Raw genomic sequence first — 288,358 nt, 5'->3', positions numbered from 1 at the left:
GAACCCTTTCGCTCAATTATAGCTACGCCCCTGCCTCTAACCAAGATTCCCAGATGTTGTTGACTACAGCTCCCAGAATCCCCGAGCAAAAGCTATTGCAGATGAGGATTCTGGGAGCTGTAGTCAACAACATCTGGGATTCCCTGTTAGAGGGAACACTGGTGGTTAGTTATTTCCCCACTAAAAATCCCCCAAGTGGTTATTTGCTGCAGATAGCCATGGGGGGAGGGGCAAGAAAATGGCACAAAAGGAAAGAGTTCACCACATCCTCTCCATGTGCTGCAGTCCCAGTCAAAATTAGTGCCCCCAGCCATGGCTGATTTTTGCTTAATAAGAGGTACTTCCAGTTTTAAGCACCCCTCTTAACAACGTGTGACAAACTGCCCTCAGTTTGTTAAGACACAGCAGCGGCTCGTCTCATAGCACATAATTTGGGCATTTCCGAAGGGGATAAATCCGATTCCTCAGGTAGTGTTCAATCTGGGCCCTAGGTGGTGCTCTTAACCAACTTCTGCTTTTTATTAGACTGTGGTTGAAGGATTCCCTCAGGCAGGTTTGACTGATCTCTCACTAGGTAGTTGAGTCTCGTCCATACAACAGCTTTGCAGAGGCTAATTCCTGTGCTATCTCGACTGTGATGAATGGAAGAGGGGAATCGGATCTCCGTCAAATTTACACTAAGCACCATATTCTCTAAAGCCAGCCTGCTTTGACACCATTGTAAGTTTAGTTCCACGGGTTGCAGCCACTGTTACACTCACCAGGAGGAGCAAGTCACAATAGCAGGCCTTTTCTTTCTATAAGCAACATAAAGTTGTTCCATGTTTTATTTCAACCTTCCACATTCCATGATGAGAGATAAAGAGGTTTCCAAAGCTGTAACTGAGGTATTCCAAAACTGTAAACAGGGTTGCGGTGAGAAGATAAGTGTCTTCTGACAATGAAATACGATTAAATTAAACCCTGCCCACAACAGGCAATTGTTTCCCCAGTTTGGACTGCTTCACACATTACAGGAATTGTGGGGAGATCATTCAGCTGAGCATACTAGGCTCCACAGAAAAATTAAAAAAAAAAATCAACCTTAAAAAAAAAAAATCTCCACTATTCTTTTCACCATGACCTTTTGGACTTCAGAGTCATTCACAGATGCAAAACATGAAATCTCTAGTATAACCGCACACAGGTGAAGTAGGAAAACTCTGAATACATCACTAGAAATCATGGAGAGTGACCTCTAAAAAATGTTGCCCCTTTTTTTCAGACACAAGTGAATGGAGTGTGAACCAGACAACCACCACAAAAACAAAGATTTCCAGAGTACAAGGAAAGATTCACCTCTATTTAGAAGCTATTCTGTAACAAAATGTCCCATATGCAAATATTTTAAGCAGTCTTCTTTTGCAGGACAACTATGGGGGCGGAAACCAATTTTAAGACAAAACAAAACTGTAAATACCCTAAATTGAATGAACTGTAATAAAAACTGGTTAAGAACACAGAAAGCTGCTTTATACCAAGTTAGACCACTGGTCCATCTTCTAGCTCAGGTTACACTTACTGTCAGTGGCTCTCCAAGATTTCAGGCAGGAGTCCTTCCCAGCCCCACCTGGAGATGCCAAGGACTGAATCTGGGAACATCTGCATGCAGTTTTAAGTTGGCAAATGTGAGCATAGAACCCCTGACCCTGCTGGGACCACCGTGATCTTAGAGACAAGATGAAGAAGAGGAAAGAATAGAGTATATGAGAAACTTCAGTGTTTGGGAAGGGGGCACAGGAATCAACAAGAATCCTATGTCTCACATCCAAGTGTACACCATTGCATTAATTCAGAAAACTACCATCTCCTGTGCTCATAAACGTTTGCGGCTGTTAACAGGATCTGGATCCCAGTTCTGACAGTACAGTACACACACACACCTCACTTTAATTTGCTCTACACCCCTATTGGAGTTTTTGATATGACATGTGTCTATGAGGATATGTGTTTGGTTGACATGTGTCTATGAGGAATAGTCCAGGAATAAGCAGGGTTTTAACACTGGGATTTGGAGTAACCTAGGGAGCCCTAAAGAGGGAGAAGCATGACAGATGCAGTTTACTCCCATGAGAGTCCAGTACAGACTCACCGAACCATTAAAATCAGGTGAGTGCACAGTTCATTCCTAATAGCCTGAGATTTCCCTCAGATGCAGTCTCCATTGCTCAGACCCCTCCAGAGCAAGTTTGTAACATTCCTGACATTCTTGCATTCAAATATCTAAATGGTCCAGCTTCCTCTTGGATCCATTCTATTGCCTCAGGCAAACCAGGCTCTTTTGTCAATCTCCACCTCTTGTATGGGTTTTCTGGCACCTTCTGGAAGCTCCTTTTGCCCATACCGAGACCTCATTGTTTTCCTTCTGGATTGCTCATTAACCATGATGGCTAAGCTATTTACCCATGCTTAAGAGATAATTAGCCAACACCAGTATTTTGTAATTTGGGTAAGCTTGTTTTCTGTTTGGCAGCTTGTAATTCCATTCTTCCTATTCCCTGTCACAAGAAGCATATTGAGGTGTGCCGTGACTCACATGGGCACTGAGCACATGACTTGGACCCCATAAAAACAAGATTTCAAAGACTCTCTCTCTCTCTCTCTCTCTCTCTCTCTCTCTCTCTCTCTCTGATCCTGGCAGCAACCCCATTTTTGCTCTACTGAACACCTGGTTTCAGTACATCTCACCAGGATAGATAATTATTACTTTTCTTAATTTCCCGCCCCCGCCCTCAAGCATGCTTGAAGATGTATGGATGCAGGTATGTGTGAGAGTGTGCGAGTTTAAGGACCAGCCAGCCTCACAGTTTTTAGACTAGAATAATGGGGAAAGCCCTTGTCCCTTGGGGAAGACAGCCAACTCTTCCCCAGGACAAGAGTCGAGTCTGCCTGGGAACTCTTAATCCAAAGGGCTGCCCCAGGAGGCAGTTTAGAGCATTTTGGGCTTTCACTGTCCAGCCATAGGTAGATTCCAGATAGATCTCCTGGGAAGGTTTCCAGTCCTGTGTCTTTCTTAGTTTTAAGCAACTCCAGTCACCAGAATCCCTCTAAAATGGATCTGTTAAATGAACTGTTCTGGAATGCTGGAGGAACGTCCCAAGACTACTGTTGGGCTTGTGTGGGGAATTAGCGGAACTACAGTGAAGAGTCCATTACAGTGTCAATTGTGCAAAGCTTTGATCTGGAAATAAAGACTTGAGAGAAGAATATGGTACGATCAGATTTATTTAAGGCTTATTGGGGTACAGGAAATGAAAAATAGGTGATAAAAGGCAATAAACCTTGACTAGCAATTAGGGTTGCCAATGTTCTATTGCCTGAATAAGAGACACATGTCGGGGGCAGGGCCATTCATACAAACCAAGTGTCAATTCTGCTATTATATATATAGCAGTTCTAGCATATATGAGAGTATATGCTCCAAAATAATCTTATTTTCCTAAATTTTAATGTCTTTTTCCTGTATTTAGTTCACTACTTCATCCCTTATACCTTCTATACCTCATCTGACTTATCAGGCTTTTGATCTGATAAAATGGCAAACATTATTTTGCCCCTGCTAACGGCAAAGAGGCACCTTTTTAACATGATGATTCTCTTTATTTAGCAGGGGGAAAGTAACTGACCCTATCCACTCCCGGCACAGTATCTCCAGTTACTGTTGATGTTGTCTATCCTTTCTTCTTCTTTTTTAAGATTGTGAGCCCTTAGGGAACAGGGATCCATCTTATCTATATAATTAATTCTCTAAGGCATACCCGTGGCTAATCCTGTGCATAGCAGCTCTCACGTTCATAAGCAAAAGCACCTGATTGGGCAGTGAGGATTCCACATGCAGATAGGGGGAAGGAGGAGCCTGTGATGTTTAAGGACAGTTGGAATGCAACTCATCGGAAGATATTCTTAATTGTAGAGGAGAGGAATCTATATATACTTGCTGAACCAGGCGCAGACCATCTGCTCCTCTAGTCCCCCCCCCACTTTCTCTCCCCCAAGCCTATCCGCTGCCACTTTCTCCCACCCCCACTCCCCACCGCTGTTTTTTTCTTTTCTTTCCACGCCCACCCGCCGCCATTTTCTCCTCCTCACTCGGCTGGGCCGGGGGCAGCTTCCATGATTAATGCCAGAACTCTAGCAGCATGTCGCGAGAGTTCCGCCGCCAAATCCTGGGCAAGCATGCCGGCTAAGAGAATTAAATATATAGATAAAAGGATAGTGGGCAGGGGTCAGTGAAGAAAGGGGTCATGAGGGAGGAAAGAGCCCCTTCAGGAGAAGGAGGCTGCCATTGTGTGAATTAGATGAGGAAACAAGATGAACAAAATCTGTTAGCTCAGGAAGGGACAGAGAGAGAGAAAGAAAGAAGGGGGGAAAGAAGGGGGAATACAGACAGAGGGGGAAAGTGAGTGGAGGAGAGAGAAAGGGAGGGGAATAGAGAAAGAAGGAAGGGCGAGGGATGAGCCCGAGCCTGTCAGCAGCCTGAGGGGAACAAGCGGCCATGGCAGCAGCAAAAAGGACGGGCCCAGTCAACTACTGCTGCTGTTTGGGGCTACCGAGTCAACCGCTGCTGCTGTTTGGACCATTGGCAGAGGGAGGCAGGCAGGCAGGCAAGGGACAGGCCCGGGCCTGTCAGCGGCCTGAGAGGAACGAGCAGCCATGGCTGTGGCAGCAGCGAGGAAGGGCCAGGTCAAACGCTATTGCTGCTGCTCCTGGGGGTGGGGAGCAGGAGTGGGGCTTGGGTGAGGGTGGGGAGGTCTCTGTAGATAGGAGGCTGCAGCTTGGCCAATAGGTGTCAGCAACGCTGCAGCTGCGACCAAGAGGGGTGAGGGGGATGGAAGCAACCAGATGGAGGAGGAGGAGCAGAAGTGTGGCTCAGGTGCGGGTGGTGGAGACATCTCTGAAGTGAGCGGGGCTGGGGCAGGGGTGAGGGGAGCAATCAAGTACTAGAGCGCAGATGCTCTGCGTGGGTTAAGCTAGTTTATTCATTATTTCTCTATGTAAACTGCTTTGGAAACTTTGTTGAAAAGCAGTATATAAATATGTTTATTATTATTACTATTACTATTATTACTATTACTATTATTACTATTACTATTATTACTATTATTATTATTATTATTATTATTATTATTATTATTATTATTATTATTTTCTTTCCCTTCCATTTCTTGGACTCAGACTCAATATCCTCATCACACAATATCCTTAATTTCCCATGCTAGCAAAATAATGCTCAGGATCATCCAACACAGATTAGTGCCCAACATGGAAAGGAAAATGCCGGATGTTCAAGCTGGTTTCAAAGAAGGCCGAGGAACAAGAGACATCATTGCTGATCATTGCACGCTGGATAATTGAGAAAGCCAAAGAATACCAAAAAGAAGTCAATATATGCTTTATTGACTACAGAAAAGCCTTTGATTGCGTCAACCATCTCAAGTTATGGAATGTCCTTAGGAAAAATGGGTGTCCTAGAACATCTCATTGTTCTCATGAGAAACCTCCAGATCAGCAAAGGAGTAAGACAAGGCTGCATACTTCCTCCTTTATTCAATTTATATGCTGAACATATACTTGAGAGAAGCTCGACTAGAAGAAGATGAGTGTGATTTTAAAGTTGGAGGAAGAAACATCAATAACATGCGCTACACTGATGACACAACTTTGATAGCTTATTACTAGAGCTTGCAGAGCATCCGCATTGGGCTCTAGTAATAAGCTCTAGTAAAAAGTCAAGGAGCACAGTGAAAAAAATGGGACTCTGACTAAATGTAAAGAAGACTAAACTAATGACAATGGGTACAGCAACCAGCCTCAGAACTGATGATGAAGACTTTGAAGAGGTGGATAGTTTCTACCTTTTAGGATCGACCTTCAACAGTAAAAGATCCAGCAGTCAAGAAATACACCACCGACTAGCACTTGGTTGGGGTGCAATGAAGGCCTTGGAAAGGATATTTAGATGCTGTGACATGTCTATATCTTCAAAGATTAGAATCGTTCGGACAATGGTTTTTCCTGTGACGCTCTATAGATGTGAAAGCTGGACTTTGAAGCAGCAAAATTGAAAAAGTTTTGACACTTTTGAATTTTGGTGCTGGAGAAGACTTTTGAGGATACCATGGACAGCCAGAAAAACAAACAAATGGATCATAGAACAAATCAATCCAGAGTTTTCACTCGAGGCACAAATGACTAGTGAGGTACAAACAGGTTCGATATCAAATGTGTTCAACATCGAACCAATTCTGTTTGACTGTTCGGGGTCAAACCAAGCCACCCCGTTTGGTCCAACCCCAGACCAGACTAGACCCACCCCCCGGCCATTCAGGGTGTTCGCTATTTGTTTTTCTAAAAAATATTATTATTTCAACTTGCCCCCTCCGGTGGAATTGCTTGAGGCAGCGGCGTGGATCCGCTGAGGTTCCCCCTCCCTGCACTAGCCTCCCTTACTGCCCAAATGGCCTGTTTAGCCAGCTCTTCGGCCTGTTGGGGCCTTTCCCCTCCTGCACACCTGCACAATAGGCCTTTGTGTGGCCTGGGAATGGCCAGGAATGACGAGCTGAAGAGCTGGCTGGTTGGGCTGGTTTGGGCAGTAAGGGAGGCTGGCGGGGGAGGGGGAATGTCTGCCCCCACCGCCACCTAGAGCAACTCCCCTGGATGGGGTAAGTTAACAAAATTAAATTTTAAAATATCGTGAAACACCCCCCCAAAAAACTGAACCAGACTAGGGGGGTTCGAGGGGGTGAACTCAAACGGTACCGGACCAGACAGTTCTATGGCTACAAATGACCAGGCTCAAACTATCATACTTCGGACACATTATGCAAAGACCCAGCTCCCTTGAGAAGTCCATAATGCTGGGGAAAATTGAAGGAAATTGAAGAAGAGGACGACCAGCAGCAAGGTGGATGGACTTGATTATGACAGCAAACAATGCACCACTGAGAGACCTTAAAGGCCAAGTTAAAGACAGATCATCCTGGAGAGAATCTATCTATGTGGTCGCTAAGAGTCAACACCGACTTGACCGCACTTAATCAATCAATATGTTGATAAATAAGGTAGTTGGGTAGTTATGCATTACACATAACGTATCTGTTTTCTTCCTTTAAAAAAAAGAAGGTTTGGGATTTTATAGACTGTAGAATATGGATATTCCTCTATTTATCTTACTCCAGCTTTGTGGAAAGTTGACGACGAGGAATGGAAAGCTGTGGTTTACACTGAAAGATATGAATTAGGTTTGCTTCCCCCTCCCTCCTCCCCTGGTAAAAGTTACTAATTCCAGAAAAAATCTACTTATACAGGGCCAGAGCAGTTACAGATGATATGATATGAAATATCTAAGTTCAGAAGCATGTGGATATTTTATGTGTCCTTTTTGTATTAATAACACAGAATTTTATTTGTATATTTTTAAATGTGATACATTGTTTATATTACTGTTTGTTTTAAATTTTAAATTAACACATGAAAAATAGTGTTTTTAAAAATCCCACCATGCTACAGCCCTGCCAGAAATGGTTAAGCTTGGAACAGAAGCTTCCTTTGGATTGGAACCCACAGAAGGAGAGTAGAGCTGGTATTGTGGTAGTAATCCCTTTGCTAAGCAGGGTCCTCCCTGGTTTGCTTATGGATGGGAGACTACATGTGGGTGCCGGGCACAAGTGTGGCAGGCAGCGCCCTACCAGCCCACAGTGAGGGCCCCATTTTTAAATCTCATCCTCAGGCCCACTCCAACCTTGCTACACCCCTGATCTTAGGCCTTATACCCTGCAGTTGCAGATTTTATACAGTTTTATAATTCTACAGTTTAATAGCTTTATAGTTGTATAGTTTGCTGTTTGCTTTTATGCGATTATGACATATAGCTTCTTGTCTTGTTCTTGTGTCTGTATAAGACCGTAATAAAAATGATTTGATTTAATTTGATTTGATTTGATTTGGGAAAGCTGGGAAAGCTTTGTGCTTAGCCACAATTGCAGAATAGGCTGACAGGTAGTGGGGAGAGACCATAGGAACATAGGAAGCTGCCATATACCGAGTCAGACCATTAGTCTATCAAGCTCAGTATTGTCTTCACAGACTGGCAGCGGCTTCTCCAAGGTTCCAAGTTCCCTCCCTGACATCTCAAAGATACAGCTGAGAGAGATTCCTGCCTGCAACCTTGGAGAAGCCGTTGCCAGTCTGTGAAGACAATACTGAGCTAGATACACCAATGGTCTGACTCAGAATATGGCAGCTTCCTATGTTCTTATAGGAGACCATAGACCTGTGGTTTGACTCGTGATATTGCAAGTTCATCTGTTTCTTTATAAAACTTTTGTATCCATTCAGACACAGCCAAACTACACATCACATTAGTGGTGTGCACCAAACCGGCTGGCCCAGTTCAGTTTGAGGCTGAACTGGCCTTGAATTGGACTGGGCCAGTTTGGTTTTGCCCCCCTCAAACCTTGCCCCCATTTGATTTGGTTCGGGGGGGGGGCGGTTCACATATATATATATAAAAATTTTGCGGAGATTACTCCCTCCTACTCACTTCCTCTAGGGGCGCTTCTCCGAGGTCACGGGGGAGGTGTCCATGGATGTTTCCTCTCCCCCCCACTGGCCTCCATTTTGTTAGAAAGCTTTTGGTTTGGGTGATCTTCGGGCCTTTCCCCCATCCATTGTGCATGAGCAATAGGCCCTGTGTGGCCTGGTCATGACCAAGGCCATGCAGGGGCCCATTGCACATGTGTGGCAGCCTCCAAAATAGCCACCACGATGGGGGAAAGGCCTGGAAAGGGCCAAAGATCACCTGAACTGGGCGCTTTTTAGCAAAATTGAGGCCATTGCGAGGAGGGAGAACATATGCAGACACACACACACCCGGCCTCGGAGAAGCCCCTACCCCAGAGGGAGTAAGTACATTTTAATTATCCATCCATCCATCCATCCCAACCCCAAATGGCTGGGGGGGGGGTGTTCAGTTCAATTTTGAGCCAAACCAGGGGGGCGGGGGGGAGGTTGGCTCAACATCAAACTGAACCAGTTTGCCTTTGAACAAGTTCTGATTCAAACCTGTTTGCACATCCCTACATCACATTATGCATAGGCTTGGCCCAGTATTTGTGTTTTTCCCTTCTAAACAGTGGCTCCCCCTCTTTTTAATGCTGACATTTCCTCACTGTCCATTAGGCTGGATAATCCGGATTTTCATGGTCCAACACTGGCAGGTATTCAGGTTCCCCTTTTGCTTTATGTGGATGCTGCTGCAGTAATTTAACACACATCAATTGGCCTGAAAATAGCTCTCAAAAGTTTCTCTCAGTATTGTTCAAGAAACTGGCTGGAGATCAATTATCAGAAAACAAAAATTTTGATTCTCATTAAAGGATGTCAGACAATAGTCAGTCGGGCATAATAGAATTGAACAAGTGAACACCTTTAGGTATCTGGGGTGGTTTTTAGTGCTATGGGCTCTTAGAAGGCCTATACTAGCAGGGCCATGCAGGCAGCTCAGAGGAGCTCTGCAGCTATTTTAAGATTCTATTATGGTAAAGGTGGCAAATTGGTGCCAGCCGCTCTGAAGCTGTTGGAGGCCCAATTTTATATGGTGCACAACTGGGAATTTACATCAAGCATAAGGAGATTGAGATCGTGCAAACTAAATTTTTGAGGGTAATCCTTGGCATGCCTAGATGCGTGTCCAACACGAGATTTAGGATGGAGACAGGGACTCTAAGAGTTGAAGCAAGAGCATGAAAGCTGATGGGTAACTATTGGCTGAAGCATAATCTGTGTCCTGTGGGGAAAGGAGAGCTGGTCTTGTGGTAGCAAGCATGACTTGTCCCCATAGCTAAGCAGGGCCTGCCCTGGTTGCATATGAATGGGAGACTTGATGTGTGAGCACTGCAAGATATTCCCCTCAGGGGATGGAGCTGCTCTGGGAAGAGCAGGAGGTTTCAAGTTCCCTCCCTGGCTTCTCCAAGATAGGGCTGAAAGAGATTCCTGCCTGCAACCTTGGAGAAGCCGCTGCCAGTCTGTGAAGACAATACTGAGCTAGATAGACCAATGGTCTGACTCAGAATATGGCAGCTTCCTATGTGGGTTTAGCCCCTCTGGTCTTGGCTGATTACAGATCAGGATGGGAGACCACACTCAGAGAGAAACCTTTGTCCTATGGATGGTCCACAGAGTACCTGTTGTCCTTCGGCCTAGCCCAAGCTAAGAGGGTACTTGAGCAGAGAATAGAGGATATGGAATGCCAAAATTATCTCAGTAGGAGCTCTGATTTCATCCAAGAGTATTATGTAAGTATCAGCCATTCCCCAGTGAAATATCTATCCATACTTACTTTTTCTATGTTACGCAAAGCATTCTTCAGAGCCAGACATGATGTGCTCCCCTCAGCAGCACTTTTTGGCAGGTATAATAAAACACGTCAAGCAAATAGGACCTGTCCGTGTGGTGAAGGAATACCTGAGGCAATACAGTATGTTCTTGGATACTGCTCTTTTTATAAAGTCCTATGTGATCACACCATTGTTGTTGAACAGGCCAGGTAGGAATGAATCTTACTATACTTGGTTTCTCCTCCCTGATAATTGTGCTCCTGAAACCTAGCTAATTTTTGCTTGGCAGCCATTAAAGTGAGGCAACAAAGGACCTCTGATGAAATCTGATTCTATCCTGTATGCACGAGGTATCATTTTTTAACTTGACTTATGATATATTCATTGTATTGTACAATGTTACTAGGGGGTGTTCTGGGTTTTTTGTGTATATGATCATTGATTGTAAATAAAGTTTCTTCCTCTTTTCCCCCTTCTAAACAGCAGCCATGGTTGGGGGGCAATGGCTGAGGAGGAGGGGGTTTTGAATCTTTTGCACTCTCCCACATCCTACAGTCCTGATCCAGATCAGGCCCACCCCACCCCCAGCTATTGAGATCACAAAACTGAAGCCCACCCAGCCAGGCATGTGCTTAATGCAATGTGAAGTCTGGCTCTTAAAACATATTTTAGAAAAAACTATGGCAGTAATGTTAGATGAAAACAAGGGAGATTTACTATCATAGTTCCTTTAACATTTCAGAATAAAACAGAAACCAGTATTTCACCAATACTGTAGCCAGCATCCTGGATAGATAATGCTGATTCATCTGAAGGCAGAGGTTCACAGGACCAGGGCCAAGTCATGTTCATAAATAACAAATGCAGACAAAGTATCAAGTTATATTTTTGAACACAACGTTTATTAAAGTTGCTTGGTCATCCCAAAGGAACAGGAATTACATCAAGGTTAATCATGAACATGGTGCTTCTCAGGAATCTAGTGTTCACATTCATAGCTAAAACCCTGAGAACAAGACTACACTGTTGTCCTAAGCAACATTTTAAAAATGCAGCTATAGTAGTGGTATATATTCTAGTGTGTTACATTTCTAATCGGCTTGATTTTATTACTGGATAATAACAATATTAATACATTTTATTCATTCAATTGCTTTGCATTTTACTCTATTCCAAAGGCTGAGGGATAAGACTATTTTAAAACGTTTATTAACTAAAATATAGAATATGTAAATGAATAATAGACAGAAACAGAGAGAACGTTTAAATAACACTCTAATTTGTGGTTACCAGCCCAAACATTGGTTTTGCAATGTATATGGAAAATGTTTAGACTTGGGTTGTCATATATTTGCTGAATGGAATTCCAGAAGTAAAGGCATCCTCAGTGGCTGCCTCTTGGGTACAAAACATGGCACAGTGTATATTATTTGGGGGTGCTCAGTTGCTCTTCACAGTGAAAAGGGTCACAAAGAAGGTGATAGGACACCAGGACAGGACACCAGGACACCGTATCAAAAGGTGATAGGATGCCAGGAAGCTTATGTGTTTTGTATCAGATGCAGTCTCCAGTCTTTACGGGCAACTGAAGGTAGTCAAGCTTTACAATTATGGAGTAAGATAGTTGCTGGGTCTCAAGAAGAGATATTTCAGCCATCTCAGCAGATGGAGGCAATGAGAAGTACTCCCAGCTATCAGGGCAAACCGACTTCCAAAGCAACAGATCCACATCTCACAGGCAGTCCATCCAAGGACAAATTGCCTTTGAGAGTGGTCCCACACAATCACACAGATTGGGTTTTGAGGTCATATGGCACACCACTAGGTACAATCCTCTACAAAGTTATGATAGGTTCATGGAGGAGAGCCTCCGCCCATCTCCGATATTAAACGAGGAATTTTGCACAAGTGATAGTCAACATTCAATATATGCACCATGAAGAGTTAAGAGTATGATGCAATGGAATCCACAGAAAGAGGAAGAAAAAATGGCTGTTCTCCCACAATTAAGCTGGTGTAGCATTGGAGCCAAGACTGAGCTGTAGGATGCCTCCAGTTTAAATCTTACCTCTACCATGAACTCAACAGAAAGCCTTAGCCAAGCAATTCTCGCATCCTCATCGCCCCTCCCTACCCATTCTGCAATACAGAGATAATAATGATTACAAAATAATTCTGGGAAGCACTGCTTTGAACACTGGCAAGTGCCATACAAATGCTAAATGTCATAATTATAGCCCAGGGCCACAACTCATATAAGGTTTTGCCTTCTCCACATCAAAAGGAACAGGTAGAAGGAAAAGCTGATGTGTATCTGTATCACAGCTCAGGATTCATTTAGTACTTGTTGCAGCCCACTTGTCTGAAAACCAGGATTGTTGTCTTCAAGCTATGTAGAAATCATTATCAGTAACATGCCTTACTTTTTAAATTATCAAGATTCAAACTATTCCATTTATGCTTTAAAAGAGGATTAGAACTGTACTGCTCTCATACAATCAGCTAGCTAAAACTCAGAAGAAAACAACATGTATTATTCTAGAACACAAATGAAATAATTTAAGTAGGCAAAGCCCAATTTTCAATAACGCTATCTATGGTTAGCTCCAATCAGTTTTAATGGGCACTCAGTAGAGATAGCGCTGCTACCTCAGCACTGCTGCTACTCCCTGGAGTGCCAATGCAAGGTGAGAAGTCACAGGAAGAAGCCTACACTACAGCTCCTCCCTATGCCAGCATCAACCCTTTGAAATTTGGGTTAATGCTGGTGCAGTGCGGAGCCACATCATAGGCTCCTCTCATGGTGGACACATGGGAAGAAGCGTCATTGCTGTGGGTTCCATGCTGCTGAGATAATGAAGAAACCCAATCTTCTTCATAATATCGTGGTATTATTGATAATGAAGAAACTCAATTGTATTGTGGTATCGTATCAATACGTGGTATCGTATCATGGTATTATTGATAATGAAGAAACCCAATCTTCTTCATAAACTTCTAACATTAGTATTCCATTTTGTAATATCCAGTAATGTTTGATTGATTTTCCCCTCTAACAATAATTACCAGTCAGTCTGCAATTTCTACATCCATGGCCAACCTTGGTCAAGGGCTGTACAACTTAAGCCCTCCAGTTGTTTTTGGACTACAACTCCCATCATCCTCAGCCACAGTTAGATATGAAGGGAGTTGTAGTCCAACATCTGTAGGAGGGACAAAGCTGTGCAGCCATGCTTTAGACAAATATAAACACTGGGCATTTAATGTGGCCATCTACATGTAACATGTGTTATACAATTCAACTTTATATATTGCCTTTGCTAAATTTCATCTAGAAGTTAAAGGATCAAATAGAAATGCTTTGTACCTGGCAAGTCAAAGTGATTTCTCAGAAATCATGCAATTAAATTTTAATTGCTCTTTTTATCAGCTTTCTGACAAACATTTGCAGTAACCCTTGTAACCTTAACATTTAGTATTAAAAAAATATTCAAACAGCAACAATTGAGAAGCCAAAGAACAAATGAAATCTGACATTTCAGATTTCATCACTAATGTGCAGAGAATGCAGTGACCACAAGGAATTTGTGGGAAAGTATGCAGATTGTTTGTACTTGGTCACCATTTTATATTTCAACATGTTATCCTGACTTGGAGAATTTAGGAATCATGTAAAATTAAAAATACACACTTGTTAAATATACACTTTCATCACGTCAAACTATGAGGATATGATAAAAGCATGTATTTTTCTACACACGTACATTTTCACATATATTATGTGAAGAAAGCTTAAAGGCTGATTAATATATTTCATCTGAAACACATGATTCAACAGCTGCTAAATTAAAAGCAGCATTTAATTTACCTGGGTGGGATCCAAAGAGCCACTTAGGCTCACACAAGGGGCCTGTGTTAGCCCTCTGAAATTTCTGACTTTTCTCTCAGAACAGTAGATCCTCATGTCACATTATAAACTGCTTTTGGAACTTCCCTCAGATATAAAAAGAGCTTACTGTGCGGCAGCGTGGGTCATGGGGGGTGAAAGACTCCTAAGCACATCTAAAACTCCTAAAGTTCTGAGAACTACTTTCAGGATTCTTTCAGTCCTGGCACTGATTGAAGCCGAGTAAGATTAATCTGTCCGCGGCTGTTAAGTCGAGTTTCCATTGTCAAGAATGCAGGACTAGGGAACATAAGTGACTTGTGCTTCTTTGCACCATTCAAAGTGGAACGTTTGCATCTCCCCTCGCAATCAGATGCACAAGGTGTTCCCACATTGGAAGTGTATGGATCTCACTGTGTGGAAGCAGTGATGAAGGGGAACTCTGATTCAGATGTTACAAAATGTTCAAAGAAAAAGCATGAGTTAGTTGCACTGCTTTGCCTCCTGAATTATGTTTCTCCCAAAACCACTCTCGGAGCAACCACGCAACAATTTAGGAGATATATATTAAAGTATATCAAAACAATGTAAAAACTGATCAGATGCAAGGAATAGCCACCAATTTATTTTTTTAAGGGGCGGGGGAGGGGGGAAAAACATTTTACTTCCATGTTCATTCTCACCACCAGGATTAAGCACTGCTGAGTTCTCCAATGGAGAGGAGGGAAGATGATGTCTGATACATACTTTACAGAGGCAGTGTGTTTGCCACTTCCCCGAGGCTGGGTCACATGCTGCACTGATGATGTTTAAAAGATGAAATCACATCATACGGGGAAATCATATGAGGAAGTGTCATTATCAGCTGAAGGACAGCAGAAACCCAATGTTGTCAACAGCCAGTTGCAACATTGTTTTTGTTCACTTGTTTCATTGGAGTCAGCAGCCTCATAGTGAAGAAGATCTCAGGCTTAAAACAGCACCTGGTCATGCCTGGCATTATCAAAGGCTTTGGGCTCAAAATGGGGACAGCAGAAGTTGCCCATTCCGTTTATGCCAATGGAAAACAGAGTGCTCCCAGTGTCCTATGACTGCTTGGCCCTGCTGCTGAACGATTATCACACACAACGGAAATAAAACAAGTGGGAAACAACATCCGCAGGAAGGCTTACCATACCCACAAATGAGAACCAGTTAAATAACCCTCCAGGACCTCAAACCAAAAAACAAGATGTGTAAGTGCTGTGTGCCATTAGAATAAAACACCACTTTGAATTTTTTCTTCCATTCAATTAGGAAATACGTACCTAAGTATAAGGTTGACCTGTAAAGTCAAAACCATTCTTGAGACCTTTTCCAAGCATTAAAATATTAAATACATATAAAGGAAATTTCAATTACCTACAACATTCTAATGGAAAGCAACATGTTATTTTCAAATACATAAAGAATCATCAACTGCCTGCAAAATTAAAAATCAAAGCAGTTAAACACAGGAGGTCAAAAGTGGGCCTGAGGGCTGGAAAACACCGAGAAGTTCTTATTCAGAGAGGAGGAGCCTGCAGGACCATACAGAATTCAGTCTTTGGGCTCAGTTTCAGTCATTAGCTTGTTTTTCTGCAGAAGCTGCAATATATTCCTCCACTGAGGTCTTTCACCACTCCCTCTTTTATCAACTTTTCAAGAAATTTTGTTTCTGTAGTCACATTGTGCATCTTTTGTCCATTCATTGCAGCCATGCAAAGGTTATCATAATAATGCAATGGTGTATTGGGTTGACTAAGATCATATCCAAACCCAGCTAAACTCACTTCGTCACATAAATGTGTAGCCAGGACAACTGCAGTGACTCCAATTGTAGGTACATTCTGAAGGAGAGGGAAACATGGCATTCATATATTAGATCATGCTATTTATGAGGTTATGGTGATGACACCACAAGCTTGGCCACACACTGTGCAATGCTGAGACTCAATGGATTGCTAACAAATATACTCTATGGAGAGTTGGGAAGGAATTAATGGATCATCACCTTATCCAGAAAATTACAACTGTAACTCCCTAAACTCACTGTACCTGACATTCCTTGCCTGGGTTGTTGTTGTTTTAAGAAGAGAGATAAACTGAGTAATTATCAAGCTATATTTCCTTGATAGGAGGAGAACAGAAATGCTGAGGTGAGCATTACAAAATGGCAGAGAAAACCAGATGGACTGCTGGGCATAAGATGTGAAAGAACAAGGACTGAATAGGAGATCTCTAGGACTGAAGTCGTGTCACAGAGGCTCGAACAACAAGGCATGAGCATCCTGGGAATTTTCACAGCATCTAATGGTGTGTGCGGATTACTAACTGCACATGCATGGTCTTTAAATGGGTTAGGAAATGTTTTAGAAGTAATCTAGAGGAGACTGATATATATTCCATTCAATTCTCAATGAATCAAGGAGGTCATTCACACAATCAAACAAGTTGTTCTAGTAAGAACTAATCAGCCTCCTTTCACTCTCTCTACAACTGGACTAAATTTGGTTAAAATCGAGGTCCACAAGTTAGATCTTTTGCACCTCAAATGTTCATGTGTCTGCCATCTTGTATCAGGGTGGATGACATCATTACAAACTACACCACCAAAGTGTCCCTGTGTCACTCACTACAACTGTACCAAATTTGGTTCAAATCAGTCCTTAAGTTAGTGCACTTGTGCCTCAAAAGTTCACACATCCACCATCTTGGATCAGGGTGGATGACATCACAAACTATACCATTGGGGCATCCCTATGTGTCCCTACAGCTGTAGCAAATTTGGTTCAAATCACTGAATTTCGTTCATATAGGCATTGTGAAGCTGATGGCGGAGAATGGGGGGGGACATACACACACACGGACGGACACACAGAATGCTGGGTGATCTCATAAGCCTACTGGAGAGTAGGCTAAAAACTGTGTTCTACCCGGGTTTGGAAGCTGTGTATGCTCCCAACCTTTGGTTGTGTGGAAGCAAGGTAAGAGGAAAACCTGAGTAGAAGTGATTGTGTGGAAGCAAAGCTACCCAAGTTTTCCTCTGACACCTTGTTTCCACACAACTGAAAGCTGGGAGCACACACAGCTCCCAAACCTGGGTAGAACACAGTTTTTGATTGTGTGAATGACCTCACTGAAACATTTGCTTTCTTTCTGTCATTATGATCTGACACACTGAATACTGCATCAGAGCATAAACACAGGAGACACACAACTTCCAACATAAAAAGTCCCTAGATTACCAGGAGCATGCCTTTTTCTTTTTTCAAAAATAAAATGAAAATCAGTATCAATTAATACACACACATGTCATTTTATGTTTGCCTTTGCTAAGCAGGGCCTGCCCTGGTTGCATATGAATGGGAGACTGCATGTGTGAGCACCATAAAATATTCCTCTTAAGGGATGGAGCCGCACTGAGAAGAGAAGGTTTCAAGCTCCCTCCCTGGAATCTCCAAAATAGAGCTGAGAGATTTCTCTCTGCAACCTTGGAGAAGCTGCCAGTCCATGTAGATAAAACTGAGCTAGATGGACCAATGGTCTGACTCAGTATATAGCAGCTTCCTAGGTCAGCCCTGCCTGGGAGAACCACCGGGAACATGATAACCTCCGGGATCAGGCCTGATCCTGGCAGGGCAGCACCACCTAGCCCCTGCTTTGTAGCCTGGCTCTTAGCCAGGGTTAAGCCCAGGGTTAAGCTCAAACTGTTGTGTGTGGGATTGTGTGTTCACTAGGGCTATATTTAGTCCCAGCAGACACAGAGACAGGCATCTAGAACCTCCATCTCCTGGAGGAATCCACCAATGCATTTTGCATGGTGCATTGTGAGATCTCCGGAGTTCTGCGCTGCAGGCATGCAGAGCGTCTGGGAGCACAGTCCGCTCCATCATTTAGGGGGAAGATTAGTTTGACCAGCCTTTCCCCCTCCCTCTCCCGCAGCCCCACGCAGTCATGTGAATGACCTCAAAAGGTGACATCATCTTCTTTTGTCCCCGAAAGAGACAGACACACACACATACCTTATCCCATCCCCAGAACTTTGGCTTAGGCTTGGGGTACTCCAGAATATCCAAAGCAGTCTCTTTAATTATTAGTGGGTTCAAGATACGAAATTGTTTAGGTGTCACAGGTATTTTCTCAGCCACCTGCTTCCAAAAAAACAGTCGCATCCAAAGTGGCTAAAAAGAAAAACATCCTAATAACTAATCCATCCATAAATATCTATATCTATAGTAGAATCACTTTTTAAATTGATCCTCAATACAGTTCAATCTCTTGAGCTAGATTTAAGAAGTAATCAGTAAGATTTAAAATGAGAGAAAAAGAGATTTTTTGTTGTACTGCATGGATATCTGGTTCTAACCTGTTTCTGTTCTGGATTAATCAAAGTGCTTTTAATAAAATAGAAAAAATCATATCACAATAACTACCAATCATACTAATATGGCTTACTATATTAGAAATGTATATTAGTAAACAGAACAGTTAATGTTTAAGAAAAGGGTATGTAAAGTTGCTATATTTTGTCCAACATAATTTGAAAGAAACCGAAAAACTTGAAGCTACTCCCTTTTTCTTTTATCACAAAATTGCAATACCAGCTTGCAAGTACTTGCAAATAAAAAAATTAAAAAAATTGATGAGACTGCCCCTCGTGCAGTCCACATGTAAGTTATACTTGCAAATTAGTCAGTTTAGTTTTTTAAAAACACACACAAGGGGATTGAACCAGTTCAACTGGCTTGCAATTCATAGCTCTAGTTTGTAAATAGAGTGCCATCAAGGTGAACTTGAATCCTTAGAAAAAGGCTTCTTGAGATTCCACAGAAACAGATAGTGGAACAGAGAAAAATCACTTCTTCCTATACTAGTTCCTGATAGTGGAACAGAGAAAACAGATAGTGGAACAGATAGTGGAACAGAGAAAAATCACTTCTTCCTATACAGAGTTCCTGCTCTGTACTTTGAAAGGCACTCAAACACATCATTAAATGCCAATACGACATTTTGTCTCTGCAGCAACTGCACAAAATCCCCCTACTCAAGCACTACACCCATTTAGTAACCAAATCTGGTTATTGCTCATCCGCTCACTGTCTATCATCCTCTTATAAATGAACATGGCTCCTTTTCCAGATTTTCCAGCACTAACTTTGAACGTGTCTCTTAACCAAACTGCAAAACGCTAACTGTGAAATTGCAACAAAATTCTAAGATTTAGTATTCAGAGTTCCAAGACTTTTGAACAAGCATGAGGACTATATTGATTTTGACAACCTTGATAGTGAAATGCCTTTTTTAAAGGGCTAGATAGATTCTAAACAGAAAGTGCCAGTATGAAACACACACAAACACAATAACATAATTTTGACTCTAAGCATTGTTTACTTAGGAAATACAAAATCAAGATTTTGATGACGTGTTTACTATCATTACTTACTAGGCTTTCGTTTTTCACCATTGCTTTAATCCAACTAAAATCAACACTTTTAAATAAAACTGCAACAAACAAGCCATCTGGATTATATTCGTGTTCAGATAAGGGAGCGCCTTCTGGGTAAGTCATCCTTATGGTAGTTTTATTACCAACATCATCTGTATACTCCTGAACTGGTGCATCATTTAATCTACAAAGAAAACAAAACATCTGTAAACAAAATCTGAAATACCTCACTGGTTTCCACAATCTTACATCTATGTCGAAACAGAAAATTCTAATCACAAGCAATAGAACGCACTATAAGCAATGATCCTAATTGGAAAACTATCACCACACACTGAACATAGCACGGAAGCTTCTGATTTAATCTAGTCACAAGCAACAGAACAGCGGGTCATAAATTTAACAACAGAGACTGAGACTTTTTAGCAAAGGCCCTGGTTTGCTTTCAAGCGTGATGATTATGGTTATAGTGCCATCAGTGGACATGGCACGTGTACACCAAGTAAGGAGACACAGTCTCACATGTTGCACAGCATGGCTCAGGCAGTGCCAATCTACTCATGCTGCTGTGGACTACTAACAAAGCACTGGAGGTCTTGCACTTTTGCACAAGAGCACAAATGGCAAAGCAGTGCACCCACTCTCAGAAGCGCCACTTAGATGGGAAACACATCACTTGGCCATCAGCAACATGTTCCCGATCTACATAGCATTTCCAGAGCGTGGGAGCACTACTCTAAGCATCTGCACGCTTGTTCAAAAGCACAGCAGCACTTTGTCAGGAGCCCGCAGCAGCATGGGCACATCAGAACTACCTGTGTTTGTTGTGCAACATGTAGGCAACACGTGGGCCAGTAGCAGCCAATGCAGGAGTCACCAAGGGGGTGGCGAGAGGCACCTTTAAGCGTAAATTAGTAGGTGCTTACTTCTGCTCCGGACGCACTTGAAAGCTTCTCCGAGCAGCAGCACACCACCTACCATTCCCTGCAGCGGCAAGTCAACTCCGCCACTCACGGATCAGCTCTGCAGAAGCAGATAGGATCAGCGGAGCCAATCCCCTGCCACAGGGAGTGCTGGGCGGTGCACTGCTGCTCTGAACCGCTTGCAGGTGCGTCTGGAGCGGAGGTCAGTACCGACTAATTTATGCTTAAAGGTGCCTCTTGCCCGCACCGGTCGCTACTGACATGGGCCACTATGCTTAGTTAATAATCTTAGATAGAAAAGCAATACATACCTTATAATAGTATCAAACTGATTTAGGGCATAGCCCAACTCCAGTCCACGGAGGACCCCACCACTCCCAACAACAACACAGTGCTTACAGTGCTTTGACTGCAAGCTTTCTGGTAAATCGTGCTCAGGTAAGAGTTCCAGTAAATCCTGAAGTTTTTCAGAAAAACTGTGAAATCCAAAAGGTGGATCATATTTGAAGACTGCTTTATGTGCATTTACATCCTCTCTTACAAAAGGAGATGTGTTCATATTGTACTTCTGCGCAAATAACCTGCTCATCTCCTTCTTCGCAAAAGATGGACGACAGTCGGCTTGCAGAACTTGCTCCGCGTACTTTTGGGCTCTCTAGAACATGAAGGCACAGTAGTTAACCTATGTACACAAGCTAGTTCTAGTAGGAAAAGTGCATATGCATTTTAAGTTTTCACCATGTATATATGTGCCTATCTGCCTCCTCTGTCTTTTTGTCATTCTCTCTGCTAAAAAGAGAAAAAGGCTCAATAAATAAAAGGTGGTAGCATCAATGATGTGATCTACCTTAGATTAGTGTGCAACCCATTTGTGGATCCTAATTCCGCAGTTCGTGACCAATGTTTTAAGAGACCAACCAGTTAGAATAGTCCACAGCAGCCCAAAGAGAAAAACAATTCCTCCAGTTTGCCAGAAGCATCACTCAAGTCACCTTGTGCCACATCCATATGGGGGGCCAGCAAGGCTGGGACATGTTTTGTGCAGGCCTGCAAAGCTGCTCTAGAGGCGGAAATGTAGCCTTTAGCACAAGCTTCATTGTACTTCACACTAACTTTGAGTTGGTTCATTTTACACATGTGACCCTGCACACAAGATCTCAATGCAGTGAGGTGTAGGTGCCAGCCCAAGCCAATCTGCTTTCACAATCTGTCCACCTTGTTTTGAGAGGGGATGGATGGCATAGGAAGGGCTTGTGTGGGCTCTGTATCATATATCAGGCACTATTAGGCTTCACTGGCATAGGGCTTTGACGTGGGGCCATATGTGAACTACTCAATTGTAATTATAGGAATAGAAAAATGCTGTATTTATGTGAATCCAATACTAGGTTTTTTTCCAAGTTCTTTGATGTTAGAAATCAGATGGTCATCTGAAATCAGTGTCCTCTTTCTTTCTAGTAAATACAGGTATAATCTGTATAACCTCTATTTTTAAGCAGGTAGTCTTAAATTCAGAGTCATCTCCTATTCAGGTAAATATAGTAAGTTTAATTCTATTCCAGTTCAAAATTCTACTTAATTTGCCAAGGAACCACCAGGCAGAAAGCAGCTAGAGGCCACTAACATTAGGAAACCCGTCCCCTTCTCCCCCCGCCCCACCCCACCAAAAAACCAACCTCTACAAAGTCCATTTTTTCATCTCAACCGCATATTGCACAAACTACTAATAGCAAGAGATACATTTCAGTAGTATTTTCCAAGGTTTCTGTAAATATATTGTTTTCTCCAGTAACATTATTTGACCTCAACCTAACCAGAGTAGGTTACACTGAAACTGAAATAAATGGCTGGCATTCAGAGTACCAACCTGGCACAAAGAGGCTGTGCTTAACTGAACCAGAGTCTTCCTGAACAGCAGAGCATGCATAGTGGGAGAAGGGGGAGCGATTTTCACTGCTCTCTGCTGGCTCCATAAGCACTCTTTGCCTTCCAGAACTATGTCCCTGAGGGCTGTACGACCCTTACATTGCTTGCAGTAGAATGTAAGCACAACTACCTTCAGTTGGATTGGACCTTACAGTAAGAGAACTATTTTCAGCAATGAATAGCTTCAGATTTTTTTTTTTAATGATCACATGAAGGAACTGCAACAGTAATTCTACATAACATTTCTGACTAATCGCTCAGAGACGAAAGTTTGGGGCGCTGTACAAATTTGATAAATAAATGAATGAATACTCTATTTTTACTTTAATCACTGTCCACTGTTGGCATTTAATTTTCAATTTTTTTTTTGTTTTTAGAGAAATTAACTTTCAATGTGCCCCAAGAAGAAACAAGAAAAGATAACAGTCAATTTCCATTTCTAACCATATAGATGGGTCTAACTGTTTTAGGGCCCTTGCTTAGTTACAATATATTGACAGAAGCCCACCAGGACATGTCTGAGAATACAACTGCTCCAGAGTCAGGAAAGTAGCTTCCCTAGCAATCAGGAAGAACATCTCTTGCTTCCCAGAGGCATCTGGTTGACCACCATAGGAAACAGAATATTAGACTAGATGGACTTTTTGGTCTGATCTAACAGAGCCCTTTCTTCTGTTGAGAACAAATATAATTACATTTTTCAGGTCACAGTATGCAAGTCTTTGTAAAATCAATCTTCCTTTCATAAGTTCATCAAATGCCTGCTTTCATTTTGCTCACAATATTGCCTTAGAATTCTCTGTGCCAGTATGCCCATTCACACTTGCACAAGAATTGAGAACTATTGGGAATGTATTAAAGTGATGTTGAAGGAGATCAATGTTCAATTCTTACTTCCTAAACACTTCTCAGGATATTTCCATTATGCAATAACATTTGTTAAAATAATGTACATAACCAACCTTTGCATGCTCGGAGCTCACGTAATGAATTTTCATCATGTCACATTCTTCAGAATCAAAGGCTAATTTGATTGTGTAAAGAAGGGAGAGGCCAAACACAACTAGTAGAACATGTCTAAAAAGAAAAAGGAGCCATTTGTTATCTCTCTAGAAATAAATGTCCATTATGACAAATATTTATATCCTGCTTTTCAATAGAAGTCCCCAAAGTGGTTTACATAAAGTGGCTCCCTGTCCCCAAAGGGCTCACAATCTAAAAAAGAAACACAAAACAGACACCAGCAACAGCCACTGGAGGAATGCTGTGCTAGGATTGGATAGGGCCAGTTGCTCTTCCCCTGCTGAAGAAAGAAAGTCACCACTTTTAAAAGGTGCAATTTTTCCTCAGCTAGCAGGGGACTTAATTACACAAGTTTTTGCTCAAAGTAAGAATGTTTTATTAATGTTTTACACAGGTTTTATTAATATTCACAGTTCAATAAAGAAAATGTTTCTTGGTTTTACCAGTGTGTGTAGTTTTAGTTCACTGTATATTTTCATGTAATTTCCCGAGGACTCTTATCATGCTAACTAGTCTTATCATCTTATTATGCTAACTAGTCTGGTTCATTTTGACACACTGAAAAAAAACAAGAACATTTAGTTGCTTCTCTGCCAGGTTTCTCGGCTGCTTCTCCATCTGTAATTCCTCCTAAACTTTCAAATATTTTCCCCATGATGTAGTATGACAGGACTTTTACATGTTGCGCACTTTAGGAAGGAGATTGGACAGGGAAAGATATCAGGGAGTCAGACAGGGTACATAATAAATGCCTAAGGTAAAGAGAGAGAGAGAGAAATTCCATATGGCAAGAATAATTTGAATTTATTTATCAGTTTGGGGAACACAGATGGGACTCTTGCATATCAATCTTAAATAAGACTTGGAAGCAAATCACATAAATTCCAGCAGAATTTGCTTCCTAAAAAATGTGCTAAGTATCCTAGTCTTAACTTATTTCAGTAACTTGAAGGAAATTTCTCTTCCCTCCCCCGCATGTTCTCCATCAAGTTTCCCTCCACCATGATCCGGGCTACTGTTAATGACAAGTTAAAGCCCACCACTGCCTGAAGCACTTTAAAATACAAAAGTAGCTGAGCCAAATCCCCACTACAGGGTATGAACATCCATACCTGTCTGCAGATTCTTGTATGAAGAAAAACAGTTTCCAGTATTGTGTTTCCAACAGCTAATATACTCTTTTAACTTTTAAAATAAATGTGACAGAGATTAGATCAACTGGTTCAATGGAAATGTGCCAAGTTCATTCATTATATCTGCAATTTGTACTTAGCAATTTTACTTTTACAAATAGCTTTTACAAAGAAGCTCACATGTGAGATTGAACAACTCTTATAAATGCCTTCCAGCACTTAAAGCCATATCTAATGGATCTCCATGCATAACAGCACAAGCACTTCTAATGTGGTATTGTTGGATCTCAGAACCATAACATGGCATTTCTGGACCCAGTGCAGTGTTCAAAAGAAATCTGTCTCCTTGCCCACTTTCAAAAAGGTACCTGCAATAATTATTTAATTAGGGCTGGGAACTCATTCATGTGGCAGCCCTGAGATACAAAATAAATACAGGAAACTGAGTCTTGGTGAATATCTGTAAATTAAAGATGAGATCCAAAAAGGACATTTGGAGATAGATGCGACGTATAAATGTTGGCATGCTGATTCTAGAAGCCTCCATCTGGAGTGCTTGGCTCTAACTGCAAACATAAATATTGTGAGTGTAGTAGCAGCCTTGCAGAACAGAGAAAGTGAGTGGTATATGCTTATCCCTGGATATACAGGAGAACCTTGATATTCGCGAGGATTCCGATCCAGGCTGCAGATATGGAAACAGCAAGTATCAAGTCATTGGGGCTATGGGATCACAGGGGTTAGGTTCCTGGTCAGCCGAAAAAGCTGACCTCTGTTTACTGGTAGACAGAGAATGTATTCAGGGTGTGTGCTGAGTCCCCTGACATTTGATGCTACAGAGCCCTCACCATTCGGGTGAACCAAGCTCCTACAAATCTGGCAGCTGGTTCACACAAGCAACAAACTATGATTAGTTTAGATTCAGTTCAGTTCATTTGTGGTCACTGACCAGAGAAATATATACATACAGCTGAAACAGTAACAATAGCTAATCTAGCTATTTGTAGACCTTATGGAGTCCAGCTATACAGATACACCCTTACTTCGAATTCTAATGGCAATGAGAAAGAACTTAGCACCTACATAAGTAATTTTGTCGTCACTATCAGATAAAAGATAGCTAACATACCATTCATCCAGCCAGGGTAATTTGCTAAGAGGGGCACTATTAGTTCATAGCTAGTGTCCCTGCAGAAACTACAGTACAGCAGTACATGTGGTAGTGTCTCAATAGTACCTGACTTGTAAGGACAAAACTGTCCTGTGTAAGGGACTTTTTTGATCCTGCCTTCAAACACAGCATAAGGTAAAACATCAAAGCATTCTAGAGTGAAGGCTCTATGGTATTTTGCTACTGTAAGCTTATCTAAGTAATTATCAGGTTTCATATTCAATAATTGGTTACCCACCATTAATCTCCTTGATATAAAACTTCTATTGGATTGTCACACTACGTCACAAATTATTTGGGAGAGTGCCAGGCTAGCTTGATCAAAATTCATAGCCAACAGTAACTGTGGGGCAAACCCATAGGAAAACTATTTCCTTTTAAGTTCCGTTTCCAAATTGGAAGTGAATTTATCTGCTAACATGAGCGGTAACAATCCAGTGGGATTAAGATTTATTTTGAGCCAAAATTTTAAATATTAAAAGCCAGATTGTAGACTCAACATTTATCAGACCTGCTTCCACTCTTAAAGCTGCATTGGAAACACCTCGTGGTACTTGAAATAGCTTTCTAAGAAATTTAGATTGGACAACTTCTACAGTTTGGATGTTAGGATAAAGGATGAGCTGTGCTCCATAGAGCAAATGAGCTAACACCTTGGACTCGAAAAGTCTCATGGCTGTATGAATAAAAAGTCCACCCCCAGAGCAGAAAAATGCCAATATTGCTGATGATGACCTTTGAGCATTCTGAATGACATACTCTTGATGGATTCAACAACTAACAGTAGAATGAAATACAGTACCTACAGTAAGTACTTATTATAACAACTGAGCTTATGCCCATCAATAGACTAACGTAAGAGTTTGGAGCACTTAGAAAACCTCATGATCTGCATTTTAGAGTAATTAATCTGCAGAGCATGATCTTTACAGTAGGAGCTAAGAATGCTAGACAACAGATGGTAAACCAGATTACGTAAACTGGAAACTGCTGATCAGGATGAGATAATACTGGATCTTTGAATATATTGTTATTATATTATATGTGTATTATTATGTATGCCTTAAATTTTGGTCTATGACCACAAATAAACATGATTGATTGATTGATTGACAGTAGGAAGTGAGGGAATTAAGCACTCTTCTCAGGCCAATAGGAGTCTGTGACAGTATTACAGCATCATCTGCGTACAAAAGCACTGCTACAGGTTCAGATCAGAGAATGGAAGTCAAACTAACTGGTAGATCACACAGTCAAATAGAGCTTGTATTAGCCAATGACAGGGATGGTTAGGGATAGGGATAGGATCTCTAGCAAAGGTCTCTAGGGTAGTGGGTTGGATATTGGGAGGTGGGTAGTAAGTTGTACACACCACTGAACACCTCCATTTAGCGTGACTCTTATGTATGAATGCTGGATGTGTATAGTATATACACGGATCTTCAACCAGGGTGGTTGTCTCCAGTAAAAGGGCTAGGAGTCAGAGAACACTTCTTGTATCCAACACAGGCACCTCAATAACTTATGAATCTAGCCTCTGTTGAAGAACTAAGTTTGAAACATCTATCTATATATTTAATTCTCTTAGCCGGCATGCGTGTCCTCCAGAAAAAGCCTGGCCTGTCTGCAGGTGGCGGGGGGCGGTGGCAGGACGGCCGTCCCGGGTAAGTGGGAGGTGGCAGAGGCAGCGGAAAAGTCTGGCCTGTCCGCCGGGGGCAGGAGGCGGCAGCGGGATGGCAGGTCTGGCTGTCCCGGGTAAGGGGGAGGCGGCGGCAAAGCCTGGCCTGGCCGGCAGGGGCAGAAGGCAGCAGCGGGACAGCATGGCCAGGCCGTCCTGGGTACGGGAGAGGTGGCAGCGGCAGCAAAGCCCAGGAAGCAGCGGAGAGACTGGAAAGGGGGTGAGTGAGTGGGAAAGAGAGAGTGGGGCAGGAGGGAGGGGAGAAGAGCCAGCCCCAAATAGCACACAAATGCTCTGTGCGGGTCGGCTAGTTGTTACAGAAACCATTACGCTTGTAAAGCCCTGCTTTGGCAGAGAGAAACCTTTAAGCTACTTGTACATCAATAAACCTGATTTTATTTTATTTTAAAGTTCACTCAGTGGCATGTGAGTTATACATGCCACCCTCAGCTATACTACTATGGGGTTGTCAGGACACAAACCTAAACATGAAGAGCTTGGTGGTGGCAGCGGAAGCTTAATAAAGGAGAAAGAGATAAGAATATCATTCTCTGTAAAATTGGTCCACAAAATTATTAACCTCTCTAGTTTTGGGAACAGACTAGCAGTGTCTCAAAGAGATGAGCAGGTACAACTCAGCAACAACAAATATTTATTTGCCACTTTTCAACAAAAGTTTCCAAAGCAGTTTACACAGAGAAATAATAAATAAATAAGATGGAGCCCTCACAGTCTAAAAAGAAACATAAGATAGACACCAGCAACAGTCACTGGAGGTACTATGATGGAGGTGGATAGGGCCAGTTACTCTCCCCCTGATAAATAAAGAGAATCACCATGGTAAAAGGTGCCTCTTTGCCAAGTTAGCTGGCTCCCCACAAACACACAATGATAAAACATGGTTATTCTTTAAAAACAAGGTTTTACAAGTGAAATGCAATTTTCAAAACAACTGAGTTTGCAAAAATCCCCCAACAAGGTATAAACCATATTTACACTTTAAAGTTACTGTCAACATTTTCACTAAACCGTTTAAGGCAAACTTCAGAATGACCTTTTTAATGCGTAAAATATATTAAAACTCCTCACAGATTTTTATACAAAACACATGATGAGGGAGGAGAGAGCAGACCTTTTGCCAAGAAGATATGAACTCTTTCAGTGACTGATATATCTCATGGCTTCTTTCATCTCATCCTTAACATGAATATTAGGTTTCAATTCTTCTATGAACATTGCTTCCTTGATCTTTCATCTTATTAAATTCCCTTCAACAGCCAATATTGACACTTTTGCATTGGTCACTTGTGTTCTTCTTTCATATGTATGGCCCACAGTTTTGTTCAACTTTCATTAGGTTGCATATCAGCCCAATGTTCTTTATATCTTTTCATTAATGGTCTTCCTGTTTCTCCAATACAGAACACTGCACATTCCACACATTCAAATCTTTACGCTACACCCTTCCCCTTACACCAACCCTCATCTTCCTCATTGATAGAACAATGCCTCCCTTATCTATTATCATACAACCAGGAGTTAACTAAATGTTGTTTTGAAGTTTAACTTTTTAACACCCACACTTTGCTTTACAACTACTAGGCTACTATTATTGTGACATCTCAGAATTTGGTGGCAAACGTCACTTTAAATACAGTGATTAGGCTTTTACTTCCTATACAGCACATGCAAGACTACATTAGCATTTTAACAAGAATTTCTGTCCCTGAAATCATTGACAAAAGACACTTACTTGAAAGTACCTTTTACAAACCAACTTGGCCTTTTCATCTTCATGGACAGAAGACAAGCATTCCTTCTTCCAGTAAATACAACTATCTTCTCTCAGCATTGCTGTAAAGGAAAACAATTTCTTCATCCTTTTCTTTTATAAATATTTTGCACTTAAATAAGAAAACACCTATCTTTGGGAATCCACTGTTTCCTCCCCTCAAAGGCAGCTCTCACATTTTCAGAAAACGACATCAAATACACAACCCATTCACCACCATGGGCGGGGGGGGGGGGCAGGCGGGAGATGATCAACCCATTCACCACCATGGGGTGGGGGAAGGCAAGAGATGATCTCCCTCCCCCAAGTGGCGCTGCAGTGAGCATCAGAGCTGGGAGCCGGAGGAAGTCCTCCCCCATCCCTCAATGCACCACACCAGGAACATGGTATAACTGAGGGATCCTCCCTCAGCCAGGCACTATGGCTGCCTGGCTGTGTATGTGCATGGGCTGCCTGCGATCGAGCCCTTAAACTCAGATTGAAGACAACGTAAATTCCCGGGCTTGGAGCAGAAGCACCTCAGGATCAACCCGGGCATTTGCTCATGTGAACAGCCTCAACACTGTGAAGGCTGAATTACCATTTTAATTTAGGAGACTTTGCTAGAATAGCCGTCTGATGACAGCCATCCACACTTGGTTGTACTGAGTATTGTGACTGGTCGTACAGTCACCTGAGTACAGGTGATTGTAGGTACTGAGGTTTTTCTGATTGTTCTTATCCCTTCTTAGTTCTTTAAGATTATGCAGTGTTTGGACAGGTGAACACCAAAAACAACTCCCAGAGAGCTTTTTTACCAGCCTTGACCTGACTATCATTGATCCCCTGAATGATACTTGTTACTTAGATTGGGTATTTCCAAGAAAGGTTTCAAGGAGAGGACTGACAGACAGCCACACAATCCTAAACCATTGCTAGTCAGGCTACAGAACTAAGTTATAGAACTTCATGTTGTGCTTAGAGAAGCTGTCTCATGTAATGAGACAGGACATAAAAAACATGCTTTGGTTGTCTGGTACACAAAGGTTTGGTTCAGATGACATTTTGACTGGCTCTTTTAAACATGTGGCGGACAAGTGTGGGCACACACGTCTCCCCCACACCTGGAGCACCAGCTCGCTGCTGTCTAATCACATATTCATCCGAACTGCTCCTCGATGCTGTAGTGATTTTTTCATGTGATGGAGAAGAGGTAGCAAACTCTGGGAAGACGGCAGCAACTTCAGTTCCTAAAATGATTAGTATTCAATTGCCACTAAACCCTTAAACATTTCTGCTTAATTACGTCAAAAGGTCCATTTGGTAAAATCTGTCCAATGAGTGTTATACCTATAATAGTGGCCTATTATACTTGTAATAGGTATAACCACACAAAAAGGAGTAACTGGAATAATCTTCCCAAGTGCAATGCATTCATTTCCTTGTAAGAAGAGTGGCAACTAGTTATCCAGAGGACACTGTTTGACTGGCCTGCCCCTTGCCCTCAGAAACAGACCCGGCTACTGAGAATTAAGCCTGCCCCTATCTACATGGCTCTCTCCTAGGTTACGTTTCTTGGCGTTGTCCCCAAAAAGCAGCTGAGTGGTCAACTGCACATATGACTACCACATACTACTACATTTATAAACTACTTTTCAACAAAAGTTACCAAAGCAGTTTACAGAGAGAAATAAATAAATAAAAAGAAAGAAAGATGTCTCCCTGTCCCCAAAGGGCTCACAATCTAAAAAGAAATACAAGACAGACACCAGCAACAGCCGCTGGAAGGATGCAATGCTGGGGTTCTTGCTCCCCCCCCCCCGCGTCTCCCTGCCACTGTTTGTTCCCACCAGGTTTCCCCAGGCACACAACTCCCTCCTCCATTACTGCCCTTGTCATGCTGTTCCAGAAGTAAGAACGGCCATTTCCAGCAAACGAGGCTCAGTGCAGCCCCACAGCTCACATGGTGGCAAGGGGTCAGAAGAAACAATGCCCCTTATGGCCAAGAGCGATGGCACTCAGACACCAACAAATGCTACACTTCTGTATCACTCCAAGGTAGCAACAGAATACCTGCCAAGTTCTCAAGTGTCATCTTCACTCAAGTATTTCTTAAATACGTATCAGGCACATGGGCTGTTCATATTATTTACAGAGTACTTCTAACTGCTGTTATTTGAACCTGAATCAGTGATTGCAAAGTGATACTGCTGTGCCTCTACCTAGGAGACTTCAACCTTTTGCAAAGTATCTATTGTAATGCACTTATGATGTGTGTCTATCTGTTTAACTTTTCCAAAGTTTGAAAACAAATGCTAAGGGCCAAGAAGATAATGCTCTTATTAAAGATGGAGAGCAAGGAGTGGGTGCTTCCTAGTTAGGTATCTAGCGCTGAAGTGACCATTCTTCTTGTTAGCCCATTCTATGTGTGCAAATATTTCACACTATCACTGTACAAAAGAGTATACAAATAAGTATTTCAACATCAGGATGCCTGGCTTTCAAGAAGTAGGAAAAAAAATTCTAGACTTTAACATTGTGCATACAGCAAAAAGAAAGAAAAAAAAAGTAAAGGTACTAATGAAGGAGAAAGCAAAGTGTTGCTCGATATCCAAGTGCGCTCTTTGTCACACAGTGGCTTCTTGTCACTGTGATCAAGGGGTGTATGTGCAGACTGCAATAATAATTAATAATAATAATAATATGATTATGATTATGATGATTTTAAGCAGAGGCATATCTAGGGAAAATAGAGCCTAGGGCAAGCATTGAAATTGCACCCCCTGTCCAAACATCTGACACCCATCTTTCAGATAACTACCATAATATCAGCTGAAAAATACAAGTCTGAAGGTCACATACAAGTCACATATCTGAATATGTGTACAGTGACATTTTTTAAAAAAAAAAATTACCTGTAGCCCCTTCGGGGGGCTTCCTAAAGACTGTGGCTGGGGGTCTGAAAAGGTCCCCCCTTCTGGCCTCAAGGGCCTCACAGGGACCATTTGCTCATGTGCAGTGGTCATTTTTTAAATTTTTTTTTTAAAAAAATGGCAGCTGAAAACAAAATGGCCGCCATGCATGCTCAAGTGGCCTCTGTGAGGCCTGGTATGGCCTAGGGCCTCACAGAGGCCATTTGAGCATGCGTGGTGGCCATTTTGTTTTTGGCAGGCTTTTTTTTAAAAAAAAAATTTAATTTTAAGAAATGGCGCCCCCTCCAAGTGGCACCCGGGGCACGTGCCATCCCTGCTCCACCCTAGATACGCCCCTGATTTCAAGCTACCCATGTGCTTGCTATTTTTCTAGGTCCCACTTCTAAATCAGTGACAAGACAGCATTTACACCTATTGAATGTGATCTAACAAGAAAACCCTACATGTGAAAGCAAAGCTTCACCACGCTGACTATGCCACATCCTCAGGCACCTCCACAGCTAACAACAGGAGACCCACACATGCATTGGCTATGAGTCATGGCCATATATGGGGGTGGGCATTAGAGCTCCTGGGCTTGTCTGAAGTAGCTCTAGTCTATGGGCTTCCCTTCTTCCCTTCCCTTCTAGCTAAGACTGCATATCTAATTGATCAGCTGAGTGGGGGCAGTGGCCACGCTATTGTTTTAACTCTCTTCAGCTGCTCAGGATTTATCTTATTTATAGCTAGATTTCTACACCACCTTTCATAAATTTATCTCATGGCGAATTACAAGTTTAAATACAACAATACAATCACATTCAAATATCCAACAATACAGATCATAAAATACAGAAAGAGGAGCAAGAGATTTTGATTCACAAAATAAGTAGGAGTTGCTTTTACTTCCTCTTTCATTCACTTCAGTTTTCCTCCCTCACCAAAGCAGCCACTTTCTCACCTTCTGCAGCAAAATCCTCCTCCAGGAATTCAGCAGTCTCCCCTCCAATCCATTGTCTATCCAAACATGCATTTTCCCATACCAGTCATTCCCAAACTACTAGTTCCTGCTCAACGTTCATGCTAAATTCACTGGTTAGAAGGTTAGGCAGAAATGAAGAAGGGTTGCACAGAAAGCCAGGAGTGGGTTTTTCTGTGTAGGGGAAGAACTGGGCACTAGGAGCCTCCGTTTCCCCGGCTGGCATCCCTTCCTCACGCAAAAGCTATGGGGCCATCATTTCATGTGGCACAGAGGGCTTCCAGAGGTAAGGGGAGGCCGTCAAAATGCCCTGTGGAAGTGCCAGTGCTGAGAACTCAGCGGCAATGCTACCACTTGTCACATAGCATTGGTGCTTCCTTAGTCTGGCTGTCAGGAAATATCTCTAAAATGGGGCTACGATTAAAAATGCTGATACAACTTGTTATCTCCTTAAAAACTGCAAATTAAAAAAAGGATTCTCTGCATTGGATTCAATGGCCGGCCTTAGGCTTCTCTCTCAACCTCCATGTTAACTGGCTGCCTTTGATCTTGTCTTTGTCCAGCTGTGCTGGCCACTTGAGGGGGGTTGATATTAAAATCCCTAACCAGCTGTTGAACTACAGCTCCCATCATCCCCAGCCACAATAAATTGTGACTGAGAATGATGGGAGTTGAAGTTCAACAACAGCTGGAGACCCAAGGTTTCCTATCTCTGCTCTAGATAAACATTCCCCCCCGCCACCATTTTATTTTATGTATTTATATTTACTGTTAGATTTATAAACCACCTTTCATTAAAATAATCTCAAGGTAATTTACAATAAGGTTTTTTTAAATACAAAACTATGAATGGTTTCTTTTGGCTTATAACAGTACTCAGCATACACTACAGTACTTACACACTACATAAAATACAGTACAATGCAAACACAATACGAGAAGAGAAAATGTTATATAATTACATTCATTGATCAACCTGACCTAATCTAAACTATTCTCACCTTAAGGATCCTTCCTTTTATAACTCATGATTTAATAAAAACCATCTGATAGAACAAGGTGCCGCACAGAATTTAGCTGCCTTAAAAGTTCTCTCTGGATCTTGTCCCACCAATCAAAAACTGTAAAATGACTCTGATCACCCTGGGTAGAATGAAGTATAAGGGGTAATACAAAACTATTAACCAGATAAAACAGTTATTATGCATATGTTTTTTAACTTTTTAAATAGATTTGGTGTTGGGTGTTTTTTTTCATATTCCGATTTAATATTTATATTGTTTTGTTTAATACAAAACTATTGAACAGTTAAGACAATGCAAATATTAAATTGGAATACAAATCAATTAAAAAGGTTTAAAAAACATATACACAACAAAACCATGAAACACAGCACAGAAGCAGCAGCAACAAGAAAACACTCATTTAAAAACCTGGGTTAAAAAGCCATGATTTTACTTGCTTTCTAAAAGCTGTAACAGAGACTGAGGAGCAGTTGCCAACCAGAAGAGCATTCCAAAGCCTGGGGGCAATAACCGATAAGGCCCTGTCCCACATGCAGACAAGCCTCCCTCATCATCGGTATGCGTTTTATTACTGGTTACAATTTACACTGCTTTGCATTTTGTGTTGATAGCTTCCAGAGCTCTGGACCAAAAAAAGAAGCAGCAGCTTTCAGAAGCACACCAAAAAGAAAAAAGAAACCTCTCAGAAGCCCATCCTCAGAGGCCTATATGGTTAGCCACATTCAGATATCCCTATAACTGCTTAAAAGTGTAAACTTTGACACAGTGTGGTTCCACTGCCCACCATGTAAGTCATGTATTTCCATAAAATGTTTTTCAGCACTATGTTACATGTATAATTGACAGTAAAACCTTTGCACATGCAGTGGTATGCATAATGGAACTGGGGATATGAAAATATTGGAAATTTTGAATCTGGGGGGGAGAAAAAGTTAGGACAAATTGAAATATTTGCATCTATTTATTTTTATATCAGATCAAATCCTAATGAACTACTTCAAGAATATAAAATGCTATAACTTGCTGTACAAACATGGTACTGTTTGGTGTCTGTATGAAAATTAAAAGTAAAACCATCTTAGTTTATTCAAATAATAATTACAAATATAGCCAATACTGGAGATGGAGCAGCAAGTTGCTACACCCAGAATTACCTAAGCATATCTTAATTTTTGCTAGTTGGAAAGGGGAGGGGGGTAAATAAAGGTTGAAAATAGAAACCATCAACATTACAGTAAACAAAAGAAAGGTGAAATGGCCTCTACTCTTGACTGTTACATTATCCAGAAACAGAGAGAATATGACAAAAACCTGCAACACAAGATGATGCGATTATGGAAAGGGATCTTCATGGAAAGGGATTCCAAAGGAAAAGCTGGATAAATCTACCTGCAAGGGCACACACTATTACTGAAAGAGTTTAATTTAGGCTGGTATACACTGGCAGATGTATGACACAGAAAGGACCCAGGCAGTTAGGAATTTTTTTTTAATTTTTTTTTTTTTTTTTTTTTAAGGTTGCCATACAAGTTTTCCAAAACAGACTATTTCTTTGTCTCCACCAACGTGCCGGCTGGAAGATACACAATGTAGAATGGCACTTAATTATATATCCAGTAAAGCTGTCATGGAAAACAAAAGTCAAAAGGGTAGATGAATGCAAATTGGAAAACTAGTAACTCCTTGACTGAACATGAAGAAAACACAAGAAAATTAAAAGGAGATGGATAGTTGCCTGACATGGAAATGACATGGTCAAATTGAACAAATCCTGATTAAGGATCTCAGCTTCATGTCAATTCCATATTGCATTGGCACAGAACAACTGTGTGGTCGTGCACTGAGCCTGTGGCATCCCCCTCTCTCTCACCCCACACCTGGTGGGGCCCACCACTCAGTCGCTCGCTCTCCCCACCACCACTGCTCTTTCACTTGCTCTCTCCCTCCATAAGAACAGCCCTGCTGGATCAGGCCCAAGGCCCATCTAGTCCAGCATCCTGTTTCGCACAGTGGCCCACCAGATGCTGCTGGAAGCCACAAGCAGGAGTTGAGGGCATGCCCTCTCTTCTGCCATTACTCCCCTGCAACTGGTACTCAGAGGCACCCTGCCCTTGATGCTGGAGGTGGCCCACAGCCCTCTGACTAGTAGCCATTGATAGACCTCTCCTCCATGAAGTCATCCAAACCCCTCTTAAAGCCATCCGGGTTGTTGGCTGTCACCACATCTCGTGGCAGAGAATTCCACAAGTGGATTATGTGTTGTGTGACAAAGTACTTCCGTTTGCTGGTCCTAGATTTCCCAGCAATCAATTTCATGGGATGACCCCTGGTTCTAGTGTTATGTGAGAGGAAGAATAATTTCTCTCTATCCACTTTCTCCACACCATGCATGATTTTATAGACCTCTATCATGTTTCCCCACAGTCATTTTTCTAAACTAAAAAGCCCCAGGTGTTGTAGCCTTGCCTCATAAGCCCCTGATCATCTTGGCTGCCCTCTTCTGCACCTTTTCCAGTTCTTCAATGTCCTTTTTTAGGACAACCACCAGCTGCCCCCAACCCCTTGCTGCTTTGTGAGGTGGCCCATCACCAACCGCCCCCAGCCGCCAAACTCCCTGGTGTATAGCATCTGTGCTGCTAGGTTGTCACCACGCTTTCCTTCCCCAGCCGGGTTCTTCTTAGCGGCGCAGCTCTGCCAACTCTCACTTTTCCCTCCCCACCCGCTCGCAGAAGTCTCCTTCCCTGCCAGGTGTGGCGTGGCTGTACCACCTACCCAGCCAGGCTGCTCTCAGCGGCGTGGCTCAGCTGCCTCCTCGCCACTGCCTCTTGACCGGCTCATTCCTCAAGTCCCTGGTCTCACTTCCCTATTTGTCTGGCTGCCCTCGTGTGGCTAGCCACCCCCCAGCTGCCAGAGCGGCTCCCCCTCCTCGGCCTCCTCCACCGCCGGAGCGGCGCCCGGCCTCGGCCTCCTCCTCCTCCCAGCTGGCCAACCAATTGGGCCCCAAGCTTTCCGCAGCGTTCAATCCTCTCCCTCAATCCCAGCAGTCTGCCGTTACTGTTCCCCACTGCTGCTGGACTGCTGGAGCTCTCCCGCCCAATGGCTATGCGTTCCACCACGCATAGCCTTGCTACACATCCCCACGCATGCCTAGCTAAGAGAATTAATTATATAGAAGATAGATAGATAGATAGATAGATAGATAGATAGATAGATAGATAGATAGATAGATAGATAGATGTTTTCTAGGTTCATTTCATTATTTTTATGGATTTTTTCTAAGGTTTCAATTTCTAATTTTTTAAATTATTATTTTCTTAAAATATGACTTGATATTTATAAGAGGTCCCTCACAATGTAGCTTTATACAGTTTATAGGCAGAGGCAATATTTGCTCATATTAAAAAATGCATTTGGCTCAGCAAATATTGTCTCTTCTTAGGAAGTATTTAGATGTCAGCCCCTATTCTGATATTCCTATTGTGCAAGTGCAACTAGAGTACGAGAGATTACGCAGCTATGCATCTTCCTTGCATATGCTCACATTGTTCATTGCACTAGTCTGGATTTCAGTTGGTGTGTGGCGTTTTAAGAAAAACTTTACCTGTAGTTGTCTATATTGATTTGAAGCTTGCAGTACCCAACATGAAATCTGCCGTTGGAGTATGACAACAGCAGCATTGCTTGGCTGTGTTGGGATCACCAGTGGCTGGTGTGGGCGCTGCCGGGGGCCGGGTCACTGGGAGGCACCTTTAACTGTAAACTAGTAGTTGCTTATCTCTCCTCCTGCTGCACCAGAAAGCTGTTCGGAGCAGCAATGTGTCACCCAGCACCCGCTGCACCAGAGGATCGCCTCCACCACTCAGCTGGCCTCTGCACTTCCATGGAGGCCATTTGCTGGCCATGCAAATGGCCTCCACCAGCTGAGTGACAGAGCCAATCTGCCACCGCAGCGGGTAAATGGGTGACACACCGCTGCTCTGAATAGCTTTCAGGTGTGGCAGGAAGAGAGGAAAGCACCTACTAGTTTATAGTTAAAAGGTGCCTCCTGGTGGCTGCCACACCAGCCCCTGCTGGTTTGGATTCTTTCTCCTATTGGACTTGGTGCATTATACCATTGGTGGGAGACCCTGTGAAACCTTTCTTTTATTGCTGTGTGCAGTAAAAGAAATATTATCCTTGCAAACTGTTTTCCATTGAGAATCTGAGATATAAATCTTTAACTCTTTTCTGCACAGCTATTTATTACCCACTAGTAGCACTTTCATCAAATATTTATATATTTTTGCCAGTAATTGTTTGCATAATTTATTTCTTATTAATATAGACTCAAAACAGGCCAATGGGCAAGTAATCACAAACTGCCTCTGAACTTGAGAGATCAAGTTCCAAATCTCAACCTACTAAAATGGAGATAGAGAGAAATCTTGCACTTTGTTTTGAATTTCTATATATGTCATAAGCCTGTCTTCACTGAACAAATTACAATATTTAGTCATAATAGTCATTCTTTCACTGGTGTAGTCCCAATTGCTTGATATTACAGCATAAATCTCAGTCTCCCACCAATGACAAAGAGCCATTAATACAGCTTGGTGACATTATGTGGTGCCAGTCCCCACACTTTCTAATGTTTTACTGTCAATTCTTGGAGTCTCATAATTCTACTTAAACTTATTTATTACAGTTTGAATTGTACTCAGTTTCTTCTGTGGTATAAATGGTTTTTATTTTTAAAAAGAAATAAAGAAGAAGCAGCACTTTAAAAAAAAAAAAAAAACCAGATGCAATTCTTCCAAAACAGGAGATTTTAAATGTCACCCATCCCTTGGTAGCTTATTGGGTCAGTATTATTTTTAACAAGATATTTAAGGCCACCCCACCCAAGGCATCTCTAAAACTTTAATATTTTCCATCTGGCTTTAAAAAAATAAGTAATTGCTTTTTGTGTTCTTGGCTCTATATGCAATCCCAAGATTTCAGATACCGTGTTTCCCCGAAAATAAGACAGTGTCTTATATTAATTTTGGCCCCAAAAATGCACTAGGGCAATTAGGGGTACATCAGAAATTACTGCTAGGTCTTACTTTCAGGGACTTGTCTGACTTTGTAACCTGCCACCTCACTGCAACATTGTAATGTTTCATCTAATCTCTTTAGAAGGTTTTGGAGTTTTCTTAAGAAAAAGACAGTGACCAACATCCAGACTAACCCTACATCAACAAATCAGGGTTTTCTGTTGCATGGGAAGGCACAATTTATGGCGATTTCTCCCCTTCCTTCTGAAGCCCCTTATGCCAGTCAAAAATATGTTCGTGAGAGTTGGAGGACCCTCAGGGACATAGGTTTGGGATGCACAGCTGACTGCAGAGGGAAGGTAGAATCACTAAAAACTGTGCAACAGAAAAAACTGGTGCATCAGCGCAGGGTCAGCACAGATGTCATCAACTATCATTGGCATATAGTACCATTTAATATAACTACTTTTCCACTATTCCTCCTTGAGTACCTTGATCTGACCTTACTAAACTGCCTAAGACTTCAATATGCATATTCAACATTATAGGTGATAGCAATCCCCCGATGCACCCTTCTTCTAATATACAGCTTTTCCGATTGCTATCCATTCACTAATGTTTTACTTGTAGAAGCTTTATACATTATAGTTATCCAAGCATTCAAAATAAGGCCTATTCCAAAACTCTCCAGAACTTCCATTCATAAAGCCCTCCACCATATCGAATGCGCACACACACACACACACACACGGCCTATACTGATGTTCTGAAAAATACTAATAGTGTGCATGTTCTGTACACTATTAGTGTTGAACCTACCTCACTTTTCATGGTTATGGCGGCATTTGTCTGAAGAGAGTATGATGGCAGACGCAGAGGCGTAGCAAGGTTGGAGTGGGCCCAGAGACAAGATTTTAAAATGCCCCCTCCCCTCACTGAAGCTCAGCTCATGAAGTAAAGAAATCTTAAATGACGCTGAATAGTGGTAACAAAAAGCATAGTAAAATTATATATATACACCCACACCCACACACACCCCCTATGTGCCCAATAGAACATCATCCTAAATTATTTTTTTTAAGGTTTTGTAAATTGTGGATGATGCAAGTCATTTAATGATACTAGAGAAAGACATGCTGTTCTGGTAGCTCCAGGTCTTAACACCCACATCAATTTTGGAGGATGAATACAACTGAAGGAAGCCTGGGCGGGTGCGCAGCTGGGGGGGGAGTCAGTCATGTGACTTGTCTCGGGGGGGGGCCAAGGCAGTGGGCCTCCAGTCTCCCCTTGCCCTATTATAGTTACACCCCTGGGCAGGCTTTTCCGTGATTGGCAGGCTTGGGTGCCAAAGCTTGCTGATCACAGAAATGACCAAAAACAGTTATGGTGTTTGCCTCTTCAGATAAGCATTGCTGTGAATGTGAAGAGCAAAGTGAGTGGGGTGGGTGATGTGCCAGGGCGGAACTTCTAGTACTTCCATGTACAGCATCTTTTTCCAGAATGTCTGTATAGGGCTAATCTCTGACTGACATTCAGACTAAGGAAGTGATAGTGCACATGTGCTTTGGGGAGCAGTAATTTTCATCAGTCTCTCCTTCGCTCTGAAGCGGACTGTGACTCTTGGAAAATATGTCCCTGAGGATTGTGCAGTCTTCAGGGGCATATTTTCAGGGCTCACAGTCAGCTTCAGACAGAGCAAAGGGGAGACTGGTGGAAAATGCTCCTCCCCCAAAGCGCATACTGTGTGTCTGTTGCACCAGTGCTGTTAACCTGGATTCCAGCCACGGCTTTTCTTTTTCCTTTTTCCTGTTTGAACTAGAGTAATTATACTTATTGCTATCCTTTTATTGTCTTTTAGCTGGTGACCCTTCAAAAATCCAATCTGATTATTTTGAATATAGGCACCCATAATCAAACCAAATCAAACCAAAATTTTATAATTTAGATTTAACCAAGCTATCCAGACTGTACTTCTGATGGATCTTTTACCTGGTTTCAAAGTTATTGTTGCATTAGCTTCCATCTAGGTCTGAGGAATTTAATTTGTTTCTGTAAAGTAAGTAAATAAATACAACAGCCTGTGGATTAACCCCCGCTAACTTGGCAAAGAGGCACCTTTTAACATGGTGATTCTCTTTATTTAGCAGGGGGAGAGTAACTGGCCCTACCCACCACCAGCACAGTACCTCCAGTGACTGTTGCTGGTGTCTATCTTGTGTTTCTTTTTAGATTGTGAGCCCTTTGGGGACAGGGATCCATCCTATTTATTTAGTATTTCTGTGTGTAAACTGCCCTGAGCCATTTTTGGAAGGGCAGTATAGAAATCGAATGAATGAATGATTAACTAGTTTTAGATTTATGAAATCCCATGGTGTAGTCATCCAGGTCTAGGGATTTATTCGACTTTGCTCAATTTCTGTCTGGATATAGATGCCTCTTATGAATCTCTGAGAATTTAGGGCAATTCAATTAGCAATATTTATCAGTTGGATAATATTATGAATAGAAGGATTTGTGGACTCATATAGCTTCCTATAATATTGTAAAAATGTTTGTGCCTTGTCCTTAGTAGAGGAAACAAACTTACTCCTTGTTTTATTGCAAGTATGGACTCTGAATCAGTAGTGAGCAATCTAACCAGAAGTTGATTGGGCAGGTCTCCCTGCTCAAAGATGTTGTTTGGAATAAAATAGGAGTTGTTTCACACATTTAACTAAATGTAAGGTTGATAGAGATCTCTGCCATGTCCATGCCCCTATGGAGTGTACCAGGTGAACTCAGGATTTCCATTTGGCAACACACCAACCTGACAAAGAATCAACATGTTGTGCTGGCACAATGAGAGAAGTTGTGCACACTTAAGAGGTTTCTGGAGCTAAATAATCTTATGGTGCTCCACAATGCTGTGCAACTGCTAGTGAAAGACTTTCTCCAGCGCAAAGTTGCACGATAAGGTTGTCAACATCTTCCGCTAGGGAAAGTACTAGCTTGGAAGAGACATCCCTTGCTTTGTGCAAAGTCCTTGCACTACATCTCTGCACTAATACAACACTAGTCTGGAGCACGATCTCCCATTTAACAAAACCAGCTAGTGCAACATGATTATGCTAGTGCAGCATTGGTCTGGACATCCGCCACTGTATTGTTGAATGTGGCAGGGGAGATAATAATTTCTTCATGTATAAATCTCTGAGCCAGTGCTCAGGTACTGATTGCCAAACACTGGGAAGTTTAAACTTTCTTTTTTTTCTTTTCCAAATTCAATTTTTATTAATTTTAACAACTGTAATATTATCATTCATTACAAATACACACAAAAAAGTTTAAACTTTCCATCTACTGAGAAGTGGTATCAAAAGGCTTGATGTATTATAATTTGACCCCTGCTAACTTGGTAAAGAGGCACCTTTTAATGTGTTTTATTTAGCAGGGGGAAAGTAACTGGCCCTATCCACCCCCAGCACAGTACCTCCAGTGACTGTTGCTGGTATCTATCTTGTGTTTCTTTTTAGATTGTGAGCCCTTTGGGGAACGGGTTCCATCTTATTTGTTTATTTCTCTGTGTAAACCACCCCGAGCCATTTTTGGAAGGGCGGTATAGAAATCAAATAAATAAATAAATAAACAACAGTTAAGTTGAAATAGCTCTGTATATCCAGTTCAGTTATTCCCAGATAACTGCATAGGACAGAAATTTATGTCAATTGCTGGTGGGGCACAGGGGGAGTTGAACATTGTGGGAGTTGAACATACAGAAACAGTAGAAAATTTTTAGAAAGAATGGCTGGGAAATAACATCCCGATAATTAAATGTAATTAAAGAGTTACAGTACATATGGATAATCAGTTCATCACATACTGTACGGTTAAAATCCTGCATACCAATTACTGGGTGGAGGGAGGCACACAAAATTAGCTATTTACGGAGTACATAGTGTTTTCGGCTGCCCTGTCTTATGTTAGAAAATAAGACGGGGCAGCCGATGGATGTTCCAATAGTGCTCCATCCCAGGAAATATATCCTTGAACGTGCAAGCATAATTCAAGTTTATTCCTCAAATCAGTACCAGAAGATCCATACCTTCTGATTTTGAACTGTCACTTGGAGCTTCATGGACTTGAGAAAAATGGAAGGTTTACACAAATTGAGGGGGGAAAGCTTCAAATCTTTATACATATTAGTTTGTCCTCTATGTTTCTAAGCATATTTTCAAATATTCATCAGTTTCCTTCACTAGATGCAGTAATTTAGAAAAGTGGAAAGCAGATGTCAGAGCAGCAATATGCTTTACAGACTCCCAGATTACACTCCTGCACCAAATAGCTGAAGATGCTTTATATTCAACAACATTTGAAAACACCTTTCTAACATATTCAGTCAAATATAGTAGCAATAGTAAAGAGATACTACCTTTGAACTTTGATCCAAGAGAGCAGCAGTGTAAACTGGATGTGTAACAGTATTATTTCGAAAAACAGTATTATTTTAAACTACTACTTTAGAAAGCATTTCACTCCTCACATGAAAAAGGGAGTATTTCAGAAGGATTTCCCCCTCAACTTCCCCACATTTTCAATTTCTCTATTTCAGTTCTAAAGAGGGGGGAGGTTCCCCCATTTTTTCCATGTCTTCATCTCTTGTAGGTCCAAACCCATTGATTTCAAAGAAACATAGGGAGCTGCCATATATATTGTATTGTCTACATAGACTGGCAGTGGCTCAGTCTCTCTGGAGCTGCCAGGGAGGGAACCTGGAACCTTGCATGCAAACATGCAGGTGCTCTTCCCAGAGCAGCCCCATATCTTACAGTACTCACATGTAGTTGCATTCAAATACAAACCAGGGCAGCCCCTGCTTAGCAAATGGAACAATTCCTGCTTGCTACCAAAGACCAGCTTTCCTCCACTAGATACACCCAATGCTACATAATAAGACTGGAATGTGGATGTCATTAATACAGTACAGAAAATGGAAATCAGCTCTCTTTAAAACAAAGTGTAAATTCTCCATTTGAATTGCCAGTGAAGCAATCTTAGCATTATTTTATTTAGTTAGTTTATATCCCGCTTTTCTTCAGACATCTGTTTGTAAACCTCTGCAAGCTGTTTGTAAACCTCTGCAAGCTGCAATTGGTCAGAAAAGAAATACAGTATTTATTTATTTATTTATTTAAAACCCCTGACTATTCACAACCCCTTTTACACATCAATGGATCTTTTTTTCCCCAAGTTCAGAGGATCTGCTTTACAGGGATCTGTAATCAGAACGAACAGAGACTCAAATCACTCCTTCTTACCCACCCAACCCCCCAGAACAGCTATTTGAATCCTCTTACCTAGTTTCTTTTTCTTCTTTCTAGCCTTCTTTAACCTAGTTTCCTTCTTACACACATGGCTGCCTTCGCAAAGCTGCACTCACTGGTTCTGGGCTTTTGTTTTAAGAAATCGCCATAGCTATTAACGCGAATAGAACCCACCGCTTCATGCATGAACAAAACAGCCTGAACATGGACACTGCTTTGCCAATGCAGTGACTTTAATGAGTAATATGAAAGGAACCGATTATGCGTATTAATAAACCAGTTATTTACCGTAAAGGACCTAAAAACAAGCCATTCTTGCACCATCCCAAAAAAGATGGCAAATGCACGTAAAAGGAGGGGGAAATGGTTTGTACCTAAGATACCGTGACCATGTGCCAGTCAAAGTCCTCTTGCCTCCAGGGATGACTCTATCACCGGACAAGGAGATCACCATTAAGACCAGCAGAATAAGAAACAGACTGATCTGACCGACACCATAGGGTACGACGATCCATCGCTGAAGTTACCCCGTGTAAGCCGCAATGAAACGAACGGGAGTTTGCGCAAGGAAGTATTCGAGGTCTGCGCAGAAGAGCTTCGCGCTGGATCGCGGCGCCCCCACACCAAGGAAGCGGGCGGGGGCCGGGGGCTGGCTTTGGATGTTCTGCCTCCAGGAGGAGGAGAGCAAGAACGCCCCGGCGGCTGCAGCATTTGCCATGCCCGTCCCCTTCAAGCACCCCCGCCCATTGCTTAGAGACCTCACGACCTCCCACCCCCCAGCCTCCCACCAATCACTCTCGTCTGCGCTGGTCCCCACCCACCCCCGCCGCTTCCTATCTGCAAGGGGCTCCGCACCAGCCCCGCCCCGCCACATTCGTTTTCGCATGGAGCCTCGGTAGGATGATTGAGGGAGACCGGGCAGGCGAGCCGGTGAGCAGCAAGCTCCGGCTGCGCTAGAGAAGCGTGAGAGGAGCCGCTGCTAAGCACGTGAGGCAGGCCTAGCCAATCGCAGCGAGCGAAAGACGGAGCGAGCGCCTTGTCCCTTTGCCCATGATGGAGATAGGAAAAGACTAGAGTCGCGCACGGCCTGCGCTGCCTTTCCGACAGAAACCGAACGCCGCCGTTCTCGCGGGGGCGGGGCGGGGCGGGGCGGTCAGAAGCGAAAGCCAATTCAGTCTTAGACCGTACATGCCAATGGGGCTGCGGTGGCATCTCCGATGTAAACGCTGCCTGGCGGTCTCTCTGGCAAGCAGTGATGTAGTCGTTGCAACTTCAGAAGTGCAGGCGCTCTTCCTGGCAGTCCCCCTGGCCATGCCTACCCCAACAGCCGGAGAAGTACCGGCCCGTCCCTGCCTGCGCGCCCGCCCCACTCCACTTAGATTGTGAGCCCTTTGGGGAGAGGAATCCATCTTATTTATTTATTATATCTCTGTGTAAACCGCCCTGAGCCATTTTTGGAAGGGCGGTATAGAAATCGAATAATAATGATACACCCCTCCTGCTGGCGCGAGATGACTCCACATGAGGAAGGGGCTCATCTGCGGCCAGAGGCGTAACTAGGGAAAACGGCGCCTGGGGCAAGCACTGAAATTGCGCCCCGCCCCCCCCCAGGCATATCCAGGGAAAATAGCGCCAGAAAATCTGACACCCATATTTCAGATAACTTTGCTATAATATCAGCTCAAAAATACAAGTCAAGCAACATTTCTGGGGGTGAATTCTTACAAGTGGTTTTTGTTTTTTTTAAGCACCACACAAGTTAAAGGCAGGCACTTTCAAAGTCTGAAATCCCAGCTATTTTAGTACAATTAGATCCCACCTTCCCCACCAACAAATACAAAATTAATGTAGCAATACAAGATTCATTGTTCTGCCATCTACTAATGAGCCCCATTTAAAAATAAATAAATCTGAATTTAAACATACATGGGGTGGGGATGGGGAAGTCACACAGAGGTTGTTGGTGTTTTTTAAATAACCTTTAAATAAACCTTTAACCTTTAAATAATCTGGGCAGCCTTTCCCCCACTATATTGTGTTCATGTGTGTGCGCGTGCATGTGAATAGATAGATAGATATCACATACACATCATATAAAGTGCACCTGTTCAGAGCAGGCTGACAACCCTAAACCAAGCGTGAACTAAGCTCTGGAAAAGTTTCAGCCTGATTCGATGTCTGTTTGTTAATGCAAAAGGAATGGAAATGAATAAATAAACCTCAAACCGGCTAGTTTGGGTTTAGTAGTTTAGCAAGACTAATTGCAGACAATGGAGCTGGAATGACTTTTCCAATTAGCTGCTGGTGGTTTTGTACGAAATCCCCTGCTTTCTCCAAACTTGTAAACTCGAAAAGCAAGGTAGGAAGCGAGGGGATCCAAGAAGGTTACCAATTGCTCGCTGCCTGGACACAAAGCCCTTCACCCCTTCCACTTGCACACGGACAGGCACTTCAGAGAAAAAAGGGCGCGATGCAACAAGCTTGCATGCTTTCCCCTCAGCCTGCCCCAGTGCTCCCAAAGAAGGCACGCTCCCAAATGGGCTGGAAATGCGCGGAGAGGACAAAGAAAGACAGCAGCAGCCCAGCTCCAAGAGGCATGCATAGGCACCACACTACACATTTCCCCCTTCACCACCAACCCTCACTTAAATCAGACTGGTTCCCCAACTAACAGCACCTAGATTGCAGATAAACATGGGAGTAGCCCCGTCTGCTTTCAGTTTCCTCCTGAGAAGGAAACATAGGGGATCAGGGCTGCAAACTGGAAAGCGGTTCTTTCCTCACATGGAAAAAAATGGCTTCCAGAAAATTATATATACAGAGGTTTCAATTATAAGGGCGTGGAGGAGACAAGGTATATTTAAAAAATCAAGGCTGTTTGATATTGCCAGAATGCTGTGTGCTTTAAAAATATAAATAAATAAATGGGGTTTGTTTTTTTCCTTACTTCGATGTAGTCTGAGTCTGATACCGGTTCTTAACCCCCATGCCCCCCCGCCCCATTTTTTATTTAATAGACAATACTGCATGCAGTTCTTGCTCCTTTGGCAAAGGCAGAGAAGCACGAAGAGTGAAACCAACTGGCAGCCGCTTCTTAAACACTGCTCCTGCAGGGCCCAGTTTCCTTGCAATGGGGTGCGGGGCTTGACTTCTTGGGCGATAACTCTGCCTTAACAACAACAATGGACATTTCATTTTCAGAGCAGTTTACTTACTCAGACTGAGTCAGCACACGAGCTAACCCCCAGCTCTCTCTCCAACATCCACATGGTCACTGGTTGTGCCATGACTGGCTGCATACTAAGGAGGGTGGAGCAGGAGGCAGAGCTCAGGAGAACCAGCAGCTGCTGGGAGTGGGCGGGGCTGCCAACAGGGAGGGAGGAAAGCTCCGTAGTTTTAACCCTTCCACCGCTGCAATGGACTCTGCTTCCGCTCTCCAGGAGCCCCGCCCGGACAGATCTTGCAACTGGCAAGTCACGCCGCACGTCGGAGGGGGAGGGGAGGGGTCCCCCCCCCAAAAAAAATTAAAAAAATTTTTTTCGGGAAAGGGCCAAGGCAGGGGATAGGCGGGGGCACTTTGTGGCGCCCCCCACCAAGTGGCGCCTGGGGCACGTGCCCCCCCTGCCCCCCTATCGTTACGCCCCTGTCTGCGGCGACCTGAAAATAGCGTCCTCGTCCCTCCTGTCTGTATCGTTTACATGATGCCCAATACGCGTACTTAAGACAGCCTTGAGAAGGCATTTTTTTCATCTGCCCCTTAGTTTCTCCCCCCGCCCCCGGGCTTCCCACTGTTTGTGCAGTGTCCCACCACATTGCCAGGTTACTTCTGCTAGAGTTGGGAACATAGTGATGTTGTTCTTGCCAGGAATCTTGAAATGGGTGTTCCGTTTTTCCTAGCGGCGTCTTGTATGCTTCTGGCGATTGCAGAGTTAGCTGAAATCCTATCCCATATCCTCTAATTTCACCGATCAAAAATAGGGACAAGCTTGTTTCTATTGTAGCCTATGTAGGGGGCGTGGCCAAGCAATCTGGAACTTGGCGTAGTGTACAAATCTGACTACAAGCATGCCACAAATGGAACGCAGGCCACAGGCGGCAAACCAAGCCCCCACATCCCGCGGGGAAACAGCTCGCCCTCCTAAAAACCCAGAGGAGGGGAGCCACCTATGGCTTGCCCTGCTACGCCCACGGGTGGGCAAGCCACCACACACTCCACCCTACCTTGGTAGATAGGAGCTCCACCAGAACTGCGAACAAGCCCAGTGAGGTTTCTTTTTTCCCCTGCAGAAGGATGCCAGACCACCTGGAAGCCCCCAGAGGACACCCCGGACGATGTGCCACCTCCCACCCACAAGTTGAGACCGGGTTCCCCCGCTCTCCTGGCTTGGACTCTATCCTGGACTCTGTCCAGATTCACATACGCGTGGAACTGAAGGAGGACTTGCATACATTGGCGATGCCTTGCAGCTCGTGACTAACTCAGATGGACACTTATTTTCTTATGTCTGTCTTGACTTGCATGTATGTATGTACGTATGTATGTAACCTCCCACCTCGGGAACGTGATCTATAACATATCTGCATGCTAAATGAACCATGCCAGTACAGTGGCTGACCACGCCAGGAACTCCTGCTGACAACACCCCTGGAGGACCCCCTGGACCTGGAGAAGACCCTCCACCATCAAGGACCCACACCTAGAGGCTGCAATTGGCAGAAGAAGACTGGCACGGCCCTGCCAGCCACACGCAAGGTGAGGCTGGGATCTGTCCCTCCCTTGGACCTTTTGGACATTCCTCTCACTGAACTCTTTTAACTGGACTCTACCCAAACCCGTAGGAACAAGCGTACAGTGCTATATTCTCTCTACCTTTGCAACCACACATTCGTTAGTACGCGGCCTTGTTTTATTGGGAAATTCTATTCACTATTGCTCTTGTAAACCATATGTTAAACATTCTCTAATAAAAGTGCATGCAGAGCACGTTATTATTCCAGATTACCAAAGCTGATGAGTCTGTCTCTGTTGTGGTTATGGAGCTGGAGAGGGGGAGTCATCTGTGGTTTCTGACTCCAGTGGGAGTATATCACCTCAGAGATTTTGCAGGTGTAGCGTTATGCCATGGGAGAAAGCAGAATCAATCCCTCAGCTATCATCAGGGGTGTTGCAAGGTTAGAGTGGGCCCAGAGACAAGATTTAAAATCCCCCCCCAGTAAACAAATGGTGAAGTAAAGAAATCTTAAATGAGGCTGAATAGTGGTAACAAAAAGTGTGTGTGTGTGTGTATCCTATGTGCCACAATAGAACATCATCCTAAATTATTTTTTAAAAGGTTTTGTAAATTGTGGACGATGCAATTCATTTAATGATGCTAGAGAAAGACATGCTGTTCTGGTAGCTCCAGGTCTTAACACTCATATCAGTTTTGGAGGATGAATTCAACTGAAGGAAGCCTGGGTGGATGCGCAGCTGGGGGAGTCAGTCATGTGACTTGCCTCTGGGGGGCACCCAAGGCAGTGGACCCCCAAACAATTGTCTCCCCTTGCCCTGTTATAGTTACGCCCCTGGCTAGCATGAAATTCCACACTCCTTCTCCACCACACCACAAATTCCACCTCCTTCCACTTCAGGGCAGGGACAATTTTCAAGGTGAAAATGGTGTAGGGGGAAAGGGTAAACTCCTCTCCTTACCATGCACTGCATTCACAGGCCAGATCAAATTCCTCTCCAGTTAATTTTTAAAGAGAAAAGGACCACTTAAACTCATCTTGTAATTATATATTTAATGTCACATGTATTGGCAAAAGGATTATGTTCCTCCTGCTAGTGCAAGGGTATTACAGCACCAAGATAGAGAGAAACTCCACCAGTGCAGAGGAGCCATATCTCAGCTAGCTAGCATAACATGAAGTAGACTCCGTCAGCCATCTATTCTATATTTAGTAACACCAGTTTGCAAGATACTGTTATAACTGGTTTGTTCCAAAAGACGTGCACAATTAGAATCATGCACAGTCATAATTGTGTGAGGCAGGCAGGGCACGTGCCCTGGGTGCCACCTCAGGGGGGTGAAAAAGTGCCACTGACCCCCCACCACCACCCACCCCATCCCCCACAAAATCCAACCGTTTGGGAATCGGGGGAGGGTGCCCCACTGGTGAGGGCTCAGCTCCAGGCGCCATGCCTGCTACCATTGGATGGAGCTCCTGGCTGGCACTCCCCCCCCACACACACACAAGATCTCTGCTGCGGGAACGATGTCACGTGACACACATGATCAAACTGCTATTGTGTCACCTGTCGCGCACTCCATGCTCTCGAGAGGCGTGCTGGGCCGAGAGCATCTGTTGGCTGGCTGGCTTTGCTCCTCTTCAACTCGAGGAAGGGAAGGCTGCTCAGGCTGCTGCACTGTGGGGAGGAGAGGATCGAGGGAGGCGACGACAAGCCTGCTGCTTTTTGCCTATTTTATTTTATTTTATTTTATTTTTTAAAAATGTCTTTATTTTACCTGGGGACGGGGAGAGGGGTTGAGGAAAAACGGGGCGTGGGCACATGCTTGCTTTTGCTGGCTTCGTTCTTGGGGCTCAGGGGGGTGTCTGGGGGGAGCAGGGACAGAGGCGGAGGCTGCCAGAGGTTGACCTGACCTCCCCACCAGCCCGCAGTTGGAAGAGGTGGTGGCAGCACTGCAGAGAGCCTGCCTTTCCCCCCTAGCCTGAGCCGGGTCACGGGTGTGTCGTGTGTGTTATTTTAAATGTTCTACTTTTTAAAAAAATTACCATGGGGAGGGTTGTTGAGGAAAACAAGGGGGAGCTGCTTGAGCTGGCTCAGGGCCAAGGGGGTGTCTCTCGGCCGTGGGGTGGCGTGGCGGGGGCGGCCATGGCCAGGCAGGGTTGCTGTCCTCTGCCTCCCCACACCGCTGCAACCACAACTGTTGGAAGAAGCGGCAGGTCCGGAGGCAGCCCCGCGGCAGAGCCTGCCTGCCCTTTTAGCCTGATCGGCCGTGTCTCAGTGTTGTCGCACGTGACAAGAGACTCCTATCTCCTGTCTCTCTCTCTCAAGCGAGGTTCTCTCCTTCTTCTCAGCACAAGCCGAGTGCTAGGCTGGGGCACACTGCCGCATGTGGCGCTCCACTCCTCCCCCAATGAAAATGGCAGCCCGGCCCCTTAAGCCAGCCCCCCCCGCCCCTCTCCTGCTCAGAGAAGCTGCTCGGTGACCTCCCCCCCACATGCCCCACACACCACGCACGCCTCTAGGGAAAGCAGCCTCTGTTGACTGTTTCGCCTCTCCAGCTGTTTATTTGTCGGGGGCTCCTAGAGGGGTGTGAGAGGAGGAAGCTCCCTTCATGCCCAAGACTGGAGGGAGCCCACGCCACCCCCACTCCATGTTGCTCTTGCGCAAATGGAGCTTTCGTTTCATTGGCAGCAGGGATAGACTTTCATGCTGACTTCACTGTGCGTGTTAGCAGGGTTGTTTGTGGGGTATTTGTAGGAGGAGATCTCAGGTATTGATATGACAAGGCTTATTTTCCCTTCTGTGGACTGTATATCATGTTTCATCATCTTAAGTAATGCAGCACCAGTGATGATTTTTTTTTTTTTTTTAAAAAGCATGTTCCTCACATTCTGTATCAGGCATAATTTAAATCTGTTTCTTTTGGAAAATATAGGCTGCCTGTTGGGTTCTGTGAAAGCTTGATATGAAGTGTATTAGAATCAATTATGTACATAAACTAAATATCATTGATTTGCATGTATGGTTACAAGCAATGTGCTATGGAAAATATGTGAGAAATACTACTTGAAAGTACATATTAATATCAGCTAATGTTCCATATTTTTTATTCTATCTTATTTTTTTGACATTTATATCCTGCTCTTCCAAGAAGCCCATCATGATTGACTCTTCATGTGTGATCCCCCCTTATTTTCGTTTTTATGCTGTTTGCTTTTTAGCTTAACTTAAATAAAGAAACAAAAAGGAATGCCTTGAGTAATCTTTGAAATTAGTATAATTTATATTAAACATGTCTAATTCTGTTTAAGTAGGGGCTTTGTTGTTTTTGTTAGAATTTTGAAAAAAATGATCTTCTCCATTGCAAGCTGGAGAATGGATTGATTTGCGTAACTTAAACATCAGAATGTAAATGTAGACCGCGGAAAGGGCTTCTCTCACTCTTATAAATAATATATACCAGTCTAGTGTTAGTGCCCTGTGCCTATGCTGATCAAATAATAATAATATATAGGGCAGTGGTACTAAGCATCAACAATACAAAATCAATACCACTAAATGAACAAGATGTGCACTTGCAAAAAATACTCAGAGTGCTATTCTGAAGTCCATTTCTATCTCATGGCTTAAAGACAGTCACCTGTCTCTAAGCCGTGACAGTCCATGAACATGTATAGGTGCATATTAAGGATTCTAATCCCATTGTCTTGAATAGCTCTATTTTGGCACACTGGTTGGAATAATCACAAATGCTGTATCTTTCTTAGGGAGACAGTCCAGTGTACTGTAAAGCATTATTGTGCAACTGGGGGGGGGGAGAATTTCCTAGCTTTCTATGCATGCGTGCAGATAATGATTGAGAAGGCCTGAAAAGGGAGGGAGCTTGCAAAATCTGCTCCCATGTGGACAGAAAAACGCAGGTGTGGTGATGCTCTGGCTCCTTGGAGGAAGAGCAGGATGTTGACATAACAATGAACAAATTCCCTTACAGATTAGAAGATCATGATGCCATGGAAGAAGGAGGAGAGTGGAGCTGAAGGACGGAAGAGGCGGAAGTTGGAGGCGGAGGAAGCCAAGAAGTCGGGTAAGTACTTCATGCCATTCTTTACAAAGCCTGGAACAAGTAGTCTGACACCACCTTCCATGGAGTTGCTTGCACCTGCTCCAATGTTGTTGGAATCCGAAGGTGGATCAATTGCACATCCGCCACAAGCAGAGGAGGAGGCAGTCAAGTCAGATGAATTCCAGTATGAAGAGGCTTCCACAGAGAGTGTGGACATGACAGGAGGGGAAGCTGGTGATGATGCTGAGTCTACTGATGAGATTGAACCTGACAACACTACACCCAGTGAGCTGGATGCTGCCAAAGAGCCTCCAACTGTTAGGCCGGAAGTGATTGAACAGCGTGACATTGGACTTCTGAAGTTCGACAAGGATACTGGAAGACCAATTCTGCCTGACACATTGAGAACAGAAATAATAAAACTGGGTTCAAAGTATTTCCAGAATACTGAGGGGCCTTTCCTACCAACAAATAACCGTGAAATGAACAAGACTTGGTTCAGGAGGAGATTGGGAAGTGGTCGTGGTGAGGAGGTGGCTCGCACATGGCTGATCTATTCCCCTTCTAAGAAGTCTGCATTTTGCTTCTACTGTCTTCTCTATTCCCAGTCAGACTATCAATCCTCATTGGAGCAGGAAAGTGGATGCAACCACTGGAGAGCACCTGAAAAGATTTGTGTTCATGAAAATGCCAAGAATCATTGGGAGTGCTTCACACAGTGGAAAGATGTAGCTGGAAACAGAGGACTCATTGATGCGGAACTTTGGTCACAGATTGAGAAGGAGAAGCAGAGGAGGCAGGATATCTTGACGAGAATCCTTCACTGCATCAAATACCTTGTGACTCAGAACCTGGCTTTGCGAGGACACAGGGAATCAATTCAGCTAGACAAGAATGACTCCAATGTAGGAAATTTCATTGGCTTAGTGAAATTACTGGCTACCTTTGATCCAGTCATGAAAGAACACCTGACTCATGTTGAAAGTCATCCTGGATCCACCTCTTATCTTTCACCAGCAGTCCAGAATGAATTCATCTAGATGATGGCATCCACTGTTCGCCAGAGTCTACTGAGAAGCATTCGTAAAGCCAAATACTATGCTCTCATATTTGACTCGACTTCTGACCTGGCACACCGTGAGCAGATGTCAGAAGTAGTTAGGTACGTGGAATTTGATTTTGAGAGGAAAACAGTCCGTGTTAGAGAATCCTTCCTTGGTTTTATCCAGTTAAGCCAGAAGGATGCTGAGAGCTTGACTGAAGACATCTTGAAACAGTTAGAGAAGGACAGAATGGAGCTACAAGATTGTCACTCACAGTGCTATGACAACGCTGCTGTGATGGCTGGACACAGAAGTAGTGTTTCTCAAAGAATAAGTGTGAAAAACAACCTGGCAGTGTTTGTGAATTGCAACAATCACTCACGCAACTTGGTGTGTGTACATGCAGCCAAACAGGATGTAATGATGGTGACATTTTTTGGAACCATTGAAACTATCTACGTGTTTTTCTCTCGCTCAACACAGTGCTGGGGAAAAATCGGAAACGCCGTGTCTGTGTCTGTTAAGTCAGAGTCTGAAACCAGGTGGAGTTCAAGGACAGAAGCAGTGAAGCCTGTCAACAATCACCTTGAGGAGATACTTCAAGTTCTTCAGGACATGATAGACGATGAAGACAAGACCCTTGAAACAAGAAATGATGCAAGGCAGCTCTGCAACCACTTGTTGACTTACGATTTTCTTACTTTACTAGGATTTTGGAACAAAATACTCATTTGAATTGACTGTGTTCAAAAGAGGCTGCAGGATCCTAGAATGAACTTCCATGATGCTGCCCTGGATTTGAAAGCCCTCTGAGATCATTTTGCTGATGAGAGAGAAGTGTTGGTCAGTGAGGCATTCGACATAGGGCTTGGTTTCAGGAATGGGATGTCAAATTTGAAAGATGTCAGAGACGGAAGAAATGAATGGCTGGTGAGAAATCAAGAGACACTGGGTTAACAGCTAGGGAGGGAAACAGCTAGGGAAAGAGTCATGAAGGGAATACTCGACCGTCTCCACAGAGAAATGGACAAAAGGTTCACTCATCTGCATGACACTGATGCCAAGTTTGGGTTCCTTCTCGATATTGAGGGACTGTGTTAATGGTGCCGACAGAGAGAACCTAAAGAAGAGCTGCGAAAATTTTTGCAAATTGTACAGCTCTGATGTTGATGTGGAGCTATATGAAGAAATTTCGGACTGCAGGATGTGGCTATCAATGCGGGCCAACATGAGAATATCAAGACCTGAAGAGCTTCTCGAATGTATACAGTGTGGAGATGAGAGCAGTTTCCCCAACCTCTGCATTGCTATTCAGATCATACAGACCATTGCAGTTTCCATTGCCAGCTGTGAGAGATCATTCAGCAAGTTAAAACTGATACTTTCGTATCTGAGAGCCTCCACGGGTCAAGGCAGACTCTGTGATCTTGCTCTGCTGAGTGTAGAGAGAGAGGAAACTGACAAAACTGACTTTGATAACATCACCAATCTGTGTCAGTGAAAGCAAGGAAGGTCCAATTATAATTTGGACACTCGTGATGTGCGTGCTTGCACATATATCGGGCACATGCACGCCAGCTGCTTCCAGCCACTTCTGGCCAAAGAGCAGACAGGGTGGCATGGAAGTATGCTGCCACCCCGTAGGACATGTAAAATACCGGCTGCCGGTGGGGGGAAGCGGAGGAAGGGGTAAGCGTACCCTCCCCCATCCTTAGAGTGAGACACACCCCGCCATCGAGCCACCCGTGCCTGGTTCCGTGCGTATCCTTAGTGCTGATAGGCTGATCCTTGGAATTTATTTATTATTATTTATTTGCTACATTTTTATATGCCTTTCTGCCTTGATGAAGGCACCCAAAGCAGTATGCAATATTAAAAGAAGCAAATTATAGAAGATTTAAAAAACATCTCAGGCTGTTGGTCTTTTCAGGAGCTGAGGGCAAGAGCTCCCTGGCCTGGGCGCCTCCTTTCATGCCTTCCTCTCAGGGCACACTGGTCTTTCTGTACTCCTGGGAAGGGGGCAGCCTGTCAGTCAGGACCAGGTTCACTTCTGGTTTACTCTTTAGTGGGAGAGCTGGCTGGTCACTACAGTTCCCCATGGGTAGCTCCTAGAGGCTAAGGATGTGCATGAACCATGGTTCAAGCTCAATTGGGAAGCAGGGACTGGGAGCTTTAAGGAAGAGGAGAGCAGGTCCTTTACCTACTCTCCACTGCCCCATGCAGCTTCTTGCTGGGGCAGCACATGGCATCTGTACATGCAGAGTGGCAGAGAGCAGGTAAGGAATCAGCTCTCTTCTTTCATAAAGCTCCCACTACCTGCTTACGAACTGTGCTTGAACTAGGGTTCAACCCATGGTTCGTGCACATCCCTACTAGAGACACCAAAGTGGGTTGGAAGGTTTCATATCGGAAGAAATGGCAAGGAAACTTGTGGTGTGCACCTTTCCCCCCATGAACATACATTTTTGGTTTTGTAATTTTGTAATTTTCCTTTTCCATTTCTATGTTTTGGGATAGCCTGGCTAAAGGAATGTTGCTTATCTTTAAGAGAAGTTCCTTGGCTGCTTTCCAGGCTGACCACCTGTGGAAGGGAATGTAGGGATGTTATCTTAATGTCCTTGGCAATTTGCTAACTAACCAATCAGAAAGTACCCATAATGAATATGATTAAGTATATAAATCAATGAATCGTTCCTAAAGATTGAACCTTGGCATCAGGGGCGTAGCTAGCCCACCTGTGGCCGCAGCGGGTGCCCCGATAGCCCTGCCCCCTGTGTCTGACATCAGACGTGGGGGGGGCGTGGTCTGGCTCCCGAATGGAGCCTTGAGGCTCCGTTCGGGAGAAGCAGCTTAACTGCTGAAGGGGCTGCGCGGCCCCTTCGGCAGTTAGACAAAGGCTGGTGCTGCATTCGCAGCGCGAGCCAGGAGCAACTCTTCCCTGTCTTTGCAGGGAAGAGCCACTCCTGGCTGGCGCTGCGAGCACAGCGCCAGCCTTTGTTTAGCTCCCGAAGGGGCCGCTCGGCCCCCTCTCAGGAGTTAAACTACCGCCCCTGCGTCTGACGTCAGACGTGGGGGGCATGTCAGGGCCGCAAATGGCGGCTCCTGATTGGGCACGGCTCGGGTTCTTTGAACGTGTTTGCCCAATTATAGCTACGCCCCTGCTTGATCAAGATTCCTGGGAAGGTGCTTTGTGTCTGCTGGCTTGAGGTTTGTCCATCATAATCTGGGGTTCCTAATGAGCAGAAGGGATACAAGACATTATTTTCTTTTTCTTTCTGTATTACAACCTTCCCAAATTGTTGCTTAATAAAACTGTTTTTGGCACTTATCCTAGTTGTAGTTCATTGCTTCTGAATCCTGGAACTTGTTTATTTGTCCTTTGTGTGGTAGGTAGTCTAGTGGATAGCATCAGGTTAAAAATTAATGGAGAAGGAACTAAATCCAGCATTGTAGATTGTCTACCACAAGCCACCATGGTAAGAAAAGGATGTGAATCATGCTTCCTGAAACAAGTTTCTGGTGTTTCAAGGAAGGAAGTATTAATAGTAATTTCAACTACTCTGATATCTGTTAGGAGACAAACTCTGCTAATTATTGACTTCAGTTCAGAACATGTTAATGGCTGAGCAGGAGCTCTGAAAATTGAGATTGTGGATGCCAGGAGTCTGTGTTTAATTTCAAATAAATCAGTCCATTCATTGATCTTTAAAAAAAAATCAGTTATTCTCAGATGATTTTCTCAGAAGTTATTTTTTGCCATCATTCTTGGATCTTAGTGCAATTTCAGCATAATTTGTTTTTTAATCACTGAAAATCAACAGATTCCCTGATCTGCTTGAAATTCAGAACTCTTTACTCTGAGTTTTTCTCCCTCTTTCCCCTGTGGTTTTTGGTTTGAGAAGGTGCTCTTGCAGAACTGTACTACTTCAAAAGGCCTTCTGACTTGTGTTCTTCCTTTTGCAATAGTGGAGGAGTACAAGACCACCCTGCCAAACCAGAAAAGGAAAGGGAAAAAACTCAGATAACACTTATCAAGGCTACCATCAAGGGGAAAATGGCTAGAATTGCAGAAAGCAGCTGCGGATGCCATATTATTAATTATTATTATTATTATTATATTTATATCCCGCTCTTCCTCCAAGGAGCCCAGAGCAGTGTACTACATACTTGAGTTTCTCTTTCACAACAACCCTGAGAAGTAGGTTAGGCTGAGAGAGAAGTGACTGGCCCAGAGTCACCCAGCTAATATCATGGCTGAATGGGGATTTGAACTCGGGTCTCCCCAGTTCTAGTCCACCACTATGTTATCTTCTGATTTTCCAATAATCTTGACAATATTTCCAGATTATATCCAATTATATCCCTTGGTTTTCTTCGGAGCTTAGGGAGATGAAGCAAACCAAAAGACGCTTGGAACATCGGAAGAAAACTGGTGCCAAAGTTGACCGAATGCGATTACTTGCTTATATTTGAGTGTATTCTAGGACGATAAAAGCGGCGAAATCTCACTATTTCTCCCCTCTTATCGCATCAGCTGACTCTTTTCCAGCTGCCTTATTCTGAATTACCCGGTCCCTTCTTAGGAAAGTGGATCCAGTAGATGTTCAATCTGGCCGCTGTGATCAATTTGCTTGATTCTTTGCTGATAAAGTCACCCGCCTTCGACTAGAGTTGGACTCTACTTCTATAGGATCAGATCAGATAGATGATATTCCACCTTGTGACGTTACATGGGACACCTTTGAGTTGGTCAAAGACATGGACACAATTCTTTTGGGCATGGGTGCAGCAACATGTTGCTTGGACCCTTGCCCCTCCTGGCTGGTTAGAACAGCTGGTGGCAACGTTAATTCTTGGCTACGGGATTTGGTTAACTCCATGTTATGTGAGGGTTTCATGCCAGCAGCCCTTAAAGAGGTGATAGTTCGCCCTCACTTGAAGAAACCCTCCCTGGACCCTGAGGTCCTTGACAACTATAGGCCGATCTCCAACCTCCCTTTTTTAGCAAAGGTGTTAGAGAGGGTTGTATGTGCCCAGCTCGAGAGGGTCTTAGAAGAAACTAGTTATCTTAATTCTTATCAGTCAGGCTTCAGACCTTGGCATAGCACAGAGACAGCACTGGTTGCTCTGGTAGAGGACCTTCTTCGGGACCTTGATAAGGGTAGTGTCCCTCTCTTGGTCCTTTTAGATCTCTCAGCGGCTTTTGACACTATCAATCATGCTATCCTTCTCGGCTACCTGCATGGGTTGTTGGGCATCGGGGGCACTGTCCTACAGTGGTTCCATTCTTACCTTAGTGGGTGTGTCCAGTCGGTATGCATTGAGGACAGGTGCTCTGACCCATGGCCACTCCTTTATGGAGTTCCCCAGGGTTCAGTTCTTGCCCCTGTCCTTTTAAACATCTAAATGAAGCCGCTGGGTCAGGTCATTTTCCAGTTTGGGGTTAGATTTCATCAATACGCTGATGATACTCAGCTATATATTGCCATCCCAGACCATTTTGGGGATGCTGTTTCTGTGCTTACTCACTGCCTGGAAGCTATGAAGGTCTGGATGAATCAAAACAAGCTCAGACTGAATCCCACTAAGACTGAATTAATGTTATTCAGCCCTCGTAATGGCCAACAGCTGGATGTGAACCTTGTTTTAGATGGGGTGGCTCTGCCCTCAAAAGAGCTTGTTCGTGATTTGGGGGTCCTTTTGGACTCACGCCTCCTGCTTGAGCAGCAGGTGGAAGCTGCGTCCAGAAGTGCTTTTGCCCAGCTTCATCTGGTTCGCCAATTACACCCTTACCTTGATCAGCAGGCATTAATGACAGTGACCCATGCCCTTGTTATCTCCCGTTTGGACTACTGTAACGCTCTCTATCTAGGGTTATCTTTGAGGACGATCAGGAAGCTGCAGTGGGTCCAGAATGCAGCAGCTCGTCTGCTCATGGGTGCCAGAAAATATGACAGGGTAACACCTCTCCTACAGTCATTGCACTGGCTGCCCATTCACTTCCAAGCTCAATTTAAGGTCCTGGTTCTGACCTTCAAAGCCTTGCGGGGCCTGGCTCCTGTCTACCTACAGACCCGCCTCTCCTATCCAGTTACATCCCATCTGATTAGATCGGCTCAGACGGCCCTTCTGTCGGTCCCTGATTTCTGAGATGTTTGGTGCTCTAGGACCCATGAAAGGGCCTTTTCGGTTGCTGCCCCGCTCCTTTGGAACTCTCTCCCCCTACAGATCCAGCTAGCCCCTTCCTGACCGATCTTCAAATCGCTATTGAAGACTTTTCTTTTTCGCCAGGCCTTTGCCCTATAGTTCATTTTTGGGTTTTGGTAGTTACTTTAGTTCTTTAATAATTTTTAATTATTAATGTAATGTAATTTTTAATGTTCCCTGTTTGCCTGTTGTTGTACACCGCCCAGAGTCTTCAGAGTGGGCGGTATATTAAATGTCTCTAATAAAATAAATAATAAATAAATAAATTTGATATAGGCTTCTGGGTACAGTACAGAGCATGAAAGCTGAGATGGATTTTGGATCTGCTTGTGCAGTGTGCCTGTACATTGTTCTAGTGCACTGCTGTCAGTGTGCAAGGGAACCAAAAGGATTTAAAAATACATATTGAGCGGAAGTTGACTGCAGGGTGCAGGAAACACATTTGCTCAATTAGGAACTGAGAGGGGTGGCAGACAGTGTTCCCTCTAGATGTCTTTTGCTTGGGGATTCTGGGAATTGTAGTCAACAACATCTGGGAATCACTCTTAGAGGGAACACTGGTGGCAGGCAGAGCTGACACTCCCCAAAGTTACTCTCAGGCAGGTAGCCACACCTCTACCTCTTGCTTTACCCACTTCATCAGCAAGGTTTCTCCATGCAGTGCAGCAAAAATGCTAGCATATCCTGTGCTCCTGTTTTCAACACTCTCCCAAAGTGCAACTTTTAAAACACGCTTATATAATGTATTAAGGATCATTAATCTCCATTGGAGGAGGGAGGATGTTGGCTCTATGAACATCTTGCTCTTACCATATTGAAGTTGCTGTAAATTCCTCCCTTGTATGAACTCCTCCCCCCTGCCCTAAGCATAGTGAGGCAGGAGTAAATCGCCATATGGAAAACCTCCAGCTCCTAAATTCCGAGAAGAACCTGAGAGGTTTTGCAGGACCACCTGCTGCCTGGCAGGTGGTTCTGCAAAAATTAAGTTAGTTTCCTGATCAGCATATGTAAAGAGAGGGCAAGGTCATGCTAGGAAGTGGTACAGAAGCCTGCAGCAGCATCGGTATAGGGAATACGTTTGAGTTTGGAACTTGCTTTGAATATCCCACACTTTATTGCCATATGTGGAAAGACCCAGGGAAAAGTTCAGTAAGGCTGAGTTCATAATAATAACTTTGGGAGAAAAGGATGATGTCATGCTGGAATTTTTGATCTTATCGAAAGCTAAAGGTGAGTGTAAACTTCTAATTTCAAGGAGGCTAATTTTAATAAGCTCAGAGATGTGCTATGTAAATTGATGGGGAAAGGAGCCCAACATGGACAGAAGTTCCTGAAGAAAGGGTTACTAAAAGTGCAGTCACAAGGAATTCCAATTAGAAAGAAAAATGAGAGAAAGCTCAAACGGCTGATGTGGCTGCAGAAAATCCTTCTTTATAAAATCTAAGTGGGCATTTTGTATGGCATAGAATGGTTGAATGATGTTGTAATTCTGAATTCCTGTTTCTTGAAGGATGACTTCTGTGTTAGTTTAGTTTTCAGCTTCGTTGAGCTCTTGCCTGAGCCCACCTGCATGTGCCTCTCTGTGGCCTAGCAGGGCAGAGATTGCACCCAGGCACACAGCTAGCTTTTAACTTCTAAAGATGTATTTTTTGTAACCAAGACTTAGCCTCCTGGCTTAACAAGATCACGTCAGGAAGAAAGTATATGTTTCTACTTTTATGAACATCTGTTCTTATACAGTACTTAATTTACTTAAATTAGATTTTGAATTTTACTTTCATCATAAGGCTGACTGTGCTGACTTTTAAATACTATGTTTTGCCTCTCCACACTGCAAAATCTGCAGAAGAGATTTTGAGACTTTTCTGATGTAATTTTGAGATCAACCCTATTCTGGGCGAAACAGGGAAAATTTCACCCCGGTGGCAGTGTTACCAATAAGGTTAAAAAGGACCCTGGGGTAGAGTTGCCATGCCCCCCAGAATTTTGGGTTTCACCTGGATTTTAAGCATCTCACCCAGATTGCTTAGCCCACTCAGATTTGCCCAGATTTCAGCTTTCTTTTTTCTTTTTTAAAGAAGCTAAGCTCTAGCCAGAGGCGTGTCTAGGGAAAATAGCGCCTAGGGCAAGCACTAAAATTGTGCCCCCTGCCTAAACTTCTAACACCCATCTTTCAGATAACTTTACCATAATATCAGCTGAAAAATACAAGTTTGAAGGTCACATACAAGTCACATATCTGAATATGTTACAGTGACATATTATATTAATTTAATTTTTTTTTAACCTGTAGCCCCTTCGGGGATGCTTCCTAAAAGCCGTGGGGAGGGGTGTCTGAAAAGGTTCCCTCTCCCTCCCTCTGGCCTCTAGGGCCTCACAGGGACCATTTAAGCATGTGCAGTGGCCATTAAAAAAAAAAAAAGGCTGCTGAAAACAAAATGGCTACTGTGCATGCTCAAATGGCCTCTGTGAGGCCTAGCATGGCCTAGGGCCTCACAGAGGCCATTTGAGCATGCACGGTGACCATTTTGGTTTTGGCAGCCATTTTTTAAAAAAATTAATTTTGAAAAATGGCGCCCCCCCCCCTTTCAGGTGCCCTGCCTGTCCTACGCTAGATACGCCCCTGGCTCTAGCCCTTGTAGAAATGGAGTTATGGAGCAAAATGTACAGTCACTATTCTGCTCAAAAATTATTTTCAAGCCAATTTACATAATATGCAAATTAGGCACCCAGATTTGGAAAGCAACCCTACCCTGGAGGCTCCGTGAAGTCAGTTGGATCCCAGGTTGTCTGTGACATGGTGCTCAACTCCTATTTTGCCTGAGTCTTCTATCTTCCATAAATGAGCTCTTTAGGGCAAGATGAACTGCATCCTAGGGTACTAAAATAACTTGCTGATGTATTTTCAGAACCTCTGTCTCATCTTCAAACAGTTCTGGAGAATGGGTGGGGAGACATAAGACTGCAAGAAAGTTAATGTCCCAATCTTCAAAATGAGGAAAGAAGATCTAGGAAACGACAAACTGAGTTTGATACTATGGAAGACACTAGAACAGACTATCAAATAATCAATTTGTAAAGCTCCTTTTTAAAATACTGTTTTTATATTTTCAGAATAATATGGAGAACTTTGGATAGGTGTTCCAAGAAGGATGATGATGGAGTCCATTTGCAGCTGGAACTTTGTTACACTTGTCCAGAACATGCATCTTTTTGGACATCCCCACCAGATATGAAAACATTAGCCCATGGCCTTCTGGCCTTGGCATAGCAAGCTGAATGGAGCAGCTGACCTACCACCGCAGCGGGGGCTGGGTGGCACACCCCTGCTTGGAGCAGCTTTCAGGTATAGCGGTACCGGAGGTAAGCACCTACTAATTTATGTTTGAAGGTGCCTCTCGCTGCCCGACCCCCAGCGGTGCCCTCACCAGCTGCTACTGTTTGTAGGTATTCAAACCAGGAGACACAATATGTTTGATCTAACAGTCAGATCAGCCGTGGAGATAAGTTTCTTTTCCAAAATCATATAGAATCTATGAATAGTTCCATTGCTGATAATCTTGCCATATTATTTCTTCTAGTAAGGGACCTTCTGCACTGTTGTCCAGTGTTACCTCAGACATTAGGACAACTGTCATGCATCAACTTGAGTATCTGTTGAATTTGATAGGTCTCAAAATATACTTGCAGATCCAGTACATTTAGGCCACCTTGTCAGGTAGACCAGCTCATTTCTCCTGCTAGAAGTCCTGCTTTTTTGCTTCCCTATATACATTTAACAAACATCACTTGCCATTGTTTAATAGAGTCCAAGGGAATAGTAAAGCAGAGAGTCTGAAAAAGAAATCATGTTTGCAACCTCTGATGCCATGATGGGTGCTAGGAGTCTCAGGTGGCTTGCCTCTCCAGTTTAAGCCCACTTGAAGCCCACCTTGCCACTTGGGTGGATGCCAGGGCCAGATGGCATCCACCCAAGAGTTCTGAAGGAACACCAGCCTGTCAGTCAGGACAGGGTTCACTTCTGGGTAATTCTATAGGGGAGAGATGGCTGATCACTACATTTCCCCTCTGTCAAACAAAAGCATCAGCATACTGTCTGAAATTTACCTTTTGAGAGCTTTGTGTTCAGATTGCTGGAGGGCATGCATAGTGTTTATCTAGCTTTCCAGGTTACCTGGCTGTGGTAGGAGAGGGATACACTGAGGCAATTCTCACAATTGCAGAGAGCAGGTGGGGAGGGTGTGGTGGGAGAGGCTGCTTTTAACTTGCCTTCTCCTCCCCAGTACGCCTTCCACATGCCCAGACAAGCAGCACTCCAGGCCCTCTTCTGCGCCTTTTCTAGTTCTACAATGTCCTTTTTTTAGATGTGGTAACCAGAATTGTATGCAGTACTCCAAATGTGGCCGCACCATAGTTTTGTATAAGGGCATTATAATATTAGCTGTTTTATTTTTAATCCCCTTCCTAATGATCCCTAGCATGGAATTGGCCTTTTTCACAGCTGCCGCACATTGAGTCGACATTTTCAACTATCTGTCCACCATGACCACAAGATCCCTCTCCTGGTCAGTCACCGACAGCTCAGATCCCATCAACATATACTTGAAGTTGGGGTTTTTCGTCTCAATGTGCATCACCTTACACTTGCCAACATTGAACCACATTTGCCATTTTGTCACCCACTCATCCAGTTTGGAGAGATCCTTTTGGAGCTCTTCACAATCTGTTTTTGGATTTCAGTACCCGAAAGAGTTTGGTATCATCTGCAAATTTGGCCACCTCACTGCTTACCCCAAATTCCAGATCATTTATGAATAAATTAAAAAGCACCGGTCCCAGTACAGATCCCTGGGGGACCCTACTTCTGACTTCCCTCCATTGTGAAAACCCTCTGTTTATACCTACCCTCTGTTTCCTGTCCTTCAACCCATTAGCAATCTACACATGTACTTGTCCCATTATCCCATGACTGCTAAGTTTCCTCAAGAATCTTTGATGAGGAACTTTGTCAAAATCTTTTTGGAAGTCCAGGTATACTATGCCAACTGGATCACCTTAATCCACACACTTGTTGACACTCTCAAAGAACTCCAAAAGGTCTGTGAGGCAAGATTTACCTTTGCAGAAGCCATGCTGATTCTCTCCAGCCTGGAACAGACATTAAGCTAACTGGCCTGTAATTTCCTACATCGCCCCGGATCCCTTTTTGAAAATTGGTGTTACATTGGCTACTTTCCAGTCCTTCTGTACAGAGCCTGATTGCAGGGATAAGCTATATATATTTGCAAGGAGGTCGGCAATTTCACATTTGAGTTCTTTGAGGACTCTTGGATGGATGCCATCTGGCAACTTGCTAGTCTTCAGTTTTTCCAGACAATTTAAAACATCAACTCTTGTAACTTCTATCCGACTCCATTCTTTAGCCTCTGTCCCCAAAAAGCCTGGTTCAAGAACAAGTATATGCTCAGTATCTTCTGCCGTGAAGACAGATACTAAGAACACATTTAGCTTCTCTGCAACCTCCATATCCTCCTTAATAATCCCTTTCACTCCCCCATTGTCTAACTGTCCAAACACCTCCCTGGCAGGTTTCCTGAATCCAGAGGCGTAACTAGGGAAAACGGCGCCCAGGGCAAGCACTGAAACTGCGCCCCCCCCCCCGCCGCTGCCCCCCCGCCGCCGCCCCCCAACATACATCTGACTGACACACGTTTCAGAAAACTTTTATTTTAAAAAAATTTTAAATTACAAAAATTACCAAAAATTTCAAAATGCACTACATACTTAGGTTTTTCCTCACAACAACCCTGTGAAGTTGGCTTGTATCTCAAACATCAGAATTATGAGGCAATGATGATTATTATGATTATGATGCCCCTCCCTCATGCCCTGGTTCTGTTCCTGACTTTCCCTTGTGAGTGACTGTATTTTAACAAAACGAAAACCAAGGACTCCAAAGTAATTCGAGGGACGAGGGTGATAGTGCTAAAGACTCCTTATTCTCCTGCTGCTAAAGAAAGACTCCCCTTTTCCAAAACCACGCGCTATTTACACCAGAAAAGGTTTCAAATGGAGGGGGAAGCATTTATGCTTTGTTTTATGTTACGATTTCAAAGTTAGAAAAACTATAAAAGGGCCATTTTAGAGAAGATATGCACTGCCTTAGTTGCAAATCCTGCTTTTTTGAGATTCCCTGCAATTGAATAAAGCGATAATATACACCTTTGCTATTTAAATTGGTTGGAGAGTATTTATGACAATAAAAAATGAAATGGCATTTCAGATGCAACATTGGTTGCCTAAGACCACTCAGATTTAACTAATCTTCATCACATTGACAAAAAGAGCAATTAAAATTAAAATCCATGACTAAAACCAAACCACTTTGGGGTTGTTTTTAATGAAAGGTGGTATATAAATTTAACAATAAATGTTTAGAAGTATATACTTTCACCCCCTGCCCAACCTACAATTAATTCCAGCTTATTTTCAAAGGGCTTCAAGTTTTATTACAAATTGCTTGGCAGCACCAATGTTTAAGTAATCGCTAATTGCTCCTAATGATAGTTTTACTTATTGTTAAATTTATATACCACCTTTCATTAAAACATTCTCTGTTCATCTGATTTTCAGTCTGGTTAATTAAATCGGTGGAGGTTTAGACTTTCCTGATGGGCTGAAACAGCTAATCCATTTTGATGATGACATATAATTAAATTAGCTTGCATTACATAGTGAAAAAGTCCAGGAAGGGAGAGATGGGGGGATGTGGAACCCAAGGTTCCACATCCCCCCATCTCCCCCTCTCTGAACCTTTTCAGTTAAAACGTGGTTAGATTATAGGGGAGGAAGGACTTGAATGAGCAAAAAGGGGAACTGGTTCGGGCGTTCAGGAAGTTGTTCAGAAGAGGGAGTTGTTCAGGAAGTTTGCTCTGGTGCGTGTCCTCCTCTCGATGCATGCGCGACTGGTGGCGGGGCGCGCCGGGGAGTGAGAGTCAGAGACTTGGACTACGAAGACACCGCGGCGCCCAGTGCTGGATGAGCAATGCCAATGGGGGGGGGGGGCGGCACCGGGACCGGGGGAGGGGGACTGCTCTGCAAAAAACCATTAAAAAAAAAAAAAAAAATTAAAAATTTTTTTCCTGCAAATCGGCGGGGGCACTTTTTGGCGCCCCCTGCCAAGTGGCGCCTGGGGCACATGCCCCCATGCCCCCCCTATAGTTATGCCTATGCCTGCATCTGATGTATTTAAAGAAGTTTTTGTTATTTTCCTTGATGCTTAGCTAAATGTTCCTCAAACTCTCTTTTCTCCTCCCTTATTGTCACCTTGCATATCTTTTGCCAGAGTTTGTGTTCCTTTCTGTTTTCTTCATTTGGGCAGGCCTTCCAATTTCAGTAGGAAGTCTTCTTCTCTTTAATGACTTCCTTGACTTTACGTGTTAGCCATGCTGGCGTCCTCCTGGACTTAGTGATACCTTTCCTCCTTTTTGGTATACATTCTAACTGGGCTTCTAGTATTGTGGTTTTGAGTAAACTCCATGCATTCTGGAGTGAAGTGACTCTCCTGATTTTTCCCTTTCAGTTTTCTTTTCACCATACTCCTTGGTGATTCTCTCTGTGCACATATGCTGAATTTGATCGCACTATGGACACTGTTCCCTAAAGGGCCGATTACACTGACATCCCACACTGTGCCACTCAGGATTAAGTCCAAGGTCGCCTTCTCTCTGGTTGGTTCCAAGACTAGCTGTTCTAGGGCACAGTCATTCAGCGTATATACAAATTTGACCTCTTTGTCATTACGTGACTGTGAATTTACCCAGTCTATGTGTGGGTAATTGAAACCAGCCATTATTACTGCCCTGCCTCTCCTTGAAGCCTCCCTGATTTCCTGCTGCAACTCCCAGTCATTGTCAGTATTTTGATCCGGAGGACGATACCACGTCTCCAGCAGCATATTTCCTTTCAGGCCTTCAACCCACAGGGTTTCTGTGGAGGACTTTGGTCCTCCTAGGTTTTCTAGCTTGTTAGATTTTATCCCTTCCTTAACATACAGTGCTACTCCACCTCCAAGGTGCCCCTCCCTGTCCTTTCTATAGAGTTTATATCCAGAGATAACAGTGTCCCACTGGTTCTCACTGTTCCACCATGTTTCTGTTGTTCCTACTATATCTATTTCTGTGTTAGCAACCAAGCACTCCAGCTCGCCCATCTTGACTTGGAGGCTTCTGACACTGGCATATAAGTACCTATATCCTGAACCTCTTACTCGGTGTATGCTATCTTTCTTTTGGCTCTTTGATCTATTTGACCAGCTAGCATAGCCTCCTGTCTGCTCTTTATGTGGTTCTGCTCTGTCCCCTTCTGTTTTATCTGAATCTTTTACACTCTCACACCTTACAGGATGGCATTTGCCGAACCGGATACTGCCCAGCTTCTTTAGTCTATTCCCCAGTGGTAATTTTAAAAGCTGTTCTGCAACCTTTTTTATTTTAAGTGCCAGCAGTCTGGTTCTATCTTGGTTCAAGTGCAGCCTGTCCCTTTTGTACAGACTTTGCTTGCCCCAAAATGTATCCCAGTGCCTAACAAATCTAAACTCCTCCTCCTGGCACCAACGTCTCATCCACGCATTGAGATCCCTCAGCTCTGCCTGTCTCACTGAACCTGCTCATGGAACAGGTAGCATTTCTGAGAATGATACCTTGGGGGTCCTGGACTTCAATACGCTACCTATCAGCCTAAATTTGGCTTCCAGGACCTCCCGACTACATTTCCCCACATCATTGGTGCTGGCGTGCACCACAACAGCTGTCTCCTCCCCAGAGCTGCCTAACAGCCTATCTAGATGCTGGGTGATGTCCGCAACCTTCGCACCAGGCAGGCAAGTCACCATGTGGTCAATGCACGAGTCACAAACCCATCTCTCTATACCTCTAATGATTGAATCTCCCACTACAAGGAGGGCCCCATCCCCCAGAGGAGTATCCCCGGTGCGAGAGGATATGGGCTCATCATCCATGGAAGGGGTCCCTTCTAAGGGAACATTTCCCTCTTCCTCAGACCGATGTCCTCCTTGCCCGAGACCTTCATTCTCCCTGACAGCAGAGGAGCTATCAGCTTTGGAGTGGGATGCCTCTACCACATCCCTGAAGGTCTCATCCAGATGCCTCTCTGAGCTTTTCCAGATCCACCACCTTGGAGTCGAGGGAACGAACTTGTTCCCTGAGAACCAGAAGTTCCTTGCACCGAGCACACACCCATTATTTCTGCCCATGGAGCAAACAGTCATACATGCGACACTCTGTGCAATACACTGGGAAGTGCCCCCTCTCCTGCTGGCTTTCTATCTTCATAACTGGTTTTGTTGGCTGTTCGCAGTTTCTGGAGATAGTTTATTAGCAAGTTAGGTCTTAGCTGTATTGGTGCTATTTAAATGTTCAAACTTCCTTTATCAAGAATATGAAGGAGGGAGTAGTACTTACCTTCTCTTCCCACTGGGTTCCTTGTGATCAAGTGGACTTGTTTCAGGCTCCCCCACACACTTACTGCTAGACTCCTGCAAAACTCCAATGCCCTGTTCGCTATGCTCTTGGGCCTTCACTCTTGTATTCAAGATCAGCAGACAAACTGACTGTGCTCAGGAATGCGACCCCTCCCACAAGCTTCAATGTGACCCCTCCCAAGCTTCAACCTGGGCCGCCTAGTCCTCATCCAACAACCTAATCACTACACCACATTGGTTTATGGGGCAGTTAGAATCTTCTTTATTTTCTTATTTGTAGGAGCTTATACAATGAAATCCTTAGATGTGTATATAAACTAGAAGCTTTCTTTAGCTTTCTTATTGAGTAACAGCTTGGATTTAGGGGAATCCTTCTGAGGCACTCCTGTAAAACACCCCCACCCTTGCCCTCAGTGCTTCAAGCATAGCATAGAGAGAGGGGAAAGGGGGAAATTGATTAATTGGGGTAAAATGAATTATTCTCCTCCCCATATGATTTGACCATATGATTGCTTCACCATAAATACAGCTTGCTGCTCATTTGACTATGCCACAGCCTTTGTCACGATGAACTTTCATTTATTTCAATGGGTCTACTCTAAGCAGGATTAAAATTGGATACATCCTGTTGTGTTTTGATTTCTATTGACATAGTATGTGTATATTCCCCCCCCCAAAAAAAAACCTGCAGTCGCACATTGAGGGTAGTGAGAATGGAAAAACATCGTAAACATAGCAAAAAGAAACAGAGTATTATGTTATTTTTGAACTATTGATCTGACAGAGTGTTAAGCTATAAATACTCCAGTTTATATAGGACAAATCCAAGTACATTAGTATGTTAGATGGGTATCCCATTCTCTCATGGCTATTTCTTTTAGATATAATACAAGTCTAAAATTAAGTGATCCCATAGAACAGTTATTTTCCTTTGCTAGGATGATTCACAGCCCCAGAAAGCACAACTTGAGTGATTTAATCTTTGAAAAACTTGTATTGTTTAAAGGAAATGGAAATATGTTGGGATAAGTAACAAACATCTCAAAATTGTTTCTTTATTTCAAGCATTGTATTTTGTATTTTAAATTTACATTAAAATACTATTTTGTATTTTTATTGGTTGTTTATCAAGTATTTTGTATCCAAAATACTTTTTAGAAGTATTTTGCCCATTGCTGAAGAAGCATGGGCACTTTAGAAAGAGAGGGCAGTGCTATTTCCTACACTGACACTTATAGTTAACCAGACTAAGGCCATGATTACTTTATTTGCATCCAACCAAGGAGCAAATCTAGCACTAAATTGCCAAGTGCTGGTATGGATGACGGAGAATTTAGCTGAGATAAGTAAACAACTTTACAGGCTGGAGAAAGCTATGGACTGGTGATTGTCCTTCCATTTCTTTTTAACTTGTCTCAGGGTTGGACCTGCCTACTCTTAGCCCAACCTATGGTTACCTCTCCCCCGCAGCCCCAACAGGCAGCAGCTGCCACTGCTCTCTGGGTAGAGAACATAACTGTAACAGAAAAGCAGAGCAAAGGAAAGTCCAAGGAGTGGAGTCGAACCTATCCCATAACAGAAAGTTCTAATATTTAATTCTTCAAGAGTCATGTTACTATACAGGGTGCGTGTGGTTTTCCCCAGGATCAATGAAGTCAGTAGCCTCTTCAGACATTATGTTGAACAAGTGTATAGATGTCTGTACATCTGTCTACAAGTGTATAGATGTCTGTACATGTTTTTGTATGAATTACTGTACTTGAATTCATTTAAAAGTGAACCTTGGTACAGATCTCTCAAATGCAAAGTGTGCCGTCAAGTCAGTGTTGACTCCTGGCGACCACAGAGCCCTGTGGTTGTCTTTGGTAGAATACAGGAGGGGTTTACCATTGCCTCCTCCCATGCAGTATGTGATGATGCCTTTCAGCATCTTCCTATATCACTGCTGCCCAATATAGGTGTTTCCCATGGTCTGGGAAACATACTAGCGAGGATTTGAACCAGCAACCTCTGGCTTGGTAGTCAATCCATTTCCCTGCTGCACCAAGTAGAAAATGTACTGCTATACCAGTGTTCAACATAACATGTGAATAAGTGTACCTGTGTACAAATCTGTATCTGTGTAAACTATGCACTCATTGTACAATTGCTGAACATAATGTGAATAGGGCTAGTGTTTCCCAATCTTTTTCATCCCAAGGCATTTATTTCTGTATTTATTTTTGCTTCTTTGAAGCTCATAGCCATTCCCTACATCTCTCCTGGTGCACTATGTGGTGAGTCAGTTCCACAAGTGAGGAGTTTAAACTCCTTGCTTTCAGAGCTGACTCAGAGCAAATCAGAACAGCACACTGATTGGGAAACGCTGACCTAAGATGATGGTGAAAATGAAAAATCCACCCTGAGTCAAGGAAATCTTGAATGAGCAGACTTTTGGAGTCCTCCTACTGCATTTTTAGAGGAAGCATCAGCACTATGTGGCATATTTATTTTTAACCACAGTTGTTCCTGTTCTTTCTTTGTTTTTCCTTCCTTCTTGTGTCATGTGCTATGAGACTCATAGCTATTCCATATAGCCATAAATCATTAAAAATCAAGAAATGGACCGATTTACTTAAACTTCAATACACAGAGTCCTATCATCCTGAACTACATGTGTGCCAAATTTCAGAGCTCTGCGCTCAACCTTTCCCAATTTCAGGTTTTTCTCTTTCCCCATAGATGTCAATGAGGATTTTTCCCGATTTTTAATTATAATGGTTTGGCAAGGTGTTCTTGCACAAGAGCACCATTTTGTCAAACCAAAAAGGTGTTCTTACACAAGAACCTTATCAAACCTAAACACACACACAGGGGCATATCTAGGGAAAATAGCGCCTAGGGCAAGCACTGAAATTGCGCCCCTGTCCAAACATCTGACACCCATCTTTCAGATAACCTTACCATAATATCAGCTAAAAAATACAAGTTCAGACACTTTCAGGAGAAACAGGTTGTAAGCAACACACACATGCATAGACACATACAACCACACATGTATATAGAGCCCCTGGTGGCGCAATAGAGCCCCTGGTGGCGCAGTGGTAAAACTGCTGCCTTGTAACCAGAAGGTTACAAGTTTGTAGGGGTGTGTCCGAACTGGTCTGGAGGCCATTCTAAAGTCCTCCGAACTTCCAGACCGGTTCGGACTTGGCCGGTCCGGGTCCGGGTGGGGGGGTCTTCCTTCAAAGGGTGGGAGGGCTTGCTTACCCCTCCCGCCTCTTTGCCCCCTCCAGCGCCCGTATTCTATAGTATAATTGGGGCGCTGGAAACCAGCGGCCCCAGCCGCCTCCGCCGCCCCCCCACCCCCGCGTGCGGATTAGGGGCAAAGAAAAGCTAATGCCGCCCCCCCGCCCTCCCTCCCACCCCCCCGCCCCCCACCCCCCGAGTGCTCACCACGTTTGCGGAAAAATAGAGAGGAGCTCACGCAGAGCTCCTCTCTTGCCAAAGTCTCCGGCCCAACTGGGGCCTTGGGCGGGCGCGCACGCGCGATAGAACTTCTTAACTAATAGAACTTTCGCCGGAGGCCCGGTCTACCCGGCCTCCTCCCGGCGGGTAGACCAGGCCTTTGATCGCTGGAGGCCCGGTCTACCCGGCTTCCTCCCGGCGGGTAGACCAGGCCTCTGGCAAAAGTTCTATTAGTTAAGAAGTTCTATCGCGCGTGCGCACGCACCCAAGGCCCCAGTTGGGCCGGAGACTTTGGCAAGAAAGGAGCTCTGCGTGAGCTCCTCTCTATTTTTCCGCAAACGTGGTGAGCACTCGGGGGGGCGGTGGGTGGGTGGGTGGGAGGGAGGGAGGGAGGGAGGGCGGGGGGGCGGCATTAGCTTTTCTTTGCCCCTAATCCACACGCGGGGGTGGGGGGGCGGCGGAGGTGGCTGGGGCGGCTGGTTTCCAGCGCCCCAATTATACTATAGAATACGGGCACTGGAGGGGGCAAAGAGGCAGGAGAGGTAAGCAAGCCCTCCCCGCCCTAAAAGGAAGGCCCCCCTTCGGTGCTGGTCCGGACTGCTCCGGACCATGCACATCCCTACAAGTTTGATCCTGACCAGGGGCTCAAGGTTGACTCAGCCTTCCATCCTTCCGAGGTCGGTAAAATGAGTACCCAGAATGTTGGGGGCAATATGCTAAAATCATTGTAAACCGCTTAGAGAGCTCCAGCTATAGAGCGGTATATAAATGTAAGTGCTATTGCTATTGCTATGTGGCACATATGTGCCATTCACCTTCCAAAGGAAACGCAGCACATCCATGTGCTCGGCATGCCTCCATAGAGCTAAGCAGTGAAAGCTCTCTTTAGCTAATTTTTATTTATTTATTTATTTAACATATTTTTATACCGCCCAAAACTCACGTCTCTGGGTGGTTTACAACAAAATAAAAACAAAAGTAAGACATTAGTTAAAAACAAAAACAAGAAATTTAAAAAAAAAACAATTTAAAATGTTTAAAACAATATTCACCACACAAGTTAAAGGCAGGCACTTTCCAAGTTTGAAATCCCACAAACCTTATAATCAGATTGCTTGACAAATATGCAGATAAAGATAGAGCTCTGTATAGAGAATTAAACAGCATGCAAGTGAATATTCCAATTTTATTCCTTGCCTCTCCCCCTCCCCCTTCAGTTTTGCCAGCTTACAAGGTATTAAACCAACATTGTCTTTTTAAGGGATGTTTTGTCCGCTTACTTTTGTGCCATTTATATCTGTTTTTTAAATGCTTGGGTTCCTTGCCAACAACTTTGCATTCTTCTGACTCCCTAAATCAGGGAAAAATCTAGACTTGGGTTTCACAGAGGCCATTTGAGCATGTGCAGTGGCCATTTTTGTTTTCAGCAACCTTTTTTAATTTTAAAAAATGGCCACCGCACATGCTCAGATGGTCCCTGCGAGATCCTATGCCTTGCCAGGCCTCGCAGAGGCCTTTTGAGCATGTGCGGCAACCTCCAAAATGGCCACCGTACTGATCTTTGTAGGCCCAAACAGGCCTGAAAATCAGCTCCGGATGGGCTGCGGCGGTGATCTAAGAGGCAGGCGGGGGGAGGGGGAACCCTTGCAGACACCCCCTCCCACAGCCTTTAGGAAGCCCCCCGAAGGGGCTACAGGTTAAAAATATTTTTTTTAAAAAAAAAATCAGTAAATTAGGGAGGGGGTGGGGGCAGCATGGCACTGGCGCCCCCCCCCCAGTGGCACCCAGGGCACGTGACCTGGCTGCCCCACTCTAGTTTTGCCTATGCACACACACGTGCACACACACAACCACCAGGGTTAGGGTTAGGGATAATCCCAGATGCTGCTATTTGAGAGGAAAAGCACTTTATAGGAACATAGGAAGCTGCCATATACTGAGTCAGACCATTGGTTGATCAAGCTCAGTATTGTCTACACAGACTGGTGGCGGCTTCTCCAAGGTTGCAGGCAGGAATCTCTCACAGCCCTATCTTGGAGAAGTCAAGGAGGGAACTTGGAACTTAGGGATGGAACAGCTCCATCCCTTAAGGGGGATCTTACAGTGCTCACACATCAAGTCCAGGAGTGGCTCCATCCCCTGAGGGGTATATCTTCCAGTGCTCACACATCAAGTCTCCCATTCATATGCAACCAGGGCAGACCCTGCTTAGCTAAGGGGACAAGTCATGCTTGCTCCCACAAGACCAGCTCTCCTCTCTCCTTCCATGCTTTGGAACACGGGTAAATGCACAGGCAGGCAGATGGCAGAAGACTGCAGCCATTTCCCCAACAGTCATTAAAAAAAAAATTGCTCTAACTACTAAAAGATGCTGACACCAGCCATTTTGTCTTTCAGTATTCTGATATTGTTCCTGATTTTCTCCCACCCCCACCAATTGTAAGATAGCAAATCCAATAATTCCAATCCGAGATAGGCTTCTAAATATCAGATTGGAATTATTTGCGATATATCCAATATATCCCTGATCTTGTTCTGATATCCATATTGGATATATCCAACTACACAGGCCTACTAAACAGACATTGCCTCCAGGCATAGTGCCAGATTCATTCACAACATCAGACTCTAAGCCTTGTAGTTTAGGAATTAATACTTACACTTGCATAGTATTAGCAAGATCTCCTTTGGCTCCATAATATCTTGGGCTCTATGAGTGGTTTGATATTGAAACAAGGGAAAAAAAAGTCATTTAAGCCATGGCAACTGGCCTGGAGAACAGAGAACAATAAGAACCAAGATTCTCAAACTATGCTTTATTAAGAACATAAGGACAGCCCTGCTGGATCAGGCCCAAGGCCCATCTAGTCCAGCAACCTGTTTCACACAGTGGCCCACCAGATGCCACTGGAAGCCACAGGCAACAGTTGAGGGCATGCCCTCTCTCCTGCTGTTACTCCCCTGCAACAGGTACTCAGAGGCATCCTGCCTTTGAGGCTGGAGGTGGCCTATAGCCCTCTGACTAGTAGCCATTGATAGACCTCTCCTCCATGAAGTTATCCAAACCCTTCTTAAAGCCATCCAGGTTGTTGGCTGTCACTACATCCTGTGGCAGAGAGTTCCACAAGTGGATTGACACTGCCGTTTCTTTAGTTGAAAGTGAACAGGAGGTTCTGTGACAAAAGCCAATACAGTGTCCTGGATGGAGGCCTCAAATAGGACAAGGAAGACTAGTGCTCAAATTCCACTTATCTATGAAGCCCACAAGTGATACTTGGACCGTCATCATCGCTCAGCTTAACAGACTTCACAGGGTAGTTGTGATGATGGTGATATGGGATCGTGTTTTGTGTATTCCTCTCAGCTTATTGAAGGAAGGTTGGGATACAATTGTTAATAAATAAATGCCTCTGAGAAATGACTGCTAAGTATTGTTAATAATAAATTATATTAGTCACAACAGCATAACTCATATTAAAATTAGCATACAGCAAAATGAATATATAACATATTAAAATTAGCATGATGTTTTAAAGTGTTATAGTAATTTTAATCCAATTTATATTATTTTAAACAGTTTTATTTGCTGTTTATTTAAATTGTAAACCGCCTTGAGATTTTATATAGGATGGTATAGAAATGTGTTAAATAAATAATAAAATAAATAAATAAATCTTTTTAAATGGAAACTTGTTAATCTCTTTGCTGAAATGGTTTAACTTCCTCTTTAAATTGCAGAGCCACCATATTAAAGTCTCTCTGGTCTTTAAGGCCTGTTCTCTAGTGGGCATCCTGCCATTTCACAATAAGGTTTTTGGCAAGTTAAATACAGCTATAACAGCCCAAGAAGAAGTGGTTATTTTGGGGTGCCAATGCAAATATAACAATACAGACTTCTTAAAGAAGCAAGAAAATATTCACTCCTCTCCAAAAGTATATGCTCCTTTTTCTAACACAACAAGCATATATGTTAATGATCTTGTACCTTGGATGGTTTGACCTCAACTAAAAGAAAATGATCAGCTTCTTCCATTTAAAGCTCAGGTCCTTTTGCCAGCTCCCGTGTTTGCAGATTGCTTGCTGCAAAGGTTTCTGTCCTTTAAATGTGCTGTGGATTTCCCTATTATTAAAATTAACATTACTTATATGCTATGTAAATGATTACGGGTTTTCTTCTTTTTTTTGTATTTTCTTTTTCTTCTTTATTCAACTATGTGACTCTCTCTCTCTCTCTCTCTCTCTCTCTCTCTCTCTCTCAGACATACCTGTCGCTAATCCCATGCATGGCAGCTCTCTGGAGAGTTCGCGAGCAAGGGGAGGGGGAGAGGAAAGCAGCAGCAGCAGCAGGGAACATAAGCAGTGGGCAGCCAGAAAAAGCAGCAGGCCAGGCAGCCAGCCAGAGAGAAAAAACATTGGAGTGGGGAGAGAGGGAAGAAGAGGGGAAGGGCTGAGAACGAGGGGCCAAGAACGAGGGAGGGGGGCTGAGAAGAAGGGAGACCTAGAGGTGCAAATGCTCTGTGCCCGGGCCAGCTAGTTCATATTATTTTGTTGTCCATTTTAATTGAAACAGGAAAAAGTGTACTTTGGCTTGAACACACCATCTCATCTTCTCCAGTCACATCCCCCCACCCGCAACCAACCAACGTGAAGAAATACCATAGAGATATTAAGATGGAGCAGCTTCCTGCTTTTTACGTTTTTAAAGCTTTTCTCCCCATATGGTGGTTTTCAGTTGGGAACCAGAAGTGAGTGCTATGTGTCTTGTCCTTTCCTATCCTTATGCCTGGTTCGGTCAGTTTTAAGTTGCCCACAGGGTCATGGGATAGTGGATTTTAAAAGGGAGGTGGCCCAGGCAGACACTAATCTATGCCATAACCCATTAAAAGAGGCAGCAGCAGAAGCAGACATTAATGAGGATAAAGAAATGGGATATGGGGTAAGCAAAGGTGCTGAGTCCTGACTGATTGCCTTTGCCCTGGAAGAATGTTTGTGGGTCTTCCTGAGAGACCTTTTAGAGCTTCTCAAGGTGTTCATTGTTCCTCACCTCACCTTCCTCCCTCTTAGCACCCCCAGGCCAAGGAAGTGGAGGAGAGGATGCATATGCCACTCTGAGGCAGTCAGCAGCAGCAATGGCAACAATCTCAGCACCATTGCTGCAGTCTTCCAAAAGACTATAATTCCCCAGAGACCCTGGGTATCTTTCCCGGGACTCCAAGAAAAGGGAGCGGGGGAAACCTCCTATAGGAATCCTTTTTAAAATTATTTTTTAAGGAGGCTGTGGAAGATGCTGCTCTCTTACCACTGGGAGCAACAGAAAGTTAAGGAAGACAGTCTCCACTGTCTTCTCCATCTCTTGGTACATACAATGGAGAGGAATTAAACAGAAACTGGGTGGCAACTAGATTTTGATTTGATTTATATACCACCCTTTCAAAAAGGTGGAATTCCTGGTTTCACCCGGATTTTAAGCATCTCACCTGGATTGCTCCTTCCCCCACCAGATTTCAGCTTTCATTCAATTTTTTTTTAAAGCTAAGCTCTAGCCCTTGTAGAAGCAGAGTTATGGAGCAAAACGTGCTGTCACTATTCTGCTCAACTGCTACACTTGGATTAAGAGAGGAAGAGCACAGGAGACTAGCTGGGAGGGTTTCACTTTCACAAGTACAGGTATCCCCTGAGGAATGCTGCCTTTGTTTTTTAATCAGCAGGGGATCTCTATCGGGCTAGTTTGCTTTTGATTGAAATCACTGCCTACCTACCAGGCTGTGTATTGTAATGTTTGAGGACTTTCTTGGCTTTACTTTCAATGCATGCCTACTTAGAAGTAAGCACCCTTGGTTTCAATCAGATCTTCTCTCAAATAAATGTGTCCAGAATTGCAGCCTTAATTAAAAAGCTGTGCTGCTTGTTGTTGTTGTTCTATTGCTGCTGTTAATATGTCAAGGAAAATGGCCAGGCAAAGATATCTTCTCCAACTATTGTTGGTAGATTTCCAGCACAAATACAAGTCAAATAGAAAGTGCAGCTGCTAATTTGCATATGGGAAATTATTTTCAAGCCAATTTATATGCTATGCAAATTCGGCACCTGGATTTGGAAAGCCAGAATATGGCAAAACTAGTGGCAGCTGAATTAGGATGAAACAGGCGGAATCAATCTACTTCAATTTGGGCGCTCTTCCCAGTTTCTGCTCTCTGCTGCCATCTGGTCAGCAAATTATGCAATTGCAGCCTGTGCCTTTTGTTGGGAGAACCAAGCACACAATTGCAGCCTTTATGCAGTTGAATCTCATGGTGCCTATAAACTGAAGATGAGTCATCAAATCACCAGATTGGATTAAACTGCAGACTGGAAGCTTTTTTACGTTGCCCTGCAATTTGTCTCCTATCCATTTTGCTTCACCTCCTTTCCATGATAAGTTATGGAAAGCTATAAAGCTTTCTCAAGACTTGGTGACTTTTAACTTGCTCCTCATAATTGTATTGCCATACTATGGCTTTCAGATAGCTGCAGAGAACAAAGTGCTGCTTTTTGCCCAACAGATGGCAATACATATACTGTGTGAAAGGAGTCCCTAATCACCATAGATTTATAATACATAGACTCACACACAATTAGGGCTTCTGAGGTCCTTTTATTTTAGCACAACTGTGATTGGGCAGCAGTGTGTGTGTGTGTGTGCATCCATCCAAGAAAAGGTAGCAGTAAAGCCAGGAGTTCATGCTTTTCTTAACTCAGGGCTTTTTTGTGTGTGAAACATGTTGCTCATTTAATTTTAAAATATTAAAAAATGCAATCCATCCATCTGCACACAGCAAGTTAAAGGAGAACAAGGCTTCTGCATGCAATTTAGTGCAGAGTTTAGGCTGGGAACACATTTGTGGGAATAATGTTACTAGAATGACTAGTGTATATGGTTATGTTTATCCTCACAACAACCCTGTGAAGTGGGTTAAGCTGAGAGAGAAGTAACTGGCTCAGAGTCACCCAGTGAGTTTTATGGCTGAGTGGGGATTTGAATTTGGGACTCCCTGATCCTAGTCCAACACTTCAACCACTACCACTGCCTCTGCTTACATGATTTACATGTAATCTCATTTTTAGATCTTTTTAGTCAAGCAAATATTGGAAGACAAATATATAGTCAGGCAAATATTGAAATATATAGTAAACAACTGAATTATTTCACAATTGTAAGAGTGGCTGGATTAGGACTAAGGGAGGTTTTTGCTCAAAGGCCCTTGGAAATTCATATGCAGATAGTCAGCAGTGCACCTAAGGCTTATGATAGCCTTTAGATTGTGAGCCTTTTGGAGACAGGGATCCATCTTATTTATGTATTATTTCTCTATGTAAACTGCCCTGAGCCATTTTTGGAAGGGCAGTATAGAAATCGAATGAATAATAATAATAGCATTTAAATTACTTCGTAGAGAAGTTACCTGCCGATGTAAGGAAAAGTAATCTTATTCCTTTAGATGTTAACACATATTAGGTGGAAAGAGCATAATAACAAAAGAAAGGATGTTTAGGGGCACAAAGTGGATGTGATCCTTATCCTGCAGATGCATAATTGCATCTCCATCTCTTGATATTTTTGGTAAATAGAAGCTTTGGATTAACCTTCCTTATCAGCATCTAATGAAAATCCCCCCTACCCCCAAAGCTATTTGTCACACTTAAGATAAGAAGTAACCCACCCCCCACCCCGGCTCCCTGCATCATCAGAATGGGTTTTATGCTTTCCTTATACATTTGCTATTAGTGCTTATCTTGGCTAAATTTAAACGTTTCTGGAAGAGAGACTAAAAACATTAACTGACATTTTAGTCTCTGGGCTGACAAAAAGGAACTTTTACATAGTACCAAGACTCACTGATCCAAAAAGGCATTTCTGTAGCTTTAGGACTGCAGCCTAGTCCTGCGTAATGTAAGGGAACTCAGAAGTACTCACTCTTAAGTAAAAATGTGGACAAATGTGTTGGTACCCCTCCACGAAAAAAGAACCCACAATTGTCTCTGAAATAACTTGAAACTGATGAACGTAATTGGCACCCATCATTGCTTATTCTGCATTTAACAAAAATCAGACTTTGTTTTAGAGTTTTGATGCAACAGAATATTTCAAATAATAACACAAATGAAAATGGCATGGACAAAAATGATGGGACCCTTCACCTAATATTTTGTTGCACAACCTTTAGAGGCAATCACTGCAAACAAGCAATTCCTGTAGCTCTCAATGAGACTTCTGCACCTGTCAACAGGTAGTTCGGCCCACTCTTCCTGAGCAAGCTGCTCCAGTTGTGTCAGGTTTGAAGGGTGCCTTCTCCAGACTGCATGTTTCAGTTCTTTCCATAGATGTCCGATAGGATTCAAATCAGGGCTCACAGAAGGCCACTTCAGAATAGTCCAACGTTTTGTTCTTAGCCATTCTTGGGTGCTTTTAGCTGTGTGTTTTGGGTCATTATCCTGTTGGAGATCCATGACCTGCGACTGAGACAGAGCTTTCTGACACTGGACAGTACGTTTCGCTCCAGAATGTCTTGATAGTAATGAGATTTCATTGTTCACTGCACAGACTCAAAACACCCCGTGCCAGATGCAGCAAGCCAGTCCCAAAACATAACCAAGCCTCCTCCATGTTTCACAGCAGGTATTGTGTTCTTTTCTTTAAAAGCTTCATTTTTTCATGTGTGGAAATAGAGCTGATGTGACTGGCCAAAAAGCTACAGTTTTGTCATAAAAAAGACAGACTGGAATATGGTAAAATGCATATTGACAAGCGACAATGCTTCTGGGACAATGTCATTTGGACAGATGAGATAAAACTGAGGCCCTCCCCCACCTCCTGCCCCAAGCTCTCTTCCTGCCCTCCCACCACCTGGCCTCCGGCCCCCCTTCTCCTCCTTCCCCAGTCTCTCTTCCTGCCCTCCCCCCACCTCCTGCCACAGTCTCAATCTTTCTGCTCTCCCTCCCCCACCTCTTTCCACAGTCTCTCTTCCTGTCCTCCCTCCCCTGCCTCCTTCCACAGTATCTCTTCCTGTCCTCCCTCCCCCGCCTCCATCCCCAGTCTCTCCTCCTGTCCTCCCTCTCCCGCCTCCATCCCATCTCTCCTCCTGCTCTCCCTCCCCCAAACTCCTTCCCCAGTCTCTCTTCCTGATCTCCCTACCCATCCTCCTTCCTCAGTCTCTCTTCCTGCCTTCTGCCACCTACTGCCTCAGTCTCTCTCTTTCTGCTCTCCTTCACCCAACTCCTTCCCGTCTATCTTCCTGCCTTCACCCCCCTCCTTCCCCAGTGTCTCTTCCTGCCCTCCCTCACCTCCTGCCCCAGTCTCTCTCTTTCTGCTCTCTCTCCCCCAACCCCTTCCCTACTCGCTCTTCCTGCCCGACCTCCCCTGCCTACTTCCCCAGTCTCTCTTCCTGCCCTCCCTCCCCACTCCTTCATCGACAGTCTCTTTTCCTGCCCTCCCCCACATGCTGCCCCAGTCTCTCTCTTTCTGCTCTCCCTCACCCAACACCTTCCCCAGTCTCTCTTCCTGCCCACCTTCCCTCGCCTCCTTCCCAACCTCCTTACCTAGTCTCTCTTCCAGTCCTCCCACCCCCGCCTACTTCCCCAGTCTATCTTCCTGTCTTCCCACCCCGGGTCCTTCCCTAGTCTCTCTTTCTGCCCTCCCCAACCTCGAGTCTCACTCTTCCTGCTCTCCCTCCCCCAACTCCTTCCCCAGTCTCTCTTCCTGATCTCCCTACCCATCCTCCTTCCTCAGTCTCTCTTCCTGGCCTCCCTCTCCTCCTGCCCCAATCGCTCTTCCTGCCCTCCCTCCCCATTCCTTCCCCAGTCTCTCTTCCTGTTCTCTCTACCTTGCCTCCGTCCCCAGTCTCGCTCTTTTTGCTCTCCCTCCCCTTCCTGTCCTCCCACCCCTTTCCTTCCCCAGTCTCTCTTCCTGTTCTCCCTACCTCGCCTCCTTCCCCAGTCTCGCTCTTTCTGCTCTCCCTCACCCACTCTCTCTTTCTGCTCTCCCTCCTCCACCTCCTACCCCAGTATCTCTTCCTGCCCTTCCACCCCGCCTCCTTTGACAATCTCTCTTCCTGCCATCCCACCCCCTTCTCCTTCCCCAGTCCCTTTTACTGCCCTCCGTCCCCCTCCTCCTTTCCTAGTCTCTCGTCCTGCCCTCCCTTCTCCCTCCTCCTTCACCAGCCTCTCTTCCTGCCCTCCTCCACCTCCTGGCTCATTCTCTCTCGTTCTGCTCTCCCTCCCCAACTTCTGCCCCAGTCGCTCTCTGTTGCCTCTTTCCCATGTCTCTCTTCCTGTCCTCCCTCCGCCAACTCCTTTCCCAGTCTCACTTCCTGTCCTCCCTTCCCCGCCTCCTTCCCCAGTCTCTCTTCCTGCCCTCTCGCACCTGCTGCCCTAGTCTCTCCTTCCCAGTCTCCTGTACCTGTCTCTCTCTTCCTGCTTTCCCTCCCACAACTCCTGCCCCAGTCTCTCACTTTCTGCTCTCCCTCCCCAAACTCTTCCTGCCATGCCCCGCTTCCTTCCATAGTCTCTCTTCCTGCCCACCCTCCCCCGCCTCCTTCCCCTGTCTCTCTTCCTGGCCTCCCCACCTGCTGCCCCAGTCTCTCTTTCTGCTATCCCTCCCCCAAAGGCTTTACCAGTCTATCTTCCTGCCCTCCCTCCCCTGCCTCCTTCCACAGTCTCTCTTCCTGTCCTCCCATCTACTGCCCCAGTCTCTCTTCCTGTCCTCCCTTCCAGTCCTCCTTCCCCAATCTCTCTCGTTCTGCTGTCCCATCCACCTCCTCCTTCCCCAGTTTTCTCTTCCTGCCCTAAATCCCCCGCCTCCTTCCCCAATCTCACTTCCTGTCCTCCCTCCCCCTCCTCCTTCCCCAGGCTTTCTGCCTGACCTCCCCAACCAGCAGTCCCAGTCTCTCTATTTCTGCTCTCCTTCTCCAAACTCCTTTCCCAGTCTCTCTTCCTGCCCTCCCTCCCCAGCCTCCTTCCCCAGTCTCTCTTCCTGCCCTCCACACCTGCTGCCCAGTCTCTCTCTTCCTGCCCTCCCTCTCCCGCCTCCTTCCCCAGTCTCTCTTCCCGCCCTACCTCAGCGGCCTCCTTCCCCAGTCTCTCTTCCCGCCCTACCTCCACTGCCTACTTCCCCAGTCTCTCTTCCTGCCCTTCCTCCCACCCTGCCTCCTTCCCCAGAATCTCTCTACCTCACCTCCATCCCCAGTCTCTGTTCCTGCCCTCCCCACCTCCTGCCCCAGTCTCTCTCTTTCTGCTCTCACTCCCCCAACTCCTGCCACAGTCTCTCTTCGTTCCCTCCCTATGCAGCATCCTTCCTGTCTCTACTTCTCCCCTGCCTCTCCCCTCCTCCTTCCCCAGTCTCTTCCCTTCCGTCTTCCACCTCCTGCCCCGTTCTCTCTCTTTATACTCTCCCTCCCCCAACTCCTTCTCCAGTCTCTCTTCCTGTTCTCCCTCCCCGACTTCCTTCCCCAGTTTCTCATTCATACCTCCTCCACCTGCTGCCCAGTTCTCTCTTCATGCCTTCCCTTCCCCATCTCCTTCCCCAGTCTCTCTTCCTGCCATCGCTCACCCACCCCGTCTCTATTCTTGCCCTCCCTCCCCCGCCTCCTTCCCCAGACACTCTTCCTGCCTTCCCTCCTCCAACTCCTTCCCCAGTCACTCTTCCTGCCCTCCCTCCCCTTCCTCTTTCCCCAGTCTCTCTCCCTTCCCTCTTACATCTCCTGCCCCGCTCTCTCTCTTTGTACTCTCCCTCCCCAACTCCTTATCCAGTCTCTCACCTGTTCTCCCTCCCCAGTCTCCTTCCCCAGTCTCTCATTCATACCTCCTCCACCTGCTGCCCAATTCTCTCTTCATGTCCTCCCTTCCCCACCTCCTCCCCCAGTCTCTCTTCCTGCCCTCGCTCACCCACCTCCTTCCCGTCTCTATTCTTGCCCTCCCTCACACTCCTCCTTCTCCACTCTCTCTACCTGTCCTCCATCCCCCTCCTACTTCACCAGTCTCTCTTCCTGTCCTCCTTCCCCCACCTCCTACCTTAGTCTCTGTCTTTCTGCTCTTCCTCCCAAACTCCTTTCCTAGTCTTTCCTCCTGTCCTCAATCCCCTACCTCCTTCCCCAGTCTCTCATCCAGAAACTCCCTCCCCGCAACTCTTTCCACAATCTCTCTTACTACCCTCCCTCCCCCATCTCCTGCCCCAGTCTCTCTTCCTGTCCTCCCTCACTGCCTCAATCCCCAGGCTCTCTTCATGTTCTCTTTCCCCATCTCCTTCCCCAGTCTTTCTTCCTGTCCTCCCTCACTGCCTCCATCCCCAGGCTCTCTTCATGTTCTCTTTCCCCATCTCCTTCCCCAGTCTCTCTTCCTGTCCTCCCTCACTGCCTCCATCCCCAGGCTCTCTTCATGTTCTCTTTCCCCATCTCCTTCCCCAGTCTCTCTTCCTGTCCTCCCTCCCCCACCCCCTACCTTAGTCTCTGTCTTTCTGCTCTTCTTCCCAAACTCCTTTCCTAGTCTTTCCTCCTGTCCTCAATCCCCTACCTCCTTCCCCAGTCTCTCATCCAGAAACTCCCTCCCCGCAACTCTTTCCACAATCTCTCTTACTACCCTCCCTCCCCCATCTCCTGCCCCAGTCTCTCTTCCTTTCCTCCTTCACCGCCTCCATCCCCTATATCTCTTCCTGTCCTCCCTCACTGCCTCCATCCCCAGGCTCTCTTTCTGATCTCCCTCTCCCATCTCCTGCCCCAGTCTCTCTTCCTGCCCACCCGCCCTCCCCCCTGCTCCCCCAGTCTCTCTTCCTGCTCTGCCTCTCCCCTCCTCCTTCCTCAATCTCTCATCCTGCCCTCCCCCACCTGCTACCTGTGTCTCTCTTCCATTTCTCCCTCTCCCGCCTCCTTCCCCAGTCTCTCTTCGTGTCTTTCCTCCTCCGCCTCCTGCCCCAGTCTCTCTTTTCCTACTCTCCCTCCCCCAACTCCTTCCCCAGTCTCTCTCCCTTCCGTCTTCCACCTCCTGCCCCGTTCTCTCTCTTTATACTCTCCCTCCCCCAACTCCTTCTCCAGTCTCTCTTCCTGTTCTCCCTCCCCGACTTCCTTCCCCAGTTTCTCATTCATACCTCCTCCACCTGCTGCCCAGTTCTCTCTTCATGCCTTCCCTTCCCCATCTCCTTCCCCAGTCTCTCTTCCTGCCATTGCTCACCCACCCCGTCTCTATTCTTGCCCTCCCTCCCCCGCCTCCTTCCCCAGACACTCTTCCTGCCTTCCCTCCTCCAACTCCTTCCCCAGTCACTCTTCCTGCCCTCCCTCCCCTTCCTCTTTCCCCAGTCTCTCTCCCTTCCCTCTTACATCTCCTGCCCCGCTCTCTCTCTTTGTACTCTCCCTCCCCAACTCCTTATCCAGTCTCTCACCTGTTCTCCCTCCCCAGTCTCCTTCCCCAGTCTCTCATTCATACCTCCTCCACCTGCTGCCCAATTCTCTCTTCATGTCCTCCCTTCCCCACCTCCTCCCCCAGTCTCTCTTCCTGCCCTCGCTCACCCGCCTCCTTCCCCAGTCTCTCTTCCTGCCTTCCCACACCTCCTTCCCCAGTCTCTCTCTTTCTGCTTTCCCTCCCAAAACTTCTTCCACAGTTTTCATGCCTTCCCTCCCCACCTGCTGCCCAAGTCTTTCTTCCTGCCCTCCCCTCCCCACCTGCTGCCTTAGTTTTTCTCGTCCTACTCTCCCTCCCCAACTCCTTCCCCAATCTCTCTTCCTGCTCTCCCTCCCCCTTCTCCTCCCCCAGTCTCTCTTCCTGATCTCCTCCCTCCTCCCCCAGTCTCTCTCTTTCTGCTATCTCTCCCAGAAATCCTTCCCATCTCTGTTGCTGTCCTCCCTACCCCACCTCCTCCACCAGTCTATCTTCCTGCTCTTCCTCCCCCATCTCCTTCCCCAGTCTCTCTTCCGGTCTTCCCTCCACCACCTCCTACCCCAGTCTCTCCTTCAGTCCTCCCTCCCCTGCTTCCTTTCCGAGTCTCTCTTCCTGTCCTCTCTCCGCCGCCTCCTTCTCCTGTCTCTCTTCCTGAACTCCCTCCCCCGATTCCCTCCGCAGTCTCTCTCTTCCTGTCTTCTTTCCCCCACCTCCTTCCCCAGTCTCTCTTCCTGCCCTCCCTCCCCCGATTCCCTCCGCAGTCTCTCTTCCTGTCTTCTTTCCCCCACCTCCTTCCCCAGTCTCTCTTCCTGTTTTCTTTCCCCGCCTCCTTCCCCAGTCTCTCTTCCTGCCCTACCTCCTACTTCTCTCCCAATCTCTCTTCCTGCCCTCACGCACCTGCTCCAGTCTCTCTCTTTCTGCTCTTGATCCCCCAACTCCTTCCCCAGTTGTTCTTCCTGTCCTCCCTCCCCCGCCTCCTTCCCAGTCACTCTTCCAGCCCTGCCTCCCCCAACTCCTTCCCCAGTCATTCTTCCTGTCCTCCTTCCCCTTCCTCCTTCCCCTTCCTCCTTCCCCAGTCTCTCTTCCTGCCCTCCCTCCCCCTTCTCCTTCCCCAGTCTCTCTTCCTGCCCTCCCCCACCTGCTGCCCAGTCTCTCTTCCTGCCCTCCCCCACCTCCTTTCCCAGTCATTCTTTCGGTCCTGACTCCCCCACTTCCTTCCCCAGTATCTCTTCCTGATCTTCCTCCCCCACCTCCTTCCGCTTTCTATCTTCCTCCCCTCTCACACCTAATGCCCCAGTCTCTTTCTTTCTAATGTCCCTCCCCCAACTCCTGTCCCAATTTCTCTCTTGCTACTCTCCCTCCCCCAACTCTTTCCCCAATCTCTCTTCCTACCTTCCTTTCCCCACCTCCTGCCCCAGTCTCTCTTTCTGTCCACCCTCCCCCGCCTCCTTTCCCAGTCTCTCTTCCTGTCCACCCTCCCCCGCCTCCTTCTCCAGTCTCTCTTCCTGTCCTCCCTCCCCCACCTCCTTCACCAGTCCCTCTTCCTGTCCTCTCTCCCCCATCTCCTGCCTTAGTCTCTGTTTTTCTGCTCTCCCTCTCCAACTCCTTCCCCAGTCTTTCCTCCTGCCCTCAATCCCCAGCCTCCTTCCCCAGCCTCTCTTCCTGCCTTCCTCCCCCCTCTTGCATCCCCAATCTCTCTTCCTGCCATCCTCCACCTGCTACCCCCGTCTCTCCCTTTTCCCCCTCCCCCAACTCATTCCTAGTTTCTCTTTCCCAACTTCTCTTTCTCTTTCCCAACTTTTTTCTTCCGCAGCCTCTCTTCCTGCTCTAACCCACCTTCTGCCCTAGTCACTCTCTTTCTGCTCTCCCTCTCCCAACTCTTTCCCTAATCTCTCTTCCTGCCTCCTCCCCACCTCCTTCCCTATTCCCTCTTCCTGCCCTCCCCCCCCAGCCTCCTTCCCCAGTCTCTCTTCCTTATCTCCCACCTGCTTTCCCAATCTCTCTTCCTCCCCTCCCTCCCCGCTTCCTTCCACAGTCTATATTCCTGCCCTCCTGCACCTCCTGCCCCAGTCTCTCTCTTTATGATCTCCCTCCCCAACACCTGTCCCAGTTTCTCTCTTGCTACTCTCTGTCTCCCAACTCTTTCGCCAATCTCTCTCCCTTTCCTCCCTCACCGCCTCCATCCCCAGGCTCTCTCCCTTTCCTCCCTCACCGCCTCCATCCCCAGTCTCTCTTCCTCTCCTCCCTCACCACCTCCACCCCCAGTCTCTCTTCCTGTTCTCCTTCCCCCACCTCCTTCGCCAGTCTCACTTCCTATCTTCCCTCCACTGCCTCCTTCCCCAGTCTCTCTTCCTGTCCTCCCTCCCCCTCCTACTTCCCCAATCTCTCTTCCAGCCCTCACCCACCTGCTGCACTAGTCTCTCTATTTCTGCTCTCCCTCCGCCAACTTCTTCCCCAGTCGCTCTTCCTGCCCTCCCTCCTCCATCTCCTTCACCAGTCTCTTTTACGGCGCTCCCTCCCCCGCCTCCTTCCCCAGTCTCTCTTCCTGACCTCCCTCCCCCCCTCCTTCACAGGCTCTCTTCCTGCCCTTTCTCCTCGCTTCCTTCCGCAGGCTCTCTTCCTGCCCTCTCGCACCTAATGCCCCAGTCTCTCTCTTTCTAATGTCCCTTCCCCAACTCGTGTCCCAATTTCTCTCTCGCTACTCTCCCTCCCCCAACCCTTTCCCCAGTCTCTCTTCCTATGCTCCCTCCCCCACCTCCTTCCCCGGTTTCTCTTCCTGTCCTCCCTCAGCACCTCCATCCCCAGTATTTCTTCCTGTCCTCCCTCAGCGCCTCCATCCCCAGTCTCTCTTCCTGTCCTCCCTCACCGCCTCCATCCCCAGTTTCTCTTCCTGTCCTCCCTCACCGCCTCCATCCCCAGTCTCTCTTCCTCTCTTCTTTCCCACGCCTCATTCACCAGTCTCTCTTCCTGTTCTCCCTCCCCTGCCTCCTTCCCCAATCTCTTCCTGCCCTCCACCTCCTCCTGCTCCACTCTCATCCTGTCCTCCCTCCCCCACCTCCTTCCCCAGTCTCTCTTCCTGTCTTCCCTCCGCTGCCTCCTTCCCCAGTCTCTCTTCCATTTCTCCCTCTCCCGCCTCCTTCCCCAGTCTCTCTTCGTGTCTTTCCTCCTCCGCCTCCTGCCCCAGTCTCTCTTTTCCTACTCTCCCTCCCCCAACTCCTGCCCCAGCCTCTCTTTTTCTGCTCTCCCTCCCCCAACTCTTTCCCTAATCTCTCTTCCTGCCTTACCCCCGCCTCCTTCCTTAGTCTCTTTTCCTGACTTATCCCGCTCCTCCTCCTTTCCCAGTCTCTCTGCCGGCCCTCCCACACCTGCTGCCCCAGTCTATATCTGACTGCCCTCACTCCCCCCCTCCTCCTTCCCCAGTCTTTCTTCCTTCCCTTCCTCCCCCGACTCATTCCCCAGTCTTTTTTCTTTATCTCCCTCCCCCCTTCTCCTTCCCGTCTCTCTTCCTGCCCTCCCCCACCTGCTTCCCCAGTCTCTTCCTTTTCCCTCCTCCAACTCCTGTCCCAGTTTCTCTCTTGCTACTCTCTGTCTCCCAACTCTTTCGCCAATCTCTCTTCCTACCCTCCCTCCCCCAGCTCCTGTCCGTTTCTCTTCCTGGCCTCCCTCACCATCTCCATCCCCAGTCTCTCTTCCTGTTCTCCCTCATCGCCTCCTTCCCCAGTCTCTTTTTCTGTTCTATTTCCCCCGTCTCCTTACCCAGTCTCTCTTCCTGTTCTCCCTCCCCGCCTCCTTCTCCAGTCTCTCTTCCTGTCCTCTCTCCCCCACCTCCTTTCCCAGTATTCCTCTTTCTGCTCGCCCTCCCTCCCTCCTGCTTTCCTTCACCAACTCCTTCCACAGTCTCCATGCCCTTCCTCCCCCACCTCCTTCCACTGTCTCTCTTCCTGCACTCCCTCCCCCGCCTCCTTTCCCAGTCTCTCTTCCTGATCGCCGGCCCTCTTTCCCAGTCTCTCTTCCCGCCCTCCCTTCCCCCGACTCCACCCCAGGGCTCTCTTCCCGCCCTCCCTTCCCCCGACTCCACCCCAGGGCTCTCTTCCCGTCCTCCCTTCCCCCACCTCCTTCCCCCGCCCCTCTTCCCGTCCTCCCTTCCCCTGTCTCTCTTCCCATCCTCCCTTCCCCCGGCCTCCTGCCCCAGGCTCGCTCCCTGCCCTCCTTCCCCATTCCCCTCCCAACCCAGCGTCCACCGCCAGCCGACCACCGACTTCCCCAAACGGCCCACCGCTCTCGAGTCCCGAGTGGTGCTGAGTTCCGTCTGGTGCCCAGCCAATCCGGCACTTCCGCGGCTCAGCCAATCAACTGAGTGCCGGGATGCACTCTCCACATCAGGACGGCCCCTTCTACGGGGATTGCATATATAGATAGCATATCACAATGATGACAGTAATACTGCTATAATCCAGAAATACTATAGTAGTTTAAGAAATATTTTTTTTAAAATGCAATTCACTTTCTCTTTAGAATCAGTACTAAATGTTACATTGAAGAGGGTATTGGATTGCCAACACTGTAATGATAAATTTTCATTTCACAAACCACAAAAATGCTATGGTTTAAAAAAAACAACCACTGCCAGTTTTAAGGCCAGAGTTAAGGCTATCTCTTTTTGGCTCAAGCTCCACAAAGCAAGGAAATTGAAACCTAAGGCTGATGCCTTAACAGATGTGCCACATGATCAGTAATGATGTTGTGCAACAGTGCAATCTCAGAAATTGTGCTTACTTACAACTTGCTTTCCATGTACCCACATGCACAATGTGGGACCTCCATTAGGTCGGGCCTCAAGGGCCAAGAAAAAGTGTGGGTGCAAGCTGTAAATGAATACAATTTGTGACATTGCCCAGCATCACTACTGGTCACATGACACATCTGTTATAGTTCCAATTTCTCAGCTTTATGGAACTGGAGACAAAATGAGTCCTTCAACTCTGATGTTAAACCAGTAGGGTTTTGTTTTGTTTAAACAAAATTAAAACAAAAAGTGTTTAGGACACAGTTCCTTTCAGCATATGCTGGGGGCTCATAAAAGCAAACCCTTTCTTCTGCACACAAGTGTTCAGAAGCAGTTTGCCCTGAGGTTTTATTTTGCTTTATAAAACTTTTCCGCCCGCCCCCGCTTCTGGAAAATACATCCGATATCCGCTCAGCAGTCTCTAATCTGAGGTGCCCAATTCTTTGAAGCTAAAAGATAACCGTGCATGTGAAGATGTGCAAGGCTTTTCTCCCCGTGCCTGCCTTGTGCGCTATACTTGTGGTTGGGTGGTGGAATTAAGGGCCTAACATGGCAGAGCAACCTGCCTTTCCCAGTATGGTAGTGTGCATATACTATGGCAATTGGGTAGGGCATGGGAAGTGTGGAATCAGGGAGGTGGCCGTGTGCATGGATGACAGCCGAAGTACCTTCCTGCAAGCCCCCTTCAAGATGGTGGAGAAGCCGAGAAGGAACAGCGGGAGTGGGAGATGTGGCCTTTGGGCAGAGGGGCAGCTTGCCCACCAGAGGCAATTAATGTCCCTTCCTTTCTTATCTCCACTGTGTGAAAGAGGCTGGGGATGTTACTCTGGTCTTTGTCTCGCCTTGTAGCTCTCTAGAAATGTGTTGGGGGTGAGATGCAAGGGCTCCTGTCCCTCTGCTACAGACAATGCCCCCCCCCACCCCTCTCTGTGGGTGGGGGATTGATTTAGCCACAGCTGAACGGAAGGCGTGGGTGGAGGCGTCCTGGGCTAGTCTGCCTGCTTTTCAAAATGGTGGCTGGCCTGGAGTAGAAAGGGCAGCTATTTATTGGAGCCGACTCAAGGGAAACACAGCTCATCAGTTCACTAGTCAGCCTGCTACCTTTTCTTAAAGGGTCTTTTGCTTCTCATCATTGCCGCTTCCTCCCTCTGGTGCTTCTGGGAAATGGGGCATGAGGGCTAAGGCTCATGACAGGTTAGGTGGGAGAAGAAAGATTAGGTGAGAAGCACTTGTGAGTGAGGTGCCCTAAGAAGCTTTCCTCATGTACCCTGGCTGCAGGCAGATGCCTGGTTTCAGCAGCCAGAGATGGAAATCACATGATGCAGGCACATGGTACCTGCATAATCCAGTTAACTAAATTCACAAATAGAAAAACTGGCAGAGGCAGTTATTCTCAGCGATCCTCAGTCCCAGATGTGTTCAAGGGGGTTCCACTGTAAACAAACACCCAGTAATGCTTCTGCATACCCTAAGCAAGTATCCTTAGTAACCAGGCAGAGGATACTTGTGGTTGGCATCACTAGTCTGGTGGGATTGTTGCTGAGAGCTGGCTGGAATTTTAGACAATTTTTTTCCTCCTAATTGCTTGCTATAGCGGAGAACAAAGCCAGACAGCATTACAGCAAAACCATTTTTGCTGTTAGTAGTGCACGCAGTTGGAGGAATAGTGCACACTCCTGTGCATTAAGGCAGGGGTGAGGCGAAGATATGGCTGCATTTGTAGTGTGGTACATATACACGTTAAGTGGCACAGCAGGGAAATACTTGACTAACAAGCAGAAGGTTGCCGGTTCGAATCCCTACTGGTATGTTTCCCAGACCTATATCGGGCAGCAGTGATATAGGAAGATGCTGAAAGGCAGCATCTCTCAGACTGAATGGGAGGAGGCAATGGTAACCCCCTCCTCTATTCTACCAAAAGAAAGCCACAGGGCTCTGTGGGCGCCAGGAGTCAAAATCGACTTGATGGCACACTTCACCTTTACATATACAGGTGAAACTCGGAAAATTAGAATATCGTGCAAAAGTCCATTAATTTCAGTAATGCAAATTAAAAGGTGAAACTGATATATGAGACAGACGCATTACATGCAAAGCGAGATAAGTCAAGCCTTAATTTGTTATAATTGTGATGATCATGGCGTACAGCTCATGAAAACCCCAAATCCACAATCTCAGAAAATTAGAATATTACATGGAACCAAGAAGACAAGGATTGAAGAATAGAACAATATCAGACCTCTGAAAAGTATACAGTGTACTGTGCTTGATTGGCCAGCAAACTTGCCTGACCTGACCCGATAGAGAATCTATGGGGCATTGCCAAGAGAAGGATGAGAGACATGAGACCAAACAATGCAGAATTGCTGAAGGCCGCTAATGAAGCATCCTGGTCTTCCATAACACCTCATCAGTGCCACAGGCTGATAGCATCCATGCCACGCCGCATTGAGGCAGTAATTGCTGCAAAAGGGGCCCAAACCAAGTACTGAATACATATGCATGCTTATACTTTTCAGAGGTCCGATATTGTTCTATTCTTCAATCCTTGTCTTCTTGGTTCCATGTAATATTCTAATTTTCTGAGATTGTGGATTTGGGGTTTTCATGAGCTGTACGCCATGATCATCACAATTATAACAAATTAAGGCTTGACTTATCTCGCTTTGCATGTTAATGCGTCTGTCTCATATATCAGTTTCACCTTTTAATTTGCATTACTGAAATTAATGGACTTTTGCACGATATTCTAATTTTCCGAGTTTCACCTGTACACCCTGAACCACCACAGAAAACCTATTTACTAGGAGAGGTGTAGGTAGCTGGCACCAGAGAGCTCATTTAGTGATTCTGCATGCACATATATTGGACTCTTACTTGCCGCCGCCACTCAGATTAGCAAGCCACTCCAGACCAGAACCTAGTGCTATCTTGTCCCGGGTCACCTTCCATCCAATGCAGTGTGGAATCATCACCATCCTAAGCATGCAGGGCATAGAATGCCCCCCCACACACACAGACACACACTTTTCCCTTCACAAGGGAAAAGCTTCATTCCAGGACAGCAAGCTTCATACAAGCTTGCTTCCCACTTGGTTCCTGAGCTGAAACAACTCAGAACCTATTTTCCCACAGGAAACAATATTATAGATGGGGTTTTTGTTCCTAACTCAAGAGCTTTTCCAGACCGCAAGACTTAATGCAGGAGAAAGCGTAACCAACACTAATGGGAGTCACCATGAATTATCCACACAGACTGCCCCTTTTTTGCTTTTCTCCCCTTGTTCTGTCCACACAAGAGGCTTTCATTTTTTTAAAGTTGCGGGTTCCATCACCCCACCTTTGTCCCCTGCTCATCATTATCCAGCCTCTCTCAAATCTCCCACTCACTTCTCCTCCCATCACCTATGTATCACTTCTTCATTTCCACCCCTCAGTAACACTGTGTGCACATATGTGGTGCCTATGGATTACCTGGGCATATGATTTTGATGCCATTTTTTTATTTGCAGGTTTTTAGAGCATTTGCACACTTGCAGTAGTATATCAAAGCACTACATATCTACTGTGTGGCTGCACCAGAAGCTAACAGCACACAAACACATTTTGAGTGGTATGGAGATTGTTTCTTAGGATGCTCCCGCTTTAGCCCTGGATTTTTCCACTAAGCAAATGTGCCTCATTTTCCCCTTTGTTTGTAAATATTTTAATGTAATATTTGCACTAATACACCTTTGCACAAGCCAGCAAACCCATTTCAGTTGCTCAACCTTCTATAGCCATAACATCTCTGGGTTGTTTTCTTGGGGTACCCCAGCTTTAGCCCTGGGTGTGTGTGTGTGCGCACGTGCATGCATGTGTATGCATATTACACAATATTCACACTAATGTATCTTTGCAAGTTAGGAAAAACAGTGAGTTGCAAGTGAACAAAAACTGAGTTGCTTCACTGGCTACAGCTGTAACATTTACACCTGGCATGTATCTTCACTTTCATACAGCTCCACAGTCTTCTTGCCTGTGATGCAGTCTGCTTATCATATAATTAGCTTGCTGATGGTTTCCCTCACATGTGCCTTATGTTTGCTCTCATTTTAAAAAAGGATTTTACACTGTATATGTGCTTAATATCACTCCTTTTTCTGTACACATCACTTGCCTGATAGGGTTCAGACTTGTTGCAATCTCTACAAAGGTGGGGGACTCATTAAGATCATCCACACACAGAGGCTTACAGATCCAGATAAATTCCCAGAGCCATTAGGAATCCGCCTGCCAAGAGGGTTGATGAACTCACATTGGACATCCTCTGCAAGATTGCTTTCAAAGTCTCTCCTCAACCACAGAACACAGGTGGCTCAGTGGTTTTCTCTGGGGCTGCTGACAATGAGGTGTCTGGGGAAACCCATTGATCAAAATAAATGTCTCTGGAGAATCCTATCTTCAGGAGAAGTATCATGAACCCTCCCACTTATTCAGCCTAGAGATCTAAGACTAGGGAAATCCTTATAAACAGATTTAGGGGAAGTTTGGGATCCACATTATTTTATAGGCTTGCAGAATATTCCCTTTTTCATTTCATTAGGAATATAGAATATTCCCTTTTTCATTTAGCAAGCAAATGGCTTTACCAAAAGCAAGATTAACAAAATGTCACACACAATTTGCAGCCATAAATGTATATAATGGAAATTTTCCTTGAGTAGGAAGAACACAGATATTTCTATTTTTACCTTTTATTCTTATTCCAGAAGAAATCTTGTTTTTCCATATCTGCCTTTTAAAAAACTAAGTAACATTCTACTTGCTTGAACAAAGCATAAACATAACAGTGAATGCACTTTGAATGGTACAGAACTTGCACAAATAAATAACATTGTTAAACAATTCAGTGGCCTGACAAACCAAACAATGTACATTCAAGAAATGCTGCATGGATATGACCCAGAATTTAATTGATTATATAAGCAAAATTTTGAAGAACCAAACTCCTCACTATAATTTAAAATTTTGTTGCATGAAAATTGATTTGAGCATTTTACAGCCATTAATAAAAATTCTGTAATTGTTAAATTAACAAAGAGTGAATTTCAGATCCATATAAGACAACAGTATGTACATTTGCTGCTCATAAGCTAATGCAGAATTTTTGAGCAGTTTGCTCATACGGCTTATCAAGCAGTCTAATACCTTTAGGAACTCTTACAAGTTCCTAAATCAATGGTCACTCATTGCTTTTAATTACAATTTAACCTTCCAAGGCTGATTTTTTTTAAAAAGGAAAATGTCTTTATATAGACTGAGTTCATAGGGCCATGTTTCCTAGACACTACTCAAAGCCAGTGACTAGAAGCAGACAGAGGAAGTTTTCTTAAACCCAGAAAGAAAACCCTTCCCCATTTAAAAGGCACATTATCTTCTTCTACTCCCAGCTAGTAAAGTTTCCCTTTGGGTTGGGTAGAAGTGGAGATGTAGGAAGTAATTACGCATTCCCATGCCAGGAAGAGGTTTAACTGTTGTGGAGAAAGAAGCACAGAGAACATAGCAAGTCCCTTTTCTATTCCATGATGTAACATGGTAAGACGCCCAACTGCCACCGATATACATTTATACCTTCTTTGTTAACAAAGAGAGATATTGGGTAAGCGTTTTATCACAGATATTGCTTATGCCTCTTGAAACCTGAAAATTGATTAAATGCAAGACAGAATTCCTTCTGTTATATTCAGTGCTGCTTATTTCGAAGCTAGCCCTTGTTACTTGTTTTTCTGAAACATCCAAATCATATTTGCATTAATAAACTTTTCCTTTAAAAGCTTTGCTCAAGTAACACCGCTGAACAATTCTGCAAAAAATGTAACTGATTTGAAGTTTAAAATTCTTCTTTGTTAGTGGGGATAAGCCAATTTACCAATTTCTAAGTTTTTAGTAGGTCTCAAGTGAAATTTCAGAACACAGGTACTTCTGTTATTTATACAAACATATTTCTCCAGACTTCATACATAATTGTAATAAAGTGTTCTATGACCACACCGTCACTTCTACCCTTAAAGCAGTTAAAAAAAACCCAAACCATACAAACATTTGTCAATATCAAAATTAAAAGTGGCTTGTGCGTTTAAAAAAAATGCTCTTCTGTGCATCATAAACACTGAACATAAAACAATTCCTAACAAATTGTTAGCTGTTTTAAGTGGAATGAATACTTAAACAATAAATCATTTTTACATAGATACACCAGCCTCCACATTCAATGCACAAGGGCTCTAGGGTAGGTGGCCACCAAAACAGGCATACTTGATATTTTTACATTCAGCCACTCCAAAATAACTCTCTGAAGACAAACAAAAAATAAGTGGCAGTGTAAGAAACAATACTTTTAACATTTGGTTTTGGCAGACCTGGCAGTCTGACAAGTTACTTTAGTGAAGTTACAATTCCAAAAAGGGCACAACTTTCAATATTTGTTTATAAAGATAACATATGAAATTAAGTTTAGAGCTGTGGTTCCTATGACCAAGGCAGAAAATTACAAGTTGACTTTCATCAACTTTGTTTAAACAGTTTCTAATCACGAACAGCATAAGAGGGCTCTTCTACTGCAGAGACCTAGAGGCTGTTCTTACGATCAGCCACAACCAGGCTAAGGAAGCCAAGCCTGGCCTTGGCTGCTCATAAGAACCACTGGTAGCTGTGTGGTTGCCAGCGGCATTTCAGCGGCAGAACGCCTTCACAGCTACCCTGTTAAATGAGGTTAAGGAAGTGCTCACTAACTTAACCCCATTTCCCTGCTCGTGTGTAGCGCTGGCTGCTTGGATGGGTGCCCGCCAGTCATTGCTGAGATACTCATAATGCATTGTGCATTCACGCAGTGCATTATGGGAGTTCTGAGGGCCGGGAAGACGCATCCTGACCCTCCATGCTGCCAGGGGCTGCTGGCAATCAGCTGGATGGGCGATCCACCTGCCCAGGGAACAACAAAGGATAGTCTGTGGGGAAGATAAGTTTGAGCAACCCTCCCTGCCTCCCTCCACCAAGCCGTTCTCACTGATCCTGAGAAAGGGCTCGTACTTTTATTATGCTGATGCGTTTTTAATCGGAAAGAATCCCAAACCTCAGATGTCTCAGGCATGATTATATTCCTACGTGGAAGGCACCTGTATGTAGGAATGAATGGGTAATAATCCTACTTACATTACAGGTAAAGATTGTGCGCACCTATGCAAAGAAGCCACAGTTAGCTGCAGCTTCCCCATGCCTGTGCATGAATGTTTACAGCCATGCAGGACTGTCACATTTCAAGATATATGTATGTGTAACCATGTCGATTTCTCCACCTACGTGCAGATAGTAATTTTCTCATGTGCAATGCAATCCTAATTATTTTAGAAGAGACAAAATTATACACCCCTTCTACTAACTGCTAAACAGTGTTTGCTTAACGGCATACATATCCAGAACACCCTGGATTCTGTGAGCACATTCGCGAGAAACATAAGCAAATTAAGGCATCAACACTTGAATGACTACAACCACCAGGGGATAATCTGCATACAAAAATGGGTTGTGAGCTTCCAACCCCACAGACAGAACTTTGTTATTGCTTAACATGCAATACCTTTTAGTATAGTCAATTCATACATTCCATTCAACAGCAGGGAAATCAGATTACGTAAGGCAGCCCAAAGGCTTCAATCCTATACAGACATATTTGGAAGCAAGTTCTACTTACTTCCAAATATTGATGAAAACAGACTATTGCAATAAGTAGGACTTCAGTGCTTAAGTCTGGATTGTGTCTTGTGCGTATGGATTTAGAGACTGTTGAAGTACTAGTCTCACAGAGCACTGAAATACTGAATGGAAGGTTAAGTCACACTCTGAATGTCAGATTTCAGGTGAAGGGGTGGGGGGTGGGGAGGAGAAAACAGGTTCCACAACCTCAAAATACATGCCTCCTCCCCCCACATTAGAAGATGCTACAAGCTGTGGGCATTACCTGTGTAATGCAATACTGATTTAAACAAACTTTTATGAAGTGCATTTTAGTACAGTTGATATTTGGTATGAAGCAACATTTCTTAGAACTTTGGATGCATCAGCTATTGACCTCCACACAGTTAGCATTTGCAGTCAGACATGATCCAAATTTACACCACCTACCAATAAATTGGGCTATTATCAGTGATGAAATTCAGGAGCATTCAAAAACTACTGTTCTGATGTGTGCTAAATTTTGTTCCAGTCTCAAGTAGTACACAGTTCTGCAGCACTTGAGACATTTAAGTTTTAACAACTGCACTGATACTTGCTTTTAGTCAGTACTGGAGTCTACAGTAGAAAAATATGCTGAAGGGCACTTGAGTGAATGAATCCATTGAAGAAAGAAATAATGTTTTCTAATATTCAGTATGTCAGAACTCCATGTTCTTCAGCTGTTCATATGTCACAAAGAACTAGTTTATTATTAAGGAAAAATGCAAAGCAGAGAACTCTGAAAAACACCACCCACCAATTGAAAAGGCAACATTCATTATAAAGTTTCTCTCTACCTGCCTTTTCTACAGACACACGTTAACTTCTCTCAGCGAGTCACTTGCCACTAAAACATTTAATTTATATCCTTTCTTCCTTTACTGAACTTAAGGAAGCATACATGATGCAACCAGGGAGTCACCCATCTAGACATGGACCAGACCTGACCCTGCTTACCTTCAGCAAAGTGACTGTATCTTGTGCCCTCAGATCAGATGTTCTGCTGAGCATACCAGTACACAAAAACATTTTCCCCCTTTACTGAAATAGTGACTCAAGTTTCTAGTACACTCCAACCCTCCTTTTCAGCTCCATCTGGGTGTTTACTGCTGAGAATCAGAGCAATATAGAATAAATTTAGTTTGCTCCCACAAAGTATGGGGCGGGAGGGGTGGGGGAGAGAAAGAGAATAACTAGTACCGAGTCTTGATCTTGGACCTCCAATCCATGTTTTATAAGCTATCCAGCCATAAAGAAAGGGAACACACTGGCATGTATAGGAAGATTGCAATATTATGAACTGTCATACTGTACTGTATATGTTCACTATGTTTTATTAGCTGCTAGTGATCTGTAATGTTTTACTTTTTTGCAAGAATTTTGTTGTTTTGTCTTTATTTTGTTTTTAAGTGTTGTTGCACACTTAAGCCCTTGGCAGTGGAATGGTTAAAAAATTAAGTAAAAATCTCATGGATTTAGATAAGGTCAAGAACTCCCAAGCAGAGACTGCCACACTTGCTTCCTGGTTGTTTTTGTTTGTTTTTACACACAACATTCTAACTCGTATGAAAGTTTCTCTAAAACACTCTGAAGAAAGAAACCAAACTAACACATCCACACCATGCTCCAGTGCTGCATATGGCACTAGAAATGCTTAAGTCAAATTGCAAGAACTTGAAATTGGATGTTTTAGCAGTACGTTGTACCCTCATGAGTACACTAAAAGTGAATATATTCTAACATCAAATGCAAATTATTAGGGATCTCTTTTGCTTTCATGTCCCTCCTTTGATATACTAGTTTCCCATCCTTCACTGGAATTGATAATACTATTAACCTTTAGAGCAAACAGCACAGAAGTAGTAAATTGGTTAGTGTTAAGCATAGGAAGACTAAATAAAAAATGAACATTACCTTATTAGTGAATGGAAGTCCTGATATGCAAAAATATTTGATAAAGGTTATTTCAACTTAAAAACACAATGAAGTAAGTTAACTGCTAAAAAAAAAGTGGCTTAGGATCAAGATGCCACAATCATGCTGTAGTGATCAGCCTCCCCTCCCCTCCCCTCTATAGAGTTAATCGGAAGTGGACCCTTGTCTTGATTGACAGGCTGGTGAACTCCAGGCTTAGCAAATCAGCACACCTGGTTGGTGGGACCTACAGAGCTATTGCCAGGAAGAAGAGAGTTCTTTGTTAGAGAGAAGCTAGGCTGGAGGTGCACAGGAGGATATGTAGCCATGGGGGTTGGCTGCAGGAGAATAACTGCAGATCCTTGAAAGACAGGAAGGCAGGAAGCTTGAATTATCAGGAGTTCAGTGAGTTCAAGGAAAAAGGAAGTTTAATCTAGGGGAAAGTCTGTTTAATCAGACTTTGCATTAGGGATGTTATATTTCTACTCTATACACATTTTAAGTGTGCCTAAGACAAACTATTTTTGTAACTTACTAAGTATTCTTAACTGCATCTAAAAGCTGAGAAAGCCTTAGACAGAAGCAGTCTGTAGTAATGGAATAAAACTGGATTTTTTTAGTTCTTTTGTAAAAACAAGCCTCTCTAAGTTGGCTTTTAACTCAGGAAAAGCAGGGGCTGAAGGGAGATTTCTCTGGTGCAAACACGTTCTCAAACATTCAGCAGCTATCAGTTTTCTCACCACATGTAGGCTTGCACATGGAAGATTTTATACTTATCCAATGGCAAAATAAAGAGAGTTTTCCCTGGGATTCCACCCCAAGCCCAGGGAGGTTCCAGCTCTGTCGGTAAGAGGGGTGGTGGCGGCAGCATTTTGAACCTATCGATAATACAGAATAGTTTTAGGAGAAGCCTAGCTAGGTAGCTCAGCAGGGATGATTCAGCATTTCTTTCCCTCATGTAAGCTTGCTCTGAGACAAAGGCTTCAGTCTGCTACAAATGCAATGTCATCTTAAAAATAATTTGGCATAAAATGGGTAGTGTTTCAACATGTAATCTTTTAAGTTAATATATTTCAATACATCTGGAAAAGGATACAATAATATTCCAAGGACCAAGCCTCAACCAGTTTGGCCAGAATCCTTTGTACAATGCAAAAAATCCTTCATTCTTCCATGTCTGTTAAAAAATATGAAAGAGAATATTTAGGGATACACAATAATTTACAGGGAAGGAAGGGAGAGATGTACCTGCAATCTCCCTCTCCATATGTGTACACACTCGACACAAAATGCTTACACACTGATGTTCACACAGAGGATTGATGGAGAAGACAGAGGTAGGGTTTTTGCTGCTGCTGCTACCGCCTGCCTGCCTGCCTGCCTCTCTCGCGCGTGCACACACACACACACAGGGTGAATCTCCATGCTCCACTCCCTCAATCTACCTGGTAGCTTCAGCTAATGCCATCATCAGGCACTGCTTCCAAGCCACCAATATGCCCAGGTGGTGCATGAGTTAATCAGAAAGATTAACATTAACATGCATCAATTTGAGAGAGTCTTCTTTCAAACAGAAAAAGTGTTTTCTAGCAGAGAATAAGTAGTTTATGTATCATATACAATGTATACTATTCTATCTATCTATCTCTATCTCAAATCCCTCTCACTCCAGACAAGTGGTCATGGTACTCTATTAAGGGACATCTATTTATTTATTTATTTATTTCTATACCGCTCCATCCAAAGGCTCTGGGCAGTGCGCAACAAGTAAAATACAAGAACAAACACCATTTAAAACAGGTTAAAACAATACAAAAACAAATTAAAAATAGTTCAGAGCGATTTAAAACCAATTAAAAATACTTGGAAAGCCAGGCCAAACAAGTAAGTCTTTAAGAGACATAAAACTCTGTTACCACTACAGAAGTTGTACTTACTTGAAGCAAGCAATCTAAAGTATTCTTGTAGCCAGAATGAGTTCCACTTTGTAAAACGCTCTGATTCATCATTCGTGTTCTCACAACATCAATAGGATTTGATGCAAGAGCTCCAGCTAAGCCACAGGTAAAACTTGCTCTAACAAAAATTCAGAATACAGTACCATTATCAAAATATCCCTTCCTCTGGAAAGTAAACTGGAAGATATAGTACAGTTTAGCTATCGATGGAAATGCTTTATTTTGTTTGTTTTGGATTTCCCATAACATGTTGTAGGACATGTTCTGGCATAAATGAAAGACAACAGCCAGGAGGAAAGGAGAAACAAAAAATCCAACCTAATTTGCAGTTTCCATTGTTTGTTTTTCCTGGCTATGAATACATAGATGTACAGTGAGGGAAATAAGTATTTGATCCCCTGCTGATTTTGTCCGTTTGCTCTCTGACACAGAAATGACCAGGCTATAATTGGAATGGTAGGTTTATTGTAGCTGTGAGAGAGAACAACAACAAACAAACCCTCAAAAGCCCAGTGCCCAAAAGTCAGCAATGGATTTGCATTGTAGTGAGGGAAATAAGTATTCGATCCCTTCACAAAAGATGTCTTAGTACTTGGTGGCAAAACCCTTGTTGGCAATCACAGAGGTCAGACGTTTCTTGTAGTTGGCCACCAGTTTGCACACAACCCAGGAGGGATGTTGTCCCACTCCTCTTTGCAGATCCTCTCCAAGTCAGAAAGGTTTCGAGGCTGATGTTTGGCAACCCGAACCTTCAGCTCCCTCCACAGATTTTCTATGGGATTAAGGTCTGGAGACTGGCTGGGCCACTCCAGGACCTTCATGTGCTTCTTCTTGAGCCACTCCTTTGTTGCCTTGGCTGTGTATTTTGGGTCATTGTCATGCTGGAATACCCATCCACGACCCATTCTCAATGCCCTGGCTGAGGGAAGGAGGTGCTCACCCAAGATCTGACGGTACATGGTCCCGTCCATCGTCCCTTCGATGTGGTGAAGGTGTCCTGTCCCCTTAGCAGAAAAACACCCCCAAAGCATAATGTGTCCACCTCCATGTTTGATGGTGGGGATGGTGTTCTTGGGCTCATAGGCAGCATTCCTCCTCCTCCACACACGGCGAGTTGAGTTGATGCCAGAGAGCTCGATTTTCTTTCGAAAGAACACTTTTGCCCAGTTCTCCTCTGGATCATTCCGATGTGCAATGGCAAACTGCAGACGGGCCTGTACATGTGCTGCCTTGAGCAGGGGGACCTTGCGGGCACTGCAAGATTTCAGTCCTTCACGGCGTAGTGTGTTACCAATTGTTTTCTTGGTGACTATGGTTCCAGCTGCCCTGAGATCATTGACAAGTTCCCCCCGTGTAGTTCTGGGCTGCTTTGTCACCATTCTCATGATCATTGCAACTCCACGAGGTGAGATCTTTCATGGAGCCCCAGACCGAGGGAGATTGACAGTTATTTTGTGTTTCTTCCATTTGCGAGTTATCGTGCCAACTGTAGTCACCTTCTCACCAAGCTGCTTGGCGATAGTCTTGTAGCCCAGTCCAGCCTTGTGCAGGTCTACAACCTTGTCCCTGACATCCTTCGACAGCTCTTTGGTCTTGGGCGTGGTGGTGAGTTTGGAAGCTGAGTGATTAGTTGCTTCTATGGACAGGTGTCTTTTATACAGGTACTGTAACAAGCTGGGATTAGGAGCACTCCCTTACAGAGGGTGTTCCTCATCTCAGCTCGTTACCTGCATATAGTGAAAAGACACCTGAGAGCCTGAAATCTTGCTGGTTGATAGGGGATCAAATACTTATTTCCCTCACTACAATGCAAATCCATTGCTGACTTTTGGGCACTGGGCTTTTGAGGGTTTGTTTGTTGTTATTCTGTTTCTCACAGCTACAATAAACCTACCATTCCAATTATAGCCTGGTCATTTCTGTGTCAGAGGGCAAACGGACAAAATCAGCAGGGGATCAAATACTTATTTCCCTCAGTGTAGCTTACGTTGAGTTCCTGAAGCACCATCAGAGAAAAATCTAGAAGCCTATACAGTACTATGAAAAAAAATTATAGTACTGTAAAGAAAAAAAGAAGAAGAAGAACTACTACTATAAATTAGGCAAATCTGAATTCTTGGCATGTTTTATTCATGTTAAACAGTACAGGTAACCCTTGTTATCTGTGGTCTCATGGATAGCAGTTTCACGTATCTGGGATTGGGTCTAGGAGACCCAATGCCCACCCATGGAACCAACAAGACTACTAGTCCTCCAGCTCTATTGCCCTCCGCTACCAGAAGGGCTCTCTGTCACTCCACCCACTCTCTCTATGCTTGGGACTCCTTCCCTGAGTATGTGATGTGGTGCCACACCCACCTCCTCTTTCTTCCTTCAGATCCCTCCTCAAAACCCCTGAACTCACAACTGTAACCCAAGTTCGCTGTTTCTTTATTAGTAGTTTTTTAAAATAGGCAAAATTAGCCTATCCACAGTTCCTAGGTGGCCGGAAATTACTTCCGAATAATGAGGGCCACCTGTACTATCCATTACTTATCAACAGGAAAAGAGAAATCCTGTGGTTAGGAGAACATTGAGGGACAACAAGTTTCAAAATAACTAGAAGAATTAGGAGATACAGAGAGTTGTGCATGTATTAAAAGTCTATATTCCACAATTTTATGGTGGGATTACAGCCACACATATTTGGTTTGAGACATCACAGAAGGTCATGCTACAGAGACTATAAACCCTTTTACTATAGCACCTGTGGTGACTTACACCTTAATGCAAAAAGGAATGGTGTTTAGAAATAAGCTCTTTTTGTGTTTAAGATTGCAACCTCGGCAACTCCTTTCAATCATCAAAGCTAAGTCTTCTCTATCCTCCATTCAAGAAAAAACCAGTCACCCACCACCCTTTAAAACTTACAGAAAGTGAGTGTACACAGTATCCCCCATGAATCCAGATAAAATTATGTGCTTCTTGGCAAGATCATAGACTGGCAGCTCCACTCCAACAACAATAGCAGCTCTCTGGGCAGTAAGAGACACCCCCTGCCAAAAGGATGAAGAAATTGTATTAAGCTCTGGACAAAGAGGATAGGATTCCTCAGTTCTAACCAGCAAAGCTCACAAAGGAGATGGAATCCAGGCCTAATAAACCTATTATAGGTCGGAAGTAGAAAAATCTCCAACTTTAGAATGTTTAGTAGGAACATCTTCCCCTATCCAAGGTTTCAGAAAAGATTGTGGGGAGATTTTGAATTTCCTTTTCCCCCTCAAATTCGAAGGAAAAAAGCACTCCACAAAACAAGAATCACATAAATATTCACATTCAACACATAATGGATGACATTTCATGCAGAACATTGGAGTTAGGGAATTGCTGGACGTGTTGCACAATGCAAAAGGCAGCCCCCATGTAGTGGAATAGTGCAGCTATGGAATGACTTAAAACAGCTTACAGACAGTTGCGTAGTACTACTTCCATCAGAAATAATAAAAGTAGCACTAGGTGGGCAGCTGCTGCAAGGCATTTTAAGTCCTTCCACAGCTGCTCCATTGTACTATATCAGGGCAGCTCAACTTAGGCCCTCCTGCAGATGCTAGCCTACAACTCCCATAATACAACAAATATTTATATACCACTTTTCAACAAAAGTTCCCAAAGTGGTTTAGATAGATAGATATAAACATAAACAGGTTGCTTACCTGTAACTTATGATCTGGATGTGATCCGTTGTATTCATAAGAACTGGGTTTCTGCGCCTGCGCAGGGACCTCCCGGGCTGACTAGCTAGCTCCTCTTCACGCCCCGCCCGTCTGCACGTGCCTTGCAGATTCCGTTGGAATCGACGGTTGGGGCGCCTCTCCTTCAGATTTCTCGCAGACCGCCATATAAGTGACGATCCGCACACCAGCATCCACTAGTCCATGCATTCTGCAGCGGGGCCAGCTGGGAGGGACTTATGAATATAACGGATCACATCCAGATCATAAGTTACAGGTAAGCAACCTGTTTATCTGGATTGTGATCCATTGTATCCATAAGAACTGGGTGTTTAGCAAGCTACCCCATAAGGAGGCGGGTGCAGATGACCCCCAGCTATGCCAACACACGTTTCAACACTGATCTTCCAAAATTCGCCTCCCTAGCCATCCGCAGATCCAGAGCATAATGCTTTGCGAATGGTAGATGTGATGACCATGTCGCCGCCAGGCAGACATCTGCCATTTTAATGCCTGACAGATGTGCCGCAGACGTTGCGTAGGCCCTAGTAGAGTGAGCCCGAACCGTCTTCGGCGGTGTTATCTTCTGGCTTTTATAGGCGAGGAAAATCAGCTCCACTAGCCAGTGAGCAAGTCTCTGGCGAGAGATTGGACGGCCCTTGCTACGCCCCCGGAAGGAGAGAAAAAGCTTTTTACTCTTCCTAAAGTCATGAGTTCTCTCCAAATAATATAGGAGTGATCTACGCACGTCCAACGTGTGGAGGGCCTTCTCTAAGTCCATCTCCGGACTACTGAAAAAAGTTGGCAGCACTATGTCTTGATTTAGGTGGAAATCTGTTACCACCTTCGGCAGGAATCTCGGATCGAGACGCATCACAACCTTGTGTGGATAGAATTGAGTGTAGGGTCTATCCATCCGCAGGGCCGTCATCTCGCTCACTCTCTTAGCCGATGTAATGGCTACCAAGAATGACACCTTTAAGGTCAGAAACTTTAGTGGAACAGTTGCCAGTGGCTCAAACGGTGCCTCCGTTAGGGCAGAGAGTACTAAAGACAGACTCCATTGCTCCATTGGGCTGCGCACAGGCGGGTAGAGGTTATTAACACCCTTCAGGAAACGTTTACATTCCGGGTGGGAGAAAACCGTGGACCCATCCCATCCCCTGTGCTTTGACGAGATTGCAGCCAAATGCAGCTTAATGGAGACATTCGCCAATCCACTCAGTTTGAGCGATGTCAGGTAATGTAGCACATCCCGAGGGGTCGCACGCAATGACGTGACACTCTTCCCCTTCATATAACTCTTGAAGCGGTTCCACTTGCAGGCATAACCGCGTCTTGTCGACGCACACCTACTATTCAGTAAGATGTTGTTTAATAGTTGATTCTCCAAGCGGTCAGCTTGAGAGAGTGCACATCGGGGTGTAACACCTTTCCATGTTCTCTTTGTAACAGGTTTGGAGCCTTGGGGAACTTGTGGAACACTGAATGAGACATTCCCAGAAGTGTGGCAAACCACGGCTGGCGCGGCCACCATGGAGCCAGAAGTATTTATTTCGTTTGGTCCCGCAAAATCTGCGCAACCACACGGCCCATTAACGGCAGCGGGGGGGAAAGATATAACAGTCCCGTCTTCCAGGCCCGTTGAAAAGCATCCCCCAGGGATCCTTGGCCTATGCCCGCACGCGAACAATAATTGACACACTTTTTGTTGGCAACTGTGGCAAATAAGTCTATCGATGGGACCCCCCAGATCTCGAACACCCTGTCGAGATACATCAGGTTGATTTCCCACTCGTGTCTTTGGTTGAAACTGATGTCCCTGCTGAGCCTGTCGGCCAAGCAGTTGTCTACACCCTTTATGTGTATTGCCACCGGGTGAATCGAATGTCGAATGCACCAGTCCCATATTTTTCTCGCAAGTAGGCAAAGTGACAGTGACACTGTTCCCCCTTGATGGTTGAGATAGGCAATCGCCGTCGTGTTGTCTAACTCTAGCTGTACTGCTTGTCCCCTTATCATAGGTTCGAATGCCCTTAGGCCCTGGAACACAGCCAATAGCTCCAAGTAATTTATATGCTGAAGTCTCTGCAACTGGGTCCATGTCCCCTGCACGCATACGCTGGCGCAATGCGCACCCCAGCCCGTCATCGAGGCATCTGTTGTTATCCGGGAGGCGGGCTCCTTGGACACAAACTCGACTCCTTTGCCCAAATTGCCCATGTCTAGCCACCACCCTAGGCTGGCGAGGACATGTTGTGGTAATGTCAAGTGCATGTTCTGGCCATCCACACTGGGTCGGAAGTTGTGGAGAAACCAATGCTGCAATGTGTGCATGCGGAGGCGCATGTGCGACACCGTTGCGGTGCATGATGCCATCAAACCCAACATCCGCTGGATTTGAACCGCTGGCTGCCATGGAGTCCTCTGAAAGTGATGTATGAGTTCGTGCATTTGGGTAATTCTTTCCGCAGGTAAGAAAGCCCTGGCCAATTCCAAGTCCAGCACTGCTCCGATGAAGTTCACTCGAGTCATGGGTTCGAGTCTCGACTTCTTCCAATTCACACTGATGCCGAGGCACTCCAATAAGGCTAGCAGCATCTGCACTTGGCGGGTAAGTAAACTCCTGTCGTGGCTCACCACGAGCCAATCGTCTAAATACGGATACAGCCTCAAGCCCTGAGTTCGTAGGTGGGCCGCAACCACCGCCATCACCTTTGTGAACACTCTGGGCGCAGTAGAAAGTCCAAATGGAAGCACCACATATTGATAAATCTGTGCCCCCACTGTAAACCGGAGGTACTTGCGGTGACTCTCCTGTATCCCGATATGAAAATAAGCGTCCTTGAGATCCAGAGTAACTGCCCACTGTTCGTTTACCAGCAGAGGCAGAATTCCCTGCAGCGTCACCATTCTGAATTTCTTGGTCCGAATGAAGAGGTTGAGCCCCCTCAGGTCCATTATGGCTCTTATTCCACCGTCTCTCTTTGGTATCTGAAAATACCGGGAATAGTAGCCGGTCAGTCTGTTCGCCCATTGCACCCGCGTGATCGCCTGTTTCTCCAGCAGCACCTTGACCTCCTCCTGCAACACCTCTGTGGCCGGCGTATAGACCAGTCCAGAGAAGGGAGGCCTTGTCTCGAACTCCAACGCATATCCAGTCTGCACTATTCTTAGTACCCACCGGTCGGATGTTATGTTGTGCCATGCTGGCGCACGGCTTGCCAGTTTGATGTCGATCCTGGCAACTACAGGGCCGATGTAGTGGGTCCTGGATTGTAGCGTTGGACGTAATTGGCTGCTGTAAAACTGATGCAGTGGACGAACAGTCCCGTCAAAAGCTCTTGCTGGAGGCGTCCTTGTCGCCTTGACGAGCTGTTTTTCCTTTTTGTTTTTGGTTAAAGCCCTTACCGCACTGGTAAGGTCTGAATTGCTTTCAGTATTCTTTGCGGTCCCGATATCGATCACTCTTTCTCTGATAATAAGTGAGGCTCCTTGCAGTTGAGCTGGAACCGCTCGAAGGCACCATAAAGGTGCGGGCAGTGAATTTAGATTTTTTCAACGTCTCCATTGACGTGTCCGTGTCCTCACGGAATAAGCCTTTGCCGTCAAATGGCAAGGACTCGACTTTCTCCTTCATGTCTGTCTGCAGGGTTGCTGAGCGAAGCCACGCATGCCTGCGCAAGCTCACTGCAGTCACCATTGCTCTCGATTCCGTCTCCGACAAGTGTTTGAATGCGCTCAGTTGTTGGCGCATTATTGCCATTGTTCTTTCGTACACATCATTAAATCTCCATTGGAAGTCCTCCGGAGACAAAGAGGATGAATCCTGTAAGAGCGCATCCCAAAGTAAATGGTTATAGCGTGCCATACACGCCGCATAATTAGCAATACGAATTGCTAAACTGGAGGTGCTATAGATCTTTCGACCCATAACGTAAATTTTCCTCCCCTCTTTGTCAGCAGGCGTGGAATGACGGTGTCCACTCTTGGTGGATGAAGCGCAACTGACAACCAAGGAGTTCGGTATAGGATGGCGTAACAGGTAAGAGTTCTCTCCTTCAGTCACACTATACAAATTCTCAATGCGCTTGGAAGTCGGAGCCCCGACCCCCACTGAGTCCCATGCCACCTTCGCAGCCTTGTCTATCCCAGGAATCATGGTGAGTGCAACAGGATGCGAAGTCTTAGACCGCTTCATCATATTATAGACCGGGTCAGCAATGTCCGCATCCGGAGAGCTTACGTCCATGCCCAGGGCTTCAGCGATGTCCCTTATGAGGATATGGTAAGCTTTCAATTCCTCAGTTGGCGAGGTGGATAGCTTTGGTGGCACATCCAAAGAGGGGTCCGACCTACGACTGATATCATCCCTGTCAGAGGCCGGTCCCGACTCATCGTCCTCACTGTCATCAGAGGGTGAAGATGATGGTTCAGAAGGAGGAGATGTTGCTTTCCTCTTTCTTTTCCCAGCAGGTGTTTCTGGCATTCTCGTCTGGACCACAGGTAACTGTGAATTCTCTGGAAGGTAAGTTTGAACTTGCGCCAACGGTGTTTGTATAGGTAAATTCACAGACGGCCCCTGATGCTCTGCATGCTCTGACTGCAGCAGCGGCTGAGCAAGATGTCCAGCCTGCACAAAATTCCGCAGCCCTTGCACTGGTTGCATTTCTACCTGTGCCGCCTTCCAACGCAAGAACTCTGCATAATCATCCGGCACACCATGGTGGAAACCGCAGGAATGAGTTGGCTGCAGCATCGTAGAGCACCCGACATCGGTTCGCGGATCCTGGATCACTGCTGGTGTCAGTGAGGCAATATGAGGCAGATCAGCCAGCTCTCCACCTCCAGGACCCTCGTCTAAGCCTGTCGACAGGAATCCGCGAAACATCGCACCCGAGGGGGTACTCGAACTCGACTCCAGCAGTTCTCTAAGTCCGTCCCCGTGTGTAGCCAGACTCGGAGTCCTCGGCGTCGAGGGGGACTGTGCCGGCGTCAATGCCGGCGACAAAAGATGAGGAATCCTCCTCAATGTCGAAGCTGTCAACACAGACGAAGGAGCAGTGCTCACATTCAATATCTGCTCTGGAACCGTGGACGCCGACGGAGGAATGGCATACACCGCCTGGGCAGTTATGGGAGGCTCCGATGCCGAGACTTGCAAATGCCTCGACGTCGATGTCGATGTGGATGTAGATGTAGATTCCAATGTCGATGCCTGTCCCAGACTGCCTTGGCCCAATCTCGATGTCGACGCTGGTGTCGATGTCGAGACTAAAGTCAATGTCGAAGCCGAAACCATCCTGACCGTCGATACCAAAGGTGTCGACGTCGAGGCTGTGGGGGACTCAGCCGAGTCCACGTCGTAAATCTGTGCTGCCGTCGGTGAGGGAGTTCAATGTCAAGACTCCTCACGATGGCGACCTTCCCTCTCAGAAGCATGACGATCTTTATCCTTATGCTTCCGTTTTTTTGAAACCTCCTTTGGTTTCTTAAACAGAGTGTCAACAGCGGTTTTAGACTGCGTATCAGCAGACCCACTGGAACCCAATCCCGGGGAGCTTGACGCACAGCACTCCTTCGACATCGAAGCTCCCGATGTCGATCCGGAACTCATCGACGCCGACGGACGAGGAGTTGGCGGTCGAAGTGCCTCCTCGTATAACGCAGCTCGAAGCCTGAGAGCTCTATTTTGTCTAGTCTGTTTTGAAAACGAGCAGAATATCTTACACGCCGCCGTGTTATGATTCTCTCCTAGGCACATCAAACAGGCGTCGTGATAATCAGTCGAAGGCAACTTTGCTCGACACTTTTCACACCGTTTGAAGGTCTTCTTAGCTTCCATTGTCCAAATGCCGTTCCGAGTCAAATTCAGTAAACAATCTTAGGAACAAACAAAGCAGAGTCCATAATCAAGTCCGTTCACCGTTCCGAATCAAAACCGTCCTGTACAAACTTCGTAGTTAGAATCAGAGTCCCAAAATCAAGTCCGAAGACAAATTTTAGATAACAATTGAGGAGCAACAGCCAAGAGGTGTAAGCACTTTGGCGGTCAAGAGAAAACTGAAGGAGAGGCGCTCCAACCGTTGATTCCAACGGAATCTGCAAGGCACGTGCAGACGGGCGGGGCGCGAAGAGGAGCTAGCTAGTCAGCCCGGGAGGTCCCTGCGCAGGCGCAGAAACCCAGTTCTTATGGATACAATGGATCACAATCCAGATAAAATGGTTCCTTGTCCCCAAAGGGCTCACAATTATTATTTCCCTGTGTAAACCACCCTGAGCCATTTTTGGAAGGGCGGTATAGAAATTGAATAACTAACTAACTAACTAACTAACTAACTAACTATCTATCTATCTATCTATCTAAAAAGGGAATTCCTGGCAACTGGCCACTGTGGCTGGGGATTATGGGAGTTATAGTCCAAAAACAGTTGAGGGGCAAAGTCAAGCAGGCCTGCACTACACCATCAAGGCTGCCTTTCACATTATGCAGCAGCCCCAGCAGTTCCCTAATGCCGATGTTCCACTGTGTCAGCCGCTATTCCGTATTCAGTACTGTTACTCAGTTACACAGCAATGTGCTTATGCTCAAGGAATTTAAACATCTCCTTAATTGCAACTGTACCAGGGGCGTAGCAAGATTGGAGTGGGCCCAGAGACAAGATTTTAAAATGGGCCCCTAACTGATATACACACAAAAACACACTTCACAATATATAGTGCACTTACACTCACACACACATCCCCATTATGAATACGGTGAATATCTAGTTCACATTGAATCTAGTTTTTTTACTCTCTGCTACTCTCCAATACTGCTGATCTCCAAAAGACTCAACATAACTCACAGGAGGTGCAACACGGGTGGGCGGGGAGTCATGTGATGTCCCTCTGGGGGGCCCCTCGAGGCAGTGGGGCCCCGAGACATCTGTCTCCCCTTGCCTAATGGTAGTTACGCCCCTGAACTGTACTATGAACAGGACATCCAAAGCAGAATCTGGTCGTTTCTGGGAACTAAGAACCTGAGATCCCCACCCCACTTTCTTTTGTACATTATATCTACTGAGACTGAGAAAAATCATTAATGTTTTCTTCAAAATCTTTAGATATTAGAAGGCTGGCTTCCAATCACCTTGGAGCACTGGGAAAGGAGGTGGTTGTTTCTGCATCCCAAAAAGGATCAGTCCAGCTTCCCACATTCAGACTGCTTTGAACAGATTCTAGAACATTAGCAATAGCACTAGCAATAGCAATAGCACTTACATTTATATACCGCTCTATAGCCGGAGCTCTCTAAGCGGTTTACAATGATTTAGCATATTGCCCCCAACATTCTGGGTACTCATTTTACCGACCTTGGAAGGATGGAAGGCTGAGTCAACCTTGAGCCCCTGGTCAGGATCGAACTTGTAACCTTCTGGTTACAGGGCGGCAGTTTTACCACTGCGCCACCAGGGGCTCCACCATTAGCATTTAACAAGGTAGATCATACTAATACAGTGCAGGGATATTAAATTTGTCAGGCTCAAAAATAGGTTAGCTTCAATTAAAAAGGCTCCAACTAACCCAAAGAGTGAGTGGATGTTAACTTGCATATTTTATTTTATTTATTCATTTATTCATTCATTCACATTTATATCCTGCTCTTCCTCCAAGGAGCCCAGAGCGGTATACTACATACTTGAGTTTCTCCTCACAACAACCCTGTGAAGTAGGTTAAGCTGAGAGAGAAGTGACTGGCCCAGAGTCACCCAGCTAGTTTCATGGCTGAATGGGGATTTGAACTCGGGTCTCCCCGGTCCTAGTCCAGGACTCTAACCACTACACCACGCTGGCTCTACAACCTCTATCTACAACCCAGGTATGCAACATTCATGTTCATTACACAACACTTAAGAAACCCAAATACATTCTGCTGAAAATAAATGTAAACCATGGTAAAAAGAGCATTTTGCTATTCTGGTCACCCTAACCCACGTGACTGGCAGCAGAATCACTGCCAATTTCTAAAATTTACTATTAACAACTTGCCTTCCACAGTCCTCTGGTGCCTTCATTTTGATAGATGTTTATGAAGTTGCCAATCATTCCCCCTCGTATCACACTGCCTTGAGCCTGCATTCTGATCTAGAGCACATTTTAAACCAAAACAAGATGTGTTACATGACAAAATTAATGCAATCAAATCAATGTGATGTTTTGTTTCCATGGAGTGCAACTTCTCAGATGCTGTCTCTTCACTGCGATTGGAAATATGCAGATCACTATAGATGCTCTAGACATCAGCACTCTGCATACTTTGTTCTGATGCAATGCTCCGATAAAACTGTAAGCAAGCTAGAAAGGGCAACCAGAGAGAAATTTTGGGAATGATTAGAAGTTAACAAGTTAATTGGAGCACCTATAGTTGAACTGAATTGAGAAATATGGCACAAAAAAGTAAGAGTGAAATATGGAGAGGCATCTATTACTATAACACAAGTTTAGGACAGGGAAAGTTTTTCCCACACAAGGCCTCATGTGTGGTGTCAGCCTACAAGGCAGGAAATAAAACCCAGTGAGAATTTTAAAAAAAGAAAAAAAAGATTAACAACGCTTTAATTACCATTGCTTAAAACAGGTACATGTGCATTTTCAAAATCTTTACTCTCCAAATCAGGATAGATTGCTCTTTTGGAATTTGTCAGTACGTTCCATCATAGCGAATATAGCGGCTATATTTGGCATATGGTGAAATAAGCACTTAGGACAGTTCTTAAATTAGATACTACAAACATAGTCAACTACTTTTTCCTCTTGGCGTGCTGCACCACTGATTAATTATATGGGAAGGTTCTGTGCAATACCACTTACAGAGTGCTCTCCCAGGAATTTACCAACAATGCTGAAGAAGAGAAGGTCAAGATTTAGAGCAATTCCAATGTGAAGAAAGTATCACTTCCATTTTGGTGGCATTAACAGGTTGTGCAACAGAGACAAACCTTGGAAGACATACACTGTCATTGCTCTAACAATTTTCATGGTAGGCACTATCTTGGTAAGCATGAACTACCCATCCTTCCAGCAGGTTTCTCTTTTGGCATTTCTATCTTTCATGTAAAAGAAATTAATGATCTGGCTTTGCTGTTTGTGTTAGTAAAACAACTCCGAAGAGCTAAAATACTTGTAATAAGCCGTTTTCATATTTTAGATAAGCAGAGGAAATTTCAGTTTAAACAGAAATAAAAAATATAAGTACTAAAGCAATAGCAGTGCTACTGAGGACCTCCTGAATACAATGTAACAAGTACATGTTACAGATCTATGTCATGTAACCATTTTAAGTATACACATTTTCAGTTGGTGGTTAATTATCTTTGCCCTCAAGCTCATGTGTTCTAACCCGAACTACAATACATGTCCTTGTACAAACAGCAGTCCCACATAAAGTGCATTCCAGTAGTCAGAGAAGTGTCCAGAACATGAATGAGTGTTCACGTTCTAGGACCAGGTTTCCCTCTAACAAGGATTCCCAGTTGTTGTTGACTACAATCCCCAGAATCCCCAGCTGCAATGGGTTTTGCTTGGGGATTCAGGAAGTTGTGGTTAACAACATCTGGGAATCCCTGTTAAAGGGAACACTGACTAGGACTCCACTTCACTGGCTGAAGTTCTATAACACAATGGTTAAAAATCCTAGGCTCTCCATGCCTTACAAGGAACTCAGGAGCCCCTCACCCTCAGTAGCTCCTCCCCATACAAGGTTGGAGAGGGGGTAAAAGTCTAACACGAGCACTGAGGCCTAGCAGTTCTGAGATAAAATGAAGCAAAATTATGGAGGCGGCCACTGTCAGATAAAAGCAGTCACCCCACCGCTGCTAAGCAGCTCAGCCCTGGGAGATATGGGAACAGGTCCAATCTACTTCAGAGACATGAGTTAAACCATTCAAGTGTAATGATTGCCCTTTATTTTCAAGACATTTCTCCTTCCCTGGGGGAGTGGAGGATGCCCTGACACAAGCCCTTCTCATTTGTTTCCAGGACTAAAGATAAAAGGGGACATTGACCAGGCAATGTTTGCTCCCACTTCATTCTCTGCAAAGTAGCTCCTTTTTAAAAAAGAAAAAAGCAGGGGAGAAAAATCAAATTGAAGCATTTTCCTCCTGTACTGGCATGCCATGTAAGAAGGGTTTTTTTTTTTTTAGTTAAAACCAGCTCTAATACCAATGTTGTGGTCTTCACTCCCCTCCTATGTAATCTTCATTGCCAGCAAAGAAACATGCTATTATGCAGGAATCTACAAGTAGCAGATTTCCTTAATTTCCTTTTATGGAATCAGTGCAAAACAAGTCAGACAGGATTGACACAGGCTTCTGGCCTGCACTGAGAAGGGAGGTTGAGTAGTGATGTCATAATCGCTTCAACCATGAATTGTCCCCTTTGCTAAGCAGGGTCCACCCCGGTTGCATCTGAATGGGAGACTACATGTGCAAGCACTGTAAAATATTTCCCTTAAGGGATGGGGCTGCTCTGGGAAGAAGGTTCCAGATACCCTCCCTAGCATCTCCAAGATAGGGCTGAGAGAGACTTCTGCCTGCAACCTTGGAGAAGCCGCTACCAGTCTGTGTGGACAATAATGAGCTAGATGGACCAATGGTCTGACTCAGTATATGGCAGTTTCCTACGTTCCATTCTTGCCCTGCCAGGGAAATGTGAGTCTTTAAACAGGTCTTTAAAACAAACTACTTCACACAGGACAAAATAAATAAATTGCAGTACTACCTAATGGTGAGCTGCTTAATGGAGCAATACTACTAAAAATACTATGTAAGATTTAGGAGACATCCCCTTTGCAACATTACTCTTATTGAGGCACAAGCTTCTGTACACAAGAGAGCCTCTTGGTTCACACCACAACAAACTAATTACAGCCTGCTTCATCCAAACCAATCATTAAGGTAACACAGCAATCTGATGCAAACTAACTGTTCTGGAATTCTTACCTTCAGGACATCTGTAGGATTTGCAATAGATGAGGAGATCACACCAGAGAGAACTCCACATAATACATTTACAGCCAGGGTTTCATCTGTTCCAGAAACAAAAACATTTTATGCACAGATCTTTAGAATTCAATAAACCGCCTGCTTTAAAGTGCCTGAAAAACTGGTGACACTAAGACAGTATATTCAAGAAAACCTCGGTATTCGTGGGGATTCCATTCTCTGCTAGTGCTGCAGATACTGGAACCGTGAATACCGAGGAATTGGGGCAATGGGAATCTGGAGGTTAGGTGCCCTACCATGCTCTGCGGGTCTCCCACGTTCCAGCAATGACCCCCAAGAGGAAAAAGTCAACCCAAAATTGTGTTTTCCCCCTGGGGAGGGTGGTGGTGGGTTAAATTGTTTTTAAAATGAGCCATAAAATGGCTCCTGATCTCTAGCAAACTCAAAATGGCAGTGGGAAATGACCTCCAAGGTCATTTCCAGTCACGCCCAACCCTTGGATATACAGGTTTAACCCCGCTCCCATTTTTTAATTGCGTATACCAAGGTCGGTGCCTGACTGTGGCTTTTACCTGACTGCGGATATGCAAAACCACTAGTGCTGGACCCACGATGAACTATGTCCTCCTGTATAACTATGTATTTTTAATTTGTTTCTCCTTTTGGGGTGCACAGGATGCACCAGTGTTGCAATACACCTACAACAAGGATCCAGGGCCCAGTCACACAGCCACAACTCTGACTGCAGCAGAAATCACTTCATCCTAGAGGAAGAAACTAATCTGCTGTGGGACCTCAGACACAAAAAGATACCACAAGAGGAATGCCCCATGAATAAGCTTTTTCTTCTACAGTTCCTGTACGTACATCTGGAAGATCTTGCCGTGCATGCACAACCCTAAACATTTATTATGAGCCATGTGGAGTCCACCAGAGACTGCACTGCACAGGTTTAGGTCAACAGAAGTCATGCCTCTTCCACAGACTCCTTTGTGAACTAAGCATGGCTTCCAGTCCATTGTCAGGTTCTGATACATTATCAGAAACATTTTAAATTTTAGCTTATTCAGTTTACATCTTGCCTTATCAACTGCTTGAGCTTGCAGTCTTAACAATCCTGTGAGATAGATTAGGATGCAATAGCGCAATTTGCCCAAGGCCATCCTAAGAGACTATCGAATTCATTGCCAAGTAGGAATCGGAACCCAAGTCTCCCAACACTGAAGTCTAGCACTCTAGATACTACCCTATACTGACCTAAACATTTAAAGCACATGTTTAGTTTGAAGATCTTGTAATAGGTCAATGACATACACCCCACATACTTTACTAACCAACTAAAAATCCATCAATACTATGAGCAAAGGACATTGCTAAACATCCCCTCCATCTCTGCTTCTGACCTCTCATTTATTTATTTTTGATTTGATTTATATACTGTCCCTCCAAAAATGGCTCAGGGCAGTTTACAACAAATAAAAATAATTAAAATCATTTAAACTTTTAAACAATTAACATTAAAATCATTTAAAACCAGCATTAAAATTGAAACCATGAATCTAATTAAAAGCCTGGGTGAATAAACGTGTCTTCAACACCTTTTTAAAAGTTGCCAGAGATGGGAAGGCTCTTATTTCAACAGGGAACATATTCCAAAGTCCAGGGGCAGCTCTTGACATTGGAGTCACTCTGATGTCATACTGGCCCTGCCTTCCCAATGGTCTTGAATAGCTTAGTGTTTAAATAGTCTTGAGACTTCAGAATCTGAGACTCTTACGCTCCACAAACAACCTACATGTCCCTCTATGAAGCAGCCTTTTTACCAAGTCAGACAGCAGCTTGGTATTGTCTACACTGACTGGCAGTGCCTCTCCAGGCTTTAGACAGGGGACCTTTCCCAGCTCTACCTGGAGATGCCACCAGGGATTGAACTTGGGGCCTTCTGTATGCAAAGCAGATGCTCTACCATAGTCACAACCAGTGTTCCCCCTAACAGGGATTCCCAGATGTTGCTGACTACAACTCCCAGAATCTCCAAGCAAAAGCCATTGCAGCTGGGGATTCTGTGAGTTGTAGTCAGCAACATGTGGGAATCCCTTTTAGAGGGAACACTGGTCACAACCCATCTTCAAGTCTGTGTTAGCATTCCCTTGTCATTTTGGCTGAAAACATATTGATACAGAGTAGTTCAGGAGTCTCAGATAATTTCAATGAGAAATGACAGACATTCCCACACTTAAGTGTGCAATACAAAAGAAGATAAACTGGAAACTGGAACTGGAAATATTGCCTTTTCCCCCCTTCGGGTAAGAAAAGGTATAAAAAATGCCTGAAAACCTGCTCACCTTCTGGCTGCTCAATAAATATTCTTTTTAGGCTTTGGTAAGTGCCTATTTTTATGGTTCCATATGAAGCCTGGCGTAGCATAGCAGGGGCAATTCTGCAAAGAAAAGAGTAGAACATGCTGCTTATTTTTCCATTTCCCCTCAAGTCTTCTACACAAAGATGCTTTAATCTTAGATAAAAAAATGATATTGAAATAGGCATTTGTGTATAAACCACAGTTTCCTGCATCTGGATGCAAAGGGATCACAGTTCATTCTAAACCAGCATCAGAAGCTTTTAATCCTCCGCCACTCACACACAGAAAAGAGGGGAGGGGAGAGTCTGCAAGCCTGGAAGCTCTGCTTTGTGCATGCAATAAAGGTAACGGTAAAGTGTGCCGTCGAGTCGATGTCAACTCCTGGCGACCACAGAGCTCTGTGGTTGTCTTTGGTAGAATACAGGAGGGGTTTACCATTGCCTCCTCCCACGTGTATGTGATGATGCCTTTCAGCATCTTCCTACATCACTGCTGTCCAATATAGGTGTTTCCTATAGTCTGGGAAACATACCAGCGGGGATTTAAACCAGCAACCTCTGGCTTGATAATCAAGTCAGTTCTCCGCTTCGCCATTAGGTGGCTTGTGCATGCAATAATAAATGTTTACTCTTTAATGTTAAATCTGCATGTGGTCATTCAGCATTATAATGCACACAAGGCAACAGATATGATGCTTCATGTAGTTTATGTCTCAAATAAAGGTACATTATATAGCACAGAAAAGTATGTTCTATAAAAACATATTATAGAACTAGCATGCAGATTAACACCACTAATATAGATTAGAAGTGCTATCAAAGCCCATACACACTTGCCTGTTTTAGGCTACTGTAATACAAAAGACTATCAAATTCACTTTATCCTTGAAGACATACTCTTTCTCCCAAAGGATTGTGAAACTTATGCCATACAGTTTAAGAGCCCATAAAGAAAAATGTTAAACCCAGGAGAACATTCTCTTCAAGTTTGTCAGCTAAGTAGTTAACAGCCATATTTGTTGAAATAGTTTCAACTATGAACAGAATACAGATGTGTCACAAATTACCCAGAATACAATGCTTTCAATCCTTCTTCTCTGCATATCTTCACTAATGCATGGAACATTCCACGATAACGAATATCTTTATGCTTTACATCATGTTTTTGACCTTGCACTTGGAGACGTGTTTTTGTCAGATCAATTGGGAACGTACCTTAAAGATAAAGGAAAATCTGATAATTTATAAAGGTACACAGAGGTTCTCAACAGATGTGTTTATATACTGGAAGAAGTCTTGGAAGTTAGCTGTAGGGTTTCATGGGAACAGAAATAAGTAATTTAAATCCACACATTTAACATTAATGATCATGCAAGGGACAGAGAGGTCTTACAAAACTGTTCAAGCAATGGAGATGTCTCCTAAAGAAGTTGTTTAATTCTTACCGGAAAATAATTACAAGTTGCCAGGTATTCTTATTTTGCTGAAATTTGCTCATATGCAACCAAAATCAAGGTCTGAAGTTCCTATTTGGCTATGCCCGCAAAAACAGGCAGCAGCCCTGTTGGCTGTGCTGTGACATCACAGGTGCATATTTTTTAAAGGCCTGTTTAGTGAGCATGGAGAGTGCTGTAAAGTACCATTTTGCAAGAGCACAACAAAAAATTTCACCATTAAGAAGTGTGTGTCCCCCCCCAAGGAAAAAAAGCATGGCAATAAATTTGTTTGTTTGTTATTTCAGAATCATTTCAAACTTATACAACATTGTCCTCCAATATTGTCATTTTATGCACATTCTGTTGGATTTAATTTGCTTCATCTTACTCCACAACTCCTGTGCCTCAGTGCTCCTGTTTGGCCACCTCTGCTTTGTACCTCATAAGGGGGAAGGGCTGCTGAGCCCTTGTAAGGGTCAGAGGACCCAGGACTTAAGAGTAGAATGACAGGCAGACATTCAACAAATGAAATCAGACACAGAGCTCAAGGCATGGTGGAAGCTTGGTAGTTTTGCTTCCAGCATGCCTGGAGCTCTGCATCTAACAGCTGAATGACAAGCAGAAACTTGGATGATGGAATTTTCCCCAGCATTTGGAGATGGGAACTGCACCTGTTGAAGTTCTAGCTGCCATGCAGTTGAAGTACATATTACAGGTAGAACACAACAGGTGCTGCTCCCACCCTCCTATGCTAGGCGAAACTGTACCTGTTGGATGTCTGCCTGCTACCTATTAGAAGTCCTGAGCCTCTGGCCCTTCAAAGGAACTCAACATCCCCTCCCCCTTACGAGGCACAAGGCTGGAGGATGCGAAAAGCTGAACAGGAGCACTGAGGTCTAGCAGTTCTGAGGTAAAATGAAGCAACATGAAGGCTGAGCCCACTGTCAGAGAGAAGCAGTCACAGTTAAGGAGCTGAAGCCTAAGTGATATTGGAGAGAAGGCCAGAAGTGTCTCAGAGATAAGAGTAAAACCATTCAAGTGTAATGGTTGCCCTTGATTTTATTTAACATATTTATACCCCACCCCTCCAGTGCAAATACTGCTTGGGGTAGCTCACAAAACTAAACAGGTAACAATATAAAAACAAAAACTACCTAAAAACAAGACCTAATTAAAACCAAATTTAAAAGTTGCAAGTTGGAAAGCTAAAGTGACAAAGTTAACACCCACCAGATATGAGCTGCAAATAAAATATTAAACAGCCTCTCTAAAAAGACTGTTCTTCCACTGTTAATTTGTGTTTGTTTTTTAAACATGGCGAAGCTCTTCTGAGAGGGGTCAAGAGCCAAAGAGGCCCTGTCTCAAGTCCCCACCAACAAGATCTCCTTTAATGGCAGGGTCATGAACAGAGTCCGATATGCTAAACAGAGGACCCTGGAAGGTTCATATGGGTGGATGCGGTCTGACAGATATCCCGTCCCAAGCCGTTTAGAGCTTTATATGTCATAACCAGCAAGTTGGATCTAGCCCAGAAGCCAACTAGTAACCAATGAAGCTGCTGCAGGGTAGGTGTAATACTCGTGAACCAACTAGTGCCCACAAGCATCCTTGCGGCAGCATTCTGGACCAGCTGAAGCTGCTGAACCATCTTCAAGGGCAGCCCCACATAGAGCATATTGTTGACATCCAGATTAGACTACTGAGAAGCATGAGTGACTGAGGTCCGGCCCGACTTTTCCAAAATTAAATACAAATATTCTCCCTTCCCGCATACTGGCATGCCATGTAAAAGAGATATTTCTCCTTCTCTGGGGTAGGGGCAGTGTGAACCCAGTTTCACTAACACTGACACAAACCCTTCTCAGCTGTTTCCAGGGTTAAAAACAAAATGAGCAAGAGACACTAACCAGTCCCTGTTTGCTCCCTCTCCCTTCTCTGCACAGTTGCTCCTTTAAAACAAACAAACTAGGGGGAGGAGGGGGAAAATTCCCCCTAAACTGACATGCCAGATAAGAGGGAAATTTTGGAGTGAAGGGAGGATGCTTTTGAGTTACAAAACCAACTCCCGTACTAATCCTGTGGCCTTCACTCCCCTCATCTCTACTCTTATGTAATCTTGATTGCCAGCAAAGAAACGTGCTGTAATGCATCTTTGCCAGCCTTCAAAAAAGCCCCTAACACACAAATTTTCAGCCAGGCTTTTAGTAATATCTGAATGTTTTAAAAAAATTAATTGCTGTTTTTAACAGCTTGTTTTGTTTTTCTTGTGAACCACCTAGAGCCTTTGTAGTCAGGCAGTATATTAATTAATTAATTAATTAATTAATTAATTAATATCTATGGCAGATTTCCTGAATTTCTTTTGACAAATCCTTTTTCAGTCATTAAGGAATCAACCCAAAACAAGTCACAAGCCAAAAATATTATCTACACACTGGGAGACTGTGTGCTACTGATGTCATAATCACTCCAACCAATGGCTGAGTGTTCTTGCTCTGCCAGAGAAATGTGGATCTTTAAACAGGTTTTTTACAAGAACGGGAGAAATTGCAACACAACCTAATAGTGAAATGCTTATTGGAATACTACTACTAAAAATCCTAAATTAGATTTAGGAGACATCTTCACTGATGACATCACTAGAGAATAACTCTTGAACATATTGGTCATTTCACTTTCTAGATCATAATTAGTTTCTACCATTTCATTACCATTTTCTATTACCTGTGCTATTAGAAGTCTCTAGCAGTAGAAATTTATCATTTGCTTGTTTTATGGGTATAAGTTTTTAATACTCAGACCCCTTTTTAAATGCTGTAAACAGTCATTTCCTTATTTGACAATAAATAATCAGAGGAAGTTATCCAGCTTACTCTAGATATTTTACTCTCTACACTTTAACTTTGTTCATTCTCAAGACATGCAAGTTTCTCCAGCATGAAAAATTAAACAGAAGCTTACACCCCCTTAATGCAAAGAGAGGCATATTTCAGAGGAGGCTTATGCAGTTCAGTTACTCAACCAGAAGTAGGACTGCTTTCCCTAGAATATCATATGGTAGGTTCACACACACAAGGAACCTACATACAAAGTTGGTAACCTACTTGTCTGTGATTCCAACTTGTGTGAACCCACATCAAGGTGTGAAACCCAGATTCATGTGAGGGCACAAACCAACAGCGGTAGCTTAGATTTGACTTTGGCTTGACAAACTAAGCATTTCACCCACTTGTGTGCATGTCATCCAAACTTGTGCACAGATTTCTACCATATCTACTCATCAAGAAAAAAAAAGGACCAGAGTAGTAAGTAGCATGCACATATGAAGCAACCAAGTTCAGTCCCTAGGAGAGAGAAGCGGGATTTCTTTTATGCACAGAGGTGCACCTTTTTATTTTCAGGGCAAAAAAATGTGAGCAGTCAGAAAACTTTGTATTAATTGTGATATTTTGAAACTGTTAAAATTATTTTAAAAGCTGCTAAGTGTTACATTTAAGGTTAGTTCAATCATTACCAAAAGGTACACTACTGCAGCATCCATAATAATCTATAGCTCAAGTGGAACAACATGCAAGGCTCTACATGTTGCAATGTAGCCACTACAATGGAAAAGCATCATAAAGTCTTGTAACATATTATGACTTCAGCTATTACAACAAAACGTTGCATTTGGGGCCCACCGGAATGCAGATAGATTGTACCGACTGAGTTTTGTTAACCAGAACTAATGCTGGAAGTTTGCTAAAGCTGGTGGAAGACTGACACACATCCTTGGCTTTGTCCAGCCCAATTTGGAGAGAAACGAAACACATTAATTTTGTTCTGAAGTAAGTCTTAGGGTTTTCCCAACTCCAACTTTATACTAGGGAACAAAAATGTGGCAAATTACTGCATATTCTGGTTAGGAGCAACTATAATTGCAAAGAAACTGATATAACAGTGGTGGAAAGCAGTGTATACATTCACTGAAAACTAGTAGAAAGTCTATTAGAGCTAGCAATGGAAGACTGAGTAGTGTTTAACAATTCAGAGATGCAAGTGGCAATTTCACAGCATATTTTCCACATTTGTTTAACTATTTAAGAAAGAAGTTACGATGACAGCATTATTTCACCTCCCATCCCATTTACAAGAATAATTCATGTTTAATTGTTTACAAGGGTTTGCATTTAGAATATGGTGGTGATCAGGACAGGAAAAGGGGTTTGGATTGCATAATGCAAGTCCAGCCAGCTTCCTATCTTGTTTATTACACAGCCACAAGAACATTTTAAATTAACAAGCGCAGGTTGATTTAGCATCATATTTTATGGATAAAACTACACTGATTGCCAGTAATTACTTGATTTTACCCTGACTGCTTACATTTCAGGGATTTCAATTACTTGTCATAATCGGGAGAGGTTCAGTTGCAGTTGCCACCAGATCGCTTAGTGGCGGCCCAAAACCGGGCCTTCTCTAGGGCTGCCCCAAGGCTCTGGAACACTCTCCCAAATGAAATCAGTATCTCCCCAACCCTGGTTGCTTTTAAATAACTATTTTTTGGGGGGAAACCTGTTTCATCAGGCTTTTAGTTTATGGCAATTTTAATCTGCTTTATATGATTCTTATGTTTTAGTTGCTGTTTGTTTAAGTTGTAAACCACCCTGATATTATATATAGGGTGGTATATAAAAGCATTATATAAATAAAATACATAATCAAGGTGCATACTTGCATTCAGGGCGGTATACAAATGTGTTAAATAAAAAATAAATAAATACTCTCTTAGGGCTTTGGACTCTGCTCTTCAACCCTTAAAAAAAAGATAGTTACACTACTTGTCAGGGGTGCAGGTAGAAGGAAAGCTTGAGGAGGAGGTCACCTAAATCTGAGGGGAGTGCAGAGAGGACAGACACTTTGTGGGGGATATATGAGTTATTAGGTTTGGCTGGGGGAGTTCCATAAAATGAGGTGGGATGGGGGGGACTCAAATGCTGGTGGGGGACTATCTGCAGTCTTGCTACTTGTTAATTGCACAACTCTATTAGGATAATACATTTAACAGTTTTACAAACTACAGGAGGACCTTGTTAATAGTGGATCCAGCACTCTTGGTTTCACGTATCCACAGTCAGGAAATTAGCACCTGCCCATGGTATATGCAGAAAGAAATGGGGGAAGGGTTAAACCTATGTAACCATGGGTGTCGGGAGATCATTTCCAGCCGCCATTTTGTGTTTGGGAGCCATTTTATGGTTAATTTAGTGGAAAACACAGGGCAAAAATCATGATTTTCAGCCCCCTGAATGCCCTGGACCACTCTGTAGCATGGTAGGACACTGGGGGGGGGGGCGAGGAGCAAAACCCATGATTTATGACTGATTTGGGGACATTTTGAACAGTCCAGGAACCTAACCCCCTGATTCCCACAGACCTAATGCCCCATTATGCATGGATTTGCTATCCATGGGCACCCACACGGAACGGGACCTCCAAGAATAACAGGGTTTTCCTGTACTACCTCCTTGCCTAAGGGCTCACAATTACAATATACTCTATTACAGATATTGCTAACGTGAAGGAAAGGGAGATGCAAAGAAGTGAATTACCAACCACATTCTGCAGTGATTGAAGCTAGGCCTCCATACACAAAGGGCTTCCAGTTCAAAGCTGCCATTCTCCTGGATGCTTCTTCTTTCTGCGGTGCAACACAATAGTATAGAGATTTTGAAATGATTTTCTATATGAACAAATTTATCTATGATTACATTTCTACACCACCTCAAATAGCCATATCTAGATAAAGCATAGTGGCTGACATCCAGAGCAACAAACCACTGGCAAAGTGAGTAAATTTGTACTCATGCAAGAAGTTCACTTAATGGTGGAGGGGGAAATTTGTAGAACTGTGCTATTGTGTTCTTGCATAAATGTTCTCATTAAAAAAGAGAGACTGATCTTGCAGTTATGCAACTGTCACACAACCACAAGCATGCTTGTTGTACAGCAATGCTAGTCTAGAGCACAACCACACATAGTCTAGCAGTTTTGCACTAGCACAACATTCTTCCACCAGCCGTTGATTGTTCTGGATGTTGGCCAATGTCCTTAAGTAGGTTTTCCCTCCACTCCCATATTTTCATGTTGGAATTTAGCTGAAGTAACACGGAACTATTTCCAATCAAGTTCAGTGACTTTTAAAAACAAGGTTAACAGTAGAGAAGTCATATCCTAGCCAGATATTTATTTATTTATTACTTATTTTCTCTCTCTCTCTCTCTCTCTCTCACACTCACACACACACACACACACACACACACACACACACACACACGTGTTAGTCAAAGCCTGCATCATATTTTGTTCATCATCAGATGTGGGTTTTCTGTAAAACTTTCAATAGTAAGATTATATGTAAAGTTCTCACATGTGAATTTCCCCCTCATTCCCAAAATAAAAGAAAATACTCTACAGCTTTTTGTGATATCTTTTTGTGACAGAGCCAGCGTGGTGTAGTGGTTAGAGTGCTGGACTAGGACCGGGGAGACCCGAGTTCAAATCCCCATTCAGCCATGATACTAGCTGGGTGACTTTGGGCCAGTCACTTCTCTCTCAGCCTACTTCACAGGGTTGTTGTGAGGAGAAACTCAAGTATGTAGTACACTGCTCTGGGCTCCTTGGAGGAACAGCAGGATATAAATGTAAAAATAAAATAAATATAAATATAAATATCATCTAATTTGGCATTTTGTTGGAGTTATTTGTACAATTTAAAAAACATTGTCACAATGTTAATTTTCCCACACTGTATCTCAAAAATATTTCAAGTAACCAACTAGCAATGAAAAAGTTTCCCATACTTAAATTTTCCATGGAAAGCTTTCCTGGAAAATTTCCATTCCACACCTCTGTTCATCATACATAGCAGTGCTTAATTAAATCTCTACCTCCAGACAGCAACAGTGTTATTCAAGTAATATATCACTTTATTAACTGAGAGCAATGACACCCAACTCTACAGTCCAAGTTCAGACAAAATATCCAGCTGAATTCCTACCAGCAACTATCACTGAGCCCACACCAAGACTTGAAAGCAACCCTAACCTGCTATCACACACACACATAGCAGCCATGTCTTCTTTGACCTTTCCACTGCAGAGTACAGCATGCGACAGAGAGGAATTTGACTCACAGAATTGGCATTGATATTTTCATGATACAGAATTACACCACCAGAGAATAGGAGAGGCATATTATGCAGTCTTTGAGATAAATTATCTGTGTTACCATCAGTACACATGCTTAAATATTCTACCTTTCCAGATTAAGTTAATTTGTGGTGGCTATCTTCAATTTTCAATACTTAAATGCATAACAAAGAAAAACTTGCCTTTAAATTCTTAGCTCCCTGTAGTATTCATACATCTGCTCCACTGTTCCCTCTAACAGGGATTTCCAGATGTTGTTCATGACAGCTCCCAGCATCCCCAGCTACAATGGCCTTTGGCTGGGGATTATGGGAGCTGTAGTCAACAACATCTGGGAATCCCTGTTAGAGGGAATACTGATCTGCTCTCTCTAACAGGCATTCAATTTGCCACACACCTACATTGAATAGAACAGGGGTGTTAAACTGCAGCCATCAAGCTGTAGATGGCCTACAACTCCCATCATACCCAGTTGCAGTAGCCAAGTATGATGGGAGTTATAGGCCAACAACAGCTGGAGTGCTGCAGTCAGATACCCCTAAAATAGAACATCCCCATACCTCAGCAAGAATAGAACATCCTCACACCAACAGTAAACTGCTCCCGTCTGCTCTCCCAGTGCTATAGTGCAATGTTCCCTCTAACAGGGATTCCCAGATGTTGATTACAACTCCCATAATCCCCAAGCAAAAGCCATTGCAGCTGGGGATTCTGGGAGTTGTGGTCAACAACATCTGGAAAAATCTGTTAGAGGGAATACAGTGTTGTGCCAATTTGGGCTGAGGAAACACAGCATAACAGCAGGTATCTTTTCTTACAACTCTCTCTGAATCTTCTGCCTTTTAACTCTCTTAATAGCCAGAAGACAGAGCCACTTGTACAACTGACATAGCTTTGTGCTGCGTTCCCCAGCTGAGGATAGACAATGTAGCAGTGGCTCCATAATTCTTCTTCGTTTTGGCATTATTAGGGAGAGGAGTCAAGACTGACAGCTGCCAATTCGTACAATAGCAATTATCTGCATTCTGTCTCATACAACCCAGATAACAGCAGTCACAAGCTCTGCAAAACAAATGGTTCCAGATAACTTAAGCAAGGAAGCCAAGGAAAAAAGTATCCAAGGAAAGCAAGCTAGCCCAGGGAAACTGCCAATTCCCAAGTTTGACCTAGGTCCACTCACGAAGATATCCCAAATAAATATTATTGCATAAAACTCTTGTCACAGACATCCTTCACCCAAGGGTGGATTAAGCTTTTTGCCGCCCCTCTCTGGAGATGGCAGCGGCCACAAGCACTGCGGGGGGGGGGGGGAGAAAGCCCTCCCCCTACCTTTTTTTAAAGGATGGAGATAGCAGAGGCCACAGTGGCGGCTGCTGGGAGAGTTCCCCCGTTTACCTTCTAATACAATGCTGCCACCTGCGCAGCGAGTGGGGCGACCAAGGCAGCAAAAGTGAGCTCCTTCCAGTCCCCCCACCCCGCTTCTAAAACATCACCGCTGTGCAGTGGGATGGGGCAATGGGGCCAATGAGAAAGAGCTCCTTCCAGCTCCTTCCCATATGGGACTGAATGGCCCCATATGCAGGCAGCCGATTTGGGGCCTTTTGTCCAAAAAAGGCCCCAAACAGGCTACCTGCAGACGGGGCCATTCGGTCATTTGGGAAGGAGTGGGAAGGAGCTCTCTCTCACTGGCCCCATCGCCCCATTCCACCGCGCAGGCAGAGGCATTGTGTTAGAAGGTAAACAGGGGGACTTTCCCCTTTCCCACCGCCCTCCCAGCAGCCGCCACTGCAGCCTCCACCGCCCCCCTCCCACCGCTCAATGGCATTTTGAAACAGGTGAAAGGAGGGGCCGCTCCTCAAATTTTGCTGCCGTAGGCAAATGTCTATTCTGCCTCTCTGTTAATCCGCTACTGCCTTCACCAAATGAGACATTAAAACAAAAAGAAATCACCCAATTCATGTATTTATCCAGTTTTGCTTTGAACCACAGCTGTTAAGAGGAAATCCACAGCTGTTAAGTAGAAATTCCTCCAGAGCAACAGTCTGTTTAAAGGCCTGCAGGCAAAGGCTCATTTCAGATCAGTATGCGAACTTTAGTCTCCTCACCTTTGCTACTCTGTCCTGGTCATGCGCACTTCTCAACCCGTTCTCCTCTCCTAATTTCCCTTCCCCTCTCAGAGGCCCCCATGGGATCTTCTCTTATTAAAATGGACCATTCTTCAAAGCACTCACCTTCCCTGCTGCAGTTTCCCTTAGCCTGTTGCCTTCTCAGACCCTTCTTCATTGCCTGGTCCCTTTTCCCTGCAACATCAGTAACTAGGATCTCAGAGTGTAGCCAAAGGCAGCCAGATACCCTTAGAATTAGAGCAGTTTCGTCAATACTGGCAAGGGAGGCTTTGCCTACTTCTGTGACATGAAGTCAACAGAGGAGCTGGCAGATTCCATACCGGCCAGCCCTTAAACCCATCTGTAGCTCCTTCTGCCCCTCCCTTCGTGGGCAAAAGCCTGGAACTTGGATTATGTCATCAATTGCCAGGGACCAGAATTGCCAAACCTACCCCCATGTACCATTACTGTAATTGTATACAGGGTCAGAGTTGTAATAGGGCAGACGGGTCATGCCCTGCTTCTGGGCGCCGCTAAACACAGAAGAGCTACCGAGGCCTCCATTCCCTCTAGCCAGAGCTCCTGCCAAAGCCGCTGACAGCCACCTCCTTCAGCTGCTCACCCAGCTCACCCATCCTCCTTCCACCAGCCACCTCCATCAGGAGAATGTGCACACCTCCTTCTATCAGCCAGGAGCCTGGCCGATGGAAAGAGGATGGGCAAAGCCAGGCAAGCTCCTGAAGGAGCCGGCTGGCGATGTACACACACCATGCCTTACAGATCTTTAAGGATTCTCAGTATTCAGTCCTGGATGGAAAAACAGTCACTTTAAGCCAGAGATTGACATATCCCAGGCACCAAGGAGCCATGACACCTAAAAAATTAACGGTAACACTAAAACCTAGAGAAAACCAGCCCAGTGATTGCTTCATAGCAATTCCATCCCACTGTCACCATCCCTCCTCCTTTCTGCTGTTGCACCACCCTTAAGAACATAAGAACAGCCCTGCTGGATCAGACCCAAGACCCATCTAGTCCAGCATCCTGTTTCGCACAGTGGCCCACCAGCTGCCACTGGAAGCCACAGGCAGGAGTTGAGGGCATGCCCTCCCTCCTGCTCTTACTCCCCTGCAACTGGTACTCAGAGGCATCCTACCTTGGAGGCTGGAGGTGGCCCACAGCCCTCCAACTAGTAGCTGTTGACAGACCTCTCCTCCATGAAGTTATCCAAACCCCTCTTAAAGCCATCCAGGTTGTTGGCTGTCACCACATCTTGTGGCAGAGAATTCCACAAGTGGATTATGCGTTGCGTGAAAAAGTACTTCCATTTGTTGGTCCCAGATTTCCTGGCAATCAATTTCATGGGATGACCCCTGGTACTAGTGTTATGTGAGAGGAAGAATATCTCTCTATCTACTTTCTCCACACCATGCATGATTTTATAGACCTCTATCATGTCTCCCTGCAGTCATCTTTTTTCTAAACTAAACAGCCCCAGGTGTTGTAGCCTTGCCTTATAAGAAAGGTGCTCTAGGCCCCTGATCACCTTGGTTGCCTTCTTCTGCACCTTTTCCAGTTCTACAATGTCCTTCTTTAGATGTGGTGACCAGAATTGTACATAGTACTCCAAGTATGGTCGCCCCATAGTTTTGTATAAGGGCATTATAATATTAGCACTTTTATTTTCAATCTCCTTTCTAATGATCCCTAGCATGGAATTGGCCTTTTTCACAGCTTCCGCACATTGAGTCGACACTTTCAACCAGCTGTCCACCACGACCCCAAGATCCCTCTCCTGGTCAGTCACTGACAGCTCAGATTTCATCAGCGTATATTTGGGGTTTTTCGTCCCAATGTGCATCACCTTACACTTGCCAACATTGAACCGCAATTGCCACTTTGTTGCCCACTCCCCCAGTTTGGAGAGATCTTTTTGGAGCTCCTCACAATCCTTTTTGGATTTCACTACCCGAAAGAATTTGGTATCATCTGCAAATCTGGCCACCTCACTGCTTACCCCTGCTTCTAGATCATTTATGAATAAGTTAAAAAGCACCGGTCCCAGTACAGATCCCTGGGGGACCCCACTTCTTACTTACTTCCATTGTGAAAACTCTTCATTTATACCTACTCTCTGTTTCCTGTCCTTCAACCAGTTAGCAATCCACACATGTACTTGTCCCCTTATTTTTTTAAAAAAACAATACTTTACAAGCCTTGGAGTGTGTTGGCACTAATATTCTTGACTAGGAAATTCAGAGGTAGAGTAATTTAATTAAAAAAGAATTGTTCCGGGCAGTCCTATTTCTGTTTTAAGTAGGTTACTTATAAAGGGGATAAACACATTTATACTCCACGTCCTTCCATATCCATCATTAAATCCCATAGTTTTGTCAAGAGTCCATTCCTAGTTTGGCTTGTACATTTTTAGGCTGGCTCCCATTTATCCAAGGCCTGCTGTAGGTCACAGCAAAAATCAACCTGAAGATCATCCTCATAAGAATGCCAACATTCCTTCCTCAGCAATCATGAACATTTACTCTTTGTTCATGGAAAAACACTGACTAGCCAAGTATTTGCAGATATGGGATTTAGCATTTTCTAACACAATAAGAACTACTAAAATGAACTGAATTAGCTCAAGTGTGTTTGTGCATGTTCAAAGTACATGTTATAATTCATTCACCGAAGACTATTTCACACATTTAAGCAAAGACAAGCTGAGAGTTATCATAATCCACACTCAACAAAGTGCTACAACGAATCACAGTGCTCTCACAAGTATACCCCAAGAAGTGCACTGTTACGTCTTGTTAACATGTTAAAAGCATACACCTACAAATGTGTAAAGTACAACAGACCTGAACCAACAAGAGGCATAACCCCTGCTAACTGGGCAAAGAGGCACCTTTTAAAATGGCAGCTCACTTTTATATTTAGCAGAGGAGGAGAAACTATTGCATTTTAGCCCACCATAGCATTGCTCCACCAGCTGCAGATGCCTCCTTAAATCATGGGGTTCTGGGTGTGTGTTTTTTTTTAAACTGTCAAGTCCTTTCAGGGCACAGAACAATTTTCTCAGATTTCACTATGTAAACCACTCTGAGAAATATTTTTAATAATGTTTTCCAACAAAATCTGTATAAGATACATCCAATAGAGGCACTATTGCTGAACTGTCTCCCTCTTTATAGTTATATCAATGGAAACATTCAAGAAAGGCAAAGCAACCAACAAGAAAATAACATGCATCGCAAGTAGAAGTTTGTACATGTCTCTGTGATACAGCACTGCAGATGATGACAACCAACATAATTAAATGCCCCATAGAAAACACAACCCCTGCACACAGCAAACTAGCATATTACAACTCTATATCCTACTATTCTATTTCTTTATTAGAAGATTACTATTAAGATAAATAGATAGATAGATACACACAAACACAGAGAGAATAAAATATACGGGTTTTTTCATGAGATGTTCAGACTGCAAGGGAGTGGGGGATCTCAGACTGCAAGGGAGTGGGAGATTTCAATGAGATCCCCACTCGACTACAACCTGAATTGTTACAGTCAGACAGTGATTAAAAATACTTGAGTGATAACGAGGCCCTAGAAATTCCTCTTTGAGAATAACCCCAATTTGATAGCGGATGGAGATAAAGGAGCGCTCGACCAGCAGCCAGACGGGCTGAGCCGCCCTTGTCCTCCGCGTACTCACCCGCCAGCAACAACGCCCTTCAGGCGAGCCCCCTCAGAGACGCCCCAGCGAAGCTCTCCTACTGACCTACTCAGAGCGAAAGAAAGAGGGGAAGGATTAGGAAACGCACGCCAAAGACAATTGACGATTGCGCATGTCCTCCACCACCACAGGGGCGGGCTGAGTTGGCTAGAAGCGACCAATCACATTAGCAAGTCTCGTTGGGGCTCTTACGTCAGCAAGAGACCTTGAGAAACTGGCCAATAAAACTAGTGTTCGTTCCGTCCCTAAAGCGAAGCCCTGCTGCCCGGCCTGCCTCCGCCCCCGGTTTTTGGCACCAATCACAGCGAATATCTGTGTGCCTTCAACTAAAAGTGAGCTGTCGTGAACTTGAGAGACAGGGGCACTCTATGGCATGTCTGTGGCTGAGACTGAGGGAAGATATGCACGTGGCATACCTGAACATCGTCAAGTGCACCGTATAAAAATCATGAAGGAATTATTTAGCTTTTTAGAGTGTTAATAGTCCTTCTTCCAAGGAGCTCAGAGTGCTATACGGTAGTCCCATGTAACCCTCACAACGACCTTGGGAGGTGTGTTGGGCTGAAAAGGAGTGACTGACTCAGCGGTTTAGGTAGCACAATATTTGGAGACTTAGTAAAAGCTGGAACGGAAAAGAACAGTCCTGAACGATCCCTTAAAAATCAAACTGGATCCCAAAACCAGTGGGATGTGTTAGTGACACAGGAGAACGATGTTTTTTAGCATTGAAATATTTCAAATATTACATTTTTATTAACCCCTTTCAGGGGCAAACATGGAACGGAACGGCATGGAACAGCCCCCAAACTACTAATATGTTATAGCTTTGGAACAATGAAAGATCCTTGAAATATAGGAACATAGGTCGCTACCACATACTGAGTCAGACCATCTAACTCAGTATTGTCTAAACTGACCAGCAGCAACTTCTCCAAGGTTGCAGGCAGGAGTCTTGTCTCAGCCCTATGTCGGAGATGCCAGGCAGGGAACTTGGAACTTTATGCATGCACACTTGCAGATGCTCTTCCCAGAGTGCCCCCATCCCATCTAAGGGAAATATCTTGTATTGTAATTGTAATTTTATTTACGGCCATTAGACCAAACAGAGGGGAATATCTTATTATTAAGAGATAATAAGTGGGAGACTCATATGTAGTCTCCCACTCAAATGCAAACCAAAGTGGACCCTGCTTAGCAAAGAGGACAATTCATGCCTTTAACCACAAAACCAGCTCTCCTCTAGCTGAATATGTCAAAGCATGTATTCCTTATTTGTAAATAGATCCATATTTCATAAAATTATATAGCACTTAACATAGTAATAGAATCAAGAAATTGGTTGAAAGAATTGGCAAATATTGGCACTGAATGGTGCCATTCCTGTTACACCAAAATATGTTCAGACTCAAGCCAGTCCAAACATTTTTCATTTAGATGTTTAGCATACAACTTGCTGATTATACCCAAGAGACTGATGGGGCGATAATTGGAAGGCATATCCCTTTTGCCTTTTTAATATATCTATATACTTATTTCTCCAAGACGTGCCGGTTCTAATGCGTGGCGGAAATCTCGCGAGAACTCCTGACATGGGGGCAGCAGAGGAAGTGGCGGTGGGCTGGCCTGGCCCTGGCTTGGCCAGAGGAGGCAGCGGCAGGCCAGTCTGGCTCTGGTCCAGTTGGCTGGAGGAGGTGGCGGCGTGCCGGCCTGGCCTGGCCTCTGGGAGGAGAAGGAGGCCGGAGGTGGCGAGCTGGCCTGGCTCTGGCCTGGCCGCTGGAGGAGGTGGTGGCGGCGGCGGCAGGCTGCCCTGGCCCGGCCACCCGCCGGGAGGAGGTGTCAGGCCGGCTTACTGGCTAGCCTGCAAGCCAGTAAGCGTGGGGTGGGGCGGGGGGGGGGGAGAGGAAGCGGGCCAGCCAGCTGGCCCGTCAGAAAGCATGGGGAGGGAGACAAGAAGCGGGTGGCGGGGGGGGGAGCAGCCGGCCAGAAAGCCGGGCATGCCAGTGTGGTGGTGGTGGGGAGGAACAGCAGAGTTGGCTGGGCCAGCCAGAGGTGCAGATGCTCTGTCCCAGCTAGTGGGAATTATTATAGCTAAGCCTTAGTCTCTTGGGACCAACACGGTACAATATATGAAGGTGAAAAGGGAGGCTAAAACTGGAATCTACCACTCCAAGTTACTGCATACAAGTTCATTGCCCAGAGCTTGGCCATTTGACCAAGGACTCAATTTGTGCGCATGTTACAGATACCCACCGAGGGAGCAGACTAGCATCAAGTTGCAGGGCCGTTCCCAGATGGCAGATTTACTTTGAAGTACCCCAGGTCCGGGAGTGGTGGGTGTGCATTCACACATCAGGGAGACTTACCTCAAAGTCCCTGCAAGATATTGGGGAGCACTCCATACACAATTTGGTTTCCCCCCTGCACACTGGAACTTAGCCTGAATTATGCCCATGCTAAAAGGTTCCACTTCCTATAGCGGCTTTTGGGGATACTTCAAAGTACCCCAACATTTCTTCTGAGATGTATGCAGGGGCCATAGTGACAGAGCAACTTTTCCTAAAGCCTCTGATTAAAAAAATTTTTTTTTTAAATTGCTGGGTGATCTTGCGGAACACCCAACAAGACCACCGACTTTGCTGCGTCAGTACTCTTGTGCAAGTTGAGATGGGGGTGGGGATAAATAAAAAAAGAGAAATTAAAAAGGATCCACCTGCCTGCCTCCTTCCTTGGTCGGGGTGGGCCAATTCCCAGCCTTCCTCCAAGTTTGCCCTCTTTGGCAGAAGGCACCAGCTGGGCCATGGAGGCAGCTGGCCCTCTCAGTTAGGTCACCACAAGTGCCCAGGCGCTGGTGGGGAGGCAGTGAGTCGCTTTCTCGTGCACCTCATTAACCCTCATCCAGAGTAATGATTTTCTACACATGAGTAGAACTTCCTACTCCCAAGTGGTCCCATTGGTTACATCACATACACCGGCTTTATGTAGGGGAAGGGTTTCTGTATTGGTGTTGGCGTTCGGCGGCAGTGGCATTGAAAGTTGGCGGTCTTGCGGAAGACCCCCTAAAAACAAGTTAAAACAATAATACCTTTTTGAAAAAATAAATGTTTTTTATTCATTAAACTGAAAGTTCTTAGAAGTATACATGGGGTGGGGGTGGGGGAAAGGAGGTGTGGCATCCCACCTCCTCTAGAAAGCCATTGGCTAGAAAGGACCCGAGAAAGACCTGCAGGCAAGCGGTATCAACGGTCTGCAGGAATTGAAAGGTCTCAGATATAAAGTACCTGGAAAGTGGTTGCTATCAGGACAACTTACTATTAAATATTTCTGCAAGAATGGAGTTAGATTCTGGGAGACTACAGTATATTCAGTCAGTGAAGGCTTAGTGCAAACCCAGTGAGAATATTTGGCTGGATAATCATCATTCATTGTTCAATTCAGAAGAAACAGATCGAATTTAGCAAATGTTTACAGCAAACATAACCCCTGAAAATCTCCCACCACATCTTTGGACTATTAATGAAGAAGTGGGGGAACTTCATCCATGTCAGGAGGGTGATGTTGACATTTTGCAGAACAAGATCATCATTGGTACCTAATCTCACATTTAAAGCTCCAACTACAATTACATAAGCATAAGGATAAGAGCTCTGAAGATCACTTGCATAAGACCCTACTTTGCCCCAAACATTTTTTTATTTGAGGGTGTATAAACAAGGGAGGGTTATAAACATTAATCAATAGAAAGGAAGTATTAATGGATTTTAGTAAGACCACCATTGCATATTGCTCCAGAGATAACAGCTGAACAATTTCAACCTGAAGCATGATGGAAATAAGCAAATTTAAACTTCAACGGTCTGCCACGTCCTATGCCAGGGACTGCACCTAATGAAATAGACTTAAAGTCATCTTAATTTAAATAATCAGAAAGCCAAGTTTCTTGTAAAAAAATAAAATATCAAATTTAGAAATATAATTCATAAAGGTAATATCTTTTGTTCTGACTTTTCATCCTGCAATATTCCACAAAATAAATGTCAAAGGACATAAAGAAACCACATGTCATTCAGAATGTACAGCAAAGGGCACTGCTAAATGTAGGACTTCCCGGTTGCCAATATTGATGGAAGAACCATGTTCCCTTCATCTTTCAGAGGAACAGAAAAGGTTTGATCATCAGATGGCAGTTGTGAGCCAACAGTAGCATGATTCAGACAAGGAGATGCAGGATCTTGAGCTCTTAACAGGGCATGGAGACAGTGGCGGAGCCAGCTGAATGGCGGCCTGTATTCTGCCCTGCCCAGCAGCCCCGCCAATAATGCCCCATGTGCATGATGTCATGCACACGGGGGCGTGGCTTGGGCTCCAGAGAGCCCCAGGTGAGCTTTCCTCCTCTCATTTTAGACAGACAGCGTTTGCTGCCTGACAGCATTTATTTCCTGTCCTCTCCTTTGCCGGAGGGAAAGGAAGGGAAATAAACGCTGTGAGGCAGCAAGTGCTGCCTGGAAATGAGAGGGGGAGGCCTGGGGAGGGCCTTCTGGCAATCAGGTCATGCCCCCTTTGCGCATGATTTCATGCACAACTGGGGGTTCCAGCGGCCCTTTTCATGGATGGACAGCTGCCAAGCCTGGACTGACTCAGTATATGGCAGCTTCCTATATTCCTATGTTCCTTACATAAATGCTACGCAAAGGAAGGAACATAGGAAGCTGCCATATACTGAGTCAGTCCATTGGTCCATCTAGCTCAGTATTGTCTTCACAGATTGGCAGTGGCTTCTCCAAGGTTGCAGGCAGGAATCTCTCTCAGCCCTTCCTTGGGGATGCTGCCAGGGAGGGAACTTGGAACCTTCTGCTCTTCCCAGAATGGTTCCATCCCCTGAGGGGAATATCTTACAGAGGTCACACATCAAGTCTCCCATTCATATGCAACCAGGGCAGACCCTGCTTAGCTAAGGGGACAAGTCATGCTTGCTACCACAAGACCAGCTCTCCTCCCAAGCTGCTCCTGTGATGTCTCTAAGGTGTGGACTGAAGGGGAAAAAGGGGGTAACAGCATCAAAATGAGGATCATTGGCAAAAAACATTCCAGGGTCCAAAACAGATGGAACAGATCCCGTAGTGCCAGAGGGCCTTAACCATAGTCTGCAAGTCCAAGTCAGCATTATCTGCATGATGTATTTGCAGAGAGTCAGGTTCATCCCAGCTCAGCGGGGAGGGAGACTGAAACGGGGCTTTCTCTAAAGAGACAGGGTCCTGCTCTAATGGCAGTGAAGGCAATGCCTTCACCATCTCTTTGCTTATCTCCATTAAATTGTAATCATCGCCACCATGATGCACAGTATTACAACTCCATAGTGCCGCTGCAGACTCAGAAAACTGCCCCTATTCTGGTCAGAATGGGTAGTTGCACTAGCAGTAATTCTGCAGTTCTGACCAGCATCTGCAGCAGCCCTGGGGTGTAGTTTTATAGAGCCACAATGCTGCACATCATGTAGGCCTGGAATTAAAGCTAGGGTACAGATTCCGGACAAAAATACTGAGGACAACATATGTGGTTCCCCTGCCATTTCATCCTCAAAATTACTTTGAGACTAAGAAATGTTGACTGGCCCAAGGTAAGTGAGTTTAATGGTTACACGGGAATTTGAGCCTGGGCTCCCAGGTCCAAGTCCAACCGTCTACAACAGGAGAGCCAGCACGGTGTGGTGGCTAGAGTGCTGAACTAGGACCGGGGAGACCTGAGTTCAAATCCCCATTCAGCCATGAAACTAGCTGGGTGACTCTGGGCCAGTCACTTCTCTCTCAGCCTAACCTACTTCACAGGGTTGTTGTGAAAGAGAAACTCAAGTATGTAGTACTCTGGGCTCCTTGGAGGAAGAGCGGGATATAAATGTAACAATAATAATAATAATATCCACTGCCCCACACTGGTTCCCCATTACTGCTGTTAACATAGGTTTTTTTTAACTAAAGTTGTTTTTGTTGTTGTTGTTATCATTCATGTAGTGTTTGGGGGTGTTCAAAGCACTTCACATGAAGTTTAAGCCATGCTTTGCATTTAATCCCATTTTTTCATATACCTAACACGGAACATTCAGAAAATCACAAATTATAAACACTAATGCAGTGCAATCTGCAGTACAATAAGTTTAAACTCCCCAGTATCTCAAAATAGAAAGAAAGAAAAACACCGGTAAAGTCACACACACACACACACACACACACACCTACTTTCCACAGATATATCTTATCTCCAGACTTTCCAAACTATATTATTTCTGTCCTGATATTCAGAAAACTTAGATGTGGTAAGGTGGCTGCCGACTGAGTGCAAAGTCACAACACCTGACATGATGCCAGTGCTGTTGCAGGGACATTCAGGTGACATTGCACTGCAGGTCCATTTGATTAGAATCTGGGTGTCTCAAGTAATTTCAGCCTCATACCAGGTGGAGAAAGAAAACAAGAGTTGATTATTTGTTCTGATTCCTTACCTTAAAATGCAGCAGTATGGAAGAACTGAGTAAGATCATGGTTATAACTTCTTCAGTCCAGTACTAGCTGATGTTTGTATATTGATCTACAGAGGCCAGGGAGAAAAAAATTAGTTGTCATAGAAGAGTCAAGTTACATGGCCTTTACATGCCTACCCTGACTTTTTCAAGTTAAGCTGAAGTAATGGCTAAGAAAATATAAGCTGCTTTCCTTCAGTATCCGTAGTTATGTGTATAAGAAACAGGTTGCCCTGTTTGTTCTTTAGAACAAAATTAACAGTAAATTAACAAATATTATTTAAATACACAATAATTATTGAATAATTATCCCTTCCTTTTGTTTAAACATCTAGCTTGAGGGAGAGTTCTGTGCAACTTGAAAACATATACATACTATATTGTGAACTTTGTTTAGATCATCAAAAAATGTACAGTATTATTTTACTGTCCCTGTAAATTCATTTATATATAAATGAATATATATAAATGAATTTACAGGGACAGTAAAATAATACTGTACATTTTTTGATGATCTAAACAAAGTTCATAATGTTTTCAAGTTGCACAGAACTCTCCCTCAAGCTAGATATATATATTGCTGCTTGGATAGTCTTTCCTCATTTAGCAGGGTAACCCTCTGCCAGGTTACCCCTGTTCTCTTCAACAGCTCCATTGTGGGTGGGGATCCTGGTCTTGGCATAACTTGTAAAAATGCTCATAGATTGTGGTTAAATAAGAGTCAGTGTCGATTCCTGGCGACCACAGGAGTTGACTGTGGTAGAATACAGGAGGGGTTTATCATTGCCATCTCCCGCGCAGGCTGAGATGATGTCTTTCAGCATCTTCCTATATCGTTGCTGTCCGATATAGGTGTTTCGTTCCCATAGTCTGGGGAACCTACCAGTGGGGATTCAAACCGGCAACCTCTGGCTTGGTAGTCAAGTCTTTTCCCCGCTGCACCATTAGGTGGCTGCTGCTCCCATAATCCCTAGCTATGTACTACAGATTGGGAACCCCTGTCATCAGCATTTAATTTCATTTAATCTACTGAAGTGATATTCTACGGAATAAATTATTTAGGATTTGTTATATTATATAAATCAAAGATGGAGAAGCTCTTACTTTGACAGGGAGTGTATCCCAAAGCCCTGGGGCAGCCACAGAGAAGGCCTGGTCCCAAGTCGCCACCAGACAAGCCGAACTAAAGGCAACCTTAACTAGACCTCCTCAGATGACCTTAATAGGCAGCAGGGTTCATGACAAAGGAGGCGCTCTCTTAATTACACTGGCCCCAAGCCATTCAGGGCTTTATAGGTAATAACTAGCACTTTGTATTCTGCACAGAAAGATATTGGCAGTCAGTTTAGTTCTTTTAAAATTGGTGTTATATGGTCCCCTTGGGTTGTCCCAGAGCCCAGTCTTGCTGCTGCATTCTGTTGTCGTTTCCAGACTACGTAAAAAAGCAGCCACACATAGAGTGCATTACAGTAGTCAAGCCTGGAGGGTACCAACATATGTAGCACTGTTTTAAAGTCATTTACCTCCAGAAATGGATGTAGCTGACATATCAGCTGAAGCTGATAAAAAGTGCTTCTGGCCACTGCCAGGAGGATTTAAAGGATTTATTATACCCTAACTAAAAGGATTTATACTCTTAACTATTAAAAGTTTAAATTTAAAAGATTTGTACCCTGACTTTTGACCAGTTGGTCTCAAGATGGCTTACAATTTCTGAAAGCTATCCTTTTGTACTATTCATGCTCAAACAGGTATTTATTTATTTATTTATTTATTTGTTTAAAATATTTATACCCTGCCCCTCCAGTACACTACGCTTGGGGCGGCTCACAACATAATAAAAAGATATAATATAAAATAAGACTAATAAAGTTAAAAGACCAAACTAAAACCACATTTAAAATTACGTTTTTTAAAAGTTTCAAATTAGAAGTTATTTTAAAAGCTAAAAAATGAGAACTATAAAAACTAAAGAACCTACCAGATATAAACAGAGATGAAACATTAAAAAGCCTCTTTAAAAAGTTGTGTTTCCAATTGTTTAAAACAAACAAACACTGAGGCATGGAGCATGGCGAAGATCTTCCGGGAGGGTGTTCCAATAACCGAAAGGGCCATAACCGAAAAGGCCTTGCCTCTAGTCCCCGCCAGCCAGATCTCTGTTAGTGGCGGGGCCATGAGCAGGGCCTGAGATGCTGAGCAGAGGGCCCTGGCAGGTTCATATGGGCGAATGCAGTCCCACAGGTACCCCAGCCCCAAGCCATGTAGAGTTTTAAAGGTCAAGACAAGCACCTTGAATTTAGCCTGGAAGTGGACCAATGAAGCTTCCACAGGATGGGTGTGACACGTGTAGTGACTTGCGTCCACGAGCACCCTTGCAGCAGCATTCTGGAACAGCTGAAGCTTCCGAACCACCTTCAAGGGCAGCCCTACGTAGAGCACATTGTGGCAGTCCAGTTTTAAAGCTCAGAATTATCTGCTGAGCAAGGGTGTAATTTTTTAAATAAATCCTTTGAAAAATTGCTAAGTTATGAGGAGCAGAAATTGAAATACTAGCATGAAACCACACCACCACCATTAGTTCTTCCCCCCACTTATTTATAATTGGAGATTTGCTAACTAATAGAGAAGACCACACTGACTCAATTTCTTTGGGAAAAGTTTCTCTTAATAATAAGTACTAGCTGGTCCGAGCGCAAAGCATCTGCACCTCTAGTTCTCCCTCATTCTCGGCCCCCCTCCCTCTTTCTCTCCCACTGGCCTGGCTGCTGCTTTGTCTTCCCCCGCCCACTGGCCAGCCTGGCCGCTGCTTTCTCTCCCTCCGCCCGCCGGCCAGCCTGGTCACCACTTTCTCTCCCTGCTCGCTTTCTCTCCCTGCCCGCCAGCCAGCCTGGCCACCACTCTCTCTCCCAGCCTGGCCACCTGGCCATTGGCCTTATCTTCTCCACTGTCGCTTTCTTCTGCCCCTCCCCTCACTCGCAAACTCTCGCAAGAGCTGCCACGCATGGGATTAGCGACAGGTATGTCTAAGAGAATTATATATATATAGATTCTGTACAAGGGTGTTTCATGGGTTTGTTGAAATAAATAAGTTCTGAATTTCTACAAATTAAGAAATTCACTTTCATTAGGTTCTATGGTAATATCAGATTTGCACATGCTCAGTTACAGTCAGCCAAGTTGACTTGGTATAGAACCTTTGTGGGGAGAAAGAAAGTGGGAGGGGAACCTCATGGCTTGGTTGACTGCGGTGGAGGGAGGTAGAGGTACATACTTGAAAATCTCTCTCCCCCACCATCTCTATATATGCTGAAGTATATGTTTCTGACCTTTGGATAGATGAAGAGATGTAATACGAGTATGGGGGAGAAAAATGGATCACTAGAGCCAAAAGAAGAATCCTGGCCATGGGGGAAACACGGACAATGTTACCTTTATTCATTCAAAGTTTATTACGGTCTATGACCAGCACAACAAGGGCGGGGGAATACAATCCTCTATAATAAAAGCCCTGGGTGTGCGCCCGTGTCTCTGCGCCCATGTCTTCCTCAGCCATTCTGGGCATGCGCAGAGCGCTCTGGGCATGCCCGTTCTGGGCCCAGAACGTCCGAGGAAGATACGACCGCAGGCACCAGGCGACCATGTTGGCTGGATGGCCAGCCCGGCCACGGGAAGGTCGGAAGCGGCGGCCGCGGGAACGGAGGGGCTGCGGGGAGGGCAGAGGCGGCAGCGGCGGGCGGCACTCTTGGCGGCGGCGGCGGAACTCTCCACCCGGCCGCCCACAGCGACGGTGGCACTCTCGGCCCGGCCACCCAGCCGCCTACGGCGCCGGCGGCACTCTCGGACCCGCCTGCCCGCCGGCGGCGGAACTCTTCTTGCACCCATGAAGGCAACGGGCGTAATGACAATGTAGGAGGGAACCGGGCAGCGGGACTTTCCTGATCGCTGGACTGGAGCAGGACGCTGAGAGGGAGGGGAAGGTGAGAGAGAGGGGTGGTGGGGGGAGGAAGGGCAAGAGAGTGGAGTGGGAGGGAGGGGAAGAGAGGCAAGAGTGTGGGGCAGAAGGGAGGGAGGGAGAGTGGGGCAGGAGAGAAGGGAACAGCCAGCCCCAAAGAGCGAGCCGCAATAGCGGACTACTAGCGCCCGTTAATTTAACGGGCTTAAATTCACTAGTTAAAATATAAATAATTTTTTTAAAAACACAAGTCAACAGTCTAACCCATCAACAATATTATAACTGAATGGTTATAGAGCAGCACTAGGACTGTTAATTAAAAACCAGCACACTCTTCGAGCTGCTGCACAAAAGTCCGCCACTTTCCGAGTAATGGCAGGTATGCTGTCCTCAAGCAGGAAAGCCACTTGTTGGCTAGGCGAATTTCCTGGGAAACGAGCCAACAGTGGAGATATTAGTTCTAAACGTAAGTCCCTATAAAAGGAGCAATAAAGCAAAACATGTTCGATTGTTTCAACTTCCCCATCACCACAGGGACATAGACTTGAGTCCCACCTTCAAGGACAGCAGAGGGAAGGCATCTACATCTGGCCTGTGTAAAAGCCAACCTATATCTGGGGATGTCTAATTGTTGCAGATAAGATAAAGGAGCAACAAGATACCTTGTGGTATCGTTACAGCAGAAAACCGGAGACTTAGATAAATCTTCCTGCCGCTCCGTGTCTAATATTTTCTGTTTCAGCAAGGCACGGACTTGTGATACTTCCATTTTGAGCAGGGTAAGCGGAAGCAACCCCAATGTTGCCAGTTTAGTAAATATTCTGCGTTCCCAGGAGGCATGAAATGAATCTTGTAATGTGAGAAATACTAAACTACCATGGGAGTGATGGATTTTAATCCAGTAAAAAATCGTAAGTATCCAATATCTAGCCTCCACCTTCACTAGACCCGTCTCCAGTCTCAATCTGGCATTAGAGACACAACGGGGGGTTGAAAGTACAGATTGAATTCTTTCCACCTGCTGAAAACTAGATAAAGGCCCTAGCTGTGCACCATATGTAAGCTGAGCAAGAGATTTGACAAGAAAAAGTTTGATAGCAGAGGGTATAAAATGCCCCCCACTTACTCCAAAAAACCCTGAGAATAGTGGATGCGCTCCTTTGAGCATTCTGGGACACATAGGTAGCATGTGGCTTCCTAGAGCCCAAGGCATGGAAGAGGACCCCCAAATAATTGAAGGTAGAAACTTGCTGAATAGGGTGGTCATCAATTTTCCAATTGTGATGTTTAAGTTTTTTACTGAGGGCCATGATCTTTGTTTTAGCATAATTAATTTCAAGACGATTTCCTTTACAATAGGAGGCCAATACCCCCAGGGCACATCTGAGACCCACAGGTGTTCTTGCCAGGATAAGAGTATCATCAGCATACAACAATGAGTTAATGTGCTTCTCTGCTAACTTTGGCGGGTGAAAATTCAGATCTGCCATATGAGTAACCAAATCATTAATATAAAAATTAAAAAGAAGTGGAGCCAGTATACAACCCTGCCGTACCCCTTTCTGAGTGGGGATTGCAGAGGACAAATGGCCCCAGGGAGAGCTGCGCACCTTCAAGGCTGAGTTCTCGTGTACAGCAGAGATCAAAGCCAAGAGGCGGCGATCTATCGAAGAAGCTCTCAGTTTCTCCCACAATCTAGATCGAGAGATGGAATCAAAGGCAAATCTTAGATCTATGAAAGCAGCATAAAGCAAATTGGGATACTTCTCACAGAGGTGTTGCAAAATTAGACAATTATCCATGGTAGATCTACCTGCCCTGAACCCAGCCTGTTCCTCCGCCAAGATTGATTCCCTGTCCATCCAGTCCCTTAGCTTCCAGTAGAGATGTCTTGTGTAGAGCTTACTAATAACACTAATCCTCTATAATAAACACCCTGTGTGTGATCCTGTGCCGCCCGTGTCTTTTTGGGCAGTTCTGGGCATGCGCAGAGCGCATGCCCAGAACCGCCGCAAAAGATACGGCCGCCCAGACACGGACAGCCATGTTGGCCAAATTATCTGATGTGGCGCAAACGATTCCCGCCGATGCCGCCCGCCCGCCCATCCCCCCAGCTGCCCAAGTCCTCCACTCCCGTCCCCACGGGCAGCCATGTCTGCCAAATTTTTTTCTCAATCGTTCTTAATAATTGCTGCAGCCGCCGACGTCGACGACCACCCACCCACCCTCCCAGCTGCCCGAGTCCTCCTTTTCAAACCCCCCCCACATGATTAAGGGCCAAATCGGCCCATGCAATTGCCCCCGCGGCCGCCGCCACCGACCACCCGCCCGCCCTCCCAGCTGGCCGATTCCTCCTTACCCGTAAAAGTCCATATTTAGAGAAGGAGAGAGGAGCTCGCAAGCAGAGCTCCTCTCTGTGCAAAGTCAATGCCCGAACTGGCGCTGTGGACGCAAAGGACGCAAAGGACGCCTTTGCACCCAAAGTGCCAGTTCGGGACGAGGCTTTTCAGAGAGAGGAGCTCTGCTTGCGAGCTCCTCTCTTCTTCCCAAAATAGGGACTTTTACGGGTAAGGAGGAATTGGCCAGCTGGGAGGGCAGGTGGGTGGTCAGCGGCGGCCGCCACCACGGAGACTTTGGGGCCCTTGCCCGGCAGGGAGACCGGCCGTGGCATGCAGGCTGGCGGCGGCAGGAGGGGGAATGGCGGCGGGGGGCCCGGAATGGTGGCAGGGGGCCCCATCACTATTTAACGGGCCGAAATTCACTTGTGGGCCTATAATTGGATGGATCACCTCTCTGACCTTTTTTAAAAAATAGGCACGATAACTGCCAGCCCCCAATCCTGAGGGATGTGCCCTGTCCTATCTATCACTGTAAATAGAGTGGCTAAAACAGGTATCCACCAATCAATATTATTTTTAATCAACTCTGGAGGAATACAATCAATTCCAGCGGCCTTGCCAGGCCTATGTTGGGCAATCAAATCTTTAATCTCAGCCTCCGAGACTGGTGGCCAGGGGGTTAATTCATCCCAGTTAATCTCTGTAGAAACAGAAGGAACAGTATCGCTATATAAAGACTGAAAATGGCTTTCCCATGTCTCAAGTGAAATGCAGCACTCAGGATAAAATGGCCTTTCTAGCGAGAGACCAGCCATAGTATGCCAGAATAACGTAAAATGCCTTCCTCTAACTGCCTCTATAAGCCGTCTCCACGTTGACTTAGCTTCCTCATTTTTTTTCTAGCTAAAAGCTGCTTATAATTCTTTTTTGCCTCTAAAAGGGCTTGTAACGAAGACGGAGTACAGGATTCTTTATAGGTCCTGAACTGAGCAGTTAAACTTCTGTTAGCCCTAATATACTCAGAATCAAACCATGGCGAATGCAGTCCCACAGGTACCCCAGCCCCAAGCCATGTAGAGTTTTAAAGGTCAAGACAAGCACCTTGAATTTAGCCTGGAAGTGGACTGGTAGCCAATTAAGCTTCCACAGGATGGGTGTGACACGTGTAGTGACTTGCATCCACGAGCATCCTTGCAGCAGCATTCTGGAACAGCTGAAGCTTCCGAACCACCTTCAAGGGCAGCCCTACGTAGAGCACATTGCGGCAGTCCAGTTTTAAAGCTCAGAATTATCTCTCCCCCCGACCATCTCTGTATATGCTGAAGTATAAGTTTCTGGCCTTTGGATAGATGAAGAGATGTTATACGAGTATGGGGGAGAAAAATGGATCACTAGAGCCAAAAGAAGAATCCCGGCCATGGGGGAAACACGGACAATGTTACCTGCTTGTTTATCGGAATAGCCGATAAACTCTTTGGCTCAGGAGTATAAATTCCTACCTAAGATACCTCACAAGCCACCTAATGGTGCAGCGGGGAAATGACTTGACTAGCAAGCCAAAGATTGCCAGTAGGGATGTGCATGGAATCAGTTCAGAGGCCCTTTATGGGCCTCCGAACCATTTCAAACAGCAGCCAGTTCTGCTGGTTCGACGGTGAGAGGTGTGTGTGCAGCTTTAAGGGCGGGGGAGGATGAACTCCCCCCATCTCATTTCCCCCACCGGCGCTCAGTTCCTTAAATATCCCCCAGGGCAGCAGCATACCTCCCTGCCACCCCTTCGCTACGATGACCAGAAGTACCCAGAAGTAGCAGATGTGCCTGCGCGTGTGCGTATGTAACACACGAACGCCTGAAGTGCACGTTCACTGGTGCGACTTGCGCGCTTGCACATGTTGCACACAGGCGCATCCGCTACTTCTGGGTACTTCCGGTAAACATAGCGAAGGGGGCGGCAAGGAGGTATGCCGCTGCCCTGGGGGATGTTTAAGGAACCGAGTGCCAGCGGGGGATATGTGGCAGGGGGTGGGGGTAAGTGCATCCTCCCCCGCCCTTAAGCTGTACCCCCCCTCCATCAAACCAGCCCCCGCCAGTTCTGTGCACATCTCTAGTTGCCAGTTTGAATCCCCACTGGTATGTTTCCCAGACCATGGGAAACACCTATATCAGGCAGCAGAGATATAGGAAAATGCTGAAAGGCATCATCTCAGACTGTGTGGGAGATGCCAATGGTCAACTCTTCCTGTATTCTACCAAAGACAACCACAGGGCTCTGTGGTCGCCAGGAGTCGACACCGACTCGATGGCACACTTTACTTTACCTTTAAGAAACCTCACAGGGTTGTTGTTTGGGGATATACAGAGAGTGGAAGGGAATCACATAAACAGGGCTATCCTTAGGGCAGGGCAAGCAGAATGACTGCTCTTTTAACCCCCCCATTAAATTAACTGGAAGGTGCCCCCGCACTGGCTGATTTGCCCCAGGCCCTGCATCCTATCAGGACTCTCTAATGACAACCCTGCACATAAGCAGTGCATATTCTTTCTCAGACTAAGCTACCTCACAGATATGTGATTGAGATAAGTATATATATTACATGTGCACACAAGGAGTTGTGTACCCTGTCCTGGGGGCAGGGTGAAACCCATTATTTGCCTATGCTCCTTATAGTGTTATCACAGTTATATGTATTTATTTTTTAAAATTAAAAAACACACAAACAGAATGCAGCCGCCATACAATGCAGTAAACGGACATTCTCTGTATAATAAGCATATACTGTATCACTCTCATTTTGTAATGACGCACAGAACAATAGTTAATGTACTCTTGCACCCCATTCAAAATAAGCCACAACTTCATTTGATGCTTGTCAAATAAAGTCGTGGCTTCTATTAAACCCAAGCATTCATGTGTCATTATTACTACTACTACTACTACTACTACTACTACTACTACCACTACTACTATATTAATTAGAGATGATGATGATGATATACTTGGCAGTGCTAAAGAAGTGTTGCTTTCTTTACCTTCTTTATTTACCTTCTTTATTTACTTCTCAAAGAAGTAAAGAAGGAGCCAGCGTGGTGTAGTGGCTAGAGTGCTGGACTAGCACCGGGGAGACCTGAGTTCAAATCCCCATTCAGCCATGATACTAGCTGGGTGACTCTGGGCCAGTCACTTCTCTCTCAGCCTAACCTACTTCACAGGGTTGTTGTGAGGAGAAACCTAAGTATGTAATACACCGCTCTGAGCTCCATGGAGGAGGAGCGGGATATAAAATGTAAGTGTAAAATGTAAATGTAAGTATTTCACTTTCAGTATACTGAACACACTTATATTAAGTGTCCCACATATGTGATCCTCCAGTTGAAAAATGGGAAGAAATTCAATTAGAGCAAAAAACAACACCCCAAACCCTTTGGTTTACAGAGATAGTTATGGGTTGGAATGCTCCAAATGAACTCCAAAAAGTGAAGAAATGCCATGTTCCATGATGTTCACGCCATGGAGGTATGAAACCTGATGTCCATATTGTACTGGCCTAAAAAATTATAACCATGGAAACAACACTCCCCATATGCTCTGAAGCACGTTGTCAAATTCTTCTTAAACATTGCTGTAACATTAATCCCCAGTTTTGATTTAGTAGGCCCATGCAGTATCTCAGACTGGTAATTGGCTATCATGCCCCCATGACTTGAATATAATGGGCCATGGAATTTCCTCCGTTTTTGCAGTTCCGTTGGAGCTGCCACACTATTGCTGTAAACCAAAGGTTTTTGTTGTTGTTTGCTTTAATTGAATAATAATTTGATTTCCGCTTGTAACCCTTTATCAACCCAAAAATCACATGTAGCTAAGCTGAATATTGTTTTTCACAAATCGTTAATAATTATATAGTAACAATTGTGTTGCTTTAGATTTATTACTACAGATTTCATTCTTTATAAAGGCTTTCACGATTGTTAATGGGCTCATGAAGTTCAGCTCATAATGACTCAGGAGTTGTTACATTGCTAGTTTTGGTCTTTCTTTCCTATATTATTGTTTTATAACAATAAAACAACATTGGGACCTCTGGGGAGGTCCTGTTGCAGTTGCCACCGGCTCGTTTGGTCGTAACTTGACACCCGGCCTTTCCTAGAGTTGCCCCGAGACTCTGGAACGCTCTTCCTAACGAGGTTAGAGCATCCCCTTCGCTGAATGTTTTAAAGAAGGACATAAAAACATACCTGTTTAGTGAGGCTTTTAGTTTATAGTTCTAAAGCTTCGGTTTTAGTTTTTAAATTGTATTTTTAATTGTTTGAATTATGTTAATGTTTTAATAGGTTTTCTATCGTGAGCCACCCAGGGACTTTTTTGTATGGGACGGTATATAAATGTAACTAAATAAATAAATAAGGATAATCTTTTTTCTGTCGTTCATATCGGTCCACTGATTGACGCAAGTTTTAGAAAGCATGATTAAAATATATATTTTAATCATGCTTTCTAAAACCCATAATAAAATGGGGTGGTGGGGTGGACAACTGTCAACACAAACACAAAACCTTTCTAGGCTGCCACATATATGCCGAGATACTTCACGAAACTGGGCGAGCGAGTCAGGGAGTGGAGTAAGGAGTGAGAAATTCACCAGCGGCGCATGCGCAGGGTAAGTCGTCACAGTACACACGCGCAGGCCAACCCCGCCCCAGAGGGATACACAAGGCTGCAAGGAGGAGCTACAGCAGGCACCCTGCGTACGTCTTTACGACATAGCTTTGTGCGTGCTGAGGAGCGCAGGGATTGGTGACGTACGGATGGCAGGGACGTGCCCTGCTGGCTATATGAACTCAGAGAAGGCACCGCCTCGGCCTTTTTCCGCCTCGCTCCTTGTTCGCGCCGGGGGCTGCTCGTGAGCCGCTCCGCTTCCTGAGACCGCGCACCAGCTTGGCCCGCTCTTGCCCACCGCCTCAGCCATGATCATTTACCGCGACTGCATCAGCCGTGAGCAAAAGATCCTTTAGCCTTTTTGAATAAAACGGGGGCGGGGGATGGGGGGGAGAGAATAAGAGATGGGGGGGAGAGAATAAGAGAGTTTCGGCACCGGCCCCTCTCCCAGCGTCAGGGACACGTACTGCGGTTGCGCAGTCCCGCATACCAAGCTGGTTAGCGTGTGAGCTTCTCTTATACTGCGCGTGTGCGGCCCACGGTGGGGGAAGAGGGGTGGCTCGGAATACTCGGAGCCAAGGTTCCTGTCGCTGCGCACGCGCATGCTACTACTATGAGAGTCGCGGGAGGGGGGGCAGGCTGGAGTGGGCTGCCTCTTTCACTGCGCTTGCGCAGCCAGGGCGAGCTCTTAGTATAGGGGTAGCAAAAGACTCTAGAATCGCAGCCCTTACTGGTACTTCCGGTCAGGAATTGAACTCCTTTCCCATTCTCATTTTCGATCTAACTTGTATAGTGTTTTTACTATTGAGACTCCTAAGGAATGGAGTGTTGTCACAGTACTCTCCAGACGCTAATGGATGTAATGCCTTATATGGTTGTGTATCACTCTGGGCTTTATGTATGTGTGTCTGTAGGCTGAAATGGGGGGGGGGTGTCTAAAGGGAAATCGGACAGTGGCCGAGAAGTGGGGAGGGAGGGGAGAGAGCCTTTGGGCCCTAAATTCTCATGGTTCTCATTCTTTCTCCCCCCTTACAGAAGATGAGATGTTCTCAGACATCTACAAGATCAAAGAAGTGGCCAATGGGCTGTGCCTGGAAGTGGAGGGGAAGGTAGGTGGTGGTAGGGTTTAATGCAAGCTTGCCAGAGGTGGTGGTTATCTCTGGGTGAAGCCTGTTGGACAAAGGGTGGAGCTGATAGCAGTGGTTTTCAAACCAAGCAGTAAAATAGCCTGGCTTCTCATCTGAAATTTTGCATAGTCTCCCTTGAGAAAAAGCTTGAAACTTTCAGTTGATTAGTAGCATAAACTATCAGATTATACTACTAGAAACTACTAGATTGCACAATTTCCCATTTAGTGCTGGTGAAATGTAGTGACTAATAGGCTGGATTATGTATTGAGATCACTCAAATCTTGCTTCCTCCATGATCTGATTAGGTGGCCTTAAACAAACCACATCCAGCAATCTGCAATATGGGGATAATATTGATCTACTTTCAGGCTTCTTGTAAGGGTTATAACAATAGAATGTGTGAAGCATTGAATGCTGCTATGTAAATATCAAGTACTGTATAATACTAGTGCTTACTGTGCCTTCTAAAATCAAATATCTAGATATTTATGTTATTGGATGACTTTTTTGCACCATCAATCATCTGGAGGGGGTGGGAACAGGCTTTATCTGTGTGTCGTCATACAAGTGTTTGTAATTTCATCAGAGGTTTGTCTACACATCTTATAAGTTGTTCACTCTCTAAGACACTCATCAATATGAAAGATTGGAACTAGGATTCTTGTGGTAGAAAGAACACTTTGACCTCCGTATATCTTAATTTGGAGTACAGCTGCAATGCTGGAGACAGTCAAGGTGTGATGTTTATATGAAAAAAAGCAGAACATGGTGGGTGATTCACTATGAAATGTCTTTTTTGTTCATTTGGTCAGATGGTGAGCAGGAAGGAAGGTGAAATAGATGATGCTTTGATTGGTGGAAATGCATCTGCTGAAGGTCCTGAAGGAGACGGGGCAGAGGCCACAGTGGTCACTGGTGTGGACATTGTAATGAACCACCACCTTCAGGAAACAAGTTTCACTAAAGAGTCTTACAAGAAGTACATCAAGGACTACATGAAAGCGTAAGTGATTCAGGCTTCTGCCACCATGCCTGGACTATGTAGGGTTGACCATGTGAAATGTTCAGAAGCTTGCAGAATGCAGTGTCTTGCCTCTTAATAGGGACTGGCTGCTGGGAGCATATTACACTAATGTTGGGAAGTCTGCACAATTAAGGTGCTGCTATAACTTGAACAGTTTTCTTTGTCCCAGCATATATCTCAGTGGGTGCTTCCTTCCTTGTGTCCCATTATCTCTTAAATCCCATGTGAGCATCCTCTTAGTATTAACATTGGTGCATCAGAACCAGTTATTGAAGATATGAGCCATTCTTAGCAGCTGCCCCAATCATGGAACTTCCTTTTGCAGACTTGCCAGAGTCCAAGCTGCCGTTCGCCATCACAGGGAGGGAACACACCTGTTTTTGCCTGTTTAAGGGATGGCCTTTAGAGCTCAAAGCTTGGAGAGTTAAGTTGGAAAAGGATGGGGATGTTTTCATTGAAATTGATCCACTTAATTCTGACTTTGCTTACCTCTCTCCCAAATTTTCAGAATCGAGCAAAGTGTATGATAGTTCTAGATTTATAAAGAAGGTTTTCATTTTGATTATGGGGGTGTCGATGCAAGACCTAAGGGTCATCTACAGACAGTCTTCTGCTATGGCAACAAAAGTGACTTCAGTGCTACTAGAATATGGGAAAGCATCACATGATGCTGATAATGCAGGCAGATCTGTCATTGTAGTTGTTGAGTATTGGGCAGCCTAGCAGTGAGCAGAAGTGGCAGAAAATTCAATCCTGCTGTTGTGATGGTTTTGGAGTTTTTTTAATGTGGTCCTGAGCAGTGTTCCTTCTAAGGCATGCGCATCCAAGATTCTTTGTCTGCTCAGCTAATTTTAGATCCTGCTCAGGTTGGATCAGGCCCCACTCTGAATGCATGTGTGCACACACACTGACCTGGTACTGCCGCCCAGAACAAAACTCATTCTGTACACAGATTAGAAAAATTAGAACAATCATTGGTCATTCGAGTGGCTACATTGTTCTGTTAGGATAGTGTAATATAGGAGACTGGCTCTAAATCATGCTAGCATGTTGCATTTCTCTTGCAGACTAGCCATTAGAAACTGAAGGCCATTGAAATAGGGGCTGCAGTTTCAAAATCTCCCAGAGCTGCAAGTTTGAGGTGGAATACAAATATACTAAGTGCATACATGCTTGCATTCATAGATTATTATTTTTTAAAGATAGGTGTTTGAGCATTGCTTTCTTTTTCTAGAATCAAAGCCAGACTTGAGGAGACAAAGCCAGAGAGAGTAAAGCCGTTCATGACAGGAGCTGCTGAACAAGTCAAACATATTCTTGCAAGCTTCAAAAATTACCAGGCAAGTTCCAAAGCTTCCTTTTTTCTGTCAGCTTCTTAAAATCTGTATAGTAAATGTTGAAACTCAGACTGTAAAGTAGCTGCAAGACGGAATCAGATACAGACTTTTGCTAAAGATATAAACTTTGTATCCTATAGAAAATGGGAGGTGGCTGGCCAAAGCAACTTATCTCTGTTTGGGAAAGAAAGCTAGTTGCTCATAATAATAACAACTTAGTTGTATCAACAGGCCTCTTTCTTCCAAAGTTTTTTGTAGGTGAAAATATGAATCCAGATGGCATGGTGGGGCTGCTGGACTTCCGTGAGGATGGTGTGACCCCTTATATGATTTTCTTTAAGGACGGATTAGAAATGGAAAAATGTGTAAGTATCAATTAATGAGAAATGTTGCCCAAATAGAACTGAATGTTGAAGTCTTTGCTGACCAGTCGTGTCGTTCACTACATAAGGGCCCTGGGCTCATCTAGTCCAGTATCCTTTTTCAGTAGTGGCCAGTCGGAATCTCACGGCAGGCAAGTTCCAGCCTTGCCTACCCTTGTCACCCACTAATCTGATAGGATGATGCTTCTTAGTCTAGAGTCCAGCCACTCCTCTACATCCTGAGTATAGTAGGTGGGGAGCACCCAGAGTGCCTGCAGGAGTGAGGTGAGAAGGGAGTACAAAGAAGGAACTGTGCAAAAAGACAATCCATTAACTTGCAGATTTCTGATGGTGTTAAGGGTATGAGGCTTATTTCTAGTAGTCAAAAGAAAACATTGGCTAAGGGTGCCATAGATATGGCTAGTAAGGCCATGGCTAGCTGTTTATGTTCCCTTCTCCACCACTGAAAATGGGTTCATAAAGATTGCTTCCCTTCTAGACTGAGCCTCCAGGGAGGTGTGAGATGTAAATGCTGAATGTTAAGCATCTGCTGATAGGCCAGGAGCAACTCCTTTTGTTCCCTGGCTTGCATTAAGATGCAATAGCAACTTCCTCGCGCTTTCTGCCTGCCTTATAACGTGGCAGCTCAGATTGAATAGGGGAGAACATGTTTAAGAATGAATGCTGAATGTTGGTATAAAGAGTTGGTTAGAGCACAAGCTAACATCATTAATTTCTTAACAGTAACAAGAGATCAACCCTACTGGATCATCTGTCGTCATCATAATTGGCTGCTGCTCTTTATTCATCAACAAAACATCATGACTCAGCAATGTCTGAAAACTGGACTGATGCCATCTTGAGCTTAATTTGGTTTATTTTGACCCTGAATTGATTGGAGTGGAGGCATTGTTTTTAAAAACTTGTCATGTAGGCTGTCTAAAATAAAAACTCATTTAAACCCAGCATAGGTAATGCCTCTTGGTTTAATGTGTTGAGCAGGGTTCTTCAGCAAGCTTTTTGTAGCTCTTGTGCACTTGGATTTTTGACATCCCAGTAGCATAGCCTGGCCCTAGTGCATGTATAAGACTTTCTTCAGATCCTGGTGGCCCTGGAATGGAAGATCCACCAGTCACCCTTGACCTGCTTCTTAGCCACCTGAAACGGACTAATACAGGAGAAGGCTTTCATTCTGACATGGACCTTGCTTCTCTTGCCATTCAACAAGCCACAATAACTTGCTGGAGGACAAAATTGGAAGCCTGAATGTGGAGTTGCTTTGCATACAGATTTGAAATCTTAACCAGTCAAGCAGAGATGGATTTCTTCAGTGTATCATTGCAGATTAAGACTGTAAAGGCAGAGGGAGTGGAAAGAGAACCCTTGGCGGCAGAAACAAGCATATTAGGCAAGACATCTACAGACATGAAGCCTCGCTTGTATGCTGTAGTCTGAAATAACTGTAACTTAAAATACATAAGTAATACTGGTTTAATCACAGGATGCCAAGTTGATGTGTGGTATATCTATTTAATTAAGCCTAAATCTGTTGATTGTAGCTAACTGCAACATTTTTCGCACTGGTCAACCAAATGACTAGTATAGTAGATAAGTACATTCTGCCACCTAGCTCTCATGGACTATTAACAGTGTGCTGGAATACAAAAACCCGGAAGTACCCATCTGCTCTGAAGATCTAGAGCAAGTGGACTGGTTCTTCTAGGATGCAAAATGGAAAGCAGCTTGCTTTTTTTCTTTTTTTTTTTTGCAAGAGTTGTTCAGTTTTGAGTGTCCCTCTTGTTCCAAGATGCTTGCCTTGGAACAAGGTCAAATAGACCAAACATAGCTTAATAGCCCAATAGGTTGAAATGTTACTGCAGCTCTATAGAAGTACCAGAAGCCATTAAACTGGTTACTTGGAGCTTATGTTTGCCCGTTGTATTACAATATGGCAGAACTGTGCAAGATGAAACTGCAAGCTAGTTTCCTGATACCTTGGCATAGCTTAAGTCAAGATGGTCAGCAAAATCCTGGGTGGAAGTGTGAGATGAGAGTAGTTGGCCATGGTGTAAGTCTACCTTTTACTGTTCCTGCAAGAACAGGTATCTTTTGCATTCGTCGTCTAAAAAATAATTTGAAACCTGGCATGTGGAGGAAGTAGCCAAGCAGCTATTTGACTGTTTGCTGTGTTGTGTATCAAGACTGTAATAAGACAACTACTAATGCTATGTATTTCTGTGACTTCATACTTAGTCTTGCATGTGTGTTTTGATTCAGTAGTATGACTCCATCACTCTTGAAAGTGTCATTTCTGTTCAAATGAGCTTGATTGTGTAGCTTCTCACTTTCCAGCTTGTATTCTGGTTTTGCTTTTGGGACCGTCTCTACCTGTCTTATTCTCCTTCCCCCCCCCCCACACCCCGTATGCCAGCAAACCCATGAAATGGGGGCTATATAACATAAAGGTTGTTGCATGCAGGGTACTAGCCATTACCCCTTTGTTCCAGGGGAAATGAAATACCTGCTTTTCTTAGCAGGTGGTATGTAAACATGTTAGCTATCACAGTAGCAACATCTTGTGCCCTCTTACAATTAATTTTAGTGTACTGTTTCTGAACTCTTAACAATGGTTTGACTTACCCATCAACATTCACAATGGGTATCTGATGAGCTAATTCTGTCCTGAGGTAAGCATAGGTCCTTGGTGTTGGGTTAACTGAAAATAAATGAAGCTTTTCCACAATTCCCTCTTGGGCTAGCAGATGACATCAGTGTAGTGTAAGGTATACTGCTACAGAAGTTGCTGTGTGGTAGCATAACACTGTTTCTCCTTAGTTCAACGAGACAGGCTGTGAGAAAATAGGCCCCAGTAGGCACTGACAAAAGCACCGAATTGGGGTCTTGAACAGAGTTCCATAAAGTGTTCTGCAATAAAGCTAAATTGTGCCATTGAGTTGGTGTCAACTCCTGGCGAACACAGCGCTCTGCAGTTGTCTTTAGTAGAATACAGGAGGGATTTGCCATTGCCGCCTCCCACACAGTTTAAGATGATGCCTTTCAGCATCTTCCTATATTGCTGCCTGAGTTAGGTGTTTCCCATAATCTGGGAAATATGCCAGTGGAGATTCGAACTGGCAGCCTCTGGTGGGCTAGTCTAGTCATTTCCCAGTGTGCCATTAGGTGGCTTGTTCTGCAATGCTCAAAGGCAAAGCAGCTTATTTCTACAAACCTGGGAATTTTGGCTTGCAGTATATACTAAACTAACGAAATTGCACTCCTCTTTTCTTACCCTCATCTAAAGCCCCAAATGTCCTGGTGCACTAGGTTCCCTGACTGCCTCTTCTCTCACAAATGTGAAACCAGACAAACCCATGTTCTGTTTTTATCGTACAGTGCTGTAGTGAGTGATTGTCCCTATAATGCTACATATCCTGCTTCAAAACACACATTGCCTTGAAATGCTGCAGCTGTTAGAGAAGGGAGGTGATAAGATTGTTCCTTCAGATCTGCCTCCAACATGGGGGAAGACGCCACACATGTTCCAGGAATCTACATGAACCTGCTTTTGCATTTGTACCTCAGTGCAGGTAACTAGCTGAACAGGGAGGGCTGCTGCATCAATGGAACAGAGAATGATAGCTTCCTTTTTTTTGGCTCCTATTAATACAATAAAATAGTAGCTCCTCTGTTCTAGCACTATAAATGGCAATGAATTCACCTTTTACTAAGACCAGCAGTTGCAGTAAGGGAAATTGTGAGGTCACAAATCTTCAGTGTGATGCAGGGGTAAAATAAAGTAAAATAGCTTATTAAGGACATGAAGGTGAGCCATACTCTTTATATATAAAGGGGCAGGAAATAAATACTTCTAATCATTTGTTTATGGAGAGTGGATTCCTATCCTTCCTTGTGATCACTAGGATATTCCAGTGCAGTGAAGGGCTGTGCTCTTGAGGCTGATAGTACAGCCCAAACTGAAGCAGTCCAGCTCTAGTAAATGGAGCCCAGACTGAAAGCAGTCCAGCTCTAGTAAATGGCACTATATGGACCTCCTTGGGGTATGAAAATAAGCTCCTTGACACAATTGCTGCAATTAAACTGGTATTTAAAGGACTCCACCCCCCTACACCTGTGCATTGTTCTGCCTGCTGCTTAATTACCCATTTTTTGTGTGTAACGTTTTTTCTGTGGTTCTAGTGAGCTGCTTTAGTATTAGCTCAGGGTTACAAGGTGGGGAGCCAGTGAAGGCAGATTAAGATCAACCACTTATTACAGGACAAAAGAGTGAGTGCACTGATCAATCGGCAGATCAGTGTGAAGCAGGTAGACCTGTAGTTGAGAGTAAAGTGGTGTGATAATAGGCAAAGGAAGGTATAATGCCTGGACCTTTACAGAGAAGGCAGGAGCACAGGTATTTATGTGCAGGTGGCAGGGTTCTGCTAGGTTTGCCCTACAGATGTTAGGGTACTTATTTCTTAATTATTTTATTCAGTAAGTAATAAAATCATTATTCAGCCTCTAAAAGCTTTCAACAACGCTGAAAAACTACAAAACCTCTCCTCCCCCAATTCCCTTAGCAGAATTCTGACTAAAAAGCACCGCCAGCTCTGATGGCATTTGTTTATTTCCTACTATATTTCCTGAAAAGCACTCTGGGCAGGGACTGTATCTCAGTGACAGAGCAGATGTGCATGCAGGGGAACCCAGGCTGAATCTCTGACATCACCAGTTAAGTCTCTGGTGGGAAGACTGAAAGCCGCTGCCTAAGAACCCCCATCATCAGACACCAGCAAGCCTGGTGGACTGAGAGTGTATCGGGCAAGTTCAGATGTTCATTTGAAATTGGCAGCAAACCACCCCCACCCCACCTCCCGTTCAAAGGGATGGGAAAATACTGCTCTAAAATAAGCTTCTATCCCATTTAAGTAACTCTCCCGACCCATCTAATTCTGTTGAATTCACCCTGCCTGCCTGAGCAAGACTTACCCTTACCAGATGTAGCATTATCAGTTCTTTCCAGAGTGCCCAGTTTATTCCTACAGCTCTCTGCAGATCCCAGCTTTTCATTTGTACCCTTTGCAGTTGCAGCTTGTAGCTGATTTATGATGGACCGATCTCTAGTGCTTTCCCCCATATCTCTTATTTCCAACTTACGACACATGCCCCACACACACTTTATTCCATTCATTATTCATTGATTCTGGCTGCTACAGTTGCCTTCTGGTCATGTAGCTTTGCTTTGAACAATACTTACGGCTTTCATAGGGATGTACTAGCACTATGCTCTCTGTTTCCCTATATAGAATTCTGTTCCCATGGCAACCAAGACACTGACTACAGTACCATTTAAAGTGTACATTTAAATATTTTAAAAATGCATATTTTGGCTTCCAAAATTTACTCCAAGCAGCTATTTAATATATAGCACAAATGAAATAGCAGCAAAGAATGACCACATGATTTCTATCCTCTTCCCTCTCCAAAGCCTGAGCAAATACAATTGTTTTTACTTGCAGCTGAAAAGAGAGAAGGGGATGAGGCAGATGACCAGCTGGTGCCACACCACCACAGAAATGTGTCACTGGGCATCCCCCACCTAGAGGCACCCAGAGCAGGGCTTCCCATAGCAAATGGGCAGGTCTGTATGGGAGACAATTGTCCTTCAGACACAGAGACAATCGCAGCACCTTGAGTTGGAAGTCAGTGAAGATATTTCAGCACCAGTGTAAAGCACTCCGGGCAGGCAATCCTGGTTAATAACCTGTGGCATCCAGACTAGCTACAGTTTCTGAATTCTTCTCAGGAGCATCACCATGTAAAGCACGTTGCAGCTGGCACACATCCCAACTCCAGTTGATGAAAAGGTACCCCATGCCACAGAAGCCACTCGAGCCTCCGGAAACAGGGCTGGGTTGCATAGCTCTCCCAAGCTGCAGGCCCGATCCTTAAGGGGGAGGAGTGCAATTTCATCCACAACAAACTGAACATCAACTCCAGGGCTAGCTGTGGCACCCACCATCACCACCCCTGTCTTGTCTAGACTGAGTTTCATTTCAGTGGCTTTCATCTATTAGGAAGCGAAGCACCTGTTCGGATCAGGTTTGAGGGTGGGTGGGGCTGAATTGCCCATCAGGCAGTACCTCTACAAGTAGCTCTGCTTGAAACTATCTCATAGGAAGAATCCCATATGGATACAGCTGAGGAGTGAAAGGAACTTTAGCCACGCCCATCCCTCAGAATCCAGTGCACTGCCATCTAATGACACAGGGAGGCTCTACACACGACCAGTGTGGAGAGCCTGCAGAGAGAGCGGGCTTGACCCGCTCTCCCCGCAGAAGAGCATCCAGCTGTTCCTGGGCAGCCAGATCGGCCACCCACACAACTACAGGCTCCCTCACAGAGCTGGTAGAGGCAGGGGGATCGGAGGCTGCCTGGCCCCTGAAGTCCCAGAATGCCCCACACGAGTGCACAGGGCATTCTGGGGAGACCCCTGAGGCCATGAGGCTTGTTGGAGCCTCCCAGTCGGGGGTCTCCTCGTGAGTTGCCATGGTGACCCATGATCACTAAAATGGGGTGAGCGGAGCACTCGCTCCACTAACCTAGTTTAAGGGGAGGGATACTTTGGGAGATTTGCTGCTAGGAACTGCACGGCTGCCGTAGCAGCACACAACCTCCAAAAAGTGGGCTGGGTTCCCTTAGCCCACTTTTGGAAGGTTGTGAGAATGGCCTCAGGGAGTGGTTTGTCTGCACCGCCTCTCTATGGGCACACTATTGTTCAAACCAGCTCACTGAAGTAGTAAACCACTGTATCACACCAAAGTGGGGGCTCAGATGATTGAATACTCCTCTACATAAAAAAAAGCCACAGAAAAAACCCCTACACATAGAAAACGAGAATGTCAGGAAGAAGGCTGAGCTAGAGCTCTTCTCTCGAACACTCTTGCTTTTCTGTATGGAGGAGCTTTCAATTATGTAAGACCCTGTCTAGGTCTGAACTGGGGCACAGACACAGCTTTATCTACTGAAGTGAGAACTGGCCCACTGAGATGCACTGGGGCTCCTGAACTGCAGGGAGATCAGTATTGGATAAACACCTTCCAAAAAACCAAATAAGGGTGGCTCCAGGAGTAAGGCAAGCAAGCACCCCCTCAGACAAGTAGTTGGACCCTCTGCCCCCATTCTGTTTCAGAAATTTAACATGTGGGACACAGTTTACTCATTCATAAATGCACTTTGCCTCTTCTGTGCCCCCAAGCTATTTCTTTTCTGGGGCCATCATCACTGCAACCAAAATGGCAAAAGCTTAAAAACAAACAAACAAACAAAAAAAACAAACAAACAAAGCAAAACCAGCCAGGAGGTCCTAACCTAGCTTCCTCCATTCACACGATTTTGTAATGGCTGAGCAAGGGAACACACTGTTGTGAAAAATGTACCTACTACAGCTAGAAAAATCTAAAATGCAGCAAGAACTGCAGACATTGAAGTCTTCTTTCAATCATCAGAGCCACCCATCCCCCAATTAATTAATGACTCAGTGGTTTTTGGTTTCTTTCTAAGATCTCTTTGTTGTTTGCAAAATTCTCAGACTAATTTCTTTTAACCTTTTAAACTCAGTCACTGAAGCAGAAACATTAGCATTGGTACAAATTAAAAAGCTGCTTTTATTAACAGTTTAATGAAACAAAACATTTACTTTAATAGAAAAAACACATTAGATTGTTTCTTATTGTACTAAAAATAAAGGTTTTCCTCAATGATTAAGTTGTAATTTCCTCTCTGTACCACTCATTGTGTACCAAAAACATTATCCCCGCTCTTTTGCTTTCAAACACTATTAAAAATGTTTCACTTCTGTTTATTCTTGGTAAAGCATGATCCTGAATAGTTGCACAGCACCACATGATATGGTCTTGGGGTTCAGCTTTACCCCAAGATTCAGGACCAGTTAAGATTTTAGTAAGGGGATAAACTCAATCCTACAATAAATAGTGTGTGTGGTCCCTTTACTAACAAGGTTATATTTTTTACAAAATGCAAAATACTACAATAAAAAGTCAAACCTTAAAGAAATCTAGTACAAGTTTATTCTATAAATAATTTGTTTGTTGAAACCAAAACACACACTTACAGAATGTTCTTGATAACATCTTCAAAAAATGAAACTGGGCTTGTTATAAATTTTAAGCATTTTAAGGATGAATTGTGCGGCAGCCCTTCCTGTTCCCACAGCTGACAGCTTCCTTGCTGGCTTGATTAACAGCTCTGCTAGTCACTCTTGTCTTCAGCCTGGTAATGTCTATATTCTGGCTTAAGTTCCCATGTGTTCTTGTGTGTCCCTTTAACATTGTAGATGCCTATTTCTCTTAAAATTTCTTTCAGATAGATCTGCGGGGGGGAGAAAGCAAAAAATATCTCATTTGATACCTGTGCACATCATCTACCTGTATATCAGTAATGAATGACAATATAATCATACCAGTTTAATGGTCTTCTGCATACAGATACTGTGAAAGAATTACTCTTTGCTTACATTTCCTATAAATATATGACAGACATTAAATCCCTTGATTTCAACACTTTAAAGTAAGAGCATATTTAACTGTCAAGATGCTGATGAAGAGAAAGGTTATTGAAGAAAACACAAAACCAAACCAAAGCTGCCCAGGTATTTTATTTTATTTTTAGTTATATATTTGATTTCTAGACTGCTCTTCCAAAAATGACTCAGGGTAGTTTACACAGAGAAATAATACACAGATAAGATGGATCCCTGTCCCCAAAGGGCTCACAGTCTAAAAAGAAACATCAGATAGACACCTGCAACAGTCACTGAAGAGATGCTGTGCTGGGGGTGGATAGGGCCAGTGACTCTCCCCCTGCTCAATAAAGAGAATCACCACGTTAAAAGGTGCCTCTTTGCTCAGTTAGCAGGGGTGCCTCGGGCAACAGATCACTGGGGTGCCAGCAAGGTGCCCCCCATCTGAGTAGCTCTTTGGGACTGAGCTGTCCCTTGCTAGCTTGGCAAGGAGTGCCTCTCCTCCAACTCCTTGCAAGCAGCGCAAGGAGAGAAGAGGAGGCTGCTGGACACCTTGCCTTCTCCCTGCCACTTTCAAAGCTTCTAAAAGTGGGTCTTGAAAGGGGCCTAACCTCACCGTTCTGTGGGGCAAGGCAGCATTTGACACCTCGCCTCAAGTGCCACATTGTCTTGAGCCACTGCTGCACAGACCGTGTCACAGCCCAGATGGTTTGCAGGGAGAGCGGGCTTGACCCGCTCTCCTCACAGACGAGTAGGGAGCCCTCCCTGGGCAGCCGATCGGCCACCCAGATGATTGCTGGCTAAATCATGGAGCTGGTTTGGGCAGTGGGGTTCGGGCCCCCTGGAAGCTCCACAAGGCACTGTGCAAGTGTGCAGTGCCTTGTGGGGAGCCTCCCGACACCAGGCGGCTTGTTGTAGCCCCCTGGTCGGGAGGCTGCTCATGAGTCGCTGCGACATGTGATCTTTTAACCCAGTTTTGGGGCGCTTTTGCACCCCAAACCCGGGTTAAGTGGCGGGCTTTGTAAGTGGGTTGGCAGTTGAGCCTCCGCCGGGAGCTGCACATGAGCAGCAGGAACCAGGCTGGACTCCCTTAGCCCAGTTCCTGCTGCTCGTGAGAAGAGCCTTGGTATGTATATACTGCAATTCTAGGAGTTGGAAGAACAAAGGCCACCCACCATTTTAAAAATCTCTCTCTCTCTCTCTCTCTCTCTCTCTAGCACAAGTGACTTGGATCCAGAACTACATGAGTGAAATGTCACACTCAATGGAGCCTCTTCCAACCTAGTTCATGCTCTTTCAATTCCTGATCTTATTGAATGGCAAAAATGTTATTTTATTTTTTTTAAAAAATTAAAAATTGTTATGCCAGTACAAATGGTATAGCAACTTCTCCTTCCTGGGTACTCTGTGGAGGAGCCTCACCTGTCCTCTTGATCCTTGCCCGGCATGGCTTATATTATCTGGCAGGGAGGCTGTTGTAGAAGGCCTGGTAGAGATTATAAATGCTTTTCTGAGGGAGGGCAGGATGCCTCCTTGTCTTAAGGAGACAACCATTAGATCACTTCTGAAGAAGCCTGCCTTGGATCCCTCAGAGATGAGCAACTACAGGCCTGTCTCCAACCGTCCATGGCCAGGCAAGGTGACTGAGAAGGTGGTGGCCTCCCAGCTCCAGGCGGTTTTGAAGGAAACTGATTATATAGACCCATTTCAAACTGGCTTTTGGGCTCTTGGGGTGGAGATTAACTTGGTAGGCTTGTTGGATGATCTCCAACTGGGAACTGACAGAGGGAGTCTGTTGGTCCTTTGGGACCTGTTGGCGGCTTTCGATACTATTGACCATAGTGTCCTTCTGGAATGTCTGAGGGGATTTGGGGTGGGATGCACTGCTTTGCAGTGGTTCTGCTCCTACCTCATGGGCAGATTCCAGATGGTGTCTCTTGGAGACTGTTCTTTAAAATCTGAACTTTCATATGGTATCCCTAAGGGCTCCATATTGTCTCTGATGTTGTTTAACATCTACATGAAACCGCTGGGCGAGATCATCAGGAGATTGGGTGCAGGGTGTTATCAATATGCTGATGACACCCAAATCTATTTCTCCATGTCAACATCATCGGGAGAAGGGATAACCTCTCTAAATGCCTGCCTGGAGGCAGTAATGGGCTGGATGAGGGATAACAAACTGAGGCTGAATCCAGATAAGACAGAGGTACTTATTGTGCAGGGTCGGAACTTGGGAGACTATGTTGACCTGCTGGTTCTGGATGGGGTCATGCTCCCCCAGAACAGGAACAGGTATGCAGTCTGAGGGTGCTTCTGGATCAAACCTCTCCCTGGTGTCCCAGGTTGAGGCAGTGGCCAGAGGTGCCTTCTATCAGCTTCGGCTGATACGCCAGCTGCGTCTGTTTCTTGAGATAAACAACCTAAGACCTATAAAGCCCCGAACAGCTTAGGCCCTGGGTATTTAAGAGAACATTTTCTTCATCATGAGCCCCACCACCTGTTAAGGAGAGGTTCATCTGCAGTTGCCGCCAACTTGTTTGGCGGCTACTCAGGAATGGGCCTTCTCCTTTGCTGCCCCTGGTCTTTGGAATGCACTCCCTGTTGAAATAAGAGCCTCCTCATCTCTGGCAGCTTTTAAATAGGCACTGAAGACACATTTATTCACCCAGGCTTTTAATTAGATTTATGGTTAGAATTTTTAATGTTGGTTTTAAATTATTTTAATGTTAATGATGTTAATGTTTAAATGATTTTAATTGTTTTAATGTTTTAAATGATTTTAATTGTAAATTGCTCAGAGATGAAAATTTTGGTATAAAAATATGTATGTATGTATGTATGTATGTATGTATGTATGTATGTATAAATAAATAAATGCAGTTTATAGTTATCCTTAGGCACAGGGGTGGGTGAGTGTGGATTTTGAGTATCCTGCAATGAGAGTCTGGTTTATCCAGTATCGTTATTTAGGATACCAAAGTACATCCTTTTGTACAAGGCTGTTAAATAGTGCTTAAAATGCTATGGAAGTTATACCCTACCAACTCTCTGTTGCTAGTTACTTACTGTTCAGGGCTGCTTGGGATTTCCAGCAAAAGACAGATATCAACAACCTGCAGTTTTTTGACTGGACTTCATTGCCAGTCCAAAATTGTGGCCACCTACCCCTGAAGAGTAGCCAAGGAAAACAGACTTGCTCTTTCAAGCAGGAAAGGGAGACACAGTGTGTGCCTATTTGGATTCTGCTCAGTTGAGGCAACCCAGCCAAGTCTCCCTTCCCTGGTTTGGGGTGTGTGTGAGTCAGAGAGGGGTGGGGAGCAGTCTGACCAAGATGCTTTGAGGGCCTTGGCCATACAACAGCTGAACAACCTTTAGTCTTCCTCCCAACCCCAGAGCTGGGGAGGAGGTAGAGATCACCAGGCAACTTCTAGGACTCTGTAAAGAGAACCCCACAACAACTGGAGATCCCAAATCAAATCAGAAATCAGGATGTGTTATTCTAAGTTCGCTCTATAGTTATATGGAATTGGTGAGTGGAATTCTGATCATTCCTGCCTATTAACCACCTCACCGGTGAGTGACTATTTTTCGATGTAATGTTTATTATGTATCTTCATGCTGCGCTTGGCTTGACTCTACTGCTGCTTTCCTTTCTGTAGGCCACGAGTCACTGTGTTCATTAGGCCAGTGCTCAGCTCTGGACTCCTGTCTCCTTAAATCTACTGCAGTTGCACAATTAATGTTTTATTATCCCATTTTTTCATCTCGTATTTATTTTGTTTGAAAAAAATTGCTCTAAAAATTCAAAAGTAAACACATTTTTTAAAAAAGAATATTTTTCCTCAGATAATTATGACTGCATTCACTTTATATGGTTATACTACAAGGAAAAGAGTTTGATATTACCTTGTAAAAGGTATTTAGAAGTGTTTGAACTGGTTACCAAATCACTTTTTTAAAGACAGTGTCTGAACCATAACAAAAAAAATGTAATCTATTAAAAACTATTTTTAAAATAGTTTTAAAATCCTGATGCATTTGAACTGGAACGGAACTCAAATGTTTAAATAGTGTGACTTGCTGCTCTTTAGTCCTTTGGGTTGTTTGACCCACTATTCTTGCTGTTGCTAGGCACCTGGAAAGGGCTCTCTCCACCTCCTTCAAGACACCAAAATGGAGACCTGAAAGCTAAAGCAGCCTGCATCACAGACAAAGACAGATCCATTCAAAGATATTTTCACAGCTCAGGTAGAAAAATCCAAGTGATGTCTTCCCAAGATTAAATAAATAACTGAACTAACACCTTTTAAATACAGTAGTGCCCAAAATCTTCTGCCCAAGGTGGCTGCCAATCTCTGCCAGTCATAGGAGGGCAAGCCCTGGACCGAGGCAGCAGAAGCACAAAATTGACTTATAGGGTCCCTGAAGGACAAGAGCAGTCCCCACTAAAGACAATGGGTGGAATGACAAACAATGGGAAATTCCTATAGTTCTTTAAGCAGAATGAAGAGGGGAAGGTGAGTGGTTCTCTACTGCAACATGAGACCTGACCTGGCTAGAAGAGTCGGGTAAGTAGCCGTTTAGGCTCTCCATACAAATGATTTTTGCTCCCACTATTGAGGGGAGTGGGGAATCTATTTGGAGATATGGAATCAGAGTTCATTTGTCTTTAAGCTTAAATGTGACTCCTCTTGTCTCTCTTGTTTTTCACCCTCTTTGGGTGAACACCGACACAACATTTTAAGGGTGGAAAGCAATTTAAACACATACTCCATAATGTATTTTTAGGGGAGTGAATGCATGTTCAGACTCCTTCCACTATACTTAATGTTACGTCTCTTTTCACTCTTGTAATTTAAATGCTCCCAGGATTCCTCAGATAGAGAGACATCAACCCCACCAGGTGGCAGCAATTCATCACATGTGCCAACAAAGCCATACAGCAAAAGAAGCAGGAGCAACATGCTCTCTGCACAAATAACCCTTTCAGTGGACAAAAACTGTCTGTAGGGGTGCCTTCAAAAGGAAGAAATGCTGCATGCATGCAGTCTCTATCCCATCTGTCTGAATATTTAACTGTGGTCTTGTCTGTTAGGTGCAATCGTAACCCCTATGAAAGAGTTGGAACAAATTAAGGTTTCGCACTCTGACAAATTTATGATGTCCACAAGAGAAAATTTTGGTACTTTGAAAGTGTTTTAGCAAGCTCTCGGGGGAAATTACATTTTATTCTGAGATTTGCCTTTTGCATTTGTTTTTGTTCCATTAGCGTACTTGCTACTGTATTTTGAAACTGCATACCTCTACTCAAGTGTGCACCTTGACTTTATGTCAATGACTGTGTTCTGCTTTTGTTATTCTTTTTGTTACTAGCAATAAAAGAGACATTAGGGGAGACAAGAATCTCTCCTCCTCCTCCCCCCCCCAAGTCTGGACTGGCTTAGCCAGGACCGGAGGCATTCATTTTGTTCGGCAAGAGGCCTGCTTAGATAAAACATACGTTCCAGCAGGCACACACCTCTCCCCCCTTAGGGGTGTCATACACATGACACCTCTCTTTTAAAATTCAAAGACATAAAGTAACGAAGAGACTTGTTTGGGGTGGAACAAATCTTTGTTCTGTTTCCTGATGTGTTGCAAATTAATGGGACAAAATGTCAAAATAACTAATTGCTTTACAATATATAGTGTACATGTACCCAGGAGGCTGCTGGTTCAAATCCCCACTGGTGTGTATCCCAGACTATGGGAAACTCCTGTATCGGGCAGCAGCAATACAGGAAGATGCTGAAAGGCATCATCTCAAACTGCACGGGAGATGGCAACGGTAAACCCTCCTCCCCTGCCAAAGAAAACCACATGGCTCTGTGGTTGACAGGAGTCGACACCGACTCGACGGCATAACTTTACCTTTAGGACTACAGAAGCCTGCTAAAGTGTGTGTAGACCGAGTAAAATCGTGCTTAGAAAGGCTCAGTTCCTGCGCTTCTCATTGCTCTGGAATAAGAGGAGATGAAACATCTGACCAGCTTCAAACCTCCCCTTCTTGGGCAAGATGTTGGAGAGTGTTGTGGCGTCTAAACTCCAGGTAGTCCTGAATGAATCTGATTACTTAGATCCTTTCCAGTCTGGCTTCCAACCTGGATATGGGAGGGATGTTCCATCTCTGGTTATATCTGGTAGGTTCTTTAATTTTAAGTTTTTACAATTCTCAATTTTAAGGTTTTAAAATATTTTTAATTTGAAACTTAATTGTTAGTGTGTTTTTAGCCTGACCTTTAACTTGTTTACTTAATTTGGTTAATTTTATTAGTTTTATTTTACATCGTATCTATTTTATTGTTGTGAGCCGCCCTGTTCAGCCATGATACTAGCTGGGTGACTCTGGGGCAATCACTTTTCTCTCAGCCTAACCTACTTCACAGGGTTATTGTGAGGAGAAACTTAAGTATGTCGTACATCGCTCTGGGCTCCTTGGAGGAAGATAGAAACAGAAAAGGTAAAAACAAACAAACAAACAAATATTTAAAATAAAATAAATAAACAAATAAATAACTGTTATGGTTTATCAATTAAGGATTTTGATTGATTGAGTGCTGACTGTTTACAATGTAATGTGTTTAGATTTAATGGAAAGTATTTCTCACAAAAGCAAGGCTTGGAAACCGATTTGCACCTTTACTTGCTACTTCCTATATGAATGCTATTGAGAGGAGGTATATAGATCAAGATATAATATTGTATTATATCAATATTAAGAGCCCCTGGTGGCGCAGTGGTAAAACTGCCGCCCTGTAACCAGAAGGTTGCAAGTTCGATCCTGACCAGGGGCTCAAGGTTGACTCAGCCTTCCATCCTTCCGAGGTCGGTAAAATGAGTACCCAGAATGTTGGGGGGCAATATGCTAAAATCATTGTAAACCGCTTAGAGAGCTTCCAGCTATAGAGCGGTATATAAATGTAAGTGCTATTGCTATTGCTAAGTGCTATATTATATTATAGCATATTGATGATATCTTGATTATTACTAGAATTAGGTCCTGCTGATAGAAAGTTTAGAGAGCTCAATAGATTAGGGAGTATAAGATTAATGAGGGAACAACCTAATGAATAGGGATGGTTATCATTTTTAGATACTGAAATCCAAATTAGCGATGGCTACATGGAAACTAGGTGGTATAGGAAGCCCACGAAAAAGGAGATTTTAATTAATAGTAACTCAGCACATCCCAGAACAGTAAAGGAGCAGATAGTTAAGAATGTAATACAAAGGGCTATAAGCATGTCATCTAGAGAACGCACTGTGATATTTAGGGAAAAGACTGAAGAGTTTATTCAAGTTAATGGTTATAAACTTGCACTATGTAGGTGTAGGGGTGTAAGGTTTGTGATAAGATGGCCAGCTTTAAAAACACCCTTTGTAACAGTTGGTTTGCATGGTAGGTACAGAAAACTTTGGAGCAGACATGGAGTTAAGGCTAATGTTGTTTGTACAGCACCTAAAACTTTAAAACAACATTTATTCAAATCCTGGTTCTATGATAATAGATGTGAAGGGAGAGATTCTCTCTGTGAGGAGCACAAGGGCTGGTGCAAGGTGAAGGGGGTAGTGTATGAAATTGAATGTGTGGAATGTGCAGCATTCTATTTTGGAGAAACAGGAAGACCACTAATGAAAAGATATAAAGAACATTGGGCTGATATGCACATAATAGAAGTCAAACAAAACCATGGGCCATATGAAAGGAGAACACAATGGAAAAGTGACCAAAACAAAAGTGTCAATATTGTCTGTTGAAGGGAATTTAATAATATGTAAGAGATCAAGAAAGCAATGTTCACAGAACAACTGAAACTTAATATTAATGTTAAGGATGAGATGAAAGAAGCAATGAGATATAATGGTCACCGAAAGAGTTAATATCTTCTCAGCAAAAGGTCTGCTCTCTCCTCCCTCATGTGTTCTCTATTATCTGTTTGCTGCTTTCAGTTCTCAGCTTCTTTATTTAAGTGCCTTCAGCTGGCATGCTATATGGAGCACTGAGGATAGTGTATTACACCGAAACAATTTCTTGGTCTTGTTTTAGCTTACATGTTTGTATAAAAATCTATAAGTTATTTTGATATCTTTTACGCATTAAAGAGGTCATTTTGAAGTTTCTTTATAGAGTGAAATGGTTGCAATTCCAGACGAAATCCCTAGTGTGGAAACCACCAAAGTCTACCAAACCACCTCTATATACCGGCTTGCTGACAGCCTCAAAAATAATTCTGAAAGGTTGGTGAGGGAGCCAAGATTTCACTTAGTAAAAGCTATGCTAGTTGTTCTTCAGCAATGTTTGCTGCTCTACTAATATTTGACAATGCTGAAAACTGAAAACTAGCAAATTGCCAGGGGCGGATGGCATCCATCCAAGAGTCCTCAAAGAACTCAAATGTGAATGCCGACCTCCTTGCTAAATATAACTTATCCCTGCAATCAGGCTCCGTACCAGAGGACAGGAAAAAAGGCAAATGTAACACTGATTTTCAAAAAGGGATCCAGGGGTGATCCGGGAAATTACAGGCCTGTTCCAGGCAAATTGATGGAAAGCATCCTCAAGGATAAAATTGTAAAGCACAAAGAAGAACAGGCCCTGCTGGGAGTGAACCAGCATGGCTTCTGCAAGGGTAAATCTTGCCTCACAAACCTTTTGGAGTACTTTGAGAGTGTCAACAAGTGTGTGGATCAAGGTGATCCAGTTGACATAATATACTAGACTTCCAAAAAGCTTTCAACAAAGTTTCTCATCAAACACTTTAGCAGTCATGGGATAAGGGGACAAGTACATGTGTGAACTGCTAACTGGTTGAAGGACAGGAAACAGAGGGTAGGTATAAATGGAGAGTTTTCACAATAGAGGGAAGTAAGTAGTGGGGTCCCCCAGGGATCTGTACTGGGACTGGTGCTTTTTAATTTATTCACAAATCATCTAGAAGTAGGGGTAAGCAGTGAGGTGGCCAAATTTGCAGATGATACCAAACTCTTTCGGGTAGGGAAATCCAAAACATATTGTGAGGAGCTCCAAAAGGATCTCTCCAAACTGGGGGAGTGGGTGACAAAATGGCAAATGCGGTTCAATGTTGGCAAAGGCAGGATGCCTCTGAGTTGCAGGGGAGTAATGGCAGGAGAGAGGGCATGCCCTCAACTGCTCACTGTGGCCTTCCAGTGGCATCTGGGGGGCCACTGTGCAAAACAGGATGCCGGACTAGATGGGCCTTGGGCCTGATCCAGCAGCAGTTAATCTGAGTTTATCTAAAGAGAGAAGTTTTCAAAAGAAAGCCAGAAACTACTTAAGTCAGTAAGAGTTCCCAAAGAGGCTCTAAAGAAATTTTTTACAAAGGAGTCATATCTCCTGGAAATATTGTCCACCTCTGATAACAGATTCTTGGCACAGCCCCATGAATAGTCAAGCCACAAGTGATAGACCAATATTAGAAAAAGAAGTCAGGAAATCAAAATATATTATGGTTTTGGACCATTTTGGATTGACCATACTGATATATGTATATGGATATTATAGTTTGTTTATTTATTTATTTTAACTTTTATATCCCGCTCTTCCTCAAAGGAGCCCAGAGCGGTGTACTACATACTTGAGTTTCTTTTTCACAACAACCCTGTGAAGTAGGTTAGTCTGAGAGAGAAGTGACTGGCCCAGAGTCACCCAGCTAGTTTCATGGCTGAATGGGGATTTGAACTCGGGTCTCCCCAGTCCTAGTCCAGCACTCTAACCACTACACCACGCTGGCACGGTGCACCAATCTGATACATGAATACTTGGGGAGTAAACCCAAGCAAATCTTAATTTCCTGAACTGGGCCTAGCATCAGAGCTTCATACATTAATCCTTACGTGCAGGATAAGCATACTATATTTTATAATAATTATGTTGGACGACTCTCCACAATCGAAGTCACACAGTTGAACTGACAGGAACAAATGTTGTTAATACAAAATTGCCCATGAGGACCACGAACAAAGTCTAAATGAAATTAACCTACTCTCTGTCAAGCTGCCAACTTTACAGCTAATTACTACTGACATCCAGTAATCAACCAACAGTCAAGCATAAAGCACCCAAATCATGTACTTTATAGAGATGAAAAAGAATACACGTTAAAAATAACAAACTGACAGAGGAAAAGAGTGCATTTCAAACAGCTGAAATGGGAAATGCAAATGCTTAAACATTTATATTAACAAATACAGTGCTGCAAATGCTTAGTAAAAGAAGCTTTGAAAGCTTCTAATAAATTTACCATGTTTTACCAGTGTACCAGAGAACTTGCAGTAAAAGACAAGCAATGTATGTAGCCAGTGTTGAATATGGCCACACTGAACCTTCACTTCAACAGAGCAGGCACAGACCTTGTTCTTTCTGTCAGCTGGTACCCTAACAGTCTTCATGGCCACTTTATGATGTTCTCATACAGATGACTGAACCTTATTCATGAATCAAGTACCTAAAGGGTTTCATCTTGTTGCTAGGGATGTGCATAAAACCGGTTCGCCCGGTTCGGGTCCGAACTGGGTCCGAACCAGGAGGGGGTGGTTCGGTTTTGGTTTTGTCCGAACCACCCCCTGGTTCGGTTCGGATCCAAACCGAACTGGTTCGGACCTCAAAAAGTAGCTAGGATGGTAGCTGGCACCCAGGGGTACTTGTCACCCAAACCCCAAAGCAATCGGACACTCGTACGATTTTTTATGAATTTTTGAAAATTATTTTTTTCCCTCATAGGATATAATGGGATTCGAACCAGACCATTATTCCTTATTGTGGAGCACCCATGGGTGCCAACAACCATGCAAACCCTGAAGCAATCAGACACCCCTATGATTTTTTATGAATATTTGAAATATTTTTAATTATTTTTCTCATAGAGTATAATGGGACCCAAACCAGTCCATATCCCCTATTGTGGAGCACCTAGGGGCACAAAACCAGGGTGGGTGGTAGACAGGCAGGGGTGCCTACCACCCAAAAAATCCCAAGGCAATTGGACACTCCTCTGATTATTGGTGAATTGTTAAAGTATTTTTGAATCCCTCATAGAGAATGAGGATTGCAGCAAATGTATAGCTTCACGTCGGGGGGAAAGGGGTGTCGTAGAGTGCAGTGTGGTGGCTGGTAGTTCCTAGGGTGAGGTATTGAGTGTTGATTCTATGATAGCATATTAGAGTGGATTCATGGTGTCTCATTGAAAATCTCATTTGCTATCATAGAATCCACACTCAATACCTCAGAAACAACAGAACCCTGTACCCCATGGGTTAGAAACCCATGGGGGTGGTTGGCACCCTATGTGCACTACACCACCACTCGCTCTGGGCCACCCCAGCACCCCCAAGTGCACTTATGGGGCTGCTGACACCTCAATGCTTCTCTATGGGGAAAAACCTTAAAGACACGTAAACTTCAACGATTAACCAAAAATCAGCCCTCTGCCCAAATCCTTTGAAAAAATTCAGGTAGCTTCCCTGCCCATAACCAGCACTACCACCAACCCCACACCACTCTAGGCCACCCCTTTCCCCCCGACGTGAAGCGATACACCCTTCATTATATCTAATGGGGGAAAACCTTAAAGACACGTAAACTTCAACAATTAACCAAAAATCACCCCTTTGCCCAATTCCTTTCAAATAATTCAGGTAGCTTCCTTGCCCACCCTAGGAACTACCAGCCACCACACTGCATTCTACGACACCCCTTTCTCCCCGACGTGAAGCTATACATTTGCTGCAATCCTCATTATTCTCTATGAGGGATTCAAAAATAATTTAACAATTCACCAATAATCAGAGGAGTGTCCAATTGCCTTGGGATTTTTTGGGTGGTAGGCACCCCTGCCTGTCTACCACCCACCCCGGTTTTGTGCCCCTAGGTGCTCCACAATAGGGGATATGGACTGGTTCGTGTCCCATTATACTCTATGAGAAAAATAATTAAAAATATTTCAAATATTCATAAAAAATCATAGGGGTGTCTGATTGCTTCAGGGTTTGCATGGTTGTTGGCACCCATGGGTGCTACACAATAGGTAATAATGGCCTGGTTCGAGTCCCATTATATCCTATGAGAAAAAAATAAAATTATTTTTCAAAAATTCATAAAAAATCGTACAAGTGTCCGATTGCTTTGGGGTTTGGATGACAGGTACCCCTGGGTGCCAGCTACCATACTACCAATTTTCAGGTGTCCGAACCAGTACGAACTGGTCCGAACCGAACCCCCCCAGTTCGGTTCGAATCCGAACCGAACCAGGGGGGTTCGGTTCGGATCGAACCGCCAAACCGGAACCGGTTCAGATCCGAACCGGTTCGGATCCAAACCGGTTCGCACATCCCTACTTGTTGCTATAAAACGCAAAGTGTCCAGCTGGATGCAATAGGGGCACCCATATGAGTTGTTCATATACATCGAAGAATGGGTGAGAAAGAATTTTTACAAGATGTGCACAGCTGACAGGAGTGGAGCTTTCCCTCCTCCCTCACCCAACCTCCCTACACTACACTGCTCAAGCCACTGTTCTCCCAACCTGGCTCCAACACCAAGAGAGAGCTGGGCTCTGGAGAAAAGTGCCTGAAGTGACAGAGTATAGCGGAAGTAAGGTGCAGCCAGCTCACCTCATCTGTGCACACCTTTTATTGGAAATAAAACCACCCATTAGACCACACATACCCTGCTTTAGAAAGGAAGGAAACAGACACAAGAACAAACAATGATGGCTTGCTCCATCTCCTGTAGCATGGCTCTTAGGCCGAGAAATACTGCACAATCTGAGGATCACTTTACTTCTGTAATTTTTATTTGCGTGTGTGTGAGATCTAAAGTGTAGCATTAACTGTAAGCCTGGGCAACATCCAACTATAATCCCCTATAATTTTCTATTGAAGCTTATTTGTTTATTTATTTGAGACATTTAATATACTGCCCACTCCGAAGACTCCAGGCAGTGCACAACAACATGCAAACAAGCAACATTAAAAATTACATTCTAAATTAAAAACTAAAGTAACTACCAAAGAACAGAAAAATAAACTACAGGGCAAAAGCCTGATGAAAAAGAAAAGTGTTCAATAGCGTTTTGAAGATCAGTAAGGAAGGGGCTAGCCGGATCTGTAGGGGAAGACAGTTCCAGAGGAGCGGGGCAGCAACTGAAAAGGCCCTTTCATGGGTCCTAGAGCCCCGAATATCTCGGAAATCAGGAACCAACAGAAGGGCCATCTGAGATTATCTAACCAGACGGGGATGTAACTGGATGGGAGAGGTGGGTCTGTAGGTTGACATGGCATAGGGAAACTCTTTAGGCCTCTCTCTCTTTGGCATTGTGAGGATAATTATCAACCAACTAAGAATTACAAGGAAAAATAGCTGACATCCAGACTAACATGAGTGCTGAATAAAGTCATGCACACAATAGTGGTAAGGCCATTTTTAATGACCCTCCCCTTCCTTCTGAAGCCCTCTGTGCCTCCCAAAAATATTTTTGGAAGGCACAGAGGGAAGCAAAAGGGAGGAGAAGACTTGAAAAAAATCATTCTTCCCCTATTGCACACATGACATGCTATAAGTGTGCAACATTAGTTTGGATATTAGCCAATATTCTCTGGAAGCCCCGAGGAGAAAAGGGTTAGGGTTGCAGTCAGACTGAAATGCTTGCCTGCACTCAAAATGATAAAATACACATAAGAGACACCAGCAGCAGCCATTGCAGGGATGCTGTGTTAGGGATGGATAGGGCCAGTTACATAAGAACAGCCCTGCTAGATCAGGCCCAAGGCCCATCTAGTCCAGCATCCTGTTTCACACAGTGGCCCACCAGATGCCACTGGAAGCCTACAGGCAGAAGCTGAGGGCATGCCCTCTCTCCTGCCATTACTCCCCTGCAACTGGTACTCAGAGGCATCCTGCCTTTGAGGCTGGAGGTGGCCCACAGCTCTCCGACTGGTAGCCGTTGATAGACCTCTCCTCTATGAAGTTATCCAAACCCCTCTTAAAGCCATCCAGGTTGTTGGCTGTCACCACATCGTGTGGCAGAGTGTTCCACAAGTGGATCACCCATTGTGTGAAAAATTACTTCCGTTTGTTGGTCCTAGACCTCCTGGCAATCAATTTCATGGAGTGACATGGAGTGAATTTCTAGTGTTGTGTGAGAGGAAAAAGAATTTCTCTCTCTCCACTTTCTCCACCCATGCATGATTTTATAGACCTCTATCATGTCTCCCCACAGTTGTCTTTTTTCTAAACTAATGTCTTTTTTCTAAACTAAAAAGCCCCAGGTGTTGTAGTCTTGCCTCATAAGAAAGATGCTCTAGGCCCCTGATCATCTTGGTTGCCCTCTTCTGTACGTTTTCCAGTTCTCTCCTCCTGCTAAATACAAGAGAATCATCACTTTAAAAAGGTGCCTCTTTGCTCAGTTAGCAGGGGATAGAGGTGCCTGGCCACATTTCCCTTCCTCAAGTCACAGAATTTGTCATCAAACCAGCAGTTCTCAACATCTATGTAAGTGTCGCTTAAAAATTAACAAGATCAGGCCTTATTTGTTTGCATGTATTGAAATGTACACCCACCCTTGCTTTTAAAAACAAGCTTGGAAAAGTGTTCCTACTTAAATTCTTCCTTTGCTTGTTTTTTCAGGGGGGAAAGGCTCCAGGATCTTTGATAACGGCATCAAGATTCACTTGCCAAACAAAAGCCTCTGTCACAAATGCATTTCATAAACAGACTCCCTGTTAGGTTTTGAGAAAGATACTAACAGATCCTCAATACAGATGTTTTAAAATAGCATGTGTAAACCCATAATATGACAAAATAATCAGAAAACACTTTGAGGAGCTGCCAAGTTCGAACATAAAAGCTCTGAGCATTGATTTTCAGAACTTACAAAGATGGTAAATACAACTAAGAATTATAAAAAGGCCCGGGATAATAGCAGCTCTCGATTAGCACTCTGGAGAATTCAAAGCACTTCACATACATTATCTCAGTGATTTTTACAACAGCCTTCTAAGACAAGCCCATATTGAAAAAGGAGGACAGAGGCTGAGACACAGTGGCTTTTTCAAGGCCACCTGGTGAGTTTCAGGCAGAGCCAAGATCTGAACTATTTCCTGCCCCATACCTCACAATTGCATACTATATAAACCCTTACCAGGCTTCAATTATGGCATTTTCACCTTTTCATGGTGTTAAGTAAGTCTTTTACCCTAGAATATGCCACTTGTGAATGCTGCTAATATGGGCCGGAAGGCTAGAGATAACAGATTTTAAAACTAAATGTAAATTTTAGCCAAATTTAGGTTTTACATTTGAACAAAGATCATAAATGCAAAATGTCAATTTTGGTAATTCTTGTAAAAATGGCCTTACAATGCAACTGAATTTGTGAAGCATTACTAACAAGGAATGAATGCACATTTAAAAAGGACAAACTAGTCCAAAGGAGACCGTGGAGAGATTTCTGATACCCAGCTTTTAAGCCCTTGATGGTCTGCAATTATTATTAATTAGGAACATACCAGTTATTATTATAGGCACTGAGGACCTGGAGGGTTTTCAATGATGTCCCCAAGTACAGTACTTAATTTTCCCTTCACAGGAGTGAATTGAAGCCAGTAATTTATAGGTTGGGTTTAGATGTAACATAAAAACCATGATAACAACACACCATGACATATTTCAGGCTGACAAACCACAAGCTGAAATTATGGTCTGAAGTTGGCTTATTAACACCAACATTGCACACAAGGGGCACATGCCCCCAAAGTTTGGCTAAATGCTCCAAACTTCTTATCTTCCTTCCCCTGCCATGACCTTGTTTGGACAGCAGGAGGCAGAAGTGGCGGGGGTAGGGGCCAGGGCTGCTTTAGACTGGAATTAAACAATTCCAGTCTAAAAAACCCAGCTCCCTCATGAAAAACCCAGCTCCCTTGATTATGACAGCAATGAATGCACCACTGAGAGACCTTAAAGGCCAAGTTGAAGACAGATCATCCTGGAGAGAATCTATCGATGTGGTCGCTAAGAGTCGACATCGACTTGACAGCACTTAATCAATCAATCCAAAACAATTCAGCCCTGCAGGCACTCCCCATCACTGTCTCCTCTGTTCGCCCCTCTCTGCAAGCTTGTAATGAGGAATTAGTCAAGTGCTTTCTCCCCATTTCCTTCCCTTTCCATTTGCACACAGAGGGCAGGATAAAAAGTTGTGCTGGGGTCTGGCTCTTTCAGCAAATGGGGATTCCGGCCTTGTGCCCAGCAGCAACACAATGGCCAGCCTTAATGGGGGAGGTGGTAATGACAGCCCAGAAGAAGGTGGGGGGTAACTGTTTTATACAATTGTGCAGTGGCGTAGCTGCCACACACAAAAAGTTTGAATGGTGAGTTATTAGTCCACAGTAAATCCTCACCCCCCAAATTACAGAGAGTGGCAAGGCCACTTTAAGAAACAATTGCAAAGGGGAGAGAAATTTGAAAATAAAGCAAGCACTTTCAGCCAAAGACCCAATCCTACGAGGACCCTGGCAATGCTCCTAGCCAAAGCACACCAGGTTTAACAAGGACCAATGGCTTCAAAAATTGGAAGAGTATTGTGCCAGGCCCTGTGGGCTTGAGACCTGGATCTTTTAAATACTTGGCAATGCCCCTGCTGCTGAAACAGAGAGTTTGTCTCATATGAACCAAGAATTCTGATTTGTACTGCTCATAATCCTGGCTTGTTGTACTACTTTGCTCTCACAGCACACCCATATAAAGAGACATCAGCCTAGACTAGCAGTAAAAGAAAGACACTCTAGGCGGAAAGCATCTCTTCTTGGTACATAACATGCCTTCCTCTCTATGTCTGCCCAGCAACAGCTTTGCTCACACACCTCCCCCTCACTTTTAAATACACAGGCAAGCAGCTTTGTCACTTAGCCACAGCACCAAATAAACACATGCAAAAAGATCAAACACATTCCTTCTTGAGTTTTATTTTTTGAAACCAAACACCACCAAAAAAAGAGCTAAAAGTGAATAAATCATGAATTCTAAACAAAGTTGTTTAATCCACAGCAGAGCACTTTAAATGGTCATGACAGTAGCAACTGGACAGCAGCTTCACAACCCTGCACATATTTTCTACACTTTTGGCTTAATACCCCCATAATCTGGCAGGTCACTCCTAGGTCAACCAAGAGTGAGGCATCCAGCAGTCATGCAGGAAGCCCTCTCCTCCCCATGTTACACTCTTCTGGCTGGTCATCTCCACCATACCCTTTATGCCTGAAGCAAGCAAGACAAGCAAGTTTTGATGTCTATGGTATGGGCATCTCTTTAAATCCTCCCCCCACCTCCCCACCCCCACACACCTGAGACTTAACCACCCACGCACATTTAACTAAAATGCTCACCAACACTCTTAGTCATCCAAGTCCCCACCAATGAAAAAGCCTTTGTATGCAATACAGTTTTATAACAAAACAGGACTGTTTTTTTCTGTTCCTTTACAGGCTAGGTTTTTTGTCAGACCCTCAATCTTCAAAAAGATGTAACTGGAAGGAGATGACCCGGCTGGCTCTGAGGCACAAGATCTGCCGGGGTAAGGAAGCGGGATAGCTGTTGTTTCACAAAGGAGAGGGGGAAGTGCCGACTGATGTCCACTCACTAATGTTGAGCGAGTAGCACAGTTGAGAAACAGTCCCCACCTCTGCAAAAGTCCAATTAGATAAGATAAGTACCTTGTGGCAGAGAAAGCTAAAGCATGCAAGACGACTTGGGAGCTCTTGTGCAAACTGGACCAAAATGAAAACCCAGGGAAGAGTTGATGATAAAGTGAAAGTTTTTTTTAAAAAGAGATGATAAAAAGAGTTGATGATGATGTACACCACTGAGAGATACACATATCAGGCAGTGTATGAAGGGAAGGGAAGGAAAGGGAAGGTCCTTGTTTGGATAGTCAAAGAATCGCAAGCTTGCTTTAGGGACTCCGAGGCAGCATTCATAAGATGAATGGGACATACAGCATAGCCTGAGTACTCTGCCAATTTGTTGGCAAAGTGGGCTCCTGTATTCCCACAAGAGCAACAAATGATGCCAGTTACCCCTGCTAACTGAACAAGAGGCACCTTTTAAATTGGTAGTTCTCTTATATTTAGCAGGGGAAGAGCAACTGGCCCTATGCTACCCCAGCACAGCATCCCTCCAGGGGCTGTGGCTGGTGTATACCTAATGTTTATTTTTTTAGACCATGAGCCCTTTAGGGGACAGGGAACCATCTTATTTATTTTTCTATGCAAACCACTGAGAAGTTTTATTGAAAAGTGGTATATAAAAATGCATCGTCGTATATAAGAATTCATAGTAGTAGTGCCCTTTCTTGCTGTTACTGCCCCACCACAAATTTGGAATGCACCTCTGGAGGGAATTCCAGATGGTAAAAATACAAGAGAGTCTGTTGGCCCATCTATATCCAGCCACACTTTGTGCCAAAAGGGGGAACCCCACCATTAGCGTTGCACCAGAAGATGTACAGGAGCAAAGTGCATTGCCCTGTATCTACACATCCAAATTCAATCACAATCTTGATGGGTGCCAATAGGGGTGTGCACGGACCGGTTCGGAGGCCATTCTACTGGCCTCCGAACCGGTCTGGAGAAGGGGTGGTTTTGGTTCGGGAGGGTTAGGGTGGGGGGTTCCATTAAGGGCGGGGGGGGCTTTACTTACCCCTGCCGCCCTTTCCCGCGTTGGCGCCGTAAATATTGCAAAAAATCCGGGTGGCAGGATCCCTCGCCGCCCGCTTCTATTATGTATTATGGCTCTGCTCCTCCTTATTTTAAAAATCGGGGGGGCGGCAGGGTGCTTCCCTGCCGCCGCCTCGAAGCCCCCTGCTGCCGCTGAAGCCCCCTTAAATCTCGCCCGGACCGGAGAAACCGCGCTCGGGCGGGCGGCAGTGAGACGTCCGCCCGCCCGCCCCCTTCCTTGCCGAGTGCGAAGTGCAGGGAGCCTTCTGCGCACGCGCGAAGAAGGCTTCCTAGTTCCTTCTTCGCGCGTGCGCAGAAGGCTCCCTGCACTTCGCACTCGGCAAGGAAGGGAGCGGGAGGGCGGACGGACGTCTCGCTGCCGCCCGCCCGAGCGCGGTTTCTCCGGTCCGGACGAGATTTAAGGGGGCTTCAGCGGCAGCAGGGGGCTTCGAGGCGGCGGCAGGGAAGCACCCTGCCGCCCCCCGATTTTTAAAATAAGGAGGAGCAGAGCCATAATACATAATAGAAGCGGGCGGCGAGGGATCCTGCCGCCCGGATTTTTTGCAATATTTACGGCGCCAACGCAGGAAAGGGCGGCAGGGGTAAGTAAAGCCCCCCCCCGCCCTTAATGGAACCCCCCACCCCAGCTCCGAACCGCAGCTCCGCGGTCCGGTGCACACCACTAGGTGCCAAGCAGCTGGCCAAAAGGCAGAGGACACTAGAGCAGGCAACACAGCTTTATCTATGGGGTAACTGATTATGGGCCTTCACTGAGGCGACAGGCATTGCCAAAACAAAACAAAAACAAAACATGGCTTTATGATGGAACCTGCAGAATACAATGTCCAGCAATTGTGGAAAAACTTCAGAACATTGAGAGAGACTTTAAAATACTTTGCACAAAAGATGGCTCCCTACAACAGCAACACAACCAGGATGTGTCATGGTGTGTCTATTCCAGGCCTGCTCAACTTAGGCCCCCCAGCTGTTTTTGGACTACAACTCCCATAATCCCCCAGCCACAGTGGGCAATAGCCAGGGATTATGGGAGTTATAGGTCAACATCTGCAGGAGGGCTGAATTTGAGCAGGCCTGGTCTATTCTATTCACCATGCTGTGGTGGTGGGGAACAGAAGGAGATGTGGCAGCAGGCTATTACAGGTGAAGGGAGATCAGAGAGCCTAACTTTGCTTCTTTGTAATGCCAAAATAAAACAGAAATCATCCACGACTTGGATGATGGGGCCAACCTGGTATGTATCACACAGACCTTGATGGCGGAGGCTAGTGGTCCAGTCTGGTCCCAGCTTCTCCTACCAGGGTATTATGTTGTGCAGCAAGTGAGAGGACGTGGGTGGAAAGGTGGAGTGGCTGTGGTTCATAAGAATAATATCTCCTGTACCAAGAACCCTGTCAGGGAATTAGCCTATATCAAATGTGTGTACCTAAGTCTGGGGACAAGGGACAGATTGGGACTTCTGTTAGTGTACCATCCACCCTGCTGCCCAACAGAATTCCTAACTGAGCTGACTGACTTGGTTGCAGAGTTGGCACTGAAACTGCCCAGGTTGATGGTGGTTGAGGATTTCAATGTTCACTTTGGGACCACTCTCACAGGAGCAGCTCAGGAGTTCATAGTAGCCATGACAATTATGGGCCTGTCCCAAGTGATCTCAGGACTGATGCACATTGCTGGTCACATGCTCAATTTAGTCTTCTGCTCTGGTCAGGATGGTGTTCTGTGAGTGGGGACACCTGTAATTTCTCCAGTGTCATGGACGGACCACCACCTGGTTAAGGTTGGACTGATAACCACAACCCACCTCTACAGGGGTGAAGGACCTATTAGGATGGTCTGCAAGAGAAGGTTATTGGATCCAATAGGATTCCATAGGTGGGGAAAGATTTGACCCGAATCTGACGTATTATAGCACAGAGCGCATATAAAGATCTATGCTCAGGCAACGCATGCATTTTCTTTTTGTGTGCATTACATCTGCAAGCTCACATCCAGCAGAGTTGTCCAGGGTTGGGAGGGGACTAGTACGTGTCCCACCTCCCTTGAATCAGAATTTAGAGCCATTGTGACACCTTTAATGAGTTTTTTGCAGATAAAATCTCTTGGGTTTGAGCCAACTGGATTCCACAGTTATTGCAGAGTCTATTATGGAGGTGTCCAGCAACTCCTCATGTATGGTTAGGTTGGATCAGTTTCAGTCTGTGACTCTCAAGGATGTGGACAAGCTGCTTGGAGAAGTTTGCCTTACCACTTGTTCTCTTGACCCTTGCCCTACATGGCTTATACAATCTAGCAGGGAAGTTATTGTTATATTTGTATTATTGGAGAGAATCTTGTTAGTATCATCAATGCCTCTCTGAGGGACGGCAGGATACCCCCTTGTCTCAAGGAGGCAACTGTTAGGTCACTTTTGAAGAAACCTGCATTGGATCCCTCAGAGCTAGGCATTTATAGGCCTGTCTCCAATCTCCCATGGTTGGGCAAGATGATTGAGAGGGTGGTGGCATCTCAGCTTCAGTCAGTCTTGGAAGTAGCAGATTATCTGGACCCATTTCAAACCGGCTTTTGGGCAGGCTACAGGGTGGAGACTGCCTTGGTCGGCATGCTGGATGATCTCCAATTAGGACTCGACATGGAGAATGTGACCCTGTTGATTCTCTTGGATTTCTTCGAGACTTTTGATACCATCAACCACTGTATCCTTCTGAAGCTCCTGAGCAGGAGGCACTGCATTCTAGTGGTCCTGATCCTATCTCTCTAGCAAATTCCAGATAGTGTCACTTGGAGATTGTTGCTCTTCAAAGCAAGAGCTATTTTGTATGGAGTCCCACAGGGCTCCATTCTATCTCCAATGCTCTTTAACATCTACATGAAACTGCTGGGAGAGATCATCGGGAGATTTGGTGCAGGGTGTTAATATTTTTTAAAACCCCAGAACTATTTCTCCATATCAATTTTGTAAAGAGATAGCTTAACCTCTCTAAATGCTTGCTTGGAATCGATAATGGGCTGGATGAGGGAGAACAAACTGAAGTTTAATCCGAACAAGACAGCACTACTTGTTCTGGGAGGCCGGATCTGTCTGCTCTGGATGGGGTTACACTCTCCCTGAAAGATCAGGTAAGTAGCTTGAGAGTACTTCTGGACCTAAACTTCTCCTTGAAATCTCAGTTTGAGGCAATGACCAGGAGTGCTTTTTATCAGCTTCGGCCGATATGCCAGTTACATCCATTTCTAGAGACAATCAATCTTATAAATGGTGCATATGCTGGTAAAATCCAGACGACTACTGCAATACACTCTACGTTGGGCTGCCTTTGTACGTAGCCCGGAAACTGCAATTGGTACAGAAAGCGGCGGCCAGGTTGGTCTCTATAGAGAGCACATTATTATCCCTATTAAAAGTACTGCACTAGCTGCCAATTAGTTTCCAGGCAAAATAGAAAGTGCTAGTTATTACCTATACTGTAAATGAACATAAGAACAGCCCTGCTGGATCAGGCCCAAGGCCCATCTAGTCCAGCAACCTGTTTCGCACAGTGGCCCACCAGATGCCACTGGAAGCCACAGGCAGGAATTGAGGGTGTGCCCTCTCTCCTGCCATTACTCCCCTGCAACTGGTACTCAGAGGCATCCTGCCTTTGAGGCTGGAGGTGGCCCACAGCCCTCGAACTGGATTCAAATGCCTTGAATGGCTTGGCCCCAGGGTATTTAAGAGAGCGCCTTCTTCTTCATGAACCCTGCCGCCTATTAAGTTCATTGTGGGATGTCCGGTTGCGGTTGCCACTGGCTTGTTTGGTGGCGACCCAAAACCGGGCCTTCTCTACGGTTGCCCCAAGGCTCTGAAACACACTCCCAAATCAAATCAGAATCTCCACATCTCTGGTTGTTTTTAAACGACTTTTGAAAACACACCTGTTTCATCAGCTTTTTAGTTTATGATGTTTTAAAGTTTTATTTATGTTAATTTTAATCTGTTTATATGATTTTTAGGTTTGGGTTGTTTGATTTTATATAGGGTGATATCGAATGTGACAAACAAACAAAAATATTCAGGAAATCTTGCCATCACTCTCTGCAAACTAGCCTTCAGTGTTAATGACTGCAATTTAAGAAATTTGTTTACTGTGGGCATGTCTATCTACCCTGCACAAAATATTCAGAGGCAATTCTTGTTCTGAAAAGCTGTTTATTGAGGATATGACAAAGGTGGGTAATATGGAAGAAGTGACGAGGGGGTTCAGAGAGAGCATTTCTGTCAGAATTATGTATGTATGTATGTATTTAATTTAATTTAATTTAATTTAATTTAATTTAATTTAATTTAATTTATTTAGAATCAACACAGATCAAAATTTTTGTGCCAGTTTTGAGGGGTGATGAATTTTACATTGAATGCTTTAATTGTTGTTTGTGTTTTAAAATTGTAAATCACCAAGAGATTTGCATATGGGGCAGTATAAAAATGAGCTAAACAAAAAAACAAAAACAAACAATTACAGCATGATCCTGCATGCTGTGGCAGATTCCACCAGCTGTTTCAGAGAGATCTACTCAAGCACTCTGGAGAAATCTACACACCCATGATGCAGCAATCTTTTAGATTCTAGAACATTTTTTATTGGCTTCTTGGTGAAGCCAGAAATCCTGAGAATCCAGGAATAGATGTGGCTCATTACTCACTACTGTGATTCTCAAAACACCATGGAATGGAACTTCAGCTACTAACACAACAGGAGCAGAACAACAGTAAAAAGAGATTTTGCAAGGCTCAAATTCAGGCAACAGTCATCGTATACCTTACAGCAGCTGAAGAAGATATAGTTGTTTATGTCTGTATTAAACCCAACACAAAAACAGGTGGAAAAGGACAAGTTCACGTGCGATGGGGATAACTTTTAAAAATTCTCTTCTTAGGAATAACTAATATAGCACTGCTTTTCTGTGATGTGCTTGATGGGTATAGAGGGGCAGAAGGGATCACAGTATAGTGTTCAATGATGGCAGAGGATTGTTTTCACAGACCAATGCATTCATGGGGATGCGTTCATGCACACTGTTGCAGGGGAAGGCTAATCTTGTCTCCTCCCCTGTATCTCCAATCTTTGGTAGGGCAGAAAACTGTAAAGTTGGCTTTTAGGTGAGATTAGAGGTCTGCAACTGTGGTGGTAAAACCTTCGTCTGAACTCTACCAAACAAGCTGCATGTGTGAGCTCACATGATTTGAATGGTCCTTAAACACCTCAGTATAAAACACAGTATATGGGGGGAGGGATGCCCTGAATGCAGATAATCAGATTTCAGGAAGAAGGTTCTTTTAGCTGCTTCTTCTCCCAAACTCACTTTCTATGTGGAAAAAGATTTCCTCATCTGAGCCTACACCTTCAGTTTGAAGTAGCATAGGTTTAGCACTTTGGTCGGAACTAGGCCTCATTGTAGAGTAATTGGGAAGCCGTTCCCAGGTTTGGGAAAGGCATGGAGTAAAAGCGGGGAGTAGAAGGACCAAGTTAATTAGTGCGCTTGTGTGGAGCAGACAGAGCAAGAAGGTGATAATATAGGATGACAAAATAAGACCAAGCAAGGATGTGTATAATCCATATTCAAAATACTGCACCACAGCAACACAACATGAATGACATATTGGAATTTTTATGCTCCATTTGAATAATTGAGTTTGCTTTCAAAAGACATGTTTTAAAACAATTTGGAATTTTTGACAAGGACTAGGAGAATGAAAAGAGAAAGTGGTAGAGAGAGTAATACAAATACTATTTCCTAAAAAGAATGACCTGCAGACAAAATGGTACTCTTATAGCTGCTGCGCGTGTGTTGAGACCTGAAGAACACCATTTTGGATTCCAAAATGGAGCTCGGAATGGGGCAGAATGCTCCATCTCAGAATTATATAATAGAGGAATCTTATATATTCTGTGTATTTCTGTTCTATTTTTGAATGCATTATATAAATAATAGAAGTCATGGAGGAGGTGGGGGAAATGATATACGAGACCAACTGGGAGAAAGCGCCAGGGTGAGAAGGAGAATGGAAAGATGATTTATCTACAGTAACAAAGAAGAAAGAGCTGATGTGGAGAGATGGGGAGAAAAATAGGTTTTCTGTTTATTTTCAGACAATGGCCACACATCTAATATCAACTATCAGGAGTCAACAGCTAAGTATATAGTACTAGACACACAGAAGTAGTCCAGTGGTGGGAAAAGAATAAATTACGAGTTCTCCACATAAAGGAAGTTTTGGGATTTGGCCTGTTCACAGCTCAAGACCCTTCCCACAATCACCCCCACTTTAACTATTCATATGCCCAGCTATCATGGAACCTCCAGGGTTCCTGCCCCAATCTGGACTCAACACCAATAGCCCATCCACCGCAGAGTCTATTATTGGTAGCAGGATTTGATTTTGTAAAATAATTTGTTTGCAATTGCAGGAATCCAAATACTGAACAAAATGCTGCATATACCAAATCACACAACATTAGAATTCCTATATGCAGTCTTTAAAAGACATAGAGAAAAGAGAAGGATATTTATTTTCTTGAGAATGAGGCAGCATTTATTAATTTCATCTTTGTTTGCATTTTCCAAGTTAACGTAACATTCCCGTTTCCACTCTCCATTTGACACTCACTCCTCCTCTTCCTCCCACACCAACTCCCAGCGTCTGTTTCAACATTCTCATAGCTTTTCCCTCCCTCTTCTGTAAATAAGAACTAATGAGAAGAATACCTGACATGGAGAAACTAAAAGGTTAGTCAGTCAGCTAGTTTATTTGTAGGTGTTGCAGAAGGATTTGGAACTTAAATGGAGCAAGGGGAGACTGGGATTACATGTACTTGTTCAAAGGAGTCAATGTTCAAAAATGACCAAGCTGCAGGGATACAATAAGTATATGAGATTTTCATTTTCTCAGACAAATATTTGCAGCTGCAGAATAAATGTCCCAAATATAGCACAAAAAGAAAAAGCAACATGTGCAATACTGCATAATTAAGCCTATTTTGCAGAATGAAGCACAGTAGTCTAGTGCAATAACAAGCCACATTCCAATCCAATGAGGAACTGGTGAACTAGAGCAAGACACACAGTGCTACAACCTGCCACAGTCAAGTACTCTGAACAACAGCAAAAGAAAAAAAAAAGAAAAAGGGAAAGAAGTAGGGCTTCCTACACATTTCCAGACTGGAAGAAATCCACAGTTAAGCCTGATGGCTGAGCTTTTAAATAGGCATAGTGCTCAGTAGTGCTCTGATTCAAACTATCATATAAAACAATTATTTGAGAAAGTATCACCATGTTCAAGTTCATAACTGCTTTTGTGGTTCAATGTGCAATGTCACTATTTGGCAAGGCAGCATGAAAATAATAGGAAAGGTTGCACCAATTCCTGCTAATCTGTTACTGTAGCAGAGGTTATAGAATAAACTTTGCAATGATGAAGTATCATATTTTCATTTTTTTAATAACAGAGATCAAACATTTCTCATACTTTAAAGGTTTTTTTTAAAAAGAGGTTACTAGTCCTCATAGCTGCAGAGGCTCATTTGCAAAATGCTTGTAGTACCTGTAAAAAAGGACCCCTGCCTTTTATATCTTTTATCAAAGGATATAAAGACATTTATATCCTATCTTTCCACACTGATCAAGGTAACTCACAACAATACACAACAATAAAACATACTATAAAAATATAAGTGAGAGACAAGATAAAAGTTACTGGGCTGGTTCAGAAATAACAGGAACCCCCATTAAAGCTGGGCCCGTGCAACATCTCTCAGTCCCTGGAGCACACAATTCCCTCTTCCATCTACTTCCACTGTAAATTAAGCAAATAGAGATCGGTCATGATGTCCGAACTCAGCTTATTCTAACCTACCTACTTCAAATAAGCTGAGATCTGTAACTTATTTCAAACCTTAGGTACAGATATTTGATTATTTGAAGAGAATAGTATAGATAGAATAAACCAAGAACAGGAGGGCGGGGTGTTCAAACATCATGTCCATCTCAGTTTACTGCAACCTAGAGAGGAAGGGGATGCGAGGGGGAAGTGCGTACTCCCAAGGCTCAGGGACACTGCTGCCTTAGAAACTGGCACCCAATTTTAACAGAGGTTCTGTATGTCGCCTGAACCAGCCCACTGTTAACATTCTGTTGTGTACAGAATTGACCTTGTGTGCCTTGCTTGGTCACCTGTCCCTTCTTCCTCCTGACCATGAATCATGTGCTCCCACCCATCTTTTTGATATGATGCAAAAAAGCTGGGATAAGACAGACCTTTAGCAGCAGACTGTGGACACATGTTCATTTGTGATTGCACAGTTCTCTTTTCTGTGCAGCAGCCGGACTCCTGGAACTAACAGCCAGAGACTATGGGAAATGTGTTTAATCTGCTCATTCCCTGAAGGTTTAAGTTAGCTAATATTAAAAACATTAATTTTACTCTGTTTGGCATGGTTAAAAACATTACTATGGTTGGTCATAAATCTGACATTTCACCAAGTCTTTAAAGCTGAAATTACAAGGCTGGAGCTTCAACTGGAGCTGTTTCTCTTATTGCAAAGAAAGGCTTAAAAAGCAGGACTTAAACAGACCCAGAAGGTTCAAAAACCTAAATACAAATAAAATGATTTTTTTAAAAAAAGATAGCCTTCATTTTGTTTTTAGTGTATCTATCTATTCCCTGCCATGCAAAGATCTGATGAAGAGCTGACTGGAACTGACAATAAAGGGCACAACTGGAACTCTGCAGTGTATGGAGCAATTGCTAACTCATGGAAAAGAACAGGGCAATCCTTGCACTCATGAAGTGCTGTGTGCGCGAGCAGGTACAGTGGAACTTATGGAACACCACAAGAGACAAGCTTAAGTCATCCAGCCTAAACCAGAATCTTACCTACAATCTGATGTACAGTTCAGAGTTCTTGCATGCCTCAGGCTTCCCATTTAGAGTCCATCTACACATGATGCAGAATGAGGAGGAAGAATTCTGGACTGAACCACTTCAGATGGCAAGTGGGTTATCACACTTTGCAGAAACTTCTCACACAGAAAGCTATATTGTAAATTAGTCCAATGAAGAGAAAGGTTTAGCATAACCATTGTCCTCTTGTGTTAATTTACTAGGGGCTTTTTACATGGGTGAGAACATGACAACCAACCTGCAGTTTGAAGGCAGAGTCCAAAATTCTACCACCTCAGTCTATATAGGCCAGCTCTTGTTTCAAAAGAGTGAGCAAATCCATATATGTAAAGGAAGTATGCCAACTCAGTAGCCTCTCTACTGAGATGAATGGAGAATAAATGCTGGATGGGGGAGCATCAAATGTACATTGTATTGGAGTGATCTAGATGGACTAGATTAGGATTACAGTAATCTTTGCCACTGATTCTAAAAAGGCTTAACATCCCTTTCCATTATTCCCAACACATAAATGTGCAAGACATATTTCTTTTTTTCCTCTGGACACCTAAAGTGTGAATAATCATCTTGTTAGATTCCAGCTGATACAACCACCAGGTAGTCTTACACAAAGGAACCAATTTACATGGCTCTGATTATTTAAAAACAAAAGGAGGAGGAACTGCTTATCATGGTTTTTTAAATTGTATGTGCCAGTGTAACTTTGTTCACTGAAAAGCTCATTTTAAAAAATCATTCTGAAGAAATCTACTATAAACATTAAATAATGATTCTCAAGTTAATATATTTATTAGCGACAAACTGCATCACTTTAGAACAATACTTACCACTGGTTGTTTAGTTATGTCCACTAAATCTTTAATATTGTAATACTGATGTTTTTCAAAAGCTGAAAAAAGCATGTCCAACACTTGTTGCTTTTCAGCCCGAGCCCGTTTTCCATCTTCTTTTTTCTTCTTCTCGTACTCAATCTGTTGAATTTAAAGAATGTAATTTAAACTACACTTCCAATACACTCCAGATTGAACAGGCATATTAATTTGTGACAGCAATGAGAGTATGGTTTTACCCAGAGATGGTTTTATCATGGTGTGAGCAAATTTCTTCTTTGTTAGATGCATAAAGAGAATGATTAAGGTGCCAAGTCAAACTGATACCTAGCACAGGATAAACCAATTTATCTCTTGTTTTTACTGCATTAACTTGGTTTATCCCACAGTAAACTTAAACCCTTCTGTGCGATAGCCTATAAATTCTTGAATATAATACAGCAGATTTGCTCTGCCACACAGAGGTGGTCTGTGGCCTGTTAGTGCCTGAGGCAAGTTGCAACATGTCACCCCGTCCATCTTCCCCCTTGCTGGCTTCACTTTCCAGGGTGTGCGCTCTGTCCTTGTCCCAGAACCACTCCTTATTGCTTCAGGCAGTGCACATCCAGCTTCATCTGTCCCATCTTTTGAGGCAACAGACACTATGACAGGGTTGGTTTCTCCTGCCGTCTCTCACTTCCAGCATCAAACCTGTTCCCTTTTTGTTTCCTGGACAAACCAATCGCTGGTGCTAGCACTGCTGCAGCAAGACAGAGGGGCTGCTGTGGCTGGCAAAGCTGGATGCATGTTGCCCACCCTCACGGCCACGCTGCACGAGCATCCGTGATTAGTTTGCTTTCTGCCACATTTTCTGCCTCAGCACTAAGCTTGTCTGCTTTGTCTCCAGGAGACAAAGTGGCTTGGTGCTGGAGGGGAGAGCACGGGCTAATCAAAGTGGCAAAGAGAGGGCCACCAAAGCTGGATGCCCGCTGCCTGATACAACAAACAGCAGTACAGGCCCAAGGACAGAGTGCCAGCCCTGGAAGGCAAGACTGGCGAGAGGAAGAGGGGTGGGGACAGCAGGGGCCTCCATCCCATGGGGTGAGGCTGGTACAGAAGGAGAACAGAGGCAGCAACAGAGATGACAGAATGTAGGTGAGGTGACACCTGTGGTAGTGGTGGTGGGTCAACCTTCGTCAGCCTGAGGCCAATGCCTCCCCTAGCCTCCTAGGAAAGTAACTCCTGATGCCATGTTATGAGAGCATGCGTGGTGTAGTGGTTAGAGTGCTGGACTAGGACTGCAGAGACCTGAGTTCAAATCCCCACTCAGCCATCATACTTGCTGAGTGACTCTGGGCCAGTCACTTCTCTCTCAGCCTAACCTACTTCACAGGGCTGTTGTGAGGAGAAATCTAACCATGTACACCACTCTGGGCTCCTTGGAAGAAGAGAGGAATATAAATGTAATCATCATCATCATCATCATCATCACCTCCTCCTCCTCCTCCTCCTCCTGGAGATACAAGATTACAAAGATAGGATAGCTTATACTAAAGCTTGGCTAAATCACCAGCTGTTTTAGAGGGAAGTCATAGGAATAAGCCATATTTTGATTGTCCCTCTCATAGTGCTTTCAAGTCTATAGAAGATCTAGTACATATTATTATTCTGTGCCAGTTGTATAAGAGAGAAAAGGAACTACATCAGGGGCATATTTTGAGGAAATACAGGAGAACGTCAGCCAATGATGTAGTAGTTTATTTATTTTGTAGACATTACATCATGACAAAGAGTGATTATTTTCCTATTTCAGAAATCAATGTTGGAGGAAAGTTCCTGCTGTGACTTGTTGGAGGTGTGCTGAAATCTGATCTGTAAATGTTTGTCTCTTAGTCACAAGTCCACGTTAGTTCTGAGAGACTGCTGCTATCTCTTCTTCCATCATAGCCTCTTAAGAGCAACTAGGAGCCCCATTCTAAAGTAGGACTGCAAGGGCACTCTGAAAAGCATTCTTAGGGACTACCCTTCAGGTCTGTAACAGTCTTCCCCTGGAGAGCACCACAACAATAGCCTCTTTCAGAAGCAATGTAATAAATTGTTAATTTGATTGACGTTTGGTAGCTAGGTGAGCAGAGAGCATTTTAATAACTCCAATTCATTTTAATATATTGTTATTGCCACAAGCCTTCGAGGTGAGAGAAGCTACAAATCAAATTCTCTTAATTTGAATCTTGATGATTTATTGCAACTGATTCTAGCCTTCCCCCGGCCCCTGCCACGCCCCCCCCCCCCGGTGGACTAGGTAGCTAGCTACAGATAGTGATGGGTCCCAATTCCCATTGAATGCTTAATGCTCCCATTGAGTCCCATCAATGCTTAATGCTCCCATTGAAATGAGTGGAATTTAAAGTGCTCGTTTGGCTGGATTGTGCCTATTATATTTCCTCCTTAGTTAAAATGTCTTATAGTATTGCCATAATTAGATGTAATATCAATCAAGTGTCTTCCAATAATAAAAAAGCAATACGGACCCGGATCCTTTAAAATAAATGTATAAACATGGAAGACTCAATCACTGGAACTATACACATATCGCAGTGGGGTGGAATATTGCACGTCATATATTCATTTCAGTGATCCAGCCAGTTATTTGGCTGCAGACTTCTGGTATTAACTTTACTACAGAAGGCAACTCACATTATACTGATGGTTACCAACAGGTTTGTAATTAGTGGTTACAGCTCTATCCAGCTGCTTTGTCCAGCTTACAGGTTTAGAAGATTCTTCTATCTTCAGCCTGAAATAGAAAATAGCAAAAAGGGAGGGGGGGTATAGAAACATCAACCCATGCTCATGATAGGTGCAGTTACATCTGGAATATTATATATAGTTCTGATTGCTGTACCTACAAAACGATATGGTACAACTGGAAATAATGCAGACAGAGGCCTACCTAAATGATCAAAGAGCTGCTGTATCTTCCTTAAAAGGAGAGGCTAAAGTACTTGAGGCTTTTTATTTTTAAAAAGCTGACTTTTGGGAGGGTGGGGGGGGGGAACATGACAGAAATTTATAAAGTTATGAATGGTATGGACAAAGTGCAGAAAGGTTGTTCTTCCTCTATTACAATACAATAATGTTTGCGAGGGAGCAGCTGTCACCCAGTGAAAATGATCAGCAGCAAATTCAGGACCAATAAAGGGGGGGGGGGAACCCTTCATCATCACACAACAAATAATTAACTTATGGAATTTGCTGCAGCAAGGTACGGCAGTGGCTTTAAAAGATTAGACAAATTCATGGTGGAGGAAAGGTCTGTCAGTGGCTAATAGCAATGAAAGTAAATTTGAAATTCCAGATTCACAGGCAGTGAATTTCTTAATAGAAATCTGTGGTGGGGAGCCAACAGGGGAGGGAACTGTTGCCTCCATGCTGTGCTTATGGGCTTCACAAAAGTATTGTTGTAAACAGGATGCTAGACTAGATGGACCCTTGATCTAATCCAGCAGGACCTCTCATGTTCAAGGGGTTTCTTCTGGACCTATAGACTTGTACATGTCAGGGTCCCTTGTTGACAATCTCAGTTTTACAATAGCAAATATTGTTCAAGGGCTTCTTTTGTTTTTGAATAAACCTTTGGTTTTGAGTGGGTAGTGGGGTAGGATGTATGGCGCCTTCATTTCCCCTGGACAGTGGCAAGGAGTGAGGTTAGGAATTATCACAGCAGAGAACATCACACCTCCTGCATTTCATATATTCTGGGGCAGAATTTAGGTTCCCAAGAATGTCAGGTTTCATTTTGTAACAGGGTCTCAATTCTGGGCCTGACAGTACTCCCTGCCTCTTTTCTTTTTGCACTCTTACAGAGGTGCTGGACATGGGTGATGTGTCTGAGAGGAAAAAGTCAAGAAATCAGTTAGTGTTCTATCACTAATACCAGGACTAGCCTAGGAAGACAACAGGAAGAAAGAAGCATGAATGGTGTATTTTATCCGTTTGAGAATTTGCCAAGGACTCCCTGACATTCCAAACTAGGCTAACTGTGTGGCTATTTCCCAACAATCCTGAGACATTCCCAGATTTGTCTTCCATCCAGAGCCCATTTACCACATTCATTGCATACCAACACATTAGCCAAATGCCTCAGTTACTTTCAGATCCATGTGAAAACCAGGAAGTCCTAAAATCTCCAAAATCCCCTTCAGGAGATTCCTGACTTATTCATGGAATCCCTTTCTCTCATCTGGCTCCTGTCTGGCGCCTTTTGAAACTCCTTTGTTCTTTCAAGTATCACCATCACCTTCCCATTGGAAGTGTTAATGGATCGCCATTAGCACTAGAACTCAAAGCTGACCCCCTTTGCGGTTCACAAGTGGATGCACCGCATCCACCATCTGGAATGGGGTGGATGACATCATCACAAACTATGTTGTTGAGATGTCCCTTTGTGTCCCTACAACTGTACCCAATTTGGTTAATACTGGTCCAGGAATTGCAAAGCTGATACTGGTCCAGGCATTGCAAACAAACACACAGACACACACAGACACCCGAGTGATCTCATAAGCTTCCTTTTCTTAAGAAAATTAGGCTAAAAAGACAGCACAGCTGTTGTTTGCAGTTTCAAGGATTTCAGTCTGCCAGTTCTCTTTTGCAACATATCTCTCCCAGGACAGGTGTGTATAGAGGACTTTCCTCTCTTCCACAGGCCTTAGGAGTCTTTTACATGTTTCTCCTTTCCCATCCAAGGTATGTATGAGTGTGAGATTGTTTGCTTGTTTTCAGAGTACATGTTAGACCAGAAGCTTTTTGAATCTTTTATTAGGAAGAATGGGAATGGAGACCAGCCCTTCAACAGAAGCAGAATTTTCCAAGTCCTCCCCCAAATAATCTGTTTTTTCAACAGCAGAGTTGGAGAAGTAAACCAGCCCTTCTCCCTGGGGAAGGCAGTCAGTTCCTACCCAGAAAAAGAAAAGAAAAGAGGATTCCCACAGGGACCCTTGTCCCATAGGTCCACCCAAATTAATGTGCTCATGGGAATCTGAACCATTTGTAATCTAATTATGTCAGGAACTCCATCATGATAAAGGTATTTGGCATCCATAAATGGTCCATGCCCCCATGAGAGTGCAGGCAGTCTAATGGGATTGAGCAGAGAGAGGCACAAGAATCTTGGACACCAGCCAAGTTTTCATCAATTCCCCCCCTCAAGAGTATTCAAGCAGTATCCCTTTCAGTCCCAGTGAGCACCCACCACTTCCATTTAAAATCTTCTTGAGCCCCTGGTGGCGCAGTGGTAAAACTGCCGCCCTGTAACCAGAAGGTTACAAGTTCGATCCTGACCAGGGGCTCAAGGTTGACTCAGCCTTCCATCCTTCCGAGGTCGGTAAAATGAGTACCCAGAATGTTGGGGGCAATATGCTAAAATCATTGTAAACCGCTTAGAGAGCTCCGGCTATAAAGCGGTATATAAATGTAAGTGCTATTGCTATTGCTATTCTTTGATGGCAAACTCTAAGATGGTTCTCTATTCCAATGGCAGCACCCACCTGGATTGCCAAGAACCGCCTTTAGTGCAGGTTCCTAGCACCAGAATACATCAATCTCTAGTTATTTACACGGCTCTACCTTAGAATCACTCCACAGCAGGAAAGCTGATTCCCTTCTTTGAACAATGCTATTTCTCCCCAACCTTTCCTAGTTCTTTTCTACAAGCCTGTTTGGACTCTCACTTCAAATTGGTCCCACTGGAAATCCAGGTGGGGGCTGATCAGCTTTCTCTACCTGAATGGGTTTGGGTCACTTTTTCATCCCTTCTCTGTCTCCTAATCTTTCTTTCTCCATTTGTGAGGCACACAGACGCACACTCTGTCTCTCTGATCAGTCTGCCCTCTGATGTGGTGCACACTCGCTCTCCCTCCATACTCGTCAGTATTCAAGCCTCCCTCTGGCACTGCTCCTCTGACACCGATATCTCTTTTGCCTTGGCCACTTCCTTTCCTTATTCCTTCTCTAACACTGCTTTTTATTTGGCCTTGGTTGTAGCTGTGCTCTTCCATTGTCTATGAACATGTCCCTCACTTCTGTTCTTTTCCACCTTTCATAGGAGTTAATGTACATAGTTAATCCTTATGTAGAGCTAGTGGTTAGTTAGATATATATTACACACCCCCAAACCACTCCAGTCATAATAATTTGTAATAAAGATTAAGTATTACCGCCCAGTCACATATATTATCTAGCGTGTTCTGTGTCACATGTGAATACCTTGCATGTTCAAATGACTTAATAATCATTCAAGTCTAATTTTGTACTTAATAAAATATATTTTTATTTGGACTTTAAACCTGTAGTTGTCACAGACTTTTAAGAAGTCTCTAAAGACACATTTTTTCACCCAAACTTTTTAACTAGACTTGTGGTTTTAAAATCGTTTTAGGGTTTTCATTTCTGTTTTAATTTGTTTTATGTTGTTGGAAACTGCCGAGAGATTGAGGTTTGGGGTGTTGTACAATATTATTATTATTATTTATTATTTTACATTTATATCCTGCTCTCCCTCCAAGGAGCCTAGAGTGGTGTACTACATACTTGAGCTTCTCTTTCACAACAACCCTGTGAAGTAGGTTAGGCTGAGAGAGAAGTGACTGGCCCGGAGTCACCCAGCTAGTTTCATGGCTGCATGGGGATTTGAACTTGGGTCTCCCCGGTCCTAGTCCAGCACTCTAACCACTACACCACACTGGCTTCCCAATAAAGGGAAACTGCTTGTTTTATAACCATGCCTTGATCCCTAGAAAAAGAGGGGCACAACAGCACTCCCCTGTTACAATTCTTTAAAAAAACAAAACAAGTTTCTCTTATTTTTACAAGCAAAGATTGAAAATATAAAGGTAGCAAGTAGCTACTGAAGCCTCTGAAATCCAAAGGAAGCTCTGGGCACAATTTCCATGGAATGGAGGCAAGGGAGATGAAGTAGCGTATATTCTGATTTCAACAGAATAATGCAACAAAAGTATACACAGCTAAGTGTCTGTACACCCCTGCTAACTAAGCAAAAAGACCCCTTTAAAAGTGGTGATTATCTTATATTTAGCAGGGGGAGAGCAACTGGCCCTATCCAACCCTAGCACAGCATCCCTCCAGTGGCTGATGCTCATGTCTACCTTATGTGGACCATCTTATTTATGTATTATTTATTTTTCTATGTTAGCTGCCTTGGGAATTTTGTTGAAGAGTGGTATATAAAGATTTGTTGTCGTTGTCATAGGAGTATATGTGAATGTATTTACTGAAAAATCAGTACAGGTTTGCATATTGTGGGGGCAAATGTTAGTTTTTCCCCCTTCATGCAACCCTGCCTGTACTGGACAGTCTTTAGATATCATTCTCCTAAAGCCCCAGATTCATTATTTATTATGTATCTGCATGCCTGGCATAAATGACGTGTGTGTTAATGCCAGCAGCCTATTGTTTAACCTGACAGTAGAAGTATAGCTGATAGAAAAGGACTGCAGATTATACCTGTCCCACAAAGAAGTGGTATTGCTGCTCCTGGCAATATCTGAAATTCAGATTTTCTTTGTCTTTAAATTCAGCATATGTATGAGAATGTCCTTAATATATTTTGTTCTCTTGAAGATAAAGGAAGCTTCTCTCCCCCCCCCCCCCGCCCCTGCCCCCAATATCTCTCTAAAAGCCAAAGCTCAAAAGAGAGAAAATCTTTGAGTGAGCATTGGCAAAGCCCAGCCCTTCTCCCGCCTTCTCATGCAGCAATGGCAAAGAGCCTTGAACTTGGTAACAGAAGAATTATTGCACTGAAGGACTGAGAAAGATTGGGCTCACCACTGCTCCTTCATTTACTTCAACAGCAAAGGGAGATAAACTCAAACAGCCTGTAGGAATGAAGGAGCTGATTTAAGTCTATGTTTCTCAATTGAACTCTGTGTTCTTGGTCTAGATGAGATCTAACAATGTTCTGTGGGGAAAGGTGGTAATACAGAACGAGCAACACTTTCACTTCTCAGAAACTTCTAGTTAAATGAGACACACAGTATTCTTCCTCACATCCTAGAAGTAGTACAGAGCCATGCTGCCTTTCCTCTCTTCCAGTCTCCTTACTCTTCCCTTACCAAAATAAAGGGCAAATCTGCACATGTGTCCTTCAAGGTTTCAGAAAGCCAATGACTGTTTCAAATCCTACCTCACCTGCATAGATGCTGCTCTGTGCAAATCCCCTCAAGTCCCTTTCCTGACCCTACTCAAGCCCACACAAGAGCAATAGTCAGGTATCACGGCTGGCCCTGCAGTCTCCATAAATAAAATTTCAACTAAAGTGGTGAAAATGAAAATTCTATCAAAGTCTCCTCAGATGATTCTCTACATGTAGTTCACTTCTGGTCCACAGCACTTTCCCTAACCTAAATCCAAGAAATTGTTCCAGAAAATCTGGGTAAGCCTCTCTCCAGCCTCATTACTACAGACTATATTCACTTGCCATAGAGATCCACCCATCCCACATCATGTATTCCCATTCTCACAAGCAGACAATGACATGGTGAGGAAGTTGGGAAACTCCATACTTGATGGGCCTCATTATCACAATGACTGCTGCTGGAAAGTTATAACTAGGAGTCAGAAAACTCACCATAGAGATGCTGCACTCCAAAGGCAAATGTAATGTATCACCCAGGCCGAAGATTGAGAATGAAAACAGTTGAGCTAAATATCACTACCATGCAACTAAAGTAAAGTAAAGTAGTACCGTTGGTGTTGACTCCTGGTGACCACAGAGCCATGAGGTTTTCTTTGGTAGACTACAGGAGGGGTTTACCACTGCCTCCTCCTGTGCAGTGTGAGATGATGCCTTTCAACATCTTCCTATATCGCTGCTGCCTGATATAGGTGTTTCCCATAGTTTGGGAAACATACTAGCGGAGATTCGAACCAGCAACCTCCTGCTCGCTAGGCAAGTTACTCCCCACTGCACCATTAGGTGGTTACCACCACAGGTTAACCCTAGAGGTGGACATTTGCATGCTTCTTTTATATATCCTATACCCCTGCTAACAGAGCAAAGAGACACCTTTTAAAAGTGGCGATTCTCTATTTCGCAGCGGGAGAACAACAGGCTCTATATACCCATATGCTCTATATACCCATATGAACAACAGGCTCTATATACCTATATGCTCTATATATGGCTCTGCGTACCCAGAATGTTGGGGGCAATATGCTAAATCATTGTAAACCGCTTAGAGAGCTCTGGCTATAGAGCGGTATATAAATGTAAGTGCTATTGCTATTGCTATATAGCCCCAGCACAGAGAGGAGAGCTGGTCTTGTGGTAGCAAGCATGACTTGTCCCCATAGCTAAGCAGAGTCTGCCCTGGTTGCATATGAATGGGAGACTTGGTGTGTGAGCACTGCAAGATATTCCCCTCAGGGGATGGAGCCGCTCTGGGAAGAGCAGAAGGTTTCAAGTTCCCTCCCTGGCTTCTCCAAGAGAGGGCTGAGAGAGATTCCTGCGTGCAACCTTGGAGAAGCTGCTGCCAGTCTGTGAAGACAATACTGAGCTAGATGGTCCAATGGTCTGACTCAGTATATAATAATAATAAATAATAATAATTCGATTTCTATACCGCCCTTCCAAAAATGGCTCAGGCCGGTTTACAAAGAGAAATAACAAATAAGATGGCTCCCTGTCCCCAAAGGGCTCACATTCTAAAAAGAAACATAAGACACACACCAGCAACAGTCACTGGAAGTACTGTGCTGGGGGTGGATAGGGCCAGTTACTCTCCCCCTGCTAAATAAAGAGAATCACCACGGTAAAAGGTGCCTCTTTGCCCAGTTAGCAGGGGTATATGGCAGTTTCTTATGTTCATATGTTCCACAGCATCCCTCCCGTGGCTGTTGTTGGTGTCTATCTTATGTTTCTTTTTTAGATTGTGGGGACAGGGAGCCAATTTATTTATTTACATCTATGTAAACCACTTTGGGAACTTTTGTTGAAAAGATATTTGTCGTATTTGAATTCATATATCTACAGGTCTTGATGTGCTAGTATTAGGAGCACCTCTGAGTCAAGGTAAAGGACAAAAAGGCAATTTTCTTTTCTTCTGCCAACCGTTGGTCCTAACTGTCCAAGAGGAATCATTTCAAGGTCTATTCTGTACATAAAACAGAAAGTCACCCTCCCTCCAGAGAATTAAAAGAAACATACTTTTTAATTTCTAAAAGCACAATGTCTCAAGAAACACACTGTTATCACATAATGTCCCTTACACCTACCACTGGAGCTTTTCTTCTAAGCTAGCATCTCATGCACATTCCAGATTGAGTGGTGAGTCACTAGGATTTATGTTATGTTCCAGACTTTTTATTATAATGACAACAGGCATCGACCAGCATGACTGATGGCTCTGTGTGATATGGAAAGCTAGAATGGAATCAAACTGAGTGATAGATATAGAAAAACACACAGTTCTTTATGAGTATTTGATTTAGTCCCAACTTTGGGAAAGGTTTCTAGGAGTACTTAATTTTGTACCTGGCATCTTTAATAGCCTGCATTTCTCAAGCAAGAGGTTTACATATGAATAGTAACTTAGATAGATAGATAGATAGATAGATAGATAGATAGATAGATAGATAGATAGATAGATAGATAGATATGGTGTAGTGCAGTGGGTAAGAGGGCAAACTTAAGTCCAGGGTTAAAATCTCATGTCATTCTCTCAGCCTTTTCCTTTCACTGGTTCACATTCTACTCAGGGTACCCACACTGCCTTTGTCAATCTCAAATCCGCATACATGCTGCAGAAGCAGCTCCATGGCTGCATTTTCCATTGGGAGAAAGAGGGTGCAGGAAACCTGCCAGGGAGGCAGTTGGACCTTTGGATAATGAGGGAGTGAAAGGGATTATTTAGGAGGATAAGGAGGTTGGCAGAGAAGCTAAATGAGTTCTTTGCGTCTGTCTTCACAGCAGAGGATACTGAGTTTATACCTGTTCCTGAAACAGGCTTTTCAGGGATGGAGGCTAAAGAACTGAGTCAGATAGCAGTGACAAGAGATCTTCTAAACTGTCTGGAAAAACTGAAAACTAGCAAACTGCCAGGGCTGGACGGCATCCATCCAAGAGTCCTCCAAGAACTCAAATGTTAAATTGCTGACCTCCTTGCTAAAATATATAACTCATCCCTGCAATCACGCTCTGTACCAGAGGACTGGAAAGTAGCCAATGTAGCACCAATTTTCAAAAAGGGATCCAGGGGCAATGTGGGAAATTGCAGGCTGGTTAGCTTAACGTCCGTTCCAGGTGAATTGATGGAAAGCATCCTCAAGAATAAAATTGTAAAGCACATAGAAGAACAGGCCCTGCTGGGAGAGAACCAGCATGGTTTCTGCAAAGGTAAATCTTGCCTCACAAACCTTGTGGATTTCTTTGAGAGTGTCAACAAGTGTGTGGATAAGGGTGATCCAGTTGACATAGTATACCTGGACTTCCAAAAAGCTTTCAACAAAGTTCCTCATCAAAGACTCCCAAAAAAACTTAGCAGTCATGGGATAAGGGGACAAGTACATGTGTGGATTGCTAAATGGTTGAAAGACAGGAAACAGAGGGTAGGTATAAAAGGAGAGTTTTCACAATGAAAGTAAGTAAGAAGTGGGGTCCCCCATGGATCTGTACTGGGACCGGTGCTTTTTAATTTATTCACAAATCATCTAGAAGTAGGGGTAAGCAGTGAGGTGGCCAAATTTGCAGATACCAAACTCTTTCGGGTAGTGAAATCCAAAATGGATTGTGAGGAACTCCAAAAGGATCTCTCCAAACTGGGGGATTGGGCGACAAAATGACAAATGTGCTTCAATGTTGGCAAGTATAAAGTGATGCGCATTGGGACGAAAACCCCCAACTTCAAGTATATGTTGATGGGATCTGAGCTCTTGGAGACTGACCAAGAGAGGGATCTTGGGGTCATGGTGGACTCCTTGCTGAAAGTGTTGACTCAATGTGTGGCAGCTGTGAAAAAGGCCAATTCCATGCTAGGTATCATTAGGACGGGGATTAAAAATTAAACTGCTAATATTATAATGCCCTTACACAAAATTATGGTGTGGCCACACCTGGAGTACTGTGTCACCACTTCTAAAAAAGGACATTGTAGAACTGGAAAAAATGCAGAAGAAGGCAACCAAGATGATCAGGGGCATACAGCACCTTCCTTATTAATTATTATTATTATTATTATTACATTTATATCCCACTCTTCCTCTAAAGAGCCCAGAGTGGTGTACTACATACTTAAGTTTCTCTTCACAACAACCCTATGAAGTAGGTTAAGCCTAAGAGAGAAGTGACTGGCCCAGAGTCACCCAGCAAGTATCATGGCTGAATGGGGATTTATGAGGCAAGGTTACAATATCTGGGGCTATTTAGTTTAGAAAAAAGAAGACTGCGAGGAGACATGCTAGACGTCTATAAAATCATGCATAGAGTGGAGAAAGTGGATAGAGAGAAATTGTTCTTCCTCTCACATAACACTAGAACCAGGGGTCATCCCATGAAATTGATTGCTGGGAAATCTAGGACCAGCAAACGGAAGTACTTTTTCACACAACACATAATCCACTTGTGGAATTCTCTGCCACGAGATGTGGTGACAGCCAACAACCTGGATGGCTTTAAGAGGGACTTGGATAGCTTCATGGAGGAGAGGTCTATCATTGGCTACTAGTTGGAGGGCTATGGGCCGCCTCCAGCCTCAAAGGCAGGATGCCTCTGAGTACCAGTTGCAGGGGAGTAACAGCAGGAGAGAGGGCATGCCTCAACTCCTGCCTGTAGGCTTGCAGTGGCACCTGGTGGGCCACTGTGTGAAACAGGATGCTGGACTAGATGGGCCTTGGGCCTGATCCAGCAGGGCTGTTCTTATGTTCTAGGGTGCAGTGGAAGATGGTCACTTCCATGCTCACATCATTTTTAGTAGCCATGGAGCTGCAAAAGCAGTGTGTATCTGTATTTGAGACGTATGCAGGCATGGATGCCACACTGTTAGAAAAACAGGCCCCTGTGCAGTATATAAGTTACTATGTAATAAAGCCACTGGAAGAATTTTCTTGATAATGTATATAAAGTGCATTGAACATTCAAAAAGCTCTCTATAAATACTGCTAAATGTACTACTACAATGGACTTTCCAGAACAGAAAACAAGCCATGGTATCTTTTGGTAAACTTCTCACTTTAGCAACCTAGAAACTTAAAGTACATGGAGATAAGAATTTGAATAACCCCATAGAGTTCAGTGAGACCGAGGTTGCATTTAGGCACAGAATTCAACCTTCCTTGACCCTGTTGAACCTAATGTGATGTTTGAAGAGAGCACACACTGCATGATGGAGTGAAATGCAGAAATCAGTATCCCAGTAGAGAAATAAAGCAGAGAGGTTTAAATGGCAAAATATAATCACTGTTATGGCCATCAGCACCCATCACAAGAAGGGATTACAGTGAAGCAAGGAAAATCTTCAAAGGCACTTTGCACCTTAATACTCACATGACATAAAAAGGGAAGGCCATAAGGAACAACCAGTGGGTCAGGCACAAAAGGATGCCTGTCTGTACACTACCGTAAAAGCACACTTTGTTCCTAGTGAAATAGTGAAATTTCTTCACTATTTGACCCTTCCCCTTTTTATCTTCCATTTACCTATGCATCATCTTGCTCTGCCAGTACTGTCCTCTTGGAAAAATCTTGGGTTTGCCTTCTCTTTCACACCACTATCCTCTCTCCTTTGTTGCCTCTCTTCACTCTCTCTCAGCATCCGCATCTCTCTCTCTTGGCAACTGCTTAAACAGCATCCACACACCTCTCCGTCCGTTCTCTAACCTCTGCCTCTCCCCTTCCTCCTTCCTTATGGTCTTGTCTTTTAAACTGTGGGCAGGGCAGCACCTGGCTTTTGAGCCAATATTTATTAGCGTAACTTATTATAGTTTATTTTTACACACACACCACAGTATACGCATACTGGGTCCTGCAGATGCCATGGCTATCCAGCTCTTCCTCCAGACCCTGCTCATGGAGAGAAACAAGTGACACAGCAACAGGAAATAGGAATAATGAAAGACAAGACTAGGGACAACAAGGTGATAAGATATAGCTGGTGGCAATAGGTGTTAACAATACCTTGGTAGTTCTGTGTGAAAGCTATCCATGCTTGGCCTCAAACAGCAATGCCAATTAAAAACAGCATGGCAGCTAGTTGTTGTTATGACAATCAGCGTCAGACTTCTAGTAACAATGATACCAGGAGAAATCCCAGCTCACCTTCATTGCTTAACTGCAGAGCGGTATGCTCAAGGGTTAAGCATAAAGTAAGACAGCCCCCACCCCTGCTCATGCCCATATGCCATACTCTCTCCTCTGTCTGCCTCCCCTGAGTGATGCAGGCCGTCCTCTCTCATTAATCCTACACTACAGACAGAATGTAGTCACTGCCCTTCACAGGGTACAGCCTTTACTAGTATGTTACATTTCCCCACAATTGGGAATATAGCCCTACTCTCCCACAATAGAATAAGAAAGACTTGCCAAGGAGGGAGGGAGAGAGAGAGAGCACACACCCAGAACATGGAACAAGAAAAGCACAATCTCCACCACGGAGGAAACCCAGGCTGGCTATATACATGATAAGTAGCAGTAGCAGAAGCAGAAGCACTCCTACAGCAAACACACTATGATGCGTGCTCAGATCGTGTTTCAGGCGATAACAAGGCTGGAACTGTGGATACCTCCCTCTCCTTGTTTTGCTAAAGGGACTACAAGTGGAACAAGACGCTCCCTGCAGGAGTTTATTCCTTCCTGCTCAACTCCTGCAGGGATCTTTTCAGTCCACTCTTGGCATTTCAGAGTTCTTTGTGCTTGTAGCAAAACAAGGAGAAGGATGTAGTCACAGTTCCAACGCTTTGTTCAGGCAGGTTTGCACAGGAGGGACATTTCCCTCATTTTGACAGTGGCACACAAGAGGTGTCTAGGCATAAACCTGGGAGTAACGCATCATTATTTTCAATAATGCTTTGGGATTGTAGTAAAGATGAGAAAGTCTTGCAGTTACTGCCACACCGTACAAATGTACAAAGACTCCCCCCTCTGCCTGTTTGAATTATATCCTATTCCTCTTTTGGGAAATGCTGAGCAGCTTACATGGAACCTGCAATACGAGCATTCCTTCTGACTTATAGGGACATTCACATGAGAGAACAGGGTAACACTGGAACCTGAACAGTAAGAGCTGTTCTCTTCTCAATCCACTGAAATGAACACTCACAGAAAACTATCACAGCAGGAAATGAAAGTGCTGGCATATGGGGGGAAATTGTGCACCCAAATTGTGCACCCCTAACTGCAACGAGATGTCCATCAGACAGTCCTTGCTCACCTTGGGTCAGCAGATTAAGAGATCCTATGTTTGGGAAGCCAAACAAGGACCATCTAGGGACAGCCAAGTCCTTCTTTCCCATAATGCCTTTAAACCATAACACCCTCCACAAAAAGAAAAGGGAAGCAACAACCAGAATTACCTTCCCAAACAAATAACCAACCAACTTCATTCTAAACTTTTGCTGAAGAGTTGAAATAAGATGCTCCTGAGCCAAACTCCAGTAAGAATGCTACTTCCAAGTCAGTGACATTTCTGCCAAGCTTTTAAAATCCAGCCCCAGCAGGACAGACCAAAGCATTTTGCTGCCTGAGGCGAAAGAAAAGGACACTCCTCTCCTACCCAGCTGGGTGAGTGCTCAGCATTCTCAGGCCCTATGCCACCAACCCAGGAAGCAGTGGCAGAAGAGCAGCAGCAGCAAAGTGTGCCATCTAGTCAGTGTTGACTCCTGGCGACCACAGAGCCCTGTGGTTGTCTTTGGTAGAATACAGGAGGGGTTTACCATTGCCATCTCCTGCGCAGTACGAGATGATGCCTTTCAGCATCTTCATGAGGAGAGTTGGTCTTGTGGTAGTAAGCCTGCTAAACAGGGCCCACCCTGATTGCATATGAAAGGGAGACTGAGCACTGTAAGATATCCCCTCAGGGGATGGAGCTGCTCTGGGAGGAGCAGAAGGTTTCAAGTTCCCTCCCTGGCTTCTCCAAGAGAGGACTGAGAGAGATTCCTGCCTGCAACCTTGGAGAAGCTGCTGCCAGTCTGTGTAGACAATACTGAGCTAGATGGACCAATGGTCTGACTAACTATTTGGCAGCTTCCTATGTTCCAGCCAGTGTGGTGTAGTGGTTAGAGTCCTGGACTAGAAACGGGGAGACCCGAGTTCAAATCCCCATTCAGCCATGAGACTAGGTGGGTGACTCTGGGCCAGTCACTTCTCTCTCAGCCTAACCTACTTCATAGGGTTGTTGTGAAAGAGAAACTCAAGTATGTAGTACACCACTCTGGGCTCCTTGGAAGAAGAGCGGGATATAAATGTAATAATAATAATAATAAAAGTAATAAGAGGGTAGATACTCAACCTGCCTTCATCTCACGGTTTATAGCGAACAAGATTGCTTTGCTATTCCTCCTACCTCACACAGAAATAAATCTAGGACATCCACTCTGTATATGCCAATCCTCTTCTTGGATTGGCATACACAGACTGCGTGTCCTGGGTTTGTTTCTGCATATGTATTTGCACTGGATATAAACTCCATGGATGTGCCTCAATTATTCAGTAACAGTTCACCACAGATTGTGAGCCCTTTGGGGACAGGGATCCATCTTATTTATTTATTATTTCTCTCTGTAAACCGCCCTGAGCCATTTTTGGAAGGGCGGTATAGAAATTGAATTAACAAACAAACAAACAAACAAACAGGCTATGTTGAGCTTCTACCCTCACAGTCTCATCTCTAACACCTGCCATTTCCTAACTCCAGAGTTAGCTATACCCATACATATATGACTAGTCATTGACCATAATAAAGTTGATCTCATGCTCCATATGTATCCATCTGGTTAGCCCCTGGCTTTAAGTATATATTGCCGGGGGGCGGGGGGGGGATTCAATTTCACACAAGGAAGAAGGAATGTCATGCCAGATGAGGAGGCTCCACAGTTCCAGAACTGTAAAAGTTCTGCAGCCCAGTACAAAAAGTGAGGACTCTTAAAATACCATTACCATAGCAGAGAACAAGTAAATGCCTTCATGAATGTAGCATTCACATACACATCTTTCAGAGAAATCCTATTATAGAGCTTCCTGTTTGGGAAGCCAGAGAATACATGTTTCAGCCATTTGTAAAATCGTGTTTGGGGATTTGTCATATCAAATGAATTTATAATCAAATCTTCTTCCGCTATTATTTAATAATAGCACAGGCAAGTTTTGAAAAAGCCTGGATCAAGTACACAAGAACCTGGTTCTGTTCAGATGGTAGCAGTCTTCCCTTTGAAGTATCTACTCATGGGGGGAAGAGGAGTCATATTGTAATATATTGAAACACTTGGCTTTACGTCCAATTCCCTGAAAATGAACTCCCTGAAACAACACCACTCAATACTTAATCCTTTTTACAGTATGTCTACTTATTGCTTTTATTTATTTTATTTTTCAAATTTGTAGACTGCCTCAAACTTCTGTCTCTGGGAGTTTTATCTAGAGCGATAGAGATAAACCATCTCTGGGCCATTTATCTTTTATCTATAATTCACTTTTCAACATCTTGGCTTCCAAAGCACCTTGCAATTAAAATAAATTAAAATATAAGATACTAGGAATATGGGAGGGTGGTATCTGCAGCTCACGAGTCTCACTTCAGGGTCTTAGTTGCTTGCATTTTGCGTTACTCTGTTCAAAAGCAGATTTGAAAACTATTCATACTTTTGCATTTTCAGTTAAAAGCCCATTGTTAGAGTTCATCTCCCAATGCAGGCACAGAGCTGTGCAGCTCTTTTTCCCCAATACAATGGAAGTATCTTCAAATACAACAGCATCTAATTGTGTTTTTTGTGTCCTCTCTTTGATAAAGCCTTTGAAAGACAGGTTACACTTTTTTTCCTTAATCATAAACTGCATGCACATCTTATATCCTGCAGACAACGCAGTAGTCTAAAGCATGTATGGGATACCATGCACGGCACAGGTAAACATCCAATTGAGAGACCTAGCAGCTATTAGGACAAGATTTAAAAAAAAAAAATAGGACAAGATTTTTTTTATTGAACCAACAAACTACCAAAGCATACAGTACATTGCCAAAGCACAATTATATACAAAGTGGTTGTTTGTACATGATATATCTACAAAGATTTACACACAAGGATTTGGAAACTCACAAGGTTATGAAGTATATGCAGGCAGTACTGTAACTCGGGGGTTCAAGGCACACCAGGTAATCAGGGGGGTTACGTCCGACGTCCATTTCCACAATTTGTCCCATTGCTGTTTAGAAGAGATACTCTTGTCTTTTTGCACATAACCATACAAACTTTTCCAGAAGAGATTTACTGTCTCATCTGTGTGAACCTCTTGGTCGCGTCTTCCCTCCCTATTCCTATGCAGCATTGCATAAATGACATACAGTTTTACTAACCTGATTATGAGAAGGGGGACGTTCCAATTCCCTAGTATGAGGGCACCCGTTCCATCCTGTTTCCTTGAAGGTTTCTTTCTGGGACCTCGAAAGGAGGTTCTATCGCTCAAACCTGAGGTTAGTTCTTCCCAAGTCTGTTTTTCCAAATCAGGCCACTCTAACAGCTTGCTTACTCCCTGCCACACTCTTTTGGCTACCACACACTCTTTTAAGAAATGTGAGTGGGTTTCCCTGAATGTTTTACCTAGCACACTAGCTTTCTGTTTGCAGGTGATTTTAGGGCATTCATGCTGGTCCTCTGGGAGCCATGGCTTAGCCGCCTTAAGTGGCAGTACTTGATGGTATAAGCGCCACCTTGTTTCCCATAAATGGAAAGGGACTTTTTTCTCCTTAAAGAGAGCTTGATCGGGTTGCAACAAGTACTGTGAAGTGCTATTAGGGCCTGGTGGAAAACCAAAAAGCACTTCATCCAGTATAGGAAAAACACTACACAGTATCCCTGAAGTTCCACTGATGTCATTTCCTGGTTTATTTCATGGCCAAAGGGTACTGCTTTGTACAAAGGTAAGAACTCCAAGTCAAATGAGTGAATGAACCATAGATCAACTAACAGAAAAGTTGATTATAGACTGTTACGAAAGGGGATGGATGGGCAAGAAAGACTAATACTGCATACTAAAATGCAAACAAGTGCCCTAATTCAAACTCTACCTGACCCTACGGAGTGTAAATGTCCTTTGAGGATAAGGCAAATAGAGAACAGCAGACTTTACATAAAGGAGACTTTACGTTAAACTTTTCTTTGGACAAAGTTTGGCACTGAGATGAAAAGGATATTTATTCTGACAGAACTAGAAACCAAGTGGTTCCAAGTACATAATAGTCAGGAAAGACAGTTTAATGACTTTGCATCTTCTGCCATCAGCTCTCAACTGAGTCACAAAAATCCAAAGGTATTTGGATTTGTCAGGTATTTGTTCTTTAAAATACAACTTTACAAAAATATTTTTCTCACTTTTTGTAGGAATGTAGCACAAGTATTATGCTAGAATTTAAAGACAGAGCAAGGTTCTTTTTCACACTCTCTTCTTGACAAGGATGTAATTTCTCAGCTCTGGCAATGCTTGCCTCTTCCCTGAACAGAATGATGAATGTGTGATAATTGCTTGGCCTCTGTAAAGGGCTCAGCTCTGTGGAGAGCTTTTGGCCTTGAGGAACACATTTGCGGAAGGGCTACAAAACACACAGAAGCTAAAACCAGTTCACATTTTTAAAAAGGAGTAAATTACAAACACCAGGGATGTGTGCTTTTCTTCCCAGCAGTTGTTGAAGCCCTGGCCAGCTAAAGAGTCCAACAATCCAGATGTAGGAGGATTTGTTTCTTCCAATAAACCATTAGGGGGAAACCAGGGCCCTTTCATTATTACTATTTACCTTGATTTTCATCCATCATATCCAGCAGATGGACAGGCATGTTACCAACGTATTACATCTCTATGGAGTACGAAGGGTAAAGACCAGTACAGATGATGTTTTACCAGTCCACATGATTAGCTAGAGGATACTCTGAGAGCAGCCAATCCTGACATCCTCCACAGACAACAGCCTCCCTGCACATCCCTTAATTGCATGGGGAAGGTTATTCATCCAAATGGCATCTCTACATGCTGAAAAGGAGTTGGAAAGACATGTTCTTGCTGTATCCTCTTTCCAATTGTGCAGGCACGGAATGTATTTTCTGTACTAGCCCTTTGTTAGGGAGTCCTAGAGCCAGTGTGGTGTAGTGGTTAGAGTGCTGGACTAGGGCTGGGGAGATCCGAGTTCAGTTCCCCATTCAGCCATGAAACTAGCTGGGTGACTCTGGACCAGTCACTTCTCTCTCAGCCTAACCTACTTCACAGGGTTGTTGTGAAAGAGAAACTTAAGTATGTAGTACACCGCTCTGGGCTCCTTGGAGGAAGAGCGGGATATAAATGTAATAATAACGATAATAATTATTATAGCAAGTTCTCTAGAATCCAAAACAGGATCAGGTTTACTAAACAAAATCACAGCTACAATCAATAGCTTTTCAAAACCCATTGGGGAAAAATTATGTGATATGGTAACTTGATCTATGCCCACTAACTGGGCAAAGAGGTGGTTCCTTTATATTTAGCAGAGAGATAGCAACTATTCCTATTCAATGCAGCATAGCAGCTGTCACAGTGGCTGTTGCAGGTGTGTTTAGCTTTAGATCGAGAGCCCCTTAGGGGTAGGAAACCATATTCTCATTCACTGGGTGATGTAAATCACTTTGAGAAATGGATAAAAGCAGTATATAAATAAGGAGTATGAAAAATTGATCATCTTTTAAAAAGGGTTTTTATACCACTTTTCAACAAAAAGGTTTCTCAAATCGGTTTACGTAGCAAAAGATATAAGAAAATGGATCCGGACTGTGGCTGAGGGATACTGGTGAGGCTTGCAGTAATCCAGACAAGAGAACACAGCCATAGGCAGCTCACTGTGGATTCAGGCTGGATACAGGGCATCCAGGAGCAACACTCAAGGCTGATGCTTTAGCAATGATCTGGAGTCAACTAAGGGCTTAAATAGTACTGCTGGCAGGTTGACTTTATCATCTATACCCCCCTCCCTCCCTGAAAAAGCAGTTATTTAAAAGGGGCTGTCCTACTTCTCAGTTTCAGCAGACCTTTGGCTGCCCCCAAAGACTTGGGGAGGAGCAGGGTGATATCAGAATGGAGGCCAAAGGTGCATGGAAGTTGGCAACACCTGCCCCCACCAAGAAACAGTACCCTCAAATTACTAGTGGGGTAGCAAGGAATGCCCTCCTTTATTGCTATATGTTCTGGGGAGTCAACCTCTAAATCAGAGGACAGAGGCAGGGCTATCTCCTCTGGTTGTGTGCAGGTGGAAGCATTGTTAAATTCTAGGGCTCCCCTTCCATAAGACAGGATGGCTCTTGCTGCAGAAAGTTCCTGCATCCAGTTTTCTCTCATCTTGTGTGTCCTCAAACTGCTCCTCTAACAGTAGGGGGTTCAACTCATGTGCCATGCCAATAAAAAATAATAATCTCTGGCATAATTAATCATGCACAATACTTGAGAAGCCCTGGTTTGACCATTGCATTACAGTCTTCTACCTCTACCATTCATTCATTCATTCATTCATTCACTCTCTCTCTCTCTCTCTCTCTCTCACACACACACACACACACACACACACACACACAGAGTGGGGGGGTTGATCAGGTGTTTGTACATGAGAGAGAGAGAAAGTTCATTTTGAATTTGCACACCAACTTTCATTCTGGTCTCTCAGTCTTCAAGGGAGATATTATATTGCACACTTTAACCCTTCTTTCCTACTTCCCTTGAAAATGGGTGTCTGCTGTGAGTGGTAGAATTCAAACCTGATATATAGACCAGTGTCCCAAATGTACACATATAATTTTATTCAGATATCTTGAGGCTTAACTAGTTATGAGGCAGGAAATAGGATCTTCAAATTAACTGTAGCTGGGTGGAGAACTCAAATCATAATTGAACTGACATGCTGGAAGTGAAGGGCAGGTAGTTTTCCCCCTTTGTTTTTCCCCCTCTTTTAAGCTACCTAGTTCCTATTTACCCTGTGTGGAGAAAACATACAGGTCTGATTCTCACCCATCTCCAGCTACTTAGCATGGCTTTCCATTTTCAAGGCAAACTATTTGCCTTGAAAATGGAAAGCCATGCTAAGTAGCTGGAGATGGGTGAGAATCAGACCTGTATGTTTCCTCCACACAGGGTAAGAGAACTAATATAATATATTTTGCATTTTCATTATTCCCTTGGAAATAGAGGGTGTCAAGTAGATATTTGAATTTAATACATACAATCAAGTCTTGAGTGTGTACCAAATTTCATTCTGAATGTTCAAGTGCATTATCCTACTACAAAGCTAACTGAATGCCCAACAGGCTAATTAAACCAATTAAAATCCTTTTAAACACATTGTCATAAAATTTTAAGATAAATGTTCCAGAGCTCCCAGAATATTTACATAACAAATGGAATTCCCAAAACAGTTTGAAGAGAAAGGTAGAAAAGGAGAAGCTTCTTTATTATTTAAAATTATGAAAATCTTAATACATCAGTCCTTGAAGTACAATTCACAATATGTGAATTAGAGGACTTTAAAGTCTAATTGTAAACCAGACATTCACTTCTTGCCTGTGATAAGTAAAAATAGCAGTAAGGCTGTACCTGAAGGCAATATGCAGAGCACTGCAGTGGTATCTCACTGCTTTTTACTGTCAGGGAAAGTAAGAACAGCTTGCAAGTGGAGGCAGAAACAGATTTATACAGAGAGGACACTTATATACAGAGAGTAACAGTCCTAAAGAGCCCAATGTGCTTCTGACCACAGAGCAACAGCGGGAGGAGCAGGGTGATATCAGAATGGAGGCCAAAAGAGCATGGAAGTTGGCAACACCTGCCCCACCAAGAAACACTACCCTCAAATTACTAGTAAGGAAATATCTTCAAAATCTAGTCTAGAAGTCCTACAGAGTAACTTCATCTTTCTAAGCTCAGAGTCAAGTACCCAACCTCTGGAGGGGAAAGTAGTAATTTGTCAGTAATTTTGCCATTGTGAGAACTTATTAACACTCCCATTTGGACATTTCATCTCTGATCACTCAGAAAGAGTCTCTTTTAAGGATCACTTCTAAGGGCCAGTACACTGACTTTTCTTTTTCTTTTTCTTTTTTGCTGACTACCGCTGATGTCCCAACAGCACTACCTGCTAAAGTCATCTCCCTCTGCTAGTGGTGAAAAGAGGCCTGGGTAGAAAGTCCAGCTGAGGACAACTCTTTCAATCCCTTACAACACTGGAATTATCTTCAGCTGCAGCAAGATAGGGATGATGACAGTTTAAACACTCCTGTTGGGTGGGGGGACTTGGGGAAAAGCAAAGCATTTCTCACCATTATCTTAGTAAAGCAACAATGCTATTAAATCCAAGCCTAAACAGTGAAAACTAGTAACACCAACATGCATACATGTATCTAATTGTGCATTTACCCAAATAGCCAGTAAGTTCTTGGCCCAAGTACATCAGACACTGTCATGAATAGCCTTCAAAGAATTAAGTCAAAACCTAAAAGGTTCACAACGTGGCATAGGACAGGTGCAGGAGGGGGGGTGGTTTAGCCTTGTTCTTGGCTCCTTTGTTATTTTTAAGGCTCCCATGTTGGAGTGGTTCAGCCAATGAGCATAGTCCCTAAAGCACTATAAACAGAAGCTGTCTTCTATTATATTAGACCATGGGGAGATCTAACCAAGTATTTACAGTGACCGGAGGCAGCCCTCTAAGGTCTCAGACAGAAGTCCTTCCCAGCATGGGCGTAACTACTATTAGGCAAGGGGAGGCGGTTGCCTGGGGGCCCCCCAGAGACAAGTCACATGACTATATATTGCGAAGTGTGTGGGGGTGTGCGTATCAGCAAGGGGCCCATTTTAAAATTTTGTCTCTGGGCCCACTCCAGCCTTGTTACGCCCCTGCTTCCCAGTCCTGCTATCCAACATCCTTTAACTGAAATTGTTGGGGATTGTGTCTAGGACTTCCTGCATGAAACACATGGGTTCTAAAACAGAACCACCAATAAGCAAAGAAAAGTATAGCCTTCAAATAGTCACATCACGGCAGAGGCAATACCCAACAGGTGCCTGTGTCACTACCACAACCCCAAGGCTACAGAACCTGGAGAAGAATTTCATCTTCCTCAATACAAGGTAATGCACTTAGAGCCCTTAGAAAAACCTTAAGAGTTGGAAAAGAGTTTAAGAGTTTTTATCCATGTATAGTTTCTGTATTTGTCTATTATATATTTTAATATCAGACTGTTTTTATATTTTTAGCTAAATACTTTAAATTCATTTTTATTATGTGTTTTAACTTTTGTAAACCGCCTTGAGATTGTTTTTAATGAAAGGCGATATATAAAATCTAACACTCAGTCAGTCAATCAATCAATAAAAGGACCTTGGAGGTCTTCTAGTCCAATCCCCAGTTCAGAGCAGGAATCTAGCACAGGGGTGAACAAACTTAAGGTTCTGCACTGCTGTTGAACCACAACTCCCATGTTCCCCACCTACAAGGAATTGTGGCTTGGGATAATGGGAGCTGTAGTCCAACAACAGTTGGAGAGCCTCATGCTGCCCACCCCGCTATGCTGCAGCATCCATGACATGTGGCCATTAAGCCTCTGTTTGAAAACCTTTTGAGGAGAAGAGCCCACCACTGTACAGGGCAGACTGTTTTACTGTCAAACAGCTGTGCCAGGGGATTTTCCTCTTAGAGTTTGGAAATTCAGCCCAATGTCTAGCTTAGGTCTGCTTCCTTGTAATTGCAACTCATTGGTTCTAGTCCTGGTCTCAGGAGCAACAGAGAACATATAAGTCAGCCCTCCAAATATTTGAAGATGGCGATCATCATATCTCCCTCCGCCTCCCAGTCTTCTCTTCTCCAGGCTAAGCATAGCCAGACTTCTCAACTGTCTTAGTTTCCCTCCACCGAACCTGTTCCAGTTTATCAATGTCTCTTTAAAATGCAGTGCCCAGAACTGGATGCAGTATTCCAAGAGAGGTCTGACCAAAACAGGAAAAAGTAGAACTAATACTTAATAATAATACACTTTGTTAGCCGCCCCATAACAAATTGCCCTCTGGGCAGCTCACAACACAACATTAACACATGAAATAAAAATATATAACACAGTAAATCATAACAGACCAAAGGGGGGGGGGAGGAGATACAAAATACAATACAAAGCAATTTTAAACCTCCTTTAAAATCAGTTTAAAAAATCAAATCTGAGAGTCAGCATTTAAAAAGGCCTGACTGCAGTGTACCCTCTAACAGGGAAGAGAGGGCTGAGAGAGATTCCTGCCTACAACCTTGGAGAAGCATCTGCCAGTCTGTGAAGACAATACTGAGCTAGATAGACCAATGGTCTGACTCAGTAGATGGCAGCTTCTAAGGATGTGCAAAAAAATTCGGGCACAGATCAATCTGTGCCCGAAACGAGCAATTTCAGGTGATTTGGGTCCGAACCGAATCACCCCCGCTGTCCCCCGATATTTTTTGGGGCCGAGCCGAATCATCCCTGATTCGTGCCTGAAAAATTAGGGTGATTCAGGATGACGTCTCTTTGAATTTCCCGCCTTTTTGCCTCCATTGATTTGAATGCAAAAAGGTCTGATGTGACGTCAGCTCGAATTTCGGGTCCCAGGAGCAAAATAGTGGGGTGGGGTGGTAGTGCCTAATGGATGGAGGCTACCACCCAAATTTCAGGGGAATTGGGCAAAGGGCTGATTTTTGGGGAATTTTTGAAGTTTTAGTGTCTTTGGGGCAGTTCGGGGGCATAGCGTGGGATCTGGGCAAAAAGAGTGGGGTGGGGTGGTAGTGCCTAATGGGTGGAGGCTACCACCCCAATTTCAGAGTGATTGGGCAGAGGGCTGATTTTTGGGGAATTGTTGAAGTTTACGCGTCTTTAAGGTTTTTCCCCATAGAGAAGCATTGAGGTGTCAGCAAATGTATAGCTTCACGCGGGGGGCAAAGGGGTGGCCTAGAGCAGTGTGGGGTTGGTGGTAGTGCCAGGTAGGGTCAAGGAAGCTACCTGAATTTTTTCAAAGGATTTGGGCAGAGGGCTGATTTTTGGGAATTGTTAAAGTTTACGCGTCTTTAAGGCTTTTCCTCATAGGGTATACATGGAGCTTTCAGCAGCCCCATAACTGCACTTGGGGGGTGCTGGGGTGGCCCAGAGCGAGTGGTAGTGTAGTGCACATAGGGTGCCAACCACCCCCATGGGTTTCTAACCCATGGAGTACAGGGTTCTGTTGTTTCAGAGGTATTCTGAGTGTGGATTCTATGATAGCAAATTAGAGTGGATTCATGGTGTTTCATTGAAAATCTCATTTGCTGACACCTCAATGCTTCTCTATGGGGAAAAACCTTAAAGACGCGTAAACTTCAACAATTCCTTCAACAAAACTTCAACAAAATCAGGGGGCATAGCGTGGGATGCTATGCCCCCGATTGTTGAATAAATTCAACAAAAATCAGCCCTCTGCCCAATCACTCTGAAATTGGGGTGGTAGCCTCCACCCATTAGGCACTACCACCCCACCCCACTCTTTTTGCCCAGATCCCACGCTATGCCCCCGATCTGCCCCAAAGACACGAAAACTTCAAAAATTCCCCAAAAATCAGCCCTTTGCCCAATTCCCCTGAAATTTGGGTGGTAGCCTCCAACCATTGGGCACTACCACACCACACCACCATTTTGCCCCTGGGACCTGTTTTTCTTACCCGAATCGATTCAGATCCAGATTTAATCCGAATCCGAACCGAATCAGGGGTGATTCGGGTAGCCCAGATTCCGGCACAGAACAGAACGGGGGTGATTCGGTTCGGATCCCGGACCGAATCACCGAAAACCTGAATTGCACACCCCTAGCAGCTTCCTATGTCTCTATGATTCCCAGATGTTGTTGACTACAACTCCCAGAATCCCCAGCTAGTTTTTGGTTGGGGATTCTGGGAGCTAATCCCTGTTACAGGGAACTCTGCCTGAGTGAACAAAACGGTCTTTACCTGGTATCTAAAATGATAAAATCAGGCGAACCTCACTGGGGAGGCTATTCCATAAATGGGGTTCAACCACCAAAAAAGTCCTTTCCCTAGACACCCACCTCACCTTGTTTGGCAGGGGCATTCAGAGGAGGACCTCCAAAGAAGATCTGGATCTTAAGGCCCGCTTCTCATGATATGGACATTAAGCTTCTGTTAATGCAGCCAAGATAGCAATTTTTCAGCTGCTGGCTCACATTCAACTTATGGTCCACTAAGATACCTAGATCCTTCCTGAACTACTACCAAACCAGTCCGTGACAGTCTCCCCCATCCTACACTCATACATTCATACAAATGCAATATCCCAACAATCAAAATACTACCTTAAGAATTCTGGATTTTGTGCAGCAGGTGAGAAACTATGCATTTATTGCATTAAAAACATCAATGTAGAAAAAACCCTTTAGCAATTTTTCTTTGAATAGAATGATATGATTACAAGTTAGGGTTATCAAATAGCAACAGGACTGGCTTGTTACAAGCTGTTGTATGCCTTAATAATACTTCACAGGAGGTGGGAAATCTCACAGACACAGCTGCTACCCACTCCAAAACACAGCAACCTGGCTATTCTGTTCTCTTTTTCTCTCACAAAATTCCTACTGAGAATTATTTTCCAAAATCCGACACACAAAGAAAGTTAAAAAATGTGTTATAACTGTTTAGTAGGGATTTTTTTTTGGCTAAAATAGAACGAGCACAGAAGACATCTAACTACACTCTTATTTCTGATACACAGATGAAAAAGGGTAAAAGTGGTTCCATGCTAACAACTTAATGAAATATATTTCTGTGCTGCTTCAGAACTTGCACTGAGAAATTCTCCAGGGACTTAATTAGGAATATTTTATCAAAAGGATGTTGCCTCATGACAGTGCTGTAACAAGCCAAAGAAAGACTGCATGAGACTCAGAGACACTTCCAAAATGGTGGTTTTAGTATGTATAAAACACACACATCAACTGGCGGGCGGGGCGGGGGGGGGGGGGAGACAGGGACGCCCTGAACACGTAAACCAAAAAGGGGAGGAAATTGCCACTCAAGAAACAGACAACAAACAATGCAGAGAATATCGACACAACCCATCCAAGTGTGTGTGCGACACTGGCACAAAAAAGGATCACCATGGGGCTCAACAGAAGCCTGTTTCCTCCTCTCCTGATGTGGAGTGGGTGCGTATAGTTTACCTGAGCATTGGGACGTATGTGTGCACATCTCTCACATCTCCATCCCCGTTCATCTCTCCTTCTCACTAAGGTGCAAGCTACCTAAGCAGCTCTTCTGATCCTTTTAAATGGCTTGACTAGCTGTACGAATGCAGTGGGGTGAAACAGTGGTCTATGGTAATCCTTCCAGCAGGATGCTGTCCCCTTGATTGTGCCCAATGCCTTAAGAATTAATGTGTAATTATACAAAAAGTGACAGAATTGTGTTGATATTTCTGTAACATAAAAACATTCATGGATATAGTTGAAGAGTTCTAAGAGATCAAACATACTATGTTATCTATCTATCTATCATAGTTCTATACCGCCTGATATGTGTATCTCTAGGTGGTGTGCACAATTTAAAACAAATAAAGTTTTAAAAAAATTCACAGAATAAAATTTTTAAATAAGTTCAGAGGACGAAAACAATTATCCAGGAATATGTATAGCTTGAGGCAAGCCAAAGAGATAGCAGATGGAAGATGATTCCTCCCCATAGTTCACCAGGGAACAAGACGACCAAGCAGGAGAGAAAGTGTTCAGGGTGCTATTTCCATTCTGCCCCCTGCATCCCACAAACATTTTTAGCCTACTTTTCAGTAGACTTATGAGATCACCCAGAATTCTGTTTGTGTGTCTATGTGTGCTCCACTATGTGGATGTTGATGTCATCCACCCCAATCCAAGATGGTGGACACAAACCTTTGAGGGGCAAGTGGGCTAACTTGGGAACTGCCTAACCGATTTGAACAAAATTTGCTACAGCTGTAGGGACACATAGGGATGCCCAAATGGTGTGGTGTGTGATGCTATCATCCACTCCAATTCAAGATGGCGGCTGCATGACCATCCGTGGCGCAAGCGGGTTAATTTGTGGACTGTCCAACCAATTTAAACCAGATTAGGTACAGTTGCAGTGAGTGACACACAGGAACACCTCAACGGCGTAGTTTGTGATGCATAAACTTTTTGAGCCGCAAGTGGACTAACCTGTGAACTGCTTACGCGATTTGAACCAAATTTGCTACAGCTGTAGGGACACATAAGAATGCCCCAATTGTGTAGTTTGTGATGATGTCATTCACCCCAATCCAAGATGATGGATGCATGAACATTTGAGGTGCAAGAAATCTAACGTGTGGACCTCTATTTGAACCAAATTTAGTCCAGTTATAGAGACAGTGAAAGGAAAGTAGACTGATTAGTTCTTACTAGAATAACTTGGTTTTTTCATTCTGAGGCCTGTTTGAGGTAGGTAGATTGAGCAAAACAAGAATAGTTGAGTCATTACAGCTCACTTTACAACACAGCAGGGTGTGTATGTTCATTAGTCTTAGAGGGCTGTTCTTGGCACAAAAAAGCAAAAAGAAAAAAGATGACCTTGTAAAATAAAGTACATGTGCAATTTATAGTAAGCCACAATATAGCTACTCAGATATGTACCATATAACAGACTGAATGGAAATAGTGACAATGGCTCACCTTTTCAAATTCATATATTTTTCACTAGCTTCAGGTCTGCATTCTGCACGCTGGACCACTATTCCTTCCAATGATAGTTTTTCTTAAACAGAAAATACACACACAGATTAGCAGCAAAACTCATGCAAAGGTGAACACTCAACCATTTTTACAAGTTTTCTTTGAATGTAACATCTCTAATATCCTACTCAAAGATATATAGATATATAAACTCAATATTTTTCAGAGTTGCTTGATTTGTACAACAGATCAATCAACAACAAATATCAGATATTAACACATGACTTTATGCTTTATATTGCTTTTATTCCAGTGTGTGAGGAAATTCAAATGTACTGAAAATATTTTTCCTATATCTTTATTTTTTCCAAACAGAATATATAAAATTTATGCACAATGATAATATTCCAAGCTTTTCTGCACAATCTTGCAAATTCTTGATATTCCAATACAGTATTCACTAACAGAACCTTCAAGAAATGGTGAGCAGGGGGAGGAAGATGGGCAAAAGTGGTCATAAGAACAGCCCTGCTGGATAAGGTTCAAGGCCTATCTAGTCCAGCATCCTGTCTCACACAATGGCCCACCAGATGCCTCTAGGAAGCTCACAAGCAAGAGGTGACAGCATGCCGTCTCTCCTGCTGTTGCTCCCCTGCATATTCAGAGATATCTTGCATCTGAGGCTGGAGATGGCCTAAAGCCTCCAGACTAGTAGCCACTGATAAACCTGTCCTCCATGAATTTGTCTAAGCCCTTTCTAAAGTCATCCAAGCGAGTGGCCATTACCACATCTTGTGGCAGAGAATTCCATAGATTAATTATGTGCTGTGCGAAAAAGTACTTCCTTTTGTCAGTCCTAAATTTCCCAACCTTCAGTTTCATGGGACGGCCTTTGATTCTAGTGTTGTAAGAGGGGGAGAAAACATTTTCTCTGTCCATTCTCTCTAATCCATGCATAATTTAATATACCTCAATCATGTAGTCTCCTCTTTTCTAAACTAAAGAGCCCCAGATGCTGTAGCCTTGCCTCATAAGGAAGGTGCTCCAAGCCCCTGATCATCATGGTTGCTCTCTTCTGCACTTTTTCCAGTTCTGCAATATCCTTAAGATACGGTGACCAGAACTGTATGCAATACTCCAATGCAGCAGCACCATAGTTTTGTATAAGGGCATTATAATACTAGCATTCTTATTTTCAACCCGCTTCCTAATGATCCCTAGCATGGAATTTGCCTTTTTCACAGCAGCCGTGCCCTGAGTTGACACTTTCAATGAGCTGTCGACCACAACTCCAAGATCTCTCTCTTGGTCCATCACTGACAGCTCAGATCCCATCAGCGTATATGTACATTGGTGTGGGGGGGGTGAAGAGTGTTGTCCCAATATGCATCCTATTGGACGCATTCAATATAGTAATTTTTACCCTCCTTCCTTCCCCCAACAATGAATCAATCTTTGGGGGAAACTGGGCTCAGAAAAAGATTCCTGAGCTCCATTAAGCTTTCTGCAATTGCTTCAGAGACAGAGTTTTCAGGGAGAACATATTGTCTCTGGGTTCAATTTTGCCTTGCTTCCATGGTTGGAGGGAAAAAATAAGATTAGGCTTCAAGGGAACTGGTAAGCAAGAGAAGCTTGGAAGGCTTGCACTACAACCCTGCTCTCAGGGATAAATTAAGAAGTATGGGATATTTACAGACTTTGTCCAGGATTATTCTGGAGCTTGTGAGGGGGTGGAGGAGACCTTTTTGTTCTTGTAAGGACAGGGGGAGTCTATGGTTGGTAGAAACTCTCTTCTACTCTGCCATCTTCACCACCACTTCGGCACATAGGCATCTCACTTTAAAGATGCATAGGTATGATTTGTGCCTATCACCATCTCAACCAATTCTGCAGCTTTCCCCCCCCACCAATAAATGACATTATTATGCAAACTAGATTAATATATATCATTTATTCTAATTGCCTAGTGCTGCATTATACACACTCTTTTGCTTTCCTAAAAATTTCCATCCATTATACTTAGATAAAACAACAGGATTGAATTGTGATGTACATTAGGAACAGAAAGCACCAGTACCAGACAGCCCAGCATTGATGGATTAAATCCGGATCATACTATTTTAATCTGTGTTTCCATGGATGCATTCACACCGAGGCTATTAATCATGTACTAATAGGAGTCACATTCGTACTACAAGTGATTGTCATGATTTGCAATCAGCAGCAGTGTGCAGGATACAAAGAGTGTTTGAGGGCCAAGCCTAAGATGAAGCAAGGGTGGTGGGACTGCATGCTGCTCCTGTGCTCGGGCAAACATGCTTGTACAACAAGGTGGCATGCCTCCTCCTGTGAAACCTCTTTCTTGCATGTTTTGCAGGATAGTTTTGCACAAGAGCATAACTGGAAATATCCCCACAACTTTGCGTAGCAACGCCACCATCTTGCACTAATGCATCTTTGTTTGTTGCACAAACACAGCATTAGTCTGGATGTTGGCCAGGAAACACTTTATGAAACAAAGATGTATATTAATTCACGACTACATAAAGACACATCTGATTGCCTGTGGTAAGTATAAATCCCCCTCTCCCTCCCCCTCCCCGCCCCCACCAGACACCGCCAGCAAGTCCCCATTCTTTTGTCTGGCCTCAAAGAACTCCTGGCTCTTTCAAGGCTTCACACCAGGCTGCTTAAGCCAGGGCTGTGTTCCAGAAGCTATGTGCAAGAATACTGCCATCGCCACTGTAGAATACAGCTCAGCACTACTTCCAACTCCCTCCCTGTTGGGAGAAAAGAGAAGCACAGTAGAGAATTTCTGTGAGGAGAAGGGAGTTATTCAAGTGAGTGGAATGGACACTGGGCAACCGCTCCCTGAGATCTTTTGGGCAAGGCTGCATTAATCTGAATACAAGTCAAGTTCATTCATAGATTAGGAACTTGAGACCTAGATTCAGCAGAGTGACAACAACAACAACAACAAAATAAAACAATAGCTTGCTAAAACATGAAGCCTAAGACCTCCAAAATAGCCACCAAAGCTGCAATCCTGCTTCAAGAAACAGCATGTGTGCCTACCTCTACAAGTAGCAGGATAGGTCCACAGGTAAAAGACTGGCCTTTTAGTCTACAGGTAAAAGGTGGGCCAAGGAGTCTAGCCTGAGTGGAAGGCTCCAGCATGCCCTGTGAGACAGAGGAGCACTAATGAGCGAGGCCATAAGATACAGTAGAAGGCTAGTACAAGCGTTCAATAGTGACTGTTTATACTCACAGCCAAATGGAGCAGCTGTGCCCCTATAGAACTGGAAGAATAGAGCACTTGGTTGTGTGTGACATCAGCCGCTGCTGAATACTAACACTGTCCCTGGCCTCACATCCAATGACCTTGCTCCTTGGCACTTCCTGGTCTCTCATGCCCACAACACAGTTGCTGTAAGGTGCAGGACTAAGCCCAATGATGGAAGCTCTAAGGCACCAGGCATCTCCAACCTACAACTCTGGCAGCAGGGCTATAGCGCTTTCAGTCCAGCACCACCGGGCTGAAGGAACCACCTGCCTGATCTCTGCTGCATGGCAGTACCACCTTTATCAAGCGTGGAGCTGGTACTGCAACCTTTCAGTCCAGATAACCTGAAGAACCAAAAGCAGACTGGATGGTTCTATGGAACAACTGCTCTAGGCTTGGCTCCTCAATCTGAGCAACTCCTTCCAAGTAGCAACTGGGAATGCCTCATTGGTATCTACTAGACTGTCCTTGATCAGGTCCTCTGCCTCTGGCCTTTTATCTTCATCATCTTGATCCAGAACTCAAACCCAACGTGTCTTGACCATGTTCTGACCCCTCTGACTCGCATCAGCCTGCTCTGAAATTCATGCCCCCAACTGTAGCCAATCTTGGAGCACAGCCAAGAACTGACAGAAGCATCCCGACAGCCTGGCAGTCTTTAGCGTGTGCACAGCACTTTAGTATTCAAAGCACTTCACGTGCATTATCTCAGTACTCCTTACAATTACCTTGTCAAAGCCAGTCAGCATTATTAACCCCCACATTCAAGATTGGGAGGTGGGGGCACATGCAGAGGCTGAGAGAATAGAGGAACAGCCTAAGGCCACCTAATGAGCTCACTTGCATAGCTAAGCTTGGAATAAGGAACCTCCTGGTTTATGGGCCACACTTGGGCAGGCTGCTACATCAGCACTTGTACCCACAAAACACCGTTGTGATCTTATGCTCTCTCAGCAGCACAGTCACAATATTTGCATTATAAACAAAACCTAGCACCACTGATGGCCACCATCTAGCCCGTCACTCTATTCCACCTTTCTTTCCACTCCATTCAGATGGTGGGATCAGTGCACTGCAGGCCAGGGTAATCCATTACACAGGATGAATGGACAGTACAGCAATTTCAGGGCACTGAAGAGACGGCTTGTGTGCAACTTTGTTCACTGCAGGGATAGAGCAGCCGCTCGCCCTGCAACCTCAGGCGTCAGAGGCGCTTCAGCTAGGCTTGTGTTCAACCACCCCTCCCTCTTACCCTCTCATTCTGCATTCCATACTTAAGAGAACATGTCAAAAGGTGACTCAGAAGATATTTTATGGCCACAACCCTGAAATTGCTGTGCAGTCTTCATGAGATGGTCAGCCAAGAAGATACCACAAACAATAGTCAGTGACTAGCACACAAACCAGTTATTTCATTCAGACAATTATCTAACCCAGGCATATCCCAGGACACCTCTCATCTTGCCCAGCTCCCTTCCTAGCGCCTAGTCACACCTTCCCCAATGCTCACTGATTGTTTGGTAGCATCTACTGGTGATTTCCCTAGCATATCCACCTTGTCATCCATGTCTCCCCATTGCTTGGTGTACTACTATTCCAGCAGAAACTGTGGAAGGGGAAAGAGCAAGGAGAACTTTATGCTATTGGGACCTCCCACCTGACCCTGGCTAGTGCTCCAGTGACAAAGCGACCCTGTCTCCTGTTTGTGTGAGACACTGCTACAACCTGTTGAGTAAAGGACAACTGTTAGCCCAGGATACAGTCCCCCTGTAATTATTTTGGCTTATGTAGAACATCCCTTCCTACCTGCTTACTTATGTGAAATGCCTTTGTTCTTGCAGTCCCAGCTGGAGCAGTGGAATTAAGGTTCCTGAAGGGTATTTATATACCGGTTTTCAACAAAAGCTCCCTAAAATAGGCAGACAGACAGACAGACAAAAAATAGGCTCCCTGTCCCCAAAGGGCTCACAGTCCAAAAAAGAAACCTAAGATAGACACCAACAAAAGCCAGTGGAGGGATTCTGTGCTGGGGATGGATAGAGCCAGTTGCTCTCCTCCTGCTATAGAAAGAGGATCACCACTGTTAAAAGGTGCCTCTTTGCTCTATTAGCAAGGCTCTGTCTGGAGTCCTGAGTACTACATGGGTTCTAGGAGGAAATTTTCATTTCTTTCTGACACAGACATTGTGAGAAGAGTTATAAATCCACATTTCACATTGTAAAAAGATTAGCACCACTGTCCTTTGTCTGTGGAGCCACTATTAGTGGGTATTAGTTATGTGGGTAACACCTTGAGGCATAGGAGTACCTTTTGTCACAAACAGGGCAGTCTAAAAGCATGAAAGAAAAAAATGAAAGCCATTGTCTTGACTTTTGCATCCAGAAAGATTTGTTCTTATAGTGACATGCCACCATTATAACTGCTGTTTAAGAGGACTGGGTACAGAGGAGGCTGACAGTGTTAATTCTCTGCTTTGCTGTGGAACACCTGGCTGCAAATGCTGCCCTTCTGAATCTAGCAGCCTCTCTAATGAAGAAGAAGTCGACACTTGCCTAGCTCGTCTAGCTCCCCTGGTCTCGTTATTTTGTTGCAAATATTTGCAAAAGAAGAACCAGTCTTTAAAGACAATTGAAAAAGACTGAGCTTTACAACTACAGCTGCCACAACAGGCATCGAGGCAGCATTTTCAACAGCATCTTTTGTCCCCCCCCCCACCGCCATCACTGAAGTGTAGCTCAGCTGTAGTGTTATAGGATATATCAAGATTTATTACATACCTGCCCACATGCTTTCACATGAAAGTAGAAAACAAGGTAATCTATATTAAATTTCTTCATAGAACTGAAAAATAAATAGTATAATACAAATAAACTACCCACCCCTTCTATCAAGGTTTAGCCTACAAGAAAAGTATTTTCTATCATAGAAAACAAGCCTGGACAGACTACATTTTCCACATTTAGCTAAAAAGCAAATTTAACACATGCAAACATATTAGATACAAAGCTGTGCATTTTAACACTAATTCTAAACATGATTTTAAATCGGATAAAATACCCAGATGCTGTAAAAACAACATATTGATGAGCAAGGAGAAAAACCTTCATAATGATAATGAAAAGATATTAGCCAGTTTAAAAGCCTATTGGAGTTTTTTTTAAGGTAATTAGTTGGTAAGCCTTTTAAAAGAAAGTATACACTACTAGTTTAATCCTAGCTAAAGAGCTAGGATTTGTCAGTCATGTTTTTCCAAACCCATATCTCAGTGTAAATATTAAAATGTATGGAACCATACAATTTCTTTTGACATAAAACAAAAGCACACTATAACAACATACACTTCTGGGACTTCAAAGGAAAAAAAACTAAAACTGCTTTAACCCAAGCCATCCTCTTTCCCTTACACAGTTAAATGCAAATTGTGTCGTACAGTCATACTCCCAATATCACACTGCAGACATAGCTTCTACGCCACCTACTGCAAGACTGTGCTGACAAGCTCATGCATTGCTTAGAGCACTCCCAGCCTATCATTGTTCCAGAGCTGAATAAAAGCGCTTTTAGAAGAAATCTCTATACAAAACAAAGAAGAGCAAGGCAAGAAAGCAATCTCAAGAATGGAGCACAAAACAAACAGGCGTGAAATGGAATACGACAAAAAAAGCAAGGACTCAGAAGGCACCGATCAAGGCAAGAATTGTAAAATGTCTCCGATTACTCTCAATGTCGGTGGATATCTGTATGTTACTCAAAAGCAAACACTAACCAAGTATCCAGACTCTCTTCTGGAAAGAGTTGTAAATGGGAAAATTCTATGTCCTTTTGATGCAGATGGCCATTATTTTATAGACAGGGATGGGCTGCTATTTAGGCATATTCTGAACTTCCTACGGAATGGAGAACTGCTTCTACCCGAGGGATTTCAAGAAAACCAACTTCTGGCACAAGAGGCAGAATTCTTTCAGCTTAAAGTGCTGGCTAATGCAGTGAAATCAAGGTGGGAGAAGGAGCAGATTGCATCCAGAGAGACTACCTTTCTGGAAATAACAGACAGCCACGACCGTTCACAGGGCCTTCGGATTTTTTGCAATGCTCCTGATTTTATATCTAAAATAAAATCCCGCATTGTTTTGGTTTCCAAGAGCAGGCTGGATGGCTTTCCAGAAGAGTTTTCTATCTCTTCCAACATTATTCAGTTTAAATACTTCATAAAGTCAGAAAATGGAACTAGACTTGTTTTGAAGGAAGATAATACTTTCGTTTGCACCCTGGAAACTCTTAAATTTGAAGCGATAATGATGGCATTAAAATGTGGATTTAGGTTGCTGACCAGTCTGGATTGCTCCAAAGGGTCAATTGTTCACAGCGATGCACTTCATTTTGTCAAGTAATTACTTCTTCAATCAACAGACAAAAGGCCAGAAGCATGCAGCCTGTAAATCTCATTACATTTCAAGAAATCACAAAATGATTTATCCACTACTGTATACCACAGAGCACTGCTTCTAATGAATAAATGTGAGCTAATGGTATGTAAGCTGTAACATCCATTTATGAGTTCTTTGTGCCTAAATTTAATAATAAAAATATATTTACTAAACATGATAAAAATCAGAATGAATATTGAAGCCATTGCATCTATGTTTTCTGTCTCCTGTCTCTCTCACAATGAATCTAGTTAAAATGTTAGTGTGTGGTTAGTTTTGTGGCTAACATGCATTACATCTTATTCCACTCAAAGGCGATAAAAGTGTTTTCTTATTAATTAACATACACAGCATGGTCTGCTTTTTGCTAAATACATCCTGTATTTAAGATGAAACTTACATCTGGTTTTATTTAAAAATCTGGTTGCTTTAAATGTAAATTACACTGAAATTCTTCAATGTAATGGAATCTGGGAAGATATAAAAAGGTATCGATCTGAAAAACCAAAAATATAGCAGATTTTACATCTTGCACGTCTGAGAATATCATATTTTCAGCTATAGAATTAGAGGGCTGGAAGAATCATAAGGCCACCTAATTCAACTCCCTGCCAAAACGACACAGCATAGGATACCGTTCTACCCCACCCCCGTCAAACACCCCCCCCCCCAAGTTACAGGATTTAGTCAAGCTGGGGGGAGAGGGGAGAATGACATTTTTAAATTTATGAAGTCAGTGTATTTCAGGAAATAAAGAACAGCATTTACCACAAGATACTCATCTAAGAGTTTTATCCAGAGGAAGGGAATAACCAGAGCACCATACAAAAGGGCTTACAAACTAGAGAGCCAAATTGCCAATTTTATCTGCTGACATGATTTTTAAAAAAGAACCAAAGTTTAATTTTCTGATATAAAGTCAGTGTACTTTACAATAGAAGAATATAATATGTATCTTACCTAGTAACTTCACACAACTATTAAGCTGAAATCCCCCCTCCCCCAATTCAGCTTCTACCTTTAAAACAAAGGGTTTTATTTCCAGAATGCAACAGCCATTTTATCAACTTAAAAACTTCAGTCTACAAAGCAAGACTGCAAAGTTTCAGTACAAAACCCCAGTTAAAGAACAAAAGTGCAAGCATGTCCTTTCTAAATTATAAGATAACTGAAGCTACAAGCATTGATTGTGTCCATCTTGATTGCAAGGATAAGCTGCACTTGAAGAGTGCAGGATTGTCAAGAAACAATCCTTTGCACAGGAAAAGTTCAAAGGACATAAGACAGGAAGATACTGCCAATTATGTGGTAGCAAGCCTGACTTATCTCCTTAGCTAAGCAGGGTCCACCCTGGTTGCATATGAATGGGAGGCTAGAAGTAACTGTAAGATATTCCCCTCAGGGGATGGAGACTTTCAGGGACGAGCAGAAGGTTCCAAGTTCCCTCCCTGGCATCTCCAAGAAAGAGCTGTGAGAGATTCCTGCCTGCAACCTTGGGGAAACCACTGCCAGTATATATGTGTGTGTGTGTATATGTGTATATGTGTGTGTGTGTGTGTGTGTGTGTACACACACACACAGTCTGATATGTACATCTCTAGGTGGTTTTGACTTCTGCACGTGGGAAAGTATTCATTTTGGCACATGGAATTTTGATCCCCAAAATGATGATGATGATGATGATGATGTTGTTGATAATAATAATAATAGAAACAAGGACTATTTAGCATTTGTAAAGCACTTGAGTATTCAAAGGCTCCACATAAAATATTCTGTTGCAATCCTTGCAACAGCTCTGTAAGGCAGGTCAGCATGATGATGTCCACATTGGAGAGGAGGCCAAGAGAGTGTGGTTTGCCTATAAGGCCACCTTGTGAGGTCATGGCAGAGGCAAGATTCAAACCAGGCCTTCCCAGTTCATAGTTCAGTCTCTTAGCCAATACCCAACACCAGCTTTCAAGTTCAGTTTGCACTTAAACCAAAGCAACTGAGCTCTTATTCAGAAACACAATGCTTCTGAAGTATCTCAAAATAACTATGCTGCTGCTGCTCCTACTACACCACATGTGTTTAGCACCACCTGCCAAATGTCTTGGGGGTTATACAGTGTATCCTTGTATATGGTGACCCTGATCCAGAGAAGCACAAGGAAGAGACAGCACACAAAACAGGGCACTCTCTTTACTTACCAGCAGCTGCCCAGAGTGCATCCCACTAGGCTTTTTAAATCCCCCAAAGCTTAAAAAACCGCTTAAGATGCAACAAGTGAAGAAAGGACGTGCTAGAAATCAGGAAAGATGGAAGCCTCCCTGTTGCCTGTGCAAATCTGAGGGTGCATATGCAACAGGTCTCCTTGGATCAAGGCTGGCATGTAATATGGACTGTGGTCTACATTAGAGAAATGAGAAAGAGATGGTGGAAATGGCCAAGGATTGTGAATAAAGCCAGGAGCAGACAGCTAGTTTCCCACCAAGTGTTTGGCAAATCCAGCCTCTGGACATATGCTCTCTCTCCCTCCCTTCTGCCCTCTCCCACACCAATACCCCCATATTTTCCCTTGTCGTTCTTAACCATGGTTTGGCACTGCCTCTTTTAGCACAGTTACAGGCAACAGGGGAAGCAAAGGGAAGAATTGGTACAGGGAAGGAAGCACATGTTCATAAAGCTGGCCTGTAAATTGTAAATTACAGTTTGCATGGAATCAATCACATGCCTGCATTGGGCTTGGACAGTGGGGCTAGACGACAGGCAGGTTTGATGGCAATGCAGAGATGAGTAAGCAAAGCAAGAGAGCAATTCAAAAAAGGCTTTGCTGAAGAACAGCTTTGTAACATGCACTATTTCTAATCTCCAGATACTAGTTATTCTTTCAAAAATAGAAGATGCTCTTACATCACTATAGCATTTGAAGATGAATGCAAAAGAACATTCAAATTAATACAAGGAATTTTATTTTAGATTGTCAAGATTCATCCATTAAAATCCCAGGGCCCACCCCTCTTCTAATAAAAACAGAACAGTTTCTAGGATTATTTCCTGTAACAGTACTGGGTTCTAAGAGGAATTATTACTCTCAAAAGGTAGGTAGAACTTCCTAGAGAGTGATAAAAATCTGTGTGATAAGTGAACCGCTTCCTGACATCCAGACTCTGAGAATACAGCTTCACATTTACTTCCACTTATGTCAAAGCTCAGCAAGTTATGCCCATACTCTAATGAAGTAAAGCTGATCAACACATTCAGAAAAATGCTGAATCCATCTGGAAATGTCCTACTACAGAATGCAATTGAGGGGGTGGGTGGGTGATGCATGTCTGAAAGCTCACTTTGTGTAAAAGAAAGAAAGAAAAAGTAAAAGTGGGGGGAGTACTGCACATGGAAAGGCAGTGTATTGGGGAAAAGGATTCTAGTGTCTCCTCAACATGCTTATTTTCTATGTAGAAGATGGTGTTTTGCTTTTTAAAAAACAAGATACATGTGGGAGCATTCCAACATATGGTCCCTCCACCCACATATTAGGCAAGTGATACTATATGCCCTTTCTGAAAGTAAGCCATAACCTGAAGCTGAATCAAGGCTTTCTTGACTTTTGCTCTGAGCAAGGCTTTCTTGACTTTTGCTCTGAGCAGGGACATAGCTAGGGGAGAGGGGGCCTGTGTTCACTCCTCTCCCCGGCGGCCCCTTTGAGTGAGGGAGCTAATTAAGAAAATAGGGAGGGGTGGAGCTGGGGGCCCCTCAGGAGCTTGGGATCCCAGGTTCTCTGAACCCATCTGCTCAATTATAGCTATACCCCTGGCTCTGAGGCAGTTGTATATATGAATGCCACACAGAGGAACTATCAGCTTTCTGTTGATATTCAAGGTGAAATCCATCATGAGCCAGAATACAATTTGAAGACAGCATCTGCATACTGGCAGTCCTACACATTTTCATTAGCCTGGCTGGTGCCCGCCTCTTTTTTGTGGGCGTTTTGAATTCATTCTGAATTATTCTTAAATGGTTACTCTCTATGCTCCTGAGAACTAAGGCGACATGTCGGACAGGTTGTTGGACTTAGACTGGGAATACCCAAGTTCAAATTTCTTATCAGCCATGGACATCACAGAGTAGTTTTAGACATCACAGTCTTTCTCAGGTTAATCTACTTCATAGTGTTGCTGCAAGGATAAAAGAGTAAGCTCACATACCATCCTGAGTCCTTTGTGGAAAGACAAAGGCAGAAAATATGAAATTCAAGTGTGAATCAGGACTTTTGAAAGTTATTATAAACTGTTTTAAGACATGAGAGGGTTTGTTGCTGCTGTTTCTATCAGTTTCTGATCCACTAATATTTTAACCGTTACATCATCCAACTGGCCTGCAACTACAAGGGTCAGAAACTTGCTACTGAAAACCAAATGAAGTCCAGCATTCTCAGCACTCCAACAAGAACTCACAAGCGCCCTGTGTGTACGCATTCTACTGAGGAGCACCACTACATGTATCCCATATGCCTGACCTTATGGTTGCCCCCTTTTTACCCTCCCTCCCTCCTTGTCTGGGGTAGAGCTAAGAATAGTGGGGCTGCCAGTGGGGCTGCCAGCTTCCATTAATTAACTTCCCTTTTATTAAGATGCCCCCTGAATGGGTCAGGCTACTTAAAGATATTCTGCTGGGTGTTTGATTCCCCCCCCCCAGGCTTCACCATTACTAGTTGTGCAGGATAGGCAGATTTGATTTTCTTCAAATCCAATGGTCAAGAATAGGAGTCTTCAAACTCATTAGTCACAATAACTGCCTAATGAGTCGTGAGAGTCTCTGCTTCCTATGCTATCCAAAATGTGAGTTGTATAAGCAGAAAATATGGAGGAGGCTGTTGCTCATAAAGTGTCACATCATCCATTTTCTCTGAACAAGTTTGTACTTAACCATCAGTTATAATGACTGTGTGATTAGGTTTTCAAGTGACTGTAGAGCATTAAGACGACAAAGGATGCCTGAAGTTTTTTTATTAAATCATTATGGCAGAGGATGAGCATTCTCAATAGGCCCTGAACAGACATGCCTGATGGTTAGCCTCTTGGGTCACAGCACTGCAACAGGAGCCAGTAGGGTAACAGTTTTCCGTTCACTCTGCCCAGTAGTAGCTAAATTCCAGTTCCAAACTATGCTTCCTCTTCCTCATCTATTGCCCCCCCCCCCCCCGAGCAATTTAGGAGAAATCCAATATGCAACAGTTCCAGCCTTTTCCTGGCCCACTGGTAGGGGCTGAATGATGTTCATTGGAGAAGGAGCCACGTAATTCACCTTACTCCACTGTTCCCTCTAAGGTGTGTGCACGTGTGTGCGCTCACAAGTTTTTGGATGTCCGCTCAGTTCATTTTAGATCCCGCTCAGGTTGAATCAGGAAGGCTCCATTCTGAATGCACATGCACACACTCCTTGATACTGCCACCCAGAACAAAACTCATTCCGCACAGAGATTACTCCCATAGTCCCTTTGTCTAAATAAGTCCTGAACAAATCGTGATACAAGAAGTCAATGCAGCCCTGCAGATGTTCCACAAGCCTTCTGCTTTTAGTTCCTGCCAAGCAGGAAGAAATGGGTAGCAATATATAGCTGTGAATTGTATTCAGGTTAATAAAACACATTATGCAGCCTGATCCTAGTATTCATTCATTAGTATATACCCTCAATCCAAAACTAATACTCCCGGGCAGTTTATAACTAATACAAAATCAAAAATATATAATCAATTAAAAAATTTAAAGCAATTACAAGTTAATACACTTTTTAAAGTTTAAAAACCATTGAAAGCCAGACTGAAAATGAGTCTTAAGGGCTCTCCTGGCCATTAGCGTTGTTAAGTCTCAAATTTCTGCAGGAAGAGCATTCCACAGTTTAAAAGTAGCTGCAAAGAAGGACCAGTCCCAAGTTGCCATGAGGCAAACTGGCAGCTGGAGACAGACCTCTCCTAAATATCTTAATACGTGGTGGAGATTGTGCAGAAGGAAGCTCTCTTAGGTAACCCAGCCCTATGCCATTCAGAGCTTTAAAGGTAATTACCAACACTTTGTATTTTGTCCGGAAACATATCAGCAGTCAGTGCAACTGTTTTAGAACTGGCACAATATGGTCTCTCTTGGATACCCCGAAACCGATCTGACTACCACAATTTGAACTAACTATGTTTCTGAACTACATGCAAAGTCAGCCCAATGTAGAGTGCATTACAGAAGCCCAACCTGGAGGTTACCAGAGAGTACAATACCATTTTGAGAAAATTATCTTCAAGAAATGGATGCAACTGGTTTATTGATAGAAGCGGATAAAAAATGATCCTGACCACAGCCCTAACCTGAAACAACAGGGTGAGACCTGGATCCAGGAGAACTCCCAGAATGCATACCTGTTCCTTATGGAAGAGTACAACCCCATCCAGAACAGGTAGTTGTATCGCGTTCTTTGAGTTATGACCTCTTACAATGAAAACCTCCAACTTATTCGGATTCAGCTTCAATTTATTATTTCTCATCCAGCCCTTTACCACCTGTAGGCTGGCATTTAGGGTGGCTATCGTTACCTGATGAAGTTGTTGTGGAGAAACAGATCATCAGCATATTGATAACAATTTGCTGCAAATCTCCTGATGATCTCTCATAGCAGTTTTATGTAGATATTAAAAAGCATCAGAGACAGGATGAAGCCCTGAGTGACATGATACAATAGATCCCATTTCATGAAGCAACAGTCTCCAACTAACACCATAAGAATCCACCTGAGATATAGGAATGGAACCACTGCAAAGCAGTACCAGCTATTCACTTATCTCAAATGATTCAGAAAGATATCATGGTCAAAGGCATCAAAGGCTTCAGAGTGGTCCAAAAGAACTAGCAGAGTCACACTCCCTCTCTCATTACCTTAGCAAAGATAATCCATCAGGCTTATCAAAGTCATCTCAAATGCCTAAAAACCAATTTGTCATGGGTGAATTTCATACTCTATCATTTGAGAAGACACTATCATAGAGAAGCCACTATCATAGAGAAGCAGCTCCTGCATCACTCTGGTAACATACCAATCTGTTCTCAATAATAATCAGGAGAGGGATTAACATGCCAGAGAAAGCAGAATAAGGGAACCACAGTACTAGAGATATTGGCTCAATTCCAATAATTTTCCAAACCATGATTCTAGAGGATGGTGAACATGTTTCTCTTGGGATTGCCTCCAACAACGACCAAGAGGTAGTTGACTCAGAGGATGCTGGTGAGCAAGCCTCAGAAGAGAGGACTACATCTGATACCAGACCCTAGAATCACCAGAACTGGAACCACCTGAGCCTAAAGCTCCTGCGGGGGTTCTGGTGCCACATTGAAGGCAAATGATTCTGTACAAAAGATGCAAAATGCTTGGGGGCATGGCTTGAATCTGGTCCATTATCAGCTCTTATTTATTTATTTTTGTATGCCACCTGTAACCAGATCTCAAGGTGGTTTTCAATTCAAAATATCTATAAACATTAAAATCAACAGTTAAAACCAATAAATTATGTTTCAAAATCAAATTTAATGACTTTCCGCCAGGGTGAATAAAAATCAATGATTTCTTTAAAAAAATAAAAAAAATCAGATTTTTTTGATTTAAATCGGATTTTTTTAAATAAAATGCTTTTTGAGGAAAATATATTACCATCCAAAGGTTATTCCATCATGAAATAAAGATTAGTTTTTTAATTATGTAGAATAAGGCTGTATATGTTTAATTTTTTTGGTAAATAAATTCCATTAATCCATTCACAATGTCATGCTCTTCCAGAGGTTTTTGTAAGATTATTGGGCAGTTTCTCTGCCTACAAGATATTATCACAGATGCTTGGTTTACTTTTGCAGTTCTCAAAACTGAATTTGACTCAGCAGAGATCACATGCCTCTTCTTCACAGCAAAAATGTTATGACATGAACAGAGTTGAGAAAAAGACCTTAATCCTATTGTTCTACAAACCTATGAATACAGAATCAACCCCTTCAGTGCTAAGTTTCAAGAAGTTCAGTGAAACAGAATAGAAACAATATTTTTCTGATTGTTTGGAGTGGAATAGATCTGCACAAGAAGAAAGTGAAACTAAGTGTGAGGAGGGGGGGCAAGCAGACAAGCAGTACAAAATGAAAGTGAAACTTTCTGAGCACAATACTGCATAGCCACAGACAGACAAGTCTTTGGATCTTTTTGTGCGTATGACCTGAGGTTTATCACATTCTTTCCATGGAGGAAAAAACCTATAATGGCAGCAGGCCGTAAAAGAGACCCAGTTTGGCAATATTTTAATGAAGTTCCTTTACCTATCGGTAAGGCAGGCATGCGTGCAAAATGCAAACACTGCAACAAAGAAATGCAAGGCCTGGTGGCCTGAATGAGGCAACATCATGAGAAGTGCTGTGATGAAGATGACCAAAGAAACACATTTGAACAGGCAGGATCTTCAGGTTGGTAAACATTTTTATTGAATCATATAATATTTCTAAAGACTGCCTTGAACTGTCATGTTTGAGCAAAATTATATTTCTTATTATTACTGCATGTTACTGTCATTTGGTACAGTTATGAAGAAAAGCAAATATTCCTTTTGGGGAAGTGCTGTGTACAATAAGCAGAAATTGTTTAAACAATAAAATAACAGCACTGACTTTTTTGTTTAGGGGAATTCATGGATTCTGGAAACTACCCACCTTCAAGATCACCATCCCCCTGTTCTACAGTTTCAGAGTTATCCATCCAGGATAGTGCTTCATTAGCATCATCATCAGACACCCACAGCCACATATCACTATCACCTAAAAGAAAGAAAAAATCCTTCCCTCCTGGAACCACCATAGATAAGTTTGTGATAAAAACTAGCAGATTAGAAAAAGAGTTAATTGATGAAAAAATTGCCCAGTTTGTTTATGCAACGAACTCTTCTTTCTGTCTGACTGAGAACCCACATTTCATTAATATGGTTCAGTCACTGAGACCAGGATACAGTCCACCCAGCAGAGCAGATGTTGCAGGGAAACTGCTGGATAAAGTGTATGACAGAGAAATGGAGCAATGTGCAACAGCTCTGGAGGGTAGAATTGTTAACCTAAGTATTGATGGGTGGAGTAATGTCCACAATGATCCTATTGTATGTGCTTGTATAACAACAGAAGAAGGGAAAGTCTTCCTTGCACAAACAATTGATACGTCAGGAAATGCACACACAGCAGAATACTTACAAGAAGTGGCAGTAAAAGCTATAATAACATGTGAACAAAAATTCAAATGTCTAGTACGCAGTTTGGTCACAGACAATGCTGCAAATGTATCCAAGATGAGAAGAAATTTAGAAGAGCAGGAAGGGAATACAAAGCTAATAACATATGGTTGCAGTGCTCATTTGCTGCACCTCTTAGCCAAAGACTTAAGTGTTCCAGAAATAAAGACTAATGTTGTTGAAATTGCTAAATACTTCCGTAACAATCACTTTGCTGCAGCAGCTCTGAAAAGGATAGGTGGAACCAAGCTAACGCTCCCACAAGATGTTAGATGGAACTCTGTGGTGGACTGTTTTGAGCAGTATATCAAGAACTGGCCTATTCTGATGACAGTTTGTGAACAAAATCGAGATAAAATAGATGGCACTGTCACGGCCAAAATCCTCAACATTGGGCTTAAGAGAAATGTTGAACATATGCTGAGCATCCTGAAACCCATCTCTGAATCTTTAAACAAAATACAGAAAAATAGCTGTTTTATTGCTGATGCTGTTGAAATTTGGAAGGAACTGAGTGAACACTTAAAAACAGAACTACACATGGACAGAATTAAATTACAAGCATTAAAAAAACGAATGGGACAAGTACTGTCTCCAGCTCATTTTTTGACAAATATTGTCAATATCCAGTACCAGGGTCAAAACTTAAGTGCTGAGGAAGAGGAGTTAGCTATGACATGGGTATCCAGCAATCATCCATCTGTAATGCCAGCTATAATAAACTTCAAAGCTAAGGGGGAACCATTCAAGAAATATATGTTTGCTGAAGATATTTTAAAGAAAGTCACACCACTGAACTGGTGGAAGTCACTTAAGCACTTGGATTTAGAGACTGTTCAAGTAATGATTTCACTTTTAACAGCAGTAGCTTCTTCTGCAGGCGTTGAAAGAATATTCGCTTCCTTTGGACTCATTCATTCTAAATTGAGAAATCATTTGGGACCCGATAAAGCAGGAAAGCTTGTTTTTCTTTTCCAGATTATGAACAAAGAAGAAGATGAAGATGACGAGTGAGCTACAGAGGACAGTATTTAAGTTTTTCATGTGTAGGCTGGGCTGACAGTCTAAGTTTCTTAAAATATATATATTTTGTTTAGCCAAATTAGTTAACAAACATGGATGTTTGTTTAAGCAAATAACATATGCTGTAATGTTATTGTTTCAGTTGAATAAATCTATTTAAATTGTTATTATTAAGGTAATGATTATTTTTCTCCTTCCTAAGTACAACAGAAAAGTTGTCCAAATATGAATGATTAACCTATTAAACTGGGGATAAAAAAACTAATATGAAAAGTTGTTATTCTAAAAATCTTCATCTGCTTGCATATTAAAGTTATACCATCAAGAATTAGTCTTTATGTAGAAAACTATGATTTAGATCAAGCCTTACTGACTAGTGATTTAAATCGTGATTTAAATCGTGAATTAAATCAGTTTGATTTAAATCAAATCCACCCTGCTTTCTGCCTTGAGTTGTGTAGTATTGATTTAATTGATGTAATGTTCAACAAACCACCCACACAAGTACAGCCTAGGCCCCTCGTAGCTATTTAGCACCATGCTACCTTAATGTCACATGCTAGCAAAATAATGCTCAGGATCATCTAATGCAGATTAGAGCCCTACATGGAAAGGAAAATGCCGGATGTTCAAGCTGGCTTCAGAAAAGGCCAAGGAACAAGAGATACCATTTGCTGATGCACGCTGGCTAATTGGGAAAGCCAAAGGATACCAGAAAAAAGTCAATATGTGCTTTGACTACAGAAAAGCCTTCGTTTGTGTCAACCATGTTAAGTTTTGGAATATCCTTAGGAAAATGGGCATCCCAGAACATCTCATTGTTCTCATGAGACATCTATACACATGACAGGAAGCCACAGTCCAGACAGAACATGGTGAAACAGACTGTTTCCAGATCGGCAAAGGAGTAAGACAAGGCTGTCTACTTTCTTCTGCTTTATTCAATTTATATGCTGAACATATACTGAGAGAAGCTGGACTGGAATTAGATGAGCGTGGTTTTAAAGTTGGAGGAAGAAACATCAGTAACCTACGCTATGCTGATGATACCACTGAGCGTGGTTTTAAAGTTGGAGGAAGAAACATCAGTAACCTACGCTATGCTGATGATACCACTCTGATAGCTGAGAATGAGGATGATCTGCAAGCTCTAATAAAGAAAGTCAAGGAGCACAGTGAAAAAATGGAACTACAACTAAATGGCCAGGGGTGCTTTCTATCAGCTCTGGCTGATACGCTAGCTGCGCCCGTTTCTCGAGATCAATGACCTCAAAACTGTGGTACATCTGTTGGTGACCTCCAGACTTGACTTTTGTAATGCGCTCTACGTGGGGCTGCCTTTGTACGTAGTCCAGAAACTTCAGTTGGTTCAGAACGCGGCAGCCAGGTTGGTCTCTGGGTCATCTCAGAGAGACCATGTTACTCCTTTACTGATGGAGTTACACTGGCTGCCAATAGGTTTCCGGACAAAATATAAAGTGCTAGTTATAACTTACAAAGCCCTAAACAGCTTAGGCCCTGGGTATCTAAGAGAGCGTCTTCTTCATTTTGAGCCCCACAGCCCATTGAGGTCATCTGAGGAGGTCCATCTCCAGTTACCACCAACCCGTCTGGTGGCTACACAGAGAAAGGCCTTCTCGGTCGCTGCCCCGAGATTGTGGAATGCACTCCCTGCTGAGATACAATCCTCCCTATCTCTGGCAATTTTCAAAAAATACCTGAAAACCCATCATTTCACCCAAGCTTTCTCAGCTTCCTAAATTTTGGGGTTTTTAATATTTGGTCTATTTTAAAATTCAAAACCCGATTTCGGGGGTTTTAATCACTGTAATTGTTTAATTGTTGTTTTAAAATGTTTTTAAATTGTTAATTGTTATATTATTTTTTAATTTGTTTTAGCTCTTTACTGTTTTAGTGGTTCGTTTTAATTGTAAACAGCCCTGAGCCATTTTGGAAGGGCTCAAATCAAATCAAATCAATTAATAAATAAATAAGATGCCTCAGAATTGACAATGAAGACATTGAAGAGGTGGATAGCTTCTGCCTTTTAGGATCGACTGTCAACAGTAAAGGATCCAGCAATCAAGAAATAAGCCACAGACTAGCACTTGGTAGGGTTGCAATGAAGGCCTTGGAAAGAATATTTAGATGTCGTGATGTGTCTGTACCTACAAAGATTAGAATTGTTCGGACAATGGTTTTTCCCGTGACACTCTATGGATGTGAAAGCTGGACATTGAAGAAGCAAGATAGAAAAAGCATTGATGCTTTTGAACTTTGGTGCTGGAGAAGACTTTTGAAGATACCATGGACAGCCAGGGAAACAAACAAATGGGTCATAGAACAAACCAATCCAGAATTTTCATTCGAGGCACAAATGACCAGGCTCAAACTATCATACTTCGGACACATTATGTGAAGATGCAGCTCCCTTGAGAAGTCCATAATGCTGGGAAAGGTTGAAGGCAAGAGAAGAGGACAACCAGCAGCAAGGTGGATGGATTCAATTACAACAGCAATGAATGCACCACTGAGAGACCTTAAAGGCCAAGCTGAAGACAGATTATCCTGGAGAGAATCTATCTACGTGATTGCTAAGAGTCGACACTGACTTGACGGCATTTAATCAATCATACATCACAGAAGCGTGCACATTGGTGATGTAAAGATTGCAAAGTTGGAGCTGTAGTTACAGGAAATAGTCCCTGCCCTTCTTCCCCAGTAATTATTTCTGCAGTTGCTCTTCTTGAGGTCATCAAACTAAACACCTTGGCCTAGCTCTCTTACTTGGTTAAACCTGCAAAGGCTGCAATAGCAGCCACGATGACAGATCCTGCAAGGAGATCCTCCAAGGTGAAACAGAGTGTTTTTTTGTAAGCTGCCAACTTAGAACTTCTCTTACCCATTTTCTGTCTTCTATCCACACCTCTAGAAGCCAAGATCACCTCTCATTCAGCAGCTCTCTCTTCCCTCCCTCTCAGGTGAGGCTGGCAGGCCTGCAAACTTTTACAGAGAAATGAGCTGATGACACAAAAGTATCCTTTTGTGCTCACAAGATTTCAACAACACCCATGACCTTTACCCATACTAGCTAATTGCTACTGAGGACAGACTGACAGCAAGATTCAGATAAAAGCACCACCTCTTATGGCATCTTGGTATTGTAGGCCACTACCATTTACCACGAGAGCCATTCTGTGCAATAGCTCAGAGTGCATGGAACACAGCCATTTGTGTGCTCCAGCTATGAGCAAAGTCAAATGTTGCCCTGCCCTCATGTTTCCTTGAATTTCAATGCAAATGCAAGAGACTTGGCAAACCTCAGCTCACTATGTGGATGGAGCTCACAGATGATGAATCTGTTGGGGAATTTGTTTTAATATAAGTTGTCATATTTTCACCCAAAGAGGAACAGAGCAAAGATTCATTCAGTTACGATATGTGAAGCAAGGTCTAAACCAAGACTTCAGGCATTAAAAATAATGAAATTTCGTCTCCAAAATGCAATCAGGCTCCCTTTTTTCCCCTAGAACTGACAACTACTACCCATATTTTATTACTATTATTAGAGTCAACATTCTCTCTTACTATTTCTTGTGCCACACAACAAAGCAGATCTTTGCAAGAATAGAAATTATCTCAGCCACCAGTGGAATACAAAAACCCCCAAGCACAATCTAATCAAAGTTCCTTTTAAGTTTACATAGCTGAACTACTGCTATGTTAGCAGTAATGTTAACAGATCCAGAATTATGTTAACAGATCCAGAATAAAAGTAATGAAACTAAGGCATACCACAATTCATCCAAGATTCTTTTGATACATAGTCACATGCAATTTGAACTCCTCTCTAACTTAACTAGATGAAAGAAAAGTCAAGATGGGTAATAGTCAAGATGGGTAATGTGGTGACTCTTTTACATCTAGCAAGGGAAGAGTAATTTGTCCCTATTCAACCCCAGAACAGCGTTTTTTGTTTTTTTTTCAGTGATTGTTTCATGTCAAGGATTGCAGAGAGCCATTTTCATTAAACAGTATGTATAGAACATCATAACTAGGTAGGCCTTTAGCACAACTTGCACTACATACACACAGTTGTTCTTCATTCTTAAGGGATATTTCCATAGTATCTTTCAAGAACTATAGCTAAGATGTGAAAATAGATCATAGTAAATGTACAAAACTAGCCTGGGTTATAGCAGACATTTTTCCAATCCAAAATTTGTCTTCATTGTATACTGCTAAGGAGAAAATTGGCCCATGAGTTGCAATCATATCATTTTGTATATACAAATCCATTACTCTGCTTCTTCAAATTCACATTTTAGCACCCTAAACCTGTCCCAACAAATATACTACATGGCATCAGACCATGCAACAAACCCAGATGCAAATTATGCCCTTTCATCAGTACAATCAATTTATACGTGGACCCAGTGGCACAATTTACCATATACAAGGTTCATACATATGTGCACTGACAAATGTGGTATATGTAATATCTTGTACTAGATGCCATCACCCATTTTATAGGGCAAATGAGTTTATCCTTTAGGCAAAGTCTGAATGGACATAAATCTGACATCAGAAGCAAGATTACCAAGAAACCTGTCAGTAAGCATTTTAATATGCATTGTCACATTGTCATGGACTTGAGAGGTTATAAGGTTATAAGTTTATTCGGTCATTGACCAGCAAACATTTACAATAAAGCAGTACGTACGGACTTGAGAGTGTCCATGTGTTGATTGGCCAGTCAAAAAAACAAAAACAAAAAACAATTTTTCCCCCAGGGTGTGTGTGTGTGATTTTCTACCCAAAAAAACCCATGATTTTTTTCTAACTGGGGGGAGAATTGCTGAACAGCAGGGGACACAAAGAGCATGGTAGAGCACCCCCCCACACACATAATTACTTTCACTTTCAGTCCATTTTTCATCCCATTTTCATCATCCCTTTTGCCCCATTTTCACCCCTTTGCCTCACTGCCTCGGGAAGCTCTCCCTCCAATTCCCATTGCCCCAATGCCCCGTTATCTGTAGTTTCAGTGTCCGTTCCCCCTCGCAGAAGGGAACCCCCGCGGATAATGGGGTTCTCCTGTAGTGATGTTGACAGACTAAATTAAAAAATAGGTAATATTGGAAATGTGGCACACAAAATGACAATCACATTCATATGCTCTGGGAAATGTTGATTTAACAACATCGGAGGCAAATGTTGGAAGCAAGAAGTTACTCAACAGATTGATCAAATATTGAACTAGATTAATCAGTTGGTGTTTTAATGTTAAAGTCACATATCTGGTGTGCACTTCTGGTGGCTACACTAATAAAATGGATGCATCAGAAAAGCAGCAAGTGACCAAGTAGTGCAAGCTGGATATGTATGGACTGGCATTTAATGGACACATCGAATACATGACTTATGATCATTTCTCCCTCATTTGTGGTGTTCAAGAAATAGCTAAAGGCCTATTTATTTTTAAAAGCTTTGTCCCTATTATAAGGTTTCATTTTGGCTGCTGTTTTATTGGTGGTATGTTTTTTACTTGATTTATTGTAAGCAGGATATATTTTAAATTGTTATATTTTGAGCAAACCTGAAAGGACTTTTTGAAATGAAGGTAACAATTGCCGGTTTTATTTCCTGAGCAATTATTGTATCTTTTCTGGAATTCTCTCACCAAATGTGAACATAAAGCACGCACATTAGCATCCAAATGAAAATAGAAACAAATCCAAACATTTCTTTACCAGCTTCATTAGCAAAATGCTGCAGTCAGCACTTACCAGTATTGCTGCTCTCAGATTTTTCATCTGTCTGGCACTCTGGAAATAACAGTAAAGAAAAGGTGAGAACTTTGTGATCTTAGGTACTATGTGAATTTCTGTTTGTCCCTGTATCTTATGGATTGCTATAGATTGCCTTTAGTACAGGCCTGCACAGTATACGGTTTGCAGGTCGATTATGGCCTACTGGTGGAATCTGAAATGCCTGTTCGCAGCCGTTTCTCACTTTTGAAGCTCCAAGGCTTGTCAGAGTTCCTCAAAAGTGGGGGCAGGGATAGAGAAACCCCTGTATAAGTACCAGTGTGTATCATAGGAAGCTACCTTTACAGAGTCAGACCACTGGCCCATCTAGTTCATTATTGTCTATACAGACTGGCAGTGACTTCTCCAAGGTTACAGCTCTTCCACCCTATCTGAAGATGCTAGGGAGTGGGGGTACTTGGAACCTTCTGCAAGCACGCAGATGCTCTTCACTGAACGTGGCCCCACCCCTAAGGGGAATTTCTTACAGTGCTCACATGTAGTCTCCCATTCAAATGCAAACCAGGGTGGACCCTGCTTAGCAAAGAGAACAATTCATATTTGCTACCACAAGACCAGCTCTCCTCTCCACATCTATCAAGAGATGTGTGGTGGAACTGGCACAAAAAGCACAAAGAAGACATCAGCAATCACTGGAGAGATGTTATGCTGAACAGGGACAATTGTTCTACACACCGCACTGGCCCTTAACATAAGAGGGGCACTACTTTAGAATACTGCACCTCCCTCTTTACTCAGTCACTTGATTTCCAAAGAGCGCAAGTCTCATTAAACAACATTTGTTACAGAACAAACAGAAATGCCGTCTCCCCACAACCCCTATTCCCCTCTCTCTCTCTCTCTCTCTCTCTCTCTCTCTCTCTCTCTCTTTGCTTTGCTTTGCTTGATAGCCAGCCTGATCTGGAGAACTCAAAAGTTTCCTCTGCTCACAGCAAACTTTAAAAAAAAACACTAACTAAAAATATAATACTGTACATTTGCCTTGCACTTATTTTATCATCACCGTGGTGCAGTGCTGCTCTCTGAGGTTCAGTCTCTCACACCTCCTCCCCCTACTCGTCATCTTGCACATACACCCCAAGGCACCTCTTCTCCAGCACCTCAGGGATGGGCAAAGCAGCAGCAGCAACCATACCCATAACTCACTGGGAAAAATCATTCATCCGACACTCAAACCCGCCTCCTCTTATCTTTTTGCACCCTTTATGCTATTCCCTCCTGTTCCTCTGCCCTTGTTTGGAGGACGGGAGTGGGGTGAGTCACTTTTGCTCCTTTCTGAGAGCTCACTGAAGAGACACATCTTCCTCAAGGAGAAAGAGAGACCCACTTTTCTTTCTCTGCCAGACAGACATCTCACTTGCAAATGAGCTGAGCTCTGCAGGAGGCCCCTTCAAGCCATCTCTTCCTTACCTGCTGGTCAGCTATTCCCACTAGCCTTAGTCACCTCTCGCCTCTGCAGGAGAGATGCAGACAGCTAAGCCCACAGAGGCGCAGCATGGGACAAGACTGAGCTAGTATCTGAGTGGAAGAAGTAAGCAGGCTGGAAGGCCAGAACGGCAAGCAGTAATGCATAACTCTAGGGGGTCCTGGTGGGCTGCACAAAATGTCTTGGTGAGCTGCATGTGGCTCCTGGGCTGGATGTTGTGCACCCCAGAAATAGATCAATAAAACAAAAACAAACAACTTAGAAGTTCATCAGAAACAGCAAACCTAGAAAAGACAATCAGAATTTACAAGCATGCTTCCACAAGGCCTGCATTATAATGGGTTAATTAGCTCCAAACCGTATGCAAAATATGGATCCAGGATGGCGCATGGCAGCTTTTTATGCAACGCAGAGCTGGTTGTTCATTTACCAGTAGTCTGAGATAATTATATTAAATGGGAAGAATAATCCAGTGCTACAAAGAATCACTCTCAAAAATGTATAATTCTCCAAAGATCAGTACTTATTCAGATCAATGCAAGAAAGGGAAGCCATTTCTAAATGGCTAGTGCCCAAAGGCCTAGTTCTAGGGGGTAGCTATGTTAGTGTGGCAAAAAATACAACAAAGACCCTTGTGGCACATTAAGAGTAGGGATGTGCCCAAACCACATTTTGTACCACGGTTCAAGCAGTTTAAAAGAAATTAGGAAGGACACTTTAAGGAAAGGGTGAGCAGGTGCTTACCTGTTCTCTGCTGCCCCTTCCAGCTTCCTGCTGGAACAGCACACATCCCCCAAAGCCCCATCAGCATGCACATGGCATCCGCACATGCACAGACACCAATTGCGTGGTCAGCAACACCATGCTGACCACACAAATGGCGCCCGCACATGTGCAGATGCCATGTGAGTGCTGATGGCATGTAGGGCTGATGGTGCTGCTCCAGCAGAAAGCTGGAAGGGGTGGCAGAGAGCAGCCTTTTCCTTAAAGTTCCCTTCCTAATTTCCTTTAAAAGTGTTTGAACCGTACTTGGAACTGCAGTTCAGGCACATCCCTACCTTAAAGGCTAGCCAAATGTATGATTTGATTGAACTATATTCACAAAGGTCTGAATTGAAATTATGGGTTCTTATAATTCTGCCAGTCTGTGAAGACAATACTGACAGTATATGGCAGCTTCTTATGTTCCTATCACATCACAATGTTAAGGAACTAAAGCTGACTAAACTAAACTAAAGCTGAGCCAGAAGAATCTTGCTATTCTACAGAGTTTTCTGTACTGTTTGTATTTTATGGCTATTTAACTGCCTTACTTTTTTTTTCTTCCACGTACACCCCCTCTGCCAACTGCACTTCGTGTATCTGATGAAGTCAAAAACAGTCCACGAAAGCTTAGGCTAAAACAAATTGGTTAGTCTTTAAGATGCCATAGGATTCTTTGCTGGTCTAAGAAATTCTGCCAAATGCTGTGAAACTTCTTAGGGTACCTTACTGAATCTTACCTGCACATCTGTTGCATGATCCAACATAAACAAGCATGACCCAACAGGTGCATCACACACTATTCAACACGAAGAGCGCTGGTCAACCTCCAGTATTGGGGTGGGGTGGGGGGTGGGATTCAGTGTGTGACGATTCTGGCCGCCCAAGAACCAGATCCATTGATTTGGTGATAAGCTCTGTATCTTTGGGACACATCTCAGAACAGCCTGTCTATTTTCAAAAGATCAGATGTATGCAGACCCTACTTAATCTGACTGGCGCTTCTTTACATAAGGGGAACATTGGACAAATGCCACAGGAAATATAGACACCAGAGCCCCATAAGACCTTAATCTGTCCTCTGAAGAAATACCCAAAATTTAAAAAGGAATTGGGGCTCAATCTACTCATGATTGATTTCCATTTATAGAATATACTAAGGAGTGTTCTATGGCCAAAAGAGACTGCTACCATTGCAATAGTTGTATATTCACTACTGCCAGTCAGGGTGTCCAATGCAGTACTGAATCAGATGGAGAAGAAATCAGCTTCATATATACATAGTGTCGTTCCTCTCATATGTTTTAGCATTATAAGAGGGAAAGAAAATCTTCTCAATATCTTTTTTTTTTAAAGTGGCTACAAAACTATCATCACTTAAGAACTGCAACATCAAGCTGCATGTGTGAAAAAAAATCACCACAGATCATACTTCACAGAAAAGAAAAGAAACTGATGTTTCCTGAAATGTCAGTAGCAGCAGAGGTGTATTGCTGCTAGCCCCGATCTTAACTGCAGTTATGAGATCAGAAGTGGGCTGTAGGTTCACATGCTTCCTCCCCGCCAGCTTAACTGCTGATATGGAATATGTCAGCACCAATCTTAATCAAATGAACATCTTCAGGGCTATTCACACGAGCAGCCCAGCCTGGGTTGAGCTGCTCATGTGAAGGGCCGTGATCACTCTCGATCCCAGCGCTTCTGCCCCGCTAGCCCGACTTTTTACCCCAGCCCTTTAGTGGGGTTAGAGGATGCAAGTGCACCCTTCACCCCAGGTCCAGGGTTGTTTGTATGCTCAGGATGCACACAGCCCGAGCACACACAGAACCGGGCATCTAGAGCGCCCAGCTTGGGGGGAAACCCTCAAAACACCATGGTGCATCTTGAGATTTCTGGAGACTTGCGTTAAACGATATTTTCTTTTGTGTGTGTTGCTTTGTATCCCCAAGTATCTGCTTTTGCAATGACCTATCTTCAACTTCAGTCTAGTAATGAACAAGTTAAGCACCACTAAGCTAATATTATTTGCGACAGCTACACATGAAATCCTGAACTGGCTTATTCTTTTATTTTATATATGCAATAAATGGTTTTCTTTGTTTTACAAGTCCTCTCAGAATGTTTGACTTATTCTGGGAGAAGGGGAGGAGAAGCCTCTAATTCACATGCTCCCAAACAGCTGGCTACAGTTCCACTTAAGAATATATATAAGTGCAACCATATTTTTATATTTGCCTGTTAGGAAGGTAAAGCAAGATTGGAACTGCAAGTTTTATTGCTCTCTTCCAGTTAGCGAAAATTACTCAGAAGCGATTGGTGGCAGTGATACAATCTACCAGAGATTCTTTTCTTTTTCTTTTAAATCTCTCTATCTCTCTATCTACCTACTTATTTCTCTAAGATGGGCCATGCATGAATGAATGGGGATGTGTCACGGAAATCTCGCGAGAGCCATGGTACTCTCACAAGGAACTCTTACAGAGAGGCAGCGGGAGAAGCAAACTAGCCCAGAAGGTTGCGGGGCAGGTGACGAGGGGGTGGTGACAGCAGTGAGTGAGACGGAGGCACAGGGAGTAGCAAGTGAGAGGGGGAGGGGGAGCCAAGGGAGAGCAAACTGGCCCAGAAGGTTGCCAGACAGATGGCGAGGGGGCAGCAACTGTGGGCAGCAGAGCCGCACCACACCCGGTGGGGAAGGAAAGCACTGCTGGGCTGGCGGGGGAGAAGGAAAGGTGAGAGCAGGCGGGCAGCAGAGCCGCGCCACCGAGAGGAGCCTGGCTGGGTGGGCGGCAGAGCCGCACCGTGCCCAGAGGGGAAGGAAAGTGCGGACATCATTTCAAAAGGCACAGGCAGCTGCAGAAGGAAGAGAGGAATGACTGAAAACTGCACCTTCCTTGATAGATAACCAAGGAGCATCAACACAAGGTTAGTCAATGTTAGCAATTATGCACAACCAGTACTGTGTTTAAGAACCTGTTGGGGATACAGTGCTGGATGGCCTGAATTTATGCTGAACTCCAAAAAAATAGTCAATGATTACAAAAACAAACAGCTTTTACTGAACTCTCTCAATGATATTATACATATATTAACCACCACCCCTCTCAAAAAAGCGTCCTCCAAAAGGAGCAGCAGCAGCAAAGACAGCCGAAACCTATCACATTGCTGACCCAACAGCACTTACTTACCTCCAACTTCCATCTCCCCTTCTCCCTGACTAGGACTCAGCTTTTTAATAGAGCTTAAATTCCCCAGAGGCGCTGCTCTTGGGCGAGCAGAAGGTTCCAAGTTCCCTTCCTGGCTTCCCCAAGACAGGGCTGAGAGAGATTCCCACCTGCCGCCTTGCAGAAGCCGCTGCCAGTCTGTGAAGACAATACTGAGCTAGATAGACCAATGGTCTGACTCAGTATATGGCAGCTTCCTATGTTCCTTTTCTCTCCAGCAGCTGCTTCAGGGGAGTTGGGGGAGGGCCACACTCACTTTCTGAATCCCATATAACTGTGACTCGGCACTAAGCTCTTCAACAAGCTTCTCTCTCTGGTAAGCGTTAGGACTAGTTCTGCAATGCTACAGATTCACACATATTATCTCTCTCTCTTTCTGATGCTGTGAATCTGATACTTGCAAATGCATGTATCTTAACAGGCAGGATCCTCCAGTGTAACTTCCCACTAGGGAAAAGCAGAGCACTGCTCCTACCTTCCATGTATAACAAGATTCCACACGGGGTTACCTATGTGCAACATCCTGCTATACATGAAATGGAGTGATACATTTTATTTGCATTTAGTCATCTGGCTATAGTTAAACAACAAAAATAAAATACAAGATTGGAGTGGTGGTGAGGGGGTGGTGATCCTTATCCCTTCTTAGGGAAAGTAATAATATAGTAATAGTAATATAGTAATAAGGACTGGGTTTAGATGCGGAGCTTTGGTCAGGGCGCGCTCCCTAAAGTGGACTTGAGCCAGTTAGTTGCCCAACTAACATGCACAGCCTTTCACACTCGGAGCTGTCTAACAAACAAAAGCCTCCCCACAGAGTTTGGCTTGGTTGGAAGTGGGGGAAAGAACCCATCAATCTTACTGAAACATTGCTTACATATCTAGGTGGTTATTTTTAAAGTGGAAGCTGACATTATACAGCACAAATACATCTTGTGTTGTTCACCATACGCAAGGCTGAGATGTCCCAGATCCAAGTCACCCAAGCTCCTAGAAGAATTTGAATTTAAAATGTTTCTTCAGTCTTGGATTACAGACAAAAACAGTGTGTGCTCTGAATGACTATAGGAAGCTGTTCAGCTTACTTTCCACATGATGTGCAATTAAACTATGGATTGGTTGCCTGTGATTTTAAAGGGCATGAATATGATTAATTAAACTAAATGTGGCACAGCTGACATGGAAATGATGGAATTTTGTAAAGCAAAAGGGCTTTCAGATTAAGCTCTTTTTACTCAGCACCAACTATTAAAAACAGATTCGTTTGGTATGCAATGTTTTATTTTTATTATATTTATAATGCAACATGTTTCTATTTAATAGCTTGTAAGATGCCTTAAGTGTTGTACAACAGAATGATCACCTAGAAATTTAACAAATGCAACAGGAACACACTGTATGTTTTAAAAAGTATTACTTGTAAGTTAAATTGTTATATCAATTATAAAAGGCATATTGTAAAATTATGAATCCACTTCTTATTTCTACAACAAATGCCTGTGTCTGGGCAATACCACTTCAGATGGAAAGTGAGAGGTAACATACCTGAATGTTTCTCCATGCATTAAGAATACTAGTATATGAGGAATAATATTGCGAGACACCCTAAGCAGTAGTGTACTGGACTGGCACAGGATACATATTTAAAATACATAAAATAAAAATTGTTATTCTCCCTTCCAACAGCTATTCAGAGATACACTGCCTGCCTGTACAGGAGAACCCCCGTATTCGTGGACTCACCATCCACAGTTTCACATATCCGCGGTTGGGTGATTGACACCCGACCTCGGCCTACGCAAATAAAAACCAACAGAAAAGGGGTTAACTTCATGTATCTGCAGGTTGGAGGCAGCCATGGAGGTTATTTCTGGCCACCATTTTGTGAAATGCAGCCATTTTATGGCTTTTCTCTAAAAATTCAGCAAAAATGGCAGGAAAATGCTACAAAACAGATTATTTCTCACTTTGGGGGGGCATTGCTGGAGGCCTGCAGAGCAGGGAAGGACACTTTATTTTGCCCTATCAACCCTTTTTTGGGTGCTTTTTGAGCAATTTTTGGGCCTCCACGAACCGAACCCCCGTAATCCCATTGCCTCAATAACCCAGTATTTGCGGTTTCTACATCCGCCGTAAATGCGGCAAACGGAACACCTGTGAATACTGGGGTTCTCCTCTATAAGTTCCATATAGCCATCATGATTAATAGCTATTGGTAGAGAAATTCACGATAGAGGGCAAGTTTGATCCCCTTTTAAAGGGATAGAAGCTAGTGGTTATCCCACGTCTTGTGGCAATGATTTCCATAAATTAATCATGCACTGTGTGAAGAAGTACTTTCTTTTCTCTGTCCTGATTAACCTGACAATCCACCATTACATTGGGTGAGCCCAATTTCTAGTGTCATGAGAGAGGGAGAAAAATTCTAGAATTTCCTTCCTTGATCATTTCCCTTTTTATTCAAGTTGGCTTTTTGTGGACAGAGATAGAGCAGCACAGAGCAAGATGAAGTATCATCAGCATGACCGTGGATTCTGCAATTAAGTTATGGTTACTCATTTTGAGCCCTTCCTCAGAGCAGACAATACTAGGCTAGATGAACTAGGGGACTGACTCAGTAGAAGGCAGACCAGATGATCATGCATAATTTGCATATCGGATGTGATATTTCATGCATTTGGAGTTGATGAAAAGGGCGATTATAGATATAGATAAGGTTTCCTGTTGTATTAGCATCTTGGAAGCAATGTAAAGAAAACTATGCCAATTGTACTATCTTAACTCTCTGCAGAGTGAAATCCCCTTGGAGGGTTACCTAAAGGTAGGGCATGAAGTTTCCATGAGAGATAAGGAAATACCTAAGAGAAAGGCAATACTTTTCTCCTCCACTAGCCAAACATGGAAAGATTGAAGGCAGAACATTCTCATTGATCTGCATTGTACTTCAGGGCAACTGCACCTTTCTTATCCTACCTCCACATTGGAAAAGGGTGTTTGGAAAGAGCTGCTGCTTATGTAGCTTTAGGAAGAGTGTAGGGAGATTCTGTGCTACTCCTCTTCTAATATCAGGTGAAATACTAATCCCATCCACAGATCCTTGCATGCAACAGGAGGCTGTATGCATATGATTGCACACCAAGGTTTATGTAGATTCACCTGTAGAACAGAACATTTGCGCTGGGTAGTGGTGTGCATGAAACCCGCACCTGCTGGTTCGAAGGGGGGGGGATCCCTTTAATAATGGGGGAGGGTACTCTAACCCCTCCCGCCACATCCCCCCCCCCACTCTACCTTTTAAAACGGTCCAGCGGGGCAGCAGCATATCTCCTTGCCACCTCGGTGCCTCCTCAGATCGGAAGTTGCCACGGCGCATGAGACCACCATGACGTGCAAGCGAGTGCAACGTGCACACGCGCAGCAGCAAATTCCTCCCCCATCCTTAAAGAGATCCCCGCACCTTCGCCAGTCTTTCAAACCAGTTCAGAGGCCCATAAAGGCCTCCGAATCATATCCATGCACATCCCTAGTGCTGGGTTGCTGATCCCTGGAGAACAGATAATCCTGTGGGACGGGGTGCTGGGTAAAAGTACAAGAAGTGCTGCTTAACTGGAAGTGGTCTGGGATTGAATCTGGGACTGCTATATCTGGAAACTGCAGTACTGATAGTTGAATTGGTATTTCTGAACATTTTACTCTTTAGTAGCATATGATTATTGTTAGGTAACGGAAAAAGATAGTCTTAACCTAAAAGCAAGTGTCCTTGCTCATCAGATTATACTGTACTGTAATTACATGATGGGGGGGGGGACCACACCCAATTTGCTCAGGTTGGGCAATTAATATTGAAATATATGCAAAAGATGTTGAACTGGAATAGTGATCAAGAAGAGACAAAACAACAGGAAGCACAAATCGCATTGTTGCATAGCAACTGGCAATGTACATATGGTGATGTTTATAGAACAAAATGCATTTCATGCAAAAATAAGACTAAACAAACAACAATAGGCCAGAGAAGATGACAAACAATGAGGGTTCTCATTTTCCAACCAACTACCCACCCGTTTAAAAAGATCTGCCTGGTATAGGAACATTATTTTAAAATCTTAATCCATGTAAAGCACATAATGGTATGTCTAATCAAAATCTTAGCAGTACACCACAGAATGAATATAGTATTATTTAGTGCTGTATAGTCAGCTTTTCCTTTCATGTGAATTCACAAAGCATAGAATACCAGTAAGAGAACACACTTTAAAACAATAATTAAATCAGCAGTTCATATCAACTAGCAGAGGAAATACACCATTCAGAACAATATCGGCTCCAAATCTAGCATCTTTAAGGACTAAATAAAAAATAAATTTAATTGCACATGTGAAGGAAGGTATCCTTTTAGACCTATGGTCAGAGTCACCATTTTGGTTTATCTGGCTTGGAGAACTTCACTATACTGAAGCCAGAGAAACACATACACTCTTCCTGTACCTTTCACACATGGCCACTTAGATAACGATGGTCACCTTGACTGAAACATTAAGAGACATGGATGCAAACAGAGGAGTGCTTAATGAATAATGGCTAAAGTCATCTCACTGGCCCCCAGTACATCACACAATCACTGCAATCCTGTTAGCGAAGGATATCTTAACCCCTGCTAACTGAGCAAAGAGGCATCTTTTAAAAGGGGCGATTCTCTTTATTTAGCAGCAGGAGAGCAACTGGCCCTATCCAACCCCAGCACAGCATCTCCTCAGTCTCCATCAGTCTCCATCACAGTTTTTAGAAAGCGTGTTAAATCTTGGCTTTTTACCCAGGCTTTTATAGGATTGTCTCTACTGCTGCTTCTTTGTATTTTGTACAGTTTTTGTGCTTGTATTTTAAATCTTTTTAGTCAGATTTGTTTTATATTTAAGCTTAATATTTTAATTGTGCCATTTTTATAGTCTTGTTTTTAATTTTTGTGTAAAACTCCTTTAGATTGTTTTAATGAAAGGTGGTATACAAATTTAACAATAAATAATAATAACAAACAATAAAAAATCTCCAGTGGCTGTTGCTGGTGTCAACCTTATGTTTCTTTTTAGATTATTAGCCCTTTGAGGACAAGGGACCATGTTATTTATGTATTATTTATTTTTCTATGTAAACTGCTTTGAGAACTTTGGTTGAAGGGCGGTATGTAACTATCCACAGTAGAGTAGTAGTAGCAGTAGTAGTATCTCTGGCTGCTTACTACTGAGATGTCATACAAACCACATTTTCCAAGTTTATGAAGTTGCTCGTTCAAGTAAGAAAAGTTAGTTCTTAGTTCTCTTTGGAGAGAATGAACTCAGACCCTTGTAGTCAACCAGACTGACATGTATGAATATTCCTTTGTTATCAGCTGGGACAAAGGACTACAATAATTCTGAGTGGTGGCACTCAAAAGGGAATAATCATGGGCCAAGGATCCAGAAGATGATCTCCAGTGGTAAGGTATTCCATAAGCACAGGGCCATCCTTTAAAAGGTTCTGTTAGAAATTGAAGACAATTTGTGTCTTATAAAGGCATTTAAAATGAATTTCATTATAAAATCACAACAAACAGGAGTAGATCATAATGTCCAGAGTAGATCTTGATGTCCTTAGGATAAGGAACTTTGAAAAAGATTACTTGGAGGATAAATGGCTACCAAGCATACCAAGACAAGCAAAAGTACAACCTCAGTTTCAAAGAGAGTAAATCTCTAAATGCCAGACACTGGTGTCACAATTTCTCAGGAAGTTCAGTGGGAGGAGATCGGCCTCCTTCCAGGGAGAGAGATCTATGCCCTTCAATTGGTTAGAGGTTTGTCTTGCAGAGGTTTTGAAGGGACCAGCTGTTCAGTTGGAGGGGCAAAAAGTAATTACTGGAGGTGGAGAAGAAAAAAGTAAATCAGGGAGGCCAGAAATATAGTCTATGTTAAAGTAAAAAGAATATGCAAGCATTATGGTCTTTTAACGAACACATTCTGTTCAAACCATAGTAGACAAATGTGAGGGATTTGTCGCAGGTGGCAGTTAGCAACAGAAGACTGACATGCCCATGTTAAGCACCTCCAAGGTTCCAAGCTAGCAATTGTTAGCACTTGGAATGCTGAACTAACCAGAACGCTGACCTGACCCGACCACTCAATTCTTCCATTAGCAAAAGCAAAAACAATCATGATTTGTTTGTGATAACAATGATTTTGTTTCAACATGACCTTTTTTTAATGCTTTCAGAATATACTGTTCTATATATTATGAACAGAAAATACTGTTCTGTTTCAGAATAGTAAGTATAAAAGTGGCCATATTTATTTATTTATCTATCTATCATATTTATATACCGCCTGGTATATGCATCTCTAGGCGGTAGACAGAATCCAAAATAGAATACAAAGCAGGATAAAAATAATTTCACAAAATAAAAACAAATTAAACACTTTAATTAATTTTAATTAAAAGCCTGAGAAAACACGTGTGTGTCAAGGGTCTTTTTTAAAGCAATCAGAAATGGAGGAGCAGCCACAGATCCTGAGTTGCCTGAATGGCAACCATAACGGACCTCCCCAGATGATTTTAATAGGCAGCAGGGTTCATGACAAAGGAGTCGCTCTCTTAAGTATCCTGGACCCAAGCCATTAAGGGTACTAGTTATTACTGTTAAGATAATAACCAGCACTTTGTATTTTGCTGAAAACATATTGACAGCCAGTGCAGTTCTTTTAAAATCAGTGTTATATGGTCCCTTCGGGTTGTCTCAGAGACCAGTCTGGCTGCTGCATATACCAGTTGTAGTTTCCAGACTATGTACATAGGGAGCCCCATGTAGAAGGGTTGCCAGATTTGGCTTTTTAAAAGCCAAATTATTAATTATTATTTATTACATTTTTATCCCGCTCTTCCTCCAAGGAGCCCAGTACTGCATACTTAGGTTTCTCCTCACAACAACCCTATGAAGTAGGTTAGGCTGAGAGAGAAGTGACTGGCCCAGAATCACCCAGCAAGTCATGGCTGAATGGGGATTTGAACTCGGGTCTCCCCAGTCCTAGTCGAGCACTCTAACCACTACACCACGCTGGGTTACAACCCCTATTTCACACGAGTACACCCCTCAGGTTCTGGCAACAGTAAGCCTGGAGGTTACCAGCATATGTACCACTTTATCACTGAAGCTGATAAAAAGCAATCCTGGCCACCGCCTCAACCTGAGAAATCAGAGAGAGTTCTGGATCCAGGAGGAATCCCAAGCTACGTATGTATTCTTTTTGAGGGTGTGTAACCCCATCCAGAACAGGCAGATCTAAACTATTTCTTGGTATATCAGTACCTCTGTCTTATTTGGATTCAACTTCAGTTTGTTATAAAGCCCATTACTACCTCCAGGCAGTAATTTAGGCCATTTCCTGATGAAGTTGATAGGGAGAAATAGATTTGGGTGTCATCAGCATATTGATAACACCCTGCATCAAATCCCCTAATGATCTCTCTCAGTGGTTTCACGTAGATGTTAAAAAGCACTGGATACAGTATTGAGCCTTGTGGAAATCCATACTTTAGTTCTCGCTTTGCAGAGCAACAGTCTCCAAGCAACACCATCTGGAATCTGCCAGAGAGCTAGGAACGGAATAACTGTAAAACAGTGCCACCCAATCCCATCTCCTTCAGGTAACCTAGAAGGATACCTTGGTTGATTGTATAAAGGTAAAGTTGTGCCATCGAGTCAGTGTCGACTCCTGGTGACCACAGAGCTGTAAAGGAAGGTCCAAATAAAAAATATATTTCTGATCAATTCTGCATGATCCCACTTCCCCCAGTCCAAGCCAGAGACCTGCTCAGGAGTGGAAATGAGGTGGTAGAATTCTCAAGAATATACACAAACAATCATTGATTTTTAAAGGGTGCCTAATAGAATCTACTGCTATAGGCTGTAGCAATGTTCAATGTTGGCAAGTGTAAAGTGATAAACATTGGGATGAAAAACACCAACTTAAAGTTTACGTTGATGGGATCTGAGCTGTTGGTGACTGACTAGGAGAGGGGTCTTGGGGTCATGGTGGACAGCTCGTTGAAAGTGTCTACTCATTGTGCGGCAGCTGTGAAAAAGGACAATTCCATGCTAGGGATCATTAGAAAGGAGACTGAAAATAAAACTGCTAATATTATATTGCCCTTATATAAAACTATGGTGCAGCCACACCTGGAGTATTTTGTAGAATTCTGGTCACCACTTCAAAAAAAGGACATTGTAGAACTGGAAAAGGCGCAGAAGAGGGCAAACAAGATGATCAGGGGCCTAGAGCACCTTCCTTATGAGGCAAGGCTACAACACCTGGGGCTTTTCAGTTTAGAAAAAAGACGACTGCGGGGAGACATGATAGAGGTCTATAAAATCATGCATGGTGTAGAGAAAGTGGATAGAGAAAAATTCTTCTCCCTCATACATAACACTAGAAGCAGGGCTCATCCCATGAAATTGATTGCCAAGAAATTTAGGATCAGCAAACAGAAGTATTTTTTCACACAACACATAGTCAACTTGTGGAATTCTCTGCACAAGATGTGATGTTGGCTACTAGTTTGGATGGCTTTAAAAGGGGTTTGGATAACTTCATGGAGAAGAGGTCTATCAATGGCTACTAGTCTGAGGGCTACAGGCCACCTCCAGCCTCAGAGGGAGGATGCCTCGGAATGCCAGTTGCAGGGGAGTAACAGCAGGAGAGAGGGTATGTTCTCCACTCCTCCCTATAGGCTTCCAGTGGCATCTGGTGGGTCACTGTGTGAAACAGGATGCTGGACTAGATGGGCCTTGGGCCTGATCGAGCAGGGCTGTTCTTGTGTTCTTAATGGCAGGAACAGTATAAGTATATTCAAAGGAATTAAACAGAGAGACACACCATCTTTGTCTTTTGTCAATTATCTCTCCAGATATCAGACTGAAGAGACAAATGCTATTAGCACCCTGGACTGATGAATATATTCTCTGTGTGAAGAATACTGGACACAAAAGATAGCATAGGAGACACTTGATTCTCACTCTTTATTTTGGCTAGAGGGATGGAGACTTTCCTTTTAAACTAGTATTTATATGACATAAGATGAATGTCTATATGTAATATCTTCATATCTGTCTAAAATGCCCCTGCCCCTACTAACTGGGCAAAGAGGCACCTTTTAATGTGGTGATTCTCTTTATTTAGCAGGGGGAGAGTAACTGGCCCTATCTACCCCCAGCACAGTACCTCCAGTGACTGTTGCTGGTGTCTGTCTGATGTTTCTTTTTAGAATGTGAGCCCTTTGGGGACAGGGATCGATCTTATTTGTTTGTTATTTCTCTGAGTAAACCGCCCTGAGCCATTTTTTGAAGGGCAGTATAGAAATCGAATTAATAGTAATAGTAATAATAATAATAATAATAATAATAATAATGATGACTTTAATCAAACAATAATACTTGCTCTGCATGTTTTTGAGTGGGGAGGAAGACAACTAAATTAACACTTGTTTTTAGGACAGCCAAATCACAATAAGTCTATTTGTTAGAACAGTGATCTTCACTATTTTTCAAGCAGGGGCCACTTTGGCCAAAAAACAAAACAGAACACCAAACCTTTCAATAGGAGAGCCATTTCCCACTGTGCTAGCCTCCACAGAGTACTGCCCTTTTTCTCAGTGTGTAGAGGGCCCTTTAAGAGAGACTCTAGAGATCTCTCTTAATTGCTCTAGGAGGAGAGCACTGGGAACGGACAGCTACACTCCCAGCACTCTGTGCTTCCTTGTCCTTGTGCAGTGCAGGGGCTTGAAGGGGCTTCATTTCCCTTAAAGTGGCCGCCTAGCACTGGGCAAAGCACAACACTGCATGGTGAGAATGGTTGTCTCCACATGGTATCAGGGAAACTGTGCAAAGTATTCAGCTTTAGCTGAAGCTTCACACAGGCCCAATAAACTATTAGTCAGGGAGCTGCACTTAGCATTGATGGGAGCCACTACTGGTCCCTGGGCCTTCCAATGAAGAACCCTGTGTTAGAAGCTTAGTTCTCCCATTCCAGACAGGACTATGAAAAGAATCTGATAGTAACCTATTGCTATTTTGCAGCCCATTTTGATACACATTAAAAGTCATGATGCTGGAAACTACGGGGAATTTTCAGAATCACTTAGGCACCTGGGTGCCTAAGAGATATTCTGCTATTAATCTTCAGCTTTAAAAAATGAGCCGGTAATGACCTGCCATTTCTTTGTATTGGTTGCAGAAAAGCTGTTGAAAGTGGCAGAGCAGAAAAAAATTTCATTTTAAGAACCACACTATGCCTTATTCTCATCTTTGCAAGATTATATCCACATGTTGCAGATATAGAGCTTACACCAGTGGTATTTGCTTCTATTTCCAGCAAGTGCATGTAGAAGTGGGATGTACATTCATTGGAATTAATCGGTCATAAGTTTCAGACAAAACTGTTCAGGGCCTAAGGGTAATTTTTCATGTTCATGACCAGGAGGCAATATAATCGTCATAAGCCTGGTACAGACCCACAGTCAGCCTTCTTTTCTAGGTAGGAGTGCCACATTTCCAGGTGTGGCTTCAGATCAATGAAGAGAAAGATCAAAGATTTCTTCAAACTTCTGCAATCGTGGTGCCAAGCCCAACTGTCTATGTTATTAGACATGCAAGAACTAATGAGGCCCTACTCTATGTTCCAACCTGTGCAGATGCTCAGTTGTCACCGACAAGAAGCAAAGCCTGTTCTGTGGTGACTTGTGGAAGGCGTTCCTTGGGAAGGTTCCCTTGCTTGCTTTCACAAATCAGTTAACACAGTTTTACAAAGCACATACTGTACTAGCAGCAACAACAGAAGTATTTTTAAATTCTTACCTTTTTTTGGTTGCATAGTTTCTAAACCAGCTTAGAAACATTGTTTTATTTATTTATATAGGCCCATTCACACATTATGTTCAACATTCATACGAGCCTACACTGTACACAGGTACAGATCTGTACACGGGTACAGTCATTCACATCTTATGCTGTACACAGGTATAGAAGTACACTTCCTATCTGTACTATCCATTTGAAGGGCCTATATTCAGGTTATCCTCTAAAATGAACACAATTACAATCATTCATAACAACAGCACTGCTGGATCAGGCCTAAAGCCTATCTAGTCTAGCATTCTGTTTCACACAGTGGCCCACCAGATGCCTCTGGGAAGCCCACAGGCAAGAGCTGAGGGTATGCCCCCCACTCTTGCTGTTGCTCCCCTGCAACTGGTATTTAGAGGCATCTTGCCTCTTAGGCTAGAGGTGGCCTATAGCCCTCAGACTAGTAGCTATTAATAGACTTGACATCCATGAATTTATCTAAGCCCTTCTTAAAGCCACCCAGGCTGGTGGCTGTCACCACATCTTGTGGCAGAGAATTCCATAGGTTAATTATGCATTGCGTGAAAAAAGTACTTCATACAAACATGTGTACAAGCATACAGACATATGTACACTGCCACAGAATAATGTCTGAACCGGGCTCATGTATATCTTAACACTATAGCACAATGCTGCATGACGCAGCGCACAATAATAAATCATAGTAAGTAACAAAACATAAACCTAACAAGAAGTTAACTAAATTGTGTACCTTCCTTTCACTATCATCATAATTGATAATTACCATCCTCGTGTTAGCCCACTTCCGCCTCAAATGTTTACGCATCCGCCATCTTCAATTGGGGTGGATAACATCACCACAAACTACACCACTGAGGTGTCCCTAAGAGTCCCTACGACTGTATCAAATTTGGTTTAAATTGGCCCAGGCATTGTGAAGATCAACTTCACAATGCCTGGACCAATTTGAACCAAATTTGGTACAGCTGTAGGGACATCTCAGTGGTGTAGTTTGGGATGATGTTATCCACCCATCCATCCATCCATCTCTCTCTCTTTCTCTCTCTCTCTCTCTCACACACACACACTCATCTCATAAACTGATTTTCCTTAAAAATAGTAGGCTGATAATAATAATCATAAATTATTTTAAAGGTAGTATATGAAAGAACATAAATAAAACCCGAACTTAAAATGTCAATGCGAGTTATTATTTAGGTGGTTATCTACTTTTTATGAAGGTGCTTCATAAACTCAGTTTCTGCCACCAAAATGATTGTTTCAACACAAGGTCAATTTCAAAGAACAAAAATTTCAGGAATTTCATGTTTTGAATTTCAGATAAATTGTTAGTTTTTGTGAAAAACAAATTGTTCATAAGTATCAAAAGCGACTATCAGTTCTAAAGCCTGGAGGCTGGAATTTCAGTTTAACAAGCTTTTCATCAAGGCATCTATAGTTTGCAACACTTCAGTTACACTTTTCCATCTAACTTACCTGTGGAGCTCTCTGTAAACACAGTTAATGTCTGTCCTCCCACACTTTGCAAAAGAAAAGGATGTTCCCTGGGTGCACTGACAGAAGTTGGCTTCCCACCAATATCATCAATGTTGGTAAGATCTTCATTCAAAGTGAAAGATACCTGACAATCACAAATTTATTTATTTATTTATCTATCTATCAAATGTGTACACTGCCCCAAACTTTTGTCCCTTGGAGGTTAACAATAGCACAAAACAAGTTAAAACATATACAAAAACTTAAAACAATTTAACAATTTAAAAATCAACCACAAATTATAACCTAAAAAAATTTAAAAGCTGAAAAAGCTTGGGTGAAGAGGTGGGTTTTCAAATGCTTTTTAAAAAATTGTCAGAGATGGGCAGGATTGTATTTCAGCAGGGAACACATTCCACAATCTTGGGACAGCAACTGAGGCCTGTCCCCATGTGGCCACCAGCCGAGCTGGCGGCAACTGGAGATGGACCTCTTCAGACGACCTCAATGTGCGGTGGGGCTCATAATGAAGAAGACGTTCTCTTAAATACCCAGGGCCTAAGCCGTTTAGGGCTTTATAACTAGCACTTTGTATTTTGCATGGAAACCTACTGGCAGCCAGTGTAGCTCTATCAGCAAAGGAGTGATATGGTCTCACCGAGATGACCCAGAGACCAACCTGGGCCTCCATGTTCTGTACCAACTGGAGTTTCCGGACTACGTACAAAGGCAGCTCCACATAGAGCACATTGCAGAAGTCAAGTCTGGAGGTTACCAGCATATGTATCACTGTTTTGAGGTTGCTCATCTCAAGAAACGGACGCAGCTGGCGTATCAGCCGAAGCTGAAAGAAAGCCGCTCTGGCCACCACCTCAACCTGAGATACCAGGGAGAGGAGTAGATCCAGAAGTACTCCCAGACTGCAGATCTGTTCCTTCTAGGGAAGTGGGACCCCATCCAGAACAGGTAGATCAAAATCGTCTCTGGAGTTCTAACCCCGCAGAATAAGAACCTCCATCTTATCTGGATTCAGCTTCAGTTTATTCTTCCTCATCCAGCCCGTTACTGCTTCCAGGCAGGCATTTAAGGAGGATATGCCATCTCCTGAAGAAGTTGACATGGAGAAGTAGATCTGGGTGTCATCAGCATACTGATAACACCCCGCTCCAAATCCCCTGATTATCTCTCCTAGTAGTTTTCATTTGTAGATGTTAAAGAGCATTGGAGAGAGTCTAGAGCCTTGAGGGACGCCATATTTAAGCTCAGATTTTGAAGAGCAACCGTCTCCAACTGACACCATCTGGAATCTGTCCAAGAAGTAGGAGAGGAACTACTGTAGAACAGTGCCTCCCACCCCCAACACTCTCAGACGTTCCAGAAGGATACTATGGTTGACAGTATCGAAAGCCACCATTAAATACATATTACAAGAAAGAAGCATTGCCATATGCTTGTAATTATTTGCAAAAGTGCAGGCAGCCATCTGATCATTTAAAATCTGCATTTTCCATATTCCATATATACAAGAGGGTTGGGAAAGGTCTCTGCCTAAACCACCAGATCGAGACCACATGTGGGTCATGGCCTGCCTAAAGTGGGGTGTAACAGTGGCACCACCATCATTTTTATGATTCTTTTGAGATTCTTTTTTCTTTCTTTCTTTCTTTCTTTCTTTCTTTCTTTCTTTCTTTATTACATTTATAAACTGCCCCATCCAAAGCCTCTGGACAGTGTACAACAACTCTAAAAAGACATAAAAACACACAATTCAAAACACAGTGCTAAAAACAATATTAAAACAATTCAAAAACAATTAAAATCACTTAAGAAGAGAATAGGGAAAAAAGAAGTGAAAATCACAAAATCCCTATTCCTACATGCTGCATTGCAAGGCAGGCCTCACAACACTCATTTATCAGCTCCACCGTTGCAAGGCTGAGCAAGATGCATTTTACAACTTATTCTATTTGGGCCAATTTTAAAAAATTGTATTTAACATAATCTTGTAAGCAGCTTTGAGTCTACTCAGTGGAGATTTTGCAGGATGTATATATTTCAAATAACTACATAAAGACTGCATTTAGAAATAGAGATAAACATTTTTAATTATGAGTTCTCTTGCAGCATCTGAAACATGTTAAAGCTAACTGCTAAAATTTGGAATTTTATACACTAATTTTATGTTATTTTCTATAGTTTATAAGCGGGTAAGGAACACAGTAATAGGGGCAGATTCACAAACTGATTGATTTAAATACTTTTTCTGTATCCCATCAGTGATGTTTTAACTGTGACTCAACTCTAGTTTTTTGGCCACCTTCTAGCATTTTTTCTCAACAGTTTTTTCTCAACATCTTCCCATACAAGCTTGCCCATTTTACTTTGAAGTTTCTTCGCTATCAGATGTACAGTGGATGGGTTCCATACACTGTACATAATAAAAATAAAGTTTTTTTAGTTATAGCACCCAGAATTCCAAATATCCTCCCAAAGGAGACTATTTTCTGTGGGCCCCACCACTCCTTACTTTTATGCAACTAGGGAAGACAGTTCTACTTCAGTGTGCCTATTCAAAGTATTATTTGAAATAAGGATGCAACTGCTGCTGTTCTTAAAACTTTAATGAAATGTTCTGCTTTTAAATTATTTTGCTGTTTTATTCTTTGTTTATATCTTGATTATTTTAAAGGTGGGATGCAAGCATTAGAACTAAAATAAATAGTTGTATTCCACTCAGAATATTAAGAATATACCCATTTTTAATTTTATACTTCCTCTTAAAACAAGGACATTTGCCTACACATAATTAACTTTGTTTAAATGCATGAAAACAAAAAGTTGTTTGTTTTCAGAACAGTGTTCATATCTCTCATAGGTATTTTCCTCACTACTCCTTAGGGGAACATTCCAATAATGAAAGCTGAAAGAACTAGCTGAATAATCAGTTTAATTAACCAACCAGTATCCTGAGTGCACATTAAAATAAACCCAATTGAAATCAACATCTGGGCTCTCCTGTTACCTTCACTTGCTCAGCCTGTTTTCTCATCTCACAGCCCCATCCACCACTTACTGAACCCAGCTGTAAGAGACTATCAACCTGCCAGGACTGATCTCACAAGAAGAGGAACACAGACCACTGAAGCAGGCGAGATGAAAGATGATGAAATGGGGAGGGGGACACAGGTAGAAATGTACCTCACCTCACCAAAGTAAAAGATGCAGGATCCTTTGGGGACAGGGATCCATCTTATTTATTTGTTATTTCTCTGTGTAAACCACCCTGAGCCATTTTTGGAAGGGCGGTATAGAAATCGAATGAATGAATGAATGAATGAATGAATGAATAATATTCACGGGTGTCTAATTGACACCAATTTTCAGTATCCACAGATATTAAAGGGTTAAAACCCAAGTACCTTTCCCCTGCAATTTTTCATGGTTTGGGGGGTTATTCTTGTGTGCATGGGAGCACAGTACAGCAGACAGTTTTCGCTGTTTTTAGTAGCTTTTCCCTAGAAGGCCGGAAGTGACCGTGGAGGTCACTTCTGGCCACCATTTTGTCTGTAGCAGCCCAGGAGGACACTGGAGGGGCCATTTTGTGGCTCATTTAAAAAAAAAAAATCTTTCCCCCATGATTATTTCATGGTTTGTGGGGCATTTTGCGGATTTTGAAGGCATTCCTGTGCACATGGGAGCATAGTACAGCAGACAGTTTACATTATTTTCATGTTCTTTTGCTGTTTGCAGGATACCTCCATCCCCTGTAATAACAGTTACAGGGGAGCAACAGCAGGAGAGGGCTAATGCCTTCATCTCCTGCTTGTGGGCTTTCCAGAGGCATCTGAGCCATTTCTGGAAGGGCGGTACAGAAATAGAATAAATAGATAAAAATAAATATAAATAAATCTGGTGGGTAATAGTGGGGGAAAGAATGTAGGATTGGCTTTGGGCCTGATCCAGCAGGGCTGTTCTTATGTTCTTTAGGGGCCCAGTGTATTTGAGAGTATTTTCTGATGCTGCAACATGGCTAAAGGTTGTGAATCTGGTCAGGAACAGGGATAAAGAGCCTTACAAAAAAGCAGGATACAATTATATATTTTAAAATGTGCTTTATGTCACAGGTTTATATGGGAGCATAGTAAATACAATTCAAATATTATAAACATATATTTACTTACTTCTGTTCTTCCTTGATTCCTGTGGAAAAAGAAAAGACAGAATGTTTTGGTGATAGGAAAGAATTATTTTATTTATTTATTTATTTATTTTTATTTTACATCCCGCTCTTCCTCCAAGGAGCCCAGAGCAGTGTACTACATACTTGTGTTTCTCCTCACAACAACAACCCTGTGAAGTAGGTTAGGCTGAGAGAGAAGTGACTGGCCCAAAGTCACCCAGCTAGTTTCACGGCTGAATGGGGATTTGAACTTGGGTCTCCCCGGTCCTAGTCCGGCACTCTAAGCACTACACTATGCTGGCTCACGAATTATGAGCATGATTACAATCCAGATCATCATCAAACACTCAGAGAGTTAAACTACAAGCAATAAAAATAAATGTATACTATATTATGAAAATAATATACACTATATTTCAAAAAGGGGATACTAGCAGGATTTGATGACTGAAAAGGATTTCACCCTAGACTATTATCAGGAACTAAATATAAGTTGGCAACAAGTTTGCAACTATTGCAAAGACAATAAAGTGCATTTTAGGCTGCACAAATGTTAACATCATGGTGCCAAAGCAGGATGTAAAAGTACTGCCCTGCTCAGCACTATGTGGAACAATGTTGTTCAGTTTTGGTCATTGGTTGACATAGCATGCAACATCACGCGCACATTGCAATGTAACATTAATGCAACTGCGCTAAATGCAAGAATTGTGAAAACATGGTTCCTCAATTGATAGCCATTATTTCCAATGGCCATAATGTGCTCAATTCTTGTGATTAGCACAACGTTGCTAGGTACACATAATGTTGTGCAGTATGTCAGCCATTAGTTTTTAAGGAGTATGCACACAAAGCAGAGAGGATTCAGAGACAGCAACCAAGTGTACAGAATGATGACACAGAAAGAAAGATGGAAGGTCGTACATTTAATTTCAAGAAAAGGAAATTAATCAGGGGATGTGTTAGTGTCTCACTTCCCACTTATTGTGGGTTCTCCGTCTTTGAAGATGTCAACCCATATTTTCAGTTCAGAGAATAGTGCCATCGTAAAGGATTGGACGAAATCTCTTCTAATTATATAGGTCCAATGATATCTCTTAGCAATAAGATCCAATATACTCTCTTGATACTTTTGTTCATTTTGACACCTGCAGCATATAACAACTTCTCCAAATGACCATATACAGAGACAAATGGACAAGGCAGCAGGACAACACAGCATCAGCAACATCAGCAAAGCCATTATAATAATTACATACATTCGATGTCACAGCACGACAAATTATTCTGGGGTGAAAGACGTAGCCACACAAGATAGTCCATAAGCCATATAATTTAAAATAGTGACACATCCTAATTGGAACACACCTGAAATTGATAATGCAAGTTATGGATACAACATATGACAGACATGCTGCACTTCTGTAATATTCTTCTACCGAAACTGTAATTCACAGATATGAAAAGCTTGAACAAGACTTTTAAAATAACTTTTGACATTAAAAACTTTAATAATCTGATAAACAATGAATTTGAGAGTTGTTTCCAATACATTTGCCATCACATTTTCATATATGTCTGCAATTAGAAGGGCTAGGAATTGGCTTATATGTGCAGAATGAGATGCTAAGGATGAATATAGATGCAACAATAAGTAGAACTAATTGATCCTGCTTTCCACTTCTTTTAACATGGTGAGTCTAAAAACATTCCACAGAGATGTTGTGTTGCACAAGTTTTTGACAATTTATCTATTGACAATTTGGATCAGATTTACCTGTAATAATTTAATTGTAAATTTAATTGTAAATTTGGTCTGTATCAGATTGCAAACACATTATTTGTAAAGAGGTAATACTAATAATTTGAGTGGCCATCTTGTTTCAAGATGGCAGATTGTAATACAAAGACCCAGTCAAAATCCCATAGGATCCCCTCCCACATACTGTAACTTTGGTTTGTGTAAAAATGTAAATACACAAGTTGTAAAGGGGGTACTGCTTATAATGCGAGTGGCAGTCATCTTATTATTAACTGATTTCTTACATTTCAAAAAGTATACAGGAACCTTTTACAAAAAGGTTCCTGAGCGGCTCACAATCTTGTCTCAGGCTGACAGATTGCAATAAAAATATCCCCATCAGCATCCCCTAAGACCTTCTACCTGTTTTAAGCTTGTTTGTATTGGACTGTGTTCATACAAGTTAGTAGAAGTGGACGGTGAACTCATCAGTGTTCTTCCCTTTAGAAAGAAGGCTCAAATAGAGCAACAATTCCAAAGCTAATGCATTAATCCAATCATTTGCTTGGAAACTTTTTTAAAAGTGAGAATTGCTTTAGAGGTTGGGGAGAAATCTCAGTCACTTCATGAGAGCCCAGCCAATCAGCACCATACCCCATCGACTTACTTGTTTATACATGTATATGCTACATTCTCAGCCATTCATATGACACCCAAAGTGGCTTACAAAGAAGAACAAAATCATTCAATTCACAATAAAATTACATCCAGCATCATATATCTATCATGAGATGTCTACAATCTACCATAACCCCTCCACTCTGAAGAGCCAGTTAAAATTTCCAGTTAAAAGACAATGTAACCATTTAAAATACATGATCAGTCTGTAGAAAACATTTTCTGACCTGTCAGCTTGGCATTGGTACATGGCAAGATCCCAGAGGAGTTTATTAAACAGTTGTTCTATGAATACTTGGAAAAAATCTGGCAATTACTAGGATGGATTTGACAAAAACAAGTCATGCCAGACTAATCTGATCTCCTTTTTAAAAAAGTTAATAGTTTAGTAGATCATGGCAATGCTGTAGACATAGTGCATCTTGATTTCAGCAAAACATTTGACGTCTCTCATGATATCCTTGATGACAATGGGACTAGACAATGCTACTGTTAGGTGGATTCGCAGCTGGCTGAACAACTGTACCCAGTGAATACTCATTAATGGCTCCATGTCATCCTAAGGGGAGGTACCAAGTGGAGTGCCAAAAAGGTTCTCTGCTGTTCAACACTTTAATAAATGAATTTAGGAGGAGGATGCTTATAAAATCTGTAAATTATACAGAGGTGGTGGGGTGCAGTAATAGCTAACACCTCAGAAGACAGAATCAATATTCAGTTTGATCTGGACAGACTCAAGTATTCAGCCAAAACAAAAAAGACAAAGTTCAACAGAAACCAATGTGGAATCCTGCATTTGGTAAGTTAAAGTCAGATACTCATGTATAGGATGCGGGAGTCCTGGCATGTGAAAGGGACCTAGATATCTATTACTGAAGAACAAGTTGAACATGAGCCAGCAGTGTGATGAAGCAAATGCAATCTTAGGCTGCATTATCACAAGAAGCAATCGTTCCACTCTGTTCAGCACTCGTCAGACCTCACTTGGAATACTGTGATCAATTCTGGGCACCACATTTTAAGGCGGCAGGGGGGGACATTGATAAACTGGAATGGTTTCAGAGGAAGGAAACTAAGATGAGAAGGGGATCTGGAAACCAAGTCCTGGTTCGAATCCCTGCTGGTATGTTTCCCAGGCTATGAGAAACACCTATATAGGGCAGCAGCGATATAGGAAGATGCTGAAAAGCATCATCTCACACTGTGCGGGAGGAGGCAATGGTAAACCCCTCCTGTATTCTACCAAAGAAAACCACAGGGCTCTGTGGTCACCAGGAGTCGAAATCGACTTGACGGCACACTTTACTTTACCTGTGGCTTAATGGCATATACATTTATGGTTGGGATAAATGTATATGCCACTTACATATACATATAAATGTATATTCCACTTCCAACCAAATATGGTTGGAAACACAAGGAGGCATACAAGACAAAGAAATTGTGCTATCGGGTGCAACTAAAAAAAGATGGACTGCGTACTTAATGAGTTTTGTAATAGCTTTTTACTCCTCAAACTGCTAACCACTCCCCGCCAACCCCACCACACCCCAAAACACCCTGGACCAGCAAAGAGAAAAACAAACACTTCTTACTTGGCAATTCTTAGCTTTCCTACTTCACCTCTTCCTGAAGCTTTATTCCATTGCTGAGATAAATATTTTGGGACCTAAAAGAAATTATATTTAACAAATACAGAAATATAATGCAATTTTTTTAAAGAGAAAGTTTACTTCCTTTGGGATGTGGAAGAGAGCAAAATATATTATAGGCTGCTTTTTAAGCAGTAGAGAACAAAGGATAAATCAGCATAACAATATAATCACATTTATGTATTTCAGGCATGAACGGTCTAATAGCTGTACAAATTAAACGGAACACACTAATTATCAGTTGCAACAGTGTTGATTTAGAATAAACTACAAAAGAGAAAAATTGTGTGTGCCATCTTTACTTTTTCATTCTAATGGAAGCTTAGTAGTTTTGCAAGGTCAACTAACAAGTGGAAATTATGCCATCTGCCCCATCCCCTGCCGCCCAGCCAACCCTACCCTGGCTGGCAACTAATCAGTCCCAAAAGTTATTTAAAGAGACTTCTGGGCCCTCCACACTTCACACTAATGTGCATCATTTTTAAGAGCAGAAGAGAAAATCGGGGCATTTGTTCGTTTGGCTTACGTGATCAAGGAGCTCCATCCAACTTGGCAACACCATGCCAAACAACCCCTACCCTTTCTCCCAGCACTGGAGCTGGGGAAGAAGTGGGGAGTGCCACAGAACTGTTGGGATGACCCACACCCAATTCTCTTTTTCCAAGTTTGGAAGGAAGACAGGCTGGCGCTCTTCATGTTTGCCAGATGATGGTGCCACAGTCACCAGTGGAGATCATGGAAGCATGGTATTGCATGACAATTTAAAATCAGAACATTTAAAATCAGAACTCCTGCTAATTTGGCAAAGAGGCACCTTTTAACATGGTGATTCTCTTTATTTAGCAGGGGGAGAGAAACTGGCCCTATCCACCCCCAGCACAGTACCTCCAGTAACTGTTGCTGGTGTCTATCTTATGTTTCTTTTAGATTGTGAGCCCTTTGGGGACAGGGATCCATCTTATTTATTTATTATTTCTCTGTGTAAACTGCCCTGAGCCATTTTTGGAAGGGCAGTATAGAAATCAAGATAATAATAATAACTACTACTACTTAGCAAGCATCTATTTAGGACATCATCAACACACTTTGCTTCCAATAGATGCCTACTTCAGTGATTAACCCTTGCCCAAGTAAAAAGTGTACTTTGCCAATCCAGTACTGGGGTCAAATATACCCAAGATACATCATCATAAAAATAAAAAACCTTGGGAGTTCAACTGCATATGACACCAGCTGCAAAATAAAAACAACAACCAGCCCGTCATTAAGTATTTCTGTTTCACAGTAAGGGCAAAGTGCAAACAGAAGCAAAAATAACAGGGTCATTAATAATGATATGTTTGCACATACAAAAATAGGTGTTTTCAGTTGCTCATTCTATGGAATTGGGATACAAAGTGACTTCAACACCAGAATATGCAATGAAATTTACAAAAAATTACAAATAGGAGGCAGAATGCATCTGCATACCAGTTGCAGGGAAGCCACAGCAGAAGAGAGAGCATACCTTTATCTCCTTCTTGTGGGGTTACCAGAGGCATCTGGTGGGCCAATGCAAGAAATAGGGTGCTGGACTAGATAGGCCTGATCAAACAAGGCTCTTAACTGTGTATGTGGCTAGACTACTTTTTAGCCTACTTTCCAGTAGGGATGTGCACGAAACCGGTTTGGAGACCCTTTATGGACCTCCAAACCAGTTCAGAGAACCGGTGGTTCTGCCAGTTTGACAGCGGGGGGTGTCTAGCTTTAAAAGCGGGGAAAGGTGCACCTACCCCTCCCGCCACTTTCTCCCCGCCGGAGTCCATTTTTTTAAAAGCCCACGGGGCGGCAGTGTACCTCCCTGCCGCCCCGTTGTCCCCATTGACTGGATATGACTGGAAGTTCCCCAAGCGCCTGTGTGCACTGGCACAGGCACGTGTGTGTCAGGGACTTCTGGTCATATCTGGCCAACGGGGCGGCAGGGAGGTACACAAAAACGGATGCCAGCAGGGGGAAAGCAGCAGGAGGGGTAGGTGCACACTCCCCTGCTCTTAAAGCAATGCCCCTGACGCCTTCAAGCTTCCCCACCGCAGTTCCGTGTGCATCCCTACTTTCCAGTAGGCTTAAGATAGCACCCAGCATTCCGTCCGTGTGTGCACCCCCAATCAACTTTGCAATGCCTGGACCAATATGAACCAAATTGGGTACAGTTGTAGGGACACCTCAGTGGTGTAGTTTGTGATGATGTCATCCACCTCAGTTCAAGATGATGGATGGGTAAATGTTTGAGCCACAAGTGGGCTAACCTGTGGACTATCTAACCAATTTAAACCAAATTTGCTAAAGTTGTAGTGAGTGACACATAGGGACACCTCAATGGCATAGTTTGTGATGATGTCATCCACCCCAGTTCAAGATGGCGGACACAAACATTTGAGGCACAAATGAGCTAACTTGTGAACCGCCTAACCAAGTTGAACCAAATTTGCTACAGGTGTAGGGACACATAGGGACACCTCAAGGGCATAGTTTGTAATGATTTCATCCACCCCAATTCAATATAGCGGACACATGAATGTTTGAAGTGCAAGTGGGCTAACTTCTGAACTGCCTAACCGATCTGGACCAAATTTAGTCCAGTTGTAGGGATAGTGAAAGGAAAGTAGGCAGATTAGTTCTTACTAGAACTGGTAAATGATAAGCAATTGGGTATTAATATGCCACACTTGCTGTAGGTATGCTTTGCTGTATACCATGAGTATTTTAACGTATTTAAAATATTTATACACCGCCTCTTGAGTGATTTTGAAATTAAAAGTTATCAGCATTATGACATGTGGTCTAATTCATTCATTGATAGCTGAAGAACACTACTGAGAAAGCTTCTATATATGCCCCTATTCGGTGGACAGATGGCCCAGTCAAAAGTGTGATCCTAGTGGGCAAGGGTAATGGAGGGGGCAGGGCTAGAATTCCAAAGTGTACACCTAGCACCAGGTGCAAAACAGCCTGCCAAGGGTCAGATGTGCACTTAGAATTAAGAAACAGGATGCCTGTGAACAACCATGCAGCATAAGAATCTACTTTCAGTACCAGAACTGAGCTCACAGACTTTGCTTCAACAGCCTAATTTGGGGGTGGATGGGGTGGGTGGGAAACAAACATATCGCTGTTGTGGACAACCTGGAATCAAAAAACCCTACCAATCCACTGCAAATCACCCAGAGATCGAGCAGCTGACCCTAGCACCTACTCTACTTTCTGCCTGTCCCCCTGCCACAGAGGACGTTTCTGAGATTGGCAGGAGCCAAGCACGTCAGAGTTGTATGTGTCAGCATTCTGAACTGAGACCTAAAAGCAATGGGGAGCCAAAGTATACTGCATCTTGGCACACTTGCTTTTGCCAAGGCACAAAAGGACTGGATTTATCAGGTCAGCCTTCCAACCAGGATTCCCTGTCACAGTGAAGAACTGCATCATTGCCAGCAACTTTTGCTTTCATCTGGTCATAGCATGTAAACAGGTTTGGTGTTCTGATTAACAGAAAATGCTTGGAATGGCAGAAAGCAGCTGCAGGTTTACAGCACCAGCTAGCAGAATTTCATCAAGCCATTTATGCACATGAGATTTTAAGGGTCATCAAAAGGATTTAGTCTCTGTCTGTGTAGGAAATTGTTTCCTAAACTCAGTTCTCGATGAAAGGAGAAACATGCACAAAGAATAACTGTTGCCTGCCTGGGATCCAGGACCAGGAGTTCTGAAGCCCAAGACAGATGGGAAGGAGGAAGTAGAGCACGTGAAACAGCCCACACAAGGCAAGGAGGCTTCACCACCAAAATCAGCTTAACTAAGACAATATAGGTGTATGAAGACTATTCTAGCATTGCCAGTGGGGTATACTGTATTCACTTAGCACAGGCAGCAGTCCAATCTCAGAGTGATGGACAGGGAGAAACTGTACAGACAAAATCAATTTGTTCTGAGGATCAGTATGTGTGTGTGTGTGTGTGTATTTGGACACAACATTCAGAATATATCTTCCCAAGAAATGTCTACTACTGATACTGTCTAGAGACAAAATGCATTATTTATCCCACATTTTTACAATCCTTATTTTACTTAACCCACCTGGATTTTAACATTTTTTAAAGAAACTAATTCAACTTAAAATTTAAATACACAAACTATAGTGTTCAGTTGTATAACCTCATGGGGGGGGGGGAATAATACTGGAGACTGTTCTAGGTAGCCCCCACCTCTGAAGCCTATTCCTTCCTAATTGTGCTGGGGTGATCTTTTACAATCAGGATAGGAATAGGCTAATCAGCTTTCACAGAGAAAAGCAAACAGAGAATTGGCTTTCAACAAAACTATACGTAAAATCCAGAAGCTGACTGAAAGGATTTTTAAAACATATTCCTTTGAGGTTTTGAAGCACTACAAGATCTCAGTAATTCTACAAAAATAGGTGCCAGGGCTCAAGCTTTCCTAGAAACCCTGTCTGGAACTATACTGAAGGGAGGACAGGGTGCGATTACTCAGTGGTGAGGAAGATACTTTGTGCACATGTTCAGACTGAGGCAGTCTCAATCTGTAGCTGAGAGCTCAAAGATTCTCAGGTTTGGGTCCCCCAGTTTGAGAACCCCTGTGTTAGCAGATACGTTGAAAGACTGAGCTCAAACATATATTAAACTTGGCTGGAAATGCTTTACAGCCAGTGATGGTGTGCTAGAACTACAAAATAGACAGAAACTCCATCGTATTAGGCCAGGGCTGCACAACTTTGACTCTCCTGCAAATGCTGTGCTCCCATCATCCCTGACTTTTGGCCACTGTGGCTGGGGATGGTGGAAGCTGTAGTCCAAAACCAGCTGGAGGGCCAAAATTGTGCAGCCCTGCATTAGGCGGTTGCATTCTGTATGCTCAACAGTCTTCTCTGGAAGCACCTGGGACTTTTAGCAGAGCAAAATTGTGTAAGATTACCTACTGATCCGATGCCTTCTGCCACTTGAGTCAATGGAGATGGAGGCACTCAGGATCAAAGCCTGACTCCTGTAGAACAGCAGCTCATTATGGTTGGTTGTTCCCAGCATCTGGCATTCAGAGGTACTGTATACCACCTCTGAACATGGGAGGAGAGCTGGTCTTGTGGTAAGGTAAAGTGTGCCATCAAGTCGATTTCGACTCCTGGCGCCCACAGAGCCCTGTGGTTTTCTTTGGTAGAATACAGGAGGGGTTTACCGTTGCCTCCTCCTGCACAACATGAGACAATGCCTTTCAGCATCTTCCTATATCTCTGCTGCCCAATATAGGTGTTTCTCATAGCCTGGGAAACATACCAGTGGGGATTTGAATCAGCAACCTTCTGCTTGTTAGTCAAGCATTTCCCCACTGCACCACTTAAGGTGGTCTTGAGCTACCAAACATGAATTGTCCCCTTTGTCAAGCAGGATCTGCCTTGCTTTGCATTTGAATGGGAGGTTACTCTGTCAGCACTCTTAGGGAACAAGGACACTGGTAAGAGCGTGCAAAAGGTTCCAAGTTCCCACCCTGGCATCTGCAGACAGGGCTTATAACCCTGGAGACAGGGCCTATAACCCTATAACCACTGCCAGTCTGTGTAGACAGTACTGAGCTAGATGGGCCAATAGTCTGACTTGGTATGTGGCAGCTGCATGGACATTCCATTTACCTATTATAGTTAATGGCTTTTGATAAATTTATCCTCCGCTAACTTGTCTAATCTCCTTTTAAAGCCCACTTGCCATCACCACATATTGTGACAGCGAGTTCCAGCTGCTAACTATAGGTTGCGTGTGAAGAAGTATTTTCTTTTCTCCGTTCTGAATCTACTGCCAATTAAGTCCACTGGGTGCCCACAAGTTCTAATATTATGAGAGAGGGAGAACATTTTCTTTGTATCCACTTTGTCCACGCCTTGCATGATTTTATAAACTTTCACCATGTCGCCATTCCCACGCACATCCGTCGTCTTTTTTTTAACCACACCATTATACTTCTACGGCCACTTCCTTGAGTCGAATTTCAGGCTGCAAGCTCCTTGGGGACAGGGCGCGCCCTTCTCCTTTACCACTTTGCAAAGGGCCCCAAGCACCTTCCCCATCACTGCTATCAAACTACGAAAGGCAGCCCCGCTTGCCTTGGCCGGCTCTGCCAGGAGACCCCCCCCCCCTCCAATCCACTGAGGGCGGCAAAGGGCTTCCAAGCGCTTCGTATTCGTTTCTCCCTCTCACCTTGACAAGCCACATGCCCGTGTTCTGCTTGGCCCCCGTCAGGTCGAGCTCCCCCTTCTCGCTCATGGCAGCACTGGTGGTCTCCACAAACACCGAGCAATGGCAGCTACCCGAACAGGAATCAGCGATGCACTCCGAGCTACGGCGGCTTCGGGCAGCCAAAAGTCCTTCCGTCCCGCGTCCCAAATGTTTTGCTGGTTGCGTGCGCAAGTGCTGGCTGCCCGGAGAAGGCCAACCTCCTATCTTGGTCTTGTTGCCCGCTGGAAGGAAGAACCGAGCGGTATGAAGGACTGGCGGCAGAAAGCATGTCTTTTGTTTGCCGGAAAGTGCAGAGGGATGCCCGTCCCAGAAGAAGTCTGGTGGCAACCATAAATGATGGTTGTTGTGGAAAATAAAAACTGACCTTGCATTCATTTGATTGGATTCTGTATTTATTTGTGATCTGAGTGAGGCACCAGTAATAACAATAAGCGTTTATAACGCCGACTGGAGGGATGAGGCAGAACGGCCACCTCGCAAGTTCACGGCAGAGGCAGATGGGCTGCTGGTTTCTCTTGCATTGCAGTGCTTGATTAACGGAACTAAAACTTTCTTCTTTCTGTAATCCGTATATTAAATGGTTAATAAGAACATTTATAAACTGCTTCTCAGTTTTAAAAAAAGGTTGAAGGAGCAGTTTGTATAGAAAAAAAGGAATAAGATGGTTTCCTGTCTCAAAACGGCTCACAATCTAAAAAGAAACACAAGGTAAACACTGTGCTGGGCTTGGATATGGACAGTTGCTGCTATTCCCTTGCTTTAAATACAAGAGGGTCACCATTTGCCCCAAACTACAAGATGTTGGTCCCTAAACAGAGCACCGAATGAATGACTTTATTACAATCAAAGATCAAACATAGACACAACCAACTATACAACATTCAGATGCCATACAGTGCACCAACAAATTAAATGTTTTATAGCAGGATCTAGAGAGTAGAAATTAATTGTTGGTAGATCTTAACAGTGGCCGCACAAAATTTAGCAACCTTGTGTGTGATAGAAGATTTCTTATCTGCAAAAAGAAGTGTGACATAAAATTCATCAGTTTGGCCAGGGTAATGTAATAACAAGGGAGTAACAAGCAGAAGGTTGCTGGTTCGAATCCCCGCTGGTACCACATCAGGCAGCAGCGATATAAGAAAATGCTGAAAGGCATCATCTCATACTGCGCAGGAGGAGGCACTGGTAAAGCCCTCCTGTACTCTACCAAAGAAAACCACAGGGCTCTGTGGGCGCGCTGGGAGTCGAAATTGAGGAGGTTGGGTAGAGAAAGTGACAATAAATAACTGGCGGGTTTCTGGCTGAAATGGCCAGTACAGAGCAGAGCATTGAATTCGAGCTTGGGAGAAGCCTAGCCTCTCAGGTCGAGAGGGTGTGAGCGGGGAGAGGCATGCCATGATGAGGTAGACAGACAAACCAAAGAAAGAGATCAAGTTATCGGCAATATACCTGTTCTATATTCTGCATAGCTGGTGAGTACTGATGAACGCCCCAGGCACTAACGGTTACAGCGGGCAAAAGCAGGGAGACAGTCCTGCCGCCCTGCTGTCAAACACCCGGTGGTCGATCATGGCAACAGCACCATTCATCTAAGGGACAGCACTGTAACCATGATCGTGGCGAATCCATGACCTGCAACCTGGTTCTGCAGGTTGAGCTGCAACCTGGTTCTGGAGTTCACAGATTCACTGATCATGCTTACAGTGCCTCTCCCTTCAGACAAATGGTGTCGTTCGTAACCATGATAGTTAGCACGAGGGGGTGACTGACAGCCAGACTTCCTCCCCGCTTTTGCCTGCTGTAACCATGAGTGTTGGGGCGCTAATAATGTCTGACAAGGGCTAAAATGCTTGATTTCATAGAGCTGGTGATTAGGCCTTCACTCCATTCAGGTACTCAAACAGAAAAGCAAGTGGTTCTTGCTTTCCTTAGTTAAGGAATGGACTGTCTCAAGCAATCACTTGGGCCCTGTTTTAGCTTTTGCGAAAGAGAGCTTATTGGTTGGGTGGTTGGTTGGAAATATTTATACCCTGCCCCTCCAGTGCACTACTGCTCAGGGTGGTTTACAGTGTTGACAAAACAAATACAATGTAAAAGTAATGATCAACAAACAAGTTAAAAGACCAGGCTAAAACTACAGTCAGAACTACACTTTTTAAAAAATTTCAAATTAAAAGTTATTAATAGAAAGCTAAAAACTGAGAACTAAAAAACCTACCAGATATAAGCAGCAGATAAAACATTAAAAGGCTTCTTTTAAGAGATGTGTTTTAATTGTTTTTTAAAAACACTGAGGGAGAGAGTATGGCGAAGCTCTTCGGGGAGGGCGTTCCAAAGTTGAGGGGCCACAACCAACAAGGCCCTGTCTCTAGTCCCCGCCAAAGAGATCTCTGCTAGTGCCAGGGCCATGAGGATAGCCTGAGATGCCGAGTGGAAAGCCCTGGCAGGTTCATATGGATGAATGCAATCCAATAGGTATCCTGGCCCCAAGTCATGTAGAGCTTTAAAGGTCAAGACTAGCACCTTGAATCTAGCCCAGAAGTGTACTGGTAACCAATGAAGCTGCCACAGGATGGGTGTGATACTCATGAAGTGACTTGCACCCACGAGCATCCTTGCAGCAGTGGACCAAGCTAAAGCAACCAAACCATCTTCAAGGACAGCCCCACAAACAGTGCATTGTAGTCAATCTGGACATTACCAATGTATGAGTGATTGAGGTCAGGTCTGACTCCTCCAACTAGGGTCGGAGCTGCATACCAGCCGCAGTAGCTGGTAAAAAGCAGCTCTGCACACCGCTGCAACATCTGCTTGCAAGAACAGCATCAAGTCCAGAAGCACCCCCAAGCTGTGGGGCAACCCCAAGCGCTCGCTCGGGGCTCTTAGTAGCCCAGGCATGGGTGGGTGGAGTTCGCTCAGGGCTCTTCCGGAGCCTGAGCCATACCTCCTTGGGGGCTTCAGGGATACACATGGGACGCTGTTGGAGGGGCCACCGGGCAGGGCCGGACCCAGGCCGCCACTTGGCTGGCTCCGCTCCTGGAGGTATGGTGCCGCCCCGCTGGATTGGGTTTTTAGCAAGCGCTGGCAGGGGAAACATGGCGGTGGGGGGGGGGGCAGTATATGAACCCTCCCCTGTTATCCCTACCACCACCTTTGAACCTTCAAACCACCTGGTGTTCGGACCTGTTCAGAGGCCCATTAAGGGCCTCAAACAGGTTTGTGTACATCCCTAGCCCACACCCATGCATGACCTCTCCCAGAGGTTTCATGTAGATGTTAAACAGCATAGGGACAGAATAGATCCCTGTTGCACCCCATTGGCCAAAAGCCAAGGAGTGGAGCAGGCATTCCCCAGCACTATCTTCTGAAGATGTTCCTCCAGGTAGGGGCAGAGCCACCATATACCCCAGTAGCAGCTGGTGAGGGCAGCGCCAGGGGAGGGGGTGGAGAGAGGCACCCTTAAGGATTAATAAGCTGGCACTTACTAGCATTTAGGCAGTACCTGCAATCCTGCATGGGACAGCGGTGTTCTGCACGGCATCTGGCAGGCCAGTGATATGGCCCTAGTCTCTGTGCATGCGTGGAGTTTCCATGCATGCATAGAGACCAGGACCACACTGCTGCACCCCATGTGGGATTGTGGGTGGAGAGAGGCAGCTTGCAGGTGCTGCCTAAAAGATGGTAAGCACCTGCTTATTAATCCTTAAGGGTGCCTCTTGCCGCCGCCACCCCAGCACAGCCCTCACTAGCCACTACTGTTATAACCCCAAGAAGGATATGATCATTGATGGTATCGAAAGCCGCTGAGAGGTCCAGGATAATCTGCAGAGTCATATTCCCTCTATCTCCTGGCATTGGTTACAGAGGTACACCTGACAGATTTTGGAGCCTGGATCTAAAAGCTTCCCCCGCCCCCGGCCTAAAATAAGCTGCAATACACTATTTCTTTTATACCAGAACATGCTCAGGGAAAGCTGGAATTTTATTTTTATTTTTTGTATTTTAAGCTGAATAAGATACTTCCCACTGACCTGCGGATACCACATTTTGCATGGACAATCCTGCCACTTCAATTAGCTGAATGCACTACCCAACCCCTCACTCACTCATCACTCACTCACTCACTGTTACTTGTTGCTGTTCTCTGGTCTGGACTGGTCTGGTGGTGATTTTCTGTTGGTCTGGGTGTGTATACCGTGGCAAGCAAGGGAGGTGCATGCTGGCTTGCTTAGTGCAGGCACTTGCCTGGTGCTACTGTTTGCTTCTGCCCCTCCCTCCCCACTCATGCCTGTAGACAGCATTGCTCAGCCTGGGGGTCTCTCTCTCTCTCTCTCTCTCTCTCTCTCTCTCTCTCTCTCTCTCAGCGGCTGTTAGTGCTGCTCGCTCGGAGCTCCCTCACAGCAGCCTCTGCTTATTTTATTTATTTATTTATCAAATTTGTTCACCACCCCAAACTTCTGTCTCTAGGTGGTTTACAACAATATAAGACAAGTTAAAACACACACGAACAAAACACTTAAAACAATTTAAAACCAGAATCAAATTAAAACGCTTGGGTTAAGAGATTAGTCTTTAAGTAGTTTCAAAAACTTGTCAGAGATGGGGAGGCTCTTATTTCTGCAGGGAGTGCATTCCAGAGTCTCAGGGCAGCAACAGAAAAGGCCCGTCCCTGTGTGGCCACTAGACAAGCCGGCCACAACTGCAGACGAGCCTCTCCAGATGATCTCAATGGGCAATGGGGCTTGTGATGAAGAAGACATTCTCTTAAATACCTTGGGCCTAAGCTGTTTAGGACTTTATAGGTTATAACCAGCACTTTGTACTTTCCCCAGAAACCTATAGGCAGTCAGTGTATTTCTTTTAGTACAGGAGTAATATGGTCTCTTCCAGATGAACTGGAGACCAACCTGGCTGCCGCATTCTGTACCAACTGCAGTTTCCAGACTACATACAAAGGCAGCCTCAACTAGAGCTGTAGTCAAGTATGGAGGTTACCAGCATATGTACAGTACCACTGTTCTGAGGTCGTTCATCTCAAGAAATGGATGCAGCTGGTGTATCAACCAAAGCTGATAGAAAGCACCTCTGGCCACTGCCTCAACCTGAGATACCATGTCCCATGAAATTCTGGGTTTCACCCAGATTTTAAGCATTTCACCCAGCTTGCTTAGCCCACCCAGATTCTCCCAGATTTCAGTTTTCATTTTTTTAAAAAGCTAAGCTGTAGCCCTTGTAGAAGCGGAGTTATGGAGCAAAACGTGCAGTCACTATTCTGAGCGGAAATTATTTTCCAGCCAATTTACATAATATGCAAATTAGGTACCCAGATTTGGAAAGCCAGAATATGGCAAACCCCCCTGGTGGTGGTGAAGCATAAGCCAGTGGCATGGACACCACCTAGATCCCCAGCGGGACATTTGGGCCCCACCTCACCATGTGGTGGAGGACCGGACTTCAGACCAGAAGCCACTGGTCCCGTATCTAGGCTGGAAGCTAGACTGGAAAGGATCTAAGTAACCAGATTCATCCAGGGCTACCTGGAGCTGAGACATCACCATGGTCTCCAACAGCTTCCCCAAGCAGTGGAGATTAGACACTGGTCGAAAGTTATTTAAAGCAGCCTAATGACTGCCTCCTTCAGCTGAGGGGGCACCACCTCCTGCTTTAGAGAGGCATTCACCACCCCATCACCCATGGACCCAGTCCCTCCCTAGCAGCCTTCACCAACCATGAAGGGCAAGGGTCAAGGATGCATGTGGTAGGCCTCCACCTTCCAAGCAGCCTGTCTACCTCCTCAGGCAACACAGTCTGAAAATTATACAATATAATAAGACCAGATGGTATATTGGCAACGTTCAGTTCTGGTGCTGCAAAAACCTTAGCATCCAAATGAGAACAGATACAAGCAATTTTATTCACAAAATGTAATATATATTGATCACAGTGGACTGCCAAGGTTTCTGTTTGATAGTCTTTGGGGCCCTCACATTGGAGGCCCAAACTGAACTGACCTTAAATACTTCCCAGAAAAATATCCACACTTCTTATTGCTGCCAAATCTGGATATTCCTCTTCATCAAGCAGATATGCTAATTCAGCATTACCATCCTTCTCAGTCCATAGTGGCTCTTGACCTTTGTTATGACTGTTCCTAGTGCTTTACTAGTCTTGCTCTTGTTTCTTTCTAGTTACTAGGAATGCCAAATCAAACTGATCTCATTCCAATGCTTAGGGCCAAATCATGAACACAATGGAGGTTGTGTAAAGAGAAATGGGGGCTCAGGCTGGCTACCTTTAACAATACTGCAAGTTAAATCACTGCTGTTTGGTGCCGTGTTGTTTCCAGTAGTTGTTTACAGCTCATCTAGCATTCCAGCAGCACTCCTATATTAAAATTACATCCTGCATCTGCATGTATTTGGGTTGTCAGGAGCAACATGTTTCTGACATTCCTTCTGTTTGATTGTGCTGACTACCTAGGTTTCCTATCCTCTCATTTTCCTCTTCAATTTGTGGCAATAATTACATAATTGTGGTTCTTCATTGTGATTAGTTATTAATAACTACTGGTAATTATTTTTTGTGGCTGACATACAGACTGTCATTCAGTCAAGACTGACACCTAGTCAATACGTCAACTAGTATATTGTTCATGGGCAGATTAGCTGGGCTGAGATTTGTGTATTCTTTCTTATAATGTAATAAAGGAAGTTGCAATGTGTGATTGGCAGGATTTCTGCCCTCATAACTTACAACACAGTAAGCTGAAGTAAGGAAGCTTCTCTTTAACCCTCTATAATATTTTGGTGATTTAGTACTATACCTATCCAAGTTGCTTTCACATGATGTCTGGTTAGCACAGCTAATGCATTGCTCTTCTTGTTGGAAGTGAAGGACTCTACGCTGTCTCATGTCTCAATGACAGAGGGGGACAGATTAGTGAATCAGAGGGCTAGAGGGGTCAAGACATTGGTCATCCCTTCTCTACTGCTCTGACACTATCCCTTTGATTGCTACTCTCAGGGACTTCCTTCCTGCCTGCCGCTTCCTCTTCCCTTTCTTCTCCCTTGCAGCACAAACGCTCCTCTCTCCCTGCACCATGTACAGAGATGCAGAAACCATTCTTCTGCATCCAACTAGCTAGATAGCTTAGAGATCCTATCTCTTCACTTTCCTATGTAGAATGGAGTTCACCAGTGGCATGGACACCACCTCATGATCTAGAAAGAACTAGAAACTAGAAAGAAGAAGTAACTAGAAAGAAGACTCTTTATATTGATTTGAAACTATGAACTGGCTCCAAGTTTCTTTGCTCTTAGTATACATGAATGCCTGGGCAGACTCCACTGTGTTTTGCCTCTGTACACTCTGCTGTAATAGAAGGGTATCTCTTACCAGAGAGAATTCCCAACACTTCTTGCATCAGCTGGAATCACCATTAAAACTGTGAAAGGATGATATTTATGGAGAAGTAAATCCTGTTCAACAAAGGTCCTGCTTCTCCTAGGTACTGGCTGTTTCATTACTTGCTTCCTCTTTGCAGGCATTCTCCTCCTCCTCCTCTCCTCCTCCTCCTCCTTTTAAAGTTTGCATTATCACAATAATCATAATAAAATAAAACAAACAAGCAATGACACACAGCTACAAAGAGGAAATGAATAATAAACAGACCTTGGGGCTATTCTCACGAGCAGCAAAAATCGGGCTAGGAGAGCCTAGCCCTATTTTTGCTGCTCATGTAAACCACTGGGCTCGCAGGTGAGCCAGTGGCTTACAAGCAGCTAGCCACTTTTGTAGCCCTCCCTTAAGCCCGGGTTTGAGGATCAAGCGCTCTGCAAACCCAGGCTTCCCGATCAACCAAAGACCCCTGGCTCCGGGGGTCTGCAAACCTGGACTTCCCGATCATGAGTAGCCCCGGCGCCTCCCAGCTCTGGGGGTCTCCCCAATATGCCCTGTGTGCTCGTGCAGGGCATACTGGAGCTTCCGGGGGCCACATGGCCCCCGAGCTCCCCAGCCCCTGCCGGCTCCATCATGGAGCCGGCAATCATGTGGGCGGCCAATCCGCTCTGCTGCAGAAACCGGGTCCAACTGATCTTGAGACCCAGCTCCTTGTGTAGTGATAGTCAGGCTTGAGGGAGGACTGGGGCCTCAATCAGACTAACTGCTTGTAGGGTGGGCCTCTCCAAATAAGGAAGAAACCCCTGGGAGAATCAAATCCCTGTGGCCCAATCCAGAGTGAGGGGCAGAGTTTATTGAACAGCCTATAGAAAAGTAGGGGAGGTGTGTGTTAGAGTTCAGCAATTCCCTGGTGGCGTTAGAATGAGGTCTGATCAGCAACTACTGTAAGGAAAGGGGAGACTAACAGCCTTGGGCTGGGAACCAACTGGAAGTAAGTAGGAAGGATATGGACCAGTTTAGCTAGAAGTGTCAGGGAATTTCTTTTTTTCAAGTGCTTGCTGACTGCATGGTTCTTGTAGTCCCTGGGGAAGGGATTTACTTGAACGGAAGCAGCAATTGTTGAAGCCTCTATAGTTTTATTTATCCTCCAGTTATTAATAAATCCTTGTTGTTAAAGAGCCTCACTCTATTGATTCCTTCCCAAGTCATATGCTCTTAAAGGCCTTTCTTGTAGGGAGGGGTTTTCCACTTTACTCTCTCAGAATATTCCCTTGGAAGGGTAAAATTGCTGATATAAAAAGTGGATGGTAGCAGCCTTCCAGGGACTCCTCACAGCTAGAGGAGGGATTTTTTATCCCCTCCCCCTACACCTTGTGAGGGCCTGCTGATAAAGAACAAGAAATGGCTAATTCGAGGGCCTATTGAGCAATACTGAATACTGAGTGAAGGAAGCAACTAATTAACCCTCATCCTGAGTCATTATTTTTTACTCACTAATAAGACTTCTTGCTCCCAAATAATCCAATTGGTT

General features: G+C 43.7%; 5 protein-coding genes and 1 non-coding gene across 18 annotated transcripts; 3 read left to right on the top strand and 3 right to left on the bottom strand.

Moving 5' to 3' along the window:
* Positions 1-14,860: 14,860 nt before the first annotated feature.
* Positions 14,861-47,933, bottom strand: ST3GAL5 (ST3 beta-galactoside alpha-2,3-sialyltransferase 5). 10 transcript variants are annotated; one of them, XM_053307343.1, is made up of 8 exons: positions 47,804-47,856; positions 29,337-29,437; positions 24,714-24,786; positions 23,541-23,655; positions 20,964-21,307; positions 19,727-19,913; positions 18,306-18,464; positions 14,861-16,130 (listed from the first exon to the last, which is right to left on the bottom strand). In XM_053307343.1, the coding sequence occupies exons 4-8, from the start codon at positions 23,577-23,579 to the stop codon at positions 15,867-15,869; spliced, it is 993 nt and encodes a 330-aa protein (XP_053163318.1). In that variant the 5' UTR covers positions 23,580-23,655; positions 24,714-24,786; positions 29,337-29,437; positions 47,804-47,856; the 3' UTR covers positions 14,861-15,866. The 10 variants fall into 10 exon arrangements, with proteins under 10 accessions (XP_053163318.1, XP_053163317.1, XP_053163309.1 ...); XM_053307342.1 differs by lacking the exon at positions 47,804-47,856 and adding an exon at positions 44,963-45,364; XM_053307334.1 differs by lacking the exon at positions 24,714-24,786 and having other exon boundaries at positions 29,347-29,437; positions 47,804-47,933.
* Positions 47,934-96,489: 48,556 nt separating this feature from the next.
* Positions 96,490-135,070, bottom strand: SLC25A30 (solute carrier family 25 member 30). 2 transcript variants are annotated; one of them, XM_053311534.1, is made up of 10 exons: positions 134,907-135,070; positions 127,480-127,568; positions 121,520-121,667; positions 120,437-120,531; positions 118,089-118,174; positions 115,138-115,233; positions 106,307-106,431; positions 103,376-103,514; positions 102,535-102,615; positions 96,490-100,225 (listed from the first exon to the last, which is right to left on the bottom strand). In XM_053311534.1, exons 3-10 carry the CDS (start codon positions 121,576-121,578, stop codon positions 100,184-100,186), a joined length of 723 nt encoding a protein of 240 aa, XP_053167509.1. In that variant the 5' UTR covers positions 121,579-121,667; positions 127,480-127,568; positions 134,907-135,070; the 3' UTR covers positions 96,490-100,183. The 2 variants fall into 2 exon arrangements, with proteins under 2 accessions (XP_053167509.1, XP_053167508.1); XM_053311533.1 differs by having other exon boundaries at positions 127,484-127,568; positions 134,907-135,068.
* Positions 135,071-152,567: 17,497 nt separating this feature from the next.
* Positions 152,568-157,207, top strand: TPT1 (tumor protein, translationally-controlled 1). The gene is made up of 6 exons (XM_053305688.1): positions 152,568-152,725; positions 153,425-153,498; positions 154,332-154,522; positions 155,778-155,883; positions 156,129-156,245; positions 156,987-157,207. The coding sequence occupies exons 1-6, from the start codon at positions 152,698-152,700 to the stop codon at positions 156,987-156,989; spliced, it is 519 nt and encodes a 172-aa protein (XP_053161663.1). The 5' UTR covers positions 152,568-152,697; the 3' UTR covers positions 156,990-157,207.
* Positions 156,784-156,913, top strand: LOC128352688 (small nucleolar RNA SNORA31). The gene has a single exon (XR_008320583.1). It is a non-coding gene; the product is annotated as a small nucleolar RNA SNORA31 (small nucleolar RNA).
* A 6,674-nt stretch (positions 157,208-163,881) lies between the features above and the next one.
* On the bottom strand, positions 163,882-279,573 carry GTF2F2 (general transcription factor IIF subunit 2). Of its 3 annotated transcripts, XM_053305686.1 has the most exons (10): positions 279,388-279,451; positions 273,098-273,171; positions 270,343-270,451; positions 269,085-269,103; positions 264,904-265,048; positions 247,068-247,106; positions 223,268-223,349; positions 196,018-196,117; positions 193,339-193,482; positions 163,882-164,630 (listed from the first exon to the last, which is right to left on the bottom strand). In XM_053305686.1, coding segments are annotated over exons 3-10 (651 nt in total). In that variant the 5' UTR covers positions 270,345-270,451; positions 273,098-273,171; positions 279,388-279,451; the 3' UTR covers positions 163,882-164,510. The 3 variants fall into 3 exon arrangements, with proteins under 3 accessions (XP_053161661.1, XP_053161659.1, XP_053161660.1); XM_053305684.1 differs by lacking the exon at positions 270,343-270,451 and having other exon boundaries at positions 279,388-279,567; XM_053305685.1 differs by lacking the exons at positions 247,068-247,106; positions 270,343-270,451 and having other exon boundaries at positions 279,388-279,573.
* On the top strand, positions 230,008-231,178 carry KCTD4 (potassium channel tetramerization domain containing 4). The gene has a single exon (XM_053305687.1). The coding sequence runs from the start codon at positions 230,168-230,170 to the stop codon at positions 230,939-230,941; it is 774 nt and encodes a 257-aa protein (XP_053161662.1). The 5' UTR covers positions 230,008-230,167; the 3' UTR covers positions 230,942-231,178.
* Positions 279,574-288,358: the final 8,785 nt, after the last annotated feature.

This window comes from Hemicordylus capensis, chromosome 3, assembly GCF_027244095.1.
Source record: "Hemicordylus capensis ecotype Gifberg chromosome 3, rHemCap1.1.pri, whole genome shotgun sequence".
NCBI classification, from domain to species: domain Eukaryota; kingdom Metazoa; phylum Chordata; class Lepidosauria; order Squamata; family Cordylidae; genus Hemicordylus; species Hemicordylus capensis.
This window is presented reverse-complemented; position numbering and strand designations above follow the sequence as displayed.

Excerpts from the sequence above, each read along its gene's own strand:
- TPT1 (XM_053305688.1), top strand. The coding sequence starts at position 152,698 with ATGATCATTTACCGCGACTGCATCAGCC. Across the intron at positions 152,726-153,424 it reads TTACCGCGACTGCATCAGCC|AAGATGAGATGTTCTCAGAC; the intron begins GTGAGCAAAAGA and ends CCCCCCTTACAG. Across the intron at positions 153,499-154,331 it reads GCCTGGAAGTGGAGGGGAAG|ATGGTGAGCAGGAAGGAAGG; the intron begins GTAGGTGGTGGT and ends TCATTTGGTCAG.
- ST3GAL5 (XM_053307334.1), bottom strand. The coding sequence starts at position 29,435 with ATGCTGAGAGAAGATAGTTGTATTTACTGGAAGAAGGAATGCTTGTCT. Across the intron at positions 23,656-29,346 it reads GCCAAGTTGGTTTGTAAAAG|ACATGTTCTACTAGTTGTGT; the intron begins GTACTTTCAAGT and ends TTTTCTTTTTAG. Across the intron at positions 16,131-18,305 it reads AGTTCTGGGGATGGGATAAG|AATGTACCTACAATTGGAGT; the intron begins GTATGTGTGTGT and ends CCTCTCCTTCAG.
- KCTD4 (XM_053305687.1), top strand. The coding sequence starts at position 230,168 with ATGGAGCACAAAACAAACAGGCGTGAAATGGAATACGACAAAAAAAGC.
- GTF2F2 (XM_053305684.1), bottom strand. The coding sequence starts at position 279,453 with ATGAGCGAGAAGGGGGAGCTCGACCTGACGGGGGCCAAGCAGAACACG. Across the intron at positions 273,172-279,387 it reads CGGGCATGTGGCTTGTCAAG|GTCCCAAAATATTTATCTCA; the intron begins GTGAGAGGGAGA and ends AATTTCTTTTAG. Across the intron at positions 196,118-223,267 it reads AAATATATGAATTTGAAAAG|GCTGAAGATAGAAGAATCTT; the intron begins GTGAGCCATTGT and ends TTTCTATTTCAG.
- SLC25A30 (XM_053311533.1), bottom strand. The coding sequence starts at position 127,547 with ATGGCAGCTTTGAACTGGAAGCCCTTTGTGTATGGAGGCCTAGCTTCA. Across the intron at positions 106,432-115,137 it reads GCACCAGAGGACTGTGGAAG|GGGGTGTCTCTTACTGCCCA; the intron begins GCAAGTTGTTAA and ends TCCTTTTGGCAG. Across the intron at positions 103,515-106,306 it reads ACTGTGTACACTCACTTTCT|AGCAAGTTTTACCTGTGGCT; the intron begins GTAAGTTTTAAA and ends AATTTTTGTTAG.